At 38.7% G+C, this 251647-nt stretch overlaps 8 protein-coding genes, 3 long non-coding RNA genes and 5 pseudogenes across 28 annotated transcripts; 5 read left to right on the top strand and 11 right to left on the bottom strand.

Moving 5' to 3' along the window:
* Positions 1 to 206: 206 nt before the first annotated feature.
* Positions 207 to 18710, bottom strand: LOC146526029 (protein mono-ADP-ribosyltransferase PARP6). 6 transcript variants are annotated; one of them, XM_085163523.1, is made up of 23 exons: positions 18401 to 18710; positions 16953 to 17025; positions 16350 to 16427; positions 14638 to 14747; positions 14334 to 14394; positions 14073 to 14163; positions 13823 to 13889; positions 13471 to 13620; positions 11824 to 11974; positions 11228 to 11359; positions 10756 to 10851; positions 10381 to 10473; positions 10017 to 10142; positions 9687 to 9749; positions 9264 to 9331; positions 8977 to 9025; positions 8727 to 8839; positions 7076 to 7148; positions 5346 to 5415; positions 4429 to 4508; positions 4075 to 4138; positions 3509 to 3593; positions 207 to 2512 (listed from the first exon to the last, which is right to left on the bottom strand). In XM_085163523.1, the coding sequence occupies exons 2-23, from the start codon at positions 16953 to 16955 to the stop codon at positions 2410 to 2412; spliced, it is 1926 nt and encodes a 641-aa protein (XP_085019649.1). In that variant the 5' UTR covers positions 16956 to 17025; positions 18401 to 18710; the 3' UTR covers positions 207 to 2409. The 6 variants fall into 6 exon arrangements, with proteins under 6 accessions (XP_085019649.1, XP_085019675.1, XP_085019681.1 ...); XM_085163549.1 differs by having other exon boundaries at positions 9687 to 9752; positions 11228 to 11281; XM_085163555.1 differs by having other exon boundaries at positions 9687 to 9752; positions 11228 to 11281; positions 14638 to 14732.
* Positions 18711 to 20634: 1924 nt separating this feature from the next.
* Positions 20635 to 37144, top strand: pkma (pyruvate kinase M1/2a). 7 transcript variants are annotated; one of them, XM_085163603.1, is made up of 11 exons: positions 20635 to 20820; positions 27748 to 27926; positions 28308 to 28399; positions 30086 to 30217; positions 30318 to 30504; positions 30610 to 30880; positions 31096 to 31246; positions 31393 to 31545; positions 33055 to 33221; positions 35599 to 35780; positions 35889 to 37144. In XM_085163603.1, exons 1-11 carry the CDS (start codon positions 20780 to 20782, stop codon positions 35993 to 35995), a joined length of 1662 nt encoding a protein of 553 aa, XP_085019729.1. In that variant the 5' UTR covers positions 20635 to 20779; the 3' UTR covers positions 35996 to 37144. The 7 variants fall into 7 exon arrangements, with proteins under 7 accessions (XP_085019729.1, XP_085019722.1, XP_085019739.1 ...); XM_085163596.1 differs by having other exon boundaries at positions 20636 to 20820; positions 27745 to 27926; XM_085163613.1 differs by lacking the exon at positions 20635 to 20820 and adding an exon at positions 22304 to 22433 and having other exon boundaries at positions 27745 to 27926.
* On the bottom strand, positions 37007 to 40637 carry dhdh.2 (dihydrodiol dehydrogenase, tandem duplicate 2). Its single transcript, XM_085163681.1, has 7 exons — positions 40507 to 40637; positions 39720 to 39831; positions 39409 to 39572; positions 38911 to 39166; positions 38198 to 38322; positions 37861 to 38011; positions 37007 to 37679 (listed from the first exon to the last, which is right to left on the bottom strand). Exons 1-7 carry the CDS (start codon positions 40594 to 40596, stop codon positions 37570 to 37572), a joined length of 1008 nt encoding a protein of 335 aa, XP_085019807.1. The 5' UTR covers positions 40597 to 40637; the 3' UTR covers positions 37007 to 37569.
* A 95-nt stretch (positions 40638 to 40732) lies between these two features.
* LOC146526026 (trans-1,2-dihydrobenzene-1,2-diol dehydrogenase-like) lies at positions 40733 to 47728 on the bottom strand. Its single transcript, XM_085163694.1, has 7 exons — positions 47492 to 47728; positions 47244 to 47355; positions 46995 to 47158; positions 45282 to 45534; positions 44574 to 44698; positions 44230 to 44380; positions 40733 to 43848 (listed from the first exon to the last, which is right to left on the bottom strand). Exons 1-7 carry the CDS (start codon positions 47579 to 47581, stop codon positions 43739 to 43741), a joined length of 1005 nt encoding a protein of 334 aa, XP_085019820.1. The 5' UTR covers positions 47582 to 47728; the 3' UTR covers positions 40733 to 43738.
* Positions 47729 to 47817: 89 nt separating this feature from the next.
* Positions 47818 to 56062, bottom strand: LOC146526025 (trans-1,2-dihydrobenzene-1,2-diol dehydrogenase-like; annotated as a pseudogene). Its single transcript, XR_014875294.1, has 7 exons — positions 53876 to 56062; positions 53655 to 53766; positions 53417 to 53580; positions 52240 to 52473; positions 51597 to 51721; positions 51253 to 51403; positions 47818 to 50866 (listed from the first exon to the last, which is right to left on the bottom strand). The product of XR_014875294.1 is annotated as a trans-1,2-dihydrobenzene-1,2-diol dehydrogenase-like (transcript).
* A 6073-nt stretch (positions 56063 to 62135) lies between these two features.
* On the bottom strand, positions 62136 to 144295 carry hcn4 (hyperpolarization activated cyclic nucleotide-gated potassium channel 4). The gene is made up of 8 exons (XM_085163501.1): positions 142706 to 144295; positions 124969 to 125392; positions 112452 to 112613; positions 108881 to 109099; positions 97701 to 97847; positions 97083 to 97323; positions 81047 to 81211; positions 62136 to 78872 (listed from the first exon to the last, which is right to left on the bottom strand). Exons 1-8 carry the CDS (start codon positions 143395 to 143397, stop codon positions 76612 to 76614), a joined length of 4311 nt encoding a protein of 1436 aa, XP_085019627.1. The 5' UTR covers positions 143398 to 144295; the 3' UTR covers positions 62136 to 76611.
* Positions 144296 to 147338: 3043 nt separating this feature from the next.
* rec114 (REC114 meiotic recombination protein) lies at positions 147339 to 154657 on the top strand. The gene is made up of 6 exons (XM_085163704.1): positions 147339 to 147556; positions 150150 to 150239; positions 152377 to 152460; positions 152790 to 152963; positions 153959 to 154033; positions 154243 to 154657. Exons 1-6 carry the CDS (start codon positions 147473 to 147475, stop codon positions 154405 to 154407), a joined length of 672 nt encoding a protein of 223 aa, XP_085019830.1. The 5' UTR covers positions 147339 to 147472; the 3' UTR covers positions 154408 to 154657.
* Positions 154449 to 180728, bottom strand: LOC146526022 (neuroplastin-like). 2 transcript variants are annotated; one of them, XM_085163661.1, is made up of 9 exons: positions 180217 to 180728; positions 169253 to 169600; positions 164641 to 164815; positions 163463 to 163557; positions 160487 to 160620; positions 159841 to 160114; positions 156127 to 156148; positions 155945 to 156018; positions 154449 to 155852 (listed from the first exon to the last, which is right to left on the bottom strand). In XM_085163661.1, exons 1-8 carry the CDS (start codon positions 180290 to 180292, stop codon positions 155958 to 155960), a joined length of 1185 nt encoding a protein of 394 aa, XP_085019787.1. In that variant the 5' UTR covers positions 180293 to 180728; the 3' UTR covers positions 154449 to 155852; positions 155945 to 155957. The 2 variants fall into 2 exon arrangements, with proteins under 2 accessions (XP_085019787.1, XP_085019796.1); XM_085163670.1 differs by lacking the exon at positions 169253 to 169600.
* A 183-nt stretch (positions 180729 to 180911) lies between these two features.
* LOC146526021 (calcium homeostasis modulator protein 6) lies at positions 180912 to 185309 on the top strand. 2 transcript variants are annotated; one of them, XM_085163730.1, is made up of 3 exons: positions 180912 to 181463; positions 181645 to 182521; positions 182720 to 185309. In XM_085163730.1, exons 2-3 carry the CDS (start codon positions 182057 to 182059, stop codon positions 182870 to 182872), a joined length of 618 nt encoding a protein of 205 aa, XP_085019856.1. In that variant the 5' UTR covers positions 180912 to 181463; positions 181645 to 182056; the 3' UTR covers positions 182873 to 185309. The 2 variants fall into 2 exon arrangements, with proteins under 2 accessions (XP_085019856.1, XP_085019845.1); XM_085163719.1 differs by having other exon boundaries at positions 180912 to 182521.
* A 2121-nt stretch (positions 185310 to 187430) lies between these two features.
* LOC146526020 (UDP-glucuronosyltransferase 2A1-like) lies at positions 187431 to 191312 on the bottom strand (annotated as a pseudogene).
* A 1935-nt stretch (positions 191313 to 193247) lies between these two features.
* On the bottom strand, positions 193248 to 200654 carry LOC146526019 (UDP-glucuronosyltransferase 2C1 pseudogene; annotated as a pseudogene). The gene is made up of 2 exons (XR_014874672.1): positions 200454 to 200654; positions 193248 to 196734 (listed from the first exon to the last, which is right to left on the bottom strand). The product of XR_014874672.1 is annotated as a UDP-glucuronosyltransferase 2C1 pseudogene (transcript).
* A 1597-nt stretch (positions 200655 to 202251) lies between these two features.
* On the top strand, positions 202252 to 204196 carry LOC146526018 (uncharacterized). The gene is made up of 2 exons (XR_014874684.1): positions 202252 to 203512; positions 203598 to 204196. It is a non-coding gene; the product is annotated as an uncharacterized LOC146526018 (long non-coding RNA).
* Positions 204197 to 217436: 13240 nt separating this feature from the next.
* On the bottom strand, positions 217437 to 218938 carry LOC146526017 (uncharacterized). The gene is made up of 2 exons (XR_014874018.1): positions 218828 to 218938; positions 217437 to 218200 (listed from the first exon to the last, which is right to left on the bottom strand). It is a non-coding gene; the product is annotated as an uncharacterized LOC146526017 (long non-coding RNA).
* A 48-nt stretch (positions 218939 to 218986) lies between these two features.
* LOC146526016 (uncharacterized) lies at positions 218987 to 222400 on the top strand. Of its 2 annotated transcripts, XR_014874017.1 has the most exons (7): positions 218987 to 219251; positions 219797 to 220029; positions 220336 to 220380; positions 221007 to 221036; positions 221497 to 221565; positions 221773 to 221847; positions 222244 to 222400. It is a non-coding gene; the product is annotated as an uncharacterized LOC146526016 (long non-coding RNA). The 2 variants fall into 2 exon arrangements; XR_014874016.1 differs by lacking the exon at positions 218987 to 219251 and having other exon boundaries at positions 219646 to 220029; positions 222244 to 222388.
* Positions 222401 to 231315: 8915 nt separating this feature from the next.
* Positions 231316 to 232548, bottom strand: LOC146526015 (UDP-glucuronosyltransferase 1A1 pseudogene; annotated as a pseudogene).
* A 3151-nt stretch (positions 232549 to 235699) lies between these two features.
* LOC146526014 (UDP-glucuronosyltransferase 2C1-like) lies at positions 235700 to 246381 on the bottom strand (annotated as a pseudogene). The gene is made up of 3 exons (XR_014874014.1): positions 244260 to 246381; positions 242064 to 242077; positions 235700 to 237253 (listed from the first exon to the last, which is right to left on the bottom strand). The product of XR_014874014.1 is annotated as a UDP-glucuronosyltransferase 2C1-like (transcript).
* Positions 246382 to 251647: the final 5266 nt, after the last annotated feature.

Raw genomic sequence — 251647 nt, 5'->3', positions numbered from 1 at the left:
TACTGCCTTACCTTTATATACACGTGAGCGCGAATGCACAGGAAAACATGTTGATCACCAACACAGGATTCAAACAGAACAGAGGACTCGAGCAGTCTAAGCGGTGGTGGAGTAATAGTGCCCCCTTCTGCTTAAAATGCCGCACAAAAGCTCAGCAACAATAGACATTTCAACACATATAATAAACAAAACGACGCCGAGAATAAGACTGTGCAAAACCAGGCTTTATTCTTATTTTTTTGTCTGCATCGCCCCCCTTTCATCTCGATCATAATCACCATCACTGTCATAACATCATCGTCAAAAACATTACTCACCAGTTACAGTCAGCGAGAGAAACGACTCTCAAAGACACTCAGTGTCTTGGCAAAAACAGGCATCAGCTGTTAGAAGAGTCCCAAGTCCCACAGTGGGTCAGCTGTATGTGTCCATCTTTTTCTGGGCAATACATTTCAACAAGCTCTCCAGTGTCCTTATGTACAATCTGTTTTGTTTTTGTGCCTCACAAGTCCATTCAGTGGTCAGTTTCAGAAGACAAAATCCATCTTAGTACAAACACAGTTAAGATGTTGGATATTTTAGTCTTGCTGATTCCATTAACATTTATTTCATCATGTCTTTTTCACCACTTCCCGTCTACTGCAGGCCCAAGGACAGTCAAATTGTCCAGTTTAGGCGAACGCTGAGTAAGTGCAATGTCTATTATAATGTCAAGAAAATACAAAGCCACACATACATACATACAGTACATGACTAACTGATAAACTTGTTTAGCTATACAACATTGCCATTCTCCAACGTGAAACCAAAGAGTTGCACATTCATGCACCTCTATATAATATCCAGTCTCAATTGCGTTAGGGGTGAGAAGGATGTCAGCTCACCTGGACTAGATAATGTTTGTAGTTAGAAAACTGTCCATGATTTTCTGTACAGGTGATTTTGTTTGTGGATCCACTGGTCAGTGTAGTTCATACACAAAAATATTCATTTTAAATTGAGATATTCATTGGATGTTTAAGTAGTAAAGACTACTTAAAAAGGGGTATATGACAGACTGTGGTAGTTTTTAAACAGAAAACAAACTTCAAGTAGTTGATGTAACATGTTATATGACATCTGATCAACATTTTTTTTCCATCAAGTGAGACAAGAGTAATGTGTATAATTTCACCTATATATTTTGCTGCATATTGCTGTTTTTGAAGGTCAAACCTGACAGCCAAAGTCACCCCACTGGGTTTTTAAATGCTTGAAATAACTGTTTGTGTTGAAGAACTACAAATCCCATTATTCTTCAAAACAGGAACAAAGACAAAACCTTGATGGAGCAGTAAGTCATCACAACAAAACACTGTCCACTTTATCATAATTGTGAAATGAAAGGAAGAGAAACAGATCTTTACCAAAACAAACTGAATTCATTTAAAATGAGCAAAAACAGTGCCAATGTCCTAATTTCATAAAAATATCAACAGCAAATTTTTCAATATATGAATCCTTAAGGAAATGTTATTACATTTGTCCTTTTTGTCACAAATTTGTCCAGAGAGAACAAAGCTTCTTTTTTTTAGAGCTCTGACATTTGGGAGTTCTAAAGATTTAAAGTGCATCGTTAATCAAAGCTGTCTTAATCATTCTGTGAAAAATTCTAATCATGGTAAACCCCCACATCAAAAGCAAAGTGCTTAATGTGTATGTGATTTGAGTCTAAACCACACCAACACCTCGTGTTTTGGATTCTGGGAGATTCATTGAGTATGCAGGGATGAAACGACAGTGCAATACTTGCTGCTCAGGGGGCTAAACATATCACAAACATTAATTCATACCATTACTGAAAGAACACTGTATAATAAGAAAAGGGATAAAGACTTTGCAAACACAAAAGTAAAAAAATAAAAAATTCCATGTGTATGTAAATCCATCACTTACTCGTTTGCCACAAAGGGAACAATTATCATTTGGAATGGTTATTTGTTTTACTATATATTCACAGAGAGAAATAAATAAACAAATGGAGATGAAAAGTTCAAAGGATCAGTAAAAATGCAGCAAAAAAGAAACCAAGGTCAGGAGAGTGTGTGTTGATAATATCCGATGACTACTACCATTTTTCTTCACTTGTTTTAATGATATGAAATGAGAAAAGAAGACATTACCCCAATTAAGCCTAACTGTAGATTAAATGACCATGTAAGGTGTAACAATTTGGAAAAAGGAGGAAAAAAAAGAAAACAAGGAGACCAGAACAAAGCAACTTCTGAAATAATGTGCTTAAGAGCTCCCTCATTCTTCATTATCAGGCCTGAGGACAGCCCAGCTGAAAACATTCGCTAAAACTGTCTGCCTGCCTGTGTGCCTTCCACAGAGAAACGTATGGATCCAAACACTGCTGGTGAACCTCCATTAGCTCGAGTAGATCTGGGTCCCAATCACACGCATGATCTCCTTCTGCACCTTAGGCTCTTGGGTGTTGATGTTAGCATCTCCTACTTGGCCATCCTCATATCTGCGCATAGAGAGAATACTTTATATTTCTGCTTAACACCTGGTCTTGATAGCGTCCCTGCCCTTTCTACTGCACTTTATTTTGGATATAACTTCCCAACTTAATGGCGCAGTTTTAATAAGGAAGACCTGTATTCATTCTTCTGCCTGCATTCCTGGGCTGCTCGTCTATTTACATCACTTCCGCATTCCCACGCTGTCAAATTAAATTCTGTTGTCATCAATCAGGCCTAATATTTTTCTTTCCCTCCTTCTGCAAGCTGCTTTTACATACACTTCAAATCTTAGTGCGTTTTTGTCGTTCTGCCTTTCAGACTTAGATTCATGCAACCCACTTCCTCTTCATCTTCACCTGGCCAGAGCTGCTTATCCAAGTCTCCACCTGCTTCATCTCTACCATCACTAGTGTCTAGACTCCAGTGTGTCCTGCCCTACCAGACTCTCATCTCCAAATAATTTAAAACTAAAACTCTGTATTTCATTAAATCATGTTCAGTTTTTCCAAATATAGTTTACCTTATTTCATTTTAAGATTTAATCGAGGTGTTAAGAAAATAGGCCTTTAAAAGGAACAACTGAGGTTTGGCTTGATGCTCCTGTCTGGGGAGCAAGGAAAAATGATTTTAGGAGTTGTGTTTTGACATATGTCTGTTTTTATTCTAACCACACTCTCCATTCTGGAAATAAGAATAAGAACACACATAGCACAAGAGTTCATTTATGTTTAGCTGTCATTTGAGTTAGACTGTAAGAAATCTAAAAATTATTTTCTAACATATTGATAAAATCTGCTATTTGATCCGATCTTTAAATCACCTGCATCTTTACACAGTGTAGCAGATTAAAAAACGAGAAAAAACAAAACAACATAAAAACACCAACTATGCATTCAAGAGTGACAATGACAAAATTAGATGGGTATGCCAACTCGATTTTGTAATAATTCCAAGAATTCAGTTGAAATTATCAAGGCGCTGAAAGTTACTGAAATACTTACACAAAAAAGAAGCGAGTACAGACATGGTCAGAAACCGGACACACCCAGATGTTTCCATGCTTCTGCAGATCCTTTGATGTGATAACTGTTAAAATCAGAGAACTGTGTTTTCTCAAAGGAATGTTATTAGAAATTGTAAACTGTAACAACAGTGCTTCTTGTTCTGCTTTGATTGTAGTGTTGCTGTTGATTTGGAATTATCTGATACAGCATAAAATGTATTATAGCCTAAGTGCTAACTGGCCTTATTATTCTAAGTGATGCAATCTAAATCTTTATTTTTATTGTCTCCTTCAATAATAGCAGTGATCATATTGCCATGACTTCATAGCAAGAGCAATTGCATTATAATATATTTTAGTCTGTAATAGGACTCTATTTGTATTTTACTTTATCAAGGTTTGTCAAGTTTGAAAAGGGTTGAGTAGAAAATATCAAAAATGTGTGTATTAGTTGTTACACCGTGTCACATTTAGACTGTAGTTAATTTATTTCTAAAAAGCTATAATGATGTGACTCAGTTTAACCCATCTACCAATAATATTACGCCTCCTACATAATATTACCTTCACAAAGAGCAATACAGTTCAAGTTTCGACTCTGAAGAAACCTTGACTGGATGGGACGGCTCTGTTGAAAAGCAAACATCACTCAATTAGTTGTTACAGAAAAGGCGACGATGTAACTGAAGCATCCAAAAGACAAATAATTAATGTTTAGAAATACTGAAATTATATGGTTCGCCACAGTCAGGTTCAAGGTGAAGATACAAGTGTTTAAAGCATGAAAAACGTCAAAAAAGGCTAACTGCCTTTTGGAAACCAACTCTCATCTAACCATCAATGTTATTTTAAAAAGAAATTAGAGAGCTCTTTTAAGAGATCGATATAATAAAACTGTGACTCTTCACTGTCCCTCACCTGTGGTATAGTGTTCATGCGGTTGTAACGCTGCACTAGTTCATCTTTGGTGGGCATGCGGTGCTGTCCTTTCCCCATTCCTGCAAGAAGCAGCACACAACAAATAAAAACAGTCAGAACAACTTTACCTCAACTCAACCAATATGTGGGAAAAAAAGAAACAAAAAACTTTCTCTGGTGAACTTTTGATGTCCTTGTCAACAGGTCCGACTTTAATATAAAATTCACTGCCCTAAATGGTACCAAATACATGCTACATAGAAAACAAGTAAAAAAAAACAAATATTCAGCGTGAGACATTTTCAGTATTGATAAACAGTTCAAACAGTACTTGTTTTAGACTGTTCCTATAATTAAAAAAATATTTGTACTTAGAAAATTAGCTGGGAAAATAAAACCAAGTAGATGTAATGTCAAAAACTGTAACATCTGTTAAGTGTTTTGCTTTGTTTTAAGAATTCCACATCCATTCTCCAAGTTAGCATATGTTAATAGCTGGCCCCCACTAGGAACACACTGTGCTGAAGTCCTTATTATCGCCAGCAAACTCTATAAGCCTTGAAACATCTTTGCAACCCTCAACTGACAAAGGCAAAGCCAGATGAAAACCAAAAAATGTGAAAACACACAAATCCAATGACAAACCTATTTTTATACAGCCACAACATGAAGCATGGCATGGCAGGTGGCACAGAAGCTCAGAGGCCCGAGACCCAGCACCCAAAAATGGAAACGCAGTACAGCACAACAGGATAACATGGCAGGCACCCACAAGTGAAAATGGAGTGTTCCACGATGTCAATTAGGCCATGTAGCAAACACAAAGGATACTCGGTGAACATGGTGGAAAAAGCGAGGGGGGGGGGGGGGGGGGGGGGGGGGGCACAGGGGTCTGAATGGTGATGAACCGTTCCTACCTGAGTATCCAAAAGATATGCTGGAGATGGGGCTCAGATAGATGCCCTTTCCGTACGCTGCCCCATGCAGCTTGGGTTTGAAAAGAGCAGGAAGGAAGGGTCACTGAGCATGTGCACAGGACAGCCTTACACACACATATGTACACTTGGAAATGCTAACACATACAGTGAAATTCATCTCAGATCAACTGTACTTAAATTAGCCTGTGAATGTCAATGATTTTAATATGGATGTGACAGTTCCCCTCAACAACCAAGCATACTAAATACACCCACACATGCAAAGTGCAAATCCAAATTCTGCAAAGTAGAAAGCGTCAAAGAGAGAGATTGTTCCAGGAATCTGAAGCAATTCATATACAGTTACACCTGCTAACTTCTTTCAACATTATGCATTAGAGATCAAGTGATACTCTTGACTTTTGTGCTTTGAATTTTTGCATAAATGTCCAGGTATTCAAATAATACTTGCATGAAACTTGAAATGTAGACATATATGGAAAGAAAGAAAACTGATTATAAGGTGAGCCTTCTCTCTGCAATGTCTGCAGGGAGGAAAACAGAAGCGCCACATGTGTAACGACCAAGAGTCAAATTAAGAGGAAGAACAAAGAGCCACTTGACTGGGAATGCATGAGGGAGACAGCAGTCGGGACATTGCACATCTGGAAGAAATGAAAAGGAACAAGAGACAAGAGATTTTGTGTGATGGCTGGAGCTAAAGGCAGATTCAGTCATCCTCCTCCTCCTCCTGCTGTGAAACACAATGACAGAGGAAGAGTGTCAATGCTCAAGGTGAAATAGAGAGAAGGGGGAGGCAGACGAGCACCAAAGCAAGATCAAAGATGAAGACTTCAAAAAGTTGGAGAATAAAGAAGGCATAAATGAAACACATCAGCACGATATAGCAATCATGGCTGAAAGATCCTTGAGATTTCAGATTTAATTGTGTTTAATCTATTTTCAGGACAAGCCTGAGTCTCTCCCGAGCAGCAGTCTTTATCAGCTGTATTGTGCAAATGAGACAGTCTGTTCTCTCTGAAGATCAAATCTTTTCCCTTGTTTTTTTAAGAATTATCTATGAAAGACCAGATTGATTACAACTACAACAAAATAAAAGTGAGAACAAATGCGGGAATTAATAAGAATTAAAAAAATTAAAATCACAAATATAATTGGGTATGCCCTTCTTTCCTGGAAAACTCTATAGTTCTTATATGGTCATTTGTTCCACTTTGGTTTTAACAAGTTTTCTATAAACATTTGAATGATTTATATAAAATATTTTTGCGTATATAAAGAGTAGTGACAGTTACTAACCTTTCAAAAGAGATCCCTATTCACTCTGTTGAAGGCTGTACTCACTGCCACAGAACTTGTCCTCTGCGTCCTTTAAATACAGATCTAACCTACGCAGTGCTCTAGATGGTTGACCCCAACAGGGCACACAGGCTCTCAGCTGACACCACAGCCCATTTCCTTTGTCCCACAACAGGAAGGGACATGCTGTCTGCTGTTGCCAGCAGAGAAGGCAGAAAGAGGCTGACGCTGGCAAGGAAAATCTCCTAGTGTGCCCTGCTTGCTAAAATGCCAATTGCAAAGCTGATGAAAAGGAAGCTGGCATCCATTAACTGTGAAAATGAATCAGCCGGACAGCGAGCCTGCTTTGTGCAAGGGCAGGTTTGCTGTCCGATAGGAGATGCATCCAGCTAACTGCCAGGGTTACATACCTGCAGTTTGGTATAAGAGGCATTGACTAGTCCATTTCTCAGAACAGAGTGCCAGTTCTCTATATGGGAACCACTAGAGCAAGTGTAGAGAGGGAGAGATAAGAAGATAAAACAAATACCATGTGAATATAACAGTGTAATAGCGTGGAATCGCTTTTTCGTATTGGCTCGATCTTTGCTGTTCAACGCTGGAAAAAAATGAACAAAAACAAACATTTTGTTCTCTTTTCGTAATAGAAAAACTATAAGATTAAATATTTTGTGATAACATATTTTACAAAGTATGTTATCACAAAATATTTAATCTTATAGTTTTTCTATTTTAAAATTCATCATTTTTCATGAACTGGGTAATTGAAGCTTATTACTGGCAAGAGAGAGCAGCAACAGGGATGAGCAACTGGATGCTGAATATACTTGCATTTATCAGCATGTAAATTACTGCATAAGAGGATTTTTTTTAAATGTAATTTTAAAAAGAAAGGGTTAAACAAGCTATAAATCTTTTGGTTTTTAATAATTTAACATTCTACAAAATCTACAACTTAATTCATTAAAAGAGAAGATAACATCACAATCTTCCAGATTTATATTGGTTAATTAAGCCTTAAAACACGGGCAAGTAGTTTTTTTTTTAATATTTTTAACTAATCAGCCTTTGAGCATAATTAAAGGAACAGTTCACCCCCAAATCAAATTTCTGTGTTTTTGAGCTGACTAGTGGTGCTGTTTATCCATCTGGATTGTTTTGGTGTTAGTTGATAAGTTTTGCAAATATCAGCTGTACGGATTTCACTTGAATATGATGAAGCCAGATTCTGCTGCTCAAAACACCAAAATACACATATCTCAGCAACAACATCTATTTTCAGTAATCGTGACCCAGTATAAGGTTACTTTTCTACTGATTTTTTTCAAATATATTATTTGGTGATTTGAGAACCATTAGGCAAGTGCCATTTAATTCCTTTATATGTGAGATGGTCTCTCTTTTTTTCAAAAGGTCATGTTTCTATTTATATCAATATAAAAGAAAATTGCAGTCAGGCTAAATTAAGTATTTGGCATTTATTGTTATCTGATTATTACATTTCTAGTAGGAACCATCATGCAGAGAGACTGTAAGCCCTGTTGGTGAATCAGTTGTACCCTGCACGTGCTCAGATGGGTTGTGAGTATCTAAAATATTCAGCACAGGCCCCATCTGCTACAGTACAAATCTGTATCTCACAGATATTGCTGGCTCCATGTGCTGGCTAAGAAAGGTGGTTTCTCAGTCCAGGAGAATGACCATTGCTCTGTGCTGTTATTTGTTATGGTTCCATAAAAATCTGCTAAAGTGGCCCCTTTCAGCAAATGCATAATGACCAGGTGTTACACTGAGACATGCTCATGTTTGCAAAGTATAGCGCTCCAAAGCTAAACTATGCATTCATTTTAGCAGCTATGCTTGATTTGACATCAATTATTAAAAGAATTTGATTCCTCAGAAAATATTTCCCACCAGCCACACGCTTATAAATATAATAACCACTAAGTGTTTTCTGATACTTCAGCACAGCCTAAATGGTTTTACTTCTTAAGCATTAAAGGCTTTAAAATTTTAAATTCATTTACTGACAACATGTTAAATAATGGAAATGTAACTCACTGGAAGGCAAAAGTGCTGCCGTATAACTTCTTGGCAGTGCGAAAACGAGCTTCCTTGGCTGGGGGGCTGCTGAGCAGGAGGAACTGGTGGGAGGTGTGCATGAATTTCAATTGCTGTTACGGTGAGATCATTGAGACGAGAGAATGTCAGAGACAAGTGGACAGGGAACGAGTACGTATCAAATTACACAATATAGCATTCAAAAATGTTTATAGAAGGGACATAAGGCAATATTGTTCTGGTTTCCTACCCTACTGAGAGGCAGCTTGACGATATGAGATCTGTTACTGGAAATAATCCTGTAGAAACATAGAGACGAGATTCAAATATGTATATAAACTATATTGTATCATAATAGCATTGTGTTAATACTACTCACAGCAGACATCTTGACTTGTCAAAGTAAAAACAACACACCACTGAAGATGCTTCCTTTTTTTTCAAGTGTCCAAGTATCCCATGGCAATATGACAGTGAGGTGAAGTAGATAATACCAGAAGGTGAAAACACACAGCACAACAGATTGTCTTTACTCACCACTGTAGCAGGGGATGGGCCAAAGGGTCTAGTTTGTCCATCTGTTTCTTAATCTCCAGATATGAACCCTGGAAAAAATGCAAAAACAAATGAGTAAGCTTTTACTTGTGAGATGAATATTATATAAGGATATCATCTTATAGATGCAGTCCAACCACAGTAGGTAACAAGTGGGTAAACAAATGTAGCACGGAGAAGACCATGCTACCACTTTGATTAACAAAACTGCATCCATGAAGATTAAACAGCACAGTTCCTTAAATTAAAAAAAAATGTGTCAGTAATCTCGATACAAATAAAAGCCTACTTCCAAAGACATTGAGATGCTATTTTTATCTGCATTTTACATGCCTTTCAACCCATTAAAAAAAAAAGCTACTCTACTATTATGGCCTTTCTTTCCCTCCCACCTCCTTCTTGTACCTGGGTCATTTCCCGAATGGACATTACACTATCCAGTGCTTTTTGTAGTCTTTCATAATTCTTCTTCTGTGTTCACCGGTTGAGCCAAACATCCATTGTATGCAGTAAGAGAGAGAACAACATACAGAAATCTAAAATCACTGGAGACATACAGGTCTTAGGTTTAATCATTAGTTTGAAATATATGATATAGAAAAATGAATTGTAACAATCATTTTAGTTTGTTCTGATGGCAGAAGTGTTTTTTTTAAGCATGCAGTATGTCTTTTTCAAATTAAATGTCATGATGGAATTAAATATGATCTTTAGAAATGCAGTGAGGATGCTGACCTTTGGATTAAAGGCAAGAGTCTTGGGGTCATTGGGATCAACAACTGAAGGGTAAGGCTCAAATATGATGCTCTTACGGGGAGACTCCAGGGCAGCTCGACACATAGCTACAAGAAGGTCCACGACCTGGGAAGAGAGGGATTATATATTTATATTTTGTGCCTTCAGTTTATGCTGATGAGTGAAATTGTGTTTTTCCAATAACACATATTAGCTACAGGTAATCAGAATTGGATCAAAATGTTGACATTGGTATTTTTGTTCTTATCTATATTTCAGCATCTTTATCTAATATCTAAAGGAATGGACTATAAAATCCAAATAATGTGCATTATTTGATATACTGTCGAAGTGTTGTGGTCACCTCTGCTCCGGTGGCCACTTCCTCTGCAGCTCCAGACATTACACCCAGAGTGTAGAAAGAGAACACACACAGCTCCCTTGTGCACACAGCAGGCTGCATGAACAAACAAAGTTTAAACTACACCTATTTCAAAATCTACTACCCATACACAAAAAGGTACATGAACTCACACAATCTTCCCATTTGCTTACTCTAGTATTGAGTAAGCAAGAAAATCTTCAACCAGAAATATGCATATGTATATTACTGACAGAAAAAAAAAAATCATAGATCATGTTTCAAGTTTTACTGATATGTTTTTCACTTATATGAGGGTTCATATTTCTGCATCTCTTACTTATACATCTACGTGTTTCTCTTATTTGCCTCTGGTACCTTCAGCATGGATCCATTCTGAAAGACATGCTGTTCGTCACAAACCACGCAGTACTCATTAAGTGTGGGGATCCTCTGTTCTGAGTACTTCATTATCTGTTTGGGGGGGAAAAGCAGTTTAATTCTGAATTAATTGTCACCTTCAGCACTGCCATTCAAAGGAATGCTATTTTGGCAAAGTTGTTACAATGCCATGGTTTTGGGTCCTAGAATAACATTACATTTTAGAGCTCAACAATCATTTGCACAATACTATGTGCATGCTGTATGGCGTGGGTTCACACTTAACAATGATGAAATCCCCAGGAGCCATTTATAAATTACTCACCAGGTATTATTTTTTATTTTTAAGTCATTCAAACAACGTGGTATTTTAATGCTCAGGTAATTCGTTTACTTTCTTCTTAGCTATGACTGAGACAAAATGTAGAAGTGGCTTTGTAAGTGGACTGACATCTTTTTGAGCTCTAACCTGCACTAAGAAGCCATACTCCAAGGTAGGAATGTTCTTGCAGTGGCCGCCCGCCTGGGATGAGAAAAACAATTCAATCAGCTGCCTCGTGGTAATCTGCGCTGGGGCCCTGGCCGCCGGGACAGCCACAGTCTGATGAGTCAAGTGAAGACAAAGCATTATGGGAAAGGGCGCACCAGCCATGTTACGGTAAGGGTAGGGAAAGACTCAGGTGGGTACAGTGCAGGTGGCGGGTGACTGAGAAGGGGGTCAGAGTGAATCACAGCGGATTAAGACATAAAAACAAAAACAAAAACAAAAAAAACTTAAGTTTCTTAATAGCAGCATTTCACCACATACAATTCCCAGAATTACAGTACTTAAAATATTAACTTCAAACATTACGGGTTTCTACAACAGAACTTTTATGAGTGGAAAGAAAGTAAAGTTAAGAGCCTCAGAGTTGTGGTGTAAACACTGTAACCAAAACTTGACATGTGAGAGTTAAAATATATATTTATTGAGAAAGAGGGAAAGGAGTCAAATTTACACAAGTCAGCATTTTAACTGAAAGGTATTTCACATTTGGGTGTTGATTTGTCGAGACTTGCTCTGACCTGGCTATTTGGTGGATAGCTGAATAGCTCTCCTTTAGGGTTCTTCATGGTACAGGAGATCGAGCGGTTCATTAAGCGCGTCACCCTCAGCTCAGGGACACTCAGTTTCCCTTTTAAAACTGTGTCTTGAATCAGAGGAAAACTTGGAGACCTGACAGAGACCAAAATACAAAGAAAGCTGTCATTCAGAGTTTCAAAGGGGATATGATTCAGAGCGCAAAGCATTTAGATTTTAAGGTTAAAGAACACATTTTGGTATTACTATGATGCTGCTAACAACAAAATCTTAATTGTGAGTAATCTCATTTTAAAAATCATATTATCTATAATAATATATGATCTAGACTGTAATATACTTGTCGACTATAGGCTTGGACAATTTTATAGTAACATCTTCTAAAGAAGTACACACTCTGCTCTAGTGATTCATATGTACTAACAGGTAATACTAGCTCTGACAACTGAAATCTGGCAGCAGCTCAAGTCACTAACTGTTACCTGCAAGAGCCAGTGTTGACTTCTACCATTGCTCTCAGTATATAATCAATGGACCACCTTGACGTGAGACTTGTCAAGTTTTGAGGATGTCAAGACAGGCTAGTAGTTAGAGGAGCTGACCTCCACTGAGTGGGCTGGGATTTAATCCCTATGCACCAATAACTGTCAAAGAATGTCTGAGGAAGTCAGAAGCCAAAAATTGTAGTTACCCAAAGGGGAATTTGGTTGTGCTTGTCAAAGCTTGAATTTCAGTCAGTTTTCACAATGCTGAGTCAGAGCTACCATTACAAATGTGGATTGTACAACACTGGACATTATATTTCTTCATTTCCACTTAATACTGTACAGCTGCTGTTATTATATATATATATATATATATTTATATTTCTTCATACATTCTTATATATTTCTATACTGTGTATTTGTGTATTGTGTATTTTGTTGTACAGTTATTTTATTTTCAACTTTAATTTATATATTTTATCTTATTCTTTCCCAGTTAAATTTACCCTTCATTCTAATTTGTTGTTGTACAGTTATTTCATTTTTAACTTTAATTTTTATATTTTATTTTATTCCTTCCTAGTTAAATTGACCCTTTTTAATTTTCATATTTATTTCCTATCTTATTCATAGCCTTTTTTTTCTTTAGGTCACGAGCAGTTGTGTAAGCATTTCACTGCATATCATACTGTGTATGACTGTGTATGTGACAAATAAAATTTGAATTTGAATTAGAATTTCCTGTTTGTCTTTTTTGCTATAGTTCACCTAATAGTTTGTAGTATTTATATGATGTATTTATCCTGTTTATGAACGTAGGTAGAGAATGAATCATTAAACTTTAGGTGCGCACAGTACTGTGTATCATGAAAGACTGATAACTAACTTAACTGGAGAAACATAGCATATTAGCACTTGTCACTACAGTCTGAATCAGCTTTGAGATGTTCTCAAAAAAGTCAATGTCTTCCATCACTATGCCTATATTATGTCAGTAAATAACAAAAGTACAAACAGACTACACAGAAAGCAAACATGCATTTGTGTTGAATGAAAAAAAAAAGACAGAAATCAGAAATTCAATCTTACTCGGGATTCCAGAGTCATTTACCAATGGTGAAGCTGAAGTCTGAGAGAGATACCTACTTTGGGATGGGGGAGAAGATGCTGAGCCCGGCACGGAACTTCTTGATGGTCCCTCCAGCTTTGAACCAGCTGTGCCTCTTCTCCTGCTGGGCCTTGAGAAACTCATTACTGAGGTGCTTCCACTGCTGTGAGGTGAATGTGCTCAGGATCCTGTGATAACATGACAGTCAGGAAGGAAGACACTAATTTTCTCTTTCAATCGGCGCCAAATATACCTTCTCATAAACTAAATATTATTATTACGTTAAACTAAGCTACTGAAACTAACTGAAATGTTTCTGCAGCTCTTGCTTACAATGGTACAGGTATAGATGTTTTTTAGGTCCCAAATTTAAGAGATTACATCACTTACTTTTTAAGTTGCAGGCCCAAGCTGAAACCCTCTTTATTTGACGGCTGGAACACTTCTACTGATGGCTCTAAATAAAGATGACTAATATTATTACACATAGTGTACAGATAGACACAAACTGTGTTTGTTTTTTTTCCCCCATTCTCCCTCTTGTACAGCGCACAATGTACTCATCTCTCACACTCATTGAGTAGCACAAATACAAAGTCCCTTCCAGAAAACCAACATCCACAGTGACAGCTTTACTCACCGGGTCCATCGAGATACTGAGAAAGAGAAAAGCGAAGTCTCAGAATAATTGGTTCTGTTCTGATAACTTTCCATGCCGTCGCAACTTCCTCCTGAGTCGGACACAGACACACAAATATGCAGAGTTAGCATCCTAATTAAAGACATTTCTTGTAATATAAATAGATGATAGGTGATTTTATGATGCATTTTGCTTTGCAAACTGTCAATATTAGAATAGTAATAGGCAAAATTGGAAGAGGTGTTTCCAGTGAAGACTCACATCTAAGAAACTGATGTTAATATGAAGATCGATGTCTACATCATCAATGGTTCCATACTCCCTGTTCATAAACACAACAACATGTAGAGTTAATTTATCATGAGTAATCAAAGTTATACTCAAACCAATTCACATGGTTATACCCTGAGGGTGGTTGTTTTTTTCTCTTTTGGCCCAGCTAGTTATAACAGAGAGCAAGCATGTTTAATCTTATCTCTACTTAGTTATTTCTTTCAAAACTAGTCAAAATTTAAACAGCTTGATTGCATATGTGTGTGTGTGTGTCTTACTATCTATGCTGTACCTGACAGAGATAGCACTGTCAGTGTAGATGTCTTTTACAGCCTCAATGTCTGCATCCAGTTGAGGGTGTCGATACAGGTCAGCAGCACAACTCCCCTGCAATAAGCAGCACTGGTCACAGTTATAGCAGGGAATGAATTCTCAGTGGTTCCTAATCTTATTTTCTTTTTAAATCAAACATATCCCCACACACCCCACAGTCCCGTCAGATAAAATCCAAGCACTCGTTACTGTCGTGTTTCAAAACAGTTTAAGTTTTCAAGTTAAGCCTTAAATTAGAGATTGCTTATCAAAATGAATGATCTAACATTTGATATTGCTACAGTTTGCACACAATTGTTCATTCACTGTTTGTGTTAGTTTGCATTTGTACCAGCTTAAGGTTTCAACTAGCTACTCATTACTTTCATACACTTATTTTAACTAATCATCCACAGTGTGATTTACTATGACCTTGCAAAGCTCTGACTCAAAAATAAAATCTTTATAACAAAGCAACTTATATGGGATATCTGAACAATATGATATGGAGTGGCATTTAATCTTTATATTAAAAAAATTAAAAAGCCTAAATAAAATGTACTATGTCTGTCATATATGTTCCTGATATCTAGAGTTGATATCTCTTCCCTTCAGCTGAGTGTGTAGAACAGATCACACAGTTTTGTTCTTATCTTCACTTCACTGCTTTCATGTTCTCTGACTGCACTGAAATGAGCGTTAAGTCCCAGACTGGATTTACATTTCAATCAAAAGACTTGCAAGATAACCACAAAAAGGATAACTAACAGATTAAGGTCTTATATGAGAGTGAAGCAATGAACTTTGTGAGATGAGATGACACATTAAATATTTGCATCAGAAATGAATTTGACTGAGGTACTTGGGATTACTTGGGCTATCTGGGGTTATGTAAGGTGTAGATAGTAAATGAAAATACTATGATCCTAATTTGAATAAAAACACAACATTCCCAGATCGTCACATATGATAATATAAACACTTACACAACTTCACAAAACACAGCATCACATTCTGTAATTAATTAAAAATACATTTGGCCTTTTTCCAGCACAGCATTAGAATGCAAATGTCAGTCATTTGGCCCATCGGAGAGAAACATGTCAAAAATGATTTACCACAATGCCGTGACATTTGGTCTGAATATTTACAGTTCCCAAGAGAATCATCCCAAATGATTCTGCTGACCTCTGACTTATTGTCTGCAGTTACTATTCGGTCAAAAAATCCTCCTGACATAAACTTAGCATACTGAAAAGTAGAGCTCTCTGCTCATGCATGTTAAATTGTTAAAAGATTACCTTTGTATCAACTGGGCTATAATATCATAAAAAAGCACTGTACCAAAGATATGAGACTTACATTTTCCTTCATAACACTCTCCATTATTACTGCTGAGGATTTAATAATGACAGAAGGCTTAAAATAAACACCATACATGTTTTTGACTTACCAACATTATCCTAACGTGAGGTGAAATTAATAAGTAATATGTATTTCAAAACCTGTAAATTAACTGTGGTTTTGTTTGTGTCAATGTATTATAACATTGGGAATTAAAAAAAAAAAAAAACACATACTTTTAAATAACTAGAAATAACCACAAATAAGCACAAGTAGTAAAAACACAATGCCAATCTCCTGACAACAGATTCAACAGAGATTTTGCGATGGTAATAGTGTTTGCTGTACCTGAATGCCATATAGGAATTGTTCTGATTCGTTCTCCCCATCTGACTCCTCGTCTGTCCAACACTGTCCTTTGATGTCCTGTGGGCCCACACATTGTGAAAAAGCTATTATAGTGCAGTGGGACGAAAAAGCAACCTCTTTCTATCATCCTTTCATCTCCTACTTCCCTATTTAGACTTCCTTCGTGTGCTTCAAAATACTGCTTAAATAGCATCGCAAAGAGAGAGATGAAGGGACACGATTTATTCCCGACAGGATATTCTCTCAGTTCAACCCTTTTTAAACGAATCCTCAAATGACAATGAAAAAGGATGACTTTACAAAAATAGGATTTTATAAATAAAATGAACTCTGTTTCTTATCGTTTCCAGCAAAGCCTGAAACCCAGAGGTCCAACAGAATAAACCAGAAGAATATGTTATATTTAATACTTAGATCTAGGTTATTTAATGTTTAAATGCCTATGGAAATTATTTATTTTGCCACGTCAATATAATTTAATTTAAAGCTTTTTATATCATTAACAAAGCCCCAATTTTTTTTTTTTTTTACACCATTTAATGATAAGTAATGATTACGCCAATATGTTCTCAGTTGTCTTACCATTGGGTCTGCTGTTATGGCTCTCTCAGACAGGTTTGGGCCTTTGATTAGTGCCAACCATGTCAGCCTGTTTCTAGGTGGAAGGAGTGAGAACACAAAAGTGCAGAGCTTTGATTGACAGTCTCACATTACTCCTCAGTATCACAACCTCGAAAAATACAAATAGAAAATGAAAAACAAACAAAACAAAACAAAAAAAGAATAAAACCAGAAACAAAGAGGCCACTGCAAGTGACGCCATGCTTTGTAAACGGTGCCCTCCTCCTCTTTTCTTTAAATCTTCTGCACTTCACCTTGCCATGTATCCTAGCAACAGCCATCTCTGCCTTCTTTCAGAGTGGCATTAATCACTGCAGAGAGAATGTGTGGGAGATATGTGCAGTACGTTCAGTTCCAAGGATGTTTCCATTTTTTTGTTTGTTTTTTTTTCCAGGAATTTAACCTAAAAATATGAAAGCAGCAAAGGTTTTTATAGGCCTTACCTGTTGTAGACACAAGGCTAAAGCAGCACATTTACTTATCTCACTGCACTGTTAGACTGCGATTTATTGTTATGAGAGTGAGGAACAAATGTGGAAAAAATATATATTTTCTGAGCTAATTTCCCCCGAGTTAGCCTATGAAGAGCACTAGAGTTTTAAGTAATTTTTAACGCAAGAAAACAATAGCTGCCTCAAAAGAAACAACAGTCACAATGATTGCCAAAAATATCTAAATGATCCAGTCCCTCCCTTCTCTTAGATATGTAAATAATGCACTGCTGAAAATTACAATTTACATAGTCCAGCCCACATCAAACAATAAAATGAATGAAAAATTAACAAAATAGGAAATGATCTAGGAGGGGTGTAAAACACGGCAAGGTGACAACATAGCTTAGCAGTACGAGACTGAACGCCTTGAAAAAGACAAAGACAAAAAAGAACAGACATACACAAAGCCATTCATGGGATATATAGGTCAGTATAGTAAAAAGGATACCAATTTTTCATGTCTTCTTTGACTAGGCCTATTTCAGTACGTCTACATGAAAATTATGGGTATCTGTTTTTGTGAGTCTGTCATGATCATGCTCTTCTCATTGTTGTAAAACACCCTTTCTTACAACAATAGCACACAAGTAAATTCTCATTAAACACTGCTACTCTCAAAACCATATCTTCTTCTTTAGCTTCTTCTCTTTTCTCTATATGCCTGCTGCCTTGCTGTTCTCAACCGTGCTAGCATCTACATCCTCCCAGCTCCCTAACCCGCCATTCCTGGAGCCTCTGTCGTCTCACATGCCAATAGTTACTGACACAGCACCCACCCCCACACAAACACACATTTAGCCGTCCCCATTCCTCCTTTTGATAACTATTTAGCTTAAACACAGAGGCAGTCAGGCGTATTTTCCCCTCCCCCCATGCTCTGGAACCCCCCCACCTACCCCATCCATCCACACTTACCTCCACAGAGGATGGAGACTGGGATGCTGTCCTTGCCTCAGCTTTTCTCCCTCTTAAAGGGCACACCTGCCTCTCTCTCGGTGGCTGCTTTCCACTGAAATGATAGATGACAATAAGTCCTTTCAAATAAAACCAAACCAGAGCCACAATCCTAAATTCTAAAGTGTCTATTTCTCAATGCTTGTGGTGTGCGTCTGTGGGCAAGCCAGCTAGTGTGTGCGTGTGTAAGAGCCTATGTGTTTATCTATTACAGATCTCTGCTCTTACTGCTCTCTTATATTTTGCCTGACAACACTGAGGTGTCTGAGCATGCTCAGTGAGACTAGGCAAGCCAGTCATGTGACCTGCAGCTGACTGCACTGCTGCTGAGAAATAAGGGGGGAAAATGGCTCTGCATGTGTATGCATCTGCATGTGTGTTTGCATGTGGTGTGCGGTTGCATAAGTCAGTGTCCATTAGTGTGCTCTTTTACTTTGGAGGCAGCTTTTGGTTGATATTTTAATGCTTCACGTCTTGTTTAAATTTATTTAACATAAAAATAGTATAATTATACCACAAGCTACATTTGCAATGTATACTACATAGCATGCAGTTACATGCAATAAATATTTCATGCAACATAATATACTAACACTCCAATTATGTTTTAAAAAGTGACTTATATTATATTAACATTATAAGAAAATAATTGTTCCCATCTCCAAAATAGACTCACTTGAATGTGTGAGACAATGGCCTTTCAGCTAATCAGTCTTTACCCTCTTTATCTCCAGGTATCTATTTAAGAACTGACCTGAAGAATGGGAAGATTAATGGACAGGTGTCCATCCACTTGCCTGTTGTGAGGCTGTAGTCTGGACAGACATGCTTGGGACAGCCCCTTACCCACCCAATTGCTAGGTATTGGATAAGATAAAGGCAGATGCACAGATGACTCTGCTGAAAGAGTGTGATTGTTTACACCCGAGTTTGCTGAGTGTTTTGGAAAGCTGCTTTTTGATTGTTATTTATCCTCATTTTAGGTTTTTTATTAGTGTATTGTTATTCTTTCCTGATTATTGCACTGTAGAGGCTGGTGAAAAAACAATATTTTGTTTCAACCTGTGCATTTCTGTAAATACCATGTGAAATGACAATAAACTTGAATCTTGATCTGCTGTGGCGACCTCTAAAGGAACCAGCTGCCAGAAGAAGAAAATAAGACATTTATTTGTCCCACAATAATGCAAACTAAAGGTCACTGACTCCAATGAAACACTATAAATATGGGTTTTAACGTCATTCACAGTGATTTCATCAACTTACAGAGTTTTGACTTTTTGGTACTTTATTTGTAAAGCTAAGAAGTCAATCTAAATATTCTAAATTACATATGCAGACTTATTTAGACAAGAGGTTGCCAAATTAAGGGAATCGCTTTTGATTAAAGTCTACAAAAGAAAACTGCACACACGAACCCTTTGTCTGTTTGTACATTTTTCTAATATTTCAGTTTAGGGTGGAGGTTTCTGTTGGTTTTTGCAAAACAAGCTTTCCTTACAACAACCCTTACTGAGCAGCCATTTTCCAGACAGCAGCTATATTTTTCTTCATTAGCGTTTAGTCTGCTATGATGACTAGTACATAGGAGTCAAAATTCATCCGTCTGATCTTATTCTAAACAGCTATATCACAGTGCAATGTAAAGTGGACGAAGGAAATGAACAGAAGTTTGTCAAGCTTGTCAACCTAGTTGCCTGCACAAAAGGTTACCAGGTTACCAACAGCTAACACTGGGCAATAGGCCACACTTTGAAAACTCTGTCTTTAGTCTAGATCATTATCTTTACTCCATTTTCAGCATAATCAGATTGCTAAAACTGCGACCACACCATCACTATTCTATTTGGGGTTAGGAGAAAAAAGACACAATACCATGTTTTGGTGATGGATATATGTATGCATTCACTTCCATACATGTATATATAGATATGTGTTTGTGATAACATAATGTAAAACCTGTTGTTTTTTTCATTTTGTAACTGAGCTCAATATTTTAAAGCAATTGATTTTTATCCGTGGTTCCAAGTACTTCACATTCTGTTTTATTTTGGTAGCACTGGTGGAGGCAGTTTTACTAGAGCAGTATTAGCAGCATTAAGGTGTTCTATCTGCTCATCTCTGAGACTTATCTGAGCATATTCTCATACTGTCTTACTGTACAACATGGCACAGGCTTTAGCAGCAATTAATGATGACTGACAGCCAAGAGCTTGGGCAGTGAACAAAGAGACTGAACAGCAGGTCTGTTCCTCACCTGGAAAGGTGTGTCAACTGGCCTTGGACGGTGGAGTAGATGGGATCCAAGTAAAGGAAGCCAGCAATCAGAGGGACAGCAACATGGGCAGTGGGAGTAGCAGTGCTACCACAACTGTTAACAGGTGAGTTAAACATGGGAAAAGGGGGTACTCCTGCAGTGGGAAGTGCAGGCTTTTGTAGCAGTGCAAAAAAATAGCATCTGTGTTTTATTGTTTTTGTAAACTACATGTTTAGGATTATCTGCAGGTTTTGTTGCAAAGCTTAAACATTTTGTTCACTGCAGTTAAAATGTATTTGTGCCTGTGTCAAAGATTTACTTTCGGCAACCAGATAATTAATCGCTGTGGCAAGCATTTTTTTTCATAGTTATGTACTGTATGCAAGGCACAAATCCGTGTTATGTGTATTTATTGCCAAGTGGTAAAATGTAAATGTATACCCCCCCCCCCCCAAAAAAAGAAAAAAGTTTACATTCTCTCTTTCTCTCTAACACAGGAAGGTTTTTAATGTAGTCCAGTGGCTTTCAAAAGTTTTCTGACATTCACAACTTCAGAAGCAGTTTATGCCTAACACATTCTATCAACTTTTACCAATTAAAAATCAATCCAATTTGAATGTTATTATTTTCTTTCCTTATTTCTCTAAAAATGTTATTTTAATTTTATGTCATATATTTACCTTGGTCATCATTACCCCACCTGCTTCAACCGTGGGGGACACGCCACTGTTTGGGGATGCCTGCTATAGTTTGTATTTATAAATTGCGAATATGATTTAAAGTTTAAAAAAAAATAAAATAAAATAATAATAATAATAATAATAATTTAAATAAGGCGCAAATAATATTTACATAACATAACAAATAACCGAAATTAATGCTTATATTTTAAGAGAACGTATTTTGACAATATTAAATATTAAGTAACAAAATGCACATACTTATATAACTGACCATAACCAGACTGCTGTATCATTTTTTTTTTATCGCTAGATGGAGTAAGAGTCTATAAAGAATTTCCGAGGCCCACGTTAGATTTTTCTGTCTACTGCTGACTGATTGGGAACTTAAAAAATACAGCAGGGTCACTAAAAAGCATTTGGGTCTCTTTTTTCTTTCTTTCTATTAACCGTCTTTCATCAACTAAGTTTAACATAAAAATATATTATGACAGCACACAAGTCGGTTACCGTATACAGCACGTCTAATGATGCTTCCCATGTTACACTAAGCAGCAGATGGTTAGCACGTCCAGGCACTAATAAAGCCAAAAGACAACAAGGAATATTTAATTCATTTAAATACTACGGGGCCTGTAAACGGAGACTGAATACCGATGTTAAGCAAACTACTGCATTTTTCATCTTCCTCACTTTTATTTGGGAAAGCCACACATAGTCACATGTCCAGGTCCTCACGCGCCCCAATCACTACCATACGCATCTCTCTATCCTTCCGCGCTGTTTTTTATTTACCACTTCCTGGCTTTCAACAGGCGTAAACCCGATATAAAAGTGAAATAAATCTTTCTTTTTCGTGTTCTTGATGCTATAATGGCCGCAGCGGTTGATATAAGACTCTAAAGACCCCCTTTCCCTTTTTACATGTTCTCTCGGATGGATATCGTAGCATCCCTAGAAAGTAGTGCCATAGCTTGAGGTTCTAAAGAGATCACCTTGAGCTGAGCTCAGTGATACGCCAGTCACATCGGTTCAACCGGTTCAGCAGCTACTAAAGGTGGGTATCCTCAACAGGGGGTTCAGCTGCATTGTCTGTCGATCCATCGGACGTGTCACAGCTTTTAAAAACTGTAAGACTTTTATTTTCAGTAGCTATGTTTTACACTCTGGTAAGATTACTGAGCAACTCTGCGTTTTGCTCACCGACATGTGGTTTCCTGTCTTTCTCATTTACCGGTATTTTAATTGATTACTATTTTAAAGCCTCAAAAATGTAACAGTGTTAATACAGCTAGATGAATACAGTCATCTTAGATCAGCCATTTTAAACCCCTCATATGCGGACTTAGAATGCTTTTAACAGCCTTGTGGCAGTGCTTTTAATAAACGGATAAGCCGAGGGAATGTATGTGTAAATTGAGCAGCTGCTTATATTACAAACTCTCAAAAAGTAGCAGTATTGTTTTTGTAGCCAACCCAGTAAATGTATGAATACCAGCAACATTTTATTTCATTCGCGTGAAACATTGAAGAATCGCTTCCTGTTGCCTCTTGACGTGGGTGTGGCCCCGTCGTCTTTTCGGCTTCCCATTGGTCAATCTCCGTGATGCGTCTAGCTCAGGAAAATGTGACGCAGGACGAGAACGTGACCTTTAGCGCGTTGTCTTTACTATAACTTGATCTGCATTTCTATAAAACACTGCTGCTTTATAGCTGATGTAGCTTTTAAATAATGAGAAAAAAATCGAGTTAATTTCATTGTAGGTGTAATGATGCTTAATTAAAGAATTGCGTGGTATGTGTTCTCCTTTTCCTCCGTGTGCCCGTTACTGCTAAGCTAAATTCATCACGACGCGCATCTTCATCCTTTAATTCATCAGTCTTTTCTCTCTTAAGTAAATGCCGGCCACGTTGGATGTTGTGTATGGCATGGCCGTCCTGTAGATCTAGTTTGAAATATGGGTTTTGTTTGACTACTGTAATTTTCCGCAGTGGTGGAAGGCCTTATTGACACTAGATACATAGGAATGAAGGCAGGTCTCACCCTGCCAGGTATGTGAACACTTCTTTTTTTTTTTTTTTCCACAAAAAGAAGTCTTTTAGCTGAATTTTTAAACTGCAGTTTGATATCCTTAATAATTGTGAAATACACCTCCTGCATATGCTTTATTTTCTGAAATGCAGTTATTTGTATAACACAATAATTGTCATTGATATGACCTTCCTGGGCAAATGCGCTGTTTACAGAATGAAGTCTCATTTACAAGAGCCCAACCAAATCAGATTGTCAGGCAACTGACTGAGTTCTGTTGAAGTGATTAACTCCACAAGAGAACCTTGAGTGTCTTTGCCACTTAAATCTAGACTGAAAGCACAGAACTCTAGAGGCACTGTTGTAACTATTTTCTCACATAAAGGCAGAGTAACCCAAGTTAAATTGAGCCTGTGAACTTAAACTTCAGACTTTTTTAAATCAACAAATACCTCAACAGAAGGTTCTGTGTGACAAACATCTGGGTCATCACTAATATCAGTAATTTTCTGCTTTTGAAATCATTGTAAACGGCACCTATCTGTTTACCACGACCGATGTGAGTTGCGGATGCCACCTGCTGCTGCAGTTAATGAATAAAACTACAATTTCCTCTAGTAGGAACTACTGTCCTTGACCTGCTGTTTTGATAAGAAAGTTTAGCTTTAGCAAAGCTGGTGGTCAGTGTATTAATCTGGACCAAACAGCTGTTGGTCTCTCTACTGTAGATGTATGTTTGCTAATGCCGCATGGAGCCAACTCCACCATTATGAGTATTCCTCTGCCACCACCTGACAAAATGGTCACTCTAAAGGTACACACTACCCTAAATAAAGTTTGTAATAATCTGTAGATTCTAACAACCATCATGTATTCTGAGGATTAGCTTTCTGCCACTTGACTTGCCATGTTGTGTTATTATTAGCCAAAAATCCATTTTTAGACTCGGGGCTACCCTAGAGCGGTAGCAACACTAGTGTTGGAATACTCCTGTACCATCACAGAAGTCTCATGTATGCCGGTTGTATTAGATCGTGGTGACTGTCTAGTCACTGTGGGTGCTCTTCATATCCTTTATCCTCATTGAATGGATTTATTCTTGAGCTCCTGGGAATGTTGCACACATGCACGCACGTTGCTGCCACACTCAGTCCTGCTGTAGCAAGGAGAAGTTTGTGCACTGGAATTGGAAGCTCAAGCACACTGGGGTGGCTATGGAGGTCATTTGTGTTAACATGCTATGTCCCCAAGAGGAACAGGAAGATCTACTGGGGGTATGTAGTGTAACCTGCAAATGGTGCCTTGGTTGAGAGAGTGTGGAGGATTGAAACCATTCAAGAGCCACCTTGGATTAGCCCAGTGTTACATCACATGCTTAGCAGGTCATACAAAATATCATGTCACCCTGGCAGGAATGCTACTGTAACTGCTTATGATTGCACAGCTGTTTTCATAGATAAGTTGGATAAGAAATGGTTTAGAAAGACGTGATAAGGTGGTGAGAGAATATGTTACAAAAGTATATGTCTTACAAAATGATTATCAGCACTCTGCTCTTAGTTGGTCCTGCATCTGTGTCAGGGTTGCTGTAGCTGCTGCTGGTCTGTGACTACTGTCCACTAGGTATCCGGGGTTCAGAGATGCCTCTTTATGTAGCCATTGTGTTTCTCTATAACAACAAGGAGCATACAAGCTGGAACAATGTGTGTTCTTTGGCCAGTCTCATTCCTTCTGGTCCAAAAATAACACTTCACTTGAGGATACAGGCAGTATGAGAGTGTGAGAGGACATTTTTGCTGAACTGCAAAAGACACAGGCAGATAATTCTGTGTATTTGCAGAAGAAAATCTTATCAGATCCCTATTTTATGACAGTAATGATGAGACATTCAGCACATTTTGGGTTGATGCACATTTGAAATCCCCAACCTCAACAAGCAAGGGTAAGCTAGCAATTCTGTCACTAGAAGCAAGCCTGTGGTTTTATTACTATTCCTACTCTTAAATACAGCTATGTATTTTTTTTTTATTTTTTGCCAACTATGGCTGTTTGTGTGTCCTGGAGACACATTATGTAGTGGGAACTACAGCAACAGGGCTTTTGAGCACTTTGGCAAGGGTCAGTATATCTGTCTGTGGAAAGCTTTTTAACACAGTAGCTTTCCAGAGATGCAAGGAACAGCCTAGTAAATATAGAAGGCTTTACATGTGTGCCCACGTGTAGCACCAAGACTGGCTGTATGGTGCAGAGAGACCTATGGCCCTGCCCAGCTTGACGTTTCTGTCACAGTTCTAAATTTTTTTTTTTTTTTTTTTTTTTTTTTTTTTAAATGCATTTCTTTTCAAGTGAATTCTCTCTATCTGTTGTATAAATACAGAATTTTCCTTTTTTTTTTTTTTTTTTTTTTTTAGGGGAGTTGGTTTTGGACATATTTGTAGTCGTCTAACAAATATCTTCTGTAGGAAGTTGCATAAAACTTCATTTCCACATTTCCTTCTAAATGTCTTTAAAGTTCAATACAGTCCATCAACATTGCAAAACTGAAAAGGTTTAACGTTAAAGATGTAACATTTAAATTAGACTGTAGAAAAGAGTGACAATGATGGCATTGCATCTAGATGTTGCATTTTTCTCAGATGTTTTGATTGTCTGATTGTCATCGGGTGTGTTTGTTCAACATGTGCTATTGTACTATTTAATCCATATTGTTAAAGTCGTTTTATTGCTTTTTGGGTCACACCAGGAAATCAATTAAAAACAGCATGCTGCAGTAGCTAGCATGATTACAGGCTCCTTTTGCCCCCTCTGAGATTTTTCCCTGTGGTTCAGCCCACTGAGGGGTTGAGTGTGCTGCAGTAGTGTGACTGAGCTCACGTACAACATTAGTCTGCTTCATTGATGGAAATGTTACATCACCAGTTAGCAGGCTGCTGGCAGTGAGGTTCTGTCTGGAATCCCCCACCATGATGCATTTGCATTTAGGATGTTATGAGTAGAGAAAGTCAGACCACTACCACGTGTCTGCAGTAAATCTTCCACTGAGAATTTACCACAAAGATGCCTTTGGCTTCAGTTGAAGCTGCAGCACCTAAAAATTGTCTGTTTTCCAGATTTTTTTTTTTTTTTTTTTTTTCTGCATCAGCCTTTGTATCCTGTTCTGTGTATATTGGTAGGAAATTAAGACTGGTACTAAAGGTGAAACACTTTAAGTGGCTTTTAGTGACTTGTCAGCCTGTTGCTTTGATTAAAAAAAAAAATACATAAAATAAACCCCTCAAATCTACTTAGAAGTGAAGTTAATCCAATCTGATTAATTTTACTGTCTGTAAAACCAGCCTAATAAATTAAATATTTGTTTTAGTTGTGTAACCACAGCAACCAGAGCCCTAAAAGAAGCTGCACTCATAATCAATATAGATAAGTAATGTTACACCCTGCTGAGACATGCCTACCTTGTTGGATTAAGCGTGCTACAATGCTCATTGATACAGTACCTCTCATAACTCTTGATTCGTAGGCTGAAAGGAAGGGAGTGTCCCAGCCACACATAAAAGTTCCCTGTGTGCAACTGACTATATTGAGTCACTTGCCACTGCACAGGATTTTGGGTAATCTCTGTTCTATACAGCCTTGTGTTTTACAACTAGAAAAGAGTGATGGTTTCCTGTTGAAAGTACAGAAATTCCAACCTTCTAGTTGAGAGATGTGACTGTTAGCATCGGTGACTCAGCAAGAAGGGTGGGTGGTCTAGCAGCTCAATGGGCTGTACTACTCTGTTCTCAGTATAGAATATGAAAATGGCATAGTGAACCAGTATAAGCCTTAGCATGTACTCTAGCGCTACAGATCAACATTAATATATTTCCTGCTAGTCTTTAAGCTATTCCAAAGGGGTTGGAGTTATTTTCCTTAATTATTGAAGCGTGAAACATTCATATCCTCAAATTCAAGATAGTCTTGTGCAAATTCTGTGCTCACAATAACCCAGTGTTAAAAAAGAAATGCAATATTTAGATTTCATAAGCCTAATGTTAAATAGTCTTTGTGTGTGTGTGTCTTTTACCTTTTGGAACTGACAACATTTGGAGTTCGTGACTCTTAGCACTACCATGGTTCAGTTTTTCCCCTTATGACAAACTGAGCCATGACTTGTATATATCACACATTTTGTTGGACTTGCGCAGTCTAATACAAAGGTATACAAAAAGGGCTTAGACTGTTAACAGTCTTACTGTTACTCTATGATATAAACTAGCCTAATAGCTATCCTGTTTTACAACACAAATGCAGGTATGTGGATGATGCTTTATTTATTTTTTCTCTCTTTCCTGTTTAGGAGTTCTCCAGTTGCACCAGGAATCACCATGCCTCAGTTAAAAGGAGATATGGGCTCGGCCTTCATCCAGACACAGCAGCTCTATGCTGCTACGGCCGACACTTTCCTGGAACACATGTGCCTGCTGGATATCGACTCAGAGCCCATCACTGCACGCAACACCGGAATTATCTGCACCATTGGTTGGTCCAACCTACCTTTTTTGTTGTTGTTGTTTTTTTGTTTAACTTGTACTCACACAATAATAGATGTGGAACGAAGCTCTTTGTACATTTAAAAGAGAACTTCTGTTTTTAAAGCCGCTGTTGTATGGGGAAGCTTACAAGCTAAGACACTGCATTTCTGGAGATTTAGTTTTTGGCTTTGTGGTGCAAACGTTGCAACGTTTAGTTAAGTTTTCCGTTCATACCATTGAGTCTTCATACAGTACCGTGTCTTTTAACAAAATAATATCTGTTTGGAATTTTACATTTTGGACTAGTTTGTACACAATGACTTGTACCTCCCTGCTAGTAAACGGTATCAAAATCCTAAATGTTAGAATTTTCAATAACTCTGTGCAGGGCCAGCCTCTCGATCTGTGGACATGCTGAAGGAGATGATCAAGTCTGGAATGAACATTGCTCGCTTAAACTTCTCCCATGGCACACATGAGGTGGGTCTTCCTACAAGTCGGCCCGCTATGTAAATGTCTTGGGCAATGGCAGTTTACATTTCAGACAGTTAAATCTAATTTTATCTGAGCTGATGGTTTCTTCAAATATAGTTTGTTTGTTTTTTGTTTTTAAAGGTGTTGCAGATTCTGAAAATTCAGTGTAGAAATCATTAATAATTTTCTTTGAATTTTTTTTTTAACATACTTGACTTTAATATATTCTTGGACTGAGTAGATTTAGCTGTTTCACAAAGAATCAATGTAACTGTAGATTTGAAAATGGAAAACTAAATCAAAGCTTTGCTGTTTTGCAGTGCTAGAAAAGCAAGCAGCAACACCTGGCTTTGTTTTGGGGTTTTTTCCAGCTGGCAAAACCATAATGGTTTTCTCATAGTGGTTGTGCTGTAACTTTGAAAGTCAGCCAATGTGATTACCTGCCACTTAAGTTATTATTGAAAGCTCCGGTTACCCAGGTAGGCAGCATAAGCCGTGGGAAGGCAGTACCTGTTTATAAAACAACAAACAAGACACTGCTAGTTAATTAGCATGCACTAAGGTGCAAAGCTGGCTGTGTTTAATTTTCTTATAGCATTTCCCACAGCACTGTAGCAAATGTTGGCCAGCATTGAGAAGTAGCAAGATTTCTGGGGGAAAAAAGTGCACCTATATTCTTTATCTTCCTTTAAGATATAACAATGTATTTTAGTCTGTTTGCACTCCTGCTTGTGCTAGGATTTAGTTTCATTATTGGTGTACTACTTTTCATCAACTACTTGACTGAGGAATTTCCTTTTGAGAAACGCTACACTCAAACTTATTATACATGGCACAGTATCAGAAGGTGTCTGTCATAATCAAGTGTAACCTGTGTTCAAGGACGCACACAGTGGCATGTGACCCATCCAGTTATTAACTGTGATAGCTTTATAGCCAAATGCAAGTCCATGTCAGCCCGTGCTTCATGAACTCCTGTCTCAGGAAAACGAGACAGGAAGACGGTGCACCCCGCCCACCATCTGTTTGACCCACTGCCCTCTGACGGCGTGTCAGGTCAATCAGTTCCCACACTTCCAGACTCACAGACGGCTTCTTCCTCTGAGCCATTTGGACTGTAAACATCCCCCCCCTTCCCCAACCAACACACACCCCACTCCTGCCCACCCACCTTACTAATCTGAGCCATGGATTGAGTAACCCCCATCCCTCAGGCCACTCATTTAAAAATAAGTTTCTTTTGTTTTTGTTCCAACTACTTCCAAGCACTTTGCAACTTGGTAGTATACATTTCTCCTGTTTGCTATTTATTCATGCTGCCTACTATTTATATTTTATTCCACCACAGTGGAGCTCCCAAAATTTTGTTGTATGTGTACAATGACAATAAAGGGCTATTCTGTTCTCTATTCTAACCCCATGATGATAACGTATAATTATGACCCAGTTTATAGTCAGTTGTATTTTTATCTGTTAATTGCCTGGCATTACTTTTATGTCTGCTTTGTAAAACCTTTATCTGAGAATAAATGCATAAAATAGTATTACTCTTTAACATGTTTGCAGTGCAAGATGGAATAGAGAGAGTTTGTTAGGCACAGTTTTGACTGAAAGAAATAGTTGGGGTTGACATCTGGTGAAGAGTATTTACTGGAAATATATTAACATATTGACTTCTTCCTTTCTTTACAGTATCATGCGCAAACAATCAAGAACGTTCGTGAGGCATGTGAGAGCTTTGAGCCTGGCAGCATCCAGTACAGGCCTATTGGCATTGCTCTGGACACCAAGGGCCCAGAGATCAGGACTGGCCTCATTAAGGGAGTGAGTTTAGCTCCACTTGTTCTTTACAAAGCTTCAGTAGAATAAAACCCAACCAGAAAGAACAATAACTTATGTGATGATTGTGTTAATGATTTGACAGAGTGGTACTGCTGAGGTGGAGCTGGTGAAAGGCAACATGATCAAGATTACCTTAGATGATGCTTACCAGGAGAACTGCAGTGAGGACATTCTCTGGCTTGATTACAAGAACATCACCAATGTTGTCGAAGTTGGCAGCAAGGTCTACATTGACGATGGACTCATATCCCTGCAAGTCAAGGAGATTGGTGAGTAAAAGCCAGGCCATGATAAATGACGCCAGCCTCAAAGTCTCTTCTTCTGATCTATTATAATACTTAGAAAATACTTATGTTTATTTTTCACCTCCAAAGGCCCTGATTTCCTCAGTTGTGAGATCGAGAATGGTGGCACCTTGGGAAGTAAGAAGGGAGTGAACCTCCCCGGTGCTGCTGTAGACCTGCCAGCTGTTTCTGATAAGGACATCCAAGACCTGCAGTTTGGTGTGCAGCAGGGAGTCGACATGGTCTTTGCCTCTTTCATTCGCAAAGCGGATGATGTGCATGCTGTCCGCGCAGTGCTAGGAGAGAAGGGCAAAAACATTAAGATCATCAGCAAGCTTGAGAACCATGAAGGTGTACGCAGGTGTGTGGAAATGGCTTGCTATATCAACATCTTTTATTTAAATGATGGTGTATTGTAGAGGAGAAATAAAGATTAAGCTGAAACCTTTTTTTTTTTTTAAAAGGGCTTTAAAGTGGTCTTTATGAGTGTATGTTTATGCCATAGTCCTGACAATATATCATAATAAATGGTTGCACTTGATGAATTTGATAAGCTGGAATTTTTCTGTTTTGCAGATTTGATGAGATCATGGAGGCCAGCGACGGTATCATGGTTGCCCGAGGTGACCTGGGTATTGAGATCCCCACAGAAAAGGTCTTCCTTGCCCAGAAAATGATGATCGGTCGCTGCAACAAAGCTGGCAAGCCAATCACCTGTGCCACTCAGGTCAGACAACAGTAAAGAAAATGTTGCATTTCCTCCTAGCACATCTAGTTTGCTGAGTACTCGGTGTACTAATCATCCTGTCGGCCTAAATGTGTTCAGCTACGTAAATTTTAACCAGACTGGTTTTATTTTCCTAAATTATTCAGATGTTGGAGAGCATGATCAAGAAGCCTAGACCCACTCGTGCTGAGGGCAGTGATGTAGCCAACGCAGTGCTGGATGGAGCCGACTGTATTATGCTCAGTGGAGAGACTGCCAAGGGAGACTATCCTCTGGAGGCAGTGCGCACACAGCACATGGTGAGTCAATGTATAATAACAATATCAAAAGATGGGGAAAATATCTTAAATTAGGCCATAAAGAACTGTAATTTAAAGTAATAATTTTGTGATTTGATTGCATGAATTACAATTATAAATTGGAAAAGATTATAGCTACTGGGTGGTTATGCTTTCATTCTTTCCCTTTTTTCCCCTTTCAATTTTTTTTTTTTTTTTTTGTTCACTTTCATGCCCATTGGCATAAACTTTTTACTTTGTCACTTGTTGAAACTTTAAGATGTCAGCAGACATCATCAATATACAAAAGAACCATGTTAAAATTCTCAGTTGGGATAATTGACAAAATCCCAGTGATAATTCCGTCTGTGTTTGGCATTTAAAATAACTCTGACATTGCATGATTTCCAAATCATAATCATGTTGCCTGAACCCCTTCATCTAACACATTGGCTGTTACTGCTATTGTTTACTAGTTACTAAAGTTGCTATGATTTCAGGGAAATCTGTGGAACTTTGGTAGCTGTTAAATAATTCATAGTGCAAATCACTTGTATTCCAGAAAGAGGAAAAAAAATGTGGCTGCTGGAAAAGGGAACAGAAAAAACATTTTTAAATGATGCTACACTCAGAATAATAAATTGTCAATCAATGACCTGATTAACAAGGGACTGTGGAGATTCCTTAAAATTTGCACACTGTATACCCACATTTGTTGTTGTTTAGTTAGGGACAGTCTGAATGAAGTACAATAAAAGTAAAGCACCTTTGATGAAGTCTAAGACCCCATAGAAATTTGCTCTAAAGTATGCACTCAATGCTGTGTTCATTGTTCATGCCCTTTTTTGGCTTACTGCAACTGTTCACAGCTACTCTGCAGTAGAGATGCAGTGACTCAGCAGTCCTGCAGATCTTAGTTTTGAACTTGCTGCCCCTACAGTAAAGTTGGAAGGAATGCTTTAGAATCTTATGTACAGTACAGCCTCTTAATAGCCTCTGTTTATTTAAATAAAACACTTATTTACTAAGGAAAAGGAAAATAAAACTAACCTCTTCTAAGCCTCTGTTAAAAGTTATTTCTGGATGGTTCCTCTTTATTCCTCCTGGCTGCCCTTAACTGTTTCTTCAGCTTTTTGTGCAGTTTGTTTTGACTCACTGTTTGTCATTTGTTCTTAACCCAGTAGCTTCTTTAGGACATATTTGTGATTTAATGTTTTAGATAATTTAATTTAAAATTAATATGCAGTTCACTGTATGTCATATTTAATATCATGTAAAAGTTTTTGTATTTTAATCTTGACATTCCCCTTTTTCCCCACTTACTGCACACCTAAATTCTTATATTGCCTTTCATTTCTTTTTTTACCTCCTTCACTAACTTTTTTTTTTTGCGTCCCTTTAACATTGTCCCTCTGTTTTTCATCTTCCTTAATTTTTTTCCCTTTTTCTTGTCACTTATTCTTGCTTTACAACTGTTTGCCTGGTTTGAAAACTCCTTTCTTCGATGCATCTTGCCCTCACTTGTGCCAGATTGCTCGTGAAGCCGAGGCAGCCATGTTCCATCGGCAGGTGTTTGAGGACCTGCGTCGTTCCACGCCGCACTGCAAAGACCCTGCTGAGGCCATTGCAATCGGTGCCGTGGAGGCCTCCTTTAAGAGCTTGGCCTCTGCGATCATTGTGCTCACAGGCTCTGGAAGGTAGGCAGGTTATCTGGTCTGCCAGTTGGTGGAGGTCACTAATAACTGTATTTAAGGAGTCTGAGAGGCAGCGTAGGGCCAGGCAGGGACTTTCCAAGGGAACAACTGGGAGAGCTGGCAAACATAACTAGACTCATGGTTGGATGTTAAGAAGTTCTATAGAAGCAGTTAAATGCTCGTGTGGGGACCCTAAAGAAAAAAGACAACATATCCCCAACCCTCTTACTCAATGTTCTTCTTCACTGATTTGTGTGTGTGAACATCTTCATTAGCTTCATTGGCCATCCTTGTTTAACCAGGAGTCTAGCTACACATTTGCCAGTTAATCCCATTGGTGTGAGTACCTCATTATATAGTGTGTGTGATTGAGAGTAACCCCTCCCCAACCCTTCCCTTCGGGGTTCAGATAGCACGAGAGGCCGAGGCAGCCACCTTCCACAGAAAGCTGTTTGTGGAGCTGAGGAGACACTCGCAGCTGACCAGAGATCCTACAGAAGCAGTAGCTGTTGGAGCTGTTGAGTCATCCTTCAAATGCTGTGCTAGTGCCGTTATTGTTCTCACTAAGACTGGAAGGTAAGGAAAAGCAGAATAGAGGTGACATGATTCGGGTCCGAAGGTAAGGTGTCGCCAAACGTGTGCCCGCCCATTTAACCCAGCTCCTCAGTCTTCCTCAAACACCTAATGTACATGTGTGTGTGATGTGTGATAACAGTAACTAATTTTATAAAAAATGAGACTGTTATGTCATTAGCCCAGGTGCCCATCTTTTAGACTCTTGTCATTTATGTGAAATTTTAGTTTGGATTGTTGTATTGGCTCAAAATGTTTGAAAACTTGTGACAAAAATATTATTTTAAAACCATAACTTATTTACACACTATTGTGTAAATATGCAGATTTTGAAAAATTGCCAGCATTTTTCTCTTCTCGTTATTAGCTGTACAGCAGCTGGTTTATTCAGAGAACGCCAAGTTCACATTTAACAAAGTGATCCTTTAACAGTCTTTGGTATTAGAGGATTACTTGGTCTTTAACCGTGGACATCTTGGGCTACTGACAGTGACCTTAAACCTCTGCATATTGATGCTAAAACATAAGTGTTGTCACTTATTTTGGGCTACTCTGACCACTCACTATGGAAGTGTTAGAGACTCTGGTTGCTTCCCTTGCCTCTCATACCTGTTGGGAGCAGGAAACTGTAAAAACTGAGAAGTAGAAATGAGACAGACTATCTGAGAACACTTGTGTGTGGGTGGTGGATTATTAATTGCACTGAATTGCTTCTTTCAGGAAACCATCAGTATGGAGATGATTTGCATATATTAAGTTGTTAGTGATTTTCAGCACTAAGTAAGAAACTAAGTATTATGAGTTAAATGCTTGGATATGTCTGCTTGGTTAAATGTTTTGCACTTTTTGAAAAAAAAATCTAATTAAAACCTCATTGTTCTGCACAACCTTTTTTAACTACTACTTTACAAAACATTGGGATTGTTTGTTAAATGGATCACTGAAACATTGAGAGTAGGCTGGAAGTAGTATGTGAACCCCTAATGATATCAAGTATAACAACTGGAATCAGAAATAAAGGAAGAGTTCCATTAATGAAACGTGACTGGAGGGCTTTATAATAGGAAAAATTTCAGGAATTTGCTAATGTGAAATCGTGTTCCAAAAAGAAGTCAGCCTTGCAATCAAAAGGCACCGAATACCATAAAGCTGTAAAGAAGTTCAAAGTCCTTTATAAAAGTTTATATGTTGATCAGTCTATTGTTAGATAAGAAAAATGATTTAATACTGTGGCTGTGTCCTTGACCGAGATGAGCGAAGCTTCTAGCTGTCTGTTAAAAGACGAGTTGGGTAAAGTCGCTGTTCACAGATGTACCATGTGCTAATCATAGGACACATCAATTGGTACAGTAGCACAGAGCAGGGATAACAATACACTCTAGAAATAAACATTAGTTTGTCAGAGCACCTTGACATAAAACACTGTTTAATTCCCTTTTTTTTTTTTTTTTTTTTTTTTTTTGCTGATGAAATCTTAAATTAAGGTTACTCCATAATGAAGCAAAAAGATGGTAGCTACAACAGGACAGATATAAAATTAAACATGCTCATTAAAGACACCATATTGCAATTATTTGCCTAAGAACATGTGGTTATCTTTACTTGATCATTTTAACTTTGAGACTTGGGCTATGATTGGACCAATCAATACAAATTTTTTGGCCAGTTGTAATGGGTTCACCTGCTCCAGTATGCATTAAAATCCATCCATTTCCTTTTTGGAATCTCTTCAGTAAACTTGTACTACTGCAGTCTTTACATCAATGAAATATGGATGAAGTGTTTAGTTTCCTCTGTGTCCGTGCAGGTCTGCCCACCTGATCTCCAGGTACAGGCCCCGTGCCCCGATCCTCGCTGTGACCCGTAATGCTCAAACGGCTCGTCAGGCCCACCTGTACCGCGGCATCTTCCCTGTCCTCTACACCAAGCCCGCAAACGATGTGTGGGCAGAGGATGTAGACCTGCGTGTCAACTTTGCTATGGAAATGGGTAAGCAGCTGTTACCTTTAATACCCTGTATACTGTAAACCTAATTTAATACATCAAATAACCACTGCTTCATTTATTGTTTCATAATGATTTTTTCTTTTCTTTTAGGCAAGGCCAGAGGCTTCTTCAAAGAGGGTGACGTTGTCATCGTGTTGACTGGCTGGCGTCCGGGCTCTGGTTACACCAACACCATGCGTGTAGTTCTGGTGGCCTGAACAGCCAGGAGGGCAGCTCTGTTTTCTTTTAATTTTTTTCCCCTTTCATCTATCTTTCATAGCGTTCCAACACCACATCTCACTCCTGCTCACAGCCTTTGGAATCCAGACACTGGGGCTCACATGCTCTACCATTCAACAACTTAGCATTTAGGAAATGATGCAAAGGATTTTTGAAAAGGTACAACCCTCATGGTCGAGGTTTTGAGTGTGAGTGGAGTGTGTTTTTCGCACAGTTCTACCTATGTTCCATTCCTTTCAATTACCTAAATCAAACCAGTCTTCAGGGCCTCACACACCCTGACCAGAAACTGCTGTATTTGTTCACTCAGAACACTTGTATAACTTTAAAAGTTGAATTTTATGAGTGACTGCTTCCTGGTCTGTGTGCATGTGCGTACTGACTCATGTTTAGGTGGGGTTGGTGGTGGAGCCAGCTGACCTTACCAGAGCCCCTTGAGTCTGTAAGGGCATACTAAAAACACTCCTCAGCTGGTTAATTGAACAAAGCAGTGGCATTCTCTGGGCTCCTCGCACGGTGGCTCCACCACTCCACCCAAACAAATCCTGCTCTAGTGCTGTCTATATGAAGTGTCCTCATTTGCCAGCTTTCACTGTACAACAGTGTATATGTAAGTGTTGCACTCCTAATTTACTCCACTGTTACATTCAATATTATACTTGACTCTTGTGAGTGGTGAACTTTTGTTTTGGGACATCCAATACTACTTATATTTTGACTGTCTATAGAAAGCTAGTTTTGGATGTCTAATTCAAAGATAGTTACTGTGTTTGTGTGTTTAGTTGTGTCAAAGCCTTTTAAATTTCTTTGCATTTAGATGATATCAAAGTTGGCACCTATGGAAAAACGTGTGGTTCACTAAAGATGACTTGTGTGATTGAGTATAGGACTGATGTAAAGATATGAAGCCCTGACCCTCTAAGTCAAAGGTGGTGATGGGTAGGATCCCAGATTTTCTATCTCTGTTGGTGACCCACTGTAACTGTCTCCACGTGTGTAACATGCTTTTGATTGTAATGCTAGAGTGTAAGAACTAACAAAATGTAAAGGAGTATTATAATGCTTAGCTGGTGTACTGAGCTGTCCAACAAGACTTGAGTTCCATCAATAAAAGAGATGAGCACCTATCTGAATGTTGTGATGTGTTTGAATCATTGTTTGTGAGTATATTCAATTTCCGTGCACAAAGTAAAGGATTCGGGTGAAAAAAAAAAAATTCATTGTCAGACTTGACTCCTTTATTAAAATTTATTTAAATGTGTTCTAATCACCAAAAGGTTTCACAGTGGTACAGTGTATTGCTAGACGCAACAGTATCCAGGAATGTAAGAACTTACAAGTCCAGTTGGCAAAGTGTTGTTTTTCCATATTTGACCATTAATGACAATATTTTTAACATCTTCTGTAGTGGCTGGGTTTGGCTGAAGGATAGTCTTTATCCTTACAACTTGATGTGTTCCTTGCAGTGGTGTAGGAATAAAGGTTAATTTTGAACCAATAAAAGAAAATTATCTGGCACCCGTTAATCACAGCATGGGTACGTGTTTAACATTTACTGGCAGTCCTGGCTGTACACCACCCCCACCTGCCTGCGGATCTCATCCTCCAATTCAGCCAGCAGGAGAGAGTCTGCATGGGACATGACAGTACTTTCCTTCAGCCCTAGGAGGGGAAGAAATAATGTTAGGCTTGCTTATGTTTTTAAGTAGTGTTTCTGATGCCACCTTGTGTTAAAGTTGTGCATTACAAGTCAGGCAATTGCCAAAATATTTGGACCATTAATGATTTTTTTTTTTTTTTTCCTTAGTGTGGATGCAGACTAATAATCTAAAAGTCTCAGTACCTTTGAGCAAACACTGTCGAACCTCTTCTGCTTCATAACGCATTCCTGTACTATTGGTGAAGTTGAGAGGCAAATAGGGTTCTGGAACTGGGTACTCTGTCTCCTTCTCATTCACCACTAATGATGTGGGGCACCACATAGGAGTAGGGACCTAAAAAATAAATAAATTTAAATAAATAATATTAAAAAATATATATAGATAGAGATATATAGATATTTACTTCAGAAATTACCTTGGTTGACTTTGAAATGATATGTATGATGTATATCCTTAATGATTAACAAAAAAAAGGTTTGCTCAAACTAATAAAATTTTATTTAACCTTTGATGACCTACCCGAACTGTGCCCTTTGTTCCCATAATAATGGCATCATTGGGCAGCTGTACACCTGAGGAGCAGGTAATCACTGCCATTCTGTTCTTGGAGTACTTCAGAATGGCGACCACGGTCTCATCCACTCCTATAATAACAATATAATATATATTAAATATATTGTTATATATTTGTTATTATATACTATAATAGCAAAGAAAGTACATTTGGTAAAGACACATTAGGATGAAGGAATATGGAGACATGGTTGGCTGAAAATATTGGACCATAAATAACTGCTGCAGTTCAACCTTTATTGTGCCTCATAAAGGCAACAATAGATAAAGACTTAAAAAAGGAATGCTGTAAAAGAAAAAAATCTGAGTTCACACTCAGCAGGTGCCATGGTGTCACTAAAGTGGAACATTAACTTTACAACTTGAGCTTATTTCAGATTTCAGTTCCCTATAATGTTATCACATGACAAGCTGCAACTGAAAACAGCTTTGTCACTGTCAGCTCTATTGTGGACCACAAAAATAATACATTTTAGCGACTAAAATGTCAACAAAGATTGTTTTTTCATAGTTTTTAAGCGAGCATGTCAAGCAGAAAAAAAAAGAATGAGTCAGCTATTCCACCATTGCCATTTGACTCAGGACAGTAGTATAAACAGGATTATCGTGTAAGTACAAAACTACATGTTAATAAGTGACACGGCTTTAAAAGTCATTACCAGTCTCCACGTGCACTACTCCACTAGCTTGGATGCTCTCTGGCTTCTCTCCATTATACACCATGGATACAAACTGCAAGCAGTAGATCCCAATGTCTAGTAATGCTCCTCCACCTAGCTCCTTCTGCACTGCTCTCGGTACATGCATCAATGGCACACCAAACTCTGATCTGACCATCTTCACTTCGCCCAGCTCCCCCTGGGCCAGCAATCGTCTGATCTCAACTGAGACTGGGAAAAAGCGGGTCCAAACAGCCTGGAACAAAAACACAGTAGATATTTCATACACTCACATTATACGTACTTCGTTCTGAGTAAATTACATAGAATCATCTAAAAATAAACTAAATGTTTTTACATTCTCTTACTTACATGAGGGTTTGACACTTTGACGTGCACCAAAATTGAAATAAAGAAACACCTATGACTAATAGTGAAGGTGAAAAATAACACCAAGAAGAGAATTTCCTTTTTCTTCATGGTTTTCTGTACTTGTACCTCCATGAGAAAGACATCATTCTTTTTGGCTGAGGCCAGAATCTGCTGCACCTCCTTGGTGTTCATAGCCAGTGGCTTCTCACACAGCACATTCTTCTTGGCATTTGTAAAGAGCAAACAAGTGTTCAGATGGTACGGGTGGATTACTCCGATGTACACCACATCTGCAAATACATAAAGATGCCGACCAGAGAGAGCACCATAACAAGAATGATTATGCAGTCTAACAAACATCTAAGTCCTAACTAGAGCAGGAGCTTTAAATCATCAGCGAAGCAAACTGAATCAGCAAACTTTTGGCAGAAACTGACCAATGTCAGGATCTCTGGCCAGCTCCTCATAACTGCCATACGCTTTGGAGATGCTGTGTTTTTTGGCAAATTCCTGTGCATCCTCCAGCTTGCGTGCTGCCACAGCCACAACCTGTAAATACAGTCACAGATGAGTTCCTCCTGTCAATAACTAAGTAAGCAGGCAGTTTCTTGTTGAGTCTTGTCTTGTTTCCCGTTCCAGTTTATATAAATCTTCTGGATATATAACAATTAGGTAAGATTTTTATCTTTTGTTAGTATACAGGGTCCCTCAGTGCCACCACCAGGTCGTCAGTTAAGTGTGATATGACACACACACACACAGAATCTTTAACTCTCAAGGCCATTTTGTATTCACAAACCAGGAAAAGCCAGTCTCAAGTTGCTGTTTCTTTGTAAACTTCGTTGCAAATGAAACGGAAGTTTTAGGGAAACTTATAGATATTTATGTACCATACCTGTTGATTTGTGGAGTGCCAAGAATTTGAAATGCCCATCTATTGCGTTATTTACGGTAAACATGTAACGCGTATTGTCAACATACTGCAAACTGTAACTTGCAGTTTTCGCAAGTTCACGCCGGAGTCACTTGTATCGGCTTTTGTTAAAGACACAAACTGCAAATATACAACATTTCGTCAATCGAATGTTGTAAGAAACTGATTTCAAAAGCACTTCTAATCAGTAGAAACTGAGCGGCTACAGGAAACCACGCTGAGTGATAAGGAGAAGGTTTATGTTTGATCACCGGATAGATTTGTGAGCAGTAGTTCGCTAACAGAAATACCTGATGGTCTTCAGGTGGAAGAGTTTTCAGGGCCACGGTGAAGTCATGACTGATCTTCCCGGCGCTGCAGATTCCCCACCTGGTTGCCATATTGGACACGGCGGACTGAGACAGATTCAAAGCAGCAGTGTCTGTTCTCGGCCTCAGAGTGGCGACACAGCATGCAATGTGGACTTTCACACACAAGTTGCATTTTCCTACATGTCTGCGTTGTAGCTTCATGTAAAGACAAATGCATTGCGTCGTTATATAATATAGCCTGCAAGCAGTGAAATGAAATGTAAACTAAAACAGGGAGAGCAAAGAATAAAGAAATGCGTTTAAAAATATGTAAAAACATACTTTGTTCTTTAGTTATTTAAATACTAACAACAACCGAAATTAGGAACTAAACAGACGATTATCAGAATTCTGTTACAGAAAGTCACGTTTTCATGAAATTAAAAAAATCAGAAAATAGCAGCTAGATTTTTTCCAGGTTTCCCAGAGGTGCTACCAGCATTACAGACACAGCACGTGAAAATTCATTGCATGCGTGAAATAAAGACAATACTATGCTGACGGTGTGGTATTTAAAACTACTGCGTCGTAACTGTGACCATAAAGGAAGAACTAAAAACGTTTTTTTTTTTTTTCTAATTTCTTATTCCATCTGTCCCCACTAAGGAGAGCTCTTTTCCTTTAATCTTTGTAATAATAACCCCCACACTGTTTTAACTTTGATTCCCGCTTTTACAGTGTGTATACTGCTTACTTATTTTGTTAATTACTATTAATTGATTTGCCTATTATATATTTATCTTTAAAAAAAACAGTCTGTTATAACCTGATTCCACTACAGTCATCAAATTTTATGTGCCTTTTTTTTTTTTCCGCTGACTGATTCTGTTGTGTTTTCCTCTTTATTTTTGTCAATTATAATTTAGCTGTATATCCTAGAGTCTTAACTTTGTCCTAGGGAATAATAGGGCGTGGAACACGACCTAACTAAGCATAGTTTCTGAATAGATTCACTTGTTTGTTTGTTTTTAGGACATAAATCACATGACATGTTAGAGCAGAGCTGATATTTACTTTGTTTAAAGCTGCACAGTCCATTTATTTAACCTGCCCATTAAATAGCATAAAAGTTTTTAGTATAAACACAGCAGATGTATAGAAAAATATATCTATGATTAAATTACCCAAAAATCAAATAATAAAAATATGTCATTTTGAAGCCATGGGATAAATTCTGTATGTATGTATACATAAATATGTGTGTTTTTATATATATTTAGACATGGCCCTACTATATATAATTCTATATATCCTTCAGGTTTTTGTCAGTCCTGCGAACCCAAATGGTTGAAATTAAAAGTAAAAATATTAAATAAGCCATACCCCTCCCTGACTGAAAAAGCCTTTCTTAAGTCCTAACCTTGAAAATCAGACAGTGCAACCTATTTTTGAATTTGTTTCTATACCTGTGCAATAGTCAGACACAACAGAACACTTCAACATGTGCTACTTGAAGTTGCTTCTTCTCTCCAGTGGATGATATTTCAAATGAACATGGCTTTCACAATTAGTCCTTTATTGAGTTAATCAATCAAACACCTCACAGTGACAGCTGTTGTTTTTTTTCATTAAATGACTAGGACTCCATCACAGGATGGTGACACAAAAGGCAGTAGCTCTATCTGTTTACACTGCGATTTGTTTGATTTAAATCTTTTTCTTCTGTGTAATAAAAACATTGTCAATATTTTTCAAGCAGTTTGCTGTATTTAAATGGTAGCTCTGGGGTATGATAATTATAATTTGCTCTGTCATGGCTCTATCATGAAGCTAAAAAGACTAAAGATCAAACTCCCTAATAATGCAACCAAAATTTACATGTTCCAAAGATTTGATGACTCTTTAATTTGGTGGTTAATCATAGTCACTGTTCCCATACTTTGTCATGTGGTGCTCTGATAGATCTGCTCGTTTCAATTGCCTCACGCAATTGAGGGGTGGACTATGAAGCAAGATTAATGGGGTAACAATGGATTAGGTTGAACTTTCTTGGCCCTGCCTGACCAGTCAGCTATGTATAATGTATTAATTTGTGTTTGTAAATTCAGTTTAAAATCATCTGGAAGAACCATTTTTCTCTGATTATTTTATTTATAATATTTTTTAAATGCAATATAGATTCTCTATTGTTGAAAGATCTTTTTAATGAGCAACTTTCAAGTCATATCTTTCGATAGATCGATAGATCGATACTTTACAGATATTTCATCTTGTTTGATTCTATTTACAGAAAGGAAGTTGTCAAATTTTATTCACAATAGAACACAGAAGAAAAACCATATGATAACAAGCTGGATGTTACCTCCCTTCTCTAGTCTGAAGGATATGATGTCCATGTTTTGTAATAATAATTTTGAAATTCTATTAATCTGACCACAGAGCAGTTTTGCACTTTGCTTCAGTCCATTTTAATGAACTTAGCCAAAGGAAAATGTCAGTATTTCTTCTTCTATTTCTGGATCATATGGCTTCTTTACCTGATAGAGCTTATAGAGCAGCAAACTGTGTTTACATAAAGTAATTTAGAAAGGTTTCTGAGCCCATGAAGTGACACTAATGAAAGAATCATGCTCATTTTAAAAAAAATCCTGTCCTGCCTGGCAGCTTTTGCAATCAGAATTATGATCTGTAGGCACTGTTGTGCCAAACATGTAATAATAACGATAGAGTACAAATGCACAACGTATTGCCAACTGCCGCACCTGTAAGAAAAACAAATATACAACACCTGGAACACAAACATTACAAAAATGCACAGGTACATAAATCAACAACCTTCTTGTGGAGTGTGTGAGAGTGAGAAAGATAAAGAAAGAGAGTGTCGAGTTTGAGTGTGCCTTTGTCACAAAATGTACTTGAAAATGGGTAGCCTGGTACCCGGCAGAAGATAGAGAAGGAATCAGTTATAGGGATAATTTCATATAGAAAAAAGTCATGTGTTGCTAAACCTGTCCTTTTCATGTGAAGCAGAAAGCTTAGCTTAGCAGAGAAAGCTGTTAAACACTGTTGTGATATGCATTTTCTCTGGGTTTTAGATTTTAGGTTTTGTCAAGCCACCCATTGCAAAATAAACCTGGCTATGTTGAACTTCCTTCGTAGTACATCCCACTGCTTCTTCTGTTATATGTTAGTAGGATTTGGTTAGGTGAAACAACTCTGCTTGACAGTGGCGTCACTGGCTGTCTTGGCTGAAGACAACTCCCACTTGTTTCCTGATTTCATCCATGATCTCTGTCAGCAAGACAGAATCTGCCAGAGGCATCCGTGGGCTCTCCTTAAGTCCTGCAAATGAAGACAAGTTTTATCCAAATTCTGGCTTAGGGACAGATGTTATATTTTAATAAGTGTAAATTATGTACATATTTAGAATGAACTGTAATTTATGAGAAGGCAGGAATATAAAGATTATGTAAATTATTATTAGAAGTAAAAGTAACAGTACTGTAATATTCTGTGAGCTAAAGGACAAGCACTCATTACATTCAGTCCTAATCTGATGAGTACAATTGGTGTATACTTCTACATTTTCATTTGTCGCCCTGAGAATGCAAGTGATTCTCTAAACTGCAGTGTCCTTCTTACAAACTCAGCTTTCCTTTGAAGCAGTGGTTTAGACTGTCTCTTCAGAGAGAAATACACACATTTCCTTTTATCATGACCTACCTTTAAGCAGGCACTGCCTCACTTCTTCTGCCTCATAGCGCAGCCCGGTGCTGTTGGTAAAATTCAGAGGGAGACACGGCTCAGGCAGAGGGTACTCTGTTTCCTTGTCATTCACCAGCAGTTTGGTGGGGCAGTGCATGGGGCCAAGAACCTGTACAGTGAAAAGGAAGCAAACTTTTGTTTCAGTCCCTCAATTTGCAAATTCATCAAACACAGTGAGATCTATGTCTGAATATATTGGTTTAATTAAATGTGAAATTAGTCATCAGTCAGCACAGTCTTTGCATGTCCCTGTAATTTCTTAATGAACTCAAATGGTCCTGTACAGGACGAGCACAGCATACTTTAATGGAACCCTTACTGCCCGCAATGACAGCGTCATTTGGAAGTCGGGCTGCAATTGAAAAGGCACACAAGGCCATCCTCTTCCTGGAGAATTTCATCGTCACAACCACTGATTCATCCACTCCTGTTAAAAACATTCAAAAACATGAAATTATTGAAAGCATCAATTAAATTAGCATTAAAATGTTGTTTTAGACCTCTGCAGATGCAGTTTTTTTATTATATATTTCAACTGAGTTTGAAATTAGGTTTATTTATTAGTTTTTTTTAAAGAAGATAGTATACACAATGAAAGAAACTATTTTTTATTATTCAATAAATTGCCAAATGTCTTCCATCAAGAAAAGAAACTGCTTAATACATATATTATATGATGGTTTTGCACTAAGATATCTTTCAGTGAGACATGCAGTTACATATTCTCCTGCCAGTTTTACCGTATTACTGTATTCTCTGGGGGGATTTGGATTAGTGTGACATTTTAATGATAAGTCTTGGATTTTCTGTGTGAAATTCTGTCCTGCGGTGTTTACATTTTAGACAATTCATTTAAAAGTGATTCCTCTGTATCACACAAACTGTGCTTCTTTTCCTCTATTTGTTTTTTTATGGCAAGGCTCAAGCGTGCGTTTGTGATCGCTGAAGCACGGCCTGTGGTAAATGATACTAACATACATCCTATTTCTCCCACATGATCTGAATCATACCTGAGTCAAGCAGCACCCCTGTGGCTTGGATGGACTCTGGCCTTTCACCATTGAACACCATCAACACAAACTGCAGGCAGTACACTCCGATATCCAGCAGAGCTCCTCCACCCAGCTCCTTCTGCACTGATCGGGGAATGTCAAGCTGAGGGGAGCCAAAGTAGGCTTTTACCAGCTTCACGTCCCCAACCGCCTCCTCTGCCAGCAGCCTGCGCACCTCAGCATACACAGGGAAACAGCGGGACCAGATGGCCTATGAGGAAAAGGGCAGATGATCCAGTCTTGCTACAGAACTAAACAGTTGAAACTGAAGTTTCACCTGAGCAGGCATTTATTATAAAGCTCCTCAGTTATATGACTGTTGTGGCAAATCTGTACTGTGAACAATAATTTTTCCTGTCAATAATGTAAAATAATAGGAATGGCAATTTCTTACAATGCATGTATATAATTTGACCATTGGGCTTCTTACTGGTGTAAGCCAAAAACAAATACACAGTTGCATTTTATGTTACAATGTTTCAGCTAATTTAGAAGAAGCAAGAACAGAAAAACATTGAAAGCTGCAGGTGCATTGTGCACGAAATGGGAATTAAAATGTGATCATCAAGCCAGGTGCAGATGTGTCTGGCTGTGGCCACAGGTTGCAATAGCAACCTGAATTCTATTCCATCTGAGCACAGATAATGTTAACTGCATGCCTGTGAGGCTGATAACCCTCAAATAATAATAATAACATTAACATTTTCCAAACTGTTTATTAACTTTTGCTGTGTTTTGGAAAGGCATTAGTTTAGTGACTTATATTTGCTTATTGGTCTTTTTACAACAGCTGCATGCATGACAATAATTCCATTTTCAATTCAATTCAATTTTATTTATCACAACAACACTTGACTCAAAGTGCTTTCAATTAGGCAAAGACCCTACAACAGTAGAGAAAAAAATCCCACCAATCATTTTACCCCCTATGAGCCATCTGCCATGTCCAGTTAGATATGGGGAGGGAATATTAATACACAATTAATATTATGGCTTGTTGTATTTAAACATACCCAAAAATTGTGATTTATAGATGAAGTACTTCCAGTGTTTAATTCAAGGATTGTTGGTAGCAGGTCCTGACAAGACTGTCTCCCCCTCACTAGGCTGAAATGTTTGCAGTAGCTCACATTAAATGCTTACGCTAATTTAATGTAACATGTTAACAAAATATAACATTTTGGATAAATAATCTGCCTCCATGTTAGTGTTTTAAATAAATTTTACAGTAATGAAGTTTATGTTAAAGTATGTGGGATGAACATTTTGTTTTAGTACTGAATTGTGCTGCATCAATAATCATTCAATTTCACTGCAATGAGCACATTTCTGGCATTGTGACCTCCCTAGGTCATACTAATTATTGGTTATTACATTTGTTCAAACTGCGTTTCTGCCTTAAGCTGTATAACGTGTTGGTCTGCATATTTGGAAATTTTGTTGTAAAATTGAAAAATTGTTGTACCTTTTTCCACTTTCTTAGTAAATTGTTAAAAAAAAAAAGAGAGATTTATAAGATTTAAGATCATTGCCTTGGGTTTCATCCTGAAATGGACAGTTCTTTCCTTATTCTGTGGCACTGTAAAAACTGACCCTTAAGTTACCACTACTGTTAGCAAGTGTCCTCAGGGCAAAGCTATAAATGACAGCACTTCATCCCTTCAGCCTTACCTCCATCAGGAAGACATTGTTTTTCTTGGCTGTGGCAACAAGGTCTTTAACCTCTCTGGAGTTCATAGCAAAGGGTTTTTCACACAGCACATTTTTCCCAGCCTTGAGGAACAGCATACCAACTCTCCAGTGTTCTGTATGCAGCACTCCCAGATATACAATGTCTGTGGGAACACAAGTTTTTCATCCAAACAATAAAACCGTCACACCCTTATCTCTAATTGTGCAGTCATATTATTCCCTACTTACCAATTTCTGGGTCATTGGCCAGCTCCTCATAGCTTTCGTAAGCCTTAGGAATACAATGTTTCTGGGCAAAATCTTTGGGATGGTCAATACTCCTCGATGCAATGACAGCAATCTATGCATAACATTAGAAAAGGAAAGGAAAAGAACAACAAAACAAAATCAAACAAACGCACACACTGCACACCTGTTCAGTGTATAGGGGACACTCTGTGTGACAATGTTGTACCGAACTTCCTTAAATTGAGTACCTGATGATCTCCCGGAGGCAGAGTCTTAATGGCCACACTAAAATCATGGCTGATCTTTCCAGCTCCACAGAGTCCCCATCGAGTTGCCATGTTGACAAGTGACAAATGAGTAGGCTATAGTGTTGCTTCAGAAAAAAAAAAAGCCTGCGCTATGACCTCTCGGAAATCCTGCAAATCGGGAGAAGACACCTACTAAACGAGACTGCCCTGTAAAAATAACTGCCTCTTAGCTTGTTTGTACAATACAGTCTTTTATTGTCTTAAAAAATTAAGACGGACTTTTGCGAGATCTCGCAAAAGTCCGTCTTAATTTTTTTTCTCCCATGTCCCCTGCGGGGCTCCGTACCCTGCGGGGCTCCCCTGCGGAGTACAAGTCCATTTTTAGAAACAATACATACTTTTTGATATTAAGCAATTTCTAGCGGTGGTGCAAGAAAGGGCGTGGAAAAAACGTGGAAAAAACCAAACATGGATTTCATCTGACCTGTCTTTTTAAAACTCTCAGCCAATACAAAGTATAGTTTTTCTTCACGTAGGAAACAAAGATTCTCGCAATATTTATTAACAGTTTATTTTTGCTTCATATTATTGGGCGTATTGACATTTTTCTTAAAATCTTAAAACTGACGATAGATGTGTACTAAGACAGCATTGGTTACGCAACAGAACTTGCCCAAGATTCCGCTCATTTTTAAGATTTCATCACTATTAATGTAATCCCATGATATATATCAGCATATCAGCACAAGAAACTGATATTAATTATTTTAACGCATTACGCTTTTCAAAAATATATAAACAGTGTACAGAGTAGTGTGTCTCACTGTATCCATGGTAACATTATACTTACTGTTTCTTGTACGTGACATCTAAATCACGCCCATGAAATTCTAATATTCTTCTAATATTCTTCTAATTCAATGTCATATGTCATAAATGAAATCAGGTATTATTATTATTGTTCATTTTTTCCCCAAGTAAAATAGCTATGGTATATCATACGAGTGACCATAACGTGACCGATTACGCATGCGAAGCTGATGGGAGTTTCGTAACTTTCTTACCATACTTTGCGGATTTCTTGTCGTGTTACTCCAGACATACAACACTGTGTCAATAAAATTATGTAAGAAACTGATTTCAACAGCACGTCTAACCGCTGAATTATGAGGGAAAATTTTATGTTTGAATGACTGGGTAGATTTGTGAACAGTGGTTTGATAAAAGACATATCTGTTGTTCAGCAGATGGAAGTTTTCAGGGCCACCGTAAGGTCATGATTGAGTTTCCCCACCTGGTTGCCATATTGGACACCGCTGATTGCGAGATTAGGTTCAACTCAGCAGCTACTGTACTCGGCCTCAGAGTGGCGACACAGCATACGTGTGGACTTTATGACGTAACTTTTTAAGTTTGCCAGTATTTTTGCATCACAGTGGAGATATATGGAGATACGGGCATTGCATTGTTATATGATATAGCTTTGAATCAATGAAAAGAAACAAAATGCTACAAAAGAAAAAAAAGAAGGAATAAATAAATAAATATTAAAAACATTCACAAACATAAAAGCAGTTTAAATGTTTTAGGATTACAAAAATGCAAAATCACCACATGAAGGTATTTAAAATACATTTGAAATAAAGGCAAAAGCTAAAAATGCAACAGCTATCTAAATTTTGAAGCAATATTGTTGCAGTATTGTTGAACGATACAGCGGATTGCTTCGGTTACATTTTCAGCAGCCATCCAGACATTTTCCAGAAAGTGCTGCCAACATTGGAACCAATAATGTGTCTTCTTAAAATTTATTGCATTTGTGGAATAAAAATAACACCATGCAGACAGAGTGGTATTAAAACCCGAATTCTAATATTAGCCATGAAAGGAGAGTATTTAAACCAATGTGCTTTTTTGTTCCAATTTCTTATCTCGTCCAACCCCACTAAGGGGAGCTCTTTGCCTTCAATCGATGTGTAATAACACTACATTGACTTTTATTTCCTTGCTTTATGTTTTGTGCTGACTAATGTTAAAAATTTGTCTTAATCAAGCTGCACTGGCATTTTAATTTTCCTTTGGATTGGTAAAGTACCTATGATAATACTTGCAATATTTTTAATTTGGCTGTTATGTGTTTAGTTTGATGTAACTTTATTCTACTACAATCACATCAGTTGTAAATTAGTTGTATATTTTGTAGTCTAAACGTTGGTTCGTGGCATAATAATTGCTCTAGTTATATCTTCAGCTACTGTTGATTTTAAAATGGAAAGCATCATTTATTTGTTTGTACGACATAAATCACTTCAGCTCACTTGTTTCTCAAAAAAACAGCGGGCATGTTAGAGCTGATATTTGTTACTACCTTGTTTAAAGCTGCATGTCACATTTATTTAGCCTATTTTAACTAAGACACACAGCACAGGATGTATAGAGAGATATGTATATAATTATATCATCCATTAATCAAATAATCAAAATCTATCATTTTGAATTTAAGGGGTAAATTTTATATCAGTGAAACATTCTTCAGTTTTTATCCGTCATGTGAGCCTATAAGGTTGAGACGAAGTATTAAATGAGCCATGCCCTTCGCTGACTCATAAAAACCTTTCTAAGTCCTAACCTTGAAAATCAGACAGTGCAACCTATTTTTGAATCTATTTGTACACCGCTGCAAGGGTCAGACATGACAGAACACTTTGATTCAAATGTGCCACTCGAAGTCTCTTCTTCTCTCCAGCGGATGATATTTGAAATGAAACATGGCTTTCACAATCAGCCCTTTATTGGATTCATCAATCACACACCTCACAGTGACAGCTGAGTTTATCTTTAAAGGACTAGGACTTCATTACAGGATGGTGACACACAAGGCAGTTGCTCTATCTGTTTACGTTGCAATTCATCTGGTTTAAATCATATTTTCAATCTCTCTGCTTAATCTGTGTAATACAAAATTTGGCAATGTTTCTCATGTAGTGTATTTCACGGTATTTACATAGTAGATCTGGGGTAGGATAACTATGTTTTGAGCTAACATGGGTCTATATTGAAGCTAAAAAGACTATACGGAGAGCAAACTGCCTAATAATGCAACCAACATTTACCTATTCCAAAAATTTACTGAGTCCTTCACAGCTGCCATGCTTTGTCACATGGTGCTCTGATTGATCGGCTCATTCCAGCTGCCTCAAGCAACTCCTTCTGTTACATGTTAGTAGGATTTGGTCAGGTGAAACAGCTCTGCTTGACAGTGGCGTCACTGGCTGTCTTGGTTAAAGACAACTCCCACTTGTTTCCTGATTTCATCCATGATCTCTGTCAGCAAGACAGAATCTGCCAGAGGCATCCGTTTACTCTCCTTAAGTCCTGCAAATGAAGACAAGTTTTATCCAAATTCTGGCTTAGGGACAGATGTTAAATTATAAGAAGTGTAAATTATGTACATATTTAGAATGAACTGTAATTTATGAGAAGGCAGGAATATAAAGATTATTTAAATTATTATTAGAAGTAAAAGTAACAGTACTGTAATATTCTGTGAGCTAAAGGACATTCCAAGCACTCATTACATTCAGTACTAATCTGATGAGTACAATTGGTGTATACTTCTACATTTTCATTTGTCGCCCTGAGAATGCAAGTGATTCTCTAAACTGCAGTGTCCTTCTTACAAACTCAGCTTTCCTTTGAAACAGTGGTTTAGACTGTCTCTTCAGAGAGAAATACACACATTTCCTTTTATCATGACCTACCTTTAAGCAGGCACTGCCTCACTTCTTCTGCCTCATAGTGCAGCCCTGTGCTGTTGGTAAAATTCAGAGGGAGACACGGCTCAGGCAGAGGGTACTCTGTTTCCTTGTCATTCACCAGCAGTTTGGTGGGGCAGTGCATGGGGCCAAGAACCTGTACAGTGAAAAGGAAGCAAACTTTTGTTTCAGTCCCTCAATTTGCAAATTCATCAAACACAGTGAGATCTATGTCTGAATATATTGGTTTAATTAAATGTAAAATTAGTCATCAGTCAGCACAGTCTTTGCATGTCCCTGTAATTTCTTAATCAACTCAAATGGTCCTGTACAGGACGAGCACAGCATACTTTAATGGAACCCTTAGTGCTCGCAATGACAGCGTCATTTGGAAGTCGGGCTGCAATTAAAAAGGCACACAAGGCCATCCTCTTCCTGGAGAATTTCATCGTCACAACCACTGATTCATCCACTCCTGTTAAAAACATTCAAAAACATGAAATTATTGAAAGCATCAAATAAATTTGCATTAAAATGTTGTTTTAGACCTCTGCAGCTTATTTACAGTGTCATCTTTATATATTTTATATATATAAGTAAAAAAAAATCATATATTAAAAAAAATGCTTACATTAAACTAAAAGAATAAGCTTTTTATATTATTATGGTGGCTTTTGGGGAGACATGCAGTTACATATTCTCCTGGCAGTTTTACCGTATTACTGTATTCTCTGGGGGGATTTGGATCGGTGTGACATTTTAATGATAAGTCTTGGATTTTCTGTGTCAAATTCTGTCCTGCGGTGTTTACATTTTAGACAATTCATTTAAAAGTGATTCCTCTGTATCATACAAAGTGTGCTTCTCTTGCTCTATTTGTTTTTTTATGGCAAGGCTCAAGCGTGCGTTTGTGATCGCTGAAGCACGCCCTGTGGTAAATGATATTAATCTACATCCTATCTCAGCATACATGATCTGTGTGCTGAATCATACCTGAGTCAAGCAGCACCCCTGTGGCTTGGATGGACTCTGGCCTTTCACCATTGAACACCATCAACACAAACTGCAGGCAGTACACTCCGATATCCAGCAGAGCTCCTCCACCCAGCTCCCACCCAGCTGAGGGGAGCCAAAGTAGGCTTTTACCACCTTCACGTCCCCAACCGCCTCCTCTGCCAGCAGCCTGCACACCTCAGCATACACAGGGAAACAGCGGGACCAGATGGCCTATGAGGAAAAGGGCAGATGATCCAGTCTCACTACAGAACTAAACATTTGAACCTCAAGTTTCACCATGAAGTACCATGAACCATCATTTTTGCTAGTTTTGCTTCTTATATGAGTCTTGTGAGCATCAAATTTGTATTGTCATGGCAGTAATATTTCACTAATCTGCAGTGGAGAGTAAATGCAAACTCATTTATTTTTGTGCCACATTAAGCAGAGATTAAATAGTAATATTTATTTGTTACATTTCGACCTGTAATTTTTCACCTTATAGGAAATGTTTAAGATATTGAAAAATATGATTTTCTGCTATTTTCCTTTGAGTTAGATGAGAACATCATGAGCAGTGGTCTGTCTGTTAGGATGCCTAATTATGAAGCTACAGTCAGCAAACTGCTTGCTTTGCATAGACTGGATACAGCTATCCTCAATCTGTCTTAAGATAACAAAACACAATTATTAGCTCCACTAAAGTGTATTAATTTACACTTTGTATCTTGTGTTTTGTTCATCCTTTTTATAATCTGTTTTAGACATTTTATACCCTTCAGAACAATTTCATAAATGGTTTTGCACTGGAGTATTGCACTGAAATGCCTACAAGATATAACATAAAGAAAATATAATATCCTGAACTAGCTCACAGTAGATACATTTTCAACTTTTTTACAGATCTAAGGAAGCCATTCCTCTCCATTTATAGTGTTTTTATTGTGCTAAAATAAGCTGCTTTATTTCATTTTTAACCATTCGTCCAACTGTATCCTGAAATGTTACATTTTTGCTACATAACATTTAAAATGATTACCTTTATTTTTCATCCTGAAACAAATATTTTCTTTTGTTGTGGTAGCTTCAAAACAGCACCTTCAATTACCCCTATTGTTAGCAAGTGACACCAGAGCAAAGCTGTACAGAGACTACTGCATCCCTTCAGCCTTACCTCCATCAGGAAGACATGGTTTTTCTTGGCTGTGGCAACGAGGTCTTTAACCTCTCTGGAGTTCATAGCAAAGGGTTTTTCACACAGCACATTTTTCCCAGCCTTGAGGAGCAGCATACCAACTCTCCAGTGTTCTGTATGCAGCACTCCCAGATATACAATGTCTTTTTTTCTCTCCAAACAATAAAACCAACACACCCTTATCTCCATTTGTGCAGTCAGATTATTCCCAATTTACCAATTTCTGGGTCATTGGGCAGCTCCTCATAGCTGTCGTAAGCCTTAGGAATACCTTGCTTCTGGGCAAAATCTTTGGTACGATCAATACTCCTTGATGCAATGACTGCAATCTGTGCATAACAAGATAAAATGCACACACACACATTCCAGATCTCTTTAGTTGAAAGGACATATCCTGTGTGACAGCGCAGCTGCACGGAGCTTGTTTATATTGCGTACCTTATGATCTCCAGGAGGCAGAGTCTTAATGGCCACACTGAAGTCATGGCTGATCTTTCCAGCTCCACAGAGTCCCCATCGAGTTGCCATGTTGAATTATATGGTAAGTGACAAATGACTAGTGTGTTGCTTCAGTAAAGATCTCAGCTGCTGGCGAGATGTAACCTTGGAAAGGTTACACGTTCAGAGGAAGGATCCTACTAAACTATTGTGCCTTTGTGATAGCAGATAGAAGGCTCCTGCAGAGGTAGTGACTGTAACACACACACACACACACACACCTTGCTGTTTTGCTACATTGTTGCTGATACAGGTCTTCCAATCCAGGTTGAAGTTGTTTGAACCGGTTGTGTCCAACAATCTGTAACATGGGGATCACCGGGGCCCATCATTAACATGAAGTAGTGCAGAGTTTAACGTGTATAGGCCAGGGTGAGGGATCACCTTGCCCATAGATCAGCAGTCTTCCACAGTACTTCAGGTCAAGTATCGGAACCACGAGGTGCTTTGTTTTCCACTGGGAGAGAAACTGATTAACCTGAAATGGCTTGACAGCCACAGAGAAGCCAATGATTAAACCAGAGTCTTGTGGGGGTTGCTGGAATAAATAGATATGCTGGCTTCACAGAATGCTCATGGAGCCCAACGCAAGGTAATTTAACTGACCAGTAAGCTGAGCCAGGATGACTATGGAAAAGCATCAGCACACTTACCCTTGAGCTAATAATTATCTATTTAGCCAGACAGGTGGTTGTGTAAACTTCCTGCAACATGCTGCCAGTAGAGGACACTACGTTGTCAGCAGAGATTACTTTCTTCATCAAACTCTGAGGATTTGGCAAGGCTTATCTAAGGAATTATGTACAGGTTTGCAAAATCAGGTGACTCATGCAAATGGCTGATATACTTTCAAAAGTATCTGCCAGGAGTCAATGGAGGTTACTGAGAGCATCAAATCAGGATAGCTGACAACTGTTTCAAATTCAACTTAAAAGTCCATCTTTTCCATTAATTCCTGTCATAAGTATATGATTTATTTTCCTGGAGGTACTGCATGCTGTTTGGAATTCAGTGGAAGGCCAATCACCATGGTGTCTGCAACATCCTCATTATAAAAGAAAAGGGAATTTTATCAATGACTTCTCACTGGCTGCTTTCTTTTTGTATTTCACTTCCAAATGAATTCTGGGAGCTGTGTGCCGTTGTCATAACAACAAGGTATCAGCTGGGCAATTTGTATGCAAATGGCATTGGGCTTGGCCTGATATCCTTGCCTATACCAAAAGACCTGGTTGCCATGGGAATGCCCGACTCCTCCTTGAGTCACTTTTACATTTTTGGGGTAAAACACACATCTGCATTTCTTTAACGGGGTGATTCTGTGACATCACCACAGGTAATAAGAAAAGAGAGGTAGAAGTGTGATAGAGGAAGTGTAACCAGAACGGGAAAGTGCAAGTAGATTTTGAATTGGTGTGAAGCAATGAATTGGTTCCATGCTGTTTGACTCAGCTGCCAGCAGAAGGGCGCATAACGCAGAGGCTCAGGTGGTCAGAGAATGGTGCTTTGGATGGGATTTGGACAGGTTCGCCCAACTGTATGGCACTTGGACCCTACCCAGTATCACCCTCAGGATGCATAAATGCCACCTCTTCGAGTAGAAAGTGACAACTAGGTCATAGTGAATCATACTTTTGCTTTTAATGAAGCAAAAGCTAAAAAGTGGCCATCATATACTCTTCGGCCACATAAACTGAAATTGTATTTCTTAACCTGCTGTGGCTGGACTGGAAAGAGGCAGATGGTAAAGACAGCTGATTTGTCAAGTTATTCAGAAAACTGGCGTGCAGGAGGAAACCAGGAAACTCATTAATTCAGCACGGGCATGACGATTGCCTTCCATTTGTATCACTTCTCACTCTCTTTATTTGATTAAGAATTCATGCATCATCTCTTGTCTGCATCGTTATTCCACCGAGACATGAAAGAATGACAGTCGATGGGTCATGTGACCAGTCACAAGTTTCCTTAGAGTGGGCGGAGAAACTTCCCTGTGAAGGTATTTGATCACAGCAGACAGCTTTGTTTCACACTTTGTCATATCATTTCATCTGTGTTGCTGTCAGGAACGACCCCTCCACCACCCGACCTCGCTGTAACACTAACAGCACAGAAGTATTAATTGAGTATTTCTCGAATGATTGAATTATTTAGGCTCGCAAGTGAAATATTTAAAATTTGTAAGACAAGCTGAATGAATCTTATTTGCTTTTTTCTTTTGTTTAACACTTAATTAATTTTAATTTAAGGTAACTTGTGAAAAGAGTAAATGCTACAGTGGGATTCTGCAAACCCGATTACCATTAAACTGCTTGATATTTCATCACCAACTTTAAGTAAAGGGGGGAAAGGAGCACAGAAAGTCACCCTAATCCTGTTTTGATTGAAGTAGATATGCAGAGGGCTTTTTACCCCCTCCTTCCTCCAGCTGGGAAAGTGAGAGCCATCTTGGTGATGCTTTTTTTTTCTTGTAGGGGAGAGTCGGGGGTAGTACTGCAGCAGTTATGGGAGCCCCATCACTGCTTCATCTCTCTCTCAAGGTCACTGCAGAGGACGAGTGACAGGCTAGATGAGTGCCAGCCATTTTGAGGGGAGGTTAGGAGTTTGATGAATCTAGGAAGGGAGAGGGAGGTGTGCAACGAGGGGTAATAAGTCATTTTGTCAATGCTACTGCATGTTCTGATGTGTGGGCTGGGCTTTTTTTCTTTTTTTTTACTAGAACAAGTGTGATAGAGGGGGAGTGAGACGAGCAAGCAAAAATGGGAGTCTTTGAGCCACCCAGCATTGCGCTGGCCCTTTGAGAGTCCTATCTTTGTCTGCAGAACACACACACACAGGGAGGCTGAACTATGGAGCAAACGTCGACTGGACCAGAGCTGACTTACCAGCACATGATTTGGATGTTAGTGTTGGTGAGGAGGGGAGGATGAAGACTAAATTCACACACACAAAGAGCTATTATCTCAAGTTTTCAATTTCAATCATCTTTCTTTGGGTTTTCATGTTTTTATTCCATTCAAATTCACATTTTCAATGGTGAGGTGCCTTATCTCCATATAAAATGATAATGAATATACTAAGCAGGCAGGTTATTATATGGCTGATAATTTTACATTAGTCACTATTATAGACTGCTCCAAAAAAATTACAGGAAGACTTTTTTTTTTTCAGAATTTAGCATTAAATCAATTAGGCCTCAAACCCCAAAGTTGCACTAGTTTTGTATTTGGCTAGGGTCAGTGTCACTATGGTAGCATGAGGAGAGGTTGCGCAGTTAGGCCAACACCTATGCTTTGCTGTGTCTCCCAGCACAGTGGTACCAGCATGGAGGAGATTTCACGAGACAAGCAGTTACTCTAGGACAGCTGGACAGGACTGTAGAAGGTCATGAAACCATCAACAGGACTTATATTTGCTTATTTGTGCAAGAGAAACAGGTTGAGCACTGCCAGGGCCCTACATAGGCTCTCCAGTAGGCCACTGGTATGTAGCTCTCTCACCAAACAATGAGAAACAGACTTAATTAGGGTGGCCTGAGGACCCGAGATCCCCAAGTGGGCCCTCTGCTTACTGCCCAGCAGCCTGAAGCCTTAATGGCGCTTCCCATAGAATATTAGAATTGGCCGTTCCAACATATTATGCTGCCTATAATTAGTTTATCAAGGAAGGAATGCACAAACCACTAAAGACTAGGCAAAGGCACTGCTACCACTGACTAGATGCCACGCTAGCCTGACATAAATCCACTGGAACACCTCTGGGACATTATATTTTGATCCATCCAACACTACCAGGTTGCACCCCAGACTGTCCAGGAGTTCAGTGATGCCCTGCTCCAGATCTGGAAGGAGAGCCCCAGAACACCATCTGCCCCGAAATTGACAGCGCATACATGGGGGCCATACAAACTACTGAGTGCGATTTTGAGTTTAAAATGAAATTTCATCAAAATGGACCAGCTTGCTGCCTCATTCTTTTACTTTGATTTTGGGGATGTCTTTGAATTCACCCTCCTGTAAGCTGATCATTTTCATTTCCATGAAATATTGTGGAATCCATCTGTTCCTAACAAACTGTGCCGTGATGTTAATGAAGCATGATTTTTTTTCCCCATTAGGATATGGTACGTTTTCAAAGTGGTCCTTTAATTTTTTTTTGAGCACTGTATATTTAGTCACTGGTGCTTAGTTGTCTATTACTCCAAATTTAGCACACTTACTGACATAGTACTCAATCATAACCTCTGTCAAATCCTCTAATTTTAATCCCAAATTCAGTCTGAGGTAAATTTATTTTACAGTTGCACTATGCCATTGTTGTATGATATTTATTTATATAAACAGTTCATCAAAATTTAACTAAACCTGCAGGCAGACATACAAGGTGATTTTTCATGATTGCCAGTGCACAATTTTTTTGTGTGCCATTTTTCTGCTACATTTGGACTTGAAACAATTGCTCTTGCCAAATAAAGTCCTTGATGCCCATGATTTGTCCTTATCGTTTATGTCCGTTTGAGTTATCGGTTCTGTTGTTCCAGTGGATTTGTTACTGTCTCCATTAACTGCATAGTGAATCTAGGACACATGACCCAACACTCACTCACTTTGTCTGTTTCCCTCAGACACACGTGCTATAAAGAACCGAAGTTGTGTCTCCACCTTGTATCAGCAAGATTGTGTGAGGTGATATGGACTGCATCACAGAGCCCCTGCTGAGGTGAGAGTGGTAGACATGGCTGGAACTGAGATATGGAGCAGATACTAACCTCTACCAACAAACTGATAGAACCTTAGAGTGTTTGAGGAATGTCCATTGCGGAGTGTGGAGCTGTCACCCCCATGATGTTCTGCATGTCCAGTGGAACAGCTACACACACACAAAGCATTCTGCTGAGGTGAAAGTGCATGTGATCTCAGATAGCAAAGCTGTTTCTTATTGTGAAACCTAGTTATCACTACCAACCGGGTAGTCATAGCAATGCAAAATCTAACTGCTGAACTATTGATAGGTGCACAACAGCATCCTCAGAGACTGTAGTTACTGAGAGCCTTTCTCAGAGGGACTTAAATACAGTGTAGAAATCCAAGTATCCATACCCATAATGACTTCAAAAGTAGTCTATCACTACAAACTATAAAAACTACTCTTCATTAGTCAGACATCTGTAAGGCTACAGCCCTACTTTTACAAAAAGCAAATGGTAGAACTGTCTAAAGTATATGGAAATTAAAGTTATTCTCCTAACAAATCTTTAAGGCACTGACAAATGAATTATCAACTATTCATAAACCCATAAGTTACAACTCATTTATAATGTGCTACAAGCTAAAAATACAAAGGTTTTGAAGTCCAGCATGACATGTTGAGAAATTATTTTTCTCAACCTAACCTTACCATATTACATTAACTATTACAAAACAAAAGCAAACTAAGAGTACTCATAGTTATGACTCATTACAAATTAGTACCAACAAATTCTTGCTATTTTTTAGGGTTTGCAATTCTTACCCTGAACATAATGGAAATGTACTTTAAGTAAATGATCTCTTTTTTAAAAATATATTTTTCAACATAACTTTACATTTAAATCTCCTTTTTTAAAAAAAAAAAATATAACTTTCTCTCTTTAATCCTCTTCCACCACATGACAGCATAACTGTTGACTGTGACCAATGTAGCTGCTTCTCCCACCTTTTGATTTCCTACTCCATCAGTGGTCTGTATCCCCCCTGTTGGCCAGTCACACTGACTTCTCTGCGGGAAGGCCGAAGCCATTAAGCAGCCAACACACTCTGCTGCGTCTCCCTGTTTAATTGCCTGATAGGGCCTGTGATATTTTTATCAGCCACCCTGCGGCGGATGGCTGCCAGGAGAGGAAGTGTGTGTGTGCGCATATGTGTGTGTGTGTGTGTTCATGCATGTGTGTCTTTACGTGTCATGCCTGGGTACACCTCTGACAAGAGAGCTGCCTGCTTGCTGCAGGAAACCCTGTGCTTCTGTGCACCTGCATATCAAAATATGTGACATAGCGCAAAGCATCCATACCGAAATACAGCGTTGACTTTGATGCCTCATCATCACTGTGCATCATGATAATGAACCATATCTCCAGGAATTTGGAGCTTTGTTTGTTTTTTTATTGATAAATATTTTCCATCATACACTATGCTGTTGTTCCTTCTCAGTATGAAATTGGAGTATGTTTTTATAGCACTGCAAGGTGAAAAATTGTTCTAAATAAAATGTTAGATGGAGTTATGGCACCAGGCTGCTATCAATATCTCATATGTTGCTTTCTTGCCAAGCGACTTAAAATATAGATATACAAGTTATCCTTGCCCTTGCACTTTCTCTCTGTTTCTCTCTCTCTCCCTCACACACACACACACACACACACACACACACACACACACACACACACACACACACACACACACACACACACACACGCACGCACACACGCAGAGGTACTTCCCTGCTGGCTGTTAGGTTTATTAACTGCATGCTTGTTCACAGTAATAGTGATTTAGGGCTTTGGAGGGAGAGATGGGGGAGGTGGGGGGGTGGGGGTGGGGTTAGAGAGAGAGCAAAAGAGACAGCACATGATCCTTATTGGAGCTTCAGAGCCTAGTAACTACCGTCCAACAAAAACCAGGGGAAAACCAATTCTCTCATTTTTCCAGCTGAGTTTTTTGGAGGGGGATTAGGAGGTGGATTTCACCGTGCTGATATCTCTTTGAGCACAAGCTCAACCTTCTGTGGGAATTTTGGAATTCACTCTGCAACTGCCTCCATGTGGTTTTAGACAATTCACTGTGGTCACTGATTGCTTGGAGCTCTTCACTCACACAGTCTCACACAGCAAGCACACTGAAGCCCACTAAAGTCTTGTTGAAACCAGAAATGTATTTTTGAAGAAAGTAACACATTTCATTTCAGTTATTTTTAAATTTCTCATCTGACAGCATTAGTAATAAGGTGAAGCAAATTAATTACTGTCAACAAAATAATTATGGGATTTTAATAATAATAATAATGGATTGCATTAATATAGCGCTTTTCGAGACCCTCAAAGCGCTTTACAATTCCACTATTCATTCACTCTCACATTCACACACTGGTGGAGGCAAGCTATAGTTGTAGCCACAGCTGCCCTGGGGCAACCTTCCGATTACAAGACGAACTGCCAACTAGTCTAAAAATCAAAGAAATGAACTACCTATTTGCATTGGTGGGTGGTTCACTTGTATTAAATTAAATCTACAACATAAAACAAGGAAGTAAATACTGCACTCACAAATTTTTAAAGGTTTACTAAAAGGTAAATAACACTACAGACATTGTTGGGGGACAGCATGCTAATTCAAATCATGAACTTTGTGGTGCTCTTAAAGTGATGTGACCATTGTGTGGTTCATTTTATCAAGATATGATCCATTTCTTTCAACATTGGGAAAATTACTTTTTTACAGCAGTTAAAAATGAAGTTAAACACAACAAACATGTAACAAATAGCTTAAAGCAGCAGAATGGTATGTAGCTCAGCAAAACAGTATACAGTTTGACCAAACAAATATGTGAAATAGGTTAATCAATTTAAATAAAAATGAAGTAATAATGTGATGTGGAACAAAATAAAGAATTTCAAAAAGAAAACAAAAACAAAGTTAAATGGCTTAATAAGTGTTGTAAAAACAGCATTTAAAAATATCAGTAGAAAGTGTGATGCAACAACACGGGTTAGTGTCAAGTTTTGTGAAAACACACTGTTAAAATTAAATAGATGCATAATGGCAGATGTATTGTTGCATGAGGTATAAAACGTTTCTTGTATCTGTCCTTGTCACAGCTTAGCTGAATCAGCCGGTAAAGTGGTGCAAATGTTGGATAACAGTTTGCTCAGTGACCACCGCAGCTTCAAACGTGTTTCATCGCAGATAGTTCTCAAGACTTCATTCTCTGAAAACCAAACTCACTGACAGGAAACAAACCCTGGCCCTATATTAAACAGAATGCCCTTAGCTAGTCAAAGCACTACGTTGGCACCCTGTGTCTAGTTAGCTGTAAAAAATAAAAAATAAAATCAAGCTATTGTATTTAGCTAAGGCAGCTTCACAGTCCAATGTAGTGGTAATGCAGCAGTTAGCACTGTTGAATTACAGCGAGAAGGTCCTGGGTTTTCAGTCCATGCTGGGACCTTTCATTGTGAAGTATCCATGTTTTCCCTGGGTACTCCAGCTTCCTCCCACAATCCAATGACATTCACGGGGTTAGGTTAACTGTTGATTCTAAATTATTTGTTGGTATGACTGGCTGTCTGTCTCTATTTTGTTATCTCTGTAACAGATTGGTAAGCTGTCCAGGGTGCACCCTGCCACTTGCCCTGTCATAGGGTGCAGGCTCCCCCTGAGCCTGAATTGGATAAGTGGATGAAAATGGATGGATGGTAACCTAAAATCTCAGGGCTTCCCATTTTATTCAATTGATATTGAATTATAAATGAGGTAATAGCTAGGAAAGAGGAAAACTAGAGGTCAAGAAAGAAAAACATTTAAGACTTGTGACTTTAACAATCATTACTAATTATCTAGATAACTGTCTAGATGTGTTTTGGTTGACGGGTTAAAGAAATTTAAAAAAAGAAGAAAAAATTGGATTTAAAATAAGGCTGTTCTGTAGTAGACAAAACATTTTTTGTCTCCTTGTCTGTATCATATAAACCTGAAGTAGTCACCCTGGGCGCAGATACACTCCATTGACTCCATTGATCACCCATCGCCTCACCAAGTCTTTTCTTTCCACCTCACGTCCTCCTCCTTCCTGCTCTATCTCTGCTCTGGGTTCTCTCCATCATCCCCTCCTGTAGCCCTCTTATCACCCACAAAGCACACACATTTGCACATACTGGCATATGTACAGCCTTTGTGTCCTGGCACACAAGAATGCACACACTCATAGACACAGCCAGAGAGGCACAGTCACACATTTAAGCACACACACAAACACACACAAGATAATTTCCCCCACTCCTCCCTCCTGTTATTTTTTGCTCTATTTTGCTCTGGGTGAGTTGGCGCCATACTGTAACTGTCGATTGAACCCACTGCTGTGAGCTATGTGGTTACAAACCTACACAGACAAATTCAGGCAATATAAATCTTGCACATTTTGCAAATAAAAATGATTCCCTGTGACACACCTGAGGAGGAAACATCAAAGCTCAGAAGGATCCTTTTCTTTTAATGAAAGTGAGTCATCCTTTACACAGCTGGTATTTGCTTCCTTCATGTCATATAAAGACACAATAGCCTCTGTAGAACCTGCTTTTTGATGCATGCAGAATCGGTTTTGAAAGAAACAAACAAACACACAAAAAGGCAGTGCATAAGTTATTTCAGCAAATAGTACAAAACAGGATTGTTTGCTGTAGGAATTATAACTCCAAACTGTAGTTAATAGTCAAGTGCAAACAACAAAAGGAAACTGAAAAACAGTAAATTCTGGTCCTGGACAAATACCTTATCAAATTGTTTGTGTTGTTAAAACTAACCAACTCATATAAGATCCTAAAAGTGCATATTTACAGCACTTTTTTTGTTTTAAATGAGTGAAAGCTGTTGCGCTTTCCTCGGTTTTTGTGAAGTGTAGCTCTTCTCTGTTGACAACAGACTGACATAAATGGCACAACTTTGCAGTGCTGACAGGCAGAAGGAGAGAATCACCAAATGCCTGAATGATCCTCTCATCTCCTAGAGCGGTATGCGACTTGATTCTTTCTGAAGCCATATTGGCAATAGCACAGAAATCATTTCAAAGTGTCCTTTGCAGACGGCAGCCAAAAGAGGACCAGACCTGGTCGATAGGAATGTCAATTAATAAGTAGGCATAATAATTTGACTCTGAAGCCATTGTAATAAACTTGGTTAACTTTGCGCACAGAATCTTTACCCACCTCTCATTCTTTTGTCTTGCCTCCGTTGCTTTTTTTCTCACCAGCCCATTTTCTTTCGCCATCACGGCCCTCTTTTTGTGAATGTGCCATCAATTGTTCAGCAGTCTTTTAAGCCTCGCAGTGAGATCTATTTCTGATTCTTGGGTGGCCAGTGACAGAGTTTTTTTTTTTTTTAAGTTTCATAACAAAAAATAACTCATTCAACACAGGGCCTTTCATGCTTCAGTGGTACTAAAGGTAGCAATCACAGTTGATTTAGATATCAGTGAATGCTGGTATATGTAACAGCTCTCCTGGGTTGTACGACATAACAATACAGGCCACTTAACAAAAGGAGGATGATTGTGATGTTGGCTTTGACTCGTTCACCATGTGTGTCCCATCTGTTACCTGACAAATGAGAAACATGTTCATGAATCTGTGGCTCGTCCCTATAACATGGCTACCTCACGAGAGGATAGACCCCCACCAATAGCCAAGACATTCATTTGCAGGTGAGATGAAGGATGGAGGTCAGTAGGGTCAGTGTGACATTTAGAACATTCACTTGCTTGAAATTGCTCCTCTTCTGTGTTCCTCTCAAGGAGTGATTTGACAAACCGGCTCTTCTGCAAAATTATAATTATGGCTGTCAGTAATGACACTTCAAACTATCTTAATTATTCTGAACAATGGCAAGTCATGAACTGGTGTAATTAAGCCTTTCTAAATACATATGGTGGATAATTTGATCCTGGCTTCCCCAACTGTTCTACTTGAGTCTCACATCAAGATGACTTTGAGACACAATATGTTGTTCTGCTAAAATTTATCAGATGACATTTTGGTTTCCATAGTAACAAGAAAATGAAATCTATACGCATACATAAGGGCCACGTTTTTAAGATTTCTCTCAGGGGTGGAATGGGAGCCATTGCAGAACATAAACCTACCAAAGCACGCAAGAGTCAAGATGTTCTATTCTGAAGCCTGAAGATGGTTTAGTACCTGGCCATTTACAGTTTCAATTTAAACATATAGCCAATGGTATTGTTACTGTGGTCTTTTTTTTCTCCTTAGTTCAAAGCCTGAACCTGGCAGCGAAATGCTCAAGGGCACAGGCTGATATGATAAACAGGGAACAGTAGTTTGCAGGCTTGGGGGTTGGGCTTTCTGCTTTTTACAGTTTACCCTTGCCCTATGAAAAGTGAGCAATGGCAAAGCAAGGGATGGTCCGTCTACATAGCCAAGGGGAGGAAGAGGGACGTGAGGAAGGGAGTCCCCCACCCCCATCAAGATTCACTGGGGAATAAGGAGACAGATGAGGAGGAAGTGGAGGAGGATAGTGTTGCAGAGATCACCAGTCATGGAGGATTATAAATGATAAATATAAGGAAATAGTATTTTCCTCTCTTTCAAATGAGTTCCTCTGGGTTTCTTTTTAAACCATTATTTTTAGAATAGACAGGGGATTTATAAAATATGCAAGAGTCATCCACTGAACAACATTCCATGCTAATATAGCCAGATATTTCTGGTTTCTTTGTTAAATCCTGTGTGTGTTGTCGAGTTGAAATATCAGCTTATTGTTCCACATTTCAAAAACCACTGCTAAGCATCCCTCTCCTTTAAATTGAAAGCCAAAAATATCTACTAAAATATTTTACTGTCATGCGAGCAATCAGTTAAGCGGGGTAGGGGTCATACTTTGGAAATAGGAGATACCACATTTTGGAATTAATCTCTGCAATTCAATCTCAAGGACTGATTCAATAAACAGTATTTAAACAATTTATGAGCATTGCAAGATGGACTTAAGCCCTCGTAGTCAGAAATAGGCAGCTAACTCTGAGAGTGTCTAGAGAGGGGATTGGCTGTGCTTAGAAACAGACATTTAGGACAGACGGTTAGCAGATGGCAGGGTGACAACTTGAGCTAATGGTTCTTGTGTTGACATGGCTCAAGGCAGCACATCATCACACCAAAGTCCAACTCTCTTAGTTTCGATTAACACTCATCAGATGACCTGGAAAATGTTCAAAGCACTTGAATATTATTTTACATATTCCAGTGTAATTTATGCATGCAACATTAAAAGCCAGGAAAAATAAAATTGTGTTTAACACAATACAAGAATACCATTGTTACAAAGTAAAAACTAAAAGTATATCTTTACTTAAAAGTAGCGAATACCCTAAAAGAGTCTTAATACTGAAGAATTAATATATTTTAAAGCTATTGTTACCTAACGAGCTTTCTTGCAGCTAATTTAGAAATGCAGTTTACTTTTTTCCATCGTTTGGATAGAAAGTTATCAAAGTCTGTGAGTCAATAATTCATCTCCACATTCACCGTTGTGCTAATTAAGTTTCACATGTCTTCTTCTGATGATGAAAAGCAATAGCCGACATACAGAGATCATATTATCACCTTTTTATTTTTAATACAAACACAAGCAGACTTTGCTCAACACTTTTCTCCACCTTTAAGTAGGGCACATATATCCCATTTCTGACCATAATGATACTGTAGGAGCATAATGAAGGAGTAAGCAGCAGACTGTTTTTTTTTTTTAAGTTGGGTGATGGGGGTCAGGGGTTGTGATTGTGGTGGTGGGGGCATAATTGGCAGAGCAAGAGGTTGAGAGAGGACATCAGGTTGGCAACCTGTGGCCATCCTTCTGATGTTATCCATGCGTATGCTTTCATGAACCTAATCCCAAGAGGCATAAACAAGCACACACACACACACACACACACACACACACACACACAGATACACAGAGTCACACACGTGCATGAGTACACACATCAGCACTGACACAAAAAGAAAACTTTCAGCCATGCGCATCAAAAGCTGGAGCATTGCAAAGTTGGCATTTGGACAGTATTTGCGAACAAACTGGCAGATGTCAAAAGGCTTTGACGGTAGGGTTTTAGCGGGGGGAAAAGCACTAATACGGATATGCTGTAGTTACTGTGTGTGTTTTTGAGTGCTGTGAGTCCTGGGCTGCCAAAAGCTATAGTCCCAAGCCAGCATGCTTGAGCATAATGCCGCAGTAGAGCATGAGCGTGAGAAGATATGGAAAGTAAAACTGTTCTCCTTCTCAGAAACAAACAAACAAGTTTGTTGGGTTTGGAAAAACTTAAAAAAAAAAAGATCTTTAAATGATAACACAGTTCTTGTGATATAGAAAGTGAGTTTTAGATTAAATGTTGTTGCACAGACTCTAGATGTTCAGGGCGCTCAAGTTTCATCCTTATGACCATCTGATATCGACCCTAATCCCCATGTCTTTCACACATGCCACTATTAAAATGTTTTTAATTTATGTAAAAATCAAGATATGTGTTCTCTCTATTTCAGCACCAATGTCAATTTGAAAAGGGCTATCTGGCAAAAGAGGAAAAGAACTCAAGACAGATTTGTATACATTGCTTTAACTCTCAGGCTTGCAGGGTAATGGTAGGATTAATTACTGTTGAGTTTGACCCAAGGAGAACTAGAGCAGATTATCCCAGATACTGCAGAGGAAGGCATTAGCGTTGTCTCTTCCCTCCATGATAGCAGAGTGACAGCCACCTCAACCGCTTGGATGCCACTATGCCCTCACTGATTTGGGCCATTGCACAAAATCACACAGCGATAGCATACAGCGGGCTCACGTGGCAACGGCAGCTACGCGGCATTTACACCCCGCAAAAGTGTGCGTTTTTGTCTCCATTGGATGCCAAGCATAAGCCAGCTCTTTCCTCTCACCAGGCAGGCGTCAGAAGAGGAGAATAATGTGTAATTACAATAGACACTCTAAAACAAAGCCCTTCACTTTCGATGAGTTCCTCTTCTAGAAGGGAAGGTTACCTCAAGGGGGAATTCTAATGAAGCAGATGGCTGAGAGCTCACAGGGGCAGACGCCGACTGCCCTCCTTTTTACAGTCTGCCAACATTTTCAGGATTCTGAGGAGCTTCACCTGTCTCTTGACCGTTCTTTGTGTGCATCCGAGTGAAAGTGTGTGTGTGTGAAAGGCTTTTGCTTATTGACACATCTCACAAGAAGGAGGGAAAAAATAGCTGCTAAGGGATTTTGCGAATTACAATTGGGAGCATGCTGCATGTAATACACAAAAAGAGATATACAGAGAGGAAAAAAACACTCAAAGCAGGTGTTCCTTATATTTTATTCTATACCGTTTTATTTCATCCAGTATATGTGCTTATCAACAGTTCACTCCTTTCACCGCCACACAATCTGCAAGCCACGGCTACTGTACGTGTGCTTGCTGTGTGGGTCAGCGCAATGTCCCGTAGCTACCTTTCACACCATACATTTACAGTTCCCAGTTCCCTTATTGCTTTTTTTCATAGTTCCCATGTTAAATGCAGAACGAAAAAGATATCCGTTGATCAATAGCAAAGCGATCAAAATACTGTCCTCCTCAAAAGGTTGTTAGTCCTCATAAGAAGTGTTGAATCAGTCACTGCCTTCGTGAAACAAAAAGGTTGAGCCTTCAGATAGAAAGACTTCGTCTGCAGCGTCGTGTAACGAAAATGTCCCACTCCTGCGCTGTACCAAAGTGTAGAGCTTATACAATGCAAAATTCCTTAAAAATCATGGACAGGTTATGAACTCTGTACAAACACACAGTTTGGTGAACATTGCTTATCATAATCTGGCTTGGAGTTGACATTACTTATTAAGTAGTCTAAAATAAATACAGAAATATAAATAGGTCCTATGGAAATAGCTGTATAACTAAGTAACTTGTCAACGTCATGATGCCAACATTAGATTAAATGGAGTTATAGTACTTCCACAAATGAAAGACAGCTTTAAGAGGCAGATTTTTCTTTTCTTTTCTTTTCTTTCTTTCTTTCTTTTTTTTTTTTTAAATCTAAACCCTCGTCTCTCCAAATAGAATATAAATGTGCCCTTTTCTGTTTTGCCCACATTAATCCAGGGAGGAGCAGGCTCACCTTTGGCTTCAACACAGGATTTTCTGATGAGCTGCAACTAACAGAGAAACATATGCGACACATATTTTCCAAATCTAAGCTTCTAATTTGTATATTGTTGCATTACAGAAACAAGTCATATTTTGCAGATGAATCCCTTTTAAAACTGCCTGAAAGAGTGTTTTTGTACCGACAGCTACAAAGGTCTCCTGCCAGGTCGCTGTACTGCGGCATTACCCTACAGGATCTTTCAGGTAATCTGTAGGTGCGTTAACCTATACGCACCCTGCTGTTCCTAAAACTTATAGTTCCTTTATTTCTTCTCACTAGAGAAGCAGCAAATGAGGTCAGTTTTATTAGATGCTACAATAAACAACTTCATATATATATATATATAACATCATATATAGCCATCTTGCTATCATATCAAATGACTCCGTGCTACCCTGTCCTTTCAAACACCTGATTCTGGTGCTGGTGTGTGAAATATGATGAGCATTTATGGAAAGGTAGAAGGAATCTGCAGTCATGAATGAATAACGAGGGCCTTGGAAAAAAAAACATAGTTCCTTTCTTTCCCTCGAGAAATTGCAGGTTCAATTCTGCTGCTGCTACATCTAATCCTCAATCACAGCAAATGATTTCATTAGTGTGCATTTCTTATTCACCAACCCATATTCATGGCCAGCACAAAGGGAGAAGTAGGCTGAGATTAACCAGTGGAATTGGAAATCCACCAAACAGAATCTGAGGTTGCTGCTGAACAGAAGCAAATATGAATTGTAAATGGTACAGAGATGCCGTGTGGAACTCCACCAAAGCTGGAGGTAAGAGAGGCGCAACTTACAAATCTGCTGGCCACTCTTCACAGCACATCTACTGTAAATAAGCAGACCAAGCTATGAAGATTTTTGTGTCAATAAAGTATTAAACATGTTTGTGCTATTTTATATTTATTATTGTGTTGACCTGCCCAAATTGTGTAGATGGAAATTAGCTAGTGGTTAAATCTGATGCAATTCCACTCTTCTCCTATGAGACTATTTTTTTGCATTGTGCATTTGTACATTATGCTACAGAAAAACATTTTAGATGAAACCCTCCCTATAAAGACCAGGTATCCCTGACCTAGATTTGATTAAGTTATTCAGCATGAAAACAGACACGTCATGCGCTTTTGTACTGTTTCCTCTATACAGATTTCTGAAAAACTAGCTCCAAGAGTTTGTACAGAAAGATGGCAGATGTTGTGATGCTTCAGCTGCCCCTTCATTGCTGTTTTCTCTATTGCTCTCAAACAGCCATTTTCTTCCCATGTTTGGATGGGTGACACAGGGAGACATAATGAAAATAGGTCTCTGCATGAGCGAGTGAGTCACCGTTGTTTTTCTTTATTCGCCTCAAACGACACAAAGTTTCAAAGCCTTCTAATCTAATTCCCAGATGATTCCTCTAAGAAAAAAATAATAAAAACACTGCCTCTATACTACACTATGCTACAGATGCAGCAAAAAGTCTAGCAAGATGGAAACAGAAAATCCCCTTGAAGAATAAACATCGCTGTCAGGTGAAAATCTTGTTACTCCAGTTTTGGGTATTTTCATATCTTTAGTCTGAATGAAGGATTAGATGAATGAAGCTAAACATATTTTGTGACCATAAGGATAATGAACTTCCTTGTAATTTACATTACATAATTCAAGCCAGAAGATGATTAATCAATAGCTAATTTTCTTTTACTTCACAGTAATCAGCAGTTTTCAAACCAACTTTAAAAGACTCAGTTAAAAACAAACCCAGACTCTTCTTTAACCAGTTATCTGTGATAATGGAACAGACTGAGTTAGCCAATTTGTCAGTCCCTCCACAGTGTTTACCTCTCCATACAATCTAGGACCCATGTCCCACTCATGTCTGACAGCACCTCTGGTTATCAACTCTGCCTTGTAACTGAGGGGCACACTGTCTTGCATGTGCACTCACTCACACCACTCAAAACTTTCTCTCATTTTCTCCTAATCAATGCTGAAAAACATCCACTAGCGCTCTACAATCACAAAGTGGGGGCAATATGCCACAGGTAACCCATCAACATGAGTACCACATGGGGTGCCTGTCGGACTACTTGTCTTCCCTGTGGCTAAGTGTCCAACTATGTCATTCCTGCAGTGCATCAATGCCGCCTCACATCTACACCTTTGTCTTGCAGGCAGGCTTCAAACTATCCTCCAACTCTATACCTTAATAAGGTCATATTGTGAGAGAAAATGGGGAACTTTTTCCTGATGTTGGAGGCACAGTAGCCTGTCTGACTTTATGATGGAAACAGGTACAGAACAATTGTGGTTTTAAATGCCTACACAATCAGACAATCAATATCCCCGATGTGAAACATTTCTGTGTCTTTATTATTGTGATTTTGTCCCAGAGCTCTGTTTCCTTTACCCCATGAGCCATGAAGCCAACATAAATGTTTTAGAGCCGTTCAGATAGCTGTTTACTGCTAATGAAAAAAAGGTGTTAGATGTGGGAGAGGTGAACAAAGCACTGCTATAACCATTAGTAACCCAGTCTGTCTGTCTAGAGCAAGAAGACTCTTATTTTTTAACATTAAAAAAATTCATTATATTGGTTTAAATACATTAACGCTACGTTCTCTGTGATGCCCCTCCCCAGTCTGTCTCTATCTAACACAATATCACTCGATTATATTCCACATTTACTAGCCCCAAAGTCCCTTTGGGCTGATGATGGAAAAATATTCATTGGTCATAGTGTTTCCCATAATTCTTAAGAGGTTATAGATAAGTGAAACACATACATACTCAGTGAATGCTTATAACAGCATACTTGCAAAATAATAAAATAATAATAACAATAACTTGTTCTAATATTGTGAGTCAAACACAAAAAGAAATGTGCTTAATTCCTAATTATAAAAGTGGTTAAAACTGCTGTGGCTGGGCAGGTTGGTCATAAAATTTGCTCAACATTTTCAACAACATGAAATGTAATTTTTTTTAAATTGGAAATCCAAAATAGTTAATTTTTTTGGAAAATGAGAATACGATCTAATGGACATGAGCATGTCAGTAAATGTGCATTTGTGCAACTGCGTGTCATGCAATGTGTACTGCTATACATTATTAGGATAACTTTACATGACTGTAATGAGAGGAGGGCATGGTAGCTTTGTATGTGCGTGACTCCTGGATAGTATTTGAGGGTTAAGGGATTACAGACATGTCTTGTTAAATTAGACTGCAGTGGCTGACTGCTGTGACTTAGTTAAGGACTCAGCTGTCTCGGTGGAACCTGGGTCTGCCTTTGTGATGAGCTACGGACAAACATGTAGAAACATATCACTGATCCTCACCTTTGAGAGTTTCATGATACCTTACTCTGCTGTGTATATAGTTTTTAACCACTTGAAGGCTACCTTTAGTGCCAACAGATTTTGAAAGCGTACTTTTATTCAAACAGACTCTGATACGTGCTTATTGACTGAACACTAGTAAAAAAAATCTGAATTATCTAAACGTTATTTATTATAGATGATCATGTGAAAAGTAACAATATCCCATTATACTTTTTAAAAATGTTTTCAACAAGCAAAATACTGTTGCTTTTTGAGACGCTGCTTAATAATAATTCTAATAAATAAAATAAAATTGAGGCATTTAATTGCCATTTTCTCAGCCATTTCATTTAAATAAAATAAACAAAGAAAAATAAGAATAATAAATCAAAAATTTGAAAAAAGTAAGTACATCACTTATGTACCCTTCAAATCCATGAAATGGGAATCAGGTGTTCCGGATAATTACAAACTCTTTAGGAAGTAACAGGTTGAAATTGTCTCACTTAAACCTGTGACATAAGATCCGGTGTTCATTTACTTTTCATGCGTGTAGTGTTGTTGTGTCAATATCGGAAAAGCTCTCTAAGAGCTCTAAGAAATATTGTAAAAATTTCCAAAACAATCTGAAATAAATAATTCCACTGTAAGCTAAATTACTCATAAGTAATAATATACTTTAAATGACTACTAATTTGTCCATTAATTGTTCCCCAGAAAATTCAACCAATCAGCAGATCATTTGATGCAGATATCATCAAAGGATCTGCAGTTAGCTTTGTTATCTGCTGGTGTCTGCTCGGCCGGAAGCCACTAAGTAAGATACGAAACCCAAGTTGCTCTCTGATACATCGATCATCATGCTTGTAAAGTGCTTGTGTGTGAATGGGGGAATGAGACATGTTGTATAAAGCTCAGCTGGAGTAAAAAAACTGTATGCAAAAAAATTATTTATTTCCCAATTACCATAATTTGTCCTTTATCAAACTCAGTCAAATCCTTATGCTTGCTGATTTTTCCTGCTTCTGAACTTTGAGGACAACATTTTCATTTGCTTCCTAATATAGCCCACCCACTAATGCACTTCATCTGTCAGTATGTCACAATGTTATTGTCTGTTTAGTGTATATGCAAAGACCAGGCCTTTTGGAACAATGTGCTCAGGAAAAGAGAAATCAAATATTATTCTTTTTGTAATAATATTAATACGCATGTTTGACACAGATCAGAATCAAGTTTTCAGGAACAAAAAAACCTTATATCATTATTGTCAGTGAATGAATCACCAAATTGTGTGTTTAGAGGGAATTTGCTGCCTGACTGCAGATTTTACAGTCATTCATCCCACTATGAATTCTGCATTATATTGAAGAGTGCCTAAAGACAATGAAAGGCTGTCTGTAGTTTCACACTAGTAGTATGCACACTAGTAGATGCACCAAGGAATGGCTCAAATAAAGAAAAAGGGGTAGTTATGGAATGGCTTAGTCATAGCTCAGATTTGAATCCCGTTGAAAGATTGGGAGTGAAATAGGAAGCAGATAGAAGAAAAACATCAAACATCTTGAAATTAATAGAATTTTATGTTATTTATGCTTAAAATTACTTTAAAAAAGTGCAAAATGGCTTTAGAATTGTACTTACTTTTTCCACAAGACTATTACATCAACTGACACATTTGTTGAATAAATAATTGCAAACGTACATAAGCAGACTTTTGATCCTATTTGATGCACTAAGAGCCAGGTCCTGTTAATCAAATGTATTTGATTAATGCATCATATAAGTATGACCACCTTTACAACAGCACAAGTTTTAGCAGTTTCCTGGTCTTCATTCAGGTGTGTGTTAACACAATGCTACAGTCTTCGCAGGAATGGATGTCCTATTAAATTCACCCCAAGGACAGGCCTTGGAACGTTCAGAGAAGCTGACAAAAAATACAAAAATAAAACAAGAGCTGCAGCTCAGACTCTACAGGCCTCAGTTAGCATGTCAAATGTCAAGGTTTATGACAGTACAATTGGAAGGGTTGCCAGGAGAAAGCCTCTTCCCTCTACAAAGAACATGGCAACACAAAACGTAAGACTTCTGGAACAATGTCCTTGAAGAACAAAAAACACCACAGTGGAGATGTTTACCTATAATGCACAGCACCACGTTTGGTGAAAACCAAACACAGCATATCAGCTCAAACATGTCATACCAACTGTCAAGCATAGTTGTGGAGGGGTGACTTGCATTTGTTTTGCTACCTACAGCAGACCTGGGCACCTTGCAGTTATTGAATTGACTATGAACTCATCTGTGGACCAAAGTATTTTAGAGGCAAATGTGAAACCATCTGTCCAACAGCTAAAACTTGGCTAAAACTGGGTCATGTAACAGGACAATAATCTCAAACACAGCAGCAAATCTACAACAGAATGACCGAAAAACAAAAGAATCAAGGTGTTTCAATGGTGTGGTCAAAATCCATACTTCAACCTGGTTGAAATGCTGTGTCTTAGGATGAATGCTCACAAACCTTAATGAACTGTAGCAACATTGCAAAGAGGAGTGGGCCAAATTTCCTCTATAACGAAGTGAGAGACCGATAAATTCATGTGGAAAATGATTACTTCAGGTTGCTGATAAAAGCTGCTGATTCCACAAGCTATTAAATCATGGGGTGTACTCGTTTTCACATGACTCTCTCTCTTATATATATATATATATATATATATATATATATATATATATATATATATATATATATATATGTATGTGCGTGTGTGTGTGTCAAAATCTCTCTTATTTTTACTTGTTAATTAATCTATGTATTGGAGATTATATTGCAATTGTACAATTTTTCTCAGGTTTACTTTGGCAATGTAGTTGTGCATCAATACTTTAAGGAACACATGCAGAGGAGTAATCTGTTTTGGAGAACTTAACTGAGTAACACATCCAATAACCTCACAAACAATTTAGCAAGTACTTATTCTGTGTCTTGGTAAAGGACACTTTGGCAGTAGAAATGGCTGCTGCTGCTGCTGCTGCTGCTGGAAACATCTGTCAAAGATATTGAATCCATGACCTCTTCAGTGGTGGAACAGTCTCTTAACCCCCTGGAGCATTGTGCCTTCAGTTAATCTACAATAGCAAAAGTACTTACTTACATTCAACTTCATCTCCAACTCAGCACTAGCTTTCAAAAATGTCTTTGCTGAAAGCATATAACAACTAAAATAGAAGTAATTAAATATCAAGGTGTATTCTAGTTTCCAGCATTTTTCAAATACTTCAGATTGTGTACTGAATATACTGTTTTTCCTACATGAAAGTCTAGTTTGTGGGATACATCTGGCTATTTTTTTACTTTAAATTGTTTGCGTGCTACACAGTGCATCATACACGCTAATGGAAGTCCTAGTTTTTGTGTAAAAAGGCTCTGATGATCATTCTAGGAAAAAGTTTTGCTTTGCATCTGACTGTTCCACTGATTCACACATATTAGCACTAACACTCACACATTAACAGTTGCTCACAGTCAGGGGAAAAAATATGCTTTCACATGCTTTCTATACACATTAGCAACATGAGCTTGGAAGACAAAGTGAGCTTGTTAGGACATGATTGAGGACTCTGCAGAAAGCCAGTCACTCCCATACTGTTACGTCTCAATATTTAGACGGAGGGGAGCTTGCTGAACCCCTGTACCCCTGCTTCAAAAACAGTAGTAATTTGAGAAAGTGGTATAAAACAAGGATAATGGATCAAGAAGAGGTGAAGTATTATCCCACAGGAAAAGTCTTTTTGGTTTCCTAAAATCTCTTCTCCATCCCTCAAGGTTTTGAAAAGATTATACAGAGAATAAATAAGTACAATCTAATAGATACATTTAAGGATCAACAATATGTGATCCTAAATGAGATAATACAAGAGTCAGTCTGTCTCAAAGCATGTTTTTTCGCTAAAAATTTAGATAATTTTTAAACACACACACGCAAAAAAAAGAAAGAAAGAAAAAACATTGATACATGCAGGTGTTAGTGCATAGGTTCCTGCAGAAAACGAGTATTATTGGGTAGTCCATTGAATCACCTAAACATCACAACATGAATTTGGCATAGTTATAGAAATAAATAAAATGACTGTCTTTTAAATGGAGATCATTTTCACACCCTCCTAGTCCCTTGATTAACTTATCAGTTAAATATAATTCTATCTATATACACAGTATCAATGAATAATAAAAGGAAAAAGCATAAATCAAACAAAGTGTACTATAGAGCTCTGAGTTGCCCTATGAAGTGTCTTTTAAATCACAGTAAATGTAAAATCTTGGTAAAATTAAAGTGAAAAATAGTCTGAAGACAGAAAAGAATGCCACAAATGGAGATCATTTGTGTTTTAGTTCAAAGGAGCACAGGAGGGTGTGATCAATCCTCACAAATTTGAAGGGAGTTTAGAGCGGACAGACTGAGGTTCTAGATCAGATGAAAAGGCAGCAGAGTCCCTCCGTAAAGACAAGGCTGGCGAGGCCCCGGAGGAATAAGTCTGGTGAGGGTGCCCCGGAGACATCTGGATTGGAGGAGTCATGTGCCCTGGCACTGAGCTACAGGGTTTGGGTACAAGAGTAGGAGAGGAAAATGGAGAAGGGTAATACCCAGTTTCTATTGAAGAGCAAGGAGTTTGGTGGCTTAAGACCTGGGCCACCTCCTGGGGCAGGGATGAATGGGAGCTAGATAAAAGCTTTAGGTCCTCAGAAAAACGTCCCAGAGGGGAATCTCTTCCTGTACTTTGTGGCTGGCTTGGAAGCTGTGAAGGAAAACAAGTTTGAGGCATGAGCAAAGAACTGTGGGATCCTGTGACACTAGAAGGGTCACTGTAGTGGAAAGTCCTGCCTGCCACGGGGCTTTGAACAGTGGGACTGGGTGCGACCGGAGTAAGGCAGGGCGAGGCGTTTGCTGAACCATACTGGGCCAGAGAAGCCAATGCAGACCTTTCCAGTGACATCTGGTGAGGTAAGCAGCCAGACTGGAGGCCTGCCAGGCTAGAATGGCTGAGGGAAGATGGGGAGCCCTCAGCAGGCTGCTGACTGTGCTGTCCTCTACCAGAGGATGGGGAACCTTGTGGAGGGGACTGGAAAAGGTTTAATCCACTGGTAGTCCTGCCTCCTCCAGCAAACTGCTGCAGAGGAGCCACCTGAGGAGGCTTGGCAGGTGGTTGGTTTTGGGGAAGCTGACCAGATAGAGAATTATTAGATATAGGGCTCTGACAGCGAGAGGAACTAATAAGCCCAGAAGTAATTCCTCCAAGAGAACAAGCTGTAGATCCTGCTATATGGCTTCCAATTGTGCCACTTACTGCTCTGCCTATATGTCCTCCAGCCACTCCTCCTACTGTCCCACTTGAACCTCCTCCTAAATGGCTAGTTGTTGATCCACCAGAAGTCCTCCCCATTGATCCCCCAGAATTTCCTTGTGTTGAATCACAAGAAAATCCTCCAAATGTTCCCCCTGAGGCTCCACCATAAACCAGTCCCACTGATCCATCAGAAGCCCGTCCCAGTGATCCTCCAGTGGTAGTCACTGCCAGTGATTCTCCAGAAGTTCCACTGACTGACCCCCCGGAAGCTATTACCAGTGATCCTCTGGAAGTCCCCCCAATTGATCTCTTTGCCGTATCAGTTATGGGCCCACATGTATTGGGTACCACCAATCCACCTGATAACCTGCTACAAACAGTTTCCACTGCTCCCTCAGATACTCCTACATTGGTTTCTCCTGAGATCCCTCCTACTGATCCACCATTAGCTCCTCCCAACCCAGAGTGCCCACCAGAAGTCACTTCTAACAACCCAGTTGTATAGTCCTCTCCCACCCAGGAAGTGTCCCCACCAGTGGCCCCTTCCACAAAACCTCCAACTGCTCCACCTAAAGACCACCCCGTAGCACCACCACAAGCTCCAGCTAAACTTCCACTTAGTCCTGACCCTGTGCTTCCACCTATAGATCCTTGGTGAAAGAGGTTTGAGAGAGGTGGTGTACCAGAGCGGAAGGATTTTTGATTTTGTGGTAGAGGGTGCAGCTGGGCCGTACTAGATGAAGGTGAACCAGCAGATGAAAACTGACCAAACGGGAACACGGAGGTTCCTCCTCCACTGGACCCAGACCCGCAAGGTCCGCATTGTATTCCGCTACCTGAAGCATGCTGGCTTGAACTAGTTGCCCCTGAACCTGATGTAATTTGCTGGGCCCGGAAAGACGCCAGCAATGGCATGTCTATCCCAGTTTGCAGCTTAGAAGGTGTGCTAGAAGGAGAGTCCCCAGCAGAGCCAGGTGATGTGGATGAAGGAACAAATGTGTGAAACTTTTTATGTCGACTAGGAGGGTCCTTCAGGGAACCGAGGACAGAAACTGGAGGTCTGAAGAGCGTTGGTGGGAGGTGGGGGTGGTGTGTCAGGGCTATGGCTACAGAGGTGGTGGCAGCTGCTGCCTGGAGAGGTGCTTGGATGAGTGGGGCCCAGATCACAGGGGTAGGTGAGGGCGGTGTCTGTGGTGGAGCGTTCTGCATGAGGTGGGCACAGTGGGCCATGTCCCTGTCATGCTGCACAATCTGCTGGATGATCTCATTCTCCTGGTAGTTGAGTTCACCAGAGCTGAGGTCGTGTTGCACCTTGTGCTGCAGGATGGAGTTTTTCTTGCCTTTAAGAGCGCATGTCCATGCACACACAAAGACAGACACACAGAAAACAAGAGTGAAAAGTAAGAGAAGAAAGATTATTCCAACAACCCTTTCTAAAAGAAGAAGCCAGCATAATAACAGGTATGAATGAAAAGGATAAACATTAGATTAGCTTTTAGTGTGATTCCATAGGTAAAAAGGGGAAATCGTAATACAAAATAAACACTGTAAAAAAGAAAAAAGAAAAAAAGTCAATAAACCTGGAGGTATCCCTCTCAGAGGGAGTGTGTAATTGATTCGTTTTTGTTTTGCGGTTGTTAGCATTCTAGTGTCCATAGTTTTCAAGATATCATTTTCAAATTTTGTGTGACGGTAGATACCAATAACAGCTCGAGCTGAGTTAACTGTGATGAAAATCAGGTCAAGGTCAAGGTCACACCAAATGTGAAAATTAATAAAAACATTTTTTTTACTGGATTCCCTTAAAACGTCACAATAATATACTAGGCCTTGGGGGACATGAGTGCCTAGGTTGGCTAAGCATTTGACCTTCACTGTTAGAGCCCGAGGCTAAAGTTGACCTTGAAACTTTTTTTCCAGAAACCATACCAGGTTACATATCATACAATCCTGATCAAAATTTTAAGACCGCTTGAAAAATGGCAAAACATCATATTTTGCATGTTTAAGCCTGTTTCAGTTTAAGCGCTGTTTTCAATAAATTGCATGTTTAAATTTTTTTTTGTCTCACTCCCATTTCTTCTTGTTGCATTTTGAAGCTCTACTTGGAACCTTGTTAAGATCCAAACACGCAAAATATGATTTTATTTTTTTTTGCCATTTTTCAAGTGGTTTTAAACTTTTGATTGGGACTGTATGAAAGAGCATGAGGAGAACACATATTTTATTTTTTTTAAATATTATGTCCTAAGGCATCACAATGATGCCATAACAGGCTAACTATACAGCCTTTATTAAAGTCCTTGCCCTTCGGAGGGAGTTGTGCTCTCTGAGTGCTCTTGTTCTAAAATGCAACATCTATGCAACAAAAGATTTTATGTGGAAAAAATATTAATACTAAATCTGAAATTCCATTTTAGAATAACAATTATCCTGTGTTCATTTGTTCATTTGTTTATTTAACTATTGTTTACTAAAGCTTTTTCACTCTGGTAATGTATGTACTTTGAAGTACCTGTGAGGTGTGCACAAGGTCAAAGAAATAAGGTGAGTGTCATTATGGCAGGCATATCAACTGCTAAACTATCCTCTTAACAAAATGTGCACAGTCTGGATGCTAGAGTCCATTAGTCATTGTTCAGTGGCTGCGCTAGCAGTGATAGGGTTAATTCACATGACTGCCATTTTCAATTTGGTGTTAACAAAAGGCTGTGAAATCTGATGATACTGCACATGCTATAAGCCCCAGATCAATCTGTCCAATTTTCTGTTATGACTGGTGTCAGATTACTTGAGCTTTTTCTGTGACGTATCGGAACTATTTTAGCCAGCCTGACCTTGCACCTCTTGACCTTTTATCACCTGCACACTTCAAATCAGATTGTGCCAAGTCCATCAAGAGAATAATTAATTTGCAGATTTCACCTGTTTCAGTTACTTTATTAGGAAACATGGTGTACATAGGCATCAAGCCCAGGAGAAGGGATGGACACAAGAGACCATTTCACAGAAACATTACTATCAGCCCACCACATCTTTTTCAAAGCAGCCATTTTCTACAAAGAGACCCCCTAAAGCATTTTCGCTATCTACCATTCTAAACATAGCTGAGGATAAAACAGCATGCAGCGAAGGCTGAGTGATGATACAGGCATGCGTTTCATTGTGAATTTTTCATCTGCCTAGGCTGAGCCTGGGAACAGTGATGGATATGGAGAGAATATCAATTGTATGCGTAAGAGAAGTCACACAGGGATTTTAAAACCGGAGCTCTATCTGCATGTTTATATGCAGATGACTTTGAAAGTAATTTCAGTCACTGAGTATCACTGAGAACAGTTTTAAACCCCCTAAGTTTTGTCTAAGAGCTCCAGTTCTGGTTTGAAAATGTTTGCTCTCTTGATGGAAAATGCCATCAAATCTCACTAAATGAAAATATGTAGTACTGGTTTGCACTTTGGCTTAAATGGATGAGACTGGATGTGATTTCAGTCATAAAATGGTATTTTCTCACCAATACGGTCCAGCCGGTCCAGAGCAACAGTCTCAAAGGCCCTTCTCATCATAGGATATTCCTCCAGTACCTCATTGAAGTTGTCAACAGACAGTGAGTACAAGCGGCAGTACGTGTCAGCTCGGACACTGGCTGTCCTTCTGCCCCGTGTTAGCAAACAAATCTCTGTAAGAAAACACAACAGATAAGACATGAGTGTTTTCTGGTGTTTAAAGCTGGAGGTCACCTGCAATATAACCAGAATTTTAAAAAATGTATACCCACGGAAGTAGTACTTTTTACTAAAGGCTAAACTAGTGCCAGATGCTTAATTATTATCAAATTACAAACACAATTTCAACTAAATAAAACCTTTCTGAAGAGATTCTGATCCAGCGTATTTCACAGCCAAAATCATCAAAATGATTCAATGTATGTTCAAGTTTAAATATATTTATATATTGTATCTTTTTTTTTTTACAAGCCATCCTCTCTACATAAAATACACTTATTTAAAAAAGTAAACAAAAAGGTATTCTTAGTTTTTTAAACAAAAAAAAGATATTTATTATTTTCTGAAGTATATAATTTCATGACTTTCATGTTTTTTACCTGATAATACAGCATGTAAACTGTAACATATAATTTAACAGAAAATATTTTCCTGTTTTAGCAAAAATCACTTTGTGCAGCAGTGCAACACTTATTTTTTTTCACATGTCTGCCAGCCCTTATCTGCCAGAAGTACTCAGGAAAACTAATGCTTCATTTACTACTGTACAGTTCTAATACACAGTCCCGTGTGTGGGTACAACTATGTCTCTGCTGCATGCAGATCTTGTTTATTTAAGTGGAATATGGCTGTGGAAGAGTTTGAATTTGCAAATAATCATATATGTGCATCTGGGCTGCACAAACGCATGTTAATATAGCGTGCTATATGTGTGTTTAATCATGACAGTAAGGCAATATATGAAGACAAGATATGTGCATATAAATATGCTTATATAAAAATGATGTATACATAAGTAAAATATAGTATATTCTATAACTTTATATTACATTAACTTTGACTTTAGTACATATATATTAATAATAGTCATTTATACCATGTGATTAATAGTTTATTAATATCCTTTCTTTTAACATTTATATCATCACATCAAGCTGTCATCTCCCTTCCTGTGGTCTGTATCGCACTGCCTGTTTCTTATAAACCCAGGATCCAGCTCATTCTGACACTTATCCTCTCAATAATGCCACACTGTGCACTTTCTTTATATGAGATCAAATTGTTTAAAAAATCCCACTAGAATAGTTTGAATCTCAAATGTAAAATCTACTTTTCATGTGCTTTTATTTTATCTATTAATGTGTTAGATTTTCTTTTTGCACACATCAAAAGCCTCTTTCATCAACATGGAGAAATGACAGAGAAAAGAAAAGAAAAAATAAACAAAAAAACATGTAGATTTCTCTGTTGTGCAAGTTTTCATATGTGGCTCATTTAAAGTGAGCTGTGTGTGGGCGCATGATGTAAGATGGATGCTGTCAATGATCCAGGGCTTGTTAGAGGCTAGACACAATCAAAGCTAATCACATCAGTTTCTTTCATCCTGTTAAAATTTGTGCTCATATCAAAATATCAACAAAGCTATAATATATATATATATATATATATATATATATATATATATATATATATATATATACATATATATATATATACATATATATATATATATATATACATATATATATATATATATATACATATATACATATATACATATATATATATATATATATATATATATATATACATATATACATATATATATATATATATATATATATATATATATATATATATATATATATATATAATATTTCTACCACATCAGGTCATCAGTCATTGGAACACCACTACTGTGTCATATATATATTTTTGAGCTTTGTTAAATTTACTGCATACTAACCTAGAAAGCAGGGATAGACTAATTCGAACCTTGGCTTCGAACATTGGCAAAGTAAGGCAACACCAGGCGTACTTTAGATATTGCTTTCCTAGAGTAAAACACAACAAATAAATAAGATTCTTAATTTACTTTATTTAAATTTATAAGTAGAATCATATGAGGACAGACCAAGATAAACCAAATTAGAAAATAAACAAATGTAATGTAGTTACTCGTTTAAATTTATCTGCACTAGGCTCTTTAGGCTACTGTCTGCTGCTGTCTTATAGTTGCACTAGTTTCATCTTTCTGCATCTGCTCACCTTCATGCATTGCTTATGGAGCAGTAAAGACACAGGTAAAGTCAGATAGTGTTAACCATGTTACATTATTGTTATTACATTATCATAAGTGCAATATATATATATATATATATATATATATATATATATATATATTTTTTTTTTTTTTTTTTAACTTACTTGAGGAAGGTTGGGGTGCAGTAGCATGGAGCAAGGGTAGCATGTTGGCTGTTTACCATGATTACACAAACATTATGCAGGAGTAGGTAATGGATAGCATATGTTCATTTTATATAACATGAATAACTTAAACTTAAACAGAATGTTAAACTACAGCTTGTTAGGGAGCTCATTCTCTGGACAATACTTTCTTTAAACCTATTTTTTTTTTTAACATATTTTGGAGTCAACTTAAAAGAAATGCAGCTGTGAAGTGTAAAAGTGAGATCATTGGTCATGATATTTGAATGCAATCTATAATGTGATATCTAGAATCCCCATATATCAGTATACTTTCCTAAATGTTGCCTGTTCAAACAAGGGCAGTAGAATTTTATCACAATTTTAAAAAGAAAAGATATTTTATGAAAGTATGACTCGTGTAGCCTTGAAGAACAGATCAGAGGTTCAACATAATTTAGCTTAGAATGCCTATATATTATTCCCTATATGCTTATATATTGTCAATACAAAAATGGCAGTAAGAAACAGGGTGTTTGATCACCATAGCATTAACACTTTGAACTTCAGTTCAATTTATTGACCATGACCTTGGTGCACATAAGAGCCTAATGTTCTTTGGAGGAGATTTTATTTTCCTTTACCCTGCCCAACCCTCTTATACTGCAAACTGCAGATACAAAAACATTATTCTTATCACGTTCTGCAAAAGGAACTCATTAACCTAAAATGAAAGTCTTCATGGTGTAGCAGTTGTCAGTGACAGATATTGGTAAGCACATATAGACTATATATAAGACATATAGCACTATAGAGAGACAAATGTAGTCACTGTGACATTATCCATTTGTTAGCGAAATAAAGAAATAAAAATATATGAGTGAACAGAGCAATTTTGGCTTTTATATGACAAAAACAAACAAAAAAACAACGTAAGATGACAATGAGTTTCACAAACTACTGCGCAGAGACTGCCCTGGCTTCCATTAGGCTAAACAAGCTCTTGTATTCTTCTGGTCACTGAGTGTGAAGTGGCTATGATTGTGTGCAGTGGTTTGAAAATTGAGCCAAGGGAACTGATGAAGAGAGAATGCATGATTTGGCAGCGAAGCAAGTAAGAAATACACTGTGTACTATATATGAAACATAAAAATAACCTCATATGCAGTGTTTTACTGTTTGTGTGTGAGAGCCTGAATGGACAATAGCGAAGTTAGCAAGAGAGGAGAGTGGATGTGAACGACTGAGTAAAACAACAGTTTATATACAAATTTGCAATGCTTGTTTGCAGATGTGTTGCGAGTGTGTGCTGGCAGGGTAGTCCTGGCTATAGCTGTGCTGGGGGGGTGGGGGGGGGTGTCCATTTCTCACAGCACTGCTCCAGTAATCCCCTCTGGAGAGGAGTGTCACAGCTCTGTATTAAATCCTCTTGTTCTGTGGGTTTCTGCAGGAAGTCAGGTATTGAGGCATAGTTAGCTATCAGGCCTGTAACTGAGTTTGCTGAAAGAAAGGAAGCCAAACACAGGTTCATCTGAACTCCAAGTGTTATAAAAATAACTTAATAAATATATACATATAATAGCCACAAGATTAGTATGCTAAAGACATATACGGTACCTTGAGGGTCAGTATTAAATATTTATATGTTAGAAGCGTCTTGGGCCACTGAGAAGCTGTTTTTTGAGCCTGAGTTATGACTTTATCAAAGTCGTGGACTAATATATATCTAATATATATCTAAACCCACCATCACAGGACTGAATGACTACAGACCTGTCGCCTTGACGTCTGTGGTCATGAAATCCTTGGAACGACTGGTGTTAGCCCATCTGAAAGACATTACAGGCCACCAGCTGGACTCTCTACCGACCTGTTTGCCTAACAGGTCGGTGGATGATGCAGTGAACATGGGGCTGCATTACATCCTGGAACACCTTGACCGCCCGGGAACTTATGCCAGGGTCCTGTTTGTGGACTTTAGTTCGGCTTTTAACACCATTGTGCCTGAACTTCTCTCCTCCAAACTCTCCCAGCTCAGCGTGTCACCAGCTACCTGTCAGTGGATCACCAGCGTCCTGACAGACAGAAAGCAACAAGTGAGGCTGGGGGAGATCACCTCTGAAACTCGGTCCCTCAGTATTGGTGCCCCTCAAGGATGTGTCCTCTCACCACTACTGTTCTCCCTCTACACTAACGACTGCACCTCCAAGAACTCGGCTGTTAAACTCCTAAAGTTTGCAGATGACACCACTGTCATTGGCCTCATTCAGGATGGTGATGAGTCTGCATACCGGCAGGAAGTTGAGCGGCTGGTACTCTGGTGCAGTCAGCACAATCTGGAGCTGAACACTCTTAAAACTGTAGAGATGACAGTGGACTTCAGGAGACATCCCTCAACTCTGCTCCCCCTCACCATATCAGACAGCCCTGTGTCGACTGTGAAGATCTTCAAGTTCCTGGGTACAACCATCTCCCAGGACCTGAAGTGGGAGACCAACATCAACTCCATCCTCAAAAAGACCCAGCAGAGGATGTACTTCCTGAGACAACTGGGGAAGTACAGTCTTCCACAGGAGCTGCTGATCCAGTTCTACATTGCGGTCATTGAGTCTGTCCTGTGCTCCTCCATCACAGTCTGGTATGGAGCAGCCACTAAACAGGACAGGAGCAGACTGCAGCAGACTGTACGGGCAGCGGAAAGGATCATCGGCGCCCCCCTGCCCTCCATCCAGGATTTGTACCTCTCAAGAACCAGGAAATGGGCAGGGAAAATCATCACAGACCCCTCACACCCTGGACACAGACTTTTTGATCTGCTGCCCTCTGACAGACGGTACAGAAGCCTGCAGACCAGGACCACCCGACATAGGAACAGTTTCTTTCCCCTCGCCATCTCCCTTCTTAACAGTTGACCTGTCACACTGCTCCCACTGCCAGACTGCAACTGCACCTTATGTACATTCTGTAGTATTCATTCCACCTCATTTCATTTCTGTATTTTATGTATCTAAGTTTAGATTAGTTATTTATAGTTGGTTTACACAGCTTTGTGTATGTATGTGTAATGTGTGTATATAGACACGTGTGTGTGTGTGTGTGTGTGTGTGTGTGTGTGTGTGTGTGTGTGTGTGTGAGATTTACATTGCTGTGCTTGAGAGCCACCATCTACTGGAACCAAATTCCCTGTATGTGTCTGCACATATACTTGGCCAATAAACATGATTCTGATTCTGATTCTGATATATTGTTAATGGTGGTAGCAACTTGATTGCAAAAGAACTCCACGAAGAGCAAAAGAATAGCCAACATAGCCAAACAGTTCGGCCATATGACTTCTCTGTGATGACAAGTCAGACATTTCACATTAAATACAAGCTTGAATAATTCTGCATTATAGTATTGCTGTATTTATGTATTGTTCTCTATGCATATATTTTGCATTCATTTTATATAATTTGAATGCTTTGGGTCTCTATTGGAGCCTACTCTAAAATGTAAAACACAAACTATGCTACACTGATGAGCACTTCTGCACTCCATTTAAACTTGAGGCTGCTTTTGTTGATGGTTCATAAGTTACATTCAATTTATTTATGAATGTTCTATTCCCATTGCTTACTCACATCTCTGACTCATCGCAGTGCTCCCCAAATCCTGCATGAAATCATAGAACAAGCTTAGATGGTGTCGCTCTGCCTGTGTTCTCTGAGGGGTGTATGTTTTCTCCTCAAACTGACTTCTGCTTCTACAATTACACCTTACTGTTTGGTCTTTACTAACACTGAGACAGTTCTTTATCGGTTCAATTTCTGGGCTTTGTTATTCATAATGAACAAAGCTATAATATTATCAACATACAAAACAGCTGACTGGTTGTGATCAATACATGACATGCTGATAGTATTCTTTTGTCATTCTTGTTTCCAGTACTGTATTTTGGCATGCCAGTGCTGATGACACAACATTTTACCATTACCATGATACACTCCTTTTTCACACTTAACTGACAATGCATTCATTAAAATTGAATGAGCCTAATTAAAATGGGATGTTTCTCTGCTAAAGGAGGATGAAGACATCACCCAGTGGAAGCCCATGTGTGTCCACCAAGGTCAGGATACATATAGCCTTCTGTTGGATGATGCAGCCCATGTGTCCCAGGCTCTTAGTACAGGAACGATGGCTCCCCTGAGCCCCTCCACCAGCTCTCAAAGAGGAGAGTAAATTGTGTGTGTGGGTAAAATAGCAAGAAAGGAAGAATCTAGGAAAAAAAAATTCCTATTTGCTAAAATCTTCTTTAAGATTTTAGCAATTCTCATATGCTGGATTCTATGTGTGCGAATGAAAACTGTCTGAATGTTGTGCAGTAAAGCTTACCTAAATTGACCTTACTTTAGTCTACTTGCCAAAATATTCTGGATACTGTAATATTATTTAAAAGCATGTATCAAAACATGAATCATCACTGAATGGCACACATCAAATGAGAATACAGCAGAGCTGAATGCAAGTAGAAAAAATGACAAGTTCCAGCTGTCTTTTGACATTTCACAGGACAGCTGTTGTATAAAAAATGTTGGCAAAACTAGAAAGGGAATATATTTTTTCTCTAAAGACAAGTCTTGTTTTTGGAATCATTAATGATGTTTTTAATATACCCAGCATGCTTGTCATAATGATTGTTCCACAACTAGAGAAAAAAAAAAAACACCAACCTGGACAACATATGTCCCTGTGATTTCCAACAAATATCCAACCCCTTTTATCTTGACTCCTGCAGCTCCCTGTCTGTCTATGTGCATGTTTTTTTCTTTCTTGGGCATAGCTGCTCCTTTCAGCTGCTGACACTCATGATCATTGTTATTTTATAAACTTCTGTATTATATCAAACCAAACTTTCCCGCTGATCTTTGCCAGAATGTTCTGTAACCCACAGGTGTACGGTCAGGTTGGTACATTAGACTGTGCCTTGTGTACCAGCCAGCTTGCTTTGCTCCCAGTCACCTATTTGCCAGGCTTCACCACCTGCAGCCACATTTCTCATTAAGTTCCACACCATTCTGCTCACTGCTCACTTCATCACCAAAATGCCAAGCTGCCTGGTCACTCCCTGCTGCCAATGCAAACTCCCTGCTGCCAATGCAAGCTCCCTTCTCCTCCTGCTCACCTATTGGCTCATTAACTTCCTGCAGCTTCCCCTCCCACTCTGCATGCCTCTGATTTTAGAGCTCTCTGATCTTTAGAGCTCTTCAATCTTCTGTAAGGTTTTTGTTTGTTTTTATAATTTTCCCATCCTTACAGGGATGCAGGAAGCTGGATAAAATGCAGTCAATTAAGAACAAAAAACCCCCATTTTAGATAAGACTGATACAAGTCAAGACAATAACATGTTCAGATGAGATTAAAAAAAATAGTCAATGCATGTAAGTGAATAGGCTTCATATTTAAACTAACAAAGGTTTATTTTAACATGAAACTTGTTCTGTGTTTATTTGTTAAGCTGCTTAACCCCAAATCACTTAAGCATAAAAATCATTTAAGGGATGAACCAGTGTAATACACGAGGTACAGGAAAGCTACTTAATGAATGTAGGTGAATACAAATGCTGCCCTTTGAATGTGTTTGTCTTAGTATGCATCTATCTGCATGATGTTTACATGTGTGTGGTTGTACCCGCCTTTCTCTATGGTTACAAGTGTGTGTGTGAGTACGTGTGTATGAGTGTGAATTAATAAATATGAGCAGGCCGCCTTGGTCTGCGATAAAGAATTTGTGTCCTGCAGCCTGGTGTGGCAAAGCTCACCTGGACTCTGAGTTTTGCTGTCAGGTCCCATCTCCCTTCCCGACAGAGCCCCCAGCCTACAGAGCGGACACTCTCTAACCTTTGGAACATCCACAACGGGCTCGCTGATTCCCAGTGACATGCAATGCTCGCTCCCTCACAGCATTAGCATAGCCACACGAACACCTTCTGTTTGCTAGCAATCACAGACAGGTAGAACATTTCTAGAATTTTTTTCTTTTCAGTATCGTGGCTGATGCCGAGGTCCTGTCACATCTCATCATCTCTTTTTCACCATCTTGAACTTCAGCTGCGTGATTTTTACAGCACTGTGCAAAAGTCTTGAGCCACCCCTCATTCCTTTTGATTATAGTTCTAAGGAACCAGACTTGTTGTAATGATAGTCCTCCAGGCTTTCTAAAAGTCTTTTTCTGTGGACACTGGCTGACTGTTAACTCATTTTCAGTCCAGTTATTGTGCCTGTTGTTGGCCATTTTTAGAAGAATGTTTTTTTTTGTTTGTTTGTTTGTTTGTATTATTTTGTTTGTTTGTTTGTTTTAGACTAAACACTAAACCCTTTAAGCATAAAAAAGACCACCTAATTACACATAACATACAACTTAAGAAATTGTATCTTTAGGCACTTCGTTAGTAGGAACCTTATGCAAGTCCTATAATTTGTTCCCATTTTGTTAGAAGAATCTACAAGAAATGCTGAATATAATGCACTTTGGCAGGCAAAGAAGAATATTTTGCACCTATTTGCAATTAGTAAACTTGACATATTTATATATACAGGCAATGTCCTTGGCAGACCTACAAAAGATCTACAGCAGATGAATAATATCTGAAAGTCATGTTCTTTAGAAACAGGGAAATAATCCAGCAAAAACCTGACACATGACCTGAGAGATGCATCTGGAAATATGCAGCCTGGAGAACTATTCATGAAAACTTTGTAAAGATGAAATAAGACTTATAAGAGAAATAAGAGAGTTTAAACTGTGATGAAAAACAAAAGTGGTCCGACAAAGTACTGACTTTCAAGCTCCTTAGAATTGTGCAAAATCCTTTTTTGCCTTATATACAATGTATTTCCATGCATGTCTGCACGCATCAGTAAATGAATTCACATATTTTCCATTTTCCAAGTAAAATATAAAGAAATGAGGAATGTCTCAAGGCTTTTTGCACAGTACTGTAGAAAATATTCAAATCTACAAATTTACAGCTGTTTTGGCTCAAAAAAGCCTGTTAAATAAAGTACTAAATACAAATCCTTTAAAGAAATCTAGTGTAGGAACTGCTGAAAGCAATGACATATCATTTGCTACTGACCAGGAAATAATACAATTGGATTAATAATGCATATATTTTACTCTGCAAGCACTACTTAGTGTATACAGTGTATACTCCTTAACCAAAATATAACAAAATCATTAAAAAAAATTGATCCATAATGTGCGAGTGCAAGAACTGATAAGCAGGATTGATAGGCAGGCAAACTAACATTTCCATTCTACTGAGAATTTCTACAAGAATCGGTTCTCAAGTCCCATCCCCAAACACAGGACCTCTTTGGTTGTTCTGCAGTGCCAGACACAACAGGGCAACCTAGTGATGTTGGCAGTAGATCTTTTGGATCCTGTGGGTTGGCATATCTGGCATCTCTTTTGAATGCTCTATTAGATTGGGATCGGGGGACTTAATCAGTGCCTTGGATTCTTTGCTGCAGTCCTCAAGCCTTACCAGGGTAATCTTTGTAATGTGGTGGGGCATATTGTCCTACTGGGCGAGGCCAATGCCGGTAGCAATACCGGGTGGTATTGCTATGTTTTTTTTTTCTGCTTGGTCTGGTATCACAGTAATGTGAATGCGAATTTTGGGATCCTTGGTCCTCATTATAACACTGCATTATAATGATGTAATCAGTGTTATACACCTGACCTGTCAGTGGTGTAAATGTTGTGACTGATCAGTTGTACACATAACATTGCAGCATTACATCATAATCACAGCTGACAGCATGGCACCTTTAGTGTTTGGACGATACAGCCCAACCATGTGTCACAACATATTATGTTGTATCAAATCTTTCACTGTGTGAAAACACAGAAATATATCATCCTATCCAACCTGTTACTCTATATATAATATCAATCATTCTGTAATTCAGTCAAATAACTTCTCCAGCAGAAGAGCTGCAGAGGTGTTAGCTGGGTTATGGACTGAAGGATTACCTAGGCCTTTGCTCCTACAAGCCCCTTGCACTGACTCACTCAGTCGAGGTGGCCATTTGGCAGCTTTATAGCACAGCCAGTCTGAACACCGATAGTGGGATTGGGGGTGGGGGAAAGAATTGAGAGTGAGAATAAATGGGAGAAGTATTAGTTCCTTAACCTAGGATTTCACAAGACTAGGGATTTAGAGAGCACAATTTACAAAGAACCACTCAGAGTGAGTACAGCCAAAAGATGACACAGGAGATTGAAAAGTGTGCAGTCAACTCATCTCTCTTCTTCAGTCCCCTCCCTCTCTCTGACTCTGTCTTTTTTTCTTTCTTTTTTTCAACCAACTCAGAGCTACTACAAGCCACTCACTGAGAGTCAAAGTGAGCCATCTTAGAGGCACAATCAAAGGCAGTTTTTGATAAGCACCTCTGACTGGCATGCACAGCCACCACAAGGTTACTGATCTTTACTCTAACCAAGTGAGACCACAGTCTGCGCTGCCAACACTGCAGGCAACAAAGGATGAACTATAACAACACAATAACCTCCTCAGTCTGGTCGCTAAGTGGGTAGCAGAGATGCTGTTCGGATACTAAGCGTTTCAATATTGAACTATAAGGAGAGAAAGAGGCAAGTGGAGGATTGTGGTGCTGGGCGCATGTTTTCTTTTTGAGCCCAGAGCAGCGTCCAGAGAGCAGCCTTGGCACCGATCCATGTGTCCCTTGGCGTTAGTACTGCAGTCACATTACATTTCCCCTCTCATCTGGATCGCTGTGTGCCCAGCAGACGCTCCCATCCAGGGCATGTCGTGTCCACTTTAGACCTTAGGCTCTCTGGCTTGAGCTAATCCAACAGCTAACAAATTGGAGTAGACTGCTAAGTAAATAATTGTGTAAATAATTCAGATTGTCCATAAGTGAATGAGTTAGGGTATGTAATTTTGTTGAGATGCAGAAGAGCAAATACATACACAATTAGCTGAATTGCAAACTGGGACCCACTGATAATGACACAGTTTGACAATAAGAAGACAGACAGAAGACTGGACGGTTTCAGTTTCTCATTCATTTACTCACACAGTTACAAAACATTACAATCTATGCAGGGTGGATCTCCATATTTTTGTTCAGTCACAAAGAAAAAAAAAACACTCACTGCTTTCAGACTTCTGCTTGCTGATACTGACAGCCACACTGAAATCCACATGTGCCACACACTCTCTGTGCTGATCCTGCACCAATTAATTTCATGAATGACTAACTCATGTTTGGTAACAAACTCCCAGTGGCTCTAGGCTTACCTCACTAGCCCCCACCCTTACACCCCAGGAGAAGTGGCACTGCCAGCAATACTCACAGGATAATGGAGTCAAAAGCCTTGTGCCTATATTACACAAAAGGGAAAATAATTACGGATCCAAGGCTTAAGATTAAAGCAAGCAAGCCAATTTTGGTTTCAGAATCAGTGCTTTCGCACTTTTGTGTGTTGTGATACTTATGTCTGTGAAGGTTCTCAGTCATCCAGGTCATCGTAGTCTAAGGAGCTTGGAAAGAAAAGTGTCTGGACTTCTTTGAGTTGCTTGAAGACGTTTCACCTCTCATCCGAGAAGCTTCTTCAGTTCTAAGGTCAAAAGGTGGAGAGTCCAAGATTTAAACCCAGTGGGAGTTTCCCCCCAAAGAGGGACAAAGGACCCCCTGATGATCCTCTACCTAATCACATGAGCCAAGGTGTGAAAACGGGTGTGGGTCCCAATCAGCCAGGGTTTCGGGTGAGCTCATTGTGAAACCTGGCCCCACCCTATCATGTGATTTCCTGAGGTCAGATGGCTCAGGATGTGAGTGGGCGTTAAGGTGTCTGGGAAGGGATTTCAAAACTGGATTATAGATGGCAGAGAGTTGGTGTCGTAAACCACCGCCTCTGTTCAAAGATGGTCGCTCACTGTGGACATAGATGGCTTCTTTCACTCCTCTTTCAAACCATCTGTCCTCTCTGTCCAAAATGTGAACGTTGGCATCCTCGAAAGAGTGACCTTTGTCCTTTAGATGCAAATGAACTGCTGAGTCTTGTCCCGTGGAGGTGGCTCTTCTATGTTGTGCCATGCGCTTGTGAAGTGGCTGTTTGGTCTCTCCAATGTAGAGGTCTGGGCATTCCTCGCTGCACTGTACATCATACACCACATTGTTAAGTCTGTGTTTTGGAGTTTTGTCTTTCGGGTGAACCAGTTTCTGTCTGAGTGTGTTGCTGGGTCTGAAGTACACTGGGATGTCATGCTTGGAGAAAACTCTCCTGAGTTTCTCTGATACACCGGCTACATAGGGGATGACAATGTTGTTGCGTCTGTCTTTCTTATCCTCCCTCGCTGGTGTCTGATCTTCTTTTCTGTGCATCTTTGCTGACTTTATAAATGGCCATTTAGGATAACCACATGTTTTGAGTGCTTCCTTTACATGCGTGTGTTCCTTCTTTTTTCCTTCAGGCTTAGAGGGAACATGTTCTGCCCGGTGGTGTAGGGTCCTGATTACTCCAAGTTTGTGTTCCAGAGGGTGATGGGAGTCAAAGAGGAGGTACTGGTCCGTGTGTGTGGGCTTCCGGTAAACTTCAAGGTTGAGGTTACCATTCTCTTCAATGTGCACAGCACAGTCCTGGAAAGGCAAACAGTCGTCCTTTGTTTCTTCCCTGGTGAACTTGATGTTTTTATCCACAGCGTTAATGTGCGCAGTGAAGGATTCCACTTCTTCTCTTTTGATTTTGACCCAGGTGTCGTCTACATATCTGTACCAGTGGCTGGGTACTCTCCCTTTAGAAGAGCCAAGAGCCTTGCTTTCCACTTCCTCCATGTAAAGGTTGGCTACAATAGGCACAGCCATGTTTTTGTCTGTAGAAACCCTCGTTGTATTTGAAATATGTAGTGGTGAGGCAGAGGTCTAACAGTGTGCAAATCTGATCGGGTGTGAAGTTGGTCCTGTCTTCTAAGGAGCTGTCTTCTTGTAGTTGTTTTCTGACAGTCTCCACTGCCTCCGTGATGGGTATGCAAGTGAAGAGGGAGACTACATCAAAGGACACCATGGTTTCATCTGGGTCCAGGGTAAGTTTCTGGACCTTGTCGGTGAAGTCGGTGGATTTCTTGATGTGATGTGGGGTGTTCCCCACAAGAGGTGCTAGGACGGTAGCAAGGTGTTTTGAGATGTTGTAAGTGGCTGAGTTTATGCTACTGACAATGGGTCTGAGTGGGACACCTTCCTTGTGGATCTTAGGAAGTCCGTAAATGCAGGGTATGGCATCCCCTGGGTAAAGGCGGTGATATGTAAGGCGGTCAATGATTTTGTCCCTTTCAAGGTCTTGAAGAGAGAGAGAGTAGAGAGTAGTGATCTTTGTGTGGTAATCTGTTGTGTTTAGGACCACGGTGCACCTTCTCTTATCAGCTGGTAATATAGTGATGTTGTGGTCTTTGCTCAGAGAAGCGACGGCCTTCTTTTCTTGTAATGTGAGGTTAGACGGAGGGACTTTGGCACTGGAGAGGGTGGCTGAGACTTTCATCCTGATTTGCTCTGCTTCTGTCTGTGATAATTTGTTAATCCATATGGCAGTTTCTGTGGCTGTGATGAGGTCCACTATGGGCAACTGTTGCGGAACAATTGCAAAATTGAGTCCATTGGCTAATACTTTCTTTTCAGGTTCAATGAGATTCCGGTCTGAAAAGTTCTTCACCCATTTTTCCTGACTGTCCTCAGGTGTGTGTTCTTCTCTGAGTTGTGTAGATTCAGACTGAGGAGTGAGTGTTTTTGAAAGCAAGGTGTGGAATTTCCTGCGTTGTCTTTCTTTTCCTTTAGCGTGTTGGGCCCGCTGAGCCTTGTCCACAAACTTGTTCTAAAATTGGAGAGGGTAGAAGGGTTTCCAGTTCCTGCAGAGTCTGGCTAATCTTGCTCTGGAGGGCATCTATAGTGAAATGGACCTGTCTTATCCTTTCACTTAGAAGCTGAGTTTGTGCTCTCCGTAGAATCAAGTCCGCTCTGTATCCCCTGACAGTGGATCCAAGGCGCAGGCTCTTAGGAACAACTCTGCTTTGTCTGCATCTCAGGTTGAAACAGAGATGGTTCCTATAATCGGCTAGTTTTCTTGATTCCCTTTCATACTCCCGCACCAGTTGAAGGGTGTTCCTCCCAAAAGGTACGGCAATATGTCTGTGAAGGTTCTCAGTCATCCACGTCATCGTAATCTAAGGAGCTTGGAAAGAAAAGTGTCTGGACTTCTTTGAGTTGCTTGAAGACGTTTCACCTCTCATCCGAGAAGCTGATAACTCTACCTAATCACATGAGGCTCATGTGATTAGGTAGAGGATCATCAGGGGGTCCTTTGTCCCTCTTTGGGGGGAAACTCCCACTGGGTTTAAATCTGGGACTCTCCACCTTTTGACCTTAGAACTGAAGAAGCTTCTCGGATGAGAGGTGAAATGTCTTCAAGCAACTCAAAGAAGTCCAGACGCTTTTCTTTCCAAGCTCCTTAGACTTGTGATACTTATGTTTACTTAAGGACGAAAGAACCTAAATGTAGATGCATTTACTCTAATGCATTTCAGTGAAAGTGTCCTCTTGAGTAGCTTCGACTCAGCATCTTCAAGTGGCCAAGCTTTCGCCCAAACTGTGCCATTACTGGAATACATGTGCTGGGAAAAAAGCCTTTAAGCAGAACATTTCTCTGAATCTGAAGCCTGTCTCGCTGAAGAGGGCCCAAAGGCTGGAACATTTTGGACAACATTTGAGACAAAATGGCCCTGGAGAGAGCTAGGGCCATGTTGTTGAAAATGTTGATTAGTTTTGGCTTGTGCAGAGATAGATTGCCTGCCATCTTTTCATTATTTCTGTAGAACCCCCTGGAGAGAGGGCATGGAGATGGACTTGAGCAGGCAAGGCGTAATTAAACTTCCACAGGCAGGTCATGTGCTGTTAATGCTTTGCCACCACTTCTAATTACTTAACAGTATAGTCTAAATGATATGCTGTCACTGGGCAAATTAATTGGTATTTGGTGAGGGCAGTATGGCAGCATTGTCTCCTACATGTGTCATAGGCTCTTTGGGACCAAGAGAAGGCTAAGCATTATCTGACCCTGATTAAGAACATAACACTGAGTTAAGTGCATAACAACTATGGGTTATAGCAGCCCTAAGCATTCGGAGTTGATAGTGTGTAATTTCACAGATTCCTGACCTCTTTGACGTTAGGGTGCATATTTTTTAAGTTGCACTACAGCAAGCACAGTTTTTATAATTTGGATATGCCCTAAATTTAAGAGACAGCTCATGATGTGAATTAAGGGAAAGGTCCTGCATAAACCATGAAGCTGAATATTCAAGTTAGGTGTCAAGTGGTGCATAATATACTACTTCAAGCTCACAATGTGCTAGCATTAGACCCAGAATAGCTCTATTCAAATGCTACTGCATCACAAATAAAAATTAAATCCCAGGCCAACCCCTTAAAGTGCTTAAGGATATCATTATTATTATCATCAAAACAAAGTAGATTTAAGCTCCACAGAAAGGTGTGCATTAAGGCAGGTGACCGTTGATTTTGGTTGGCTGTACCAGAAGCAGCTTATCTTACCCCCGAAGTAGGAGCCATCCGAAAGCTTGGTTTCTTTGTTGCCTTTCGTTAGAACACTGACAACCCCATGTTGTATGAAGTACATTTTCTTTCCGATGGTGCCTTCTCTTATGATGTAATCCCCAGGTTGGAACACCTCAAACCTCAATTTGGTGAGCATAGAGGTGACAAAGTTTGGGTCAGCATTGGCAAATAGCGGCATAGATGCCACCAGCTTTCGACAGTTAAAGTTGATAATTTCCTGTTTGAAAAGAAAGACATTAAAAACAGTGGTTAGTGACAGCAGCACAGCAGAGCCGTGGCTTTACAAAATGCAGTGACTTTTTAAAGTATTGGACATGAGGGATATTAGAGTAACAACAGGAAAAATGTCAACTGTGTAGACATCATTTACTGTTTTCTTATTTTTCTAAGCCCCCCCCTCCCCCCCCACCACCACCAGTTTTTTTTTCTAAGAAAAAAAAGACATTATTTAGTCACACTGTGCTCTTGTGTAAGGCTAAAATGTCAGTGAATGTGAATTAAAATGAAGGGAATGTCGAGAAGTGCACAAGCTGTCGAATGCATCAGAGCTGCATGTGCAGCTGTTTTAAAGCAAGACAGAAACACTTGTCCCACCTCTCGGAGCGGCTCATTCAGCTCTCCCAGGATGCTCTCCTCGTCAAACATCTTGCCCTGGTAGCGGTGCTCATAGTAGTCGTGGATTCTCTGCCTCATATCTGCAGGCAGCTTGTGGAAGGACATGTACTGTTCCACCTGTTTGTACTGCAGGGACATAGAGACACACAACAATCAGGTTATCTAAAGGCCATAGGGCTGTAGCACAAAAACACTGCCACAGGGAGCAGCTGGTACTGAGGTCAGACACACAAGGAAATGGAGACGGATGCAGGATGGCTATCCGTGCCCTTTCAAATTTCACCCAAAAAGATAGCACTTTTCCAGTCTTTGATCAGGTCTCTGAAAGTCTCTCTTTCTCTCTCGGAAGTCACACTGTCCTGAATATTTGTTCCCTGAATGTACTAACTTCTAAAAGATAAGGGTGAGAGAAAGGAACGCTAGAGTCATGAAGTGCAAAGTCAAACTGACCTTTAAAAGTGCGCTACAGCAGCTAATGTGAACATGAAGTAAATGTAGATCTTAAATTATTAAATACATATTCCTTTTGTTCATGCAGAGAAGAATAGATTAGAGTGTATGTTGTTCAGGTGAAACAATCAAAGTGTTTCTGTTTTTACAGTACAGACTTGTGGATTAATATCCTCTGTTGTTGAAAGATATAACTATTTAAATTTGTGTCAAAAAGCCTTTGACTGATTCTGTAGCAGTGGCAGCAGAGATGTAGATCAAAGCACACTGGGAGCACCTTGGAGATAATAATGGGCTGAATCCTTAACCCGCTGTGAAAGAAAATAAGGAAAAAGAAAAAAAGAAGAAATTAACCATTCATAGGGTGACGCTGGTGGTGCTCTTTGATCACAATGGCTAAGCTGCCAGAAGACTTACCGCTGACTAACACAGCTGACCTCAGAAGCCTTCTTCTTTGTTTTCTCACAATACTACTACTCTTGTTGGCGCTAATCTTAAAGGAATTCATCAAAGCTCCTGCTTTGTTAAAATAAATAAGAACGGATTTCTACAATTTACAAGAAACACATACAGGTGAAACAAATCGAGTTTCGCAGAATAGAATATTGAGCAAGACAAAATATGGTGCACGATGCTTGACCATGGGCCAAAATGTGCCTACCAGTAACATCCTCAATTTTTAAGAGCTCTTTTAAACCTTCTTCGAGTCCTTTACAAATAAAACCGAAGAAAAAAAATCACAGTTAAATTATATTCAGGTTTTCATAAACTAGCAGGTATATAACTGTGAACTGTAATCCATACAATAAAGAACTTGATGCTTTTCTTTACCACACACAGTAGTAAAATAAATATATTTGTACAGGAAAACAAGTGCAACAATTTTAAAAGAGTGCTATAAAAACCCAAAACTTAATTAAACTAAAATGTATGTTATTCAATAATATTTCTGCCCACATAAAATGTGCAGGATATTTTAAGACCTTAGTTTGCCTGATTTTAATTTCTGACTGTGACATCTTTTATCCCTGCACTGGCTTTTGACACCTACATTCCTCACTTTCTACCACTTTCTCTCTTTCCTCCTATTGCCATATTTAGAAGAGTTATTTGACCAGGCCCTTGAATCCCTCACAGACGGAGAAGCAATCTAGAATGACCCTGTGCATATTGACGATAAGGCTCCTTTGACTGTGAACAGCTAGTTATGAACTATTACATGGCTCCACTCTCAATCCTGGACAAAAAACTGATTACAGATTAGACAAACTGCTTGAAATATGTTTTACACCAGTTCCATCATATTAAATAGTTTATAGTTTATTCTATTTAACAACTTTTGTAGGAATGTCAAACAAAATAAATTATATTTTTTTGTGTAGCAACACTGTGTAATTTGATGTGGAAAGTCAAATACTTGCAAATGCATAAACAAGATGTGGAGCTTATATTAATCCAGTCTCTCTGTCAATGTCAGGGCATGAATATGAATAAGAAATGTTGTGGGTGACAGTAAGAGTTTGAATCTTTATCCACACTATCCCTTTGGCATAAAATTAAGAAATGTACTGATCCAATGATAACACTTATTTCACAGAAATGTTGTAGGTGATGACCAAGATGTTTCCAACGTAGATTGCACCAAAGATGGCATTTCTATATGTGATGCAGGGTGAAGATGACAGGTATCTCAAATTATGAATGAGGTCTAACACTGTTGTCTTCTGCTTTAGACATGTTACAGTACAGTACATTTCTTTAATTAGTTTTTTTGTGCATGAAGTATTAACACTTTGAGAAACTTATTTGAACTTTCAACATCTAATTTATGTACAGCTTTGTAGCATATTGCAGTCTGGTTCTCCCAGCACAAAAGAGTATTAGTCAAGTGAACAAATGCAAGATAATGTCTTATTGCTTCTGCAGTTTTGATGAATAACTGTATTACACGGAGTAACTCGGCATCACACTTGAAAGCATTTCAAATTTACTAATCACTGTGCTGGATGCAAAGAAACTGATCATCGGTGGCGCAGGGGGGCATTGAGGGATAGGGCAGGGAAGGCATTCTTTTCCCGATGATATGATGGGCTGGTAAAATCCCCTCTGGGAGGGAAATTATTCTATTGCTCAAAGATCCCTGCTCTCCTGATCTACTTGAACAAATCAAATCAGTCTGCATTTAGGTGGTAATTATTTTACCATCAGATTTTCTTGCTTCTATCTGAACACTAGAAAGATTCCGGCTGTAATATGGATCTCTTATAATGCCTATAATGATTATTTCATGTTTCTTAGCTTTCCTCCCACCTTCCTTTACTCTGGTAAGTCCAGGATGATGACAAAACGTGATGTGGCCCAAATAAAAGCTGTTTAACTGTGGTACAGGTATAGTGTATTAATTAGTAATTATTTGTGGTTTTGTTTCTATGTTGACTTTTAATAAAGATTGCTACCTTTTTTGTTCTGGCAAGCTCCTTATGTTTTTCATTGTTTATAGTAACTCTGTATTTGAATGAAAGAAAAGAGTATCCATGTCCTGATCTAACTTGTGTCTTTGGACAATTTTAATCAGCTTTAGTTGTTTTAAAGATGCAGTGACTGTAGCGTTTGTCTCTTCTTGTTTTACAGGGGAAAAAAATTCCAGACGTTTGGCACCTAATTAGTCCTGCACTGTTTGTTGAAGAAACACTGAGACGAGCAGCTCATTTGATGCGTGTTATTACTCTTCTTGGATGTACACGTTACAGTTTCTGAAATATATGAAGATTTATTGCAAAAAAACCCAAAAACAAACCAAAACTATTCATTTTGGGGTTGAATGTTCAGAGTTAACTGTCAGAGTGGGAGAAGCAGAAAATTCTTTGGAAATATTTATCTCTAATCTGCAGCTGAGCTTACTTTATTTACTCTATAGTCTTCAATTTATCACCAAAAAAGTAGAAATTATGTCATTTTCAGAGTCAGCAAATTTACGTGCTTGATCTATAGGTAGCTGAGTGAGAGGAGTAGCATCTAAAAGACCTACTGAGATCTAATATAAATTAACAAGTGTTTGTAAAAACAGAAATTTGCTTTTATGACATTTTATCACTAGAAACCGACACATAGACACACACAAAAAGCACAGATCTGTGTTTAGGGCGGTTGCAGTTTTTAAACCACGCCAATACAAGTTGTGGTTTTGACTTTAAAAGCTGGCACATTTACACAGATTCCTCTGTTTTTCACATTGCAACACATCATCATAGCAGCATTAACAGCTGCTTTACTGACACAGGAGTGAACAACTGACAGTTGATGTGCTAGCTTTCATTGATGGATTTAAAACACTTTTTATCTTTTCCTGGTTGGTGCATACTTTTGATGTATTTTCTATTTCACCCAAATAAATGAATACATCGACTGAATAAAAGATGAATGATCTGAGTATTTTTTCCTTACCACTGTAAAAAAGTGAAGCCACAATTCTAACATAGGGAAGATGAGCTTCCATTTTTGGAGCCACAGTCAGTTTTTTAGTGATTTGGGATGTATCCACACACACTGTATCCACACACCTCCTCAGCTTGACCGCAAGTGCAACTGTCTGCACTTATGTAGCCTGATTGCTGCAATTGTGACAATCTCTGCTTTTAATAGGCTTGTTCAAATAAGTTTAACTACTAACCACATACAGTAGCACACAGCTGTATCTAAAAAGGCACACACAGCATGAACATACTACATTTCAATGTATAAAAGCCATTCTGTAGCTTCTATTCTCACTGCATTAGCTATTAGAAGCTAATACGAAGCTAGCACAAACCATCTAACATGTCAACATTTTGTAGTAAACAATTCTACAGACATGTTTTTTATAGAGTCATTAAGCTTATGCTTAATAGTTGTGTGTTTTCTTCCATCACTGGTTGAATCTAATTGAAAGAGACTTACACTAATTTTCAGTTCTGTTTTAATTGAGCTATTTGTATACAGCTTTTATCTGTCTGTCTCCCTGATTGTCTGTGTTTTTGATTGTGGACATGTAGTATGGGAGACATATTTTTGAGGTTTTCTACTTCCCGCAGTTTAAAACCAAAAGTTTAAAGCTGCCTATTTTGTTAAATATCTGGATGCAGACAAAATAATGTGGTTATTATTTCTTCTAGGTCCCATTCAAAATATTCTTTTTCTGTCTGTGCCTTTTCTCTGACATAAACATTCATATATTTTTTTTCCAGAGTCCTTTCTCTCTCATGTAGCTAAGCAGATGCAAATTCTTACCAAATAAATCATGAATAATTTATTCCCCCAAAGAGATATTGGTTACTTAATTATACTTTTTAAAAATGTATTTATTTCCACTGTGCTCTCCTGCCTTCTTCCTAACCTAGAGTTGTGTAGTCAAAAGATATCTGCCACATATTTAGGCAAAAATGTTCACTGACTAATATAATGATGAAAAACTGGTAACAGAGAAATTAGAGATTAATGCTACAGGAATGCTCTAACATCACTATTTTATTTAAGAGATAACTAATATAGAAATTCAAAATCTAAATACAACAGGAGTAGGTAATTATATTTTATGATCAATATACCTTTGAATTGCATGATAATGATTAAGAAATTTCAATTTTGTATCTTTTCTGTGAATAAGAGCAGTCCATTTGTAAACACCATGTCAAAATGATTCAAATCACCAAGATTAAATGCATGACTGTGCTGGAATCAACACACTCTCTATCACACAACAGGAACCAAGAGGCCAGTAACACCTCTGATAGGGACATAGTCAGCAGAGTACGATTTCTTAATAGTTATTTATATTAGGAATACATAGTGATTAAAAATGGTGCATCAAGATAAATGACAGCCTTGACAACACAATCCGAAAGCAGAAAGCATACATTTCATGTGACATAAAATATATAGTAAATTGACACTGGTTGGAGGTTTGATTTTGGTTATGCAATAAAAAAATAAATAAAAAATAAAAATTAGAGCGCCTCTGAGGCATGTCAACACTCCTTGACTCAGCAGTAAAGGCTGTGTGGCAGACAGAGGAAAAGGAATGTAACAGAGTTTAGATTAATGCCATCAGTCAGGTCCCAACTAATGGGAACAGCTCTTACTGTAAGGCAGAATTAGACTTAAGCCCCCCATCCTTTTGGCAGTTTTGTCCTTGATTCAGCTGTATGGGAAACTCATGACTTAACCTATACAGGACAAGACCACGTTAATGCTTTGTTTTTAGTTATACATTCATCACTCAAAACTAGGATGATAGCTTAAATATAAAAAATCAGTAAAACTGTCATTTTTTAAACTACTTCTCTGATGCTATTGCTCTCGTTCCTCCTTCCTCCCAAGGAATTGGACAACTCTATCAAGTACAGACACAGTCTACCACTGATGACTGTTTTCTGTATTTCCAATGGTCTTGATTGGGGGATCTCTAGAGCCTCTATACACACAAATAATCAGCTTTGGGTCTCTTATTAACTATTCCCCAAAGAGCTATGTTTATTTGCCAAGTGTTAATTAGAGAATTAAAAAAGGAGGGGCTGAAATACCCCATTGCCATTTGCTTCTAAAGCCATTTGGGACTGGCATGCCACAACATGCTATCTCCTGGGCATCCCTAATTTCATCACCAACTGCCAACAGCAAACAGAGCATCAGTCAGTCAGTTAATATTAAAAACAAACAAACAAACAAACAAAAACTTTTTGTATAAAGACTCACAAGGATGAGAACATCAGAAAGTTTACGTATGGTAAGTGAGACAACAAAGATCACAAGTCACCTACAAATGAACACGATTATCTCTTTTGTTTGCTGTCTCTATCTCTGTCTCTGTGTACTATATAATTTACCACAGTAGAGAGCCAAAGTGACAGATAAGCAGCAGCTTACAGAGAGCTGGAGTGGCAGGCATACCCTGTATGCACAGTCACATGTGCAGCCATCTTGTGCCCCAAATCTGGAGAGATGTAATTTTCTGTTGTTTTGTGTGATAATGATTCTCAACATGCCTGAGACACGAGAGGAGAGTTCTTGTGGGATTCTGGTTGATGCTTAACCCCCTCCGATTCCAACATCCTCTTAACACTGATGTTTAATGCAGTTTGTTTTATTTGATTAAAAATATAAACTTGTAGTTTACTTTTTTTCATGAATTTTCTTTAAGTGTAAAGTGTAATGGGATTAACTGGCTGGTTGATTCCAGCTCATGTTGTTTTACAGTGTGTACAGTTAGATATACAGTTGTGGAGCACTCTCCTTCTTTATAACCCATTATTATTATTATTATTATTATTATGTTGAGTATTATTATTATTATTATTATTATTATTATTATTATTATTATTATTAATAATAATAATAATAATAATAATAATAATAATAATAATAATAATAATAATAATAATAATATTTTTAAATATTTTTGTAAAACTTAACATAAAGCAAATTATTCATGTTTTGATCGGAAAAACAAGCAATATTGAAACTCACTGTTGTACCAGGGAGGGTAGAGTTCAAATAAAGACACCACAGAATGCATCACTATCCAGAAGAAACCACTCAGTGACCATCCTTCAGGTGCTGACTTGAAATGATAAAGATTGTCCCAATTTCAGCTTCAGTTGGCTGCAATCTATCTCTTTTCCACTGACATGTGATATATGGTTTATCCGCTGAGTAGCGCATAGTGAATGTAAACAACTTAATCTGTTTACACACAGTTAACAGCTGGTGACAAGAATATATTTTCTTTTATTTATTTATTTTTTATCTCAGTGGAAACTACAATTCAGCCCCCCCAACTCCCAGAATATGTAGTGTAATTGCTGTGCTCTCTACTTGGTGTAACAGTTAACATGCTGCCTGCTTCATAAGAGCTCATTTGAGTCTGCTTGCTAGCATCTGACAGCCCAGCCATTTATCACATGGTGCCACATTTAATAGAATTCTATTCAGAAAAGATTATACCCCAGCTTTTTGATGGTAATTTTAACCATCTTTGTAAGCAGAGCTCCCCTCACTATCCTTTCCTCTTTCCCATGTGTACACTTCTGAGAATCCTGCATAAAGTATTTTTTTAATCATTGTCCATCTGACCAGTTACTTTGATATCATGCCTGCATGCCAACTGGACAGGTGGCCTCTCATCTTGGACATATAGCTATATGCACAAGAGTCTGATTTTTTATTTTTTTTGGTTGTGGTTTGTTTCTGGTTTGTTTGTTTTTTTTACAACTGATTAGCAGCTGATTAATAGAGCACATGTGGTAAATGTGGTATCAGTGCTGCTCAGCCCAACACTGATCCATTATTGCATTTCTTTCCATCATTAAACAGTGGTCATGTGGTCAGTGGACGGCTCAGGTCCAGTGTCATCTGCAGCACAATCACAATAGCCATATAGTACAATATATCTGCTTACTAGAGCATGTATCCAGCTTTTCGTGGTAGTACAACTGCGTAATAGGAAGCATAAAGCACATTATAATTAATGGGACTGCATAGTGTCTGCATTAGAGATAAGTCATAATTCAAAGTACTTTGCACTGTTGGTGCATGTAAATTATGCAGTTTTGCAGTGTAGTTTACAACATCGCTGGTATATCGGTGTCAGGCTTCCAAGCAATAAAAAGAAAAGAAAAATACTACAGGGCCTTTTCAGCTTTCAAACAATCAACACAAGTTACCGGCAACATTTTCTACTGAATCCAAATGTATTATCTTTTAGTTTTTAAGTCCAAAATCAGCTATCCATCGCTTAAGTCAGCACACCAAACTAGGTATAAAACAGTGTGATTTTTACAAGAGACCAACAATACATACCTACATATCTGTAACAGAGTTTGTTTTTCAGCCCTCTTAAATGTGTTATACTCAAAGGTTTTAGAAATCCCATTCCATAAATAGATAGGAAGATAGAGATTTCATAAAACAACAGTACAAAAATTGGCAAAGCCTGTGAATCAGACTGAAGGAAAGATTTTTGTAAACTATCATAAATCATAACAGAAGACTGTAAAGTGTCACTTTACTTTACACCAATTCAAGGTCACAGTTGGGCTGGAGTCTATCCCAGCTCTGGGCGAGAGGCAGGAAACACCCTGCACAGGTCGCCAATGTCTCACAGAGATAACATTGAGAGATAGACTCAATGTTATGGCTACTTTAGGATCATCATTTAATATAATCTCAGGCCACAGCTAGCACACCACCACGCTGCCTGTTTTTGAATAAACTGAGTTATAAAAAATGTGTTTCAATTAAGTTTTTGAAATAGTTGAGTAAAAGAGGTCCTTTTTTTGATTTTTGATGAGTTAACAAAGATGTGCATGTATGGCAATATATTTTATGCCTATGATGTCCAATTTTTTTATTCAGGTTATAATTACAGAATATGTTATTAAAACAAATTAAAATTAGAACATGAATGTTATGATTATTGTGTTGACGTTTTTGTAGATCTTGCCTCATATATATTACAGCTGCATATTTCCAAGCTTCCATTATATTTTCTAATTTATGTTGCCTATTTCTTTCTTTCCCTTAATTCCTCTTATTTATCATGTCACGCCTAACACCTGAACAACCACTTTTTATGTTATATTGCCATGTCATATGCAAATATGTAGGGCTAACACTATTTGTAATTATTAAGTTGAACCTCATCTTTGTCATATTCAAAGCCTCACACTGTGAACAGTTTTTAAAGGTCAACTAATTTTACTGAAAATGCAAATACCTTTCATCACACCCTGACCTGATTATTTAAAGGGATGCAACCAAGCTTATGGGGCAGCACTGACTCACTCAGTCAAACCAAAATGTTTAGAATAACTTCCTGTATGATGGCAGGCTGGCAGTTGGCTTTGGTGATGGCAGCTCTGCTAGGAGATTTATATGAAGTCTGAGTCCCCACAGACTAGAACAGCTGTCCCTGTCATGGCAGCCCAACGGCCATATGAAAACAGCCACCAGACTTCTCAAACCTCTATGGATTGCCAATGGATTTCCAGCTTCTTGAGCATGTGGATTATGGTATTAAAGGGAAAAGGAAAATCTGCAGCAAGCAGATCCCATTGTCACACAATTGATGCAACAGGATATGAGAAAAAGGTTTATGTCTTTGAATGAACTAACTCTGATAAGGAGAAAGGAGAAATGGGTCCAGTGCTGTGTAGTAGAAATCACTACTATCTTGCTCCCAGAGCCAAATGAGCACACAGTGACAGTGTACTCTGAGCGTGCGTTATCACTGAGCCTTGTAGAAAGATAAATGAGAGAATCTGGACTCTTTAAAATTAATTGCAGTCGGCAGTAATAACGCTTCTGCACGCAGACACTGTGGGAACCGGTGGGAACACAGGGGAAACTTTTCAAGTGGCTGGGGGATTCTTAAGGCACCTTAGGGGGCGATCCCAGAAATGGCAGCCAAGGGCTTCTGTAGCACATGCTGACTGGTGCTGAGGCAGACCAGCTGTTCAGTCTACTTGGCAGCATGGCATCTCAAAAGCAGAGGCGACAGACATGTCGTGGTGGGAGCTGGTTTGCCCCCGTTTCATTAAACAGCTTCTCAGATCAGTATTAGTCATGAACTTACATGCTGAACTTTTTTGGATTTTTCAACTTTTTAACTGTGAAATTAATCTATTTGTTACTCATTCCCTAGAATGACAAAGTGTTAATTTATCCAGTGCAGTTTCTCTCCTTTTGAAGAAGTCCTGCTCACACATTACATTAGCTAATCTGTTCCTCTGCCTGTGTGCCTGGTCCTGTTTTCTCTGAAATCTTTCACTTTCATTTTCCATTTAGGTGCGATCTCTCGAACCTGTGCCTCCATTCCCTGGAGGTCGTTCTCTCCTGTCTCTTACTCGCTACAGACAGTGGGTAATGTGGCAGGCGAGCAGTTCAGCTCATTATCGCCCACGCTGGGCCCACAGAGGGCATGGCAGTGTGAAACACGTCTCGGGCTTCATAGGCCATCAGGGCTTTCCTTTCCCTAAACCAGAGAAATCTGGGTTTCTGTGTCTATACATTATGTAGAAAATGAGGACTAATTTTTAACCATTTTGCTTCTTGCTGGCAAAGAAAAAAAAACACAATATATATCTAGTGCCTTTCTAAAATATACTTATTTAGTGTGATAAATGATTTAAAACCTCATTAAAGCTCACCTGAATAAAAGGCTGTTTCTGTAATGAAAAGATGATGAGACGACGCTCATTATCACTGATCTATGATATATTAGTATTGAGAGTAAAGCCTTGTCATATGTTTCAATAAAATTTGAATTATGTTTCATCACAGTTGTTAAAAATAGGTTTTAGACTAGGGGGCACACTTCCCACATAGTGAGAGAAAGAGCAGACAAGAAAGCAGAAAGACAAACATATATACTTTAGGTAGATGTAAATTCATACTTTTCAATATCTATATTTTTTTATATTAGCTATGAAGGGTTGTGGCCCACAGTGTTAGACTGTTAAACCCCCAGTTCAGCAGAACCATACTGTCATACTGTATTTGTCTGTGTGTCAGTTTGGGGCCATATGTAAATATCAATCAAATTAAACTTGCTACATTAAAAGCTAAAAACGAGTATTAAACTGAGCACAAGCCAGCATCCTGCATCCACACCACTGTCCTCTCTTTGAAGTGAATCAAGACAACACAACCATCAATAGCATGTCATCTTGACTCACCTTCTCCTGGTACTGCCGTCGAGATGAGTCCAGAGATTGGATTAGCGCAGTGGCGTGGCCCACAAACATGGCGTAGCAAGTAGCACCCACAATCATGCTGAGGATGGTCAGCCACACGTCTGTCATGCCCACTGGGGGGTACATGCCATACCCAATACACAACATGTGGCTCATAGCTTTGAAAAGTGCGTAGGAGTACTGCTGTCCCCATGTGTCATTCTAGATGAAACAGAGGAGACAGGGTGAGTTAGGGTGAGAACATCTGAACACTTCCTCGCTTGCTCTCTTGCAATCTCAACACGGCTGCTGATGGCACATTTCAGGTCAAAGAGCACCCTGGCAGCCCATGAACATTCACAGACACATGCAATTACTTAAGACAAAACTAATGGCAGATGTCCATTTCAAACTCTCTCAGTCCAGTACAGAGCAGCTGGCAGGGTAAAATATACTTTTCAGTATGCAAACATTTGGAGCAAGCAGACATTTGCGTAGCCGCCTAAAACAGAGCCCTGGGAATCAGGAGAAAGAGCGTGAGACACTGGAGGCTTGCATGACAGAAAGTAGGTCAGCTATTTAGAAAAATGTGATTTCTCTGTGAGTTTTCTAATTTGTAGATAAATTGCCCCTTTTCCTTTAGTTCCCGGTGGTGGTTCATGGCAAATCAATATCAACTCTCTCCTGGGGGTGACATGTCCAAATTGCTTTCAAACTCATTTCCACAGTGGAAAAGCCGGGACCGATAGCAATTTTATTAGTGCCCTCCTGGAAATGTAAGGAGTGATAACCTAGCAAGATAATAGGACAGCTACTGTAAAAAACAAAAAAAGGAAAAAAGAAAAAAAAAATCTGTAATAATTCGAATGAGAGTCAAACCAACCATGACTGAATCACAGTTATCAATACTAACAACCTCTTCTTCTACCAGGTAATGTGAGCAAAAACACGAGGTGCTTTCCAACAGAGAAATGCCTGCCCTGAGGCTTAAATTAATTCAGAAAAAAAAAGATTTGTTATTCTGTCACATTGAAAACCGTTGTACGTAATGCAATTAATTAGACAGTGTTTACTGTGTGAGACAAAACAAACTCCATTTTGATGTTAATAAGAGGCTACATCCCTCACACAGAGATTTAAAGTAAGTACATTATGAATCTTTTTCCTTCACATCTCCGGGCCTCTTTACACTGGATGCATTTGGGAGCTGCAGTCTTAGGAAGCAGCCAGTTGAAGTTATGGATACAGAACTCTGAGCTGTAACAACATGACAAAGAGTAAATGCCCAAATATAATCTAGTCAGAACTGCACCAAATCAACTAGTGACAAGGAATTTGGCAGGTCATATGCTAGAGTCACTGAGATGGAGAGATAATGGTACTACTACATTTGAAAATAATTTGACTTACATCTACATTAGATTTGGGTAAAAGTAAGCTTTGGTATTAAGTATAATAAATAACATTTATCTAAAAATACTCGCACATAGCAGGAAAATTTGATTGGTTTATTTTACATGACTTTTAAATCTGCTTTGCTTTGTTGCGTTTTTATGTAGCCTGTGGTGTTATATCGGATTGTTCAATGTATACACTGTTCAAATATGTTTTTCAGAACAAAACAAAGAGATTAGCACAGCAATCATATCCTAGTTTTCTGTGTCGCAAAGCAAGACATCAAATTCTATCTTAATGCATGCATTCTTTTTGAACTTTAATCACGAGCCACAGTTCACATTATGTATCCTGACAGCTCAGCCTTATGTAACTTAAAATAATCCGCTTGCACATTTGCTTAATGTATGAAATATCAAAGTGGGGGTGAAATGTATTTATAATTGTAGCAAAGAGGGGCGAAAAAAATATAGAACTGGAAGAGAACAATGCAACAGAAATCTCAATCTTTTCTTGAAAACATAATTAAACACAGAGTTTGATTAGATTGGGAGATTGATTAAAGGTTTTTTTTACACTGTCCATGAAATGGAGCCACTGTTTTGAGTGTGCATCTCTGCAATGAGACACATGTAGAAAACGAGCTAAAATTATCTTAAGCGTGAAACATCTCAAGGGACAGTAGTTTTCAGCATCTGCTGTTTCTTATGCTTAAATATAAGTGAGGCAGATTCAGTGAAACAAGTGAGCATGTCAGGGAGGCAGCGAGGCATGCTTAACCAAATAGATCATACCTTGAGCAATGCAACTATGTGACATTTGTTCCGGCATGGAGAGCTGAACTCACAGTTGAACTGAAGCAGCTTTATATATATTTCAAACTGAGATTTTGTGTACAATTTTTTTTGTTAGTCCTTAAATGTATGGTTACTCAACATTTCCTTTTTGTTTACTTTATTAGTAACTATTGAAGTAAATAAATAAGTAGTAAATATTTATCAAATTCTGCTGAAAATAATATATATGTCAAACCAATTTAACTTATTCTGTCTAGTAAACATATATTCCCTTACACATGAAACTTTAGCCTGCTGAAACTTGAAATCAGTTTAAACTCTCACTATTGATTCATTACTGGGGCTGTTTGGTAAGAGTGTAAGCCAACGATAGGTAGATGCCGCAATTTATTATAATTGTAATACTAAAAAATTGTAAATGCCCAAAAGACAGACAATTGGTTTAAAAAGACACTCAGGATTAGCTCACTGACTGAACATACAGTATATCTGTCAGTACTAAAAACCACAAAACACTTCAATGAGCCAGGGGAACAGAGCTAATGCTAACTGCTAAATAATCAAATGGTATGTCACGCAGTATTACTCACTTGCTTTGTTCAGCAAGTGAGTTGTAAGTGGTGCAGTAAGAACCTTTGTGTCTAAATTTCACCTATATGGGGTAGGTGGTATTGCTAATTGTGAAATCAGATTCATTAGTAAGGTGCTGTAGAAGACTTGAGCGCACTAATTGTGAATTTTTGGAGTCAGTATTGATGTTGCCGTAGGCTAATACCAAGCAATTATATCAGCTGATTGAGATATTGGTCAAGCTCCAGTGTGGTAATGAATATTCACTGAAATCAGACCACTTCTCACCCCCAAAATCTGACAATATCTGAATTACTTTATAACGTCACAAGTTGACATGAGACCATCAGTTTTGGGTGAACAGAATATCCACGGTGATGCAGCCCCCTCCCTTGAGCTAATAAAAAAGAGATCTCCGGTGACCCACTATTCTGGCAGCTGTTTCAGCAAAACAACAAAATTAAAGCTCAGCATGTGTGCTCACTGGAAACTGTCAATATCCAGCCAATATTGGATAAGGGATAGCTGTCTCCCTCAGAAAGTCAATGTTCCATGCACATCCTCCTTTCACAATAATGACAAATGTCAAGAGCTCCAAATAAATAAAAATGATCAGTAAATTGAATAAACGTGGACAAATGTAGCAGATAAATATATTTGACTTAGGGTTTAAATGACAGATATGGAAGGCAGTCTTACCCAGGAAGCTGAAGAGTTTTAGAACAGTAATTACTGAGGCTGACAGACAAGATAAGACTGAGCATAATCTGATTCGAACAGGCAGGAGGACTGTGTGCAGGAGAAGCACTTACCACCATCTTATTTTTGGACACCCAGCAGTCAGCAGGGAAGTCCTGGAGCATGGGCACCAGGAACTGCAGGCAGCCATCCCAGTGACAGAGCAGCAGCATCATGCCGATTAGATTGACTATTCGTACCATGGCGCTGGCTAGGTCATAGGTCATGTGGAAGATCTGAGGAGTTGAAGAGGAAGGACGCAGGAAATGAGTTAGTGAATGATGACTCAACATGCTGATGGTCAAATCCCTGAAATCTCTCTAGAACGCAAAGCACACACACATGCACAAAGAAGATTTTCTTCCTCCACAAGCATTTCAAAGATTTCTGGCTCTATTCTTTGCTCATGCCATGCAATGTGTTTGCAGTATTAGAATTAAAGGCCATTGTACTCGGCCTATAGAAACCATAGCTTTTTATTTTACACAGATGAGTTGGTGGATGCAGATCTTGCTGTTGTCACATTTCACTGGGGATGGCCAGTGAAATGAAAGCTTAAACAGTTAAACTGGGACCAGAGCTTTATCGTGTGCTGCTGAATCACTCTTATCAGGCACTCAGCCAAACACAATAATGGTGCAAGGGTAGAGGTGGCTATGCTCCTGGGGTGAGAGCTTTCACAGGCTGGGTTTGTTAATCCTAATGATACTCATAAGGCGCTCCAGGACTTCTGGGCTGGTGTAGATTTTAATGGCCTCAACCATTCAAAGCCTCTTAATCCCACTGAAGACTATGTGCATTGCTAACCACTTGGCTCCTTATTAAAATACACTTGGTGCCTTTAAAGGGGTTGTGTTTAAGAGGGGATATTTCATTTTTACTTTGTTGTTTAGCAATAGGTAAAAATGTGAAATGAAGCTAAGACATGTCATGTCAGCGAAAATTTAATCTAAGTCATTGGATCCTAAAGCACTGGGTTTGTTTTTCTGTTTCCATTCGAAGGCATACAAAATGTAAGTGTATCTGGGTATTTTATCCCTGCTTTTGTTAAGGAAGAAACTGGCAGGGAGTGGGGTGTTATGTTTGTCAGTGTGGGTGCTGCTGCACCATCAAATCACATCAATTTAGTTCTGTCAACAAGATAGCATGAAGCCAGAGGTATGCCCAGAAAATTGTACCTCTCAAAGTGGATGGAGACATCCTCACTCACGCACTCTGTCTGTCCACATGCAGATACACAGTGAAACTGTCATTTACATAGCTCCGGAGCCACATGCGGCTCTTTAGTCCTTATAGTGCGGCTCCTCGTGGTTTGGGAAAATAAATTAGAAGTATTTAGCTGAAGTGTATTTTATTTATGTTAGTTCTTCTTTTTTTTTAAAAAAAACTTGTACTTCTAAATTGGAAGATTATTGTGATATTGAAATATAAAAATAAAATTATATTTTATTATTTTTTTCATCGCTCAAAATAAGCGTCACACTCGCAGAAGCCGGTGCGAGGCGTGATTGCGGGTGCCGCTCAGGTGCGTCCGCCTCCCCTGCAGCGGCGCTGCAGACCACGCCCCGCTACACACCATAACCTGGTAAAATACATATTTAGACAGAATTTTGCAAATATCTATTTTTCATTTTTTAGCAGCATAGTGCTTTTTTTCCAATTATTTTTTAAAAGTCAGGTCAAGGCTCTAAAAGCCCAAAGGCGATATAAGGGTGGCGGCTCACAACAGTTTTTGTTTGCTACATGGATCATTTTAGTTCAGCTGGGTGTCTTTCCTTTTGTTATATTTCTTTAGTTAGAGTTCAAAATGTGTTAATTACATAAATAAAATGTAACTTTCTCTGTAGCACTTCATGGATTTCATAAGCAACACACCTTAGTTGTTCACACAAAGCATAAAGGTAAAAAACAATATATACAGTGTTATCTTTATTTTAGATGTCAAAAAGAATTTGCGGCTCCCAGTGTTTTCTTTTGCATGGAAACCGGGTCCAAATGGCTCTTTCAGTGTTAAAGGTTGCTGACCCCTGACCTAGCTGTACCGTTTTGCGCTCAACCCACCAAATTGGCTCCTTTTCTGCACTTTCTATTCACTTTATGAGACAAATATGAGCTCCTGTTTCTCTTGTTTTTATTTATTTTTTAGGAACTAGCCCTTTTCCTTCAAATTCAGCCATAAATAAGTTACGTTAGTTAATATGCTGTGTTGTGTGATGTCAAATTTCCTGCTGGAGCTGTAATGGCTTTCCATAACATTAAAAGTGTTAAATTCACTCTGTGTGAATGAATAAATCATGAGGGGCCCTTTCCATCTTCTGCACTGAGTCTGATATATTTTTCATTTGTGAAATGGTATTCCAGACAGGAAAAGGATGATTCATAAAACACAGGATGCTTTTAAATCTATAAAAACTCGCAAAGTCATATGCAAATTCAAATACGGAGCATGCTATTCCTAGGACATGAAGGACTGACAGAGATATGAAGCTTACAAGCATATAATGTACTGCTTAGACTTAGACTAGAATTGTCATGTGTGATATGATCAGGCTTCTTTACCTTCAGTTTGAACTGAAATACTATAGAGACATAACATTTACAATGTAAGCATTTTCATAATTTTACATTGAAAAAATACAGTACAGCCAGTCCTCTATGTATAGTTTGTGTTGCTCTCAGGTTATCCTAGCCTCAACACATTTCTACCTCTTCTAAGTCCCCAATTCTGAGGACCAATAATGCCACATTTTTATGGTGTTCCCTTTAAAAACTACATGTAAATGCATCATTATAACCTCGATAAGCAGCTGTTACCGCAAGCATCTAAATTGGTGCACAATACCACATCCTCTTGGGACAAAGCTCTTATTATTATACAGCCTGTCCTTGAACCTGTCAATATACTGAATACTATCAAATTCAGCAATGTCAGCATGTTTCTAAAGCATGACAGATTCCCTTCAGTATCTTGTGCCACAGCCTGAATGACTTATTACTGTTCAACAATAACTCCTGCTACTTTCCTACTGTAGATATGCCCTCAAAAGACCCCTGGCACTTTAACAGAATAAAGCCTATGAAAACTGTGACGGATAATGCAATGCAAATCTCCGGTTTGTAACCCAAACTGTACTGTCAGTGGAGGAAGGTGATTCCCCTATCTCCCTCCACAGCTGTAATCAATTCAAATATACCCCTGCCAAGCAGGAATAGACTTTCCAGTTATGACAAAAATTATTCCCAAGATTGGTTCTATTAGAAGGTGGTTAAAAAATCATTATTCTCAGGCGCGAGAGGGAGGTCTGTGTATATATCCTCTCTTTACTTCTAATGGTTTTTCTAGATTAAAACAGCACACAGTTAAGCAAGTCTACTCTGTGTTTTGCGTAATTGTACAAAATAAATCATGTACATTTTCAGGATTTAAAGCAAACACAAATCTGCACGCACACACTCTGCATACAGAGCATTACACAACATGGCATGTTACATGGAGAATGATGAATTGCTGACCACTTCCTTTTAATTGATAGGAACACAGAGTGAGCCTGGCACCATTAGCATCAGCATCATCTGCATAAGCAAGAGCGCTTTGATTGATTAGGGCAAAAAAATACAACCCAACAGTTTCATCCCATTTTTTTTCATATTTTTTTGTATTTTTTTTTTAGCTAATGCAATACACAACCTATAGAAGGTCAACCTGAACAACTTCAAAAATACAGGAAAATGAAATGACAACACCTCCCCCCCCCCCCCCCCAAATAATAAATAAATAAATAAATAAATAAAAATGTAGGTTTCCTGACAGTGAGATAAGATTTGCAAATTAAAAAGATAGTACTGCATGGCCCAACAGCTGGTGCTACAGGCACTCATCAATATGGCAGTGGGTGAAACAATTATTTGAGCCCCTGCTGATTTAGTAAGTTTGCTCACTTATAAAGATATAAACACTCTCTAATTTTAGTGGTAGTTTCATTTTGGAGACACAGGATATCAACCAAAAATCCACAACATGTCATTGGGTGAAATAAGTATGTGATACTCAAGCAAAATATGACTTGGTGGATAAACCCTTGTTGCAAAGGACAGCTGTAAGACGTTTCTTGTAGTTAGTTAAGAGAAGAAGTTTGTCATCCAAGATTTTACAGTACACGGTTCGGTCCACTGGCCTCTCAATGTGATGAAGTTGTCCTGTACCAGAAAAGCATCACCTAAGAATAATCTTTCCACTTCCATACCGACTATGAGGATGGTGATCTTTGGGTCATCCTCACTATTTCCCTTCCTCCAAACATAACTAATATTGCTGAATTCCAAAAAGTCAAAATAGTATCAACAAAAATAAAAAACTGAATCATTTTTCATCCAACAAAACAAATACACACAGCAACTGAAATATAGCTACAAGTCCAGCATAGCCTAGGACTGCATAGCACTCCCTGGGTTGAGATAAAGTGCTCTAAGGTCTGATGAACATTTTGAATTATAATTCCTAAAACTTGCAACTAGACATTGAGGGTCCTTGGGCCTTGCCATTGTAAGAAGCCTTCATTTTTCAATGTGTGAGTCATTTGGGTCCTCACGATTAGTAGTCGGTGGATTACGCATCAGGCTGACATCCTCTGGAGCATAAAAAAAAAAATGCTATGGTGAGCTACCAGTTCCCCTGCATGCAAAGCTGTCAAACAGAGTTGAATGTGGAACAGTATTTCCTTACTAGATTAAGTGGCATATCATGAAACACTGAGTTCAAGGTCCAATCAGAGTTATGAGGATAGTCGAGGCTGGTCGTCATGAATTCAGTTAAATGACAGTTAACAATGGCCGCCAGACTGTTTAAGCTTTCGTTGTTTATACTCCTGCTGCTTTGGTGGATTGAACAACAGCTTAAGGCCTCTGCGGGGAGCATTCAAAGCATTAGTGGCGTAGTTTCAAACTTTAAGAAAATTAGTTTTTAGAATCTCTCAATGTACAATGCCATTTATTCAATTTCTTTTTCTTCAGCTGCATCCATCCCATTTATCAAATTTGTCATATTCCCCAAAAAGGTTAATAGAAATGACGAAGCCACTCATTTTTCGTATTTAATTAGTAGTTAGCTTAATGTGTTGTAATAAATTGTAAACAGAGGCTTTCAGTACTCCGTGGTTTCTTTGGTTAACTACTTCCGATACAGGCTATGTAAGTAAATTGATTTAGAATGATAAATCAATTTACTTACATCTTACATAGCCAGTTTCACTGGAACTACTTAGAAGGTATCCTTTATCAGGAATTAATGTCCACCCTGCAGCCAGATATAATTGACTATTCATCTAGATCTTGGTATTAAAGGTTGTAAGTACTCTGAAATGGAGGCTGTAATTGTCTGGGAAAAGCCACTTTAACCAAAGCCAGTGTTTCAAGGCACAAAATGAACAAGTTAAATACTCACAATAGAAACAACACAAACACTGTTAGTCAATTATAACCAATTTTTTTTTTTGATTGCTGAAATCCATAATCCTGCTGAAGACCACCACTGTCAAGTACAAACTATCAGCACATTATAACGCTACAGAAAATGGCATTTATTTACTGAGCACATATGCTTGTATACGTACAAATATAACAAGTAATAAACACAAGGATCAAATATAGCACTACAGTCACAAACAACATCAGGCCCAGACAGGCAGGGAGAAAATGAAGGCAGCTGCAGAGTCATCTCAAACAGATGGAGTGAGAGGAGTGTGATCCAGGTGAGAGAATAGATGCATTTGTCCCATGGTGCTGATGGTAGCTGTCCAGACACAGTCATTGTAGCACTATACTGAAGCATCTGTTGTTCGCTGCTCATACTGCTAATGATGATGAATGTTTGGCATGATTGTATCTTGACACATGAGAAAAAACACAATCCTTCACTCATATTGTTTTTCTGATGCCATGTTTTAGACATGGCATCAGAAAAACATGCCTTGTATGCCATAGACCAATTAAAAGGCACACAGTTTTAGCTACACATAAAAAATGCTCTATAGATAGCAGATATTTGGTGAAAACACACTGTTTTAGTGCAATCTGTCTTGTCCCTGCAAATTGTTCTAATTGTGTCCAAGTAGCCTACTGGATCTTTACAGTTCAGTACCTTCATTGTGTTAATTGCAGCATGCCACATTTCCCCGTGTTAGACTGAGATATGATTTCCCCGTGATGAGTAGTACAGTTTATAAACTAAATCAACCTCTGCACTCCTGTGTTATTTTTAATCATCCAGCATGATGGCAGATTCGGGGGAACAGGCTGTGGGCAGGGGTTAGATTTCTCACTGTAAATGCCTCGACCAAAATGTCATGCTCATGCATACTGTCATGGTGGACAAAGAGCATGAGGAGAATGCAAAGTAGGCCTGGTAGTGGACCACAGGGAACACCCTTCCATCATCTGTCTAAACAGGCCTGGAGGGCTCAGATCACAAAAAACACCCTGACTATGCTCTGTACTAAGGTGCGCCTTTGGGTTTGCGCTGGATTACACATTTCGCTGTAATAGTTTTTTAAGCAAACCCACTGTGGGTATTCATATCGCAAAAGACTCATTCAGAGTGTTGAGGACCTGTCACTGTTGCTGGCAAGCCTCATTGTGCACTCAATAATAGCCCATTAAATCTATTCTTCCTGCTTTTCTTATCTCTGAAAGACCAGTCCTTGGCTAAGGTAATGGGTCAGTGAGTAGGGAGCTGATTAGTTGATTTCACTTATTTAAATATTTTTGTATAGATCTACTGAGTGGAAATGAAAGGTGCTTCGTTCCATCACCGGACCCATGGGAAAGCCACACAACTGACTTCCATCACAATGCCTGACGTATTGCTTTGTTTCTTGGAAACCGCAGCACAAAGCCACCACAGGGCTGTAAATCTTAATAATCCAAGCAGTAAATAGTAAAAGAAACTCAATTTCTGACACTTTTTGACCTTTTTTAAAAAGTCGGTCCCTCTTTCGCTCTCTCTCTAAATAGACACACACACACACACACACACACACACACAAATTTCACACAAACCTACACATTTAGCAAAGCTCTACCATATACCAACAATTTATCTTGCATTTGATGCAACTGATAAACTTCACTTCCCACACTCTGTTACTTTAAATTATTTTTTGCTTTCCACTCGGATGACTAAATAAACAATTAAATGATCAATTAAAAAAACCCTCTTTGACAAACAAATGTAACTTGAACCACACTGAAAGCAACATTTGCTGGGTTTCCCTATTGAAACGGTTTTGCTGTAGGCATCAGGCATTGTGAGAGGAAGCCCGTGGAGCTTTATCATTAGTGCACTGCCTTGAATCTGATTTAACAGGATGACTAATCTCATCCAAGTCAGTGGTTCGTCAACAGGAGACAACTCCAATGAAGAGAATATCCGGTCACAGTCTTATTTTTATCCCAATGAAAAGTGACGAGAGGAAGCTGACCAGATGAGGACAGGAGAGACGAATAATGACACTCTGCTCTGTCTGTGTACGTGTAAGTCTGATGAATATCTGCATACTATATTGAATTTTGAACACCGGCATGTAGCTACCACCTTTTTGTTTGTAAAATGTATTCTGTCAACATGGTAATTGTAATATCACCTTTACAGTATGATGAAAGTGTAATAATACAGAATCAGACAGCATCCTGTGAGCAAGCGTTTGTTGGCACGAAGGAAAAAGACCTGTTGGGGATGAGGGGAGAGAGTTTAATAACTGATAATAACAACTACTGCTTAAATGCAAAGTGGTGCATGAACACCACTGAAAAGACTCAAGGTCACATGATCCAGCCCTAACTACAAGCATTTCCAAAGAGAAAAAAAAAATACAAACTGGGAACTGGTTACAGAGAAGAGGGGGCTGAAAACTGAAGGCTCTGCCTCCCATTCTACTTTTTAATACCCTTTAAACCACAAGTAAGCCTGTAGAGAGCGAAGCGCTTTACTGGGGTGATATGGTACCGTAAGATCTTTAACATCAGATCGGGCCTGATTATTCAAGATCTTTTATGTGAAAAGAGTAATTTTAAATTGGATTCTGGATTTAACAGGGAAGCAATGAAGCGCAGCTAATTTACAAGAAATATGCTCTTTCTATCTAGTCCCTGTTAGTAATCATGCTGCAGAATTCTGAAGAAGATGATGGGCCGCCAATCAGATGAAAGTGGGCTTATGGTGATGGACAAATAGTTTAAATGGCTTGTTCAGGACAGTGGATGAAGTTTTGCACAATCATGCAACATAAATGTTCCAGGAATACGACCACAATAATGGAGAAAATTAGTATAGCAGGTTCCTTCACAGTTTAATTATTCCATTGATGAGTGCAAAGCATGTATTTCACATTATTTCAAAGAACAACAGGAAAATCGACATACAAACCAGCAACTGTATGAAATATATCATTTCACACAGTCATGGTTTATTGTCAATATTATATCGATCCATGGTTTATTACTTATATATATATATAAAATGTGATTTATTGACAAATATTTAAATCCCTTTAAAAATAAAATCAACTAAAACAAACAAAGAAGCCTAAAACAAAGGCTTTTTTCTCTCTATGTGGGGTAGTTTCACAATAGACAGATTATGTATACTGACTGCACCATACTAAACCAAACATGTATTTGCACATGCATGCATGGATGTGCAAGTTAGAACTATTTCCCTGAATTGTTAAGAATTTAATTAAACCAAAGCTAAGATGACTTTACAAATTACATTTTTTCCCACGTAAGAACCGTCAGTTAGATATGGTCTCTTTAAATCTCTGAGGTGAAACCATGTCACCTATAAAATTATGATTCTGTGACAAATGATATTGAGCCATATATAGTTAACTGTCCCCAAAGGATTATGAAACAAACTTATGACGTTTATTCTATTGCTGAGAATGTGTAGGTCACAATAAAGCAAATCGTTTTTTCTAAAGGGGTGATGTGAGGCAATAAATGACTTAGTTAAGTTAGTCCCTTTATGCAATTTGTCTGGAAGTAATCTGATAGCTCTGGGAATAAGATTTTATCCATTTATTTTTTATGTCTTAAAAACACCTTACTTTTAATACACTTAAAGTTTGTTTGTTTTTTTTCCTCCACCCTGAACCGTACCTTTGTTTATGTCCTTTGGCATGATTATATTCCTTTGTCTTCTTCTGATTCCTAAAAAAGCATCATCCACTGCAATTCAGAACTTGGAAAAAAGATTCTAATTTTAAAAACTTGTTCCCCACAGTATCACTCTTCAAGGCATTAAACCATGCAGTAGAGTTCACTGAGCTGTATCCAGCACTTCCCAGAAGAAATGTCCTCTGCGTGACTTCTTACAGAAGAGGAAATGAAACTCAAACAATAACAAACCAAATGAATTTGTGCGGAACTATTTCTAGCTTGCAGACACTTGTGAAATATGAGTGAAATAAATCAGCTTTGCCTTTCGGAGGACGTTGGGGCATCACAGGTCTGCAGCTTCTGCTATGTTACTACACATCTCATCGTGCCACATCTAGAGTGCCAAGCAATGCTGAATTGCATTTATTGCACTTATTGGCAAAAATTGCACATTTTCATGGATCAAAAGGATTCTGTCTCGATTCTGTAAACAAGGACAAATATTACATTTTTTGTGGTTGTTTTGTTAGTGTTTGAGTGTGTTTCTTTCCATTTTTATAGTCTTTCAAAGTTCAATATGTAGGTAAATAGACAAAGGGGGAATAAGGTCAGTGCGATGTTTACCAAAATATTCAAATGGTGATAAAATACATACACCTTGTTTGAAATGTAGCTGCCAATAGGAAAAGTCAAAAAGTCAGTTGGGTGGTGAGATCTCGGCGACAAGTTATTCTGCAGTGACAGATGACATTTCAGTGAGATTTCATCTGGAGTACTCTGGCGCTGAGGCAAAGCTGGCCTTTCACTCTGTCTGCCTAACTAGCATTCATCAGCAAACGCTGACACACAATATCCGCACACATACACCACCTACACAGGAACAGAAAATTTAAATGGCAACTGGCTCTGTGAGTGTAATGCCCCCTTTTGTTGTTGTATTGTTTCAATGGTTTTAGATTCTGCAGTCATCAGTCCCTTGCAGTGTCCTTGTAAGTTTTTCCCATTCACATCATTGTGGATATTTTTTCTCCCATTAGGCTGTTTTTCAATACTTCCAGTAATGCAAAATTCCTAGATTGAGATTGTGGTGCATTACATCAGTGGCCCATGGCTAAAAGCAAGTTCTGCAGGTAGAAGGATGTTTTATTCAATCCTCCTTTATTCCTTATTCTTTTCCCTCTTCCCTCCCTTTCTTACCCCATGTTTTCTCTGTTATCTCATTGCATAGGCTGAACATGTAACAGCCCACTGTCCGAGCTATTCAAATCAAGGTTAGCTTGTAATACATGTATTCCTGCCTTCATTTTAGGCTCAGAAGCACAGCAGTAGGCATGCATGGAGACACAGGGTGACAAAGGAATCCTCCCCCAGTGATTTATTTGAACTTTTCCTCCCTTTGAAATGGCATCACAGAGGCTCTGCATGATTAATGTCATCACACTTATATACACTGTTCTATCCAGCTGCTCTATCCAGCTAAATATTTGAAAACCAGGAACTTCCCAATTCATGGTGAAAGGTCTGGATATAGATTGATGTGAGCATTTTCAGCGTTTCCAATTGCTACACAGTCAGCTGAACATACCCAACAAGCAACAGTCCAGTGGTGAATTTTACAATCTATGCAAATAAGCTAATAGTGTTTATTTGTAATATTGTATTGAATAAAGTTGAATATGAAAAAAAGATGCACAATAAAACAAAAAGCGATAAACAAAAATAAAAATTATGATCTCAAGATTTTATCTTGGATAAGAAGGTGATTTCTGAAACATTCTTTGATTTACTAGTTACTTCACTAGTTAGTTAGTTGATTATGATTATTCTTCTTCTTGTTGTTGTTTATTGATTTATATTGAAGCCCAAATGCAGATATTTCTGAATGAATTCGAGCTAAACAGAGAACTAGTGGAGTTGGTCCCATACATAGAGCACAAGCGGTTGCTGAATGTTTTGATGAATATGAAAATTATAGTAATCACAAGCTACAGTATTTCCTCCAGCTCTAGAAACTTGGAGAAGTGACGCCACAACTTGCCAAGCTGCTCCGATGGCACGCTGTAGCCCTAACTAAAACACTATGCTGGGATTTCCCTTTGATTCAAACTCTTAAAGATAAGATGTTCTTTTATTAACTTTTCTGGAGCAGATTTATTTTAATACTTTTGGCAGTTTTGGCATTAATTTTTATGTATATGTAAAAAGAATTTTCACAGTAACTTGCGTACATTGACAATAAATATTATAAATATTGACATTTATTATGGTCAGCTGTTCATGTATATTCATCACGGGCATGGTTGTCGAGGTAACAGCAAAATATTTAAAAGATCCAAAATAAATTCAAACTTGTGAATCTTGTTATTAAAGATACATGCTGTACACTCATTCCATCCTGGATAAAGAATAGTTCAAAGAAACTATTAAACGACTTAATTTAATTAACAACTTAATTAAATTACCATGACAATGATGCAGATGATGAGTAGATGTAAACTTCTCACATCAATTGTACTTTTAAAACCTAAACATAACAAGCTAAATTTAGAGTTTAAATCAGTGAAAATGCCTTATCAGCTTTTCTTTACTTTAAATTAAAAATAATAATAATAATAATAATAATAATAATAATTCTGTGATCAAGTGGAAAGTACCTGGACACAAAAGTAATTTCCCCAAACTAAACAAAGAGACACACTTAAGTACTGTGGAGATAATTTCATTATTTCTTTACATATACTGCTTGCATTTAGACAATACATCTGTTAAGTGTTGTTGTTCCTAGAATTTCACGGTCTGACTTGTAGCTGAAATATTCCTTTGCATGGATAATTCCACAATGATGCAGAGCAGCAGCACAGAGTGTCTTCCTGTTGACTCCATGCTGAGATTCTGATGCTTCACTTTGCACCTTTTACCTATGAGACTAAACAAGAAGATTCATCCAGTGAGAGTAATTGGAACTTTTCTAATTATTGCCACAATCATAATCATGCTTGTACTGCAGCACTGCCTCTTTGGACTCTGGGGTTCCACTGCTAGGACGGGCACACAGTGGGAAAATGCTAATCAACATCCTGCCTTCATCAACTTATTGGTGACTGGTACACAGCAAAGAGCCTCTTTTCTCTTTTCAAGGGTGGATGCAATCAGACGCAGCACCCATCTATATTTCTTTCCTGAAAGAAAAGGGGAAGCAAACATCTTTGCAGTGGCTCCCCAAGACAGAAATAGAATCTGAATTGCAATCGAACTTAGGGAAATGAATCCTTGTCTGTTTAACTATCTTCATGAACTAATATGCTTGTATGATGATCACTGCAAATGATACTGTTTTCTCAATAACAATATAAAGCTGTTCACAAGATACACATTATAAACGAAACTTTCTTCAGACCTGTTCACATACAGTTTAACAGCCTGAAAATGATTTCTTACCTCCTCCCACTGGTGGATGTAGCGAATGAGTCTAGAGAGGCGCAGGAGGCGCAGTAAGCTTAGTATCTTGGTAAAGCGGACAATGCGTAAGGCGCGTGCCGTCTTGTAGAAATCCGAGTCAATGCGCGTCTCCACAATGAGGAAGATGTAGTCTACGGGGATGGAGGATATGAAGTCGACCACAAACCAGCTCCGCAAGTACTTGATCTTGATCTGCTGCGGATCTAAGATGATTTCTGTGTTATCTTCTTTGACGATACCCGTCCTGAAATTAAGAACCAGGTCCATGAGGAAGAAGGTGTCGGAGACAACGTTGAACACAATCCACGGGGGGGTGTGCTCATCCTTGAAAAAGGTGATGCCCACAGGGATGATGATGAGGTTTCCAACCATCAGCAGCAGCATGGTCAAATCCCAATAAAACCTTGTTGGTGAGAGACATGGAGAAATGCAGAAATATAATGAATAACAAAGTCAGAATATAAAAATATGAGGTAACATTGTTGTGTTTGTCTTTCACAGAGTGAAACTGCCCAATTTAATTGCCTGCAAACAAAATAAAAGAAGACAACATTTTGTACATATCAATAGTGTCATTTTCTTTTAACTTATAGTGTGAGTATTAAAGTGGGCTGCTTTTTTATTCTGGTTGCTGTGTTATATTCAAGCATCAATGACATATACATATACAGCACAAGGCATAGTCAAATAAAATATGCATGTTTGATGAACTGAGGAGACCAACATTTGTTCTGTGTTAGATAAAACTTTAAGAAAAGGAATGTGTGGCCTCTTTTTCTTCCATCTGGCAGCTCCATATTTCATTCCATATTTATTGTCCAGTGTATCCACTATCAATATATCTCTACGCCTTGGATCTCCTCTATTGTACCAATTTCCCTCTTATTTACAAAATCTCTTGCTTGACTTTCATTCCTTTCCTCTCCAGAGCATACCTCTACCTCTCCGGGCTCTCTGTTCCACCTGCTTCCTACTCTGACTAAAGATCACAATGTCATCTGCAAACATCATTGTCCATGCAAACTCCTGACTGACCTCATCAGTCAACCTGTCCATCACCAGTTCAAACAAGAAGGCAATAAGAGTTGATCCCTGACATAATACCACCACGCCTTGAGCCCATCTGTTACACCTAGCACATCTCACCATTGTCTTGCTGCCCTGATACCTGTCCTATAACAACATAAATACATACTTCTCTGTCACTCCGCTTAAACTTCTGCACTTTCTGATTCACTAACTGTTCACAAACAGCCAGCATCTCCTCACCTCTGTTTCCTTAACCTACATGTGAAAGGAAACTGAATGGTCTGCTCCAATCACCATTCTCTCTCCCTTTGGAACACTCAACTGCTTCATCCAACTTATTAGAATTCCTCTTTCTGATATTAAACCTGTGGGGCATACACACTGACAGCATTTAACATCACCCAGTTCCCTTTACCTGTCAGAGTCCCTGCCTTTACTTCTCTCTCATCACTGACCTATTTTGAGCTTTTATTACTATGTATGTAGTGTTTAGCAAGCTTACATGAACATGGTGTAATAATGGTTTAATAAACTCTGCACATATGAACGTAGCCAATATGTATCCATGACAAAAAGGGGGCCTGATATGAAAACATGTGTGTTGGCATGCCTCTAAATCACACCTCAAAGGTCAGCGGAGGTTAACTGTTAATTAAAAACTGTACTGTGACCTCGTCAATCTTCCAAACCAGAGAGTTTGGATATAAATTGCGCACTCTGCTGGCTCAGTAACTGAATCATTGTGCATTGATGCAGTGATTGGTGATTTACCCACCCACTTCTAACTGGGCCATAAAAATTTGTCTTTGGACAAAACTTACATCAAGAGCAAGGCTATAAAAATGAAGAAGAATGGATGCTACATATATAAACAAGATAGGATAGAGATTTTTACTGAAAGCTCGCTAAATTACAACAATAAATTACTGCTGTTTGACTTCTTTGTTGGAGCTAAAATCGGTAGATTTCATGATTTATTCTCAGTATGTTTCAGTGAATATATCCAGTGTTTACAGTGAATTGCTGCTCCACAGAATCACACAGTCACATCCAAAAACATCCCTGGTCCAAATCATATTAAGTTAGATATACCAATATCAAACTGCTGGCTTCATAGAGCAAACACATAAAAAAAACAAAATGAAAATGTAAGATTTGTCCTGTTATTTGTTTCTGTATTTCTTTTGATAAACAGTTACAACTAAAACAACAATTTCTCTAAGAAATATGAGACATATGTGTGATTAAGCACACATTGCCATTACACACCTGTAATATATTCACTGATCATTGCAGCAGTTTGAGTCCTTTTAACTGTACACAAGACAAAAAACTTTTATTGATGCAGGAGAAAAGCAAACATTGGAAATCACTGCTGTTTGCAATAGAGTATCCCTATTTCTGGTTCTCATTGTTATGTCTGAGAACACAATCTCTGATGCACACATCTATGGATAGAATTTACACCAGTCTGGATGAAAATGTTAAAATGTTTCTTCAAAAATAGCACAAGCAGTTATGAGGTTTGTAATGTGCTTAGACAGTTCCACGGCATGCAGATATGTACACTACATCTCAGTTTTATGTGCATTGCGCACACAGACACATTCACTGAGGAAACAGTGACAGTAATTGGAATTCTTCAAAGTAAAAGGGTATCTACTTTTCCAGATTGTTGTCAAGTGGAGTTATATTTAGACCGACCCTGCCACCACTGTGTGCTCACATTAAGACTGAAACCCAGAAGGACAAGTAAAACTTTGAAGGAAGAAATGCAAACATTGGTAAGGGCATTTGTGCTTCATACTGCCATGTTTCCCCAATATCAAACAATTTAAATATTATTTACTTGAAATAAAGTTTTCCCTAGAATACCTGTCTTACAGTATTTGTAAACTTCATTTTACTACTTATATTAGTCATGAATGTGCAGCAAGACACACAAATCTTTCTTAAAATTCAAGATTGAGTTCATTTCCTCAACAAAGGCCAGACTGTTTTTATTATAACTGATCAAACATTATAATTTTGAGGAAAAAATAAAAATCAATGAATGAAAGCTTAAGGGAAATGTTTTTTCTTTTTTCCGTGTTTGTAAAACATGCATGGAAACTGGTTTTCATTCCATAATAACAACATTTACGACAACTTTTCCTGACATGAATTAGTCCCATCTAACAAATAAATTCAGTAAACACCTCTGTTTAAAATGTTCAAGGCCTAGGACTAAGATTAGTCCATGTCTGGGAAACTGAGCCTAAAGGTCTATAGCCATACTAATAAGTCTGTGAAGCTGGATTCAGCCAGAGTGGTGCTTTGCCTGTACAATGTCAATAATAACATGCTTAAGCAGATTTAAGAGCAAATATTGCTGCACAATAAATAAATATAAATATGAGGCAAATGGACCATGGACCATGGACCATTGACTTTGGACCTTGGACAATGGACTTTGACCAGACAAAGCCGGCGCTTTGTAAATGCACTCAGAATTTTAACTGGGTATCTTTTAGCTACAGAGAAAGGAGAAAGCAAGCTATAGAGATATAGACTTGACAATTGTCCAAGTACTGCTGACACCTGTTTGATCAAACCTCACTTATCACTATTGAAACAATCATTGATTAAAGAAAATACAAATAAAAAGCAAATCTTGACTCTGATAATTATTGATTTTGCCCCAATACAATATTTAGGGATAAGCAGTTACTTTTAAAGAGCAGTGTAAAAATCTCCGTGATCTCAGTGTGTCTCTATCAATAGACTGTGTTTATGTGCATGTTTGTTCATGCATGCATGAATAAATGCTCACGATTTCTCTTTTTCAGGCTTGCAGCTGCCTTCTAATGGAGGTCATGCCACCTAAACATAGCAGGGATCCATTTACTGTGTTTTATTATGCACTAGGACCCTGACATAGGAGACATTGTTCTATAAATATAGTTGGGTGAGCCTGGGATGTTAGACGGACATTTCAAAGGCATTAAACAATCCCATATCTGTATGTGCACAGAAAATCAGAATTTTCACCTGTGTGATGGGATGCCACCTGTTTTAAAATAAAAGCAAAAGGAAGTTAGCTAGTATTGCTAGGTTAGCAGTGCTTTTATTTTGTTACATGATTCTTAAGGAGCTCCCGATTGATGCTGCGGTTATTATGGACACGTAAGCACAAATAAAAATGTAAAACTAGGTGTGAAATCCATTCTAAATGTCAAAAAATTAAAAGTTTTATTCAGTAAAGAAATACTACTTCTATGTCTGGATCTGAGTTCATTACATCAGTTCTATATGAATCAGTCTTTTGTAAAACACAAAGAATAAAACAGTGACAAAGTGCCTTACAAGTTTATAGCAAATTATGGAAAAATGTGGCCAGAGATCACATTTTATGAGCAAAGTATCAGAGATTGCATGACAAAAAATGTAAATAACGGGAAGGCAGGTCTGATGGGTGTGTGTAAAACATATATGTATATTTTTTATTAATTAGTCTAGAAAAACATTTTTTTAAAAACTAAAAAAATATATCAGTGGGATAGCTCACGCCTAGCTTGTTATGATGCTCAGAGTTCACTGTACCGATGAAGGGAGCCCTGACATTTAGCTGTCTGCAGGGACAGAGTCACAGACCACTATGCTCTCCAGTGGGGTGACCAGGGACAGCAGGAACATGTTGTCACCCTTAGAGTGCATCTGACTACACGATAAGCCTTTCTCATTCTCCTCACCCTGCCAGCCAGGCTACCTGAAAGGGACTATGAGAGCCCCCACAAACAGCCTTACAGTACACACGCTTACTTTTCAGAGTAGCTTATATCTAAATTGAGGAGGCACAAGGCTAGGATACGAAAATGGAGTATATACAGTATGGGATTGAATATACAGGGAGCAAATGTTCATAATTTTGTATGTGTGCACGTCTGCGCACCTGTTTACATTTTTGATTGTAGAAATATCTATCTGCTGGCTACCATGCTGAGAAAATGATGGATCCCATACAATCAGATTGACTGTCATGTCAGAATCGGAAGGCTTTTGATCCCCAGCTCCTCCAGTGAGAGTGAGTGTGATAGATAAAGGCTCTACAGTTTGTGAATGTGAATGTGGCTTGTGCTGTAAAGCACTTTGAGTGGTCAGTAAAGACAAGACAAGTGCTGGAAAAGGAACTAGCTTTAAATGTCAGTCCCTATATCAGTCCAATCTGATTACTGCAAAGCTATACACTCTTTCAATACAAACTTCAGGTGTGTAAGACGACATAAAGATTTTTCTTCCACGTGGACATGTCAGTTTGTATGTTTTCATATACAGTATGAGTTATTTCACTGAAGCTGTTAATCTGTCATTAGCTAAGCAGTTTAAACCCACTAATCCCACAGTATATATATTAAAACTGGTTTGTTGACCCATATAACCATTAAGATTACTTGGCAAAGGTGAGAGATTATCACTGTGTTGGTGAGAAGCGTTGAATGTATGTAAGAAGGAGAGTTTAATCACGGTGTTCATCATCTAATCCTCACCACTTAACCACCAAACCACCCACTCTAACCTATTTTTCTGACTGTAAAAATTGTCCTTCTGGAAGTCATGAAAAACACTATTATTTAAATGACCATGAGTCTGAACATTCATTACTGCCATGATTTTGTTGAGGGAAAGCTTCTTTCTGTATAGTTAGTCTGAAACAAGACTTGCTATCTAAAAAAAATTAGACATTGACAGACTAGACTTATTTTTCTATCCACTTACTTAATGTTTAATTTATAATTTTGTAGGGCACATACCAAAATAAATTGTGTTTGTGCTACAGTGTCGTCTGATAAAGGAAGCATTTCAAGTGTAGTGTGAAGGGTTTAATTACAGATTGTAACACACTGAAAGTCTTTCATTCACTTCTCCCTTTTCCAGAAATACAGAAAAATGACTGTCGCTTAAACATGAAAAAAGCCTTTGTGGACCAATATTTGATATGGACCTTAGTTATAGAAAACTACATTTCTGGAAATAGATCACCCTAAATCCTACGGTCCTTAATGTGTTTTAATCTTGGTAAATGTAAACGTAATGCAGTGTACTATGACTGATTTTTTTTCCTGGTTTTGAAAATAATGAAAAACAATATATATATTTCTCTCCTGAACAAAAGAAATGCAGGTGTTTCATAGCAGGGGAGCTGTGTTTTAGGTGTGATTAAATGGCATAGGACCAACTTAACAGAACAGTTATATATTAAACTTAAACTCACATGATAACTGACAGAGCAACAGCTTCTCTTAGTCCACTGCCAGTTGTAAATTAGTGAACACGGAGTGTGAATGGAAATTAAGCATGAAAAGCTCTTGTGAAACAGAAAAAAATCATAAGCTATGCTTAGCCAAAGGGAAATGCAATCTATGGTAAAGCCTTTCACAAATAACAGGAGAACAACATCAGCAACAAAAAAGGCCTGTTTACTGCCCATAAAGGCATAGTCCACTGGTCTTAAACAAGCCAGTTGGCAAACACAGCAAGATTTAAGTGTTTAGGAGAAAAAAAATCAGGTTAAAAGGGTTAAACCTATTTTTTGTTGTCACCCGCTCCAATGAACTGTCATAACGGTGCTGTCTTTGCTAAGCACAGCCAGTAGGCATACTGCAAGCACATCATTGACACTGGGGCTGTGCCGTTAAAAGAAGCTATATTTAGGTGAGGCAAGCAGTTTTATCAAACCTAGGCTAAGAAGATTCCATCAGAGGTAGAAGCAAATCTCCCCAAACTTAGGCTAAGAGAAAACAGGGATTTACTAAATGCCTACAAAGGGTAGAGGAGAAGCAAAATCAACTGAAAGGGGTCAGCATTACGCCACTAAAAGAGATCCATAAATAAGATTGCTAGTAGTGTTTCTGGTGGGACATCAAGCTAAGGGTACAGGGGGTAATTTTTTCATTCAGCTCTAAAACTATCTGGGACAGTTACTGAACACACATAAGAAAGATTATGCTTTAGACAATGTCATAACTGCTGCAGTAAACAACTCTTAAAAGAGAAGAACTATAGCCCTTTACGAGTAGACACAGGCAAATGTAACCTCGACTTCCCAAATTCTAATCAATGGAATATAGCCTGCTCTCAGAAATTGATAAACACTTTAGCACTTCACAACACATTTATTAGCTTTATATGAGGAAACGCACCCTGTATTGATCAACATTACCAGCAATCATCAGCTCCCAAACTCTGTGCGGACTTTTGCATTTATAGGTCAAACTCTGTTTAGGTATGTTAAGATATTTCATTTGCTCAGTTTATTATCTTAAAGTATACAATGCATTATTTGGGAGATAATTAAAAGAGGCACTATAATAATGTAGGTTACCTCAGTCAAAAACAGCATATATATCAATCATTCTCTGTAAATGGCTCAAAAGGAATTTAAACACTCCAGTAATGCAATAATTCCTGTTTCGTTTCACTTCTTCTCCATTCAAATTCCATGACAGAGTACATGCAGGGATTGGGATTCAAAAGCCCCTAACCTGGCTAAGTATCTTAGGGAAACTTTCTAAATGCTGCAGTGTCAGTTCCAGACATTTAAGAATATACCCCAGAGCCACTCACTGAGATATGTCCAGCCTAAATTTGCTGTGATGTTTCAATAGCTCTAAAGTATACTCTTGAAAGCTCTGACTAAATCATAGAATCACCAGATCCACTTTGCAAACTGACCAGATGCAATCAGATAGCCCACTGAGAAAAATGTTCAGTCAAGATATTTCATACATCTGCTCTGATCAAGCCAAGTCTGTCTTTTATACTATCTTTCGGTGTCACTGGGATCAGAGTCTTCCCAAGCTCAAAAAGTGCAACCTGTTCTCTGAAAAAAGAAGAACTATACATGGGTGGTCTAAAGTCAACAAAAAAGTAGACCTTCAATGGGAGAAAATGAAGAGACAGTGAGTGACAGGGCTGTAAATGGCAAAGAAAGGACAGAGAGCACTCTATGAGTATGAGCTGTGTCATGAGCAGAGAGCAGAGTAATCCGATTACTTTTTCAAGTAACGAGGAAAGTAAGGAATTACTATTGCAAAAACGGTAATTAGATTACCGTTACTTTCCCGTAGGAACGCTGCGTTACTGCGTTACTAAAACCGTGATTTTTTTGCGAGAATGTCTCATGACAATGACGTAAGCAAGTGCATCGTTGGTGGCAACAGCTGTGTGCAGATCAACAATGGATAATATATCGTGTGCGGAGAGAGTATGAGGTGCAGCGTTTAAAGCGTGGAAGTACTGACCTTACTTTGAGTTTGATTCCATAAAAAGTGACAAAAACGTTAGTGTCCGTTGTGTGTGGGAAGAAAACTTCTTTTTACAGCGAAAAAAACCCTAAACTTCCGAGCAAGCACCAAGTGCGCTATGACGTAATGGGAAATTCACAGAGAAACTCGCGGATTCTTCCACTGACCGCTGCGGCACACCTGCACCAGGGTAAACCTCCGCCTACCCCGGTCCTGCTTTACAGGTGAAAATAGAGCAACAGGACTGCTAGTCTGTGACTTTATTTATTTTCTGCTGTGTTTTACTTGCATCTATTTGAAAGACTGAGTGTAAACACACACAAAAAATATTTTATGTGCTGGAATGTGCAGAAAATAGGTTTAAATATTAAACAAATTTCTTCCAGTCAGAGAATGTTGCATATAATTAAATTTTTGCTTGATGCATAAAGTTAAAAGATTAAAACTAATAAAACAAGTTTTAAAAAGGGACTTTTCCATTTGATTACATTTTGTATGATGGATTATGCAGAAAATGTAGAATTGGGCTGAAAGATCTATCGCTTTATCACCTATTCAGGTTGTAAATCGTGTTTTTAAAAAGTAACTAAGTAACTAAGTAATTAATTACTTTTGAAAATAAGTAATCACTAAAGTAACGGGATTACTTTTTGGGGAAGTAATCAGTAATTAGTTACTGATTACTTTTTTCAAGTAACTTGACCAGCTCTGGTCATGAGCATGCATTTATCCTACTAGCATGTGCCACTATCTGCTTTGTAGACTGTCATCCTGCCACTAATTGCGTCTGTGTTTTATCATGATGCCTTGTTATCTCCCATAGGGTCCTTAATGTCATGTCAAAGGAGTCTCCTGACAGCCAGACACAGAGTAAACATTGGCCAGTGTCCCCTTAAATGAATTCAAAACCTCTTTTCACTACAAGCAAGAACCTAACATCAATAAAGAAGTGGGACTTGGAGAGAGATGTAGCAATGGGTTTTCTCTCACCACAGATGAGATGCTACGATAATCAAGTGACTATAATACCTGTAACTGGTCACTGTGTACACCATTACTTCATGACCTTACTGCAGGATTGCACCAGTGCTGGGCCAAAGTTTTCGTCACTTTGCAAGCTGCTACTCAAACATGGCGTAAAAAAAAAAAAATCGCACGAAAAACAAAAACAAAAAACCATTAGTATCTAACTCCATTCTGAGGTCAAAGGGTGAGAGGATAGGAGCATGAAAAAAAAAAAAAAAAAAACACAGTAGAGATAAGATGTAAAAACAGTGACAGAAAATAAGCAGTTGGACAACCAACAAGATAGATTAACCAGGGAATGCAGCAGTTTTAGGAAACATCCAAGTCTTCAGGACATAATATAGATGCAAATTGATCACCTTATCTTTATTTTTTAAAGCTGTTGTTTCTGGAAACATAAAAAGTAGAGGTAAATAAGACCAAAGTCAATAAAGCTTTAAAGCTGTTGGAAACTCCTCAGCATGAAATGAAACTAAATCTCAGAGGCTACATTGTATCTGATTTTCACTGGTTTGCGTGAGTAAGCAAAGGCTTATGTGCAGGATTTATCCTTTTTTTTTGTTGCTTTGTTGTTTTTTTCTTAGCTCTGTAATTTCTAGATGCCAAACATGGTCAGGACTTAGCTTTATACCTGCTAACTTTGCTGGAGCCTCTGTGCGATTGAAAACTGAGTAACTTGTTATGGCCAAAACTGGTGTGGAGAAAAAGGGGATGTGATATCTGCTGTAAGATGGTGCAGATAAATCACCCTATAGCAGAGTGGAGTAAGCAATCTGTCTCTCACCACTGCCTGTCTCATAATCCAGCCATTTGTCAAAGTCTTTGAGACACCCAGCATGTGGCAGGGCCAGGCCAAGCACATTGATCCAGGTAAGTATTTCTTCTCTACTGTTTCATAAGCACTTTAGCCTTCTATACATTTGTAAAGCTTCAACTATATAGTGGTAACTTGAAGTGAATGAGTTATGTTAGCAATGGGATAATGCCAATCGCAGGTGATCTCGATATTTGATCTTGTAAGACACAAACCCTCATCTTCTGTGACATAAAATGTATTGAATGTCCCTATAATATGTTGTATTATGGTATAACTGTCACCTTTACATGGTCATTCTCCTGATCCACCTAAACCTACTATTTTATTTTGCATATTCTGCTAATTAAGTCTGAAGTTAACAGAATTTATCTGTGTAGTTGATTCTCTAATGACGAGCATCTCTGATTAAATTATTAATCATTATTTTTATTGCGTCCATCCCCCAGAGTACTGCATTGATGACTGTTTCAATTCAATTTCAGAAGGATGGTGAGGGGGGGATCCACCTGGGATGCAGGCAGGGCTTAAAAGGTCAATCTGTATGTACTACAAATAACAGAATCTCTGTGAGGAGAAATGAGAGGGTTGGTGCTTCAACATGAATACACTGTTCATGTTTTACTTGCCATTATATGTAAAATGATAAACAAAGTCTTTGGGTAATTTCAGGGATAAAATAAAACACCAGGAAGTCATTGAGCTTGGGGTACAAAAGGATGGCTTTCTTTTCTCCTTGAAACCTCATTGCATTGTAAAATTAATGAATCCAAAACACATGGCACTTAAATAGAAAAGCACAGACTAAGAAATGCAGTTGCAAACAGTATTTTACTCAGGTCTGTATAAAAAGTGTCCCTGAATGCTCAATAGGAGACATCAGAGAGAATTGATAGCCTACAGGAAGTGTTTAAATCCAAGAAATCTTAATTAGCAATTCCAAACATGCTGACATTTCCCATAAAATACACTGTGCTGTGTCTGCTTGATTGCTAGAAACCAAGTGATTTCTTGTTTTTAGAGTTTTCATTTTTCAAGTCTGTGTCACTGCATTACCTATAATCAAAGTAAAGAATGCCCTGTTGGGTTTCCTTTGAAGATTACACCTACAGTACCTAATGTGTTTTTTTGGTGACTGCTTTTTTAAACAGCACTGATTGCATCATGGGCACAACTGTTTGAATAATAACTGTCAATCTGCCACGTTCAAAACAAAGAATGACAAAAATAATGAAGACTATAGTAAACTGTCACTGTAAATCATCAGAGTTACTATCACTTCCTAAATATTGACTTTCACCCCTTGAACATAATTCTTACGTTACATAGAAGGTAGGCATTTGGAAAGCTTGTGTAAAACACCCATTTAAGAACATATTCTCTCTATGGTGAAAAGCAAAAATGTTTTACATTCACCTGACACTTTATTAGGTTTTTATTTCTTACCCCTTGCTAGCACTGGGTTGAACTATTCTTTGCCTTTAGAACTTCCTCAATTCGTCGAATATTCCTCTGAGATTTTGGTCCATCTTGATATGATAGCATCATCCAGTTGCTCCAGATTTGTTGGCATCCATGATGCCAATCTCCTGTTTGACTACATCCCAAAGGTGCTCTATTGTATTGAGAATTGGTGACTGTGAAGGCATTCTGAGTTAAGTGAACTCACTGTCATATTCAAGATGCTAGGTGGAGATTATTTGAACTTTGTGATCTGATGAATTATCCTGCTGGAAGCAGTGTTCAGATGCATAGACCGTGTTCACAAAAGGATGGACATGGTCAACAACAACAACACTCAGATAGGCTGTGTGGTCAAGTGTTAAAGGGACCCAAAGTGTTCCAAGAAAATATCCCCCACAGTATTACACCACCACCACTTGCTAATACATAGCAAGATGTAGCCTCGCTTTCATGTTATTTATGCCAATTTTTGATTTTACCATCTAAATGTTGCAGCAGAAATCAAGACTCATCAGACCAGGTGCAAATTGTAGCCTTGGTTTCCTGATTTTAGCAGAGAGGCGTGTCACCCAGTGTGGTCTTCGGCTGGTATAGCCCACTTGCTTCAAGATTCAACGTGTTCTGCATTCAGAGAAGCTCTTATACAGTATAAAAGTTCTTATGAATATAGCATATGATTATTTGAGTCACTTTTGCTGTCTTATCAGCTCAAAGCAGTGTGGCCATTTTCCTCTAACATGCCACACACTGGATAATTTCTCTTTTTCAGACCATTCTCTGTAAACATTTTTATTTAGAAAAGCATTTGATTAATTTCTTCTTATGCTGTTTTTAGAGTTTTATTGTTTTACATTGTTTTATTTACTGTTATATTGTTTTTATATTTCCATTTCCTGTGTTGTAAAGGACTTTGTTATTTTTATCTGTGAAAAGCGCTATATAAATAAATTTTACTTACTTACTTACTTACTAAACCCTAGAGATGGTTATGTAGGAAAATCCCAGTAGATCTGCAGTTTCTGAAGTACTCAGACCAGCCCATCTGGCACAAAGAACCATGCTTTGTTCACAGTCACTTAAATCACCTTCCTTTCCCATTCTGATGCTTAATTTGAACGTTAGCAAAATGCACTTATAGGTCAGTGACACTACATATGTTTATTATTTTCCAAACATTTCTATTAACAACCAGTAGAATAGGTGTGCTTAATATGGCGGTCAGGGACTGTATTTACCTCTGGTCAGTAGGACCACAATCACAATTGTCAAGTCAAGAAAAACAACACTGAAATGTTAAAAGAGAAAAGTGTGCCTTGGATGGCTAGATTTGTGCATCCACCTGGAGAGATTATAAACTGATGTTGCATTGCAAAGGATGGTGAACCAGGAAGGGCCCACGTCAAGTATACCAGCTGGGTCACATGTGGTACTAAGCAAATACTATTTCCAACAGGCTTTCCCATTTTCAAAATGCATGTGATGTCCAGACAATCGATATAATCTCACCTCAACAACAATACCATCACTTTGCCAAGGTTAAACTCTGACTAATACATAAAGCTGAATTAAATGCCATATCAGGTGCAGAAAAAATGCAATGCAAAAAAAAAAAGGGCCATTCTTCCACAGTTGTGGTCATGTGTCCTGATTAAACACTCCCACACAAGTGTGCCTGGCGAGGTCATGCAGCACCGTTCAATCATTCTGCCACTATGACAGGCAACCTTCCACCCACCGGCCACGCACATCCTCCCTGGGCTCCCTCCATTAAATAAATTGTGCTGTAATAATCTCTTGGCTCCCAATATTGGTGGCTGAGCACAGAAGCCTATTTTGATTACCCCACTTTCAGGCCAAGCCAGAACCATCTGTAATCCCCATGTTTTACCATCACTACATTAAAGAAGGAATTATTTAATGGAGACTGAAAGAGAAATGGTGTCATTATCCTATGCTTTCTGAAGCAGACATTTCCCCCACCTTTCTATGTAGATTACCACCATAAGAAAATAAGAAATGGTTGGTGACAGATCATGCTTACACTTTGTTCCCTGAATGTCAAAAACATATTAAACTGGGCTACAAAAATGCAGGCTTTAGGCAACTGGCACCCAGAGTGACTCCCGCTCACCACAAGGAGGAGAGTCATCATTGTTCAATCATGTACTGTATGTTGCTCCATTTCATTTTTCAATACATCCAATGATGGAAAGCTGAAGGTCCCACGAGACCCAAACAAATCAATGGCAAAATGTAGTCTCAAATTAACTGTAGTGAACCTAACTGAAATAGAGAATGCTGTTATTCAATCAGATCCCTTACGCTCAACACAGAAACATAGTACACACAGAAATGCATGTGACTGGTACAGTAAACATGCTGTATCCTCAACAGAAAGCCAGCAGCTGTTAGTGGCTGCCAGAGCTTGATAAGGCTGCTAATTCTTGATAAGACCTGTAAAGCTAAACTGCACAACTTTTAAAAATATCTCTGAATTCATGAAGTGAACAGTGATGAAAATACTTATTCCATTGATATCTTGCATAGTGTAAAGACAGTTTCTGTAGAGCGAGCACATCTACCAGCTTTACTCATATCAAGTACACTGAGTTCTTAGTTGCCAGTTTAACTGTAGCTATGATGATAATATGAGAAATTTTCTACTGTCATCAGTTTGAGGTATTGGGTGGCAATAAATTCTCACTCAAGCACTGAATCCAAAACCAGTTAACAAATAGCAAATGGCAGCAAATGCCTTCAGCAACAACGAGTATAATTTTATCTAGTCTGTAAATTGCCTAAAAGTTGACTCCCTTTACCTTTATTTCTGCATTAATATGCACGGTGGTTACTCTCTCTCATATGTTCTTTGCAAAAGAATATCAGAAGCAAAGTTGTAAAACATGTCAGTTCAGATTTATTATTCCTGCTGTCTACAACACAACTGAATGCACATGAGGAATAAAAGGCTGTTGTAAAAGTGGACCTTGCAGAAGAGATTTGCCTTACTGTTCCAAAGGGATTTAACTGATTGACAGAAACTGCAGGACAGCCGACCTGATTCTGAGAATGCGATGGCGGTAAAGTTCCAAAGCTTAATAATAATAATAGAAATAAAGTTTGAATGCATGACATCTTCTTTTCGATTTCTCCAGGGAATTGTAGAAGACTTTCCAACAGATGTGTCCTCTGGGCCCTGAATTGCTAGATAATTAAAAGGCTCTTCTTGATCAGAAGGTTGCATACTAATATTGCACCTCATCAGTTGTGTAGAAGTCTCCACAATGCTGTTCCATTGACAGACCCTTTTCAAAAGGCTCTATGCAAACAGGTAAAAAAATAATAATCATCTGGTTTCCATCATAAGAAGAAGACAGAAGAGCCATTCTGTGAGAGGGATGTCGTTCTGTCAGTCAAGCACCAAAATATCCTGTCTATAATATTCTATTAGTTTTATTGCTCTTTATTTCAAGGACATGCTGTATTGATAGGTGTCAGCTCTATCGCTTTTTTAATGATTGAGACAAGAAAAAAACTTGCAGAAAGGATATCTAAAAAAAATCCAGAATTAACCGGAACATAAAAGGCAATAATCTCAGCACCAATCGCATGTATTGTTCAAATACCCTATAAAACTCCCACATATATTTTACAGCCATCACAACATTAATATTTTTCCTTATACAAAAGGTACATTGATAAACCGGTCTTATTTTTTTCCGTCACCCTCTGGCAAACGGACTGCATCTGCTCACTGTGAGTTGCTTGCTCAGAATCGAAGGAGGCTGTTCAGCTTTGGATCTGGAAATTAGGCTGTAGATTGGATTATGATGCCATTTTTAATCTGCCTTTTTCCCTTGCAAGATATTGCTCCTCCCCTGCTTCTTAGTGTTATACAAAACTTGACAAGAGGAGATTTTGCTGAATTCCGCTACAGTGATGACTGTGATTCCTTGTGACACTCTAATTTGAGCTTATACAGCCAAAGCTTTGATGCAGACATGGGAATAAAACTTTTAGTCACAGAGACCCTTCTCCTCTCCAGGCCCATTAAAAGGTCCCAGAAATCTCCTTGTGTACTTTAATTACAGTCATCTTGCACTGTCCTTTTTCCTGATTTTGAGGTTGTAGGCATTCATGTGTCTTCTTTCAGCTTCACTTTGTCAAAAATTAAATACTAGCTCTGACTCAGTGGCAACAGACTTTCTGGCCTGATGTGCTATGTTTTTCCATATTGCTTCCAAATTGGTCTGAAATGCTTTTTGAGAAATGTGACTACTGGTTTAAAAAAAACAAAAAACAAAAGGTTCTCTTGATATTGACTCCATTAAATAATTTAGCAAAATGAAATGAAAGAAATGAAATGTGTCCTTTGTCTTTTTCATGTTAGTCACAGCAAAATATGCAACCCTCCATGAAGAGTTAAATAAAGCATAGACTTAGCTTTTCCCTGTGCTGATTGCGTGCCACATCTGTGGTTTTAATTGTACAGTTGAGCGATTGCAAAATCATAGCGCTGAGTGCTCGTAGCACAAGCAAATGGTTCTCAGATCACCAAAATGTTTAATTATGATAATATACAGTATCCATCATCATACCCCAAACAAGTGGGTGGCGACCTCATTTTTAAAAAAAAAATTACTTCTCTCTCAGTGCATCTGTTTATTTTGACAGATCTCAATGATAGAGTCAAACAAGTACTTGTTTTATAAGTACTTGTAATCTTGTTTTAGGATCTTGCTCAAAGACACTTCAGAACCAGTGGCTGGTGCCAAATCTCTGACCTTTCAGTATCAGGACAGTCTCCCCAAGCACTAAATCACCCTTCACCTGACATTTAACATGGTGAGTAAGAGAGCAGAGGGGTCAGAGAAAACACAACCAGCTGGGAGGAGCATAACAAAAATGGCAAACTGTCTAATACATATCTCACATCATCCTGATGGCATGACCTAAGTGTGTTTGGATTTACACAAAGTCATCAACAGTGTAGAGTATACCTGCAAACACACACACACACACATGTGTATATATATATATATATATATATATATATATATATATATATATATATATATATATATATATATATATATATATATATATATATATATATATATATATATATATATGTGTGTGTGTGTGTGTGTGTGTGTGTGTGTGTGTGTGTGTGTGTGTGTGTGTGTGACTGAACACATTACCAAGCCCACCCAATACTCACACACCTGTACGCTACTGTATCATTTAGTATACATGAATGTAGTTTGGTTTAAAAGGCTATTGAAGCCAGTCTTACTTGTTAGTTAACAGCCTCTGTGTAGCCATAAATCAGAGATACTTGGCTAATAAAAAAATGAAGGGCAATAAAACCACAGAGTAAACTGCAGGCCTAAAAGAGAGTGCTGTCTCCCTCCATTCATGTTTGCTGTCACTGAAGGAGGAATCAAACATGATCATTTCTAAACCACTCTTGAAATATGACTTTATATTAACTGTAAATAAAATAAAATAACCCTATTTTGAAATTAAAGTACAAAGAAAAGCGCATTACAATAATTTAGAAATTATTTAAATGAAGACCTAATCATGAATTTTAAGCAAAAATGTCCTCCATGCTGATATTTTCTCTAACTGCTGAAGAAACCTCCAAAAAGAATAAATATTTCATACTATATATAATTTATTATATAAGAAGGGTTTAATCCTAATTGGGACTGGGTTGTGTCATGTGATGGGTTTTTCTGTAACAACTAAATGTGTTGGCAGGCCCCTGTAGCAATATATATCGATACACTAAAACTAATGAATGCGGAAAAAAATCTGAATTACTCTGTGAAATTGGTTCATTCTAAGAATTCTATTTTTTAAAAGTGAATGTTTTGGACTGGAGATACAGTCTTTAAATGTGAAAGAGTAAGGTGGAAAGGTGGTTAGTAGAAAATTTAGCAAAAAGGGAAAAAAAAAAAGGGCTTCTGAGCTGAGGAATGCCCCAGTAAATGAGACATACCATGAAAAACATCTGGGCCTAGTCACAGTAACATCATGTTTTTATGAACCTTTTCCCTTTTGAAATAAGCAAGTGTGATGTGACTAAATTTACCTGAAATCACTGTAGGGGTGAATTATCCAAAATCCGGCGGATTTAACCCGCTCTTGTTCTCGTTCAACCGCCTTCTCACTTCCAAACATCCTCAGGGAGAACTTGTTGACCCCTGGTTGAAGCATTGCTCCTAACTGTCTGTGTATGAACCCAGCCTGATATAATCTCTCGTCGTCCGGCAGAATTTGATCAATGCCATCCAACTTTATAAACCCTGACTGCTGGTCTGGAGAATCATTTTGGGCACCACCGCCAGCGCCACTACTGGCCTCCTGCGCACCCTGATCCGGCTGCCCGTCACCGATTGCTCCAGGGGGGCTCTCTTCGCTCGGGGTAACATCCCCTTCAGTGATGAGGCGTCTCTCCTCCGCAGAGTCTGAGTCGTGCACATGTCGACTTGTGATGGACGAAAGGCTGCCTCGAAATCTCCGACAATCTCCATTTGAGCTGGTCTTCATAGGTCTCCCTATGTCCGTCTCCATGATCACAGATTCCCCACTTTTGGTCTCGCCGATGCCTTTGCAGCTTCCTCCAGAGGTCGGCGACGGTGACGGTAAAGGCTTCATCCTAATGCTCTTCCTCCGGGTGTCCTTGTCTGCGTCTTCTCCTTCACCCATTATAGATGCTTTCTGTCCAATGTGCTGTGGCAAACTGTAGAGCCTTTTACGCATGGAGGAGTGCAACCTGTCCATTATGACATTGAGACACGCAGGAAATATTAAATAAATCCAGATTGTTAGCCTGTATTGTACTGGTTATTGCCACAAGCCCCGCGCTCCCTATCTGTTTGTGAGAGCGATCAGTCTGGAGCTAATCTGAATCCCTGAAAGCCTGCTACACATGACACGGACCGCCGTGGCTCTGCTGAAACAGATGAGGGATATTCTTTTTCATAATCAGACTACCTGACAGTTTGCATATGTCCTCACACACAGCCTGGGCGGTCCGCTTGGCCACTGCGTCCCCGATGTACATCTTTGTGCCGTTCCGACATTGTGCGCAAAAGTGGAAAAACTGCCTGAAAGTCACCTTAGCGTGGCATGTGAGAGACGTGCCGACGGAGGGTGATACAGAGACCAGAGAAAGGTCATGCACGACGAAGGATGCTCTTTTCACAAGACGTCTTGCCAGCTTTCATAAAACAACGCAACACAATCGTGCAAAAATACAGTAAAGCATTCCAGGGACCGCTGACATCACTGTTCCATAGTCAGGGTGCGTTTTGGTGAATTGTGAATATTCATGATGCTGCTCTATTGGGTTGCCATAGGAGCGAGAACTGCAAATAAGCTCAGCCCACCTTGTTTAAAGGGGAAAGCTCTCTCCATTCTTAAAATGTTCTCCCGTTCTTTTAAGTTAAGGCTACAGGTAGCCAACATGCCCATTGTTAAAACATGATGTTGTCTTCTGTTGGAAGAGACCAAGGACCCTGCTTGCCATCGCTGTAATGAGTCTGATCTACTGCGTATTTGCGCACACTAATACAAACGAAGCTAGAATAGACTCGTCTATAATTTGGTAAGAAGCTCTTGTATAAAATTATTGGTATACGGGTGGATTCTCAGATGGAAATAAACAAATCTGTGATCTCCTAATTCAAGATTATTTTTCCAATTCCGTGTATTTATAACACGTAGGATGTCACACCCTTTTGTGCTTATTGTTCCTTTCATTTTCAGCCTAGGATGATAAAGAATGAAAAATAGGCTGAGGGATTTTGTCTTGTGAACGAAGCCTTATGATTCTTTAATTTCATCAATGCCTTCATTATGAATGTCCTTTTGTTTTTGTGTTCCGTTTTGTGTGTGTTTTCCTTTTTTCTGTCTCTTTTCATTCATTTACAGTGCCTGCAGCCAAGTATGACAGTCTCATTGCAAGGACATCTTTCCCTCATGTCTTCTTGAGCGAAAGATGTCCTTGCAATGTAGCTTACAAAAGCTACATTGTTACTGTAATAGCTTAAACAAACCCACGATAGTTGTGTGCAGCATCCTTACAAAAGCCTTTTAAAGCTAAAGCAAATTTTATCAGCAATATTTTGTAGATGATTAAAACACTAATTAAACAAGGTTTTTCACTGTTAACAAATTATCTTATCTTGTGTCACTTGTGTCACAATGTCTAAACTGAGAAACATCAATGCCAGCAGTTTCTGAAGAAAGGTTATATATTCAAATTTAGACAAAAACTTTTATCAACTATTCTAGTGGACATTGCAGAACTGCAGACACGGAAAAATAGAAGGAAATTTGCTAATGCAAAACAGCTACATTATAATTTAGGGAATCTCTTTTACTATGCTGGATTTACATAATGTAACTTCCAATTCCCAAAATAAATAAATAAATAAAATAAAATGAATTGAATTGAATCCTAGCCACAAATACCTACAGCATTTGGTGAAAGCCCTCCTAATTGACACACTAATACAAAGCAGTGCCTTTCTGCAATTCTATTTACAAGACCATTTACTAGGTCAATATTTTTAAGAACTTTAACTTTCAAAAATCATCCATATTGGAACAATTATATCCTTTGAATAATAATGGCTGTGAGTTATATGGGTTGCAAATTAATTACCCAACTTAACTAAAAATGCAAGAAAACATTTTTTATGACATTCCAATTTAAGATATATACAATTTGTAGCAAACAAAAGAATAAATGATCAATTTGTAGTGTGTAAGAAATGCTTCCCTTTACACCTGTGATGTCAAACTTCCCTCCGACCCAATGGGTGGGTTTGCAAACTGTGAAAATTACAGAGCAGGTACAATTCTGGACTTTTCACTGCTTTTTGTCCTTAAGAATAAATCACATCATGAAAGACTGAACTGATGATTTCATCTGAGTCATTTCATCTGAAATAGTTTTACAGCTTCCTGACTGACAAAGACGACAAACACAAACCATTAAATAAAAGAAAAGGATTTCCATTAAATGACAGAAAAGTTCTTTTTATTATTATTGATGAACAACGACTTCGTTTTTGATTTTCTGTGAAGTAACATTAGAACAAAGTCCAAGTTTGTTGTCACTTTCTTTACAAATTTTACAGTTATATTTCTTAAAAGCTGGGCAGTGCAGTGGTTACCACTGTTGTTTCACAGCAAGAAGGTTGTGAGTTTAACTGCACGAGAGCCTTTCTGTATGGAGTTTGCATGTTCTCCATGTGTTTGTGCTGGTTCTCTTGGGTATCCTGCTTCCTCCAATAGTCCAACTGTATGTAATTTGTTGGGTTAGGTTAATTACTTATTCTAAATTGCCTATAGGTGTAAGTGTGAATGGTTGTCTGTCTCTCTCTCTGTGTCAGATTGGCAACTGTCCCCAACACTCCTCTATGATAGCTGGGACAGGCTCCAGCCTGAAGAGAATGGATGGATGGATTTCTTAAGAGTGCAAGTCCATTAACTCATTCTGATGGATTCATTGATGTAGTACAGCACAATTTTTTGTAATTAGATTTGACTCACTGAAAGAGGTAAAACACATCAGGTAGTTTGTAGGTAGGTCTTTATTTTATAGATATTAGGTAAAGTTCAAGCCGGCCCACTTAAGCTCAAATGGGGCTGTGGCCCAAAACTAAGAGTTTGGCACCCCTTCTTTACACACCGACTCTAGGGCAGAACTTAAATCTACCACAACTTGTCTGCATTACTTAGAACTCTAAATAATTTTAAATAATGCAATATTTGCAATAACACAAATCTTATTAACCCTACCTGTGTTTTTCATCTTCTGTCTCAAATCATACCTTAGCTTGGGTGTGATACTGGTGTCTGCAGATATTTGAGTCTGTATATATACTTTTGACCCTGTGTAAATGAGAGAAAATCCAAACTAAAATCTTGTGTACCCAAATCCTGTCTTTTAAGGTAATTAAAGATGCATGCCGTACAATCATTGCTCCCAGGAAAAAGAGCAGTTCAAAGGAATCATTAAACACCCATAATTACCATGACATGCACGGCTATGATCAGTGTTTGTAAACTTCTAAACACAACTGTATCTATATATCTGAGAGGCACAAACTGGGAGTTACTTTCAAGCTAGGATGGCCATTTTGAAATTCTGCTCTAAGAACAGAAAACAAAATTAAAATAGAAACTGCTACATGCACTGTTGTCTTAATGTGTAGTCCAGTAGGACATACTGCCAGCTCTTATCCCAGTGAACAATGTCACTGAGCCAGCATTCAACAATACTGGAGCACTTGAACTAACGCATTATAGTTAGTATTTAGCTATCATTATAACCACACATTTAACTATTAATAATGGAACATTTCAGCAGTTCAGTCCACCTGCATCTGAAACTGGAGTCACACTCCTACTGTACATCCATACAGCATCAAGTGTTCCAGACTTGCTGGGTCACATGTGGAGACATGAGCCAGCTTCCTGCTGAGGAAGTGATGCTGAACCTTGGGTTTGTAACATACACTGTCACATGTTTCAAAACAGCTCCCTGCAAACCCACATTTTCTTACCACTGTATATATTGCACTGTAATACTGACATTACACAAGTATTGGGCAGAGGTTTGGAGCAAAGTGTTTTAAAATAATCCAAATCAGCACTGAGTGTCATGTCTCTTTAATGTTACTGTCACCTCTGACTATTAAAAAAAAGCCTCTCAGTCCGTCGCTGACGTTAATTTTCGCGCGCGGTCCATGTTTCGTTCAGGCTCTTCTGCTGGCACTGGATTCTGCTATAGCTGGTTGGGCTTGACAGAAAATATAGAAAAAAAACTACTCCGCTGCTGGAAATGATCGCCACTCGTATTTGGAAGTTAAAACGCTATGGGCGTTTCATCCCTGGCTCCAAGGAAACAGGTGTAACACCGTGGAAGGTAACTGACCTTCATTTACATATTACTAAAAAACCTTGCCCTAGCTAGCCAAACTTTCCTAAGCTAGCCTAGCTGTATTAGCTTTCTGCCTGACAATAACTTTAGTCAGTGCAGCGCTGCACTGACTAAAGTTATTGGCCAAATACACACACGAATGAAAAACGTACTTAATATATTGTTCATTAGGATTTTTATTTAGAACCCACCTCCTAGTTAAGGAAACGTGTCTAATTTTGTGACTCATAAAGAGTAGCTTTCCTTTAGCACCATAACTGTTGATGAAACCCCAGAGTGGTGTTAATCATCTCTAATAACAACCATTTTACTACGATCATTTTAAGTTATCTGCCAGCCTTAGTTAAGCTATAGTATAATACCTACAGTATTGTGAAAAAGCCCCCCCTTCTTTATTGTTTTTTGGTATTGTTGTTAGTTTTTAATTAATATTTGCAGGACATGTTTCAGATAGTCTGACAAACTTTAGTATTAGACAAAGGTAACCAGAGTAAATAGGAAATGCAGTTTTTAAATAATGATTTAATTTTTAAGCTGAATTCAATTTACTAGCCAGGTCTGATTACTGTCTGATTACTGTCAGACTTGCTGAATAAAAATAGACTTAAATAGAACCTGTCTGAAAAAGTGAATCAGGCTGAAAGACCTTAAAAAGCCACACATCATGCCACAATCTAAAGATACTCCAGAGTAAATGAGAAACAAAATCATTGACATCCATAAGTCTGAAAAGTATTAAAAAGCTTTTTCTAAGGTTGTGGTACTCTAGCAAACCACAGTGAGAGTCATTATCCACAATTGTTGGGCTACCAAAATTACTCCAAGAGTGCACTGAAGACTCATCCAGGTCAGAAAAGAACCCATAAGAACATCTAAAGAACTGCAGGCTTCACTTACCATAGTTAAGCTTCCAAGGTGGAAAAAAATCACTGCTGACCATAAAGACTATAAAGGCTCGTCTAGTTGATGGAACCATGAATTCTGTTTTCTACCAGAAAATGCTGAAGGAGAGTGTCGGTCCATCAGTTTGTGCCCTGAAGCTCAAGGGCACTTGGGTTATGCAGCAGGACAATGGTCCGAAACACACCAGCAAGTTCACCACTGAACGGCTTTGGAGTGGGCTTGTCAGAATCCAGATTTAGATTTGATTCAGATGCATAAATGCGTAAAAAATGATATTGGAGGGTTTTTCCTGATTTATAAAATTACTATTTAAAAAGTATGTCTTGTAACCAGGGGTGCTGCAATTCATGGATGTTACTTGACAGGAACCACCTACCAAAATATTTTTTGCACACCACGCAACCCCTCTTGGCAATAGACCCTCCTGTTTGCAGCCTGGCAGTGCCTATTGCCACACTCCAAAAACTGCTGAAGAAGAACTCAAGGAGCATAACTAATAGCCCAAGGCATTGACCCAGACTCCAGACTCCCCAGATTCCCAATCAAATAGAGCATGTACTTGGGCTGTTTATGCTTTTGGTATTAAACATGAAAATGGAGTAACAAACAGCTGATGGTAGAAAAAGCCCATTTATTTAGATAATTACTGCATTTTTAAAAATAATTCTATTCAAAGTATAAAAGTATTTCACTGGTTGTACCCACTGGTTGTATGATTATCTTTTTGTTTCTGTTTCTGCATTTGTTTTGTTTTTTCATGTTTGAAAAACTCCATTCCTTGTGCTGTTTTTTTTCATTAACTGCACCAGACTCTAGATGGCAAGCTAGAGCTGTGTATTTCTTAATGACACCAATGAATGAAACCAAAGTACATCTATATCATAGGGCAGCTCAGAGACATTGAGTCAAAGCATGTTATTTAAACTGAGCTAAGTCGCATTTACATTGATCACACAAGATTACAGCATTGCAAATTGTAAAATACAGTGAAAGGCAAGTTGTGAACATTGAATTACAAGAGTTTATCTGACTAACTTTATAATAATAATAAGCTATTCCATATACTCATGAGCCATATTGGGTAGTGCATCTCTTTTAAGAACATTTTTAATTTTCATGAAATTGTATCAGGTACACATACCTTTGGGCTGTTGAACCAAGACTTAAAATGTAGCAGAAACAAAAAACATTACTGTCATTGTTATATTAATAAGCTACATCAGCGGTCCCCAACCTTTTTTGCATCACGGACCGGTTTATGCCCAACAATATTTTCATGGACCGGCCTTTAAGGTGTCGCGGATAAATACAACAAAATAAAACTAGTACCGGTACCGAAAAAAAGAAAATTTATTCATAACACACGTGAAAAGACCAAGGAAAACCGAGTAAACGATAAAAACGATAACAAAATAACGCTGAAAACCGAAAAAAAAACCCCCTGAAAACTATACATTTCACACCTGAGCCTCTACTCTCGTGGCCCGGTACCAAACGACTCACGGACTGGTACCGGTCGGAGGCCCGGGGGTGGGGGACCGCTGAGCTACATTATATATCTTAATCAGTAAAAAATAACAATGTTATTGATTTAAAAAAGCATCCTTTAGAAATGCATATATCTAGTTACTGCCAGGAAAAGCAATGACTAATTCAATATTTTTCTCTTCATCAGGTACTTGAGGCAAAAGACAACAAACCTGAAATTGTCCTCACAATAGTGGAATCTGGACACTTGCTGGTCTTGCAGGGACAAGAAAGCTTGGTAAGTAGAGTAGGTTACTGTTTTTTTCTCATAGATTTCTCTGTGTGAACACAACATACAACAAAGATTACACATTAGTTTTTAGATCCCGGTACGCCATATATTTTGTGGTTGTAATTCATAATTGGTTGAAATAAAAAAATTAAAAAATCAGATATGTCTAATTTAAAAAAAGGTTTGAATTTTGACTTACTTTAAATTTTTTCCCTAAAGAATTAAGACTTTGGTTGTGTTCAAATAGTGTTTTATCTGGAAGATTTCTTATCACAGATTAAAATATACTAAATGAGAGAAAATGTAATCTGCTTGTGTTGTTTATTGTGTTGTTTGCATGTGTAAATATGCTAGTTCTCGTTTAGCAACTAATGTTTATTGTGGTGTACCTTTTTATCAAATTATGTTCAAAAAACGATTACACTTACAGTTGTTGGAATTATAGTTGTTTGTATTAGATCACAGCTTATTTATTTGTTGTTTGTCCTACCCCCAAGTTATTGCAACACAACATAACTTTCATCAATTATTAGCCATCCACTTTATTAGGTAAACATGTTCAACTTGTTAACACAAATGTCTAATCAGCTAATTGCATGGTAGCAACTCACCACATTTAGGCCTGTGATGGTCAATCAATAGTCAATGGTCTATTAACCTGCAGAAGTTCAAGTCATACATCAGAATGGGGAAGAAAGCAGATTTAAGTTATTTTGGTGTAGATGGGTTGGACTTAGTATTTAAGAAACTGCTGCTAGGATTTTCTAAGATGACCATCTCTAAGGCTTGCAGAAAATGGTGTGAAAAGAGGAAGTATCCAGTTAGTGGCAGTTCTCTGGGCATAAATGCCAACCAAAGTGTGCTCAAAAGTGTCTCTGAATACACAACACATAAACCTTGAAGCAGATAGCAGCAGCAGAAGACCACACTAGTTGCCACTCCCATCAGCTTAGAACAGGAAACTGAGGCTACAGTCCACACAAACTCACCAAAATTGGACATTAGAAGATTGATCGATTTTTTGCATATTACACCTTAATGAATATAATGGGCCATGAAAAAAGGGTCCAATTCCAGTACTGGCAAGCTGTAATGAAGTGGTTGGTTAGCATATGTACATATTTCTACATACATTTCCATATATGTATAATACTTTGTTTTGATAATTTTTTTTAGTTTAAATGGACAAGGATGAAAATGTTTACATAACATAGTCGATGTAGTATATATGTCATTCTAAATAAACTTTAAGCATAATAATAAGAGAAAATGTGTGGAATTTTCTCTGCAGATTTTTTGAGATCTGAGAAAGTAATCTGTTTTCCAGACAAAAGGGTTCAATGAAGGCCATATGAAATATTCTGTTGAAGAGCTTGACATTTCTGCCCAAATGTGAGGGGATTTGACTGACTTGTTTTGGATGCATCAAGCCAAATATCACTCTGAGCTTCTAAATGCAAGTTCAAAATCACCTTAATAATGTTTCTATACTATTACTACTATTCTAAAAGGAACTAAAGGCTTTTTATCATTTTAAGAAAAAGTATTTTCTTCAGTTTCTTCAAGTTTTCCTTTAGTATAACAAAGACTGCAGTTTTTTAAAACTTGATGCTTTTTCATGGACATTTGAGGATGATAGTTCTATTGCTTGCCATGTGTGATTTTACATAATGCAGAATGATGGCATTATAGGACTACAGAGCGCTTGCTCCTTAATATTGTGCAGTTGTTCTAAGTCAACCTTAATTGACTAACCTACATTGTTTTTTTTTTTTTTAAGTCAAAGCAAATGTATGTTTACAGGGTTTTTAAGTAATACCCGCCTAATGTTTCCTTATAGCGTGTTTACCTGCTTTTGTGAAAAATCTTAACAAGAGCCTCAGAGCGGAAGCTTTAGGGTTATTGAGCAAATAGAGACCCCTGCAGACAGTTTTTGGTAGCAATTTTCTTTAACAGGTTTATTAAACTGTAATGCTCTTTTTTGTACTTTGGGTTTTCTAAATAATTCAAGCATTTGGCTACAAAATAAGAGTATTTCAAATTGTATTCATGTATATTATTCTTTATATATTAACATGTCAAAATGATTGAACTGTTTTATGCCTTTGCTGCTAAAGGTCTTTGTTCTCTTATCTTTTCTCAGGATACAATTCCTTTGCTGTGTGGCTCAGATTCTATTAAAGTACACCAGAAATCTGATAATCTGATGATTCGATTTATTGTGAAGGTGAGTGGTGAGATGCATTTCGATCCCACAGTATTTATCTCAACGTCCATGGCAATATCTTAAACCCCTTACAAGCTCAAGACCATTACATTCACAACATCATAACAAATTGAAGGGGAATACAATTCCAAAGCAACAGATTTTAATGATTAGGTGTTTTTTTGTTTGTTTGTTTGGTTTTTTTTTTATCTGTGACGGCTGCCTTGTTCTTTTGTTGCTTGAAGATTACATTTAAGTGTCTAAATACCCGAGCTCGTTTTCCACAGATTGTGTTTTTCTTGGCGCAGTTTTGACTGACAGATACAGACTGAGTTTGTGGATTTCTGCAGGGTGAGAGCCGCATGATAAGGATGCAGTTTGATGGATGCAGCATGGCAGAGGCTATAAATGAGTGCTCAAGTGCTGTGGAAAAACTGATGGAGTACATACCTGTCACCACTCAGGATTACGCCCCATCACAGCCTAATCAGCCCCCTGCTGCGGTACCTGCACCAGCAGTACAGGTCTCCCAGCTTCATTTCATTTAATACAATTTCAACATCAAAAACAGAACTAGTGTATGTCCATGCATTTAAAATATTTTACCAAGATGTCCACAACATAGAGATAATATGTGACTTTACTTTTTTCTGGGATAGTCTTTTATGGAACTGGAAAAGAAGCATCCTTTATTGTGTAAATTTAAAAAGTATATCAACATAATGTAAATTGCCATAATTAAAGTTGTCACCTAGGCATTACTCTGTGCATTTTAAATAGTGGTATCACAAGGGTGTAGTCAGCTCCATCTACATAAAAAACCCAGATTGCACTCACTAGATGGTGCTATTGACAATACTGTCTTATTCTTAGAGGTCACACTGCAACTACAGTATGTGAGAAAGACTATGAAATATACATCAATCGTTAGCCAATAACAGTAAAAGATAAGGTTTAGAATACAGCAATTTAAACAGATTCATATACTATAATGCAGGAAAGGATTTTAAATAGTTTATGAATTTAACAGTTTGAAATGCACGACCCTTACGCCCTGATAAAAGTACTAAATAAATCACAAAAACAAAAAACATGCTCTGAAAACCTTTCAGCAGTTGCAAGTTAAACTCTATAAACATACTGAACTATTGTAGGGGTGAGACTATTTCTTTAACAATCATACTCATTGTCCTTCATAGCAGTAAGCCAGTCATCGTTTCTTTCTTTCTTTTTAAACTTGAAATCGTTCATAACATATGATTAACTGCAAACCAAATTCTTCTGCTTCTGGTCTTCAGAGCATTTAACATGAAGGACTGGGAAAGGAACGGACTCCACTATGGGGTTGAATTTGACCTTTAGAAAACAGATAGAATGAAGGAGCTGAGATGAAAGGATTTGAGGGGTGGAAAACTTTCAATTAGTAATAAGGCCATTGATTGGTCTCTTAACCCTCTGGTGTCAAGCTGTGCATATCAAATCTTCTTTTCTTCTTTTGTGTTTCATCATGTGCCAGCAGACTTGTCAGGAAAAAGCTGCGGGAGTTAAACCTGAGGTTCTCCGAGGAACTGTGTCCATCAAACGTCTTACCCAGGTATTGATTGTAAGAGGCAGTAAAGCTAACTGCTATTAAAATTAAGCTTCAACTATGCAACATGTTAGTTGTAATTTTGCAGTAGGCTTAATTTGGAAATGCAAAATGATTGTTGTGTGGTTTTTCTTTTAAATTATAAAGGCTGGCACAGGGTTCGCAATCAGTTCTTTTTTTCAATTTTACTTAAATATTTTCTGGACCTCCCACAGCACTACTTGGGAGACACTGCTGTGACTCTACCTCGGGTATATCAACACAGTTCTTTTGGACAAGGTGACTTAGAGCATTTCCTGCGTGTTTGTCTGCTGGATCCCACCTTTTATGGATTTGTAGAGAAGGTGGAAGGGGAGCTGAGGAAACTGGTTGAAGAGTAAAGAATCTTAACAAGAGCTCAAGGCAGAAAGGTCAAGTTTGCGTGTGTGTGTGTGTGTGTGTGCATGTTCGTGTTTTTTTTTTTTCTTTTACTTGTTCATGTAGGCAGTGCCTGTTGGTGGAGGAGTGTTTTGTTGCTTTGGTGCCAGTGTTCTTTGAAATTATATTACACATTAGTTGTTATGTTACATGGGCCAAAGAGGATGCTTTGAATATCATTACATTTGTTGATTAAAGAACTTGCAAAACAAACATTCATTTTTACATTTTTTATTTAAAAAAAGAAAAAAAAAACTATTGGTCTCACTTATATGTTTGATCGTGGCTATGTACTCTGGTCCCTCGTTCCCACCTTAATGCAGGTCCATTTCCACTGCACCACACATGGATACATTGTATTGAAAGAGGAGTCATGCAGCTACAGCAGTGAATTTTGCTATGCCAGCTTCCAAGTGATCCCACAATATTAAAGCTTCACTGAGTAAAACAAACTGCCCTCCATATATCTATTTAAGAATACATATTGCATAGGATTATAGCCATGCTATACAGTTAAAGAGAAGAACAAAATAAAAATCAGTTAATGAAATTGGGAATTATAAAAAAAATATTTTTTTTACACCTTTCCTATCATTTGAACACTCATACTTCAACATATACAAGACACCTAAGTTACTCTGGAAAGGAAATAAAAATAATACGTATATTATTTTTGTTAAGATAGTTAAACACACAGTAGTCATTTTCTGTAAGCACTCTCATTTAAATTTAAATACTGCCAGTCATTGAAGTCATTGCTTCAGACATTGAAGCCCTTGCTTCACAATAAAAGTTCTGTTAAAAGTAGACATCTTGTCACAAATCAAATATAGTTAAATGACCATGATATGCTGTACAAATTTTCAAGAATAAAACATATATATATATATATATATATATATATATATATATATATATATACACACACACATATACATATATGTGTATATGTATATACATATATGTGTATATGTATATGCGAGGATGACTCCATAAAAAAGGTAATTTTGGATGCAAAAAAGCCACACGAGGGATAACAACAGAAAATGTCTATTCTGAGTATCCTATTGCGTTGTAATTATCTTGCATGCATTGTACATGATATGTAATACAAAAGGGATCACCTCATTTGAGGACATGATAAAATCAAGAAAGGAGACATCAACAGCACATTAAAAATGTGTACACCTCTGTGGTGGTTTTAGTCATTATTCTTCATCCTGAAATCTCCACTTAAGACTGAATAAGGCATGCTTAAGACAGCCATTATGTTCTTTTTGTTGCCAGTGTTATGCTGATATTGTTTCTCATAAAATGAGACAAGATATGCTTTTTTCAAAACTGCCCAGAGCTCCATCCACCTCTGACACCTTCACGTAGTCAAAAAAATGCAGTTTAGCCATCTCATCTGTGGAGAGAAATTCAAGAGAAGGCGTGACTATGGATAATCCTCACAGTGGGTTCTATATTTAGCCCCTATCCTCTACAACAGTGTCTTACTTGAGTAAATTGCTTATTTCGTATTCCTCTGGCGAATGTTTTTGTCCTTGTGGTTGTTTGTTGAATTTGTTTTCCTAGGAAAGAAGCACTTACAATTTAGTGGCATAAAGGTAATGGGCATTCAGATCACAGTATCCCCATATGAATTATATTTGTGGCAATAAAGATACTTGTTTACTTACATTTGCCCAACTGGTTCATCATCTTTGAGGGGTAGAGGAGAGAAGAAGACAAAAATGGCACAGAGAAGTTAAATGCGAGATCAAAACAAAAACAAAAAACTGGCATGTTTCTTCATATCGCTATAGTAAAAAAAAAAAAGTTAAAAGTTCAGAAAATGCAGGAAAAGTGCTAAAAGCATTTATGACAGAATCATGCACTGATAAGACACTCAAAGTTAGATATGGGCATCACCTGCTTAACTGCTTGAATTTCATATGCATGTATATGCTTTGTGCAAAAATGATAACAGGGTTGCAAAATAAGTAGCTTCTTACATTAAAAGTGTTTTTGGACAGTATGTGTGCTTGGTCAGCAATGACATAATTGGAGTAGCAAAACTGAAATGTGAATTAAAACCAAGGAATTGCCCCTTAAAGAGCATCTTTAACACCCAACACTGTAAACTTAACCTCACATGCCATCTGAATCTCATGGGGTTCCTGTTCATCTCAGGCTGAGCATATGTGTAGGAGGATTGCAGATGGCTCACTTAAAGCCATCTTTTAATTACACTCAGCGATTTTATAGTGATTTTGAAGGGGCGTGGTACATGAGCATGATAGTGTAGCTGATTTGGCAAAAAGAAAAATCATGCGCCTCCTTAAACCTGTCTCTCAGCATATAGAGAATCTATCCATTCCAAGCAGTAGAACATAGACTTTATGGCAATATATATTTTTGTAAAATAATTTTCTCAGTGTGTCAGTCATACAAAATTGCCATTGTCATTGTAAGGCAGTGCAGTAAAACATAGTAAAGTAGACCACATTGTAACAATATAAAATACCAAAAGAAGAGGAACTCGGGGAAAAATAATTTGGGTTGAGTGAAAAGTTAGTTCCACAGCCTTGGGGTTGGTGCGTTGCATTCAGATGAAATGTGTTAACAGGTAAGTAGCCAGTCACAGTGAGAGATTTTCCATGCAGTTATAAGTCCGAGATTAGCAGCATTAGCAACATTCCATGGCATTAAAATGGAGCAAATTATGGCAGATCTAATGTTAGACAACAACATGGTTCTGGGAGTACTTAAAGGAGGAACAGCTGCCAGCATATAACACTGTTTTCACACCTCATATGTATACACCACAAAAGCTATGTTTACTATTACAGCTTTGCAAGCACAAATGCAATAACAAATGACAGATTTTTACTGTGTGAGATTAATAATCATGGTAACACATCAAGTCTGTTGAAGTGGAAGTTGAAGTGTCATTTTTAAACCTAAGAAAATAGATATGGGTTCATATCACAACATTTGTTTCGTGACATAAAGTGGGCTGTTATTTAGCAAATAATCACACAGCAAAATCTGTAATTTTAGCAGCTGGTTTCGAAACATAGGATAGAAATGTCAGCCTGCATCAGAGCCTTTGGCTGTGTAGTGAAAAAAGTGTTCAAACAGCTCAGCCATCAAGAGACCAGAATTCATAATGCACACAGACAGGGGCCAAAACCTGTCTGTGTGCAACCTCTGGGAATATGGGACGCTAAAAGGAGATTTTAGAAAAGGCTGTGTATCGTGAGCTGGAAGTCCTCATTCCCGATTTGAATGGCATAAACATGGCAAATATAATCTACCTTAATCGCTTCATTTTCCAGTAGATGAAACCAAACTAGAGGCTGTGCACAGAGCTTACTTAGACTTGTGGTTTAGTTGCATATCTCTTGTGTGCTATGAGTTTGTACTTTAGGAAAATGAAATATTTTTGTGCTTTTTCTACTTCTGTAATTACTAAGCACAATATAACAGATGCTAGTTTGTTAAAGAATTAAACTCCTAATAGTATCTAATTTTAAAACATTTGGTTATTTTTATATATGCAACTGAGACATAAAAATTATTCTTAAATGCATCAACAAATACTGTTTTGGACCCCATCTAAGGATTAATACATAAGCCTGTCACACAACACTTTCTATGTGACTTTGTGGTCACAGAATTAAGACTTTGAAAAACACTTGAATATATGTAAATTTAATCAAGTTGGCTTATTTTCTAACTATTGCTTGCACATTTTATTTGGTAAATTAATTTTGTTCATACTATGTCAATAAAAAGTTGGATGTACCCAGAAGCAATATTTGCTTAGTCTGTGTGTAACATAGAACTGGGGTACCCAGCTGGTTTGACTCACATAAACAGGGCAACTGTTGAGGCATTGAATTTTTTTTTGTGTTCTTGCCTTATTTAAAAATGAAAAGAAGACAAATCTACATGAGTAGAGGTCAGACAGAACCCGTGGTGACTGAAGATCCCTTTGAGCTTTGTAGACTTTGTCATCTTGACAAATTATTATCAAGCAGTTCTGCCTGTCAGCTGAAACAGGAGAAACTTTTTTTTATTTCAAATTATCTTATTTATGGGGTACTATATATATATATATATATATATATATATATATATATATATATATATATATATATATAGATATATAGATATATAGATATATAGATATATAGATTATATAGATATAGATCTATAGATATATAGATCTATATATATTTATTTATTTATTTATTTATGTCTGTAATTACTTGAGCTACGTGCATGTATTAAATGTGGTTTTGAATTCAATTTTCCACACCACACCAGACATACACATAATAGTCTTTTGTTTGATAATACAACATTCAAACTTGGCTATATATAAATTATTTAGATATGCTTGTAATGTACATTGTATGATTACAATCATTCTGATTGGGCTTTTACTTTGATTACAAATGATTGCTCTTTAGAGACATACAAAACAGATTCCATATCCATTAAAACAGAATTGTTGCCTGTCGAACTGATAAGCCTAATGGAAATGGATAAGACTTTTGTTTATCTGTTTATTTTATTTTACCATGACTTGTATAAGTTCAACTTCACTGACTGTGGTAAAATTTCAAAATTGTATAAGTTCAACTTCACTGACTGTGGTAAAATTTCAAAACTGCATCAAGCATCATGATATTTTGGGATGGACAGTAGGCTTGTAAAAACATTCAAAATGACAGAAAAAAAATGTCATGCAGGATCTCTCACTTACCACCCATTAAGATTATGTTGCCATTTGGAAAGAAGGGGGAAGGGGACAAGAATTAACCAGTTAAGATATACTGTGGGACTGATAATGGATTGATTACCTTACATGTTTACGAACTCTTGTATTCTGCCTTCACAAGCAAATGTTTGCCATGAGATCAGTACACTAATAGCCAACTATCTGAAGTGAGTTGTGCCTGCCCTCTGCCCCCCCCCCCATTGTTTACATGCGAATTTATGCCATATTTCCATGTGCCAACTTAATATAATCCTTATATGTTCTTCCATTCTCCGTTTGTTACACCACTCAAGAGCAAGTAGGCAAATCAGCTGGCCACTCTAGATCCCATCTGACAGCAAATGCAACATCATGTTTGAAAGTCTCCTTGTTCCAGTAACTTAAAATTGGGTGCAATCCATTGTCGATGACTTTTGACCCTATTGCAACTATTTTACGTTTCTTAAAATATATGGGGAAATTTTACTGATCTTCTGATTTACTGGTATTTTTAAAGCAACAACACAAATGTCTCACAGGTTTTAAATTGCAGAGTTGCACTGTGAATGTAAATAATGCGGTATCTATATTAATAGTTACTTATGGGTTCTTACTGCCATTAAAAAAGGAAATGTTGTCTTACCATCGATGATGTCGTCTGGCCTCTTGCGTTTCTCATACACAACGATGATGACTACTAGGATTATAATTTCTGCCAGAACACCCAGAAAAGGCCAAAGTGGTGCAAGATGGCTGCGGACTCGAAGAATTGTAGTCTGAGCAGTATTTCCAATTGCATTAGTGGCATTGCATTCATATATTCCAGGATCCGTGTTAATATCCAGGTTTAGTATGTTGAGCTCTGTGTAATTGTCTCTATTGGTGATGAAGATTCGCCCAGTCGAGTTGTCAAGCTCCTGCATTGAAACATAATGACCATTTAATTTAGTTGAACTGCAAGCATGTCCAAAAACCTACCTATCGTGCATACCTGTTGTACCTTTATATATTTGCATTTATATTATATTTATATTGAATTTCTCATCGTTCTTAAACCTGTCGGTCTGTTTCTCAGTCAATTTTTATCATTTTAAAAATTATGCAATATATAGCGGTGCCAGTTTAGCTCAGTGGGTCCGCAGGCAACCACACGCTCCATGGCTGGAGAGCGGCGGCCTGGGTTGAAATCCGACCTGGGACCCTTTGCTACATGTCCCTCCCCTCTCTCCATCCAAAAAATATTAATTTTTATAAAGATGCAATATATATGTATACATATATTTATATACCATTGGGGATTTTCCATCCATCTTACGCCATGTCCAGGTGGGATGTGGGTAACCGACAGACTTGCAGTAAAGCGTTGCATTCTCCCCCTCATTTTTGTTTTCACTTCGCTTGTGGCCAGTGATATCCGGTTTTGCTGAAAAGGTCATATAAATTAAAAAAACAATATTGATGTAAGACATTCAATGCAACATTTAAACCTCTACCAGATGGCATAAATGAGGACTACATAGGGTATTTAGAGGCTAGTATACTCTAGGATTGGATTAATTCCTTCAGTTTCTTCTGAAATTTTCTGAAAGATTACAGGAAGACATTTGGGGAAAAAAGTCTTACATCACTTTGTATTTTACATTTCAAGCTTGCATTTTTTTCTCCTTAAGTAGCGGTTCATCTAGTATGCTAAGGTAAATGGGTATCTGCACTATATTTGCAGTTAACTCTTTTGATTACTCTTTTTTTTCATACACAACAATCAAAACGTTATGGATTTAGATGTTTTTATTATTAAAAATGTTGTTAAGACACTGGAAAATGTATCTCACACCCTTTCAGCCTAAATATGGAAACAAACTAACCACCTGTGACTCTTCAGCTGGGCAAACATTGCAATAAAATAAACCCTATGTGCAAAATAGCATTTCACTCAGAATAGAGGTTTGCAAAGAAATACAGCTTTTATTAAGAAGTGCCATTTTTGATGTTTAGTTATTTTGTAAGCATGTACTCTACTCCCAAACACGCATTAGAGAATATCACATTGGAACAGATAAAAAGCAGCAGGATATAATTCATAAAGGAACAGGGTTATCAGTATGATATGAGTGCCTCCAGATGTTTCCATTCAAAAAACTCTTCAGTGAGTTCCACAAAAAAATGTGCAAATTGGCTCTGACTAATGAATTAACTGATAATGAAAATTAAACAGGGGTTATGAGCTTAATAAATCCAGGCATATGCCATAAAGCACTGCAACACGTGCCAAGTCATACTGATATATGAAAAGAAGTCTTTCTAAAAAGTGAAACATGAACTCTCCACAGCATCAAGAAAATAGCTGTTCCTTTTTTTTTCACTAATCCTCAAAAATTACAATGATTCCTTCCATGCAATTAAGCAGGATAAGAGAGGCCTGGAGTGAGCATTTTTCAGCTGCGCATGGATGGAGCAGGAGGGGTCTGAGCTCTTCTGTGACATCATCCCACTCTAATTATGGAGCACACGTGCTCCCTCAGCAGGGGAGTGGTTATGCTCATTTGTGCCTTATCCTGACCGTATTATGTCAGTGACTGACAGCACAGAGACAGCCCTCGGAGTGGTGCTAAAACAGACAGAAACCTCCATTTCACACTCCTGCCTGTGATTATTAATCTCTGTGTGCTAGACAGAGGTACGCGAGAGGTCTGTGTTAGAAAGAGCAAGGTCATAGAAAAATGTTAAAAGTTGGTCAGGATAGTAGATGTTAAATAGTTTTAAATCTTTCTTTAGTTCGCTTTCTAATTATAATTTTACCTACAGCACAGATTGTGACTCTCGATTTCTGCATTCTCAATTTCTCTTGAGGAAAGGGATCAGGATTCAAATTAAGACATTTCATAGGAGAAATGTGCTTAGAATTTAAGGAAATTTGTGAAATACGAGGTACCAAATATGTATTTGTGGTAAGCTTAGTGTCACAGACAATAAACTCTACTCGTGCCACAGAGATGGCTGGGACCGGATTCAGAGCCTTAATCCTACAACATCACAGAACCCTCCATCTGTTGCCTCTGAGCTGAGTCCTGCAAGGATGAGTGTGCCAAGGACACTGTAGGCGAGGGATCTCAGTGAACTGCTGCCAGTAGTGCAGTGCAAAGCTGGCTTGCTTAACAGTGGGCTTGCTACCTGGGTCACAAGAGATCTCAAACACCTCTAGAAAAATCACAAAAACAGTTAAGAACTGAAGAAAATTCTTTATCCAGCAATGGTACTCACACTGGACACCAAAATGTTTGGCTATTTAAAATATATCTGAAAATTGAATGGAAAAAATAATAATAATGAGCATATGATGAAGTCTTTTCATCAGCCCACTGATTTTTCGTCCGGGACAGATAGCAAGCTTCAAAAGTCAGAGGCCTGCAGTCCAGTGATGGCTAGGACACTTCAGTTTGAATAGTGATGTGTCCCATCATCTCACGATCCAGTGCAAGCAGAACACACACGGTCATCATCCATGTTATGCAATCAGGCAGCGCTTTAAGACAGCCACAGAGTAAGAGGCAGGGCATGCTCAGTATGCACCATAGCCATGCCACAGCAAATTGGCTTAAGCACTACACACAGGCAAGCTTCTCTTGAAGAGGGTTTCACTTGCCCTTACTCAATCCCTTATTCAAGTTGATGGCTTCACTGTCAGCTTGAATGAAAGCGACACAGTTGTTCTCTGGTTAGCTTTCCTGCTGTTACGTCAAATGGCCTAGTTCATTTTCATAATTTTCTCTATTGTTAATTCTATCCAAAAAACCCTCAAAACAAACAAAAAAAACCAATCATATTAACCAGTTTGTTTAGTAAACTGTATATAAGGATGCCTCCAAGTGGGCTTTGTGATTTGCATGTTTTGGAGAGCATGTGCAGTGCCTGTCCATTTTGCTAGAGTGTTGTCTCAGTGAAAGTCTCAGTGAAAGCCAAGACTGACAGCAGCCTCAGGAATACTCCCTGTCATCACGACTGCACTGGATGAATGCAAACACCTTCGTAAACTTAGGCTCTCTTTACAGAGCTTTAGGTGGTTAATGTTTTCCATCTCTCAATGGGAAACCACAAATGGCATTACCATGTCATCATGCAGTGAGCTAAAATGTCAGTGCTTTCTCAAAATCTGAATACACCAGGGAGGAAGTCAGCTAACATTTTTCAATCATATCATGTTTGCTAACATCAAGCAATATTATTCTTGTCTTACTGACTTGTTTTATGACATGTAGAAATCATACCTTTTACTTCAATCGTAGCGTTGGCATTTGGTGCTGTGTCAAATGTGTAAACACACATATATTCCCCAGAATCATCAGCACGTGGCTTGTTGATTCTGCAATAAAAATATATCAAAAGCAATTATTCCATACCACCAGTCACTTACCAGTAACTTACACTTTAAGCAGTCAAGTAATGTAAAATAATTCCAGGTTAACTTTAATAATTAGTTTACTGAACTGCAGCAGTAAAAGCCCAGAAGGCCATTGGAGACAAATGTTGGCATTATGCTGCTGTATTACGGAACAGCAGTTCTGCATACTGCAGAGAAGGGCACCATAGGCATTTTAGCTGTACTCTTCAGTGTATTACTGATGTAATGTGACAAGGAAGTGACCAATTGGTCTTATCTTGTGGCTAGAGAGAGTCTGTGGTATGTCTTTGGGGGCGACAGTAGCTTTGTGCTCCAATGACTATACTGTGTGACAACAGGAAGCAACAACTAGTTGGTACTTTAGGCTATAATAAAGGTTTCACTTTTTCATTTCTAAATAAATGCAGAGATATGATTTAAGATATGATTTATCTTGATTTGATTGATTGATTTAACGCAGTGATAAACTTTAAATGGGAAGTCAGAAATGAATTTCAACCCAGGTTTCAATAAGTAATTGTAAAATATTTGAAAACAAGCACATACAGAAGTCTGAATTACCTGGATTCTCAAGTTAAATTGAGAATAATTGATACTGTCTCTTTGTATTTTTGAGTAAGACTGTATGTACATTTTAATTTTAACGTAGTTCCTGTCTCTTCTTTTTCTACAGGAACTCATCACAAACAGTCACACTGACTGTTTTTTGTAGGACAGGAAATGTCACTACACTGTGGTTTACAACTGAAACTCTGTACAACAGTCACCTTTCAGGCTTAGACCCTAATTAGCGTAAGACTTTGGCTTTGCAAGGTGCTGCTCTTTAAGCACTGCTCAAGTCCCCTACAGAGATAAATATGACAAGGCGAGATTAACTTGGCACTGTTTTTACTGGGATAATAACCTTCAGGTTACATGAATCATTTAGATAATTTGTAGGTGAATTCTCATTTACTTACATTACCGAAATCACTTAATCTCATTACTTATTCTCTCCTACACTGCGCGTCCAACTTGGAACAAGGAGGAAAATCTTTGTGTCACCTGTATATTGTGTCCTTCTGTTCCGTCCGTGTGTTGGGGATATCCTGTCCATTTTTCATCCAGAAGCTTTCCTTGTGGCGTGTATGGGCAGTAGTGAGGTTACACTGCAGGATTACTTGTTTACTAGAGGTGTCTGCTGTTAAGCTGGTCTGATCAGAGGCATTGATCTTTGGTTCTGGAAGACAGAGAGTCAAAACTTATCCCAGAACATAAGGCTCAAATCTGTTTCTATCCTTCCTCCCATGCTGTACTTGCTGTAGGCTGTATTCTGTTTTTATATGATCTGTGTAGGAGGGTGTCTATGAAGTGAAGTTCACATAACAAATAAACAAAAAGCATAATAGGACATGAAACCACCAGGATGCTCTGCGTATAATATTAATCTTGTGTATAGCAATTATCCACAGTACTACCTGAATGTTTCATTTATTTACAGCAGTAAAATAAAGGCTTAACTGATCTACCAAGGTAAAATATGAATTGTGGCTCTCACACTGTGTTCTACTAACACGGACACGTTTTAACTGACATCTGCAGTAAGGTTAATTATAAAGCTGGATGGTGTACCACCCAAATTCCTGATTAAACTACTGCCAACTTGAAAACATCATCACATTATATGTACCTGATGATCAGGGGCCTCATTCATAACCAGCATGTAATCACAAAACACAACTTGTGCATTGCACAAAAGTTTAGACACTTCATCACAGAAAAAAAAAAAACAGATTAATGATTGACAGTGAGTGTTCTCGGGCCAGTAGTGTTATAAACTGTTTGTGCTTCATGATTTACCTATTCTTAAACTTGGCTTTTTCTAGAGGTAACCCTGAGTATGACTGTTGTTTTAAGAGCTGTTGCAGCTATTAGCCTCTTAAACTTTGCTGAGCTTGTAACCTAACCCATATCCACAGGAAAAAATATATACATAATGAGATGGTTTGCATTAGCCATATATGCTTAATTATGGAAGTGTAACATATGACATGAGGCCACATTTTTCAGTTAATTGTGAGCTACAGTCTTACAAATGAGACATCTGAGATAATAATTTACATAAGTGAACAGACCTTTTGACATTATGGAGCTGAATGTATATGTAGATGTTTAAATAGCTAACCACACTGGTTACCAAACAATACCAGGGTCAATTCTTCATGGACAATCAGGGAAGATGTCATCCGAGAGCGAGGTGCTCTTTGCTCTGCCTTGAGTAGTTAGCGAGAAGCTTCCTCCCCACTGCCCCTCCCCCTCCTCCTCCTCCTCCTCCCGGGCTGGCCAACCATGGCAACAATGGAGCCCCCGAGGGGAGGAGCAGAGAGGAGAAGCATCATAACCCTACTACTGGCTGCTTCTGCAAGGCCACTAGCAAGGCAAAAGGAGAGAGAGGGGAAAGAAGGGCTACTGAGACTAGCAATTGACTTCTGTTAGCATGTGTGGTACCCTCTTGCTGTAATCCTGTACACTCAATAGCTAAGGGGAAGTCTCTCCCCTCCCCCCTTATCTCTCTCTCTCCCCCACCAAGCAGAGCCACATGAACTATTAATAGTATGTTCGAGTCATGCGTACAAACGCACAACATGAGGTACATAAATTAACATTTAGCAAACACGGCACAATGGTCCACAGGCAATTTAACCAGAGGTTGTTTGTAGGACACCTTGTCACTACTTAAAATCTGGTAATTACTGGATAATATATTGTCATACCAGAATGTAACCAAATATGAAATGTGTCTCTATATGAATTATGCTATCACAAAACCTAGTCTTTTCCTCTGGCAGCTACTCTAATACAGTGCTACTTTGAGGTTGGATGGTTAGATCAAACTGATTGGCAGATACTTGACAGATATGTTTTCATTTTTAAGTAGCTTTGGAGTTTGCCAAGATTTATTAAATCAAATAATCTTAACAGCTTAGACATACTAATCAACTTAGCAGTGGCTGTGTCACAGTTGTGTTGTGTCATTTTAAAGGGCGGGGGCAGGCCTCATAACTTCTTTGTAGCATATTAAAACAGGAAAGGTGCACCGTCAAGGAAAACCACATTCTGAGCATGTGGTGGAGCTAAATGCTCTGAAGAACTCAATGATAATAATAATAATAATAATAATAACAATAATAATATTTCTTTGCAATTCGTACCATTATGACAGTTAGGATGCTACCTTGCTTTCTGGGTGTACATTATGTCTGCGCTCAAAATCCAGTGAGATTTGTTGTGTGTAGTTAGCTTTAGTGATACTCCACACAAGCTCTATGTGAAGCTATCTGAGTATGAAACACTCAACCCTTGAAATGCTATGGAAAAGATTTATGTTTTGTATTTTGTTTTGTTTTTTTAGAGAAAAAAAACTTTGATTTGAATTGGTAGTGGTCAAAATTATAAAAACAAAAAAGTATTTTTATGCAGCTTTTATACTCAAGCCACTCCAGCAGAGTAAGTCCTTTATAATGCGAAACTGATGTATTTAGCCATATTTTGGTGTGTGTGTGTGTAGGGGATTTTTCCAGATATTCTGATATTTTTCCCAATGTGACAAACTTTACTATTGGGTTTGGTTGTAAGTAACATGAATTGCAATGTAAGTTACAGTTAAAGAACAGCATTTTGGGAAATATACTCATTCGCTTTCTCATTGAAAATCAAATGAGAACATACAAACCACTTTCATGTTGGTGTAAAATATATGAAGCTACAGACAGCTGCCTAGCATAAAGATTATCTACCAATAACTAGTTTTGTAAACACACTCAGTTAATTGATGAGGTTGCAGTTACTGCCTTTTTATGTGGAACTTGGAAGCAGGTATCAGCTTTAGCCTTTCTGCTTTTGTTTCCATTTGAAGCTAAGCTAACTGGCTGTAGCATTCATCATAGTCACATGAGTGGCATCAATATTTCCCAAATGGCTATTCATTTGTTATGAACCCAAAAAATATTTGAGTGTTTCATACCTTTGGGTACAGTATCACTTTAAACACATGTTAATTAGGCACATACACAATAAAAAAAAATTATCTGCAGTAGATTTCAATTTTTTCAGTAATTAAAAAAAGCCTTGTAGCTGAAATCAAATATGCATATATATTTATATATTTAGATCTTTTTTGGCATATTCTCTGGAGTGATGCACATTAACAAAGTAAATTAAGGGGAAAAGGGACCAAAACAAACAAGACAACCAGACTGTTGCACATTTCCTGAGTGACAAACTATTGCTAGGCTATAATGTATAGCCTGTAATATACATGTAATATTTGCATACTACATGTATATGGATAGAACATTTACTCCTCAGTAATGACAGAATATATTTAGGACCTGAAGGATTTGGAGAGAAAATAACATGCAAATAACCCAAGTGAACTGCTAACCACGACCCTAGTGCCCTTTTCACCATTTTGAATGAGGGCATAAATTAAATCAGCCCCAATCCTAACAAATAGCACTCACACATGAATCAAAATATGTCAGTCCAATCAGAAGAGCCGGCAAAAATCAGACTCATCTAAACTTCTCCGATAGCTTCACTGTGACTAACAACATTCCACATGTCCCTGTGCTCTAGTGGGCAGAGCACTGAAGCATGCACAGGATAGAAGGGTCCAGTTAAAACTCGGTTTGTATGACTGTTTGAGTGAATTGAGTAGAGGGTTAAAGGATATAATGTCATTACTGATTCACAGTCACACTCTTCATGGCTGAGAAGGCACAAGGTAACACATTGCACAGGGAGGTCCAGAGGGACTGTTGTGTACAAGTTAAGTCTGTCTCATCTGGAGAGAGACATGCACAGCTCCCTTACATTTCCATCCTTTATTGGATTACCACACACAAATTTGAAAGCAGAAAATGTTTGCTTTTATCAGGAAGGAGTTGACAGCAGGAATCACTGTTTTACACCTTAGCAGAGCCCTCCTTGTGTCTTCTTTCAGTCCCATTTGCACCGTGCCCAGAGTGAGAAAGCCAAATGAAAAGCTCCATTACTTCAAAGCACCACTAGATTTCCACTGCATTTAGCAGGCAGGTCTTTGAAGTAAACAAAACAAGCCACACAATGTAAGAGACACAGCTTAATGTTAAAGCAATAAGTGTCACAAATAAATTTAGGAATAGGAAATGGGTCAGAATTAGGATACAGAGAAATAGATAATGATTAAAATATTGTAAAAGGACAAATGAGACAGTAAGAACAAAGGTTTGCTGCAGGTAGAAAGAAGAAAATGCAGATTGAGACTGGGTAAAGTTCCTGGGTTTGTGGTCATTTACAACAAGATGCTCAATGGATTTTGGAAAGACAGGGAATAGTGAACAGAAAGAGAACAGAAATATTTACCAAATCTAATTTAATATTAATGAAAACAAAACACAAAAAGGAAGCCATTTATACAATTTGAATATTTTTTTCTGTTAAGAGTTATAAAGTTATAAATCAAGTTAAGAAAGGAATTTGAATAATGGTTTTTTTTTTCCATTTTTTTCAAGCCTGGCCAGTGACTGTTGCAGTGAGGGTGAGCTCTTGAGAGGTTTTAACAGCCTTGAGTGGTTGGGAGTGGGGATTTGTAGTTTGTTGACCATCTAGATACTATGGGACATAGACCACTCACTCTGTAGCACCGAAATGGTGGCCTGGGCGCGGATCCAAGTGATGGCTGGGTTTTGTCGGAGGTCATTGCGCCTGGGGTCGTTGCTTGCCCGACATTCATAGGTCCCAGAGTCCTCCAGTGTGAGGCGTGTGATACCGAGCACACTGACTCCATTGGTGCCGTAGGCTGTGTTGATAGATACCCGACGTTTGCGGGCTCCGTCCCACAGCTGCTTGAAGGAGTCAGCTCGGTTGACCTCAGCATACCACCACTGGATCTCTGGAGTGGGGTAACCGACCACCTCGCAGTACAGCTCAAAGGTGTCTCCTGTAAGCTTAGTCTCTGAGAGTGGAGACTTGACAAACCCAGCTAGAGAGGAAAAGCGTATCAGGATGGCAGGGAAGGAAAGGGTAGAAGAGGGTTAGAGCAGAAGGAAGGCATGGAAAGGCCAGGGAAAAGAGAAGGAAATTAATAGGATCAGAGAACATATAAACAAAAGAGAGGATGATTAAAGGCAAATCAAAAAGCAGCAAGCCTGAAATTATTGATAGGTTAAAAAAAAGGTTAATGATTCTGTAAATCCAGTCCATTCAACGTCAAGGTTCCCTGGCCCACTTAAGGCCAACTGTCACACAAAGTCATAGTCAACCAGTCGTAAAACAGTGCCAGCTGCAAATAGTGCTTGATATCTTGTTTGCCTTTTCTTTTTGTCTCTTTCACATGTAACCATACGGAGATATGGGATGTACCTTTCATGTGTATATTCTTGAACAAAAAGACAAAATCAGTACATTAAATGCGGTCCATAGACACAAGAATATGGAGAAGGGGAACTGTTTACCTAGTGCCATGTACCGTAATCATTTTTTAATGGCTTGTTTGCCAATTGAACAATGACCTAACTCTATTTTCAGCTATTGTGTCCTAGTAGTCAGGGCATCACACCTATTTGACAACATTAAGGTGAAAATATCATGTTATATGTATTTGGTACTACTGAATGCAAACACTGTAACAAATCCAAAACAGATTTGTCAAACGCAATGATCAAGAAAGGTTTACCTTGAACTTCATGCCACCCTGTCAGAGGAAGAAATGATATTTAACTGTTGAACTCTCAAACGAAATAACAAAATATTGGAGATTTAACCGTTGCATGCAGTTATTACCTCCAACAAAGATTTTAGCTTGTTAGTTAGACAAGTATCATGAATAAATACAAATATCAGTTTCCTATAACCATCGATTTGATTTCCAAAATCACTGATCTTTTTTCAGGATCATAGGTTGCTGGAGTCTATCCCAGCACATGTTGGCTGAGAGGTGAGGTGCAGCCAGTCTGTCACAGGGCTAACACATAGAGACAGACAAACATATTCACACCCCCTTTCACACTCAGAGGGTATTTACACCAGTTCACAAAACATGTATGCCACTGAACTGTAGGAGGAAATTGAATATACGTCAGATTGTGTGTGCCCCACTCTTAGCAATGCAACTAATTCTTGTAAATGAAATGATTTTTTTTTTTGTATTTTGTAAACCTTTAGCATGGAAAATAATAAAGAAAACATCTGCCTTTGTCAATTTTCATATTGCCTATGTATAGTACTTCACCAAAATTGTCCTAAATAAATGTAACTGTATGTATGCATTATAATCTCTTTTCATCCATATCAGCTCTTCCTGCTAATGCTAGAAATTAGGTCAGGCTGCTTACATTTTGGATAAGCTAGACTTTAAGAGCAGGTTTTCAAAATTCACATATGGTCACAGTGGTATAACACAGTCTGAGTTCAACTAGCTTTTCCATCGTAATGTGAAACTTGAATATGCCCTCATCTCTCCGATACTGGTATGCGATCTCCCAAGTCTGCCGCTCAGACAGACAGCCTGACTGTCTTTGTGTGTTATACACGAAACATGAAATATGGTGAATTTCACAAATAATTCCATAATCCACCCATGGCATCCATAGGCATGGATCTGTGCCTGATTCACGACCCTGTTCCATGTCAGTAGATAGCCCAGCAAAACACTGGCAGACTTAATGAACCCGATTTAATGACAAATCACCTGGACCACAGACACTGTTCTCTGCTGGCCCTATAGCTTTGTCAGCTGTAAACCACACGTGCTTAAATCATTAGAAAAATATGCTGCCTTAACACTGCCCTCAATTCCGGTACAGGAAATGGGAATGAAAAGCCTTGGGTCTCCCGAGTGCTAGACTGTTTGTTGTGTCTAAATACAACGGCTTACAGGCCCTCCTAGATCTGTCTGTGCTGCTCAAAGTTATGTATCCTAGGCACACGAACAGATAAGCTTGTAGAAGCCCAAGGAAGGAGTGTAACTGCAGTATTCACCCCCACAATGAATCCACTAATATTTCATTTAAAGTATTTGATTTAAGGTTTAACTAACAGGTGAATGAGTAAAAAGTCCATTTGTATAATGCCAAAACACAAAGCATTTTTCAGGGCTGTTAGTTTAAAGGTAAGATTTTCAATGTTTTAAGAAATTATGAATTTAATTTAATGAAATGATTTCAAGGGTGCTACCCAACAACTCCCTGGTTACATGAAGCCAAGTGAAAATAAAATTTCTGATAGAAAAGAACATTTTTGAAGAGAATTTAGCAAAAATCTTTAAAAAATGCAGTCTTCCTGCTAGAGATGTGTCTGGGGATATTAGGTGCAACAACTATGTGCAATGCCTAGAGATATGCAGAGTAATTAGCATTTGTTTCTTTTCTCTGGAAACATCTGGGCCCATCAAGCTCACCACATTATCCCACAGGGTGAATCCTAGCCTTTCCGCCTACACATTTAAAGCAATATTTCAGTATAACTGAACACTTACTATCTCACTCTCAGTAACCGGCTGTGTCACATGACACATACAACTAGAGTCATCCATGCATGAGATCACAAAATTACAGTATAACTACTCAAAAAAACCAAAAAAAACATAATGAATGTCCTCCAAGGTGTAAAGAAACTGACGACTCAATTTAAATTCAAGCGCAGGGAGACTCTGGAGAAATACTCATAGAAACAAACTACACAAACACCAGGCCAATGAGCAGACCAATTTTCAAGTTGTTTAAACAAGGAGCTTACACTGGCAGTGAAAACAAAACGCAAAGCAGCCAGCTGGTACTTATTCATTTCAAATCATGTTGGGAGACGAGAAGTGACAGAGAATGGTGGTATGACTGGTGGAATGATCTCAGCGGCTTGGTGATAGCTTGGTGATAAACACATTTTGCAAAGCTGATTCCATTTTTATTGTAGTCTAAATTAATTTTATGCATTATACACCAATACTGCCTGAGGATGGGTGTCGTCTAATTCCTCAAAATACAAAGTATTGAAAACAAACTTTGGTGCAAGGGACTTGGTGAACTTGCATCACATTAGAAAGTCAGGTTCGCTGTTTGTGCACAGTGTATGCAAATAAAAACAGAATATAACATGGTGTATATAACAGCCTGACATCTGGAATGATCTATCAAGAAAGTCTAACGAGAAGTAGACTCGTCTGTGAGGAGAGATCCTGTATGCTGCTCATCAGCTACTGAAGGCATGCAAATAAAGGCTCTGCTTATATTTCAGGCACTTGAAAGGTCTGCAGAGTGCAGAAATGTTTACTCCAAAAATCTTTAGAGTATCATTTACATTCTGTCTGTAGGTTTTAAAGATAGCTCTGAAAACGGAGATGTTATCTGTGTCACAGCTATACTTTCATGTACCACAGTACAATTTCACGTGCTCTGTTGCTAAATGTGACTAATTTCAGTCAATCTCACTTTACCCACACCAATGTCTTATCAGGTTGTTGTGCATTATAACAGTACCTGTAATTTCTTTTCTTTTTTGCAAATTATAAAGCCAACAAAATGGCTGATCTGACATAACTGGCTACCACCTAAGCTGTCTGTTTTTCAGCAACAAAGTCAGCTGTGGATGTTTTTATATGCTATATCCTCAAAGGAAAACTACATTAAATGAAACAAATATGAGCAGTGGGTCTCAAACTGTGGAATGGGCTCACTGATGGGGAGTGGAATCACTGCAGGTGGGCATGGATGACCAGGGCAATAATATGAATTGATACTATGTCGAAATATTCTTTTTTTTTCCTTCAGGGAAAATAAAGTTTGTTATTGTGACAACCTTTATTACCTCAAATTCTACTCATTTAATCAGGAAAGTCAAAATCTTATATGATTGAATGGTTTAAGTGATCCCAAACTAAAAAATAATGAAATCCGTCATGTCATAGAACTATAGTGTCATGGTCCCACTTAAATGTTTTAGCTTACTTAACCTCCATTTGACATTTGTACAGTACTATCGCAAAATAACATACAGTCGTCTGTAACACGCTCTGTCTAAAGCTGAATGGAAGTCACAGTTATTAAAGCCTACATGCTCTTTTCATGCAGGTAGAGAAGAAAGCTCCCCTGAGAACTGACAACAAGCCCCACACCACCGCCATGCAGCCTGAGAGTGAGTCAGCTGCCTGCCTACAACCTGGATCCCCGTCCACAGTCCCACAACACAGACAGAGAAAGCACAGGGTAGGAAACCCCCTAGGGCCAATGAACTAGTTGTGTATAATGTGTATGCGTGTGTGTGTATTTGCAAGTGTTTAAGCTTGTGAATGTGAGAGCATTTTGTTTTACGTGATTGATGCTGTGACAAATGTATGTATGTGTATATATATATATATATATATATATATATATATATATATATATATATATATATATATATATATATATATATATATGGGAACTGTCCTGGGAACAGCTATGATACTGCGCAGGACCCTCAAGCTCCCAGGCCTCTGGTAGAGGACCCGAGCTTGAAGGATAAACCACCCGCAGGGGCGTGCTGGGTGTTTTTTTTTTTTTATATATACACACACACACACACATATACATATATATATATATATATATATATATATATATATATATATATATATATATATATATATATATATATATATATATACACACACACACATACATATATATATATAAAATGCTTTACAGGTCATTTGAAATGTGTCATAATAGTAGGGCGATCGTGGCTCAAGAGTTGGCAGTTCGTCTTGTAATCGGAAGGTTGCCGGTTCGAGCCCCGGCTCGGACAGTCTCGGTCGTTGTGTCCTTGGGCAAGACACTTCACCTACCGCCTACTGGTGTTGGCCAGAGGGGCCAATGGCGCGATATGGCAGCCTCGCTTCTGTCAGTCTGCCCCAGGGCAGCTGTGGCTACAACTGTAGCTGCCTCCACCAGTGTATGAATGTGAGAGTGAATGAACAGTGGTATTGTAAAGTGCTTTGAGGGGTCCCGAAAAGTGCTATATAAATGCAATCCATCATTATTATTATTATAGTTTTGCCCAGTGTTTGTATTTGGTTGTCTTTGTTATTGTTAAAAGAAAATTGTATATAGTGTGATCAGCTTCATGAAATGTGTTCTTTTATTGATGACTAAGCAAATGTCTACGTGACTTTTGACATGAACTCTTGTGTGATAAACAACTAACAGCTTCCTCTTTTATAAGAACATGCAGACTTAGAAAAGGGGAACCTCAGCTCTGAGTTCTTTGTACACACACACAAGCTTGTATAAATAAAGAACGCAGACAGTAATACAGCGCGAGTCTGGAGTACGAGCGCTCTATGACCGTCCTCGCGAGTAAAGACAGCTGCAATGTTTGTGTTTTCTAACTCAGGTGTCTCAGCTGAACTTACTGCGGGGTGATTTTTAGAAATCCCCTGTCAGTTATACTTGAAAACTTTCACAGTAGTGGCCTAAAAGGGGATTTTTAAAGTTCAGGAAACTTCTTGGGTTTGTCACATTATAACTTATTTTGATTTTCACTTTTTAATTTTAAAAAACTGTGTGAATATATTATCTAAACACCAGTTTTTAAAGAAAATTTAGATATGATTTCAGGGTGAATTGAGGCTTAGCCGTCCTCGGAGTGAGCTAAGGTCACCAATCTCCAAATATCAAAAATAATCATAAAACTGTAACATGTTCTGTCCTCACAGGTGCCACAAAACAAGTGAGGAAGATCAGGAATCTATTTGTCAAGCAAATTCTGTAGGCAATCATCAGAGATCATCAGATTAGGCTTAAGTAAGAGCTTCTATGTGCTTTGGGTATCTAGTAGGATGAATGAAAAAACTGTTTTACAAAATGCAGAGCTAAAATAAAGTGCAGGACACAACATGGAGCATAAGCAATGGAGAAATAAATTTTAAAAAAAAATCAAATACAGGTCTGTGAGTTTGTGCATATTTAGATAAAGTTACTATTTAGAATAAATCATTTAACAAGACAAATGGGAAGTATCCCATTCAGGCCCCAACTGAAATTAAGTCACCAGTTCACGTTGGTGTTGGAGTTCAGTGGAGCAAAGAAATGCCTTGTAGTCTGTTTTATTGTAAAAGCTGATAATGATAGTATCCCCTGGTACTACAATTTGCAGCACAGAGGCTATTCTTGACTGCTGTAGATATAACATTAATAACAGCTTAGCAGATGGACTCATGATATTGCGTAAGATCCATATGCCTAGATCAGCAACAGTGTCTTTACATTTGAGGACTCCACATACATATGGGATCGGTTTTATGAATGTATTTTTTCACTGAGCTCATTAAAACTTTAATTAACCCTACTTCCATGTTTCTGAACACTAACGCCTACCAAATGACCAGCATATTACATCACTAGTAACCACTTCTAAAAGTTGTACCTACCAAACACGAAGTGGTGTATGTATGAAACTCATCTTTAAAACTCTAGAAGCATGTTTGAGAAAAGAGCAGTACTGAAACTTAACTGTTTTTATTATTGTTGCAAATATATGGCATTTAAAAGCTTGGTTGTTAGAAAATCAAAGCTAGAACCCAAATATTAATTCTGTACATCGAGTCTGGTAAAATAACTACTACATATGAAATTTATTGCTAATTGGCTGTGGGTGCTTCAGTAGAGTAAACAGAATTACTCTTAAAACCACTTCACTAAAGCTTCAGAGTCTCTAAAATATTAATATATGCCAAAATGAATATATGCATGAAATGTATATAGCTACTAGAGGGTCAGGATTAACATCTGGAATAAAAAGATGTATAAATGCTAATAAAATTCTTTCAGTGTTCACATATTTCTGAGTAAAAAGTATACAAGTTATAGAATACATGTTTTCTGACTCACATATAATTGTAATTAAAACTTGCAAGCTAAGTTTTCAGAAAGGGGAGGCCTCAGGCTCACCATTTCAGTTCTACTGGTAACACTTGAATCTGATATTGGGATCACAGACGAGAGGCAACAGTTTAATGAGATTTAAATCCCAATAAACCTTGTGCGGGGGTAAAAATTCTTTAATCCCATAAAACCACTAAACATTTCCTACTTCTGCTCAAAAGTGAAAGCAAGGGAGTTCAAATTATTTGATGTAACAATACAATAATTCCAGAAATAAGAACTACACTAGTGTGCTCAAAGTACTGTCTACCACACAAGGTGACAAATGCTATTCCCAAGTCTCCTACTGTACTTTTAGTTAGAACTATTGTCACGATAAATGTGAGCTGAAAATCAGCTAATAGGTTTTCTGTTGTGCTATATCACTTGAAAAACACTCATGCCCATTAGAAAGTTTGGCTCCACATAAATCAAAGTAACATCCTAATTGAATATTCTCTCTGACCCTGAGTCCTTGTGCAGCACACATAGCTGGGGTTGTTCCCAGCTACGAGAACAGTAAGTATCAGAGTCCAGAAGCTAAACTGCGGAAACGCCAGGAGTGAATCTGAATGCACAGCAGATATATATATATATATATATATATATATATATATTTTTTTTTTTTTTTTTTTTTTTAAATCACAGTGTGTGTTACAGATGTGCATCATTATTTAGTATGCCTGCAATGTGTTTAATAAAGTGCAATGGTGCTCCTAATCAGTACAGGCCATATCAGATTTCACAGTGGGCAGGCATGACTCAGTGTACGAGTTTGGCTTCCGTCCCACAGCATATTTTCCAGACTCACAAATGAACCATCTTAAAATGCTTTGTTTGCTTCAGACGAAGATAATGCCTAAGTGACATAAAGCAGAAAAAGAAGGTCACTTATTGACAAAGAAAACTATTATTACATTTTTTGAGGGGGTTGTTGCTTACACGTTGGAATGCATTTAGGTGTGGCTTGTCAGCTTTCCTATCTTTGTACGTAGATAGTAAACCCCAAAGAAGAAGCCATCTTCGATGCCATATATGCTCAGTCTTAACTGAGCCCCTCAATGACAGAAAACAGTGGTTACATTTGAACATGTAAGTGATAATATCAGCTCATTATTTAAAATATCTTAGTATGCCTTCTCCACGTTTTGATTCGTGCAAACACAGATGATGCAAAAACAAAACAAAAAAGAGTAGACTACGTGATTCGTAGGGGGAAATTATGTAAGAGGCAAAGGCATTTCCTTAGGTCAGCTCTAGTTACCTTCTCAACAGCCAGTACCTTCTTTGCATCAAGATCACATCATCTTTCAGCTTAAATAGTCCACAGCCACCTAGTGATTCTTTAGAGGGCCGGGCAGCTGTGCACAAGGAGGCCATCCATTAAGAGTTAATGGATTCACTTTCACAAAAGGACCTTAAAGCCACAGTTCTCAGTGCTGTGTCTCGGTGGTAAAAATAGAAACGAGGCAGAATGGACGGATGCTATTTACAGTCCCTCCAAATTTCTGTCACAGAAACTGCGCACCTATATGGGCCTACTTTTCCCAGGGAATGAGGAAATGACTTGAATTCCCTCTGCTTCCTAGATACAGTGATTACATCTCATGCACTTATAATTATTATTGTCCCCACATCACTGTCTGAACTCTGTAATATCACAGGAAAATTTCGGATTGCATAAGAAGCCATGCACCGATTACCCTAAATCTGAACTGTGTGAGAGAAATTAAATGGCTTTTGCATGCAATGTGAGCAAATATTACCTTTGGTATTAACAGTAGTTTATCATTGCACTTACCAAACCTGTGATTTCTACATAAGACAGATGAAACAGACAGCCTGAGTGGCATAGCTCTGCCTCTCACTGACCACTGGATGTTATTGTGTGTGTGAGTGTTTCTGTAGTGTGAACTGGACCTCAGTGAGTGGGCAATAAAACTGGGCAGAGACCAGAGGAAGTGTCTGGAAAGGCATTACTTGAGCTTTGTCAAACAATAGAGGGATTATTGTGTATTTGATTTTGCCTCACAGTATGCACACTCACTTCAGGCACTTCAAAGAAATTAACAATAAAAAAAGACAAGAATTTGAGTAATAATTTTGTTATATAACTATGTTGGTATTTGAGTCTCGTGTCCGCCCCAAGCTAAATAAACATAGGTTGTTTTTGCACTTTTTTTAAACTATTGAGATTTTTGTTGCAGCACTTAATTTATTTTAGCATTTTTGTTGTTTGTATTATATAAAAATAGTGCAAGCTGTTATTCCCATGTTGATTAGACTAAGCTAACGTTGAAAATGTTCGATCTGAAATACTTGCAAAATTAGCAGCCACAGAGCTGGAATTTTCACAGTGTTCTCAAACAACCATCTAAACACATGTTATATTAATTCTTGCATAGTGGGTGTTCGATTATCCCCCGCAGCAAATCCGAGGTGGACACTAAGCATTAAAATTATGAGTATGCATCATAATTCTCTGCCACAGTTTTCTGTGATAGCAGATTAAGTGTCACTCGTTTGTGAGCACGTGGGTTCTGACATGTGGCTACATCAGATTCGTAAAAGAATCAGTTATGAGATTAAACACTTTGTTTCCAGAAGTATGTCATCTTACTGCCGTCATCATAATTACGCTTACTAAAGAAATACTTAAACATTAAAAATATAAAGACTCAGAAGATTCCACCTTGATTTCATGAATGGCTGCTGATATGTGAGACCCTCTGGGTGATGTGATTCAACAGAATTTGGAGTCAGGACATGCTGCATCAGAGGATGACGGCCTGGAACACCCAACAGCATGTTGCTGACATTTGTTTAAACCAAGTCATGCTAGTTTTATTATGATTAAAGGACACTGATTTTTTCAAAAACTGCCAAATAAGTATCCTTTCATCTCTTCGTAAATGATACTTATCAGCCAAATACTTTTATTTATTTTGTTCTACTGTGGCTATCTGGTAGGAGATCTGATGTTTAAAAAAAATGGGACTGTTATTTGTTTTATCTATAGAATTTCCCACAGACAGAATTATTTGCACAAGAAATGATCATTTATGCTGGCAAGGCAAAAAAAAAAAAAAAAGTGGAACAACACAGAACAGTTTCAGTCAAGCAGAAGCTCAGTCACATCTTTGACACTGAAGGGCCTGGTATTTGCAGTGTTTACAAGACACATCAGGTGAATCTTTTGCCTGTGTTTGCTGCTGACAATGTCACTTGATCAGCATCCAGAGCATGTTAGTCTTGCCTGACATACTCTTACTACCAATTCCCCCTTTGACTAAACAAACTTAAAACTGACAGCCATAGGTTACTACCTCATGTGGGTAGTGAAGGTAAACTGCAAATCTTAGACCTTAGTAAAAAAAAAAAAAACAAACTTACTAGTGTTCCACAGCATAATCTGCGACAGTAAATTATTCCTACAAACACGCCAACAAAACTCAATACAGCAATAAATAACATTGTAAAAACGTCAACACAGTCAACACAGTCGTATTTGTATTTACTAACGTGGGCAGTAAGTAAATTATATATGTTACTGTCTAATTGCAGTCTTAGTGTGAAACTATGGCTTTAACGCGGTCTGAAAATCCTCTTTAGAAACAATTCCCTCCGCGTCCTCACACAAGCCAAGTCACTTTCCCTCAATGCGATGGTAACAGTAATGTCATGGTCACAGCTGTTTGCTTACCGTTTTGAGCAGAGATGAAAGGCAGCATCAAGTTCCCCAAAAGGACCACAGCCAGCATCACTGCGTTACGATGCATCGTTGGGGCTCGATCAGAGTACCGGGGTCTTGATCGGACGAATGTGGGAGGAGAGATCGTGCAGGCTAGTGATCACAAGATCTAGAGAGACGGGCCCAGCATTGCACCGGGTTCTTTAAAAATAGCCAGCCGAGGACGGTTTCAATTTGGTGTAGAAATGTCTCCCTGATTCTGAGAGCTTTTGAGAGCAGCGATGAGTGAAAGGTCCGGAACGAGGCCGGCGGCTCAGGGATGTTCGGCCATAAACGGCGAAGAAGCCTCGTAGGATTGCGGGGGAGAGGTCTTTGGATGTCAGGGAGATTGTCCACAGTGTGGTTCTGAAGATTCAAAGATGCGCAGACCGATGCGCATTTGCGCTCTCGCGGTCACGGCTCGGTGATTAAAATGAAAGTAGCGCACAAAAGATTCCCGACGGCAAATGATGCAGTCGAAACATAAGTCTGTTATCAGCACCGGTCTATTTTTAATACCAAAAGAGGAACAGATGCTGGTAGGACACCGACGGCAGCAACGACAGGCTGCGCGTGCCCAGTGCGCTTATGACCGTGAACGAATACACAAAATCACATCCTATGTAGCTAATTGATGGTGTTGGCAACTCAGACAGTAATTATGTGCCTCTTTAGCCATTACAGTTTATTATTATTATTATTATTTCTATGAGATGACAGGTGCTCATGTTCATAGTGTCTCATTAGAAATGGATGTTTGTCCCTCTCAGAGTTATTTCTATAACTGTTTTACAGTCTGAATCTAAATAATTCCCTAACTCCGTTCCACAACTCTTGCAAACTTAACGTCTCCTATAAAGTGGCAGGTCAGTAGTCAAGTGCTTGCCATAACACGAGTATGAATAATTGATTTTTTTTATAAATAAGTTGAGGTGTATATGAAGATCAGCTGAAAGCAATTTAGTTTTCATCAGTGGTGTTTTTCCTGACCTTTATTCATTGCGCCTAAATACTGTCAGGTTTTAACGTGAGGAGATTATGGTGATGCTCTTGAGCCCACTGAGGTCATTTATAAATTATGTCATCACATCCCTAGCCTGGGTGCTCTGGAGCTGTATGTACCACATCCCCTTGAAAGTTCAACATGGCCTCCTGTAATCCTCTTCTATCCTTAATCTGCGCCGTCCCGCTGCATGGGCGACCTCCCGTGGTCAGTAGAGGTAAAGAGAAAAGTGTCAACTTGCATCCATTTTTGTAATTCCAAACACTTGTAGCAAATGGGGGAAACGCTTGAGGACTTCAAGCACTAACAACTGTAGCTATGTGTGGTAAATTATGTGTCCTTTATTTAGCTGAATATGATTTTCATTTTGAAATCCTTTCCCTTTTGTTTTGTTGCAGTGTGAATTGTGGATTGCAAATTGATTCTTCAATGTAAAAGCCTGCCCTTGGATATATGGCTACCCCTTCATGGGTGTTTTGTTGGAAAATGCCAATCTTTGCTCAATTGCAGAACAAACTTCCCTCCACTTTACAGCCCTCCCTCCAGTTTGTCCATGGAAGACCACATTTAAAAAGTAACCCCACCTGAAACTTCACAAAGCCCAATCAGCTATAGAAATGTCAGAGCAGACGGCACACCCTCTTTTGTTCAAAACCAATCAGAGTGGAAGTGTGGCATTTTGCCTGAGGGGAAAACTTACCCCTGGATACGTTAATTACGCATCACTTAGCTGTTGCCAATGTGTTCACAACGGAGGATCCTCTTTTGGGTTTTTTACAACGACTGTCTTCATTCTTTGGTCAATCTAGTATGGAAAGTAGACAACAATGGCTTACCAGGCTGAAAAATGAACTTAGTAACAGTCCTCTGGTATCAAATGTGGCTTTTGGCTTTATCCTCATGGGACTAGAGAAGCTGGTGGAGCTGGAGTTTGAGTGTCCTTGCAGTCCTAAATGGAACGGATTGTTTTCATCAGCATTCTTCATCATTCCTGCCGTCATGGCCTTCACTTTGATGCTGATCATTCAAGGATGCAGATGTGATATGTGGTGCAGGAAAACTGTGTCCCTCTCCAGTTTTGTTCCCGCTATCGTGTGGCTGATTTTATTGTTCCTCGATGGCCAATACTTTGCTTGTGCTATGACAGACTGGGAGGGTAGATTTGTACTAGTTGACAAGGCAGCTCCACAGAAATGGTGTGAGCCAATTAGAGAGGGAGATGTCACCACACAAGAACTAATGCTCCGCTCACAACAGCTGTTTGTGTTTTCTCAGGTGAGTAGATTACTTTTTTGTTAATAAACCACTGCGTATGATGAACACAATGAGAGCACTTATCTCTGAGTATGCACTCTATAGATCATATTCATTGCTGTTACATCTGTGAACATTCTGTTAATAGACAATATTGACCAACATGATGCCTTTTATGTTGATATTTACTAAACAAAGTGGTGCTCCTCTGTACCCTAGGTTATAGGCATAGTCCTCCTCATTTTCATCTGTATGGGTCTCATAGTGTATGTAATCAGAGAAAGCTGCCAACAAGATGTGGAGATGCAGGATGCAAATGTAGCTGAGCTCACTGTGCTCAGGATGAGCTCTCTAAGGACCCGGACATCTTGAGGGGATACACACCGCCCACCACACCTGCCCTGCTGGCACGGATACTTGTAAATACTTGGAACAAACATTTACTATACGTTTTTGTAACTGCTGTACCATTTGAGTATTTTCCTCATGGAAGCGGGATATACAGTGCCTTTTGAATAGCCACTGATGCTGCCAAATGAAGCCTCATAAATATGCATATAATATCAATATTAGTGAAATCTCTTATTGTCCTGTAATGTATTGTGTGTGTGTGTGTGTGTGTGGGGGGGGGGGGGGGGGGGTTGTTTGTTTTACCTAAACTTTGTGGTGTGTTTTGAGAAATATGGTTTTCTTTTCGTGTCTTGTCTGCAAAAGCTACATAAAGTAATGGATTAGTACATCGATCGCCAATTCAGCTGATTCATCTGTTTTATTAGACTACTTGATGACAAGGCAGGAGCCAGCAGGAAGAGAAACTGTTAAGCACCATTACTTTCAATAAAACGTCTCTTTGTTTTTGGAATTTTTGTCCTTAGCTAGCTAGTTCTTAACCCCAGTCTTATTTTACTGCACACGTATGTGCATTTAATTTTTAGCATGTTTGTTTTTGCCCTTAAAAGTGATATTTCACTTTGTCATGTAATCAAGTTTTTTTTTATTTTTTTGTTTGTTTGTGTTTTTATCTTAACACAAGTGAAATCCACCAGGCAGCTAATATTGATCCGACTAACATTAGTTGACTTGTACTATTGTTTTTTTTTTTTTAATGTGTGATTGCTAAAAGAAGAATGTGAAAATTTCACTTCTCTAAACTGAAACTTCACTTCTCGTTTTCCCTCCTGTAGCAAAAGATGTTAGACCCCCGTTATGTTTACTCTTTGGTAACAGTAAAAATTCAGACTTAAGTGAAATTCTTAATGTTTCACCTGTTTCCCATTGACATACTTTCTATAACAATACTTCCTGTATGTTTTTTAATCTTTTTGTAATAAAAAATTTATTTATTGAAGTAAAATACTCTGTATGGTCATTTGTTATAGCCCTTATAAACCTGCGGTCTTGAGAATTTGAGTTGTCTTTCAGTTTGATTGGCTCTTGAAGACAAAACGTAGAATCTTTCGAGCTTGCATTACACAAATTATGTAGCCCTAGATAAAATATATTATTTGAATTAAAAAATGCTGTTGTAAAATTACTCTTTAGGACTTTAGTCAAATTTAATGAATAATTAAGCAATTGGAAAATTGTTATCCTAAAGACTGGTGCACCTCTGCAGCCTGAAGGTCTTTACCAGGTCTCACAAAGCTGATGGTAATAGCAGTAGTTTAGCTCTGAATTGTATTTTCTTTTGCTTTAAAATGTTCCCCAAGTGGCAGTTAAACCTATTAAGTGTTGAAAATGTAGCATGTTCATCCTGAGGGGTGGCTTATTCAAAACTTCCTGTTTGGCCCTGAGGACGTTGTTGCCTTTAACTAATCCACTCCCCTCACTCTTAGACACAGCAGGATGTCATATTCATTGGCCAACTAATGTAGTCAGACAACTAAGAATCTCAAACTACTTCATTTCTTTCTGTCTTATTTTTGTTGAAACGAGTGGTAAATTTGCCTTACACAGGATGAATGGTTTGTAACTTCTAGTAATCTCAGTGATAAAATGGCAAATGGTGTAGCTGTTTGTTATGAAACCTCACCTACAAGAGCAGTGCCGTGATGCACTGGTTAGTACTGCAAGAACTTTTCTGGTTCACTGGGGCCTTCCTGTGCATAGTTTGCATGTTCTCCTCTGAGCCTGTGTGGGCTCCCTCTAGGTGCAGCTTCCTCCCATGATCCAAAGTCATGCTTGTTAGGTTAATTGGTGATTAAATTGGCTATAGATGTGATTGTAAGGTTGTTTGTCTCTAAGCGCTTACCCTATGATGGGCTGGTGACTTGTCAAGGGTGTACCCTGCCTTCGCAATATGTAAGCTAGGATAGGCTCCAACATCCCTTCAACTTGAAGTGATGATTTTCTTAACATGCATCCATGTTCAGAAAATGGATGCATGCATGTTTTTCCAGATATTCCCTTTAGTAATAGTTGTAGTGTGCATAGGATTCCAGACCACAGCAGGGGAAAACACTGCAATTAAGAAAACCTTTCAAAGATAGCTGAACAGAGTGAAGTCACATGGAGTCACTAAACTCGTAAAGTCAGATGATTAGAAGAAAATGAGAGCAGATTCTCCACAGCACAGAAGTTAATGAACAGTACAAATAGACTTTGGTCACACTTTTATTTAATTCTATAGTGACAACAGCTATTTGTTTGTTTCACTTAAGGGTAAAAGTAAAATCCATATAGACTGTGATTTGACTTTACATACAATAAGGTAAGATAAGATAAAACTTTATTAATCCCTCGGGTGGGTTTCTCTGGGAAATTCGGTTTCCAAAAGCACAGCACCGACAGAAGTTACAGAGTGTGAGCAGAATATATATATATATATATATATATATATATATATATATATATATATATATATATATATATATATATATACACATATATAAATACAGAGACATATATAAATAAAATATACGAAGGGAATAAATAGGAATAAAAATAAAAATACAAGTGAATTGCACATTTCAAGTATTGAGGTCTATTGCACCGTTGACTATTAACAAAAAGTATTGCACAAAAAGTATTGCACAGTGAAGTGAAGAGGCACTACAGCTTGCTTGTTCCCCTCTCCTTTGTCCTCCTGTTTCCCCTCCCTCTCCCCTCCAAAGAGGAGTTAAACAGTCTGATGGCGTGTGGGACAAAGGAGTTTTTAAGTCTGTTGGTTCTTGTCTTTGGCCGTGTGCAGAGGATGCCCAGCATTGTCCATAATGTCCAGCAGTTTTTTTAGTGTCCTTTCCTCTGCCACTGTCACCAGAGTGTCCAGCTTCATGCCGACCACAGAGCCAGCCTTCCTGATCAGTTTCTCCAGCCTGGATGAGTATACAATACAATACAGTATATCAAAGCCCTATAAATCCTGAAAGACACTGAAATATACTGACAGGATGTAGTGTGAAATACACTTAATCAAATATGGTCAGCCTTAACTAAGTTATTTATTTACTAATAAAATGCACAATTTTAAAATAATGAATTATTTGTATATTCTTTTTCTTACTTTTTAGACATCTATCATCCCCATCAAATCACAGTACCACAAGACAGTACAATATTTCATGATTTACGTGTTTAAAGTTTTACATTACAGTTTTTTCTGATTGCTTAAGCACATTTTTTGTAACTATTGGCTATTTTTGCAAAACTCTACACACAAATAAGAAAACCTGTCACCCAATTATCAAAACATTGTAGTTCTCTTGCAAAAGCGAACACAGCTAGATTAACTCTTCACACCTTCGTAAAAATGGTGTTTTCGTATCAAACAGTACACACAAGCCATCATCTACTAAGCACACAATGCGCCAACTGCACACTGATGGTATGAATACAAAACACATCTGGCTTTTGCTTTCTCTGTGCACAACGTAGGCTATGTCAGTTTGAGCTCATACTTTTGTCATAGATCCATAAGCATAGACGGATCCAAACTTCAAGTACTGGTGTTTATTCACACACATCAAAACAAACACAAGTGTTTATTACCAAGTATAGGATTATTTGCAATCGCCATATTGACTATATGGGTTTCTTGGTCTGCAGTGAACATGCTTCCTCTGCCCCAGCATCTGGTGGTCTAGCAATTCTGTAAAGTAACAATTTAAGTATTTTTACATCTATGGTATTGTTGTGTTTCTCATCAGCATATGGCAGTGCTACAAATCTTAGTGCAAAGTGACTGTACTAACCGATTCTCATTTCAAAATATCCTTATGATACTTGCTACAGTGTAGCGGCTTGAGTTAGGCTGGACCCGTTGGCCAGCTCCCCTCAGGGTCATTCCACAGTTGATTACATGGTCCACTATTGTAGCTCTGATGTCATCAGCAATTCTATTTCTTACTCTTCTTACCCTTCCTCTCCCCCCTCCTCGTCCTCCTCTCCCCCCTCCTCGTCCTCATCTTGCTCCTCCTTGTCCTTGTCGTCCTCTTCTTCCTACTTCTTCACCTCCACGTCCTCTTCCTCGGCCTCCTCTACTTCTCACTCTTCCTGCTCCCTCCATTGTACTCCACACACAGAACTTACCTGTGTTATAGAGCTTGGGCTGATTGCAAAGTGAACTAATTATCTAAAAAAGTTTTCACATGTGACAGTGTGCCAGACAGTTGGCAAAATAGTGTAAATAATGGCCTTAAATGTGTATAGTTTTGCTAGGAGTGCATTGATCATTTGGAAATTGAGTGTAAAGCAGTGAGTTGTGTTTACAGTTCTGCAAAAAGAGTGCTGTGCAGTGGATTGTAGCTACAGGTTTGCAAAGTGTGTGTTACAAAATGGCAAACTAAGTGCAAAGCAGTGTTTGTGCTTTTAGTTTTGCAAACTCAGTGAGTGGTTTTGCTATAAGTATTAATAGTTTTAGAAATTGTGCTATAAGAATCACAGTTAGGGTTTAAGCATTCAGAAAAAACTGTAATTGCCATTTTAATTCTTTTTAATCACGTTTACGCTTTGTCCTCAGGAACATAGAGCATAGGCATTTTATTAAGAGAGCAAAGGTGCCCAGAATAACCAGCACAACTGCAGCTAAGAAAAGTATCACATCTATAGAGTGGTAGGAATACCAGGGCAGTTTGTAGGATTCAGTTCTTACAGTTTTTTCTGATTGCTTAAGCACATTTTTTGTAACTATTGGCTATTTTTGCAAAACTCTACACACAAATAAGAAAACCTGTCACCCAATTATCAAAACATTGTAGTTCTCTTGCAAAAGCGAACACAGCTAGATTAACTCTTCACACCTTCGTAAAAATGGTGTTTTCGTATCAAACAGTACACACAAGCCATCATCTACTAAGCACACAATGCGCCAACTGCACACTGATGGTATGAATACAAAACACATCTGGCTTTTGCTTTCTCTGTGTACAGATGTCAATTTGAGGTCACACTTTTGTCATAGTGTCATGTAAACATACAAGGATCCAAACTTCAAGTATTGCTGTTTATTCACACTCATCAAAACCAAGACAAAGTCAGAACACAAAATAGGAATTTCACAAAAAAAAAGGGAAAAAAAAGACAATCAGCCTACATCATGTCGTCTTTCTGGGTCCGGCCACAAAATTTCGTCCACATCGCACGCGATATCCTCCAGTCCAAGGCACCGGGGAAAATATCTCCTTGAATGCCATATCCAGGCCTGACATGATGCCTGGTGAATATCTCCACATGCCTCCTCCATTGCCTGTAAAAGGGCTACCTGTTGATGAGGATGACGGTTGTACACTTTCCAGCGCCAGGCAGAGAAGAACTCCTCGATGGGATTTAAGAATGGAGAGTATGGAGGGAGGTTGAGTGCCATGAAGGATGGGTGGTCTGTAAACCAGTTGTGGACCAAAGCAGCCCTATGGAAACTAACATTGTCCCATATGATGACATATCGGGTCTGCTCTGGTCTCTGAACAGTGAGCATGTCATGCAAGGTGTCCAGGAATGCAATAATGTGTGCAGTGTTGTATGGGCCTATGGTTACATGATGGTGAACAACACCATTTTGGCTTATAGCTGCACACATGGTTATGTTACCACCACGTTGTCCTGGGACATTGATGATGGCACGGTGTCCAATAATGTTCCTGCCACGTCTCCTGGTTTTACTGAGGTTAAAACCGGCCTCATCTACAAAAAGTAGCTCATGTCCCGTTGCATCTGCTTCTAGTTACATCACTCTCTGGACAAGACAAAACAAATGCAACACATCAGGCCCATGCACAGCACTACAGTATGCACTTCCAAATTCAGAACCAATGACACTAGCTTACCTGCACATAGTCATATCGCAGTTGCTTTACACGTTCTGTGTTTCTCTCGAAAGGAACTCTGTAAATTTGCTTCATTCTTATTCTGTGGCGCGCAAATACACGACTTAGTGCAGAAATGCTTGCACTGTGTATATTTTGAAAGATGGTGTCATTATCAATTATGCGCTGCTGTATTTCGCGCAGTCTTATTGCATTATTGGCAATCACCATGTTCACTATATGGGTCTCTTGCTCTGGAGTGAACATTCTGCCTCTGCCCCCAACATCTGGACGTCTAGCAATTCTGTAAAGTAACAATTTCAGTATTTTTGCATGTATGGTACTGTTGTGTTTCTCATTAGAGTATGGCAGTGCTACAAAGTACTTACCGATTCTCATTTCGAAATGTCCTAATGATGCTTGCCACAGTGTAGCAGCTCAGTTTAGGCTGAACCCGTTGGCCAGCTTCCCTCAGGGTCATCCCATGGTTGATGACATGGTCCACTATTGTAGCTCTGATGTCATCAGTTATTCTGTTTCTTACTCTTCTTACCCTTCCTCTTTCCCCTCCTCGTCCTCTTCTTGCTCCTCCTTGTCCTCTTCCTCTAACTTCCTCTAACCCTCTTGCTTCTTCACCTCCACGTCCTCTTCCTCCAACTTCTTCACCTCCACATCCTCCTCCTCCAACTTCTTCACTTCCACGTCCTCTCCCTCGGCCTCCTCTGATTCTCACTCTTCTCACTCTTACTGCTCCTTCCATTGTACTCCACATAGACAGCTTACCTGTGGCCTGTTTATAGTGCTTAGGCTGATTGCAAAGTGGACTAATTATCTAAAACAGTTTTCACATGTGAAAGTGTGCCAGACAGTTGGCAAAATAGTTTTAATGATACCCATACATGTGTATAATTTTGCTAGGAGTGTGTTGGAAATTTGGTAATTGAGTGTAAGCAGTGAGTTGTGTTTAAAGTTCTGCAAAAAGAGTGTTGTGCAGTGAATTGTGCCTACAGTTTTGCAAAGTGTGTGTTACAAAATTGCAAATTGAGTGCAAAGCAGTGTTTGTGCTTTTAGTTTTGCAAACTCAGTGAGTGGTTTTGCTATAAGTATTAATAGTTTTAGGAATTGTGCTATAAGAATCACAGTTAGGGTTTAAGCATTCAGAAAAAACTGTAAGTGAGCTGCACCTTTGTGTCTAATGACAAACTCTATCCAGAAGAGGGCATTGTCCAGTGGCTTTATTGGCTGATCTCCGTGCAGCCTGGAAAGTCTCTGCATGTTCATCCCATAGGAGAGATCAGTCAGGACTTCCATAATACCTTGAAAGAAAATGTCTTCATTCACAGTAAAAACATCTATGACTTTCCCTGCTCCTCTTTCTTTGATTCTAAATAAATTATCATGTTGATCAAAAACCAGAGGAAGTCCTAAAATAGGGACTCCATGATAAATAGCTTCTTGAACACAAGTTGTTCCCCCATGAGCCACAAAACGTTTTATTTTAGGATGCCCTAATAGGTCACTCTGTGGCATCCAGTCCACCAGCAAAGTGTTGTTACCCAGAGTGCCTGGCCTGTCACCTTTATACCACCAAATGACTTTCTGGGGTAATTTTGCAAAATCTGCAGTGATCGCTTCAGCTAAGTCAGGGGGTAGTTCTCCAATCAAAGTTCCCAGAGACATGAGGATCACACCATGTTCTCCAGAACTCTGCACAAAGTCCTCCAAATGTTGTGGAAGCGGTTTTGCTGGTTTGCACTGGAACCCTCCCATATACATTAGGCATGGTGGAAACTCAAACACAAAATCCACTCTCATTAGCCACAGGTCAGCTTGAAACATGGATAAGTAGTCTGTGTCTGGACCAAAATATTTTTCAATGAGGTTCTCATAACATGGTAGCAAATACTGGGCAATCTGATATTCTGCGAAACCAAAAATTAGGACATTTAGCAGCCTCTCAAAAAAGCTCATTTTATCAGATAGCTCACTCCCTACTATGGGAACATAAGAGAGAGGAGATGGTGCAATTGAAAAGTGGCCTTCACCCTGACTAGTCCATCTAACATTGAAAACAAGAGGCAACTTGAGGTATTGGGCAAGTATGGCACCTGTTGGTGTGGCAGGATCTGTCAGGACAAGATCATATTCTGCATCCTTTAGTGACTGTATAAGCTCTTTGTTTTCAAGAAGCCCTTCAATCAATTTGCTTTGTTTCTTTTGCACTTCAGAGGTTTTTTTTGCTTGTTCCATTTCCAGTTTAAAGCGTTTCCAGACAGACATCCCTCCCTTCTGGATGTCCAACAGTTCTGCAATAAATGCTGTTAAAAAGTCTTCATCAAACCCTGACTCCATATCGAGCGTAATTGAAGTATAGAATGGGGAGGATTCCTTGATGTACAAGCTGTCTGTTGAACGCACAACGGAAACCTGGTGGCCCCTTAATGTAGCTCCTGAATAATGACATTCATATTTACCCAGTGGCTCCCATCCACTGGAAAAACAAGCACTTTCCCAGCATGAACCAACGTTGGGCAGAGCCAGCAGAAACTGATCAAAATGCAGGTCCAGTGCATTTTAATTCTAAAGGTTGGAAAAAAGCTCAATATAATCTTCTGTTTTATTAATCAATTACAACAATTAAACAATTGTTATTTTCATTTTATGTCAATGAGTTTTATGACTGTGTGTTTGCTGTAGTATGTGCAGCCTTCTCCAATCAGCTTAATAACAAAAATGTAAAGAATAATAAGCTTTAAAATAAAACTTTGAATGTTTTCAAGTAGCCTGTGAAGTCTATAAAGTAACTTAGGTTTTTGCATATATAAGCTATTAAGCTAAGTAACCTGTGTCCCTGAAGAGAATCCAAACCACAGGAAGAACGTTGTGGTAGAATTAACAATTAACTTGAAAATACATATAACTACCAGTCCCAAAAGCTATTACGTTTTTGTAGGTAAAAGTAGGTAAAAATATATTGTTAGCTTTTTAGCAGACTGTGTAATTTCAAATTCAGTTTTGCCAGAGAGACCAGCATGCACCAACCATTAGAGTTTTAAACCTAAGCAGGACTTTGGTACTGCAGTATCATGGTAAGTGAATAGTGTCTCATAAAACCCAATGGGCCCATGTGCATTAGAACCCCCAGTACATGCATGTAAAGGAATCACTTTTTAAGTGATTCCTTTACATGCATATCTCTAAAAATGACACTGAAATATTGCAGAATTTAGATAGCAGATTAACCAACAAAGCATATAAAAAGGGTAACTGTTGACACTTGTCAAGCATATCTTAGCAATGACAGTTGTGTGAACACACACATACAGACACTCACTAAAATGTTCTCGGCAGTTAGTGCTGTGTGTTTGATATATAATGCAAGTCATGCTCCATGTGTTATATAAACCTACTCAATCAGTACAACAAAAATCAAACACAGCCAAATAATAGCATAAATAACAACTTAACTTACAGTTAAATGCTCTTAGTTTTGTTGTACGTCTCCTTCAAACTGACCAGGCACAGTTGGAGTGGGTTAAGTTGATACAAGTGAAGGTGGAAGAAAAAACAACACTCCCTGGTCTTTTTTTGGCCACACCCCTGCAGTTGTGCAAAGCCTGTGACAGTTACAGTTTTTTCTGATTGCTTAAGCACATTTTTTGTAACTATTGGCTATTTTTGCAAAACTCTACACACAAATAAGAAAACCTGTCACCCAATTATCAAAACATTGTAGTTCTCTTGCAAAAGCGAACACAGCTAGATTAACTCTTCACACCTTCGTAAAAATGGTGTTTTCGTATCAAACAGTACACACAAGCCATCATCTACTAAGCACACAATGCGCCAACTGCACACTGATGGTATGAATACAAAACACATCTGGCTTTTGCTTTCTCTGTGCACAAGCTAGGCCATGTCAGTTTGAGCTCATACGTTTGTCATAGGTCTGTAAACATGGAGGGATCCAAACTTCAAGTACTGGTGTTTATTTACACACATCAAAACAAACACAAGTGTTTATTTCCAAGTATAGGATTATTTGCAATCGCCATATTGACTATATGGGTTTCTTGGTCTGCAGTGAACAGGCTTCCTCTGCCCCCAGCATCTGGTCATCTAGCAATTCTGTAAAGTAACAATTTCAGTATTTTTACATCTATGGTATTGTTGTGTTTCTCATTAGCATATGGCAGTGCTACAAATCTTAGTGCAAAGTGACTGTACTAACCGATTCTCATTTCAAAATGTCCTTATGATGCTTGCTACAGTGTAGCGGCTCGAGTTAGGCTGAACCCGTCGACCAGCTTCCCTCAGGGTCATTCCACGGTTGATTACATGGTCCACTATTGTAGCTCTGATGTCATCAGCAATTCTATTTCTTACTCTTCTTACCCTTCCTCTGCCCCCTCCTCGTCCTCTTCCCCCCTCCTCGTCCTCCTCTCCCCCCTCCTCGTCCTCCTCTTGTTCCTCCTTGTCCTTGTCGTCCTCTTCATCCTACTTCTTCACCTCCACGTCCTCTTCCTCGGCCTCCTCTACTTCTCACTCTTCCTGCTCCCTCCATTGTACTCCACACACAGAGCTTACCTGTATTATAGTGCTTGGGCTGATTGCAAAGTGAACTAATTATCTAAAAAAGTTTTTACATGTGACAGTGTGCCAGACAGTTGGCAAAATAGTGTAAATAATAGCCATAAATGTGTATAGTTTTGCTAGGAGTGTGTTGATCATTTGGAAATTGAGTGTAAAGCAGTGAGTTGTGTTTACAGTTCTGCAAAAAGAGTGCTGTGCAGTGGATTGTAGCTACAGGTTTTCAAAGTGTGTGTTACAAAATGGCAAACTGAGTGCAAAGCAGTGTTTGTGCTTTTAGTTTTGCAAACTCAGTGAGTGGTTTTGCTATAAGTATTAATAGTTTTAGAAAATGTGCTATAAGAATCACAGTTAGGGTTTAAGCATTCAGAAAAAACTGTAAGCACAGGTGATAAGAAAGTACAAAGGGGAGGTAACGCAGTATTTGATGTTTGTCGTATGCCCATCAGTTACCAAACTAAGACTGAATAAGGAAAACCTTGTTTTCAAAACTGAAGGGTTACAGATGTTTAATGCTACAGAGGAACATATACCATAACACATACAGTAGAGGTGGGAATCACCATACATCCCACGATACGATATTATCACAATACTTAACGCACGATACGATATTATTGCAATTTTTTAAAATATTTCGCAATATTCAGATTCTGTACATAAAGGTAAACTTTATCAATATTCATTTATCTAATATCAAAGTCTCACACTCAGTCTTTGTCTCATTTCAGTTTTATTGTTGACAAACTTGAACGGTTTGTATTACAGTCTAGTCCAACTTAACTGAATGCAACCATCTGGTACAATTATAGCTATTCTGAACTATGCAATTTATGAAAACTATGCAGCCCCTTCAGCAACTGAAGAATTTGAAAGTAAATTAAAACAAAATATAATTTTACATTAAATAAAAAAGTTTTAAACTTAATTAAAATAAAACATGTCTTAAATTAAAATAAGTAAACTGTCATGATTATTGCTGCCAAAAAAAAAGTTAAACACATTTGGACAGTGAAGGAATGTCAGGATTCTTGCTCAGAAAAAGGATCAACATGCTCTGAAGTCAGAGCACAAAAACCTTTTTTGTAACAAAATATCGATTTCTGCTGTCCCTGTATCGATACATTATTAGCAAACAAAATATCACGATACTACACAGTATCAATTTTTTCCCCCACCCCTAACATACAGGGTGCAATAAGCTTTTGTTTTATTGCAATTCTGTAATTTAAATTCAAACAAAAACAAAGATAACTAGTTTTGTGGTCCACAGTCCTCAAATATGTTTTTTCTGATTTGGAAAATCCATACATGTTATAAATAATACTATCAGAAAAACATACAGATAAGTAGATTTTTTTTCTTACAGTGATTCCCAAAGTGTAGCCCGCACCACCTGATGGCCCACGAAGGTACTTCAGAAGACTACAGGAGGTCATGTAAAATAAACATACAGGATATGTATATTTGCATACATATTTGCACATATTTGATTTGGCAGATTTTTATGCATCTCCTACCGCTCTTGAACCAGGGATCATGTTTTAGACAAACGTGCAAACCACTACTGATCTTTATAATAAAGAAATATGAAAAACAGTTAACTTATATGATGACTTATATGATGATCAACTCAAGTAAAGATGGACTAGAGAAGATTTTGGGTGCAGCAGTATGAACACTGGGACTGGCTGAGACAGTATTTCTGTCAAACTGGGAATGACTGTGAAAGAAATCAGTTTTACTAACCACAGCCAAACTGACTGTGCTGTAACAATGTATCAACATATGAAAATGACTTTTAGTCAGATTTTGCTTTTCTTTTCAAACACAATCTAAAGCAAAACCATAGTAACATGACAAAAAAAACCAATGTAAGTAGTGCACTTGTTAGTAAAAATAATATGACATCTAGAGAGTAGTAGAAATACCAGGGCAGTTTGTAGGACTCAGTCCTTAGATGAGCTGCACCTTTATGTCTCATGACAAACTCAATCCAAAAGATAGCACGATCCAGTGGCTTCATTGGCTGATCTCTGTGTAGCCTGGAGAGCCTCTGCATGTTTATTGTGTAGGATGGTTCATTAAGGACTTCCTGTATTGCATTTTTAAATATTTTCCTGTCCAAATCTGAAACATCCAAAACCTTCGCAACACCTTTTGCTCTCATTCGGGATAAGTTGTCAGCTTGATCAAAAATAATGGGAATGCCAACTATTGGAATCCCATGATATATAGCCTCATAAATCCCATTAGTTCCTCCATGACTTACAAATAGTTTAATACTTGGATGTCCTAGCAGGTCATTCTGTGGCATCCAGTCGACTAGTAATGTATTGTTGCCTAGAAGGGCTGGTTTGTTACCTTTATACCTCCAGATCACTTTCTGAGGTAACTCGCCAAAAGCTGCAGCAATCTCTTCAGCTAAGTCAGAGGGAAGTTCTCCAATCAAAGACCCTAGTGACATAATGATAACTCCGTGATCTCCAGAACTCTGCACAAACTCCTCTAAGTGTTGTGGAAGAGGTTTTGCAGGTTTACACTGGAAACCTCCCATATAAACAACATTAGGCATGGTGGGTCGTGGAAACTCAAAAACAAAGTCCACTCTCATTAGCCACAAATCTGCAGCTTGAAAAAGGGAGAAATAATGCACACCTGGTCCAATGTAGCGATTTGACAATACAGAATAATGTGGTTCAACTATTTGCTTGTACAGATGCATTCTCGTGATGTAAAATAACATGTTCTGGACCCTCCCAAAGAAGGTCATGTGATCCGTTAACTCTGAAGGTGATAGTGGAACATAGGAAAGTGGAGAGGGCGCAATAGCAAAGTGGGCCTCACCATGAACAGTCCATCGAGCATTGAACACCAATGGCACGCCAAGGTAATGTGCCAGCAACACTCCTCCGCCATTAGCAGGATCTGTCAAAACCACATCATACTTGGCATCTTTTAAGGACCTCATTAAATCTTCATTTTCAAAGATGAACACAATCACTTCACAGACTTTTTTGTGCAGTTCATGGAATTTGTCTTTTAACTCCATTTGTAAAGCAAAGTGAGACCATGCAGACCGCATGCTTCGCTTAATTTTAATACTCTCAGAGACAAATGCACGAAAAAAATCTTCATTTCCACCACCATCAACATCCACTGTGATTACATTGTAATGTGGAGACGTTTTACTGATGTACCAGCTGTCTGCATTCCGAATCACTGTCACATTGTGTCCCTGCAAATGGAGCTCTTCAACAAGTACTCTCATGTTCACCCAGTGGCTTCCATCATGTGGGAATACCAGAATTTTTCCAGAATGTGCGACAGGAATAAAAACAGTCAAAAAAGAGAGGATGGAAGCCAGTGACAAAAACATCTTCAAATCTTCAAATGCGCTGTGTTCTGAAATAGAAACAGAGGTGAAAAACAGGACACACAAATCAGAGAGTTGTTACAATGATATCACAGCAAATGTGCACACAATGGCCAATGATATATCAGGATAACAGATAGCTGCATTGATTTTCCATTCAATTGTCTCTTTATTTGCATGGGAAAATTCCTTCTGACAGCCTTCACGTGTATGTAGCACATGGAGCCCTCTCAGGAAATTAGAGTGCTGTGTGGTGCCAAGAGCTCTGCGTGCATTCTGTGTCAGATCCCAGTGTCCCTGAACAGAAATTATTTTGTAAACGTGACTATGTTTGGCATCTTCCTCTTAAGAAATTAAGTAATCTCTGCATGTTTAACAGATCAAATGCATCTGTTTTCTTATATATTTTAAAATGTTTGGATTTAGTTTAGGAGATTTATAATCTCTCCACTACCTGTCATGGCACTATCTGGCAGTGGAGCACAAAAAAAAAAAAAAAAAACCACACACACACACACAAAGCAAAACAAAAAAACCTGGTAAGGGTAGGTTTTCACACTTTCTTTTGTGTCAAACCAAAAACAAAAGCTATAAATGTTATGGTTACATCACAAACTTAGTTGGCATGTCAACAAAGCAGTCTCTTTAAAGTGCTGTGACCCAGATAAAAGCACTGAATGCAAGTCATTGAAGATGACATTTTTTGGTTTCAGATGTTCCTGTTTAAACAGATAAGTATGCAATGAGCCAGAGATAGTGTTCTGAACTGAAAAAAAGAGTTACAGTAGCTATGTAGATATTCAATTCAATTCAATTTTATTTATATAGCGCCATATCACAACAAAAGTCGCCTCAAGGCACTTCACGATACAGAGAAAAACCCAACAATCATATGACCCCCTATGAGCAAGCACTTTGGCGACAGTGGGAAGGAAAAACTCCCTTTTAACAGGAAGAAACCTCCGGCAGAACCAGGCTCAGGGAGGGGCGGCCATCTGCTGTGACCGGTTGGGGTGAGAGAAGGAAGACAGGATAAAGACATGCTGTGGAAGAGAGACAGAGGTTAATAACAGATATCATTCAATGCAGAGAGGTCTATTAATACATAGTGAGTGAGAAAGGTGACTGGAAATGAAAAACTCAATGCATCATGGGAATTCCCCGGCAGCCTACGTCTATTGCAGCATAACTAAGGGAGGATTCAGGGTCACCTGGTCCAGTCCTAACTATATGCTTTAGCAAAAAGGAAAGTTTGAAGCCTAATCTTAAAAGTAGAGATAGTGTCTGTCTCCCGAATCCAAACTGGAAGCTGGTTCCACAGAAGAGGGGCCTGAAAACTGAAACTTCTCCCTCCCATTCTACTTTTAAATACTCTAGGAACAACAAGTAAGCCTGCAGTGCGAGAGCAAAGTGCTCTAATGGGGTGATATGGCGCTACAAGGTCATTAAGATAAAATGGAGCCTGATTATTTAAGACCTTGTATGTGAGGAGCAGGAAGCCAATGAAGGGAAGATATGGTTAGGTATTTTTGTCTCTCTCACAGTAAGTGAATAGTGTCTCATAAAACCCAATGGGCCCATGTGCATTAGAACCCCCAGTACATGCATGTAAAGGAATCACTTTTTAAGTGATTCCTTTACATGCATATCTCTAAAAATGACACTGAAATATTGCAGAATTTAGATAGCAGATTAACCAACAAAGCATATAAAAAGGGTAACTGTTGACACTTGTCAAGCATATCTTAGCAATGACAGTTGTGTGAACACACACATACAGACACTCACTAAAATGTTCTCGGCAGTTAGTGCTGTGTGTTTGACAGTGTTGGGTAAGTTACTTTAAAATAGTAACTTAGTTACATTACTAGTTACTTCTATCAAAAGTAATTCAGTTACTTCAAGTTACTCGTTACTTTCAAAGTAACTAGTTACTAGGGAAAGTAACTTTGGTTTTACTCAGAATTCTCTTGTTAATGTGTTGCTTCCATAACTTTGCCGGTCTTCTAGCTTGCTTACTTGCCACAGTGCACTGTGCCACCTACCAACAGAAAGGAAAAGATAATGTGCATATTTCCACGAGAGAAATCCCACGCCTGGACCGTCATTGACTGCTGCCATGATTCTAGCCTACGTCACAGCGTCATGTGCGCCTTTTACATCCAACACAAAAACTGCAGTCGTGGTGCTTTGATTGTACTAAGAACTCGGAAATTCTGCCTTCTGAATAGGAAGATGTAGGTAACACCAGACTGCAGATGAGCTGCATACAGGGCTGGACGGGGACAAAAAATCGGCCCGGGCATTTTGACTAGAGACTGGCCCACCATTATAGGAAAAACCAGAAAGCCTTGAATGAAAACAAACGCTGTTCTGACAGTGATGTTCACTGTTTTGATGGTATATATGCATCAATCTATCAATCGTTTGTTGTAAGATTCAGATAATTATTTATTAAAAGCTAGACATTTTAAATGAGAATAAGAAAGAAAAGTATTTCTTTGTGCCCACCTCTCCCTGTTAATGCCCTACCTGGCCCCCCTGGCAAAACTTTGCTAGATCCGCACCTGCACAGTTACCAGCTGTCAGCTACCTAAAAAGGATCCTGGGGTTATCTGTCTCTCAGAAACAGTTCATAACTTCCCTTCAACTCATTTATGTCACCTAAAAGGTAAACCTATTTCTCCATCACCTGTTCAGCTCTGATGATTCAGTAAGGACATCTCCTGGTTTCATCTTCATGTTTCCTTCTCACCAGATAACCAAACCGACATTATGACCAGCAGCTTTTTTGCAGCTGTGGCTCCAGCAAACATCAGCTGATACTAGAAATTAATATTAAATAAATTCTAACAACAGCTGATCAAGCTTAAACGTGCTGCTGTTGTTTAACGCGACATCGGCTGGTTTCCTCTTTCTGGCGCAAAGTGGGCGATAACCAAACAAGAGAGCCGATCAGCTGATCATTGATCAGTTTTCATGATTGAAGTAGAAACAAGAGAGGGAGGGGAGAATGAAAGAAGAAGAGGCAGCTGTGCAGCAAAGACACAGAATAAATCCAGCTTTGTGCCTTTTTCATTGTAGCTGAATTACGGGACAAACTGTTCCTTTTCACCTCAATAAGAAACGCCTAATATTTTCTCTGGAATACCAGACGGGACGGTTGGCAACTCTAATAACTTATGAACAAAATAAAGTTCAACATTAACTTCATAGCACCCACCCAGCTGTATAGAAACTCCGTCATGCTAGCTAGTACGCAGTACGGAAAAAGTCAGAATAACGAAAATAAACTCCACCTAAACTTGGTTTATATCTGACCCAGATAGACTGCAGGTCATAACTTCTTACCTGAAGTTCAGTTCACACTTGGACCGGCGGCCGCCTCGGGTCTCTTTTCCTCCTGCCTCCCCTTTCCCTCCTCCACCTGCTGCCTCCACCACTTGCTAATGTTACTGAATCTGTGGAAGCTCCGCGATAGCCACCACACGAAGTAACGAGTAACGACCCTATCTAAATCCCAGTAACGACTAACGCGTTCCTGATTTTGGCATAATAACTAGTTACCGTGCTCGTTACCACAATAATAATGTAGTTACTGTAACGCGTTACTTAATAACGCGTTAGTCCCAACACTGGTGTTTGATATATAATGCGAGTCATGCTCCATGTGTTATATAAACCTACTCAATCAGTACAACAAAAACAAACACAGCCAAATAATAGCATAAATAACAACTTAACTTACAGTTAAATGCTCTTAGTTTTGTTGTACGTCTCCTTCAAACTGACCAGGCACAGTTGGAGTGGGTTAAGTTGATACAAGTGAAGGTGGAAGAAAAAACAACACTCCCTGGTCTTTTTTTGGCCACACCCCTGCAGTTGTGCAAAGCCTGTGACAGTTAAGTTCTTGTCTGTATAATGTCCTCCCGATTTCCATACACCTGTGGTCCTCAGGGGTCAAAAATGTCCCCACTTCATTTGACTGTTTTTTAAAATATAAAGTATAAATTGTTAATTAATTCAGTGTTACATCTTAGTTTTACTTAAGACCAACACATTAACACAAAATATACCCAACATTTTACATTTTAGGGCCACCAGACCTTGTTTACATAAAGTACACTGTGTTTTTGAGCAAAAACAAATTGAGAAAATAAAATATTTAATTGTTTAGATAATTTTGACTATCTGACTACACTGTAAAATGTAATATTGTGTTTAATTAAAAATATTAAATAGGCTGAACTCAGTTTTTATTAATTTATTATCAGAACTCAATTTAAATAAGTTACCAGTACTTTTTATGCAAAAATGCTGATAAACTCAGTTTATTTGAGTTGTCTTAACTTAGAGAAACTAAGTAAGCTGGAAGTTTTGCTTCTCAGTGCGGAAGGATGAAAGATGTGTTTTGAAAATGCCCTGTCACTACCGTCCTCCTCCCTCTTGGATCAGTCCGCATGTTCATGGTGCCAGCATTTGTTATGGAATATGTTGAGCAAACCAGGAAAAGCGTCAGCTCAGGATATTATTGTTTTCATTGCTGTAAATCTTTACCTGATACACTGACTTGGTGAGTAAATGTTTACTCTTATTCAAACTGATTTTGTGGCTTCTCTTAGTTTAGCACCAGGTTTATAATCTTGCTAGCGCCTAGCATTGCTGCTGCTGCTGGGCTCATGTTACTTAAAAATTAACACCACAGCCTTAAAAATCTTACATAACACTATGTCTGTGAAATTTTCTGTTGATTGTTTGAAATAAAAAAGTGAAATAAGAGCCCAGACAAAATTCTTCGGGAGGTGCAGCCGTTAGGGGTGGGGTGTGGGGGGCATTTTCAATCCATAGCCATAACTAACTAACTAACTAACTAATTATATATATATCATGTTTAACCTGAGTAGCAAAAGAGTGCAGGGGGATTGAAAAGAATATGCCAGGAGTTAGCTGTGCTCGTGGACTCTATCACGCCTTGACCTCATCTGACACCATTTCTTACTCTGGAAATGGTGTCAGATGACCCGTTGTTCTGTTAATAGGACACTGTAATAGTTCTAAGAATACCTTTCTACAGATGCATAGTTATGAGGGTTTATGTCTTATAATAAGACTTACTTGAATATGTGTATGCAGCTCTTTCTTCATTTTGGAAACTACTTTACTTATTGGTAATCTCAAAACATTAAGCTAATGATCAAGGCAATCTTTGTGGGGGGTGAAAATATACAGATCAGTATTCTGCCTTTTTCTGGGGGGGGGGGGGGGTCTTCACACAACTGAGTTTGTCCCTGTCTTTGAATGGGGGTGGATACTCAAAACGCACACTGTGGCCATACTCTGTAATATCCCGACCAGTACAGTAAGGGTTTTCTGGGTCATGACCATTTCTACTTTATGTCGAACGGCAGTAGCTTTTGTTTTCTTTCGACTGCCTTTTATTGGGAGAAAGGGGACAAAGTGATATCCTTCAGCCTCTGTTAATTTCTTTCTGGTTATTTTAAAGGTTAAAGGTTATTTTGTGACCCAGAAAGGGTAGTCTGGGGAAAAGGAGGATCGCATTTGTCGGCTGGTTGTCAGAGCGCGGCAATGGCGGAGGAGCACGGCTAAAAAACTTATTACTTTTTCTGGGTCACAAAACAAACTTTTAAGATATTTTCAGGCGACAATGTAGCTGTGTAAAGTTCAAATATCTGCTCAATTTATCAAGACATCACATATTTGCAAAAATGCTCCAACGTTTTCAGAGACGTCCATTTTTTTTTTCATGCTTTGTGGCAGCTTTTGAACATCTGTGGCATCTATTAATGTCAAATCTAGACTTTATTTAACAACATAAGCAAACTCTATGTTACAATAATTGCACAGCCATTAAGGATCAAATCAGTTTCTGAAAAATGTTCTGCTTTTTCTCCCTCTGCTTGCTTCTTACTGTCTTTGAGGCTCGGGACCAGCACTCCTGGGCCCTGTTTCAGAAAGCCGGTTTAGTGCAAACTCTGAGTAAGTATACCCTGAGTTAACGAAAACTCTGGGTTTTCGGTTTCACAAAGCGAGTTTAGATTAATTCTGAGTGAGTTACTATGACGACACACTCCGTGAAGCTAACCTGCCCCCTAGCAGGTTAGCTTCAACTAACCCTGACTTTCAACGCCTCTTTGTCGGAAACCTGACTGTAGGAAGTGTCAGACATGGCGTGCCCCTTCCTTGAAGAGCCAGTAGATGTTGAAGCCCAAATTCTCCGCAAAGCTCTCCGCCGGGAGAGAGTGATTAGAGCGCGTTTGGACATTTTATCATTTCCTGATGATTTTCTGTGTGAACGTTACCGTTTTTCAGCACAATCTATAATTTATTTGAATAACATCCTCAGGCCTAATATTGCTCATGTGACACATCGCGGACATTCTCTCAGTTCTGTACATATTATTTGTATTGCACTTTGTTTTTTTGCAAACGGGAGCTTTCTGTATAATATTGGTGACGCTGAGCACGTTTCCAAGGCCACCGTCTGTCGGGCAGTCAGGAATGTTACAGTTGCACTGAAACGTCTCCTGTACTCGTTTGTGGTGTTCCCCGGTCATAGACCCACAAGATTTATCAAAGAAGGATTCCACAAAATTGCAGGTATCGGGATGAACAAAACTTAATTCATGATGTGGTGATACTTGAACTACTACTTAAATTTTACATTTAATTTCAGGGTTCCCAGGCGTGATTGGCTGTATAGATGGCACTCACATTCCAATCATTGCTCCTTCAGTAAATGAAGGAGACTATGTGAACAGGAAGTCTTTCCACAGCATTAATGTACAGGTACATAGTTCCCTGTAGCATTTCAAACTAACAAATTATTTCATTATAGTAATGGATGCTAATTGGTGTTCTCTGCACTGTGAAGATCATATGTGATGCTGCCAACATTATCACAAATGTGGAAGCCAAGTGGCCAGGCTCTGTTCATGACTCACGAATTTTTCGTAAATGTACACTGAGCACAAAATTTGGACATGGTGAGTTGAAAATACTTTAAAATATATAAAGACCAAGTGCTACAGGGACATTTGAACTGAAGTGTATCCTTCTGTCTTAGGAGAGTTCACTGGCTACTTGCTTGGTGATAGGGGGTATCCATGTTTACCCTATTTGCTTGCCCACAGCAGCGATATAATCTGGCTCATTGCAGGACAAGAGCCAGAGTTGAAATGACTATCAGAATGCTTAAGGCCCGGTTCCAGTGCCTTCAAAGACTCAGGGTCACCCCAGAAAGGGCATGTGACATTATTGTGGCATGTGTGATTCTTCACAACATTGCCACAATTAGAGGAGAACACTGTCCTTCTGAACCAAACATCAGCAGTGATCCAAACCATGAACATCCTGACCCTCCCACGGACATACAAGATGGAAGAGCAGTCAGAGACACCATATGTCACAATCATTTCCTTTGACCCATCACCTCAACATGTTGAAAGAAGAATAAACAGATTTTTTGTTCAACTGGCTTTATTGGTCGCCTGTATTTCCTGTACACAAAGTATTAATAAGTATATTATTATGTTGTTCAAACACTGAAATAATTTGTCCATCTCTGACCACTTCACCCACCCTTAACTGATGTTCCAGCAGTAAAATCTCAATCTTGGTCTTTTGGATCTGCTGCTTGAAGTGTTCCATTTCCAAGTCGCATTTTTTTATTTTCTTGATCAAATAGGTCTTGTACAGCTGCTTTACAGGGAGCTATTGAAACACAGAAAATAGCATTGACATTCATAGTACATGCCTACTTGGGTTGGTTGTAAATCAGTGCTGAACATCTTTGTTCAGCACTGAAAGGTTTGTTGGAGAAGTGGCTGGACCCTCTTCCTCTTCATTTCCATCATCACTCTGTTAGAGACATAGAAAGTCCATGGTTTTATTATAGTACCACATTTTATTCAATTGTTATATTTTCCATTGTAAGATGTAAACCTCATGAAGTGTCTCTGTTGCTTCCTCCTCTGTAACAGCTGTCAATGTTTCTTCATTATTTTCCTGTAGTAAAGAAATTAACAACATTGCTGTTCTACTGTAAACTCATATAATCTGTGGAGTATTAAGAGTACTCACAACTGCATGTTGGTCTGGCTCAACAGGAGGCTGCACCAGATGCAGTACACCATCACCATCAACTGATAGAATATGAGGTTTATACAGGTCACTTATAACTTACAAGGGACCAAATGGCAATTAACAAACATATACCAATCACCTTACACTTCACTGTCATTATGCTCTCAAAGACAACCAAGACTGAGGGAAGGCAAAATCAGTAGGAAAATAACTTCACTACAAAATAATTCATTATGGTAAAGAGTTTATCAAATGAATGAGTAGCACTGGAAAGGTGACTGTGAAGAAAGGATGTATGCACATCATGTATTATTTTGAATTTACCTCTTATGTAGGCACTTGTGTCTTGCGGGGTTATTGACTCAGAGGATGTCCCCGCAGAGATGCCTTCAGAAAAAGGGCGCCCACTGTTTTGGCTGAGGGCCAACTGCTCAGCCTCTGTGAGTGGTGGTGGTGGAGGACCCCCACCTGTTTTTCGGGCCTCCGCTTTTTTTCTGTTGGCTATAACGGGTCACATTTGAGCATACAGAGTAAGCAAATATGTACTTGTAATGTGCTCAGATAATTTCAATAAGTGCTGTCGGATTATAATATTATTTTATGCCATGTTAGACCCCTAATTAAAGATTGTGAATTATTATGTAGTTTTAGTTTGCATCATTCTCCTGAATTAGAAGAAGGTGATAACTATTACATTTGGTAAACTGATTTGCATTACATTAGACTGCTGATTTATTGTGAATGAATGATATTGTTTTATGATGCATTATACTGCTGAGTTATAAGAAATACTGTTTGCAGAAAGTCATCGCCTTATTTGTCTGATTAGAAGAGAACAGAGCATACTGCCCCATCTCAGCAGGAGCAGATAAACAGGGAGCCAAGGTCGTAGCTTAGGCGCTGTGTGTGAGAAAGAATGTGAATGTTGAGGCTTTTATGATTAGGTGGGGGCCACTAGAGGCTATAAGAGTTTGATCTAGAGGCTATAAGAGTTTGATCAATGCTCCACCATTTTGAGATCTGATGCTGTCTGCTGTATGGTGTCCATCTCCCACGCGTGTGTTCATTAAATCATCGTTTGACTCAACCCGGCCGGACCAGTGTGGTTATTTTTGGTTTTCCTCTTGTATCCATCCCCAATATTTGAATCCGTAACAGTGCTTACAGAAAGAAAATTAATGTAGCCTCTAACTGCAATTGATTTACATAGGACAAACAGACCAAGCACTATGGCTCATAATACAATTACACCTTACCTGTTTGGACTATATTTTTATATTTCCTTTTTACTTGCTGCCAGGAACGTTTGGGGCCTGTTGGGTTGCACCTGCGCTCACATCACATCACAAAATGGAATGTATAAAATAAAAAATAAAATAAAATATAATAAAATAACGTGTTAAATGGGTGGAAATCCCTAGATCAGTGTTTAAATTAACACTCATGCATTGACTCTGTCGGCTATGTTTTGCCATGCATGCTCCCTTTCTTTTGCAGCTGAGGCTGTGTGTCAATATAAAATTGTACTTAGTAGTCAGTATAATCTTTTAGTGATATAAGTTTGCATATTATAGAATACTGCCTTTTATGACTTAGACTGTTGTTGGAATCAAGACTTGCTTTATAAATTCTTTCTCACAGTGATAATAGCTGAGCAAGCTGTTATCATTTCACTCCTGCCAGGAAGAGGGGAGCTGGATGCTCTTATCTTCAAGAAGAGGGGCCACGTCCTTCAGAATAACACACACACACACACATACACCTGAACCACTTTTATCTTCACTCCCTACATACTAACGTTCCTCTGTTAATGCATAGACGTATTCACTGTTGTATTACTTTTGTATATAAATAAAGGCAAGTGCAGGTACAAAGCGCACATCACAGGGCCCCCACTCTGGTGTGAGCGTTCTGTGATCATGCCCTTGCAAGTAAAAACTGCAGCGTCTGTGTGTTTCTACCTTTAGATTCTTAGCTGAAGAAGCGTCTTTAGAATAAATCTCTTGACACTGTGTTACTTTTTTTCCGCAAAATTTGCATGTTATCGGCATATGCTGCCATCAGAATTTCGGCCTCAAGCGCTGTAAAATACATTGACCGCGCCTTCTTTCCCTCCGTCTCCATGGTGACTCGCTTAATCTGTGCTCCACTAATCAGGGCTTTATGTATCCTCGTGCGTGCGCTTAACTTGGGGTTAAAGCAACTCCGTGTTGATTGAACTAATTGTTATCAGCCTTTCTGAAACCGAATATTCCGAGTTGGACAGTTCGGGGTTACTCAACCCTGAGTATCATTTTTAACTCTGAGTTTTCTAAACCCGCTTTCTGAAACAGACCCCTGCTGTTGGACAGAAAGACATCAACTCAGTGGTAAGTATTTTGGTTTTCCAATATATTAGCAACTGTCAGTGACATTTATATTAATCAGGCTGAACTTTAATCATACTTTAGATCAGCGTGTTTTACTTATTGTTTTATTTGTGCTTTGGTTTGGGGAAGTTGTTTCTTTACTGATCTTTTCCTGTCTTCTGTTATTAGACTTGAAATATGACTGCACTATGCTGTTGTTGGTGACTCCAGTTAATTCTACAAGACATGCTGTGTAAGTACAAAATCAACAACAGTTTGGTCCGCATTTCTTGAAAGATCACATCCCCGAAACTTAGTTTAGAGGGTCTACACTGTAAATAGTGAAGTCTGCAAGTTTTCTAACAACAAAATTTGTTTTGTGCCCAAATCATTTTGCACATCATTAGAATGAAAGTTATTGGCCATGTTTGCATAGCCCTTTTTAAAATGATGCTTTCATGACATTGTGTGTTGAGTGGTGGTCACGGCTATCCAGACTGACAGTGGGACATTGAATGTCACCTCTCTGGTGGGGAGGGAGCCTGAGATTGTGTAAATTGGAGTCTGTTTTATACCAAATACAGAAAAAAATGTTTTAAGAAAGCAATTAAGTTCATGTTCCAAAAAATATGATTGTTTGCTTGCAGGACAACAAGAGAGATGAGTCCTCCGTCACAGATGGTGTGGTCAGTGAAGATGGTCGCCTGCAGGTTCAAGCTCATTGCATCTCCAACCCACATCCACTGCCACTGTACTTAAGGGGAGTTAAAGACTTTCTTCTGCACCTACATTTGGATCACCTCGATCCATGACAGTCATTCAGGCAGTAATGCCTGGACTGGAAACAAGCCATCCTTAAAATAATACAACATACCAGCTCATGTGTTGGAATGCAAAACAAATGTGTTGTTTAAATTAGAGACTGCACTTGTGACAGAACAACAAATATTTTATTTTGATTATATAAGTAATGTAAGTACAAAACAAACTTGTGGTAGGCCTAAACTTATTTTCAGAATAATTACATCTGAGACTTTCATTGTGAGATTATAACCGTGATGGCAATATAAATGTTTGTTGTTCAGCAGAACAGTGTCCAGTATGTTGGCTGTTATACTTTGTTGTGTTTGAAAATAAAAGTTGGGCTGATTTTAACATCATTACAAAAAGTGTTGTTAATTATTTTTAATCATATTCAGGTTACCACAAATTGTTTTTTCATTTAGTTGAACTTGAAATGTTTGTCAGTAAGTAAACAATTAGTATTGTACAGTCAGAAATATCAAGTTATTCTTATGTTACATCCCCCCCCCCCCCCCCCCCCCCCCCCCCACCACCCACCATGGTGGTGGCAATGGCAGGAAGGAGACGGCAACACCGGACAACCACAATCAATGAAGGATGAGGACAACAGGACAGTTAAGAACCAGGCAGGATTTATTGGAATATATAAGAAAAAAGGTGGGGGAGGAGGACTGGGCGGTTGAGTCAAATCAAAGAAAGTAATAACACAAAAAGAGGTCGAGAGCTCCCAGGGCCTAACTAAAACAAAAATGCAAAACAAAAGGCCTTCCTAGCTGCTCGACAAAAGGTCAGTGAAAACATACAAAAGTGGCATCAACCGCATAACCTAGTGTGTCTAACAGTTTAACGTCTGCAATCAGTGTACAGGGTACCCCAGCTTACCTGTCCAGCCTCCCACCACACAATAATACAAAGAAGCCTGTTCACAAATGTTTGTCATAGCAGAAGCCAGCAGCCACCAGCTAGCCAGGGAGCTGCTCATTTGTAGTGATCCTCGGCGTGTGATTGGCCAACTGGGCCCAGACCAGCCAATAGACACATGCCAATCAACTTTGAACTGGCCAATAGGTGGAGGCTTGACACCTGAAAGATAAATAGAACACTAAAGCAAAGCCACCTCTCTTGGCACGTAACACTTAATACTGCAGACTTGCAATGATGGCTGTTGTCCTAACAGTCATCTTAAGTAAGTTTTACTTAGTTTTTTTGAGGCAACGAGTTTCCTTAATTTTTTTGAATTCTGGGAACTAACAAGGCCGTACAGTGTACTCAAAATGAGTAAGTTGCCCTAACTTGGTCATCTTACGTAAACTTGATCCAATTTTCTTGAGTTCTGGGAACAAACGAGCTTGTACAGAGTACTCAAAATAAATAAGTTATCCTAATTTAGTCATTTTTAGCTAAGCTTTACTCAATTTTTTTGAGGCAACGAGTTTCCTCAATTTTTTTTGAGTTTTGGGAACTAATTCGATTTTACAGTGTAACTACAGAGTGCTGGATGTTGAACTTTAGTGAGAAAGGGTTTTTTTTTTTTAAGCATTTATAAATTTTAAATGACAGCACATAATCACACCTGTGGTCCTCAGGGGTCAAAAATGTCCCCATCTGGTTTGATTGATATTTAATTCATATGAAGTCGATTTTCCCCCACTTTTAATTAAAACTTAATTTAAACATTTTTAAACATTTTTTTTATTCCATTTCAAATTTAAGTCTGATAAAAACCTCATAAAAATGAATTTTTTCTTTGTTTTCTTTAGAGGACAAAAATGACCCAAGGACAACACAAGGAAGTTGCATTTTGGACATTTTAACCCAAAATATATTATATTAATAACTATGCTGATCTAAAACTATGCGATTTTAAAAAGTGTGCAAAAATACTAACACATTAACACTAAAAAATAAACAATTATCTCTAAAATGACTATCTTGAATTTGGCTCTAGAATAAAAGGCAGGCACTGATCCAAGAATTATGTGTTCATATAGACCTGTGCACGGTTGGAAATAGAGACTCTGCCACTTGTGAAGCATGTTTATTGTATTCAATAAGTCACGCTTATAGAAAGTCAAAAAGGTCATTATCACTATGTCTAACCACTTAGCCTGAGCACATCTATCAAATCACCAACCCATCTATCCAATTAACTTTACTCAGCTTTAACTTTAATAAGAATAGGTAAAAGCGCTTCAGTCTCAATTTAACAAGCCTTACTGCGTGACAACAGCCCTGCAGTTACTACAAGCGTTCCACACCTAACCATAGCTTTGCACAAGTTTCATACAGCACTTCTTCTTTTTAAACTTACTTGAAATTTGTCTTGGTTAGAAAACTATGAATTGGTGCATTACTGCCACCAGTTGTGGAAAAACAAACCCGACTCAAAAACATGAATACTCGGTAATACTCAGTAATGTAATTTCTTTAGTTCTTTTGCAAAATATATAAGGTCATATAATTATTTAAGAAATAATTTATTTTTTTATTCTTCTGATCAGTGTTCTCGCCTTGGACGTAGTGATTACATTTTCCTATGTTGTGCTTTCTTTGCGTCACTAATACATTGTGTAATCCAAACCCGAGTCTCGCTTTATTGTTTAGCTTTATTGTTATTATTCTTCCGCAATTCGATGTTTTCATACTGAAGCTGATTGGCTTCATGTGTGTGCACACTCCTCACCAGTGCTGGGATCATTACTCATAAAAAGTAAAGCGTTACACATTACTCCTTATTTGTACACACACGCATGCGCACACGCATGCGCACACACACGCACAGAGAGAGGGAGAGAGACACGCTTTCTTCACTGATTGCATGACCACAAAACCGACAACACAAAGCTGAATACCAGCCTAAAGAAACCTCAAAGCTACTTTAAAAAGACATAGAAATGGAGGGTACAGAGTGCTCCTTACTACCTTTGTTGCCTGTTGAAGATCTTCGCTAGTTCTGAGCCAGCATGCTGTCACTGCAGATGCTTGGAACGAGCCGATGTTGCCGATCTAATACAACACAGCAAATTCTGGTCTTTGGAATAAACTCTCTGGGAGTTCAGATTAACTACATTTGAGTGTACATGCATGACCATCGAATGAACTCTAGTGCAGAGTTAAGTAACTCTTTTCCAGGAGTTGATCTTTCAACTCTTTATAGGAGTTAAAACTAAACTTTCATGGAGTAAAATTTCTACTACCATATAGAGTAAAATTTAACTCATAACTAGAGTTAAGTTTGATATTAACTCTTTCATAGTGTTACCCATCAAATGAAAAATGTTTTAGGTTTTAGGTGCAAATTACTACAAAAACACAATACTGATTATTATGAATGTATGAATTTTATTTATCAAAAATAACATATTCAAATATGAATGCTGCATGGATTAACATACTGTGTAACAGTACTGTAATAGCATAACATCCACCATTGTTGGCAGCTAAACAGTTGAGGTCAGATAGGCCTAACATTGGGCGAAAAGAAAAAAAAACAGAATTAAAGGAAAAAAATGACTACAGAATAAGCACTTCTTGTAATGCAGTGTTAACGTGAGGAAGACTCTGTAAAGTCTCCATCAAGCCAACAAATTAAGTAATGTCTGTTGAAGGTTCTCAGTCATCCAGGTCATCGTAGTCAAAGGAGCTACAGAAGAGCGACCTCCACAGGACAAGATTCAGCTGTCCATCTGCATCTTAAGGATAAAGGACACTCTTTCGAGGATGCCAATGTTCACATTTTGGACAGAGAGGACAGATGGTTTGAAAGAGGAGTGAAAGAAGCCATCTATGTCCACTGTGAGCGACCATCTTTGAACAGAGGCGGTGGTTTACGACACCAACTCTCTGCCATCTATAATCCAGTTTTGAGATCCCTTCCCAGACGCCTTAAGGCCCACTCACACCCTGGGCCATCTGACCTCAGGAATTCGCATGATAAGGTGGGGCCAGGTTTCACAATGAAATCACCCGAAACTCTGGCTGATTGGGACCCACACCCAGTTCCACACCTTGGCTCAGGCGATTAGAGGATCATCAGGGGGTCCTTTTGTCCCTCTGTGGGGGGACACTCCCACTAGGGTTATATCTGGGACTCTCCACCATTTGACCTTAGAACTGAAGAAGCCTCTCGGATGAGAGGTGAAACGTCTTCAAGTAACTTAAAGAAGTCCAGACGCTTTTCTTTGCAAGCTCCTTTAAATTAAGTAATGCAACTCTCTCACAGAACATAAAATTGTGAATCACACCCATATGGCATTTGGGTATCAAAACATTTGAAATGTCTTACTTTCTCCCTTTCTAGGACCAGTATCTTCTTAGAAATGGTTTCATTTACCTGAAAAGCAGGACACTGATCATGGAAACACATTTCATGGTTAACATACATAACAAAAACAGCTATATATTTGTAGAGAGAGAGAGAGAGCAAGTCTTATTACACACTACAGTTACAGAGCAAACTACATGAAATACTGTATTAAATTATTTTTCTCTAATCTGTTTTATCTTCGTGTTTAAGCTTTTTCAAGTAATGGCAACTAAAGAGTCAAGTATAAGTCAATTAAGTACTGTATCTACATTTCTTTCATGTATGCTGTCCAATAGAGGCTGAACCATTTGAAGTCCGGCACCACTTGTGTCACTGCTCTGACTGCTGGTGGTTGAGACAGACAATGTATCTGTTAGACTTGGAGAGGAGGGCTCTTCCACATGTTGCTTCAGGACAGTCAAATCTGAGGGTGACAAATAAAAATATTAGAATATAAGGTATATACAATCAAAAACACAACACAACAAAGAGACCATTTATGCACACAGGGCCAGTAAATTGCACGCTTTGATTAAATTATACTGTCTCCCAGGAGAACAGATGGTTATTTTGTATTTTATTATGGTAATATACAATTTACATACCACAAGGTGTGAGTGTCACAGCGTGTTAGGTCTGAGCAGTCACGCAGCTTCTTGGATGATTGTGTTTCCAGGATGTCTGAAATGCATGTGATAAATCCAACTTACTGTTGAGCCATGAAAACAGCATTTTGTGATTGTTACCACAGGATATTAGACAAATTAAAAATGTTTATTTAAGAGTAACTGTACAAATCAAATCCTTCAAAATCTATCAGAGCATATATTTACTTACCTTCACCTGTATAGATGACAAAACACACCTCTTTGACTGCTGCAAGTTTAGGAAAGACATCCTCATCCACCTCTATACCCTGCTCATTTGTGACTAGCAGTGCTGCATTTTCTGGTATGAGAAACTTCTGCTGCACTGAAGTAAAATCATCACTCAGTTACTAACAACATTATCATTTCCTCTTTAATGACTTAGTACAAACCATAACTTACCTGCTCTCACAAAATCTGTGAAGCTGACTTCTTCCAATTTGGCATATTTCTTTGTCTCTCTAAGAAGAAATCTGAGGCTGCTGTTCTGAGAATGAGCTACCAAAGCTTTTTCTGAATAAATCAATAAAGATCCATTTATGGAAAGCTGTGATGAAGGCAGTTTTGTCTTTAATTATATTCAACAATATAATATATTCGACCACTTGTAAGTGATTTTTCGAACTTTAATACACTAAAGTTAAGGTTATATACCTAATTTCTAGTAAGTGGCCCAGCCCCTCCTATATTTTTATGTATGTGGCCCTCAGTGAAAAAAGTTTGGACACCCCTGCTGTAGGGGTACCTCCTGAAGTAGCTGAAGGAGAGGAGCCAGATGTTGTGGCTGAGCAACTCCCTACTGAAGACGATGTAGCTTTACCAACTATGACTAATCAAAAATCAGCTGTGGCCGAAGACAGCATTGATGTACCGTCCATTGAGGTAGAGGCTCCTATAGCTATGGAAACCATTGATCTGAACCCACAAACCCCTGCGGTAGCTCTGGAGCATAAGGAAACTGTTGAAAGTGCAGAAAAAAATGACCATGTTCGTAAGTCGGAAAGGACACGTTGACCACCAGGGCGCTTCCATTATCCTGAGTTGGGAAATCCCTTAATTTCCTTTGCGCAGAGCCTCATAGAGAGCTTTATCAAGCATTTTATACAATAGGTGACTATGAGAGTTCATCTGTAGACCACAGCGTGACGCATGAAGGGGCTCATGCTGGGTCAAAGGGGGAGGGTGTAACCCATGTGAAATAGAGGGCTGCAAAGTCCCTTTTTGTAATCTAATAGTGATGGGATTTCCGGCTCTTTTTAGAGATCCGGCTCTTTCGGCTCGGATCACTTAAAAGAGCCGGCTCTTTCGGCTCCGAACCGGCTCTTCAGGTTGTTTTGTTGCTTTAATTATTTAATCTTTAACAATAATATAAAATTATGCAGAAAAGGAATTACTAATGTAAAAAAAGTGGTTTTATTTATATATGTTTATATATGGCCCCTAGAGACAAAGCACATACAAACTCTAAAGCATATACAAACTCCAAAAAGCACGTACAAACTCCAAAACACATTTCTAGCGTTAACTGAACTTCCAAAACAGAGCTACCCAGATCACTTAAATTACACAATTGAAAGCATGTGTGTATTGTTTGTGTATTTATAGACAAGCACTCATATTTATTCAAATAATTAAAAAAAAAAATCATTTACCTGTTATTACCACACACCAAATCCGGTTGTTGATACTTCCTGGCTTGTGTAACCACTAGGTAACAAAAGCTCAACACTGCGCCCTAGCATCCTGGAGCACTTCTGTTGTCTTTTGTACGTGATTCTGAGTTTGTACGTGCTTCTGAGTTTTTACGTGTTTTGGAGTTTGTACGTGCTTCTGAGTTTTTACGTGTTTTGGAGTTTGTACGTGCTTCTGAGTTTGTAAGTGCGTCTGAGTTTTTACGCGTTTTGGAGTTTTTATGCGTTTTGGAGTTTGTACGTGCTTTGTCTCTAAGGGCCACCATAAATATACTTTATTTATTCACTCCACATAAAATGTAATAAATAAATCATATAATACAAAAAACAACTATTTACATTTTAAACTTTTAACTATTTAAATTTTCAGCTTTTTCCTTTTAAACAAATTTAACGTGAAACAACACAAAACACTGCAAACCACAACACAATTAAATATAAATTAAAATATTAAAACAAAAAGAAGATGCACATTCTCTGTCATATGGGCCTGCATGATTTCTGAATCCTTTATCATCTGCAACTGAAAATAGCGGATGATTACTATACCTTTCTAATGTGAGGTTGTTGTCCCTCACTCTCTTTCTCTCTGGCTCTGTTCCTGTGCTGCTGCAAGTGTAACTAACGCCCCTCCCCCCTCTGCCCAGCGCAAAGTACAGGCCACGCCTGCGGAGTTCAGCGGAAAAAAGGGCGAGAGAGGGTGAGAGAAAGAAAAAAAAACCTCACGGCTCCCAATAAGGAGCCGGCTCGCGTCGTTCACTTCAAAGAGTCGGCTCTAAGAGCCATTTCGTTCGCGAACGACCCAACACTATAATCTAAGGCTATAGCCTGTTATTGTCACAAGGGGGTGCTGTGATGCAGTCTTGTGTTTAGACAACCTTGCGTCTAGTGCGCGACGTGTTTTACTTTTATCAACATCTTGGCCACCTACGGAAAAAAATACCTTTACTACTATGAAACACAACACAAGAAGAAGAGGTTGTTTATGGTAACTTTATGTAAACTGTGTATAACTTAATAAACACTTTCTTACATTGAGTTAGCCTGTCCACACTAAATATTGCTTAAAATCTATTTAGCTAGGCTAGGTTTAGCAGACAATGTGACTGCATGTTTGCTGTGTCCTTGTCTTTACAGTTCTGGGGACAGGGTTGTGTGCATATCTCAGTGTGCAGCAGGACTAACTAACTGATGTTAATGGTACCTCAACATCTCATCAGTGCAGGCTGCACCTCTCTTTGGTTAAATACGGCCATTACCATGAGTCTAAACAGAATAGTACTGTTAGCTAACGTTAAATTAAACGTTAGTGTTAAAATTAAGAAATAGAAATAAACGTTTTCATTGACAACGTGAAATGTGTATCTTAAAATACAGTAATCTAAGTTAGTTAGCTAACTTTTGACTAGCATTAGCCTAGCTGCTATCTCCAAATCAGCATAACATACAGAAAACACATGTAGTGCTAGTTAGTTAACTTTATATTTTACTTATGCATCCATGTAACTGAATATATATATAAATAACATCACTACACTCACAGAAAATTCCAAAGTAAATAAAGTATTTTTACCTCCCATACGGTAAAAAAATACATTTTTCCTGGCCAAAATATATTTCAAATATATGGTAAATATATTTTGTATTTGTGATGCTCCAAAAAAATATATTTTTGAAATTGAAAATATATTTCTTTCAAACCAAAATACATTTCAAAACATATTTTAGGGTGAAGAAAATACATTTCCAACCTTACAGTAGAATGTATATCAAAGTATCCTTTATTTAAAATGTATTTAGTGCAATAATGATGATAATGATAATAATACTAAAAGTAACATGTTTTATGCACATCTGCAAAAAACAGTTGGATTCAAACAAAAGAGAGTCAAACGTCTATCACGAATCAGGTTGTTTATTCATTTGCTTACAGTATTTCACATTACACAATATCTCACTATAATGTAGCGTTCATTGACTTTGAAATTATCTGTCAGTGATACAGTAAACAAGATACAACAACTGCTATGTACACTTTAGTTTTTGACAATATATACAATATCGTACTTAAAGGAACACACTCCACTTTTTTGGAAATAGGCTCATTCTCCATCTCCCTCAGAGTTAAAAATGCAGCGTCTTCTTTCTAGATCCATACGTTAATAGGACTCTGGAGCGTGATCTTACGGGATGGGGCGTAGCCAGGATTTTTGGTCGAGGCGCCATATTAGCAGGCCAAACAAATGCTTGCTGTGTGGCCGGTTGTAATGTTAGATTGCACTACCGGCAAAAGAATAAGCTTGAAAACAGGCTCTCTTTTCATTGTTTCCTCACCTGGAAGCATCATGAGGGAGCTTATGTGTTGGATGTTACCAAAAGAAGGCGTCTAGCCTGGATAGCAGCTGTGAGACGAGCTGATATTCAGTTCTCTACCATCCCCAGATCTGTTGGTTTGCTCCAGTATTTTCATTCAGGTAAGTTCTAAATAAGTTCATATTATTCTTTATAGCCTGCTAGTTTTATTTTCAATGCGCTCTGAGATCATAGCACAAACTTAGAACAAACATGCAGAACTACCTTCTATTTATAGAGTTGCTAATTATTTGGCATTATTGCAGCAAACCAGCCTATGAAATGAATGAAATAAATCCTGACTGGGTTCCAACACTACACATGGGGCACTACAAAATCCCTGCTTCAAACCACATGCTACACACCACCATGCCAATCAGATTACTTCTTCCATGTGTGGGTAAAAAGGTGACCCTCCTGGATAAGATGGTGAAGGTTTTCTGCGTTTTGGTGAACATGTGCCCCAGTGTGTTAGTAAAACCAGGGGAAAATACTCTTGTTAAATACTCTTAAGTCTTGTGCTGTTTATGTAGTGATAAGTTTTCAAAAGAGACAGTAAATTACAGAATGCTAGCAGTGGGTGATATTGTTTAAATGCTGTCATGATTTTATGTGAACATTTTGTCATTTGTAAACTATACATAACATTGATTCTACATTGTAACTGATTTGATGTTCTACAAAGTGCTTTTAATTAAAAATAGGCAAACATTTCTTTGTTTCTTTATTCAACTTTTGAACAGTGGTACTTAGTAAGTACATATTCAGTAAATGCAAAGTATTTACATGGCCCCCTAAACTAAAACATTATGGGTTATTCAGAACAGAACTATGCTTGGAAAAATATTGTCCCATGAGTTGATCCAACTCCTCCACAGTAGCAGATGGAACTTTTCTTTTTTGAGGACGGCTACTTTTACCTTTCAATACGGATGGTCTGTTTATGTTTTGATCAAGAACCTTTTTTAAGGGCAGCTGAAGAGGAGAAGTCTATCTTATGGCCAACCTCTGGCTGTATCTTGGTCACATTACCAGGCAAAACCCAGCATGCAGGTTCATCTGTAACAGTCCTTGTGCCACAGATCCTCACTGTTGCTTCTACATTAAACAGAAGAGCAGCGACATGGCTGCAGGTCTCCATGACTCCGGCCATACAGCTGCAGTGGGCGGCTTCAACCTTCCCTGTGATGCTCACAATGACCTGTGGCTGCAATGCTGCAATTCAGTCTTTAAGAGTGCAGTACCTGAAACACACACAGACAAAGTTCATTTAAAGACAAGAACTTTAATAAGCCAAGGCTGACATAAATGTGTTTTATTTACTTTCAAATCCATTTATCATAAATGTAACAAATAAAGTGTTTTTATGTATCCATCTATAGAACCCTGCATGTTATATTTTAAATCTGCCTGTTTCTTTTTAGAAACCTATCAGCAAAAAATGAACCTAAAGTATGCAATGCAAGGATGTAATCACTTTCAAGATGGAGAAAACATAATGTTCGACTTTAAGTGACAATTATGGACACCTAATATGATAAGGAGGTTCTGCAGGTCATTAATCAATGTATAAAACTAAAACAGAATGTATTTTTAGTGACACAGCACACAAACAAGGAAGCAAGATGTGTAATTAGGATTATTTATAATAAATATGAATTAATTAGTGCAATTTCTTTAACCATAGAGAATAACTAAATCCTTCAGGACAATGTCACATCAATGCACTGAACTCACTATGCTATCCCTCTAACAGAGCCTCCACGTGTTCTCACTGTAATTTCCCCCTCATGAATGAATTTATGCTGCACTAATTTGAATGTTCGGGGGGAATCAAACGCATTTTACTCACAGTACTCAAGCTGACTTACCTTTGCTTGAATGACGGCGTACTCACAACGTGGAGGCTTAAAAATAGCCAAATCTTGTACCCAATCCTTGGTGAATTGGATGTGCGCCTCCAGAGATTTATAATTGCGAAATTGGTGCGCCGTGTATGCTCTGACTCCACAGACAAGGTACGGGAGTAGATCATGCTAAGTCAATAGCGAATTCTGACAGTGAGAGGAACGGCCGGATACAGGAGACGGGAAGAAACAAGCCGATTATGTTCGTGTTAATTAAGTGGTTGGAAGATGTAAAATTCTCAATTCTGCCAACTGAACATATACGAGATTTTAATGAGGATGAATAATTAGCCGGCATGGAGGAAACGGACCTTTATTTGGTGGAGTGGCGACAAGGAGCCAAAAGGCGGGTGGCCGGTCTATGAAGCCTCCATCATCAAGCTAGCAGGTGCCTTTTCTCATATAATATTACTTTATTGTCGCTTATTTGGCACGGAAGCGTAGAGCTGCCACCCAGGCAAAAGAGAAATATAAGTATATCACGTTATAATGTGAAAAGTTTATCGTTCTAACAATATACTATCATGTTTATACAATATACTTTTCACGTTTGAACAACATGTTTGAACAACATTGTACGAAAAATATACATAATTATCACGTCCGTACAATATTGTGCGAACGTGATAATTATGTATATTGTAATAACGTGATATTATATTATACAAACATGAAAAGCATAATGTTAGAACAATAAACATTTCACGTTATAACGTGACATAGCTCTATTTTGCTTTTGCCTGGGTGGCAGCTCCACGCTTCCATAATTTGGTAACCAAAATATGTAACTTAATTAATTATATTGTGACGTACTTTTGACTTTTCTTATTATTCTGCCTTCTCAGAAAGGGAAAAAAATACAAATAAAACTGTTTACACTTGTTATACACAATAACTATCAAAACCTATTCACATTTAATTTGGCTTTCACAGAAATCCCACCTCTCCTTCTGGCTACAGAGTACTTACCAAGGTTAGAAACAAAGCACAGTTATGCTTTATTAATGTTCGCTAATTACAATGTTCCACATTTCCTTGCTTTTTAAGTCATTTTTAGGCTTTTTAAAGTTTTTGTTTTTTGTTTTTTTTAGCAGTAATGTTTCTGCCTATTTATTTCAGCCCATGAAATTGAATGCAGATCTTCCTGATGTGAGATTTACATAAATGTAAGTAATTTTGTTTGTCATTAATGTTGTTGCTGTTGTTGTTTTTGTGCAGTTTGCAATCATATAAACCTAGCAAGCATCAGTCAGCACAGTGACTAACCTGAACAGATTCTTGCTTTATTCACATATATTATATGTAATTATATATACCTGCACATTGTACCTAGGGTTGCAGCCACTTGGCCCCACCCCATTGTTGTGACAGCCCTGATTGTACTTATACACTGCATCTGAACAGGGAACAGTCTGCCACATTAATGTATTTTTAAGTGACTTGTTTGTAATTCATGAATTTGTTTCTTACAGATGTCAAAGTCTCAACCTCACGCTGCCCTCCTCCATCCTCCTAAAGTAAGTATTTGTTGTTGTAGTTTTTTATGCAGTGTCTGTGTCACATGCTAATCATAATTATTGAAATAACTGTTTTCTAACAGATTTTCCAAAACACTAGTTATGTTTGTTGTCATTCAGACCAGTACTACTGCTTAGACATTGCTTAGTGGTCATGCATGTTTGACAAGCTTGTTATGATATCAAAACAGTAGGCCTATCACAATAATCGATATATCGACACAATACATGTACATGACCTCAATAATTGTTGATGATGCAATTTATCTGCCATTATATTTACAAAAATAAAATATAATAATAATAACAACACAATAACATTAAATAACATTGTTTTCTATTTGTTAGAAAATTTACTATTTATTCAAGTTTTTATGGTATCTAATATTTTGATACCTAATTTGTCAATTGAAAGTGTGTAGATCTTGCATTATTATGGTGAGATTCTCTGATATTCAGTTACAGTTCACAACACAGCTACCTGTACATGCAGTATTATACTGTAAATATAAATCTCTGCATTTAGCATCCCACTAGAAGAATCACATTTACTGCCTCTTTTTTTTTTTTTTTTTTTTTTACAAATACCTGTACTATTACTAACACATTTACTGTTTTACTTTTAGCCTGTGGATACAAATGCAGATTTCCTTAATGTAAGTTGTGCATTTTAATTACATCATGTTATTTTTATTATTTATTTATTTATTTTATTTTACATTCAAATATTTCAAGCTTCTTGGTTAAAGAAGCTTTATTGCTAGTAGGTAAAGAATAGTTCATCTATAATTGATATTCCCAATTAATTTCTCACCTCTGATTGAATGCCTTTGTTTGTTGGCCTTTTTTGACTATAACAAAACATTTTTGCAGGATATATATGGTGAATTTATATGCATAGATACAGTCGTAATGCTTGACAGATGCACACAGCAGTAGATGTACTAAAAAGGAAATAATTACAATCATGATGTTGATTGCTGATGTCAGTATATATATTTTAGAGGAATGTTTTGTTTTTCACCCAAAATGAACTATATTGCTTCAGAAGAGATTTATTACCCTACCTGACTCTTATATATTGTTCTGTTTTTTGTTTGTTTTTGTTATTTTCAGGTTCAATGGTGCGTGTTCTTCTAATGGCCGTCTTCCCACTGGAAGTTTTGATCCACAGCAATTTAAAAGGTAAACAGCTTTGAAAGTCAGTTCAAATGGTTAGCTAATAGTACTCTAAAAAGCCTACAACTCTGTCACCAGTTTCTTTACCAAAAAGTACCCATAAAAGTATCTCTCAATAGCATATCATTGTAGTTCAAATGTTTAGTTGTACAAATATCAGATTTTTGGAAATCTAAAACTAGTCAAACACTCAAATGTTCATGCTTTTTATAGGAGGACAGAGCAAAACGGACATCAGCGCAGAGTGAAGAACTGCCCTTGATAAGGACACTATGACAGCCATATATAGTAAGTGAAGACTTTCTGTGTATCTAAAATTGCATACAGCACAAGTAACTTACTTTGCAACAATGAAAAGAGGTTGTAAAGTAAGTTACCAATACAAATAGGTGATGATGCATTGTAGTGGTTGGTCTCAGACAAAGAAGGTCAACAGATTTATGAATGCTGGAGGGTAAGGAGAGACGACCAAAAGGGGTGTTAGCATTACTGTAATGTGAACTGGATAGACTTTCCATCTAGGAAAAAAAAAGAGGTAAAATTATGCGTAAAATATATCTGTATTAATATCTGTATCTATATAAACAGAAATATCTGTTTGCTAAATGAAGCCAGCTAACATAAATCATATTTTTATTTTAACTCTGATAAAAGTAATAGAACTGTGACTTTTGTTTGTTACAGTGGCGGTAAGGAAGAGGTTTCCCAATGTGTCCAGAGGGGCTTTGAGGATTGCAGTGAAAGCTGGGGGAACTGAGACTGCTGGAAAAGGAAAAGAAATTACATTTTAAGTATGCTGACTTATGTTCATACAATCACACACACATATACACATACACACACATATGTGTGTGTATGTGTATATATATATATATATATATATATATATATATATATATATAGCCTTCATATTTAGCCTGTTGAATATGAAGACAGAAAATAAAAAGAGACACAAATACAAGTTAAAATTTGGAATTTGTTTTATTGATTTTGAATTTTTAAAAATGTCTAATCAATTGTATTTAAATAGGGCCCAATAACAAAAGCTGATTGGAAGTGCTTTATGTTATAGAGACCCTACAATGCAAGAGAGAAAACCCCAACAATCTGATGATCCCCTATGAGCAAGCACGTGGCGACAGCGGGCAGGAAAAACCCCCTTTCAACGGGAGGAAACCTGCGGCAGAACCAGGCTCAGGGAGGGACGGCCATCTGCCGAGACCGGTCGGGGGACTCGAATCCACTTCTTATCAAATTTCTCTCTTGCTACGACATTTGTGATGTTATGTATTTAGGTATTGGTCTGAAAGAAAAAGATACGAATACCGAGTTGGTGTTCAAAGCCACCATTTCAAGTTGTGCGTTTAAACGGCTTGGTGATGGCTTTGGCCAGCGCAGTGAAAAACCTGACGATGGCAGACGGCTTTTTCGCTTTTAACAGATGTTCAGTCAAGCTAGTTGCAATGAGTCTCACAGCGATGGATTTCTGTAACTCCAGAGCTACTTGAACATTTTCTACACTCCCAAAGACATCGCGCAGGTCTTTGAGAATGTGCTTTTCAAGGTTTTTAAGGTTTCGGGGCGTTAGAATAAGCTCTTTATCCTGCAGTTGGTCCCATACTTCTTCCAGCACCCAACTGTGGATGTTCTCAGAGCCACAAATGCACATGATCTTTAATTTTTTAGCTATACGGCTAAATAATTTGTAAAGGATTATTTTGATATGAGCTTTACGTCGAGAAGCTTCTGGCACAGTTTGGTCAGGTTCTGGCTGGGATGTTGGGACGCTCGTCTGTGGTTCTGACACTGACGCTGTACCACGTAATGCGAGCATCACGCTCTGACTCTGGCTCTCAGCCTGGGTGTGAAACCACCAGCTCATGAGTGCCATGAAAACTCTGACCTTTCTGTTGATGTAGGCTCTTCTGAAACGATCAGGAAAAGTTTCAGGTGCCGTGGGGGAAGCGTGGTGGGCGAGCATTTCTGTGAGCTACTTGGTGAACTCCGGACTTTTGCCCATAGAAATGTTTTTAAAGAGTTCGAGCTCACAGGTTTCATCGTCGCTCAGATCTTTTACGGTCTGAAGCGGAAAATCATCAACCAGCTTCTCCACTGACTCACTGCTTTCGTCCTTCCCCATGCTCTTAAATGTTGCCCTGATGTTTTTGACCGCGCGAAGAATCGTTGCTTTGGCAAACTGCTTCGCAAAGAACGCTTTAATCTTAGCTGCGGTGTTTTTTAGTGGCTGCTCCAACTTACCTTTAAACGATGCAGGAGTGATAACTTCATCGCTCTCTGAGGAACTTTGAATCTCTGCCTCGACTGAACGAGTGAGCTCTTTTGCAAACTGCTCGCTCTCTTTGATCATTGCTGATTTCAGCTTCTTCGACTCAGGATCTTCAGTTTGATCCACAGCTGGGAAAAGCTCAGCGACAGCCTTTTGGAGGACAAACTCCACAGTTTTCTGAGTTGCCGTATTTAAGCTGTCCTGTGAGCCTATCACGAGTCTCTCCTGTTGGCCATCCCCCACCATCTGCCTCATAATGCTTAATTGACGTAATCTACTTTAATGCACAGAAATCAATTTTTCTACAATAATTAGATTCAACATTTTTCTTCAATATAGTGGCAGACAGCACAGATGGTACCTTCCCAAAGGAAAAAGTGCTATATGTACTACTATTACTAGGGTATATATTAGACTTAATATTTACTACATACAATAATGGATTTCTATACATTTAACCAGATCACCACTTTGGTTGTAAGATTTAGATAATTATTTATTAAAAGCTAGACATTTTAAATGAGAATAAGAAAGAAAATTATTTCTTTGTGCCCCCCTTTCCCTGTCAATGCCCTACCTGGCCCCCTGGCAACACTTTGCTAGACCTGCCCCTGCACAGTTATCAGCTGTCAGCTACTTAGAAAAGGATCTTGGTGTTATTTGTCTCTCAGAAACAGTTCATAACTTCCCTTCAACTCATTCATGTCACCTAAAATGTAAACCTGTTTCTTCAGCTCTAATGATTCAGTAAAAACATCTCCTGGTTTCACCTTCATGTTTCCTTCTCAGCACATATCCAAACTGATATCATGACCAGCAGCTATTACGGTTGTGGCTCCAGAAAACACAAGTAGATACTAGAAAGTAATATTGAAAAAAAATTCTAGCAACAGCTTATCAAGCTTAAACGTGCTGCTATTGTTTATCTGCTGTTTTCCTCTTTCTAGCGCAAACTGGGCGATTAACAAACGACAGAGACGGGACTAGCAACAGAAAAGACAATCAGCTGATAATTGATCAGTTTCATGATTGAAGTAGCAACAGGAGAGGGAGGGGGGAGAATGAGGGAAGAAGTTTTAGCTGTTCAGCGCAAAGACACCTTATAACTCCAGCTTTGTGTCTTTTTTCATTCTAGCTGAAGTACGAAACAAATCGCTTTTTTTCCCCCTCAATACAAAACTCCGACAGCCAGTCCAGCTGTGGCTCCATACATCGGTTGTTAAGCTCAACATGGAAATACTATGCAAACATACAGAGATGAACTTACACACTTGCTTTACTTCTCTGTGTTAGTTTTCTCTGAGATTAAATGCAGCGGTTTGGAAGCACGTAGCGATGTTTCAAATGCTAAACCAGACCGCTGACAGGTCTTGTACTCAACAGCTCTATCAAGTGAAGCAACTTCTTTTCTGAGTTAATTTCAGTCCTGACAAACATCACTCTCGGTGCCTTTTGATCTCACATTATTGGCAACCACTGAGTTATTCTCCTCCACAATTTACAACCATTATTTGTTTCTGCACAAAAGACGTTGTGCAACGCCAATCCTTTTTTTTTTTTTTTTTTTTTTTTTTGCCTGTCCCGTTTGGTTCTTTTGCCATCAGAATTATTGTCTAAAGGCGAAGAAAGATGCCCAACGGATTTTCTTTACCAAATTGACCATCCCAGCTTTGCCGTAATGGTCCATTTGATTCACCTTTTATTCTTTATTTTATTTTCACTTGCTGAATACGGGACAGACTTGACTGGGGGAAAGAAAAGGGAGAAAGAAAGAGGGGAAGAAAAACAGTTGAGAAGAGGGACGGGGGAGAAGGGCAAAAAACAAAAACCAACAGAATAAGCAGAAGAAAAAAAAAAAAAAAAAAAAAAAAATACATATATCGATCACCTGGATCACCTGTTGAGAAAGAAAAAAGAAAACAAGCAGAAGAAAACGAGAGTAATACAATAAACCACATCACAATAATATATGGGAATATGACAGTAAATACTAAATATTAAACATTATTGTGCAGCACGTAAGATCGACAGCACAGTGTGCATTGAGGTAGGAGCCAAAAAGGGTGTAGTTTGTGTGTGTGATCACCCGTGTGTACACCTGTGAGCATGGACGCGCTTGTTTTCTTAAAAGGTTCCCTCATGTAATGATCTGCTAGAGGGTGTGGGGGGCCACTGCCCCGTCCTCCAGGGCATGAAGCAGGTATGGAGGAGATCAAAACCCCAGACATCCAGAGGCCCCCAGAACACAAGAGACCAAGGAAGACCAACAGAGGGGCAGCCGCGCCACTGTCCCAGAAAGAGCTGAGGAGAGTCCCAGATGAGGGGTCACCCAGCAGCCACGGAGCAGAAGCCAGGGGGGGCTGCAGTGACGTGCCCGTGAGCTCCGCCGGCAGCCAGCTGTGCCTGAGTGACCGAGCCCCAGGCCGAGAGGCCGGGGGCACCCCACCTCCGAAGTGGCCCAAGCGAGCCCCAGGCTCCAGGCCCCGATAAGCAGCCGCCAAGGAGTGAGCCGGTGTGTACCCGGACGCCCACCCCCGGACACAAAGAACCACCAACGCACCGACGTCTGAGGGAGTCCGCCCCCGGCAGGGGAAGTGGTGGGGGGAGATAGGCCTCCAAACCTTGGAGGGCCTGAGCTGTCCTCAGAGAGGTGGCATCTGATACCCAACCTGACATACAGACACAGACATACAGGCACACACAGATACAAACATCCATTCCCACCCTCATGCTCTCATATGCACTTACTCCACACTCAACCAACGTGGAGACAGACATAAAGAGACGCTGTACACACAATCACACTCCCCAAGCGTACTCTACGAACCGGGTCTAGGTACCCTTGCCCCTGGAGGGGGGAACTGCACCCAGACCCAGGTTGTGTTACCCTTTTCCCTGCAGTGGGGAGAAGCAGACCGCCCCGACTCCGCAGCAGCAGGGAGGCCCCACACTCCGGACCCCAGTCGGACGGCCAACTCCTCCTCCTAGCCCCCCTGCTCCAGCAGAAAGCAGAGAACGAGGGTGAGAGAAGACTCCTAACCTCCCTCCACCCGCTCATTGTAGTGTTGATGTATGTGTGTTCTAAGGTGCGTTTAAAACCCAGGAGGGCATGGAGCTACCTGCCAGAGAGCAGCAGGTAAGCGCATAGTCCCTCCTGCTAGCCCTCAATGTCTACGTGTATTTAAAATTGAGAGGTGGGCAACGACGCCGGGGGTGAGGTGTACACCCTGATGGTAATTGGGATTCCGTGTAGCGTGCCCACCCCCAAGATCCTATATTTATGTGTAATGAGAATGTGAGTAATGTGAATGTCTAAGTTGCGGGATAAAATTGAGGCAGAGGCAGCCAGAAGGGGACAGAGGGGGGGGGGTTACCTCCTCTGCACCCTGGTGACACACCCCCACTCCAAGGCCCTGCATGTGTGGGTGGTTGTGGTGGAGCGGGAAGAGGGAGGCAGCTGGAGATGGGGAGGGAAGGAAGGGAGGAGCAAGTGACCCCTCCCTGGGGCCAGCTCCCCCGCTGACCCCAGTAGGCACCCCCATACTCCGCGACCCACCAGGGAAGGGGGGCCCAGGCCCATCCGAACCGGGGCCCAGCGCAGCGGCGCCGCCCGGCCCCACAGAGCCCGGGGCAGTCCACTCAACCCCACAACAGAGAAAACTGCACCCACCCCATCATCCACTCATCTTCCAGACTACATAAGACAATAGACGCCCAGGCTGAGATCTTCCTCCACCTCTCCTGTATCTCCCCCTCTTGCAGAGAGAGTTCCTGAGAGAGGAAAGCCCCTGCAAGATGTGACAACCCCCCCCCACCAGTTGAAGAGCCCCCCAGCTGGCTCGGCGCACCGGCGGCACCCTGCGCCAGTGGCGGGCCCCCATATACCCACCGGCCCACAACCCCGGCAACACACCAACCAGGACCCAGGCCCCCGAGGCCCGGCCAGGGCCCCAGGCCAGAGCCGGAGCGCCCCCAGAACCTCACGCCCGTCCCGGACCCACCCAGGGGCAGCCAGGCTACCAGGTCAGTAACCCCCGTCCGTCAGCACAGACCCTCCCCTAGCCCCGCTGCACGTAGCCACGAGGAAGCCGTCACCTAAGAGCCAACAGAGCCCCTAATTGGCCATGACCGCTACCCCGGGTTGAGCCCCCCAAGGAAGATGCTCCTGGGGAACCCCCCGACGCCCCAAGCCCGACCCTACCCCCACACCAATCACAACAGTGAAGGCGAGACCAAAATATGACCCCCCACCCCCACTAGGTGATGGAGCTGATCAGAGGAGCCCAGAGCGATTGATCTGATGTGGTGGCAGAGGCTGTATCAAGACTAATGTAATCTAATAGATAATTTCTATATTGGTTAGAATTAAGATTGTTTTTATTTTTCCAGTTCATGAGGACTGTTTTCTTGGCTATGCATAGAGCAGTGAAAACCATATGGGCTATATTCTTTTCTGAAGTGACATTATCTAAGCTGCCCAACAAACACACTAAGGGGGAAGTTGGAATGTTACATTTCAGACACTTTGATAAGTCTTCACATATCTCGCGCCAAAACTTCTGAACTGGTGGACAGAACCAAAGAGCGTGGATATAATTGTCCGGTGAATTGGTTTGGCAGTGTGAGCAGTTGTTGGTAGATGCAAAGCCCATCTTGAACATCCGATGACCTGTATAGTGCACTCTATGTAGTATTTTGTATTGAATTAATTGAAGACTGGGATTTCTGATTAGATGAAAGGTTTTTAAGCAAATCTGAGACCAGAAGTTTTGGTCTAAGTTAACTGATAAATCCGCTTCCCATTTTGCAATAGGAAGTGATATTGATTCATCTGTTTTAGAAAGCATTCTGTATATTTTGGATAGTAATTTGGGGGTTTTAAGAGTAAAAAATTGAACCACACTTGGTGGTGTTTGTAGTTCAACTTGACCCAGTTTAAATTTCTTTTTTATTATGGATTTAATTTGTTGATATTCTAAAAATCTTTTCTTGTTGATCCCATATTGTGTAACTAGTCTGTCAAATGAAATAAATTCTGTTCCTTCTAGTATATGTTCTACATATTTGATTCCTTTACCATTCCAATCTGAAAAGTTTATCATATTATTGTTTTGTAATATGTCAGGGTTGTTCCAGATAGGTGTACGTTTGCATGGGATTAATGAAGACTCTGTCAACTTCAGAAACTCCCACCATGCTGTCAGAGAAGAGCTGATGTTGATGCTTTTGAAGCATTCATGTCGTTGGATGTTTGGGCTGATAAATGGTAGATCTGAAATCTCTAGATTATTGCAAAGTGCTTGTTCTACATCTAGCCAAGGTTCATCTAAGAGGGTATGTTTTAGCCATCCTGAGATAAACTGAAGCCTGTTGGCTAAGAAGTAGTGCTGAAAGTTAGGTAGTTCTAATCCTCCTTTATCCTTGGTCTTTTGTAGTGTTTTTAAGCTTATACGTGGGGGCTTATTTTTCCAAAGGAATTTGGACATATATGAATCTAGAGATCTGAACCAATCTTGCGGCGGTTTAGTTGGGATCATTGAGAATAAATAATTTATTTTTGGTAATACCATCATTTTTATAGCAGCAACCCTTCCCATGAGTGATATGGGTAGACATTTCCATCTAGCCAGATCACCTTCTACTTTCTTTAAAAGTGGGGTATGGTTTAATTTAGTTAGATCTGCAAGCTTGGGAGAAATATTAATACCTAAATATTTTATATTTCCCGATTGCAGTGGAGAAGAAGAGGAATTATGGAAGCAGTAATTAATAGGAAGGACTGTAGATTTTGACCAGTTAATTGAGTAATCTGATATTCTTGCAAAAGAGTTTATCAATTCAATCACCCCAGTGATATTGGTTTGTGAATTTTGGAGAAAGAGTAACACATCATCAGCATAAAGGCTGATTTTATGTTCTACGTTCTTGCATTTTATGCCCTTAATTGCTGAATTCTGTCTAATTGCTGCTGCTAGTGGTTCGATAAAAATTGCAAACAGTGAAGGGGAGAGTGGGCATCCCTGCCTGGTGCCCCTCAGGAGACATAAGCTGGAGGATGTCTGGTCATTTGTTCTGACACAAGCTGTTGGGGAATTATATAATATTTTTAACCAGTTGATGAAAGAAGATCCAAAACCAAATTTGTGTAAAGTTGCAAATAGAAATTTCCAGTTAACTCTGTCAAACGCTTTTTCTGCATCTAAGGAAAATATTGTAGTTTCAAGGTTTTTACTGTATGAGTAGTCTATCAAATTAAGTAATCTACGTGTATTTGTTGATGAGTGCCTACCTTTTATGAAACCAGTTTGGTCAGGATGAATTAAGAGGGGGGTTATTTTCTCTAGTCTCTTCGAGAGAGCTTTGCAGATTATTTTGAGGTCTACATTAATAAGGGATATTGGACGATAGCTTGAGGGATATACAGGGTCTTTGCCTGGTTTTAGCAGGAGATTAATGTTTGCAGAATTCATATTTGATGGAAGTCTGCCCTTTTCTTTGATTTCTAACAACGTTCTGTAAAAAACTGGTGCTAGAATCGTCCAGAATTCTTTGTAGAATTCTGCAGGAAAGCCGTCTGGACCTGGAGCCTTATTATTGGACATATTTATCAGGGCTTCCTGGAGTTCACCTGATGTCAGTGGCGAATCCAGTGCCATTGCTTGAGATTCTAATAATTTTGGGAGAGTTATGTTGTCTAAAAATTGATCAATTTCCTTTTTAGATGGGTTTATTTGTGGTGAATACAACGTTTTATAGAAATCCCTGAAAATGTTGTTTATTTGTTTCGGTTCATATATTGTGTTCCCAGATGAATCTTGAACAGCACATATAGTTGTTTTTTCTTTATTTATTTTTAACTGGTTTGCTAGAAATTTACCGGATTTATTACTATGTTCATAATTTTGTAAGCGTAGTCTTTGTACTAAGAATTTTGTTTTTCTATCAATTATCTCATTTAATTCTAGTTTTGTTTTGCGTATTTTGTTCAATGTTTCCTGATCTTGGTGGGACGCGTAGGCTTCTTCTAGTGATTTGATGTTTTTTTCTAATTCCTGAATATTTTTGTTTTCTTTTTTCTTTTTATGTGATGAGAAAGAAATTATTTTACCTCTCATCACAGCTTTCCCTGCTTCCCATAAAACAGAAGCTGATGTTCCGGGAGTGTCATTAAAGTCTAAATATGAAGTCCACTCTTTTTTAAAATATTTAATAAAGTCTTCATTTAAATATTTATTAACAACCGTTTTACAATGCCTAGCAATAACATTGTTAAATGGATTTAAAGTTAATTTTCTCGCCAATTTTCTCGCAACGCCAATCCTACTTATTTATTTCCTACTGCACCCCTGACTGTGCAGGTGTGTTCAGAAGCCCCCTCCCCCGTCTGACTATTCCTTAATGCCAGTGTTGTGGAGGGAGGGACGATTTCTCAATTTAAAACTGCAGGCTGTCGGTATAAATTTTACAGCTAACTACAACAGAGAAATTGCCTCGTTTCATAATTTGTTAGTACAAAGTGTGCGACCAGAACTAAGCTAAAAACATATGACATTTTAACGTAGCAGTTTTCATCAATACAATTACTCTTTTAATAGAGCAGTAGCTAATAGAGCACATAGAAGGTCATTCTGTGGCATCCAGTCCACCAGTAAAGTGTTATTGCCCAGATTGGCTGGTCTGTCACCTTTATACTTCCAGATCACTTTCTGTGGTAGTTTAGCAAAAGCTGCAGCGATCTCATTTGCCATGTCAGAAGGAAGTTCAGTCACAAAAGTCCCCAAAGACATGAGGATGAAGCCATGCTCTCCAGAACTCTGCACAAAGTCCTCCAAGTGCAGAGGCAGAGGTTTAGCAGGTTTGGACTGGAACCCTCCAATATAAACAAAATTAGGCATTGTGGGCCGTGGGTACTCAAACACAAAGTCCACTCTCATCAGCGAAATGTCTGCATCAATCATTAACTCATTAAAATCATAACCAGGCCCAAGATATTTGTCAGTTAATTTCTGGTATACTAGTCTAACTAAGAGGTCATTTTGTATTTGGGTTATAATGTGCAAAAGCATGTTTGTAACTCTCTGCAAAAAGGTCATCTTGTCAGTATTCCCTGTTCCTGTTATAGGAATATAAGACAATGGTGAAGGAGTTATGGAAAAATGTGACTCTGCAGCTATAAGTCAGCGAACATTATAAACCAAAGGAAGGTTCAAATATTTGGCCAGAATGACTCCAACACCCCAGCAGGGGTCAGCGAGTAGCAGGTCAAACTTGCTGTCTTTCAATTTTCTCATCAACTCACTGTCATCCATCATTGCTGTTACTACTGCACCTACGCCTTTGTGGGCATCAAGAAATGTGCCAAACATCCCCACACTCATGTGGAGAAAACTAATCAAGGGGAGGGCTCCTCGTTCAAATTCTATGATCTCAGCTACAATCCTTGTGATGAATGTTTGATCCAAGGTGTTTTCCACTGGAACTGTAAAGGCACTGTAATAAGATGAGTTATCTTTTATGTACCAGCTTTTACTAGAACGCAGAATGGTGATATTGTGTCCTCTAGAGTGCAAAGCCTCTAGTAGAATTTCCATGTTTATCCAGTGGCTGCCTTCAGAAGGATAGACCAAGATGTTGCCTCCTTCACAGGCTTTGGGAATTAGGATGAGCAGCAGGAAAGCAGTGCAGCAGCAGAGGACCCTCATCTGAAATTCAAAATCAACTTACTGGCATAAAGAAGGTCATTTGTAAAATCAGAGTGCAAATGTAGTGATATGTTACCATACCAACCTAAAAATAAAGATAGCTAGCCAGGGACGTTCTCACACAATTTGCAAACACTATCTGCAAGTTCGAATTAAGTTTTTAAACAGAAAAACAGATTATAATGTCATAATCTTTTTTTAAAAAAAGTTTGAAAAACTCTAGCTGTGCCTCCATAGGTTCTCTAGGTACAGCAAAGGGCTTATTTTGAAAATCTAGATTGGCTGTAGGTGGGAATGTGAGTGTGAATGTTTATCTGTCTCTCTGTGTTATCTCTGTGGGTAGACTATATGCCCAGTGTGTATTCCTGGTCTCATTCAAATTCAAGTGTAGTAGAAGCCCCAACCCAAAAAAGGCCAAAAAATGTCAAAAAATAAAGAGAAAATTAACTTTAAATCCATTTAACAATGTTATTGCTAGGCATTGTAAAACGGTTGTTAATAAATATTTAAGGTTTTTTAGAGAACATTTTCCTACCTTTAAAAAAAACATTCCAAGAAATAAAAAATAAAATCTATATATTTTAAATTGCTGCTAAAAACATGGTATGCTTTCACTTTATTATAGCAAATTTTGCTTTTTTTTTTTTTTTTTTACTTTTTAACAACAGAATACTATTTGTATTGAAAGTCAGTCCCCCACATAAAAGGGTTAATATGTTTAAATGTATGCATAGTGCTGCATTTAAACAGTTTATTGAGTCTGATCAGTCCTTCACACACACCATTTAGTTCAATAAAGCAAGCTTTAATGTGACTTACAAACTGCAGCAGTATTATGAGCACTATTTTTCTACTAATTCAATTAGTAAATTTCATGAACATTCAGTGTTCTCTGTAAGAACATTTACAGATTAAACCAAAGCTTTTCTACTTACTGTAATATGAATAGTTTCTTTATCCAGCAAAGATCACGGTGATAAGAGAACTGTTGTGCAAAGCACCAGTATGTCGAACGTGATATGTGTGTATTTGTACTCTCCAGAGGTGAGGAGCTGAGCCACCAAAAGGCACTATTGCCCACTGCCTCAGTTGACCCTTGTAAGGCAAAGTGCATAACGGTATCAATCTGTGTGCAAAGAGCAGTGATTGGATAATGAGGTTATACATTGACTGAATCATTACAATGAAATTTAGATGTGACTGTATGTGTGTTTTGTTCTCTAACTCCAGATCACAGTTAGCCCATTTTTAAAAAATATTACCCAAACCTATTATAAGAAGACAATAAATTCATCTCCTTATTTATTAGCAATGGATAATGGAATACAGAACAAGCAACACATGAGATGCCATTTCAGTTCTGATAAAAATTAATGTGGCTTTATTTCACTGAACACAAAAAGAACTTGTCGGTGTGCTGGTGGCATTTTATGGACTAATCCTTCTTTTCTTCATTCACTGAGTGATGACAGCAAAATGACATTTCCAAGGCTGACAAATGCAACTGGTGACTGCCATGCTGTACAGCTATAGTTAGAATGTGTTGGAGAAGTAGCAGATTGGAAAGACGCAACTGCATTTTATGCCACTATTATGTTCTATGATGGTAATCAAATGGAGCCTGTCAGAAAACCAAGTAGTGTTTTGGTGCCACCAGCTCCGCACACATTTCGTCTCTCTGAGCAGAAATTATTTTAGAACAACAAATTTAGCATACCACTACTTCAGCCCACAAAGACAGGCTTAACCCACAATCCCATTAGGCTAGATGATAACAGCTGACATCAATTCCTCCCCATATCCATACCAAGTATCTTTCTAATGATCTTACTGATAATTACACATAGGTTGTTCTATTCAAGCTGATTTAGCTTGCCTACAGTTTCTGGCACATGTGCTGACCACTTTACAACCCACCACCTTCCCAGATGTTTCTTTTCATGCCTTCTAACTTGATCAGTGTCACATCTGTTGTTGATACCTGTTCCATCTCCCTGCCTCAGGCTTTCCATGTTTCTACATGGAGGGGCAGGTAGGTCAGAGCACAACGGAACCACAACACTTCACATTAATTACTGCAGTGTGAAATGTTCTTTTGACTACAGTGAATCTGACTTAAATGTATTTATTACACAAAAAATAAACCTTTGGGTCCTTCCTGTAACGAAACACATTTCTATCTGTACAATGGATTAGATTCAGTAAGCCAAACAGCAGTAACAGACGATGGCAGGTGAGTGCACTGGTGAGTTTGCATTAAAAAAAAGCTCAATTTTGTGGTTTAGCCATGAATAATTTTAAGTGTTTTATTTATTATTAAATTTGCTGAAATATCATAAGAAAATGAAATGATGATATAAAATTGCAAAAGTCTGCATTAAGAAAATCCTTACTTTCTGATTACTGATATTTCTTTTTATTTGTACATAATGCAGTGTTTCATCACGTTACAAGATAAACAACAGTTAAAAGCACAAGCAGCATGATTCCAGCTAGAAACAAAACTACATCTACAGAGTGGTAAGAACACCAGGGTATGTTAGGACTCTGCTTTCAGGTAAAACTATATCCAGAAGACTGAGCTATCCAGTGGCTTTCTTGTATTCTTATCTTGTAGCCTTGTAAATCTCTCCATGTTATCATTTAAGAGGGTTTAAAGTAGTTTTGCTCAAGCATCAAAGAAAGCGGTAGGTAACCAAACTCAGGAGATATTTTAAATTCCCAGAGGTGAGCAGTTTATTTACAGTGATCCCTATGATATGTGGAACTTTGTTTGGGGGATTTTTTTGGTTTAACTCATGAATACATATGAAATGGAATTCAAATTGCACCAATATCAGTTTTTGTTCTGGCTTTATTCAGCTTAAGACAAAATGGTGCCTTACAGTATGGATTAATCCTTCTTGTCTTTACTCATTGAGTGATGAGAGAAAATGAGCCTTTCCGAAACTGACAAATACAACTTGTTATTGCAATACTGTTGAGCTGAGGTTAGAATAAATTGCAGAAGAAGCAAAAAAGAAAGATGCAGCGGCATTTTATATCATTATTATGGCTAATGATCAATTACAAAAAAGCTGAACGTGGCATTAGTTCAGGCAAACCAGGAAGTCAAGCTCAGCCCACGATCTCACTAAAATACCTCACATTATCACTCACGTTTCACTTTATATTTACACACTGCAGCGTATAAACATTTAATAAAGAAAAAAACTGCTAAAAACACAAGCAGCATAGCTCCAGCCAGGAACAAAACTACATCTACAGAGTGGTAGGAATACCAGGGCATTCTGTAGGACTGTGCTTTCAGGTGAGCTGCTCCTTTGTGCCTCATGACAAACTCTATCCAGAAGAGGGCGTTATCCAGTGGCTTTACTGGCTTATCTCTGTGTAGCCTGGAAAATCTCTGCATGTTCGCCCTGTACAAGGGATCACTCAGGACTTCCTCTATGGCCTTCAGGAAGTTGTTGTCTTTGTCCACTGTAGTTAATGTAAGTATCTTAGCGCCCCCCCTCTCTTTCAGACGTAGCAGGTTGTCATATTGATCAAAAAAACAAGGATATGCCCACAACTGGGACTCCGTGATACAGGGCTTCTTGGACTCCATTTGTTCCTCCATGTGCCACAAATAGTTTTATTTTTGGATGTCCCAAAAGGTCATTCTGTGGCATCCAGTCCACCAGTAAAGTGTTATTGCCCAGATTGGCAGGTCTGTCACCTTTATACTTCCAGATCACTTTCTGTGGTAGTTTAGCAAAAGCTGCAGCGATCTCATTTGCCATGTCAGAAGGAAGTTCAGTCACAAAAGTCCCCAAAGACATGAGGATGAAGCCATGCTCTCCAGAACTCTGCACAAAGTCCTCCAAGTGCTGAGGCAGAGGTTTAGCAGGTTTGGACTGGAACCCTCCAATATAAACAACATTAGGCATTGTGGGCCGTGGGTACTCAAACACAAAATCCACTCTCATCAGCCAAATGTCTGCATCAATCATTAACTCATTAAAATCATAACCAGGCCCAAGATATTTGTCAGCTGTTTTCTGGTATACTAGTTTAAACGCCAGGCTGTTCTGTGTTTGAGTTATGATGTGTAAAACCATGTTTTTAACTCTCTGAAAAAAGGTCATCTCGACAGTATTGCCAGTTCCAGTCACAGGAATGTAAGATAATGGTGACGGGGCTATGGAAAAATGAGCCTCTGTACCTAATAACCAGCGAACATTATAAACCAAAGGAAGGTTCAAATATTTGGCCACAATGACTCCACCACCCCAGCAGGGGTCAGCAAGTAACAGGTCAAACTTGCTATCTTTTAGTTTTCTTATCAAGTCACTGTCATCTAGTATTGCAGATACAAATTTAGCTACAGCTTTATGAACATCAAGAATCAAGCTGATCATCCCTCCACTCATTTGAAGAAAACTCGTCAAGGGGGGGCCCCTCGGAGTCAGACACAAGTCTTGTGATGAACTTCTGATCCAAGAGATTCTCCACTAGAACTGTAATGGTATTATAGGATGAGTCATCTTTTATGTACCAGCTGTTGCTGGGACGTAAAACAGTGATGTTGTGTCCTCTGGAGTGTAAAGCTTTTAGTAGAATGTTCATGTTTACCCAGTGGCTGCCTTCAGAGGGAAAGACTAAAATGTTGCCTCCTTCACAGGCTGTGGGAATAAGGATGAGCAGCAGGAAAGCAGTACAGCAGTGTAGCAATGGGAATTGCATTTACCCGTGTGTTCCGCCCGGAGTCTTGAGAGTGTAACACCGGAAGGTGAGAAGTAGAGACTCGTGACTGCTTGTTAAGAGTTTAATAAAAGTTTACCTCGGAGGAGGGAAAGTTCAACCGACCATCTTGTGGAGTTTATAGAGAGAACAAGATGAAACATGGTGGCAGCGGGGTCTAGAGTGATCCACACCGCGCTTTGATGACAACAGATTGAACGGACGGTATCGACGCGTCCAGCTAGGCTAGTTAGCCTCGGAGGTGCTAACGGCTCAGGACAGCAGGTGAGACGCTGACGAGAAGAGCACAGCGGCATCTACAATGGATGGATTGAAGCCACCCACACAGTGGAGTATGGATTCAGTGAACCTGTCTAAAGCGTGGAAAACATGGAAAGAAGAGTTTACACTCTACACAGAACTAGCTCTGCCGGATGCTGAGGAAAAGGCGAGAGTGAAGCTGTTTTACTATCTGATCGGGGAACGGGGCAGGGAGCTCTGTGGAACGCTGATCGGAGCTGAGTCAAGAGTAACAGTAAGTGAGCTGATGAGAAAAATCGATGAACACTGTAATCCCAAAGTTAACGAGACTGTTGAGAGATACAGATTTTTTGCACGCAATCAGGCTCCTGGAGAAAATATTGATAAATATGTTACGGACCTGAGAATGCTGGCGAGCACCTGCAACTTTGGACAATTAAAAGACTCACTGATCAGAGACAGGATTGTCTGTGGCACGAACAGCTCCAGTTGGAGGGAAAGGTTGCTCAGAGAAGAGAACCTCACATTAGACAGATGTCTAGATATTTGTAGAGCAATGGAGATTTCAAGAGAATACAACAAAACAATAGCGGGACAGGCTGTAGAAGAACTGCATGCAATAAAACAAAAAGAGAGAAAAAGACTGGATAAAGAGATATCATGCAGATTTTGTGGAAGAGCGCATGAAAGACTCAAATCAAAATGCCCAGCATATGGAAGAAAATGCAAAAAATGTGGCAAAGAAAATCATTTTGCTATAGCATGCAGGAGTAAAAGCAGACAGAGTGAAAACGGAAATAAGGTCCACACAGTGACGGAGCAGGACTCGGATTCCGGTGAGGACATAATGACTGTCACAGCTATGACACAGACTGCAGTAGAAGTGAACCAGATCAAAGAATCGGACATGAAAAAACGAGAGCAGCTGTTTGCAGGCATGATGATTGGCAACAGCCTGGTCAAGTTTCAAGTTGACTGTGGTGCAACTTGCAACGTTATTCCCATCAACTTGTTGAACCCGAACATCAAAATGGAGCACACAGACAAGGTTCTTGTGATGTACAATAAGTCAAGGCTGTGTCCATTAGGAAAGTGTAAGGTCAAGCTGACTAACCCAAGAAACAACAAAAAGTACAGAGTCGAGTTCCAAGTGGTAGAGGAGGATTGTAAAACACCTCTACTTGGGAGAACAGCTAGTGAAGCGATGAAGCTAATACAAGTTAAATATGATAACATCTGTGCTTTGGACAGCTCAGTGACAATAGCTCCATCAGAGAAAAACACATGGTTGTTGGAAGAGATAAAGACTGAGTTTCAGGATGTGTTTGCAGGAGATGGATGTTTGCAAGGTGAATATGAGCTGGAAATCGACACAACAGTGCAGCCCGTCAAACTGCCAAAACGCAGAGTCCCAGTGTCGATGATGAAACCACTGAAAGAGGAACTGATGAGCCTTGCAGACAGACAAATAATAGCACCAGTGGATTGTAGTACTGATTGGATCAGTGGGATGGTGACAGTGCAGAAGCCAAATGGCAAACCCAGGATATGTATTGATCCGAGACCGCTCAACAAAGCTTTGAAGCGTAGTCACTTCCCGTTACCAACAATAGATGACATCTTGCCAGATGTGTCAAAAGCGAAAGTTTTCACAGTTTGTGACGTGAAACATGGCTTTTGGCATGTGAAGCTTACAGAAGAGTCAAGCCATCTCACGACATTCGCAACACCATTTGGTCGCTTTCGTTGGCTGAGAATGCCGATGGGGATCAGCTCAGCGCCAGAGGTCTTTCAGCGCAAACTGATGCAAGCGTTGGAGAACCTGCCAGGCACATACATCATTGCTGATGACATCCTGATCACTGGAAAAGGAGAGACAATGGAGTTGGCAGAAATGGATCATGACAGAAACCTGAGACTTTTCTTGGAACGCTGCAGAGAGAGAAACATCAAATTAAATGTGGAAAAACTCAAGCTTAGAAGACAGGAAGTACCATACATCGGACATCTACTCACGGCAGAGGGGCTGAGAGCTGACCCAGAGAAGGTACGGGCCATCACACAGATGCCAGCACCAACTGACATAAAAGGGGTGCAGAGACTAGTTGGAATGGTCAACTATTTATCAAAGTTCTACAAGCATCTGTCAGACGACTGTGAGCCTCTCAGACAACTGACACACAGAGACAGCCTATGGGAGTGGACAGATGTGCAGGAAGATGCATTTAAAAGACTGAAAGAAAAACTAACACAAGTCCCAGTTTTGAAATATTACAGTCCTGAAGAAGAGCTGACGCTGCAGTGTGATGCCAGCGAGACAGGACTGGGAGCAGCTCTGACTCAACATGGAAAACCAGTGGCATTTGCAAGTCGTGCACTGACGCTCACTGAAAGAGGTTATGCACAAATTGAAAAGGAATGTTTAGCTATTGTGTTTGGGATGGAAAAATTCCACCAATATACATATGGTCGTCTTGTGAGAGTGCAATCAGACCACAAGCCACTCGAGAACATTATTAAAAAGCCACTGTTACATGCACCTAAGAGACTACAAAGGATGTTATTAAGGCTGCAAAAATATGATATAACCATAACATATGTTCCAGGCCGCGACATGCTACTCGCTGATACGCTGAGTAGGGCCTATCTGCAGGACAGCATCAAAAGCCAGACGGAGTTGGAGACAGAATGTGTCAACATGGTGGACTATGTACCTGTTTCAACAGAAAGCATGGACAGAATACGAGCAGGGACAAGAACCGACCACACACTACAAACACTGATAAAAACGATACAAAAGGGGTGGCCAGCCTGTAAAAAAGATGTACCTGTTGAAATAACCCAGTTCCAATCATTGCAGGATGAACTGAGCACACAGGAGGGATTGGTCTTCAAGGGAGAGAGAGTGGTGATTCCAGAAGCACTCCAGGCAGATATAACCCAGCGAATTCACTCAACACACATTGGCACAGAAGGGTGCCTCAGGAGAGCTAGAGACTGCGTCTACTGGCACGGTATGAACGACCACATCAAAAAGTACATCGCTACATGTGACATATGTCGGTCTGTGGATGCAAAACAACAGAAAGAGACACTAAAACCACACGAGCCGACCACGAGACCATGGACCAAAGTTGGGACAGATTTATTCAACTTTGAGGGTAGGGACTACCTAATAACCGTTGATTATTACTCCAACTTTTGGGAGATAGATTATCTACCTGATACCAAGTCGATTACTGTGATTAGGAAACTAAAGGCTCATTTCGCACGTCAGGGAATCCCAAATATTGTTTTTTCTGACAACGGGCCCCAGTACAGTTCGACAGAGTTTGCCAACTTCAGCCGGAAATGGGAATTTCGACACCATACCTCATCACCTGGCTATCCGCAGAGCAACGGCAAAGCTGAGTCTGCCGTTAAAACTGCCAAACGACTCATGAAAAAGGCTAAATTGGCTGGACAGGATCCATATTTGGCCTTATTGGACCACAGAAACACCCCAACACAAGGTTTGACTACCAGCCCTGCACAGAGACTGTTAAGCAGGAGAACGAGGGCACTCCTCCCAATAGGAGACAGACTGTTGCAACCCAAAGTGACTGACAACAAGTTAACACTGATGAAAAACCGAGAGAGACAAACAAAGTACTACAACAGAACGGCAAAGGACATGGACACATTAAACCCAGGGGACTTGGTGCGAGTCCAACCTTTTGAACCACACAACTTATGGACCAAGGCTAGAGTGTGTAACACTCTGGGAAACAGATCATATGATGTGGAGTTGGACAACGGCAGAGTCCTCAGAAGGAATCGTCGCCATCTGAGGCGAGCTGTGGAGGTCAAAAAAGACATGTCAGCACATCTCCAGCCTGAGGGGCAGAACATTACTGTGCCGACACAGAGCAAAGAGAACACACAAAACAGCACTACCAGGTCAGGACGGGTAGTACAACAACCTGGATATCTGAAGGACTATGTATGCAATTAAGGTGTAATATGTGAGTTATATGTTGTGATTTGTTTACTGGTTAGAGAACAGACCAAAACATCTGTGATAATATTTTGAGTTATGGCTTTGTAATCTGTTTACTTGTTTCAAAAAAAAAAAAAAAAAAAAAAAAAAAAAAAAGGAAAAGAGAAAGAGAAACAAAACGGAAAAAATGAATAAAAGTAACACTAAAGGAAAATAGAAAGAAAGCTAAAAAAGTAAGTGGAAGAAAGAATTTTTATTTTTGAAGAAAATGGTGTCCAACAAAGAAATGTCATGTCTAAGTTTTGTTCCAGTTGCAAACTGAGTTCTCAACGTATGAATAGTTCATTGTCTTTGTAAAAGAAAAGGGATGTAGCAATGGGAATTGCATTTACCCGTGTGTTCCGCCCGGAGTCTTGAGAGTGTAACACCGGAAGGTGAGAAGTAGAGACTCGTGACTGCTTGTTAAGAGTTTAATAAAAGTTTACCTCGGAGGAGGGAAAGTTCAACCGACCATCTTGTGGAGTTTATAGAGAGAACAAGATGAAACAAGCAGCAGAACACCCTCATCTGAAAAAACACAAACAAACAAAAAAGTTACCGGCATGATCTCTGTCACGAAATTAATATATTGTTAATATGTTTCTTTCTTTTTTTTTAGCAGTGCAAATGCACTGTTTTGATTTCAAATAGCGTCTTCGGGGTTTTTTTCTTCTCTAATTCAGTTGCAATTTCATTCCATCGTTAAAGAGACAATATTACTTCCTCATTTTTCACCATTGTAAACTTCGAAAGTCAGTGTGCTTGACAAAAAATGCATCGCATTAAAAATATTTATTGAGGATGACCAGTCGTTAAAACAGACTAACATTTACGGTGTTTCGTAATTATCATTATTTTAATTAATGCGGTCTGTTAGTTATTAAGTTTGAATGTGATTCCCAGACTATCCGCGTTCTGAGCACCATGTCCCCACCAATATCCAGCAATGATTGAATTGTCCCCACCAATAATTTGATCTCTTCGAGTAAAGAAAAACAAAACCGATAGAAAGAAAAAAAGAATGAGACGTTGACGATCTGTCAACGTCTCATTCTACCCAGCGGTGCAGAAAAATTTAAATTACGTTCGCTACTGGAGTCCTACGTCACGTGACAAATATGGCCAATGTGATTGGCTGTGCCCTTCAGGGAGCTCTGTTTAATTTTAGCAGCGGCAAGCCTGCGCTCAGTGTTACCAACTTAGCGACTTTGTCGCTATATTTAGGGAATTTTTAGACCCCCTTAGCGACTTTTTTTCTAAAAAGCGACTAGTGACAAATCTGACGACTTTTCCTGGTATTATTGGAGACTTATTTATGACGGCTTTTTGACGTGAAAACGCCTATCGCTCTTACTCTCAATAAGCAGCGGTACTGCCGTGGGCACCTCACCCGTGCCAAGGCGCTTACAGGCGGAGGATAGTCCTCCCCCAGCTGCTATCAGGGCAGGAGACGTTAACTCCTATGCGTCCAATCTGCAAATGAATCGCGCAGGAGCGAATCCGCTGCTCCTGCGCTGACTGTAAGGCAGTCAGTTCTTTTACTGTTATGCTGTTTTGTGGATCACAAGGTTTAAAACTACTTATAACCACACACTCACACACGGAAGTAAATAAAAGGGAAAAAACAGCGGCCGACAGCGCTGTAAACAGACTTGTGCGTAACAAGCAAGCGAATAATGCAGAAAACTGATTTTTAGACGGGAAACTGTTCTTGAAGTATACAGAGAAAGCAAAAGAGAGCTGTGCATGAAGTGTGGTGGAAGCAAAACAGCAAAAGTCGGAGGGAATTCATGACTATGTTTTTGTGAAGCGTAGTTTGGATCTTCTTTTGCTGCTGGTTCGGCCAATAATGTTTAGAGAGAGATAAAACTAACAGCTTTAGAATCACAGCAAAAAGAGCGTAAACACAAAGCGCAGACCCCCGAAACATCGGAATCAGCGAGCTGTCGGCTTTCAGCCTCGACCGTGTCCATGCGGTCGGGTGAGAAAGGCGACATCTCACTGATCCTGATCCGTCGGCGGGTCGAGCTTTGTGTTTACATCTTTGTGCAGAATCTGTGTACCTGCTCTCATTTACTGTTTTAGCTGTTTGGTGGTTCTTGAAATTTTATGAGGTTTAACCTGAGATTCTGGCGTTTCGGGCAAAATAAATTAATATTTAAAAAATCGATTCAGGATTTTAATGAATCAATATCACGTTATCCAAGCCAGAATCGATTTTAATCGATAAATCGATTATCAAAACCCACCCCTATTAGCAACACTGGACGGAGTTCACCGAGAACGGAAGAAGCATGAAACAAACAATAAAGATTCAAAACTGCAGTATTAAAAGGACAGAAGGTGGCTACAATCTATACTTTCATTGTTTTCAACGTTCTGCTTCAGCTCTTTGTATGCTATAACTCTGCTCTTCTCCGTGTCTGACCGATGGATCAACAATAGTATAAGCATGCGTAGCCCACACACCAATTGTACCACATATTTTTGACACTGCTTCCAAGACATACACCCTCTCTGCAGCTAAACAGGAAGCCCCAACGACCCTGGGACTAGAGCAGAGAGCCTCGGTGTTCTCCACAAAAACTCACAAAGCTTAAGAGCAGGGCACTAACTCCAGTCGCAATTTGAGCAGAGCTTTTACGTGGAGTAGCAAGGTTAAGTTAATTTTCCATATATACAGTCACATTAACACAGCGTTTCTACTTACTGCTGGACGTTTGGTTTCTCCACACAAGAAATGTAAAGAGCCTGTTTTCCAGAGCGCCAACGAATGAAATCTGTTCAATTAATGTTGCTATGCAGGATAGAGAAGAACTGAATCACAATCCAGGATGCACATTGAAGCCTGGAAGGCAGGAAGTAATAACCCTATCTATCTGTGTTCAAAGGTGGCGGGGATACTTGGAAAGCAAAGGTGTGTTTATGTACTCTGGATCAAAGTTAGTGCGTCATTTATGAATTAACTGAAATTGTACACTTTTTCATTTTCACTGAATAAGGAATTCAATTCCAGTGTTTTGTCAGCACAGTCTGTAGGCGTTAAGCATTAATTATGAAGATTATTTTTGTTATGCATTGAAAGGTTTATTTTGAAGCTGCATTTCTTAATGGATAAGTCATTCTGTATTCATTTTGTAATTTTGTTTGAATGATTCTTAATTCTTAGCTTTATATTTGTTTCTGTGTAATGTCATGTAAATGTTATGCGACCTTAATGAGGTTTGATCGTTTGTAAATTTGCAACCATTCTAAATTTATTGGTTTATAATATATAAGACTTTCATATGTCGATATATAGCCTATGTAGTAGTGATGGGATTTCCGGCTCTTTTTAGAGAACCGGCTCTTTCGGCTCGGCTCACTAAAAAGACCCTGTTCTTTCGGCTCCGAACCAGATCTTCAGGTTGTTTTGTTGCTTTAATTAATTTATTATTAACAATAATATAAAATTATGCACAAAAGGAATTACTGATGTAAAAAAAAGTACAAAATTGATGTACAAATTGTACATCTTTGTGAAGAATCTGTGTACCTGCTCTCATTTACTGTTTTAGCTGTTTGGTGGTTCTTGAAATTTTGTGAGGTTTAACCTGGTTTAAAAGTGGTTTTATTTATATATGTTTATATATAAATATATACAGTGGCCCCTAGAGACAAAACACGTACAAATTCCAAAGCACTCCAAAACATATTTTTAGTGTTAACTGAACTTCAAAACAGAGCTACCTAGATCACTTAAATTACACAATTGAAAGCATATGTGTATTGTTTGTGTATTTATACACAAGCACTCATATATATTCAAATAATTTTAAAACAAAAGTTCATTTACCTGTTACTACCACACACCAAATCCGGTCATTGGTACTTGCTGGCTTGTGTAGCCTCTAGGTAGCAAAAGCTCAACACTGCACCTAGCATTCTGGAGCACTTGTGTTTTGTACGTGTTTTGGAGTTTTTACGTGTTTCTGAGTTTTTATGTGTTTTGGAGTTTTTGCGTGCTTCAGGGTTTGTATGTGTTTTGAAGTTTGTACATGCTTTGTCTCTAGGAGCCACCGTAAATATACTTTTATTTATTCACTCCACATAAAATGTAATAAATAAATCATATAATACAAAAATCAACTAGTCACAGTTCAACTTTTAACTATTTAAATTTTCAGCTTTTTTCTTTTAAACAAAGTGAAACAACACAAAACACTGCAAACCAAAATACAATTAAATATAAATTGAAATATGAAAACAAAAAGAAAATGCACATTCTCTGTCATATGGGCCTGCATGAATAAACCTTCTGAATCCTTTATCATCCACAACTGAAAATAGTTGTGGATAGTGATGCGCAAATCATGAATGAATCGTTCAATACTTGAGAATCACTTTACTGACTCATGAATCATGATTCACAAGCCCAACTGACTCACTGACTCATCCCTGTTGCTGTTAGCAGCAATATATCTAGCTTATAATTAAAATTGTGGAGAAAAACACAACATCCAGTATCTTAACAAAAAAAATTCTGCTCTGAACTGGAAGAAAAAACCCTGAGTAGAAGCTCACATCAAGACAATAGCTCCTCGGTTCACAGTAGCATTGCTCTGCTAACATGCTAACAGCACATTTGAGCTACTCACCCCCTCCCTCCTGTGCTGAATCATAGAGGAACGAATCACTCAGAACTCACTAACCCCCTCCCTCCTGTGCTGAATCATAGAGCGAGCGAATCACTCAGGATTCACTAACCCCCTCCCTCCTGTGCTGAATCGTAAGCGTAAGTGAATCACTCAGGACTCGCTCACCTCCTCCCTCCTGTGCTGAATCATAGAGGAACGAATCACTCACTCACTCACTCACTCACTCACCCCTTCCCTCCTGGCTCACAGCTTCTTCTTTTTCTTGGTTGGAAACCAATGTTAAGGCGCATTACCGCCCCCTGGCTCACAGCTCAGTGGACATTTAGATGAGAAAAAATATATTTGACACATTTAAGGAAAATACTAATAAAATAAAAAAAAATAAATGTTTATTAAGTAATTTTGATAGGAAATTGCTTAATTTTAGAAATGTTTTTGCTCTATAAAATATTTTTTTTTCTTTTAGAATCACTCATCTTAGCAGTAGGATTTACATGAAAAGAGAAACAAATTAAGTTTGAGTGAAAATGTACATTTTTTGCACTCTCTAGTCAACTGACTCAGTGAATCAAATGACTCAAAAAAACAGATTCACTTTGGTGAGTGACTCATTAAAACTCGATTCAGTAAAAAGAATCAAATTTACCAACACTAGTTGTGGATGATTACTATACCTTTCTAATGTGACGTTGTTGTCCCTGGCTCTCTTTCTCTCTCTCTCTCCCTCGCTCTGTTCCTGTGCTACTGCGAGTGTAACTACCGCCCCTCCCCCCTCTGCCCAGCGCAAAGCACAAGGCTCACGTGCGGAGTGAAGCGGAAAAAAAGTGCAAGAGAGGGTGAGAGAAAGAGAAAAAAAACAACCCACAGCTCGCGATAAGGAGCCGGCTCGCGTCATTCACGTCAAAGATCCGGCTCTAAGAGCCATTTTGTTCGCGACCGACACATCACTACTATGTAGATGCATGTCGGTGCATCTATGTTGGTTTATTGCACATACTAAAACTTTGACTGTGAAATAACTGCAAGAGATGAATGTCTTCTGCGTTGCCTGTTCACAATTGGAGGCAGCAGGGAGTGAAGCAGCATCTGTGTAAGGCGAGAGAAAGAACCTGCATGTAATAGAGGAGCAGTACAGCAGCACTGCCGCTGTTGTTTGGACACTAACTACCTTCACATCCACTATTAATCACTCTTAATGGGACAGACTCAGAGCAGCTATGGATATAGCAGCTGCATGCTCACATATTAAAATGTAATTTTTTATCTTGGAGAGGGTCATCTTAGCAAGGTGAAGGTAGAACATATTCAGTGTTGGGGAGTAACGGAATACATGTACCGCCGTTACGTATTTAAAATACAAAATATGAGTAACTGTATTCCGTTACAGTTACCGTTTTAAAAAGTGGTATTCAGAATACAGTTACTTTGTTGAAATAAAGGGATTACACATGGTCTCTTCCTGTTTCATATGTTAGGCTATTCCCTCTCTATTTTGGTAATTCCACGTCAGTGGAAAGCCAAACAAAACACGCATTAAGACGCTCAAATGCCTGTCTCAATCTCGCATCTCATAATGACGTGAAGAAATATTTTTTTAAATTATTTAATATGAAAGCAAAGGGGGAGAGTGTTACAGGCATCGCCCTAAAGAATGTAGCGTTATGGGCAGAGTAGTGCTGCAGGGAGAATGGACTGCCATACCCGTTATGTGTCTGTGAGTGCCAGGGAGGGAGAAAAAGGAGAGTCGAAAAGTATGAGCTGTCACCGAGCAGAAACGGGAGCTGGAAGCATGTAAATATAATAATAACCACTGCAGCTAAAAAGAGTGCCTGACGAGCCCAGTTGTAAGTAAGCTATTAAGACTCGGCTTTTTTCGTGTTTTCCTTCGAAACAATAAGTTCCTTTGGAGCAGCCTTTCAACGCTTCTCTCTGTCTCTCGCTAGCAAAGTTGATCCAGACAACAAAGTAAAGCTAGTTTTTGGCTACGAGCCCGACACGAACCCGACATATTAGCCAGAGGTCCCTTTACTACGGTTCGGAGCCGCGGACCTGTAATAAATACGCGCGGAATAGTTTTCAATACGAGATCGCTGCAAAAAGTGCATCCTCTGTGTCCACCCTACTGTTACTCATTTTATATTAAGATTGAAATATCTAGTTGGTATTGGTATAGCGAGTAACCTTCAGTAATACTAATAAATCACACAGCAATAGTACATTCATGTAGTTGTAAAAAAGCATGATAATATGTTAAGTAATCCAAAGTATTCAGAATCCGTTACTCTCATTGAGTAACGTAACGGAATACGTTACAAAATACATTTTGGGGCATGTATTCTGTAATCTGTAGTGGAATACATTTTAAAAGTAACTTTCCCAACACTGAACATATTCTTGACTTATGCAGATGTTGTTCTGGATGTTATAAGTGTGGTTGCAGTTTATTATTTAGTGTAGATGATGCTTATTTGTTTTTCACAGCCTTTCCCCTGAAATCCCTAAATAAGATTTTATTCGTCTAAAGCCGAATAACTTGGGATTTGAGCGTTTACCCAAGGCAAGATTTATTTACTGAGATGTATAAAGAAGCCACGGTTTTTAATAACTATTGTTTTGAATATTTTATTTTCCAGCTCTGGGATAACCAAGGTACCAGCTGTGTGGCTTGAGTGCCACCTCTGATATGATGTGGAGATTGGTGATGTGTTGGTCACGAATGAAATGGCTCTTAGAGCCGGGTCTTTGACATGAACGGCGCGAGCCAGCTGGGTTTTTTTTTCTTTCTCTCACCCTCTCTCTCTCGCACTTTTTTTCCGCTTCACTCCATACGCGAGCCCTGTGCTTTGCACTGGGAAGAGGGGGGAGGGGCGGTAGTTACACTGGCAGTAGCACAGGAACAGAGCAGGAGGGAGAGACAGAGAAAAAGAGCCAGGGACAACAACTTCACATTAGAAATGTATAGTAATCATCCACAACTATTTTCAGTTGCGGATGATAAAGGATTCAGAAAGTTTATTCATGCAGGCCCATATGACAGAGAATATGCATCTTCTTTTTGTTTTCATATTTTAATTTATATTTAATTGTGTTGTGGTTTGCAGTGTTTTGTGTTGTTTCACTTTAAATTTGTTAAAAAGGAAAAAGCTGAAAATTTCAATAGCTAAAAGTTGAACTGTGACTAGTTGGTTTTTGTATTATATGATTTACTTATTACATTTTATGTGGAGTGAATAAATAAAAGTATATTTATGGTGGCCCCTAGAGGCAGAGCACGTACAAACTCCAAAACATGTACAAACTCCAAAACATGTACCAACTTCGAAGCACGTACAAACCTCGAAGCACGTACAAAACACAACAGAAGTGCTCCAGGATGCTAGGGGCAGTGTTGAGCTTTTGTTACCTAGTGGCTACACAAGCCAGGAAGTACCAATGACTGGATTTGGTGTGTGGTAATAACAGGTAAATTAACTTTTTTTTTTTTTTTTAATTACTTGAATATATATGAGTGCTTGTGTATAAATACACAAACAATACACATATGCTTTCAATTGTGTAATTTGAGTGATTTAGGTAGCTCTGTTTTGGAAGTTCAGTTAACGCTAGAAATATGTTTTGGAGTTTGTACGTGCTTTGGAATTTGTAAGTGCTTTTTGGAGTTTGTACGTGCTTTGTCTCTAGGGGCCACCGCATATATTTATATATAAACATATATAAATAAAACCACTTTTTTTACATTAGTAATTCCTTTTGTGCATAATTTTATATTATTGTTAATAATAAATTAATTAAAGCAACAAAACAACCTGAAGAGCTGGTTCGGAGGCAAAAGAGCTGGCTCTTTTTAGTGAGCCGAGCCAAAAGAGCTGGTTCTCTAAAAAGAGCTGAAAATCCCATCACTAGTGGAGAGCAGGAGGGGCAGCCACCTCTCTCACACTGCTGCTGCCACTGGTGTGCTGGTGCTACCTGTGCCACTCACTACGTGAGTGTTTTATGACCTTGGGATGCCTGATGACAGAGTAGCAGAGTTTTCTACAGAATATTGAAAAAAATTTGCAAGAGTTCAGCTACAAGGAGTGACTCGTATGAGCATGTTAATATAAAATTTTATAATTTGTGCATTTGCTGTGAGTTTGGAAAAACAAGTTAGCTATACTCTTACTAATCAAATATGTAAAAAATTCTAAAGCTAGTAACTAAAAGACTGTTCAATTTTAAATAGACTTCCTCTGAAGAAACAGAGTGCTTACTTTTTACTATGACACACGATTTTCGCCTAATACTTCAATCATTAAGACTCTGTTTTCATTCGTTATCATTGACTGAAAACAGAGGGTCTGTGTGGATAAGTGGATGAAAAAGATAACCTTTGGTTATGACAAAAGTATAACTGAAGTCACTCTTGGAGAATTAACTTAGTAGAGGTTATTGGTGGGCAGGTGAAGAACAGTAGAAAGTGAGAAAGGACAGGAATAATAATATAAACTATACCAATGGGAGGGAAGAAAGATCTGCTGCCATCATTAAAGTATATACAAATATACGTTATTTGTCCATTATTTTGTAATCTCTTGTTATCAATGTTTTACATATTTGCCTGACTGTGGCAGCATGTAATCTTTAGAGAATCACAGGAATCCTCAGCAACTCACATTATATATTCCGTGTTTATTGCATAGCATGCTTAGTGTTTTGAGATGCTTCCCATTGCACTGAACAAGCAGAAACTAGCATTGATTTGAGTAACATGAAATATTTTTTACACAGTATTTAGTAGGGGTGCAACGATACTCGTATCGATATTGAACCATTCGATACGGTGCTTTCGGTTCGGTACGCATATGTATCGAACAATACAAAATTTTTAATTTTTTTTTATCAACTTTTCTTCTGACGATGCTGTCTGTGTTGAGAGCTCAGTGGATCTGCTCCGCCTAGGCTGCACTGTTGAGCGCAGATCCACTGAGCACAGCGCAAGCTAGCAAGACAGAAGTTAAGCTCGTTGCAACATGGCAAATTGAACCTCCCCCACCCTCATTCAGATCTGGCCTTTGGAACTATTTTGGTCTTCATGTGAAGCATGACCCTGAAGGTAAGCGTCATGGACAAAAGTAAAACAGTATGTCGGATGTGCCACGCAATGCTCAATTACATGGGTGGGAACTAGTGCGTTAGCGCAGTTAGCTCGTTAACGTGTTGACACCGTCCAGCCCCACGCACGGGGCGATCCATGATAGCTCGTTAACGGAGATTTGCCGTGTCGCGGTGTTAACGTCATTTCAGATTAACGCTGACAGCACTAGTGGGAACACAACGAATATGACTGCACATTTACTCCGACATCATCCTAGTGCAAAGACAAGTGGAAGCAGACAAAAACAACAAGCACGCATGCTACAAACTTTACCTGAGTCATTTAGACAGCTGTTAGCACATGATTCTCCTTATGGGGACCTGATAT

The sequence above is a fragment of the Neolamprologus multifasciatus genome, chromosome 1 (assembly GCF_963576455.1).
Source record: "Neolamprologus multifasciatus chromosome 1, fNeoMul1.2, whole genome shotgun sequence".
Lineage (NCBI taxonomy): Eukaryota > Metazoa > Chordata > Actinopteri > Cichliformes > Cichlidae > Neolamprologus > Neolamprologus multifasciatus.
Note: the sequence above shows the minus strand (reverse complement) of the source record. Positions and strands in the feature narration are given on the sequence as shown.

Bases quoted from the DNA above. Each gene is read 5' to 3' on its own strand.
- rec114 (XM_085163704.1), top strand. From the start codon at position 147,473: ATGATCGCCACTCGTATTTGGAAGTTAAAACGCTATGGGCGTTTCATC. The intron at 147,557-150,149 runs GTAACTGACCTT...TCTCTTCATCAG, and splicing joins CAGGTGTAACACCGTGGAAG to GTACTTGAGGCAAAAGACAA. The intron at 150,240-152,376 runs GTAAGTAGAGTA...ATCTTTTCTCAG, and splicing joins TGCAGGGACAAGAAAGCTTG to GATACAATTCCTTTGCTGTG.
- pkma (XM_085163588.1), top strand. From the start codon at position 24,522: ATGTTGCACACATGCACGCACGTTGCTGCCACACTCAGTCCTGCTGTA. The intron at 30,505-30,609 runs GTGAGTAAAAGC...TCACCTCCAAAG, and splicing joins CCTGCAAGTCAAGGAGATTG to GCCCTGATTTCCTCAGTTGT. The intron at 31,247-31,392 runs GTCAGACAACAG...TAAATTATTCAG, and splicing joins CAATCACCTGTGCCACTCAG to ATGTTGGAGAGCATGATCAA.
- LOC146526021 (XM_085163730.1), top strand. From the start codon at position 182,057: ATGGAAAGTAGACAACAATGGCTTACCAGGCTGAAAAATGAACTTAGT. The intron at 182,522-182,719 runs GTGAGTAGATTA...TCTGTACCCTAG, and splicing joins AGCTGTTTGTGTTTTCTCAG to GTTATAGGCATAGTCCTCCT.
- hcn4 (XM_085163501.1), bottom strand. From the start codon at position 143,397: ATGGACAGGTTGCACTCCTCCATGCGTAAAAGGCTCTACAGTTTGCCA. The intron at 125,393-142,705 runs GTAAATTTAGTC...CTCACCAACAAG, and splicing joins CACCCCTACAGTGATTTCAG to GTTTTATTGGGATTTGACCA. The intron at 81,212-97,082 runs GTAAGATAAGCT...GTTTTCTTACAG, and splicing joins GGATGGCTCCTACTTCGGGG to AGATTTGTTTGCTAACACGG.
- LOC146526029 (XM_085163513.1), bottom strand. The intron at 11,975-13,470 runs GTAGGTATCTCT...GGTCTCTGTCAG, and splicing joins ATCTTCTCCCCCATCCCAAA to GTCTCCAAGTTTTCCTCTGA. The intron at 2,513-3,508 runs GTAAGTATTTCA...CTCTATGCGCAG, and splicing joins TGTACTCGCTTCTTTTTTGT to ATATGAGGATGGCCAAGTAG.
- dhdh.2 (XM_085163681.1), bottom strand. From the start codon at position 40,596: ATGGCAACCAGGTGGGGAATCTGCAGCGCCGGGAAGATCAGTCATGAC. The intron at 38,323-38,910 runs GTAATGACTTTT...TTGTTATTATAG, and splicing joins AGTAGTGCACGTGGAGACTG to GAGTGGATGAGACCGTGGTC. The intron at 38,012-38,197 runs GTAGGTCATCAA...TTTATTTTTTAG, and splicing joins GAACAAAGGGCACAGTTCGG to GTCCCTACTCCTATGTGGTG.
- LOC146526026 (XM_085163694.1), bottom strand. From the start codon at position 47,581: ATGGCAACTCGATGGGGACTCTGTGGAGCTGGAAAGATCAGCCATGAT. The intron at 47,159-47,243 runs GTAAGTAGGGAA...GTGTTCCCACAG, and splicing joins GGCCAATGACCCAGAAATTG to ACATTGTATATCTGGGAGTG. The intron at 43,849-44,229 runs GTAGGTCATGAT...CTTCATTTGCAG, and splicing joins GAGGCAGTGCCTGCTTAAAG to GACTTAAGGAGAGCCCACGG.
- LOC146526022 (XM_085163661.1), bottom strand. From the start codon at position 180,292: ATGCATCGTAACGCAGTGATGCTGGCTGTGGTCCTTTTGGGGAACTTG. The intron at 169,601-180,216 runs GTAAGCAAACAG...TTTCCTCTCTAG, and splicing joins TTTCATCTCTGCTCAAAACG to CTGGGTTTGTCAAGTCTCCA. The intron at 160,621-163,462 runs GTATGATTTCTA...TGACCTTTTCAG, and splicing joins CGCTACGATTGAAGTAAAAG to CAAAACCGGATATCACTGGC.